General features: G+C 41.5%; 3 protein-coding genes, 1 long non-coding RNA gene, 1 other non-coding gene and 2 pseudogenes across 11 annotated transcripts; 2 read left to right on the forward strand and 5 right to left on the reverse strand.

Moving 5' to 3' along the window:
* Nucleotides 1–1,407: 1,407 nt before the first annotated feature.
* LOC135318826 (catenin alpha-3-like) lies at nt 1,408–17,741 on the reverse strand (annotated as a pseudogene).
* A 3,640-nt stretch (nt 17,742–21,381) lies between these two features.
* On the reverse strand, nt 21,382–47,230 carry LOC105094306 (Y-box-binding protein 1-like; annotated as a pseudogene).
* Nucleotides 47,231–99,210: 51,980 nt separating this feature from the next.
* On the reverse strand, nt 99,211–106,148 carry THAP1 (THAP domain containing 1). 2 transcript variants are annotated; one of them, XM_064477381.1, is made up of 4 exons: nt 105,782–106,148; nt 101,943–102,138; nt 100,910–101,285; nt 99,211–99,678 (listed from the first exon to the last, which is right to left on the reverse strand). In XM_064477381.1, exons 1-3 carry the CDS (start codon nt 105,850–105,852, stop codon nt 100,914–100,916), a joined length of 639 nt encoding a protein of 212 aa, XP_064333451.1. In that variant the 5' UTR covers nt 105,853–106,148; the 3' UTR covers nt 99,211–99,678; nt 100,910–100,913. The 2 variants fall into 2 exon arrangements, with proteins under 2 accessions (XP_064333451.1, XP_010984608.1); XM_010986306.3 differs by having other exon boundaries at nt 99,211–101,285.
* LOC105094305 (uncharacterized) lies at nt 106,149–108,201 on the forward strand. Its single transcript, XR_837645.3, has 2 exons — nt 106,149–107,154; nt 107,251–108,201. It is a non-coding gene; the product is annotated as an uncharacterized LOC105094305 (long non-coding RNA).
* Nucleotides 108,202–110,571: 2,370 nt separating this feature from the next.
* Nucleotides 110,572–140,286, reverse strand: RNF170 (ring finger protein 170). 4 transcript variants are annotated; one of them, XM_031439974.2, is made up of 8 exons: nt 140,133–140,286; nt 135,010–135,120; nt 134,029–134,172; nt 124,928–125,003; nt 122,392–122,500; nt 117,958–118,031; nt 115,642–115,752; nt 110,572–113,394 (listed from the first exon to the last, which is right to left on the reverse strand). In XM_031439974.2, exons 3-8 carry the CDS (start codon nt 134,163–134,165, stop codon nt 113,125–113,127), a joined length of 777 nt encoding a protein of 258 aa, XP_031295834.1. In that variant the 5' UTR covers nt 134,166–134,172; nt 135,010–135,120; nt 140,133–140,286; the 3' UTR covers nt 110,572–113,124. The 4 variants fall into 4 exon arrangements, with proteins under 4 accessions (XP_031295834.1, XP_031295835.1, XP_064333452.1 ...); XM_031439975.2 differs by lacking the exons at nt 135,010–135,120; nt 140,133–140,286 and adding an exon at nt 134,863–134,991; XM_064477382.1 differs by lacking the exons at nt 135,010–135,120; nt 140,133–140,286 and adding an exon at nt 122,901–123,357 and having other exon boundaries at nt 134,103–134,172.
* TRNAG-ACC (transfer RNA glycine (anticodon ACC)) lies at nt 132,122–132,195 on the reverse strand. Its single transcript has one exon. It is a non-coding gene; the product is annotated as a tRNA-Gly (tRNA).
* Nucleotides 140,287–140,570: 284 nt separating the features above from the next.
* On the forward strand, nt 140,571–228,788 carry HOOK3 (hook microtubule tethering protein 3). 3 transcript variants are annotated; one of them, XM_064477383.1, is made up of 23 exons: nt 140,571–140,764; nt 147,554–147,639; nt 163,598–163,670; nt 166,868–166,918; nt 168,490–168,622; nt 172,576–172,643; nt 179,862–179,924; nt 181,349–181,432; nt 186,756–186,919; nt 190,787–190,927; nt 193,102–193,303; nt 197,440–197,550; nt 198,389–198,476; nt 202,625–202,694; nt 205,507–205,647; nt 210,165–210,252; nt 214,723–214,757; nt 218,323–218,405; nt 219,441–219,541; nt 221,099–221,203; nt 221,642–221,713; nt 224,483–224,619; nt 226,276–228,788. In XM_064477383.1, the coding sequence occupies exons 1-23, from the start codon at nt 140,708–140,710 to the stop codon at nt 226,286–226,288; spliced, it is 2,166 nt and encodes a 721-aa protein (XP_064333453.1). In that variant the 5' UTR covers nt 140,571–140,707; the 3' UTR covers nt 226,289–228,788. The 3 variants fall into 3 exon arrangements, with proteins under 3 accessions (XP_064333453.1, XP_031295831.2, XP_031295832.2); XM_031439971.2 differs by having other exon boundaries at nt 228,561–228,788; XM_031439972.2 differs by lacking the exon at nt 226,276–228,788 and having other exon boundaries at nt 140,572–140,764; nt 224,483–224,889.
* The last annotated feature ends 8,546 nt before the right edge of the window (nt 228,789–237,334 follow it).

Here is a 237,334-nt window from a genome sequence, read left to right on the forward strand (position 1 = left end):
GCCAATCTAATTCATAAAAAATAATAGATTTCATCTGCTGTTCTATTAAAATTATAGTATGGTGCTATAGAGAGTAGAAACTTAAAATCATCAAGTATAGAAGGCAATTCTGGCAACAGAAGGGTTCCATCTACAGAAAATCTTTTCATCTGAACTACATTAGGGATTCTTAAAGTTTTTCAAAAGAATAAGTTATACTTATTTCAAGTTAATGGTTTATAATTACGGCTTTAATACAATGACTCATCAACTTTCTTTCCATGTAAATATATCACCTCACAATTCATAAAGTGACAAATGTTGAAATAGGCACTAGGCAAATTTTAAACTCCTTAAATTACATACATAAATTAGAAAAATGTCTCAAGATTGGATTACTGAGCCACAAATATAACTGATGAAATAAATGAAATAAATGTTGGTTTTGATACAAATATTTCATTCCATGATATTTTTCTGATGAAAGCCAATAAAATGCATTATAATTTCAAAATTACAGCTAGTTACCTTTTTCTTTGTGTGTGTATATATATTCTTATCACTTTATATTAAACTTTAAAAGAAAAAATATCCTAAAGTTTAATTAAGAGTTTTAAATCACAGGAATTTACTAATTTATATCTATGAACAGTGATAAACATTTGGTAGAAAAAAATAAATACAATTCTTTTAGTTCAATGCAAGGGAAATAACTTTACTTACAAAAATGATTTTAATGGTGTTTAATTTTTAATGTAATTCTTATGCTATGTGTTTATATAAGTATAAATTGGTTAATCTTATTTACATTTCTTGGCCTGAAACTGCTTTTAATATGTTTACAAGATCATTAAAAAGAATTTGTCAAACCACGTAGTTTCTGCATGATTGGCATTAAAGCTTTTCCTGCTGGTTTTAATGAGAGCTTTGGATCAAATGTGTTAGAAGTACCTTCTAATTAAACAACAAAAATTAAGAGTTTGTAGCAGAATGAACTTTGTTAAGACTTAAGATTTTGTTTTCTAAAGACTTATCTGAAAACGTATACAATTTAGTGACGGTAGTTCTGGTACAAAGTAGAAAGGAGCCAGAACAGAAAAGCAGCTTCTTACCTTCGCAGGCTCAGCGCGTCCTCCCCGACAGGCCGTCTGAGTTTCGGCTTCTTTGGAACGTCCGCGCCTTCTCCTCCACGCTCCTCCTGCGTGGTGTTTCTTCACGGAAGGAAAGTGCATTTTCTCCCCCAGTCCTTCAGGACATTTCATTAAAGCCATAATGGACTTAGTTCTCTGCTGAGACATTTTTGAAAGGGAAGAGGGCCCTGTCCGTTCCGGCCCTCCACACTGTAGGGGCGGGTTCTCCTCAATTCCGCCGGGAGTCGCTTCCTCGGCAGCTGAGAGGAAACTTGCCAATAGCTGTGGCCGCGACTGCTCAGGCGGGACGGCGGGGGAGGGAGGCTGCGCGCATGCGCACAGTCCGCCGCCGCCCAAGCCGCCGCCCAAGCCGCCGCCCAAGCCGCCGCCCAAGCCGCCGCCCAAGCCGCCGCCCAAGCCGCCGCCCAAGCCGCCGCCGCCTCCCAAGCCGCCGCTGCCCCGAGATTGCGGCGCCAAATTCAGCAGAAAAACGGAGCTCGAATGTAGCACAGACAAGGTAGCTGTTGGTTTACATACATACATAACCTGATTTAATTACTCAACTGAGGAAGAATGTATTTTCTTGTGGGTCTGTGTATTCTCAAATTCTTAGGGCAATTTAAAAAAAATGACACACTACTTCTCTAGTCTTTATCTAGTTCCGATAGTAGACTTCGATGGCCTTCTATTTACTTACTCATTCATTTAACAAGTGTAATTTAGTGGGGATCTATTTCCAAGTATGCATTTTACAAGATACTTATAACTTGGGAAATGGAAGTGCTTCCTTATTCTGGTCTGGTTCCCTAAGTAAATGTGGTAAGATTAACCAAAAAGGGAATATAAGAAAGAGTATAAGAGTATAAAGGAACATATTATTATTTTTCTTTGATTTCATATCAGATTTATAAGAAGTTGCTCGAGATCTGAGGAAGTATAATGAATTAAACTTCTTCAGTTGGTTTAGAAGGCCTAATTATGTATTTTTCTTGATTTTGTTTCATAAATTTTTAATTATCAAAAGAATTACGTATTTTCCTCCTTTTCTTACTTGTAAATTCCTGTGGTTTTGAATGAATCTGAAACCTCAAAATTAAAACACACATACTACCGGTTAATATTTTGCCTGACCCTTTTCCAAATAAATTGAAGAATCTACCAAGAAAGATATTTTTTCCCACAGGTACTTTTGATTTGCTCTCTCTTCTTACTTTATTTCAATTGGCATTATCAGATTCTAGACCTCAGAAGAAGTTTTATTTATTCCACTCAGACTTGGAATTTCTTTCAAATTTAACAACATAATTCTTGGTGAAATCATTTAAATGTTCTAGGTAAAGTCTATAATATACAGTAGATTCACATTAAACTAAATTTATTTCTTTTTACTTCATTCAACTGTTAAAATCATTAAAGAAGATAATTTAAATAATATAAACAAATTTTATTTAACACTTCATGAAGTGGACTGTCATATTGCAGAGAACTGCAAAATGGGCAGAAGGCAAGAAATTTTTATAGGATCAAGAATAAAGAGCAAGGAAGAGGAAAATAGAAAATATCTGATTGGCTGAGGCTACACAACTTTTAGGTTGAGAAGACCCAGAGGTCTAACCATATAAGGAAGTATAAGCATATAAGGAAGACAAAGGATAACTTGGACTTAAAAAAACACCAAATTTATTTTTATGAAGTGACACAATAGAGGTAATTGTAAAATACAGAATAGAAAAAATGTCTACAAATGTTTGACAAATATATCTAGAATATACAGATACATTCAGCAATAATATCCAGACCTCAGAATCATAGTGTTGAGTTAAGAGAGTAGGAAATAGAATAAGGCATCATTTAGTTAAAGTATATAATTACAAAAGATATTTAAAAGAAAATTGTAAGGGTTTCAAACATCTCAGTAAAAGTGAGTGGGATGAGAATGGAGATCAAGAAAGGAAAGAAAGTCAAATGAAACAAGGGATTAGATTTCCACAAACAGTAAAACAATGAGCTGCTGAGCTGCAAACCCAAGATGTGCTTAGTCCTGCCCTGAAAATTGAAGGAGGTCAAATGAAACAATCAATCAAGAAAATAAGACACCTTGGTGGGAGTTACTTAGAAAATAAATACATTGATTTTTTTTCAGAATTTTACTATGACGTCAACTCTTTTTGCTTCAATTCTTTTTGCTGCCTGTTCCTCTTCCACAGTTTTAATACACCCTGAAGGCTGAGAGGGTTAACTACATAACTAGAAATAATTTAGAGAGAAAGAGTCATTGAAATATAAAAAGGAAACATCCTGCATCACTCTGAGCATTTTTTATGGCAGTGTAAATTCTCTTCATTCAAAAAGCATCTTTTAATATTTTAATTAGGATACTGTGTTCTATGAAAGAAACATCGGATTTTAGGAATGCAAATGAGGGTGCGCTATGAAACAAAGATGCAGAATTTAAAAGGTAATATGCCCTTCAGCAAGCAGCAGTAAAGAGAAAGGATGTTGGGAAGGATCAAGGAAATATTGTGATTTTTGAAATGAAAATTGTACTAGCATTTTTCAAATTTAGCAGTTTGACAAGGCTAATGACAGTTGTAGTACACTTTTAGTTTAAAATGCAAGAATTATCTTTGGCTAATAAACAAGAAATCAATCCAACAGGATGTGCTTATTAGCATTAACTAGGACCCTGTATAGGTTCCTGATAGCACCTCCCTCTGGCCAAGTAGGTGTGCAGGATTCCATTCAGTTGCTGTCTGGGCTCCCTTCTTCTCCCCTTTCCCTTTTTTTTTGCTCATTGCTAGGAAACAAAGAAGACATTAATTGCAGATTCAGCTATAAAATATAGCTGAATTTTAGTTTTCCCATTTTAAACACGAAGGAATTGAGCCTCTGAAAGGTTAAGCAGTTGGCCAAGTGACAGAGCTGGGACTAAAATCCAGGACTGCAGTGAAAGCTCACATTCTCAAGAATGAGACTGCATTGCTGTAGAACTGGAACATAGGACTTCCTCATTCCTAAAGGAGAATTTTGGACACATCTTCTTTAAAATTAAATTTGTGTTGTTTCTTTGTTTCTAACAGGAAAGGAAACCTGCCTAGAAGAAAAACTTCAAAAGAGCCGCGATTTTCTGTCTCTATCAGGATGGGATGCATTGCTGGGAAGGTATTGTGTGAACTATTTTCTTAAGTTTAAAAAAAGGAAAAATAAGGTCAATGCTTGTCCATAGCCCAGGCCACTTGCCAAGGCTGAGACTTTGGAATTAAGCAAGCTACCCATGCCTAGACTCCACACTCAGGCTCTCCTTCCTACTGAGAAGCTGTGGGTGTCGTAGACTTGATTGGGGATCGAGTTTGGCTAGCCCTGTGTCTTCCATATACCTGAAAACGAGCCACAAACTCAACCAGTATTATCAGGTATCCCCTTAAGCTATCAGGAATTATGTGTTAAGATACTGTAGTGCACGTTTAAGCTACATTGAGCCATGATGCTGATGAAAGAACAAAGACTTAGGTCTTTACTGTGTCGGTTTCATCTTATTCACTAAAGTAAACCAGCATGTTAACCAACATTCACGTCAGGACTAGGAGAGTCAGTGGTTAAACATTTACCTGCAGGCGACAGGACAATCAATTATGTTTACCACAAATTTCATGTCCCACAATGTAGAAGACATATAGTCAAAATGAGAGATGTCCAGAAAGGAATATATATAAAAAACAATAAAAGGACATCTTATAAAAAAAATCAGTTAAATGTACTTATGATGTCTTGTCCTGCAGACGATAAGATTCACAATGTATATTACAATGCTTATCAAATAACTGAGGTCTTAAGACTTCCGTGGTCCCAGTGGGTAGTCTCACGCATGACTTTAGGCTAAAAAGGCACACACTTTTCACCTCAATCTTAGAAAGAATTTTCTAGCAGCCAGAAACACCTCAAGGTGATTATTTATGTTATGGTTTACACTGGGAGTTAATGCACTTCCTACTCCTGGGCAAACTGAGACATAAACTTAATAAACATGTGATATGAAGCATCTAACTGAGAAAGCTTTCTAAAGCAGGTGAGTCTTTTTAGATCTTTCACAGTATTAAGGCCATGTGAGTCCAAGAATGAAGATATTTCTGAATATATTTATTTGATGTCACATCAATTTTATCTATTCATTCATTTAATATGTTGTAGATTTGTTTGTTTCATTTCAGGCACAGTTCTAGGTCCTGATGAGAGAGTCAATAATAAGATGGGTAAAACCCCTGGCCTGCTTAAGCTGGGAAAGACAAATGATAAACATGAACAAATATATAAAATAATTTTAAATAATGACAAGTACTAAAAAGAAAAGAAATTAACAGTATGGGGGATAGAGAGCATTAAGGTGGAGGGAAGAAAGTTTGCTTTGGTTAAGATTATATGGAATGGGTGATCTTACACCCTCTCTGTGGAGATGATATTTAAACAAAGAACTGAATGGTCAAAAACAGTGAGCAGTGATAAAGGTGCCGGGTCAGAACAGGAAGCGAGAATATCCATTGTAAAGGTCTTGAAACAGCAGTGAGCTGTGCACACTTAAAACAAGGCCGTTATGGCAAGAAGGAGAAGAGTCCTCGTCAAGGTCAGGGAGGCAGTAAGGAGACAGACGCGGCACAGGCTTGTGGGCCATGTGACGGAGCGTGGGCTTTATTCTAATTTCAGTGGAATATTGTTTTAAACAGGAGGTTGATGTGATTTAAATTATATTTTTAAAGATAAAGTGGCTTATGTTCTGAAATAATTCAGAAACAGATTTGAGAGTCAGGGGTAGGGAAAGATTGAGAAGTGAAGCTAGATTTGTTTATATTTATTTATACATGCAGCCAAATCAGTAAAATTCTCCTCTGCTGGACCTCTAGATCCTGGATACACGTGCCCAGAGAATCTGCCAAGTTCAGCTTGGTGGGTATCTAAACTTTAGTCCTATAGCGGGGCTGTTGAAGCCCATCTGTTCTATGAGACCTTATGAAAATAAAATAAGATAATAGATGTAAAACCCCTGGTATGATCAATGCTCAATAAACATTAGCTAGTGTTATGGGTAGTAAACTACACGTATTTTCCATTTCCTCCTCTGGAGTAACTATCTCAACAAATTCATTCCTTTTCTTCATAAAGCTGAATCAAACATAGTAGGCATGTTTTAGGCAAATACCATGCATACCAGAAAAGAATATTTCAATGGCTATCTCATTCCTTCTCCATATGGAATATTGTGAAATAAGAATACTTAAGAAACATTTTATTTTTATTCAATTAATCAAATCCACTTAATATTATACTATCTTCTTTTAAAAATAGTTTAAAGAAACAGAATTCACACACACACAGACAACCACACACAAAGCGACAATATTGTCCACAATCCTGTCTTTCACAGATACTCGTTGTTAACATGTGGTTCTATATTGGCTTTTGAGGCAGCCAATTATCCAAATGCTTCATCTAGGAAAAACTGCTTTATAATGGCTGCATACTTAATTGAATGAGTAAATTAAAGAATTTTCTAAAATGTAATTGGAAATACTCTGACAAGAGGAAGATAAATGCTAAGTATTGCCTGTCACAAATAGAAACATTTTTAAAGGATGGCATCTAAAATATCGTGCAGAAACGTAGGTGCCGGTCATCTCAGTTGCTGTAAAGTAGGACAGGATAAAACAGCCAACCCAGTGCATACACAGCATTTCAGATACCGTTGTACCACCACAGCCCTGCACAGTCCGCTGTCCAACTTAGCGGCATAGCCACGCCTCACAGAGTCAGAGTCAGGTTAGGTCTCAGTTTAGTTGGCCTAAAAGAGGCGTCATAACATGTCTCTCTCTCAATACGGACAAAGCTTTAACCCGAAGTGAATAATACACCAGTTAGTTGTAAATATGCTATTTTGACAGGAAGATAAGGCCTACTTGTTCATATATTATTCAACCCTCCTACATATTAACATACATGATCTCATCACATTTTATTCTAATAATTAGGAAGTTTTCATTTCTTTAGATAAAGACATCTGAGCTTCAGAACAGTTGAATGGTTTACTGAAAGTAACAGAATAAGCTGTAGGCCTTGAAATCATCTTTTCCTTTATTCATGTAACACAACACGCTCTAATGTCTTGTATGAGAAACAATGGGCACAGAGCGCACATTCTCCTTTAGACTGAAGAATGTGTTCGACTTGCAACCACACTGCTAGAACAGCACTTAGCCATGTCCCTCCCCACCCAGCCTTCTCCCACAGAAAACGTGTTCAGTGCTTCTGTGATCCAAAAGCTGCCCTTCCTACCACAGCTTCAACATACTAGGTCAGAGTTCAGAAAACACTCGAAATTTTCAGTTTTTGCCATTTTTATATTGTCTAGTGTTCTTTATACATATTCTCTACTTAAGTGCAAGTTATGTTGGGTGCAAGAACCATCTTGTTTATTCTTTCTTTCTGAAAATGTCTCTGCTTTTCTCCTATCTTCTCACCCTATCTAAGTTCCTCCCTGTGCAGTGTTTGTGTTGCCCTTACCTGATGGTCAGTCCAGTAGGGCTGGAGCAGAATGTAGGAGGAAGGAAAGATTAAGTGTTCGAAGCCTTTCCAAAGGAAAGCACTAAGGTCAAGGAGAAGGATGTGTGCACAAATCATCATCAGAAATGGGTTATACAGAATCAGTGTCTAATCTTAAAGTAATTGTTTGGAGCTGTGATTTGTGATAAACCAGAAATCAGTGAGGATGGAAGTGGAGTTCTCTTGATCAATTTTAGACATTAGTCTAATAAATCTCAGAGGATTTAAACATAACTTCAATATGTGTTTCCTTGGGCTTGTGGCATCATTTAAGGGGCCTAGAGATAACAAGTTGGCACAGAATATATGTTTAAAAAGCACGTGATGGGAAACCAAGCGTGATCTATCCTTCACAGCCACGTATTTCATCACCAGACATGCAAAGGCTTACTGGCGTTTGCCCACCTTTCAGATAATGGAGCTTCTCCCACTTTTTAAATGATGGAAACTTTGCCTTCTCCAGCATTCTTCTAACATTATGTTCCTCTGCTCTTTTGGTGTCTGATGTCTCCTCAATCATCTATTATGCCTTCTATTTAAGCCATTAAATCCTTATTGTGTAATGGTCCTGGATACTTCTTTTGAGCTCCCATCCACCCATGATCCTTCTTGCCCTTGGTCTTTCCCCAACTCCTTCTCTCCTACTGACACCCAGTCCTTTTAACCTACCTGGTTCCTTGGCGCAAAGAATGAAAATTAACCCAATGTACATTGGGCAACTAGAGGTCACCATCACATTTCAGTCTGACCATATGTTCCCAATCATTTAAGCCTCATGGGCATCGGGGTATGATCACTTTCACAAATTTTTAATAATTTTCTTTCAGGAAAAACATTACAACGAATAACTTTTTCACGTCTGGGTTTTGTTTGCAGGTAGTTTTCTGTCACTTTTGAGCATTAATCAAAAGATAAAATAGAGATGATTATAAGAGCTGTACTGCACGAATCCTCCAATTCCTGTTATTTCTCCTTAATATGCTACTTCTCTGCTTTTTGTTTCCTTTCATTCACTAGGTCATTTGAGACTGACTGCTTTGTAGGTAGCAGTAGTGTGCGCTGCTATTGTAAAGGAATATACATGTGTAGGGGTTTTTTTTTTATTAGTTTAGCAGTGCACTGATGAAAAGAGCATGTTAGAGCAACATAAAATAATCAATCTACTTGAAAATAATTGTATATATTACTCATAATGTAGGGCTGGTTCCAACAAGTAACAAGCAAGTTTTACGATTTTAATGTTATGGCTTTCTTTAATTCATCTTAATTTTAGCTTTTTATGTTACTCTTATTTAATATAACCTCTGTTGTATTGATTTCTTCTGTATTTTTCATTTGGATTTTGTAAAATAGAAGTTTAAGACCACAAGTCAGAAGAAAGGTCACATATGTCAAACACATAGATGGGGCTCCAGAAGATTTGTATCCTGTGCTTGAACCTGAATGGCCTTAAATCTGTTTCAGCTTTAACAATAGAATTTTACTTGGGCAATACTTGCCCGTCCTCGTGTAACTATGTGACTAGTGCTTAACAGCTGTTGCTGAAGCTGGTATTCGTCCTCAGTGCTGCAGTGTTAGGATGCCTTTTGTTGCTGAAGATGTGAATGAAGTGTGTTTGTGCATTGACTGTTGAATTCACTTTTGTGCCATTTTTGTAAATACAATAGTTTTGCACAACCTCTCACAAATGTCTGTATTAATTTCACATATTAAAAAGTAGATGGCGTGCCAACCAGAAGCAGAAGAGTTCCTATGCAAAACTCTGTATGTCATCAGAGCTTTTGTATAGAAAGACTAGTTTACAATCATGGGGCTATAGAATAGCAAACTAAAATCTCTGCTCGGTCTGCCGCAGACTTAGGCTTTTCCGTGCATCACTAATAACCCGTGACACCCAGTGGCCTTGTGCAAACACGATGTGTTGCTTAGGCATATCTTTTGTCCTATGCAGAACATTTCATTTTGACTTTTATGAAAATTATAATTCATGTAATTTATATAAACTTTTTTAATACAGAAACTTTTTACTTCCACAGTCAATTTTGGGGACACTGGAATAAAATGCTTTGCCTCCTGTAGCCCCTTCCTCCTTTTTTTTCTGTCTTCTTTGACTCACGTTGGGCTGTGCTGTTCGGTCTGTTCAGAAGCATAGATGTCTGTACCTTTACTCTTGAAGGCTGCTCTGCTGAATGCTGTATTTTCTAACACAATAATGATATTTTCCTTATAATTTCCCAGTTGTTAATTAACTACTCTTAATCCTGCATTATTACTAATATTTGACAATTGTTTAAATAAAAGGAACTTTATAATGAAACAAACAAAATATGTAGCTTGTCTTTTCAGTCTCGTAACAGGGTCTTTTGCAGATAATTTTTTTTTTTAATTTTAAGGTTCAATTTACTATTTTTTCCTTATATAAACCACATTTTCTGGTAACAAGGTCTCCTTTTTTATATGTTGCTTGGTTTTACATTTTATGTTCTAAGTTCATGACCCATTTTAAGTTGTGGGGTTTTTTTGGTTTTTTGGGGGGGTTTTTTTGTTTGTTTGTTTTGTTTTGTTATGTTTTGTTTGGTATAAGGTATAAGATTTAATTTAAGGGTTGTTTTGTTTTGTTTTGTTTTAACCTATAGTGGTTCACTTGCTTTAGCACATGTTTTGGAACAGATATATTTCCTCTATTACAGTGATTTTGCACCTTTATTGAAAGGAATATATTCTAGGGTTGTTAGGTAGAATGTTCTATGAATGTTGACTGGGGCCTGTTGGTTAATGGTGTTGTTTAGTTCTTCTGTAACTTATTGTTTGTCTGTATAGTTGTTTTATCAACTCTTGAGGGTGTCTAAAAAGATCCTAGGATGAAACACAAGGTGTCCAGGGTTAGGATTCATTCAAAGGTCATTGTGCTGTTAGACATAATAATTCTAAGTCATATGTATGTTTTGGCCACTCATGCAACTCATAGCATAAAATCTCAAAATATTTCTGTATTATCTAGTGTACCCAGTATATCTGTTAAGCTTTAGCCACAGAAAAAGAACCAGTAAGAGATAGTATATATTAAAGAAATTATAAGGTAGTAGCCTATTGTGAGGGCTAGTTAAGGGAATCAAAGTCTGCAGGCTATGCTCTCAGGAAGGGCAGTTTGAAGCTCTCAGGCAAGTGGTGAAGCTGAGGTCCATGGGTCATATTTCTTATTATTCAGATGAGAGTCAACTGATTTTGAAATTTAATCCCATCTTCAAAGTACTATCATGGTAACATGTTGATAAGTATTTGATTAAATAACTGGGGGTTGTGGCCTGGCTAAATGGACACATGACATTGACCATCACACCTAGCTTCATTAATCAAACTGTCACTCCTTCAGATGTCTCTTCAAGTATCCCTTCTAAGTGATTTGTTTCTCTAGCTCCTACACTTAGAATTGTACCACCTCCCACCAAACACTTCTTAGTCTTCTCATCTGCTTTACTTTGTTTTCTTAGCATTAATTGTTATCTTTCACAATCTATATTTTACTTATTTAATTCGCTTCCCCCTCCATTAGAACATAAATACCACGAATAATCTGGTATTTTTGTTTTTTTGATCTGTTGTTACAGCCCCGACAACTAGTATGGGATTTTGCATAGAGTAGACACTTGTTAAATATTTGTTGAATGGCTGAGCAACATTAAGCAGATAGTGGCCTGATGTCCACAGTAGTTTATATAATGTAAATGTGAACAGAAAATGGTAGTGGATAAGGAAGGTATTTTGCACTAGCATTAAATAATGAAATAACACAGCATGACTTGTAAATTCAAAAGTATTCTGAAAAAGAGCACTTTTCAACATTTTAAACTGAAAGTGAACATTTCTGTTTACCATTACATTTAGAATTATTTGAAGTCTCCAAATAGAGTGTGCTAGTTGCATGGAAAGAACTCTAAAACTGTTTAATATTCTGAGAAGATAATCTTTGTATTTCAAAATGCATTCATTGTTTTATTGACATTATATCTCTAATAATATTTCAAGAAAATAGCAATACTGAGTTGAATATTAAAATGTCACAAAATACTTATCGGCACTACCAAACTTTAGACTATACACATTATTTGACTCAACACTTCTGCTGTTAAATCTCTCTCCTATAAAGATACTTTCAAAGTTTACAAAGAGAGTTGTAGAAGGATGTGCATCACAACACTGCTTACAAAGGCAAAGATAATAATCTCAGTGTTTGTCAGAAGAGGATTGGTTACATAAAATAGTGTACATTCATGTTATGAAATACTGTATAACAGGTTAAAAGAAAGAGGCAAAACCATTTTTGGTAACTATTTTTCAAGTACATTAAGTAAAAAGTAAGAATTCAAAAGAGTATATGTATTATGAGCCCTGCATATTAACAAAGATAAATGTGTATTTTTAAGTATGCTTGCATATTAAGAAAGAATTGCAGAAAAAAATACAAAAAAACTTAAGTGAGTTAATAGTGTTTATCTCTCAAGTGGGATACCAGGTGAGAGCACCCTGTTACTATTCTTTTTTTTTTTTTTTTTTAATGTTTCAATACTGACTTTTTCCGAAGTGTGTTTATTATTTTATGATTAAAAACTAGGTTACAATAAATAAATAAAATATGCATATGCTTTGACACAGCAATTTTGTTTCTATAATTTATTGTAAAGAAATGATCAAGGATGTGCATAAAGATTTATGTATATAATGCTCATTGTAGCATTGTTTATTATAACAAAAATGGAAAGTAGCCAATCCTACAGTATAAATGCTGTTAAATAAATTAAACTGTATCCATTTTATAAATATCATGTATTCATTAAAATGACGCTGTGGAAGTTTTCTCCTAGCATGATGTGTCACCCTTCATTAACAAGTTTTTTTTTTTTTTAATGGACCTGTTACAAAATAGTACAGTAGGCTTACATTTTGATTACATTTATACAAATTTTATAGAAGTCTGTATGTCAAATTCTTAACTGATTACCTCTGTTTAGTTGGTTTGTGAATGATTTTATGTTCTTCTTTGTGCATATGTAATTTTTAAAATTTCTGCAATGGTATGCACTACTTTTAGAGCCAGAAAATGTTACAAGGAAGAATCATCATCATATTTATAAATATGAGAGATTTTCCTGCACAAGAAAAAAAAGGTTAACAAGTTTTAGTATAAAGTTTACAAATATTTTGGACCTGACCCAGATTTTTATTAGTAACACCAAAAAGGGTAATTTAAACCCTGAAACAGGGGAAGAAGCAGCCAAATCAAACATCTGTCAAGATAAAGTTGAATAAAATCAGGTTCAATGGAGAAAGGCTGAGGAATGAAGACTGAATGAAGGCAAATATCTACTTTTAAAATACATAGTCATGACTTAGTAAAAATTAATTATTTTTACTTTTATTAGTGTTCAATAAAAGTTTTAACAGTTACCATTTGCCAAATGCTGGCTATATCATTTTTATGTAGCCCTTACAATAGCCCCATAAAGTTGACCTTAATATACAGTTTTGGGAATTACAGACACTGAACTGAGATATCAAAAAGGGTTTAAAAATTACACAAATACACGCAGCTAGTAAACAATACAGCTGGAACACAGATTTCCTTGAACCCAAATTCAACACACTTTCTTTTGTCTACTCAGCCTGTGAAGGTACTTTGCCACCTGTAGCAAATAAACCTGATGTCCACATATGCTCTGCACATTGGGACACTTGAAGGACTAACTTCAAGTAGATATATGCCATGGGAAACTGGGACTATAAACCAAGGACAATTACAGAAGAAAACAGAGTTAGAGGGAAAGCTTCATTTCAGTAGCAAGAGGGGTTCAGACAAAACTCCTAGTGAAGACTGAGGATGAGCTTTGAGTCTTTGCAGACTGATCTGCTTTATCCTCTCCTAGGATGAAAATTTTGAGAATAGCAATCAAGGACGTGTTTTGGGCACATTAATTATTTACCAATTGCAGCCCTTTCTCACTCCAAGGAGAGCAGTAGTGAGGAGAATAGAAGAGCTGTGCCGTGGAGACGCCCTGTTTTTCAGCTCACAGGAATTTGGTGGACACTCAGAGGAGTCCAATGACATGGCGTGAGTGGCCCCTTGACAAAGGCAGCAGGGGGGCTGATGACAGCTGCAGGACTGGGATGAGCACTGGTGCTGGCACAACAGTGCTGAGGGAATAATCTGGGCTGGGTGACAGGGCAAGAAAAGCACCAGAAGAGGCTCACTGGTTGCATGAATGGCTTCCAGATACGTCTTTCCCTAAATTCACTCATCACTTTACTGGGTGGATTTTTTTCTTTTCTGAGCCTCATCTGCAGGAATTTCCTATGGATTCTCTCTTTTAATCAAGGATTTTTTGCAAGGGTCTTCATTCTCCTCATCACAACTGGGCACCAGGGCCCAGCAGGACTTTGAATTCTGATGACCCTAATAGAGGCCACAAAAGACATTTTCATAGTTTGCATTAGAACATTAAATTTTAGTTGCTTGGATGAGGGAAGTGATGCTGTCCAAAGCTGACACGATCACCTCTCCTACCCACGCACTGGGTCTTAGCTTTAACTTGACTACACATTTTCAGGTGGTGAGAGTAGAACTTAATCTGTCCCAGCAGTCCTACAAGAGCTGCTTATGTGATGGGTCTAGACATATGCCAAGCAAGGACTCATGTCCTTGATACTTCTGATATAATTTTAGCCACATAGATCACATCAGTTTATGCTGTGGTGGTCCTTTGCCCTTGTGAAGTCTGTCATCTGCATCATGATCATCCACATCTTCTTGGCCAGAACAGTGACATCGTTGCTTGTATCATCCATGTCTCAATTTCTGCACCCAGCTTACTCTTTACTTTCTTGAAATCAGCCATTTGCTCAGCACTTTTTTTCTTTTTATGCCTTAGGTGTTTGAGTTATCTTAGCCCAGTCAGTTTTCCCTCCAGTCTGAATGCTGTTGTGACAGCAGACCTGGCAATCCTCTTCCAGGTCAGAAACATCTTCCAGTTCCTCTGAGGTTCAAATCATCACGACTGAACGTCTGATATCATGAAATATATCATAGATCTGCTTTGAGATATCTACAAATGGATCAGCATCAAACACACCCAGAGTTTTTACTTAAGGTTTCCAAGGCAAAATTCATGTGTGTCACACACTCAAGAATTACAGTACTTATAAGGGTGTTAACATTTCTCCTCACTCCTTCAGTAAACGTCCCTGGCTCCTAACTGTCCATTTCACCTATGACAACGTGAACTCTTGCTGCCCATACTCTGATAGCACCTGCAGCAAGGTCTAAATTACCAGCATCCTGATCTCTCAAGGCTATGATACATTTGTTAACATCATCTAGGGTATGGCTCTGAGATTTAACTTTTGTAACTCAGGAACAGCCAGAGAAAAGAGTTGCATGGGGCACAGTATGGGGAAAAGGTGCAGAGCATCCATGCCCCCTCTGGGTGCACCATTCTTCCCAGTTCTCCATGGGTTCACCATCAGGAAGCGCTGATAAATCTGTCTTAACACAATGAATTTCTAATCACCAGCAATACTGTGCAGTTGTCTTTCCAGAACAGTAGTGACAGAGATATGTGTTTAAGATTCATGGGGGCAGCGATAGAATTTAAAACCCTAGGAAAGGATTAGATCACCAAGGGAGCAAGTATAGAAGAGAAAAACCCGTGACAGAGTGCTCAAGATCTAGCAAAGAAGACTGAAAACCAATAGCCAGCAAGAGAGAAGAAGATTTAAGAGAAAGGAAAGATAATTGTTTCAAGGAGGAGAGAGTAATTTAGTAATTAGGGCAAATGCTGTTGATGGATAAATTAAGATGAAGATTGAGAAATGGCCATTGCTTTTAGTGATACAGAGATTACTGGTGACTTTGATGAAATCCTAGAGCCACGTGGGGGAAAAAACAGATTGGAGGGTCCCAAAAGAATGGAAGAGAAAAGATTAGGAAACTCTTCTGAGGAACTTTACTGTCAATTGTGTGAGATAAATAGGGCATTAGCTGGAGATAAAAGTGTAATCAAGCAAGGATTCTTTTCAATTGGAAGAAATAACAGGATATTTGTATACTATTGGTAATTATTCAATAGAGAAAGAAATCTGAGCATGAGATGAGCAAAGAGATAACTGTAATTCAGTAAACAAGAAAAGCCAACGTCTAGCACACAAGAGTAGTGTTGACCAGAAGCACAGACCGCGCCCCTGCTGTATCAAAAGAAAGGCAGAGGATATGGGCAGGTGTGCAGCTATCTTGGTGGAAGTTCTCTTCTGACAGCTTTCATTTTCTCAGTGAATTCCAGGATAAAATCTGAGATTAAGGATAAAGAAGAAAGTATTGGAAGAATGGAGGAGAAGACATGAAACATATTTAGGAGAGTTGGAAGGGAAGTGACTGGGGAAATACAGAATGATTACTGCAAAGCTTTAGCATTATTAACCTGTATTATGTTTACTGTTTTCATTTAAATGTATTCAATCTATTTTACAATGTCTGTTTTAATTTCTAAATGTAGTAAATATGACCACAACCTATATTAATGCAATCATGTTTGGCTATTCATTGATCTTTAGGAGTAGACAGTGGTCTGTAGATGAAATGTGTGAGAAATGCTGGTACAGATGAAAGAATATGGGCTCCTTCTCCAAGGACAGGGTGAGGAGGAACTAGTCACTGGAACTGAAAATTAGAGAACATGACCAGAGTTTAGAGCTTCATCATATTTATCTGCTATATTTCACTGCAAAATCTGTTTGCCCATTTAACTTTTGTAGACAATTCTTTATTCTATGTTAAAGAGCATCTGTATATTAGGCACTTCTTGTATCCCAACTCTTGGCCCTTCTTAGTTCAACCACTGCTGTTGTCACCAGCCCTGCAAGGCTTCCACTATTCTGCCTGATGGTCATAGTTGTGACTCAAGCCTGCATCACCTACCTTACCCTTCCCTCCTTGGATTCTCTGAGCCACAGTGTGGGAAGCCCACAGGAACGGACTCACACATGTGCCCCACTTGGAAAAGTATGGCACCGTCATTGAACAATGAATGATGATGATCAATAAACATTTCCCCCTGATTTGCACCTGAGCGCAAACTTCATAAGGCTTCTCGCAAAATGCCAAGGGAACCTCTTAAAACCTCTTGATAGCCCATCTTTGTTTGGCTTTAACTTCCTGTCTATTCCTCACTTCTACTTCCTGGGGTGCTGTCTGCAAGTAAAAACAACTCTGCTTCAGTCTCTGCTTTAGGGGACACCCAAACTAAGATAGTATTCAACCAGATTTTCTGCCTAAAAATGCAGGTATTTTCCTGTCACACTAATCCAAATCCAATCTGTTTCCTGTTAGTGAAAAATAAAAATTGCCATAGAAAGTATATATTTGTAGAGCAAGAGATACAAATGTGAAATGAATCTTTGACAAATGAACGCTCCCATATACATTTTTGCTTCCATGTTTTAAATGAATACCAAATAATACATTGGTAATATATTCTCCAGCTATAAAATGGATCCATTGGTTAAACTAAGCTTCTACTGGGTAATGGAAAAAAAATTATAACAAAAGAAAAAGTAAAAGTACTCAATGAACCAGAAAAATAAAATATCTTTAGCTTTTAAGATACATCTCCATAGTAAGACTGAAGAATAATGGTCAATAATCTAATTTAACATTTCCCAGTGCCTTAGAATTTTGCATGCTTTTTCTGTTTTTAGCAGAAGGATTTCTCCTATGAATTCAATTTCATGCCATCTCACTAATACCATGTAGTGACATCTCATAGGTCATCATTAACTTCCAGAATCTCCTCTGGCAGAAAGCTCTCTTCTCCGGATTTCCACTTGAGGTTGTGGCCCTATGTGAGTATGCTGAGCGTACTTGGAAGAAATCAGCCTGTCCCAGTTGTATTAGGAAGTCGCAGACTATGATCTTCTCATTTAACACACCCTGCTCAGTAGTTATTAAATAACTATGGAGGGAAGTTTGATGCCCTCTTGGTAACCTACCTCACTCATATTGTTGGCCTTGTGGTCAAGACTGATACAATTTTAAATATAACCACTGCTTCCTCAAGAATTATTATTCCATTTGCTTGTTCTACTTGTTCATTACACACAAATCTGACTACCTATTGTTAGAAATATTCAATTTTGGGAAACATAATAGAAAATAAGACTCAAATTTGTCATTTTGGCAAATGTCAAGTTTCCTTTTAGTATAGATTTTGTAGATTCTCTGGTAAATTTCAAACTATCATAAGAAATAGCTCAAATAGCATTTCTTCTTTACAAGCTGACTTGACTACCATACAAGCACAGGTAGATTTTAATACCTCTGTTCTCCTCTTTAACATATTAAGTTGTATCACATTTTATTATATGTACTGATTAACACACTTGCCTGTCACTTTAAGAACTTTGCAGTCAGCTCTCTCGCCATATACACTTTCGCATGGTCATCGCAGAGCCTGGTGCCTCACACGTAGAAAATGTTAAAAAATAAATACATAAATGAATGTATGAATGAATGGATGAAAGAATACACCAACCAATACATGAATGAATACATGAATGAAAGAACAAATAAATAATTGAAACAAGTGGGTTCAATAGAGCACCAGGGTCAGAATTCCAGAAGCACAATGGAAACGTCCAGGCCTATTAAGGGAGGTTTTGTTTTGTTTTTTTCTTCTTTTCTTACATTTTCCAATTCAGTGTTTAAATTGTTTCTGATTTAGTGGAAATGAAAAGATATTTTTCATTGAACTAATTTTTCTATTGTAATATTCTTTCTGACTTTAATTAAATAACCTCTGTAAGCTTGTCTTTTGCCTTATTTCTGCTCTTTCTCAGAAGTGAAGCCATGAGTGCTCAACTCACAGGCTTCACGAAGATTTCACAGCTCTATTTTTAATGCTTGCAGTAGAGTTGGAGACATACGTTAAGAATTTTTTTAAGTCTTATTAATTCCAGCAAACTGTCACAGAGAAAAATTTATTCTGATCAGAATTATACTAATTACTTTTATATAATCAGGGATTTGCAATCACCACTGCTTTGTGTGATCTTACAACTTGCCATTCTCCGCTCAATGCTAAATCTGGACCTCTGAGCTTTTACACTTTTCAACAGCGGTGTATTCTGCTCTAGACACTAAGGTTTAGAGCTTTAGAAGTAGGCAAATACAAGATAACAGGAGAATTATAGTTTCTTGATTAAAATTACTATTTAGAAGTGGTATACAGTTTTATTCACGGATCTTTCTTTTTTCTTTGTTGTGTTCCCTGGTAAAGTTGATTACTTTGGATGTTGTTGGCGTGGCACAAGGTAAACCACCTGACAGCTTTGGTAAAGTTTATTTTTTTGTAATTGGACTAAAAAATTTGCTTTTGGCCTTTTGTCTGGAACTATTTCACTTTCCTAGAGTTTTAGAAATCATCAATCTTATATGTATAACTTGGGTAGCCAGCTTGACAGTTTTGATGGGCCATTATTGTAATTTAAATTTCATTTTTGGAAGATTTCATTTGACATTTCAGACTTATTATGCTTCCTTGAAAGCTGACATTCCAGAGGGCTCTGCCCTTGATCTCAGGTCATCGTCAGTTAATGCCCATGGTCCGCAGCAGCCCCCTTGTGTGAATGTGGCCCCACAGCACTTGTGCAGCACCGTTTCTTTATGGCTCTTTTTCATTAGTACTTATATTGGACAGTTTGAGAGCAGTCTAGAAACTCTCCCAACACAAGTTTCATTAACTATTAAGATGAACAATAATTAGAAATTACAGTTGTGTTTGATGAAGGATAAATAATAAAGTTGTCGTAAGTGATACTTCCTTTTCATAAAAATAGAAAGGAGGAAAAGAAAAGGCAGACTACAGAGTCCCTGGTTTCATTTCTTTCCTCTTTGCTGGCACTGAGAAGAATTTCTGTAGCTTCATTAAACTAAGACAGAGTGTGACTATAATTAATACTATTATTTAAAAAGGTCATTTATAGGTTTACTTTGCTTTCAGCAAATCTTCTATAAAGAATATATTAAAGAAAAATGAGGCAAATTGTCATTTTAACAGGGTATACATAAATAGCACTTCTGTGAAAAGAATTCTGCTTTAATGCTTCGAAAATATCAAGTGGCTCACAAAAATATGTATACACTTAATTATAGAAGGCATTGCATATATTATAAAACATATACTAATAATGTAAGTTCTTATTAAGAAATAATGTCTCATATTTATTTATCAGCAAGAAAAAGTATTCTTAATTGTGGCTACATATTCTCATATTCAGAAATAATTATTCCTTAATTTTCTTTATCCTTTCACTCATGATGCTCTGAGTTCCCTAAATAAGCAGGAGTAACCTGGTAGGAGCGGACTGGGTGGGAGGAGGTTTCCCAGAGGTGCCTGACTCACCGCTGCAGCCGGTGATTTCCTTGTGGTTATTTTCTAGGTACTAGATACCTTGCTTAGTCTCTTCAAATCCCTTGAAATCACAACGTACCTCTGGTATTCCTTCCATCTGCTGTGTAAATAATTGCTATTCTCTTCACCAATCTGTAATGGTGTTTGTGATTCCCTTTGTAATGCCTTCTGGTCACCATCAAACACTGATCGACCACTGCATTTCATCTGCAGTAGGTACACTGTCTCTGTCAAGTGATCTTAACCTCAGTCAAACCTTTTCTGTGTATCTTTGGACAGATTTGCACTATCAAATTTACATCTTGTTTAATTTTTTGATGTGTTGTCATTTTGGGTCAGGGGTGGTTTTCTGAGAACAAAATAAATGGCAGAGAGCTGCAACGGGACAATAATGCAGCAGAGAATACTCTCTGCTCAGCGTCAGAAGAGTGCCATTTGGCTGAGAGCATTTGCAGCAGTGGACTCCGATGCCCACTGGCCAAACAGATACTGTTGGCTTGCTGCGCTTGCTCCTCTGGCCTGAGAATGTGTGATAACATTCAACACATACATGGGAAGTGTGGTGGGGGGTGTGGGTGTGTCTCTGTGTGTATATACACACATATGTTAACAGTGTACCATTATATATATGTTTATATGTCTAAAACCATGTTTTTATTCCTCTATTGTACCTAAAAATAATAAATCAGAGATGTATGAATTGAAATTGATCTAGTTATGTGTATAATACCCAACAAGTCTGCAAAACACAAAGGAATTGAAGTGGTAAGAAATAGCATGTCTCTTTCTCTCCTTCTGTTTGCAAATACAATTTTTTTAAGACCTTTATTAACAGGTGCTTGCAGTTTGTTGACTTTTTTTTTTTTTGAAAAATCAAGCTATAAACTTTGATTACAAATTAAAAATGAGGTTCTTAAAAATCTTATCTTGACCAGATATGAAACAATCAAAAAACCTTTAAAGATGTATTGAGAAAAACCAGGCTTTAAAAAAAAACAAAACACATTTGTGATTAACAAAAATGATGTCTGTCTTTAGGTAAAAATACTAAAAACCGCATGCTGCATAGATAATGCAGATAGTTCTAGTTATCTGGTCAATAGGCAAAAAGCAAGCGCTTAAGGTCCTCAGCTCCAATCTTTTGTTCTTTTCTTATTGCTGGAATTTCATATTCATTTCTTCTTGTTGGACAACTAAACCGGATGATGGTGGAGCTAGTAAGCTGGCATTTACTCAGCCCTGCCCTGCTCAGCCTCGGAAGCAGACAGAATTCTCAGCTGGTGGGTCGGCTCCTTTTGTCTCTGCCATCTCGTGGTTTAGGGTTTCCTGGGCGTCTGCGTCGGTAATTGAATTTGCACCGGTACCGACGTTGAGGTGGCTGCTGACCCTGGGTCTCATCTCCTTGATTGTCCTTATCTTCTTCATTGCCCTCCTCTCTGGGCTGTCTTGGGCGAGGAGGGCCCCTGCGGAATCGTGGTCTATAACCCCGATGCATATTCTGCTTCACTGGTCCACCTTGCTCTCCTGAACCCGGGCTGTCAACACCCTCCATCACTTCTCCCTGCGCAGGAGGGTAGGAATGCTGTGGTTGATGCCCATTGGGTGTCCGCCTGCAGTAAGGTGGGAACCTCCGCCTGCGGTAGAGCCGGAGCTGCTGGGCTGGGCCTTCGGGAGCGCTCTCCGATCCTCATTCTTTCCCCCACTCTCACTGTTCTGTAATTCGGCTGGTAAGTGCGTGGACGGCCCCTGAGACGTTGAGAGCGTGTATGGCCTGCTGCATATTTACTGCCTTGCCCTGGACCTCCACCAGGGCCTGCAGCATTTGCTGCCTCTGCACCCTTTTCTCCTTCAACGACATCAAACTCCAGTCCCTCCACCTCCTACCCCGCGAAGGCACTTCCTGGGGTTACTCTTCCGTAGGACAGTCTGGTGCACAAATGCAGCTTCCTTGGTGTCATTCCTGTTGATGAAGTCGTATCCGTTTCTTATCTTGAACCACTTTACTGTTTCCAAAACCTTCGTTGAGATGACCTTCTTGTCCCCGCTGGCAGGCGCCCCCCACCCCACCCCATGTAAGGCCACCCGGGCTGCTCCCTGCGCCGCTGCCCGCCTGGCCGGGCTTGGTGTCGGCAGCGCTGAGGGCGGGGGCGGGGGGGTGCTGCTCAGGGCTCTCTGGGGTCCGCTCTATGCTCCCGCTACCAATCGAACTCCGCAAATACAACTTTTTTATGAGCTAATTAACTACTGAGGTTCTGTACTTCCTTACTGTCTCCTTTTGATCACGAACTGAAAAGGGGATTTTCAGAAATACATTGATTGTAACAGAACTCCATTTCAACAAAACAATATGTGTGACCATGTGAGATTGGTTTTAAAGGATTTTATTTCCACTGTTGTCCAGATCACCTTATATTCAGCTTTAAGCTGTAAGAGTAGATTTTGAAAATCCAGTCAGTAATATACATGAGAGGAATTCCTTATAGTTGTCATAATATGTGCTGTTTCAATTAACTTAAGGAGCAATAAAGTTTGATTGTAAGCAATATTTACTGGAATGGAAACTTCTCAACTAATTATACAGAAGGACACTCTGCGGAAAAGACTGGGTACACTTTTTGTTTGCTTATATTAAACTCTGATGAAGACACATCCTTCCATGTTAGTCCACAATTCCAATTTCAAATATTTACCTTTACATGCTTACCCTTTATCTTCTAAGCAATACAGCATTACTGGCTTCCCCTTACGCTTTCCTTTCACCCTTCTTCAACTAACCCAACAGTTCTTCTTTGGGGGAAATCCTTCCATCACCAATACAGCATTAAGCAGATGAGCTAGTCTTTGGTCAGCAAGGAGCCCAGTCTCCCAGCCGCACTGACGGTTAGGAGGAGCAGACACGCTGAGGCATCAGAGCCCAACGCCGGACTTTGGCTTGAACAGCTGGGTAGGGGGCTCTCTCTTCACTAGGAGAGGCGATGTAAGGAGGATGGAGCCTGGAGCCGGTCCGGCTTGCCGCAACAGGGCAGGAGACGCCTGAGAGTGAAGCCAGCTCTGAGGAAGCTGAGAGGTGCAGCCTGACAGCGCCGCCTGGAGCCCAGAGCCCGGGGGCGCCGAGGTAAGGCTCGTTCCTCGGACAGCGTCCCTCACAACCACTTACATGCGGTGATCAATTCTCCTTTCGGTTTCTCTAGTTTGAGTGTGTGTCACTTGCAACTGAAAGATTTGTGACTAACACACAAACACATACACAAACTTAGCACTTGATAAGTTGAACACACAGAATGGCACACCTTATCTTTGAAGTGTTGCAAGTGAACTATTAAAAAGAGGGAAATGTTCTTGGACCTTAGCCTGATACAATGAAGGGTTATCTTAGGAGAAAACAAATAATGTGATTCATTGTTAATCTAATATAAAGTTTCTTGGAAGAAAAATATAATACCACTTTTTGGTTATATTCCAAGCCCTGACTGTGATGCTCAGGAGGTCTCCAGCCCAGCCTCCAAGCCCAGGTTTTCCTTGCTGACCGAAGGCTACTCTACAGCTGACTTCTGCAGACCTGTAGCTCCTTACCTAATCGCTAAATGAACGGCAAAGAATCATTGTGTGTAGCTTCTTCCCAATTCTGAAGTGGATATAAGACTAACTCACAAAATCAGTCGTTTGCAATTCCCAGAGTTGTGAATTACATTTTTATGCCACCTCCCTATCTGAACACTAACCTCTGACTTTTCTTTTTGGACCACATGCTGGCAGTTAGGGATGGGACTCAGGCTGACGGTGGGAAATGGCAGGAGTGGGAGAGGGGCTTCCTCTCAGCCTCACCTGTAAGGCAGCACACGGTGCAAGTATCCTTTGGGAAAATGCGTGTCTTCTCTTATAAAATAAAGAATACAGAATAAAAATAAAGGATTCTCTTATAAAGTAAAGAATAGTTTGAGTGTTACTTTTGCTTTCAAAAAATAAACAAAACAAAATAAACAAAACCAAAAAACTTAATCCTCACTGAGTAGAGGGGGAAACAAGAGCTTAGAGTCTAAGATAAACTGTAATCTGTTAGTGACATGGAAGAAGCTAGAAAGGAGAACTCTAGTTCAAAAATTAAAACCAAAACTATTCCTTGGGTTTGTACTGTTCTTAGGACTCCACTCATATCCACCAACCAATAAGGTGCATGTTTAGAACACTTCCAAATTCCAGTATCTGTGTGTCTTTGCTGAAAGCTTTCTCTGTCCAGTGGAAGCTGTTCTGCTTGTGTGCACGAAAGGCAGCCAAGAGTTCTGGGGAACTACCGTCCCCAAACCCAGCAGTTCTCAGCCAGTGACTGACAGGAGTTGGTGTAGAAGCACCTCAGCTTCCTTACACTTCAGGTGGGAAAAAACTTAAGATGCATATGCTACACGCCATTTTCTATAGTGCCTCAGAAAAATTCCCTTCCAGTTGCCCACAGTGGTGCATTAATTATTGGTGCTCCCTTCGCTGCCTCCTGTCTAAATGTACCAATTCTTCTCCTTCTAGAATGACTTTGCGGCCATCTAGCCAATCCTAAATCCCTGTTGCCCTTTTGCATCTTTGGGACCCCAAACCAAGACAGCTACTAATGTTGATCATTCTCTTAGACCCCGTCCCACTTATGACAGGTTACAGACGCCATGAAGAAGTGGGAGCTAACACCCTTCTGGATCCGGGTCATATTCTTCATCATCATCATCATCATCATTATTATTTTATCCAAACAATACTTGATTAATCAATCCACTATTTCCTGTTTCTTTGTTCACCATTTCTATTTACATCTTATTCTCTCTTTCTGACTTGACTTCATCCTTTTCATAGAATAACATTTAGTATACATTTTGGTAAGAGTTTATTTGCACTCATAATTCATGGTGTTTTTTTTGAAAATGTTCTTAACTACCATTTCCTTAATAGGTTTATCTGGATATAAAATTTTAGCTAATGACTAAATATAAAATGTTAAGTTGCCAGTTATATTCTCTTAGTATTTTAATTCTTTTTTAATGTCATTGGTTTCTATCAGTGTTAGTTAACACTAAGTTAATCTTTGTGGTTGTTAGCACTAAGTTAATCTTTGTAAGTAATATTTTATGTGATTTTTTTAACTTTGATTACATACTTTTCCTTGACGACTCAGTATTTCATTAAAGTGTATCTATATGTGGATTTATTTTTATTCATCCTAGTTGGGATTTACTATGATTCATGAACATGAAAAATCAAGATTTTCTTCAACTCCAGAAAATTTGCAAGAGTTATGTCTTTCACATTATCTCTTTTCTAGTCTCTGTATTCACTCTTTCTTGTTAATTAGAAATATGTTCATCTATTCATTCTTCCAGGTTTCCTGAGATTGCTTTCATTTCATTTTTATTCCTTTAACCCTCTGTGGTTAATTCTGAATAATTTATTCATTTCATGTCCAGCTTGCACCTTTTTCAGCAGCTTTATCTAATCTGCCATTGCATTTTCCTTGTGATTACAGATTTCATTTCTGTGTGTTCTTTTGGTTTAAATTTTGCTCTGATTATTTTTTACAGCATCTTGTTTTTTGCTTGTGTTTTCAACTCCATATTTCATTTTTTAAGATGTTTGACCATACTTATATTTTATATCTTAAAATTTTAGTAACTGATAATTCTGTTTCATTTAGTTGTTTGTTGTCCATGCTGACTCCTATTTATCATGGTTTATTTTATGTGATTTGGGGTTGTGACTTCCTTTTCACAGCAGTTTTTGCTCTGAGAACCCCACACAACCTGGATTGTGAGTGCTTTGTTCCTGAAGGCATTCACATTTGCTTCTTTCATTGCCAGCACACTAGCAACAGAATTAATTTGTTGACTTTAGGTATCCTTGGCCTCTCCCAGAACATAAATTAAAAGCTAAAAGTTTATGAAGACAAGGATTTCATTACAAAACCTCAGAATCTCTAATTGCTTTCCTCTAACAGCTTAGGGGGGAAGTCAAGTGTTCTGACTTCATGCAGTCTCGGCTGATTGTCTTTGTAACCAAAGCCCGTGCCTTGTCCCCGTGGGAATGTGGGAAACCAATCATTCTGATCATCTGCTTCAACAAACACTCCCATAGAAACCACAGCCGCAGCTCCCACTCCCCACGTGTATCATCAGCTTTCTTTTCTTTATAGCTTCTTGGGAGTTTTCTTATTCTCTTGTTAATTAAAGCATATATTTTAGAGTATCTTATTGTATTTTATCCAATATTTCTAAATGTTTTGAAGCTGAAAGATTTTCATATTATCTATTAGGTTGAGCTATATAACATTTCCATTTTTTATCAGCCCAAAATATTTCAACATCACTGGCTTCATGTGGTTCAGTCTATATTACCCACGCTAGTGGAAATGAGTATCACTGCAGCCTTTCATCCCGTTAAATAAATGACATTCAGTGGGAATAGCGGCTAGTTTTTTGGTCATCCTGTCAATTGGCTACTAGATATTTGGATGGAATTTATGGACTATTTCCAAACCAAGACTATTTTCAGCGCCGCATTAGACTTTAAGCTGAAAAGTATCATAAATTCTCAAGTTTGAGTGATTCAAGTTAGATTGTGGCAATACATGCCCAAATGACTCCTCGGGTGCACTTAGGTATTTTTACAGTATTTATCATGTATGATTTAAACATATATATATATATTTAAATATAAATCATTAATTTCTTTCATCCATAAGTAAAGAAAACCATGCTCTGAAGGAACTAAACTCTTGGTAAACTAGCCATTTGCATCATAGTTTTCTTCTTAAGAAAGCTTTATTTACCCTTAATTTTTAAAACAAACATATTCTGGCCATAAAGGGGTAGGTTCTGGCTGCCTCAGATGCACTGAACTTACTGCATTTATCATTGAAGTAAATCACTGAGCGAGACACTCAAAATCTCAAGACTAGTCTTTAAAGGCAATTTCAGTGTCATAAGTAAGTGTTTTTTGTTTCCTAATCTCATTTCAAAATCATTTTACCTTTCAACAGTCTGAGTTCAGCAGAACAGTAAAGCAAAGTCATGACTTGTTAGCAATTTTTTCAGAAAGCACACTAACAACACACAGACAACATCATCACAATTTGATCTTATTTACAGTTTTCTCTGTTTTATTCAATTGTAGATTCAGATTAGCAGGGATTTGTTTAGAGTTACAAATATCTGGAGAATAAAATGGTGCATAAGCTGGCACTGCAGTACAGCCGCCTCCACTCAGGTCATCAAATAGTCCTCAATTAAATACCTCTTCTCCTGTATCATGATTTTTTTCAATAATAAGCAAAACAAAATATGTGAAAACACTTCTCTCTAATACACTGAGACCAAATACACTTTACACATCGATGTTCTCTCCACAGGTAAACAACGTGATAACGGCATGTACACTGGATGGTGAGCATTCACCCACGGTGCATACTTGTGACGTTGTGCAAAGACACACTGTATCAGTTGAAAAGTGCATCTTCTCTACAGTCTCTTCTGCTTTCCCTCACATGATCATATATATCATTAACTGACTTGTGAAGCACTTTAAAAAATTGCATGATTTGTGTTATTTTATTATCCAGAATAAAACTTGGGGTGCGAAGCTTTGGTAGCTGAGTTTTGCTTTCTTCTCTCCTATTTGAACTAATTAATTAGTTTCATACAGAAAATGATGATTTTCATCCTGTACACATAAAATTCAATTGTTTTACCACAGAGGTCACTATGTTTTGTTTCTAAATGGCACATAAACTGATGCCTCCATGTCATGAAATTTGGCTACCATTTGCCAAAACTTCAAGACAGTGTTGGCACCGCCACTCGGCATAGATGTTAACCAGCTTAACAAATCTATTTTAAGATGATCTTCTTTGAAATTCCTGTTTGCAATTTTCTTTTACTGCTGCCTTTATGAAATCATTACATGCTCAGGAGTTTTGTTCTGAGAAGAAATTCACACTCAATATTTTAATATAAGCCCTAGGCAGTATTTATATTTCTGACTTTATTCTATGTTGTAGTATTTGTGATCCTATTTTATCACTGCCTTCATGCTTTAGTGAGTGACTTTTAAGCTATTGATCCTTTCCTGTGAGTTGGGAGACAATAGAGCAATATCCCAGTTATAATATAAATGCATATTATCAAATTTAATTAATAAAATGCAATTTATATGAAAACACCTTAGTTTAGACAAATTACTGCCTGTTAAATGAATGTTAACCTAGACCAGCTACCCAGCACAATGCTTATAGTCCATTATTAAAAACTGAATCATTATTATGGATGTAATAGAATTTCTGTGAAAAATAGTTAACCTCAAATTTCAAATGTATGAAATTTTTATATATTCATAGACAATTATCACACCCCCATTGGACAACTGATAGTCTGCCACACTTTTAAGATGACTCCAGTCAATGAAGAGCCATTCTGTAAAGGGGAGGCACAACCTTCATAAGCAGCAAGTAGTCCAAGGGTTACTTTAAAGATTCAGATGATAAACAACAGGGCATGAAGTAGGGCAGGGGAAATGGTAATGAGAAGCAGAAAGAGGAAGTGGTAGGCAGGGCCATTTTGGTATAAAATCTGTAGCTTCCAATTTCTACCTATAGTCTTTACTGTTTTGTGTTGGCTCCAGTCTATTGAGAATGATGTTATGGGCTAGAAATGCCTGGGAGCATGTCCCTGGGCCCCCATTACTTGTGGCCAACCTCCACAGACATTCCCCATCCAGAGCCAAGCCCTGTGGTTCTTATGATTACAAAACACACCTCAGCAACAACCATCGTGGAACTTTGGGCGGAAAACAAGATACACTATTCACAAGCCTTGAAGGGCACGTGACACACCAGGGCCCACACGGCAAGGGCGTGGTTAGAGACAGGGTGAGGGGACCTGGTTTCTGTCTTTTTTGGAGTCTGAGGGTGGGCCCCAAGTTTCATGGGTTCACTCTTTATTGGTGAATTTACAACATAAGATCAAGAACTAGGGCACAGGAAGGAAAAAGTAGGGTCATTCAAGTGGTCACTTATCTGGGTAACCCAGGGCTTTCTGAAAGGGAAATTTCATGGGTGGGGCAGCCTGGTTTCTTGTCCAGTTCTGTTAGTGGTAGCTGTGTTGTGCAGCTGGCACTATCTTTATTTGAGAGGATATCTTTGAAGTGGATGCCTCAGGAATCAAAAGCTTAACATCAGGTACTCACACTCCATGTACCCCCTCCAACTAGGCTTCTTTGGCCACCGGTCTGCTCAGACAGGAAAGTGGCACGTCACTTCGATATTGTCCGATAGAGCAATCACAGATCTGTTCCCACCTGAGTTATCTGACTTATTAATAGCCTTACATTCACAGAAAACACTATGCTCTTGGCTTCCATGATACCACACTTTCCTCTTTCCTGTGCCTGAACATTCCACTGGGCCCCAGGTTCAGTCAACTGCCTACTTAGCATTAACATTTTCATACCTAATAATTATCTAAAATTGAATTGAATTCAATTAATCCTTTGCTTCCCTAGGCTTTCTCATCTTGGTAAAAGTCATCATCACTGAGCCCATTACATGTCTTTCTTGACATGTGAGCACTAACTGTAAAACATACCCAAAAAGTCATCTTTACTGGTAACCACTCTGAGCCAAGCCACCATCAGCTGTCAGTTGAACTGCTTCAAATGCCTCCTAGCTTCTGTGTTAGCTTATAGTCCATTCTCTTTATAAGAACCCAGAGTCATCTTTTCAAAGCATAAATGATGTCATAACACATCTTTGTCAACAATTCTTCCAATTAAGAGCTAAAAGATGTTCCTTGACTTCAGCCCTGTCCACACTGCAAACCTTTTTAACACTGGCTAGCAAGGCTTTAGCCATATGCTCTCCTGCTGCTCCTACAAGGCAGTGTCTAGTCCCAAAATGAGGACTTTACAGTTTGTATTTTTTCCCTGGAATCCTCTTCCTTCTGCTCTTCATGTGCCTGCCCTTTTTGAATCACTTGGATCTTAGCTGCAGAGTCATCTCCTTAATGAAATGTTCCCTGATCATCTAAATCATCATTCCAGCCACTCCCTAATGTATCTGCATGTCTCAATTTCTTTGCAGTAGATTTCACTATCCAAAATAAGCCTTTATATAATCATTTATTAGTTTATTGTTTGTCTTCTCCCCACTAGAATGAAAGTTACATGAGTCTAGAAACTTTTTCTCATGTTTCATTGTATCACCCTTACAAAAAGAAATATTCAATAAATATTTGTTGAATGAATGGGTGGTAAATTAATAAATGGACAATTTGCTAATCAAAGCAATGTGAGGTGCAGTGAATGACAGGAAGCATTAACAATGACTGAAGTGGAGAGGCTAAATGGCTAAGTAAGTAATGATGCCATTAATGTGAACATAAAACCCAGAGGATGAAGTTTAGATGAGCCGTTTTGAATTGGCCAAATAGGAAGCCCCAGAATATCAAAGTAGTGCCTTTCAGTCGTTTGGATCTCAGTGGAGAGACTGGGACCAGAAATACAGAACTAGATTCACTCGAGTGAAGTGAGTAGCCATCACTGACACAGTTGACCTCACAAAGAGAAGCACTACGGGAGAGAATGACAAGCGCTGAATGTCTAAGAACGGAAGATATAAAGAGTCGGGGGGGGAGGGAAAACGTGTAGGTTAGAGAAAAAAGGTAAATTCAAATTTCCACAATCCAAGAATGAGGTGAGGAGGGTCTTTCCCATACAGCTAACGTTCAACATCACCAACCACAATAAGTGTTCGGTAAACGTTGAGCAGGATGAAACCTGAGGAATTGGAACTGGACTAAGACAGCGAAAGCTGCAGCCAGTTTGTAAATGTCTGAAGAGTGAGAAAGAAATGAAGTAGTGGGGACAATGAATGTGGACTACTCTCCAAGGTATGACACTGGATTGTAGGAAAATAAAGAATAACAATTTGTATATCTTTTTAAGACAGCGAAAATTTGAATATGTTTGTAAATCAAGTAGAAATGACCAGAGAAGTGGGAGGGTTAAAGATGTAAAGCAGAGGGAGGTGAAGCTGTGACTAAGGGGTCAGACACAACGGATGCAATATAGTGACTGTGGAGCAACTGAGACCACATTCTGAAAACAGCGATGGCTTCATCACCTAAACGCCACGGAGGCAGAGTGGGTAGGTGCACAGCGCACGTTGTGGGCGGGAGCTCCGTGAAGACCACGTTAGAGGAGAACACTCCAGGGGGCCGTGCGGGTCAGGTTCCACAAGCAAGCGCCCCTCAGGGGTTTCACCACTCATGTGATCACTGAGAAGTCTTTCACTTCCATTGCAACTACCTGTTTGTTCCATTGCAATTACCTGAACAGCCGTATTGCCCACATCCTCTTTAATTTAAAAGAAAAAAAAAGATGGCGTATGAGAACAAAATTTGTCACCCCAAAATAGTTCACACCAACAAACAAGACTGTTTTGCATAAGTTTTATACTTCAGCATCTGGGGGAGAGGGTAGGTTATCCTCATTTCACATGAGGAAACTGGGGAACAAATACTGTTCTTCTGAAACAAAATGGCGAACATGCCCTTGAACAGATGTTACACTGGGTTAAGAAAGCCTGTTATTCTTGGACCCGCAGAGTATCAGCACCTGGAGGGCCCTTGGAGATCCTTTGGCCTTTGGGTCCCTGGAGGAGCCAGAGGACCAGGATTGTGTAGCATGCTGTTACTTTGTGATCCCCCATCCATGTGTCTTTTCACATCATTAGAATTATATTATAAATGCAGTTTTTCATTCTGTCTTCTGTATATTCTTCAAAATCATCATAATATCCCATTAAAGGGTTTAAAAGATTTACTCATATATTATTCTGCTGCTGGATTTAGAACATGGACAGATTTTCAATATTCTAAATAACACTATCAAAAATATCTTCTTTAAGAGCCCAGAAATAAACCTATGTGCTTACAGTCAATTAATCGATGACAACGGAGACAAGAGTACACAATGGAGAAAAGACAGTCTCTTCAATAAGTGGTGCTGGGAAAGCTGGACAGCTGCATGTAAAAGACTGAAATTAGAACATTCTCTAACACCAAGTACAAAAAGAAACTCAAAATGAATTAAAGACCTAAATGTAAGACTGGATATTATAAAACTGCTAGAGAAAAACGTAGGCAGGATGCTCTTTGGCATAAATCACAGCAATATTTTTTCAGATCTGTCTTTTAAAGCAAAGGAAATAAAAGCAAAATAAACAAATGGGACCTGACCTAATTAAACTTAAAAACTTTTGTGTAGCAAAGGAAACCATTGACAAAACAAAAAGACAACCTACCAAATGGGAGAAAATATTTACAAATGATATGACAGATAAGGGGTTAATATCCAACATACATAAACAGTTCATACAATGTCACATCAAAAAAAAAAATCTGATTTTAAAATGGGCAGAAGAACTAAACAGACGTTTTTCCAAAAAGGAAATGCAGATGGCCAACAGACACATGAAAAGATGCTCAATGCTGCTAATTATTAGAGAAATGCAAGTCAAAGCCACAATGACATACCACCTCACACCTGTCAGAATGGCTATTATCAAAAAGAACACAAATAACACATGTTGGCAAGGATGCGGAGGAAAGGGAGCCCTCATACACTGTTGTGGGAATGTAAACTGGTGCGGCAACTGTGGAAAACAGCATGGAGGTTTCTCAAAAACTAAAAATAGAACTGCAGCATGACCCATCAATCCTAATGCTAGGTATAGATCCAAAAAAAACCCCAAAACACTAATTCGAACAGAGACACGCACCTACTGTGTGCACAGCAGCATTATTTACAATTGCCAAGGTGTGGAAGCAACCTAACTGCACACTGACAGATGAATGGATAAAGAGGATGTGGCACAAATACACACACACGGTGGAACACTACTGAGCCATAAAAAGAATGACATTTTGCCATTTGCAGCAACATGGATGGACTTAGAGTGTATTATGCTAAGTGAAATGAGCCAGACAAAAACAAATTCTGTATAATATCACTTATGTGTGGAATCTAAAAAATACAACAAGCTAGAGAATAAAACAAAAAAGAAGCAGACTCAGAGACACAGAGAACAAAGTCATGGCGACCAGTGGGGAGAGGGAAGGGGGAGGGGCAATAAGAGGTAGGGGAAATAAAAGGGTTATTATGGTACTATGTGAAATCATGTGTGTGAAACGTTTGAAAAATGTAAAGCACTGTAGAATTTAAAGATTCTTTCATTCAATTAAAAAAAAAAGACATTTAGGGCAAATCTACTCAGTGACTCAGAGAAACACTCAATAAAAATATGATTTTGCCAATAAAAGTTCTGATTATATTCATAGTAAAATTTTAATGTTAAAAAACTCTCAAAAAAATTCTTCATTTTATACTGAGTATTACAGGAGAAGTACAGAACGGTAAAGGGGCTAAGAATCAGACCCCAAGCCCTTGTGCACTTTTGGTGGGAATGTACACGCGTGCAGCCACTACGGAAACCAGTGTGGAGGTTCCTCAAAATATTAAAAACAGAGCTACCATATGATCCAGCAATTCCATTTTGGGGTATTTATCTGAAAGCAATGAACACACTAACTTGAAAAGATACATGCGCCCCCATGTTCATTGCACATTAGTACAACAGCCAAGACATAGAAGCAACTCAGTGTCCACTGATGAACAGATTTAAAAAGTGTGAGATATATGTGCAATATATATTAATGATAAAGAAAATGTGACATATATATTATAAAATATCGTTCAGCCATTAAAAACAGAAAATCTTTCCATCTGCAACAACACAGGTGGACCCTGAAGGCATTCTGTTGAGCAAAACAAGTCAGACACAAAAGAGAAATACCATCTGATCTCACTGTTTTTTGCAATCCAAAAAGACAGACAGACAGACAGACAGAAAGAAAGAAAGAAAGAAAGAAAGAAAGAAAGAAAGAAAGAAAGAAACCAAACTCATAGAAACAGAGAACAGACTGGTGGTTGCCAAAGGCGGGGCAGGGAGTGAAATGGGTGGAGGGGGTCAAAATGCACGAACCTTCATTTACAAAGTAAATAAGTCCTGGGGACATAATGTGCAGCGCGGTGACTATAGCTAACAGTACAGTACTGCATATTTGAAAGTTTCTAAGAGATAAGATCTTAAAATGTCTCATCACAGGAAAAAAAAATATGACTACATGTGGTGATGAGTGTTAGCTAGCCTTGCTGCAGTGACCACTTCTCAGTGTATACAAATCGCTGTGTTGTGCACCTAAAGCCAATATAGTGTCATATGGCAACTGTATCTCAATTTAAAAAACAAGGGTTTGACATAGTTCAAGGATGTGCTTATGTGCTCTGTGAGTGGTAGCAGTTTCTTTCAGTGACAGAGCATGTGCTTACCATGTACTGGGTCCAGGGTTCAATCTCCAGTACCTCCATTAAGCCCAGCTGTCCCTTCCCTGTGGCCTCAGCTCTCACCCAGGATGGACTTCCTGGGGGAACTTACCTGCCCTCCCTGCCCAGGTCCCATCTCCACTGCAGCTTCCAGGCAACTCCAGCTTCTCCAGACACTCTTAGATCCACTTCACTTCCAGATCAGGAAGGCGCTGGAGGGCTGGGCGGGCCCATATGCAATTTGGGCGACTTGCTCCAGCCCACCAAGCAGCCAAGGCCCAGAGGTCCCTCCTCCCAGCCCTCCCCACCATGCCCTCAGTCCCAGCAGCCCTGGGGGTGCCCTCCGGGGAACCAACAGGGCAGGCAGGGAGATTGGCTGGGAGTTCCCCACTGGAAGTGCCTACAGGCTCTGGGGATCTCCCCAGGGTAATAAAGCATTTCACATGGCCCTCAAGAAATTGCATGCGTGCTGAAGTGTGACTGAATTGCAGGGAGGGGTGTGATTGATGAGCCTTATTTCTTCGTGTGTTAACTGGATGATAGTATTGTGAGCATCGCGTTAATCCAAGAGCCTGGTGGAGTTCCCAGCCAGCAAGAGGCTCACTCAGTCTGCAGTATTTCTAGCCACTTTTGGGCCAGAGTTTCACTACATTAGATTTCCCTTTGCTCAGTTTTTTTTGACCAGGCCCTAGTTCGACCTCCTCTCCAAATCTTTTAAACCCTGCAGTCTGCCCTAGGGCAGACTTCTCTCCACTACACTGAAAGCTTGCTTTGCCCTGTACTTAGACTTGGTAGAAAACCAGTCAAGAGCTTGAAACTCAAGAAATGTCAGCTTCTCTAAGGCAACTTTTTTTTTTTAACCTTCTTTAACCTTTAGGCTGTAACTTCCAAAACGTTCCTATGAATTTTCTAAGTTTTGTGGGGGCTTTCCCCCACCTTTTTTTTTTTTTTTTTTTTTTTTGGCCAATGGAGGTGCTGGGGATCGACCCCCAGATCTCTGCATGCTAGGCATGTGCTCTACCAATGAGCTGTACCCTCCCCACTGGTTTAGTTTTGTTTTGTTTGGGGCTGAAAAATCTTCAGTCCAGGGAATGGAATTTATGGTGTGTTCTTGAATTTTCGACTTTTGCTACTTTGACACAGATTAACTAACCCAAAGCTGTTTTCAACATTTATAAGCACTGCCCGCAGGACAGAACTTCTAGACTTAACGGGCAAGGGCAGTTTTTATGCTCCCTCCGCACTGCAGAATTGGGGTTCACAACCCCACAGTTTACATCCCCACACAAACTGTTCATTGCCAACTGATTCTTTGAAGGGTGCACTAGCTGAGGGTCATTGGGGTTCCACCACTGTCGGTCCATAAAGCAGACTCAAGAAGCACTGAGGACAAGGAGATGGTCCACCTAACAAACAGAACGGCAGGAGAAAAAAAAGTTTGCCAGTCCCCTGTGGGTGAGGCTGTGGCGGACTGCTGCAACTGTGCGCAGGTCTCCAGACACACCCAGCCCAACGCCATTCCAGTCAAAATGTGCCCAAATCCACAGGGGGCCTCCAGGGGGCCACCAGGATCCAGAGGCAGACTCTCTTCCCTGAAAACTGAGGTGCCCCCTGCCCACAGGCCACCTGATCCCAATGTGAGCCCCTCCCCGATCTGCAGCCTGGGGCCCTGGCACGGCCTCTGACCCTGACAGGCAGTGGGTGTCCCATCAGAGGCCACGAGCTCTTCTTGCCTGGGAAGGACAAGCCTGCACGGCCAGGCAACCTGTGTAGACAGTCTTGGCCTCTTACCACGCGGAGCTGAGCCATGTTTCCCCCGACAATCCAGATAGGAGGATATTCGTCTGTGTCTACTGCTTCAAAATCAGAGGTGCAGTGGGTTTTTGTGTATTTTAATTTTAATTTTTTTTGTATGTATACATTTTTTATTGAAGTATAGTCAGGTTACAATGCTGTGTTAGTTTCTGTTGTACAGCATAAAGCTTCAGTCATACATGTACATCTACTCATTTTCATATTATTTTTCACAAGTTATTACTGCAAGATATTGAATATAGTTCTCTGTGCTGTACAGCATAAACTTGTTTGCCTCTTCATATACAGCAGTCAGTACCTGCAAATCTCGAACTCCCAGTTTATCCCTTCCCACCCCCTCCCTCCCCTGGTAACCTTAAGTTTGTTTTCTGTGAGTGTGACTCTGTTTCTGTTCTGTAAATAAGTTCATTGTTCTTTTTTCTTCTTTCGATTCCACATATAAGTGACATCATACGGTATTTTTCTTTCTCTTTCTGGCTTAGTAATTTTATTTTTTTAATTTTATATTTTATTATTTTAGATTTTTGTAGAATGGTTAATTAGGTTTACTTATTTTAGAGGAGGTACTGGGGATTGAACCCGGCGCCTTGTGTATGCTAAGCCTGCGCTCTACCACCTGAGCTGTACCCTCCTCCCACTAGTTCTGATTGTTTTATTTATAATGTTTTATTAGTTTCTGGTGTACAGCACAGATTCAGTTATATATACATATGTATACATATTCCTTTTCATATTTTTTTCATTACAGGTTTCTACAAGCCATTGAATATAGCTCCCTCTGCTGTACAGTGTAAGCTTACTGTTCATCTATGCTGTGCGTAAGTGGTCTGTATCTGCTAATCCCAAACCCCCACTTTATCCCTCCCCACCCCTCCCCCACCCTGGTAACCATAAAGATGTTTTCTATGTCTGTGAGTCTGTTTCTGTTTTGTAAGTTCATTAACATCATTTTTTTTTAAATTCCACATGTAAGTGGTATCATATGATGTTTGTCTTTCTCTGTCTGACTTACTTCACTTAGTATGACAATCTCTAGGCCCATCCATGTTGCTGCAAATGACGTTGCTTCATTCATCTTTATGGCTGAGTGGTGCCCTATTGTGTACGTACCACATCTTCTTTACCCAGCCATCTGTCGATGGACATTAAGGCGGCTTCCCTGTCTTGACAGCTGTAGATCAGCGCTGCTAGGAACACTGGGGTGCACGTATCTTTTCAGATTAGAGTCCTCTCTGGATATATGCCCAAGTGTGGGATTGCCCGACTAGAATGGTAACTCTATTTTCAGTTTTTTAAGGAACCTCCATAGTGGCGAGATGCAGTGGCTTTAACAATCATCATTTCTTGGGGGTGTGGAAAAGGGGAGACTTGTTTTTCCTCCAAAGTCTTCAGCAGGAGCTGGGCTGACTGGTCCATGACTTTCAGGCCAGAGTGCCGGGGTGCATCCTCCAGGTGGAACAGGAGGGTGTCCGCGTGCCAGCTGAGTGCACGCCTGCTCTCTTGCTCTTTCCTCCAAGTGAACTTCAACAGCATGTCAGAATGCATCTTTGTCTTTGGCGACCCAAAGGCTGCATGGCATCCAGAGGCCCCAGAGAGCAGCACACACATCCTGCCTTTCCGGGAGGACAGGGACACAATGCCCATAAAGTGCTTCCATGGCTTCCATCGCTGAGTCTTCAATAATGAGAACCTCAGAGGACAGGGCTTGAGGCTGGGGTCCCTCCTCTGTAAGCCTGGGAGGGGAGTGACCTAGCGCTAGTCTGGCAGGGGATGAAGGATGTCCTTCATGTACTCCAGAAATTTTTATTGAACATCCATTGCGTCAGACATAGTTCTAAGACTTGACATAGTCTAAGGACATAGTCTTAATTACTTAATCATCTCTACACCCCAGGAGATAGACGTGATCCTGTTACAGATGGCGAACCGTGCTCATAGCACCATCACTAATGAAGCTGAGCCAAGATTCAAACCCAAGCAGCCTCGCTGGTGCCCACGTCTTAGAAGAATATCCTTAACATTTAAGACTACGCATTGCCTATTAAAAAGATTCCTCCCTGGCTGGAGTTAACATTCTAGTGGAGCAGGGGAGGGAAATAGATAGCTGACATTGTCAGCTGGGTTTATAAACACCATGAGGAAAATGAATGTAAGTTAAGCAGAGATGGGCCTCAAGGATGGCTCCTAGCTTTTGGCTGAACCATTGGGCCAAAGTGGGGGTGCATTCGTTTGCTGCGTGAGGAGGAGAGCAGTGGTCTGATGGACATGTCTCATTTGTCTTGCAGAAAATGGCTCACTGCTAGGTTCTCTCTCTCATTCTAGGTCAGTCGCTCCAAGAAACAGTGAACACTTGTTACTGTGTGATGCCTATTCTAAGTGCCCTACGCTAACCTCGCAACCTCATATGGGGCCAGGTGCTATTATCAATTTAGAGACTGGGGGCAGGGGGAGGGCATAGGGCCAGAAAGCTAAGTGGGGTTCATTCTGGCTTGTGAATTGCCAGGCTGGTCTCTGTGAGGGAGGTCCGCATTCTGGTGGCCCCTCAACCACCAGGGGTGAGCCCGGCTTCTGGTAATGCTCATCTGCCCCACTTCCACTTCTGTTTGGAGGCCCAGTGCAGCCATGCCTTCAGTGTGGATGGTTAATCCCAGAGACCCCTTCAAGGGGTCTGTGTGAGGTTCTCCTTTCCCATTTACTTATCTGTGAGGCCAAGTAATCTTCCCACTCCAGCCTGAGTAACATCCTGCAGCAGACTGAATGCAGCAGGGAACTCAGCTAGTCATCTATTCCATTTGAAAGGACGTGAAGCTGTCAGGGACAGAAAGTCCCATCTCTCCTAGGCTGTCTGCTTTTCGGTCAGAGCTGCATCTCAGAACTTGACTCCTAGACTCTTTCTTTCTAAATTTTTATTTTAACCCTAGCCAAGTGTGCTCTTGGACCTCTTTCTAGCTTTGGGAGTTTCAATTAAGGGTTAAGCTCAAGGGCTCCCTCAGCTGTGATGTTATCTCCAGTACTTTAATCACACATCGAGACACAGTATGAAACTAGTTAAAAATTTAATCTTGAACTAGCAGGAGGTTCTGAGCAGCGGAGGGGGCCTTGGTGCCCTGCAGGGATGCCGTCCCATGCGTCATGCAGAATCAAGCACCAGCATCAGTTCATAGTTGTGGCTTGAGGGAGAAGGGGGTGATGAGGTCTGTACAAGGAGCAGCCCCTTTGGAGAAGCTTCGGATGAGAAAGAGAGCGAAAAAGACAAAAGGCAGAAGGGGAGTCTTCGGGAAGGCCCCTGGGGCCCGTAGATGGCATTCATCAGCCTCGTGCTGACCCAGCTGGGTGTGGTCCATGAATCCACACAGGAGTCCGAATCGACCCCGGGATTCAGGGCATCAACCTGGTTTTCAGAGTCATTGGGGGCATCTGAGAGCTGAGTGTTTGGAACTGGGTTGCTGGTTCTGCTCCCTGCTGTGTCTGGCGAGCAGCAGGCCTTGAGTAGGCGGCTGTGACCTCCCTGCTTTGTCACTTTCGGGTGCCCTTCCCAACAGGCAGGACGTGCGTGTCCACTCACAGCGTTTCTCTTTGCCCCACATCTGCACAGGTATTTCCAGGGCTGAGTCTCTCAGACATAAAACCGGCCCAGAGGGTGAAGTTCACGGCTGTGTGCTCCCTGCTGGTGCAGCTCCTGCACTGCCAGAAGGTGCTCCAGGAGGAGATCCCTTTCTCCAACATCATGCATGACCTGCGGGGACGACGACAAGGTAGGTCGGCCCAACCCCCGCAGGCTGGGCCGCTCCGAGTCCCCACCAGTCTGTCCTCTCAGCGCAGTCCTGCTGCAGCCGGGCCCCCCGCCCACTGCGGGCATCCTGGCTCTCCTGTCAGCGGCCCCTTCCTTGGTTCAGTCCTTCTTGTTGATGGGATACAGCCTCCAACATTTGATCGAAGTTCCTTTTGTGGGCGTCTCTGCAGGGTAACCTGGGTGCAGCATTTTTCATCTTTCTTCTTGTGTTGGTCAGAGTCACCTCCGATCTTTTTTAGTCTTCTGCTGAGGTAGGGTGGGGTTTGGGGTGAAATTCTGGAGCTGAGTGGGGGAAGCACTGTGCGGAGGGAGGTGGCCCTCAGTGTCCACTTCAACCACACAGGCCTGGTGTCTAACCCTGGGCCAGTGATCCTGATCTGATCCCCTGGGCTGTGTCCCCAGGGCCTGGGGTGAAGCCCGTGCTCCACCACTTTGTAAGAGCTTTGAGTGTCTTCTGTTGGGGACAAGGGCAGGCCGGTGTCGTGGGTGGTGAAAGAATTTCCGAAAAGCAAGGAGAAGGTTAAGAACAAAGGGAAAGTTTAGTAGGTACCCTCTACAGGCAACAGTGGCCACGCAGATGAGAGATGCCACACAGGTGTGAGCCCTGACTGTGAACTTGCAGGGTCTTTTATTGTGGAAGGCTCTGTGGACACAAAGGGATGGGGGGACAGATGTTTGATTGGCTGTGAGTGTGGTAGGAGGCTTTGGAATATGGAGGATCATGGATTTACGACTCCAGGAAGATGGAGACAGGGGCTGACATGAACAAGGCAGTGGGATTGACAACTCCGATAAGAGGAAACGTGGGCTGAGACAGGCCGGCCTGCACTGCGGGGAGGTGAGCCATCTCCCAGGGCTGTTAGCTCTGCTAAGGCAGACGCATGCCAGGAAAGGGTGTGCTTTGTTTTTTGAGGGATTGCAGGCAGACAAGGGAGATCCCAGGAGTCGGGGTGCAGGGCCTCGGCAGGAACCAGTTGGCACCGCATTTTCCCCATGTCATCTTGTCCTCGGCGCTCCTGCCCCTGCCCTTCCACCGATGCCTGTGCCTCCTGAACATTCCCCATCATTTCTGTTCACGAGTCTGCACGGCAGTGACCAACTGCCTATTTCCTGAGACTGCATTGCAGCCTTCTGCACTCTTGTTTTCACTGCCTTGTGGGTTTTATGTCTTTAAAAGGAATTTCATCACCGCAGTTTTCGAAGCTTTTCAGGAAGCAGCAAAATCCTGCTGACTCACTTGCGGTGCCTTATCCTAGAGGAATTTTCTTTTGTGTGTGTGATTTTTATTTTGAGCTCATACTTGGGAAAACTTTATTTGGAAATTCCTTAAGAGCTCTGATGATGGTGAACTCCATCAAGAAGATTGGCCTTTCCCCTGCCAGCCATGAGAGAGGCTGTAAGCTAAATGCTTGGCTTGTGGTTTTGATACAGGAAGAATGTGGGGCGAGAGGAGGGCCGTGTCCCAGGTCTCGGTTGAGCCCCTGGTACTCGCGCCCCAGCAAGTGTGGGTCCTTGGCTTCTTCTGTGACCAGAAATGGTTGAGTAAAGGTAGATTTATTCAGAGAGACACACACTGCACAGACAGTGTGGTCTGTCTCCCTCAGAGAGAGTGGCCACGAGGTGTGGGGCTGTTCATTTTTACAAGCTTGGTAACTTCAGGTGATCACAGATGGGAGGGTTATTCCAACCGCTTCAGGGAAGGGGCTGGGATTCCCAGGAATTGGGCCACGCCCACCCTTTGACCTTTGCTGGTCAGCTTTGAACCTGTGGTGGCACTTGTGGGAGTGCCATTAACATGCCATTGTGTTTTAATGAGCATTGTACTTTAATGAAGCTTGAGGTCTACTGGGAGATGAATCTTCCACCTTTTTGGTGCTCGTTGCTGTGTCTTTCTTTTAACTGTTGTGCCCTGCCCTCCGGTCTCAGTTTCTAGGAGTCTCAGGTGGGGAAGCTGGCCCCAGGACAGAGAGGTGCAGACACTGCTGAGGTCCCTGGGGCAGAGCCGGGTCTGAGGCAGGCCAGCAGTTTCACTGTCCCCACTGCACAGTCTCCCCGGTCGGTATTTGCAGATGGAGCCTCTCGGGGCCTGGGGTTCAGCCAGAGGCCTTCGACCTCCCTGGGCAACTTGCTCAGGCCCCAGGTTTCCTGTGAGAGCCCGTGAAAGAAAGGGCTGAGGAAATGCTTGTCTCCTCAGGCTGCAGCAGCCAGGCCGCTCCCGGGCCTGCCCCCCTGCTGTCCTGGTGCTTCGGGCCCCGGTCACTTTCCTTACCTTCTTGACTGTTGAGTTGTGCATTTCAAAGTAGGCGTGAGTTAGTACTTCTACCAGAACGTGTAGCAGGAGAACTTCCAAGCGCTCTTGTTGGCCATACTGCCAGAGCAGAAACCGGGATTTAATTGCTGTCTTCTTCCCCCAGCGCCCCCACCCATAGCCCTCTTGACTGAACTTGACCCCTCGGGAATGGAAGGGGGGGAGGGGAGTGAGGCGCACAATTGAAACACATGTCTAAAATGTAGGATCAGGGTAAATAATAATCCGTGCAATATTTAAAAAAATCCAATGTAACCCAAAAGAATCCACAAGGACCAAAAAAATCAAATTTCAAGTGAAGCCAGAGCCATCCTGGGGCCCAAGGTAAGGTGTGATTGCCCCCAGGACCCCTCAGAGAGGAGGGTTGATAAGACCTAAGGGTCCATACTTTTCCCGGGCAGAGCATGCTAACTGGCGAAAGGAGCCTGTGACCCCTAGATTCAAGCTTTTGGATTAACCCACACAGTTAAGGTTGGTGTCTCCTTTGCAAGGCTGAGCAGCCTCCTCAGTGTCCCGCCTTGGACCTCAGAGCACCAGCAGCACCCGCCCCTGCTCCCCTCATGGCTCCTGAGGTCAGGGAGGAATTGCACACCTGAGCTCACTGGCCCACCTTCTCTGGCCAGTGTCTCCAGGCCCCTCTCCGGACCCTGTGGCCCAGGACGCTGCAGGACCCTGCAGGACCCTGCAGCTCCATCCCTCCCATCCCGGGTGGGCAGACCTGGCTGTGTGCAGGGCTCCATCCCTCACTCCTTTCATACCAGTTTCAAGGGTCACACTTGGAATCCTGGATTCCCGCGTCCTGCGTACGCTTCACCTGCCTGGCTTTGTGGCCTTCCCGCCTTCCCTGGGAGCATGAGTGGCGGGGTCCTGGGTTTTGTCCTCAAACTCTCTGTCCCCAGGGTCTCCTGCATGCACACGTCCACTGAGCTCCACCCCCACCTCGGGCTCAGCACATTCTAAGTGTTGCTGATGGCTCCGTGCTGCGTCTACCATCCCGCTCCCGTTTCAAGCCAGAGAGGGCCTTTCCTGTCCCGTCTACCAGCTTTTTGTTTTAAATATGGCTAGGAATTTTTTAAAAAATGTATTTTCCAGTATCTGAATTTAGTGAAGATAAAATTCCAGTTTATGGTGGTTGATTCACACTTACTGAAACTAATTCTAATAGATTTTTACTTCCCTTGGCTTTTTCTGATAGACAGTATCACTTTTTTTTTCTTTTAATAAGAAGAAACCTTGCTTACATTTGGAAGGAACAAGCTATTCCTGTTTTCATGTTGCTCTACTTGGGTAACTCCAAGGCTCACAGTAGTATCACATTTAAATAGTGATCATTTTGTTTCTCTTTTACATCCTTTATTAAGTGATAGTGATGAGTGGCATTCTTTTCCATTCTGGCTTTAATTAGTTAAAAACAAAGTTGTACTATTAATTGCAATGCTTTTGGTTAAGAAGCTGTAATAGGTGCCTAATTATCTCAAGAAAGTAGCCCATGTGAGTGCGTGTGTGCGCTTTTTAAAATGAGAAGTAGGTGCTGAATTTTAAAAAATGCTGCTCATCATCTCTTGAGATGGTCAATCTGGTGAATGGTTTTCTCCTCTGACTCTTACAGGATGAATGGAATTACAGGCTCCTCAAAGGTTTCTTTGATGTTTAATAGCTTTTTACTCGCTTTCTGTCCCCCCTGAATCAGGATGCTCCAGGTACACCCACTGCGAGGGGCAGCAGAGGGCTCCCCTCTGCCACCACAGTGATGCGTGTGCCACTCTTTTGTCACTGGCTTTTAATTGTTGCAGGAGGAGACTCTGTGAACCTCGAGGTGACAGGCTAACCTGAGGTGGCTCCACATCCATCAGGCAAATCAGACCAGCTCGCAGTCGCCATTGGCCAATTAGCAGAGATGACAGACCTGAATTTCTTCACCCTGAAGTCAAGCAGGCTGAGCAAGAGGGAAAGGTAGGTGCCGGGGGTTGGAGGGTAGCGGGAGCCTGGGGCCCTGGGTCACCCTGTGTACATGGGTGCAGCCCTTCTCAACACTGCAGTGGTTCTGGGCATCTCTGGTGCCCTTGGGAAGACCCTAGCCTTCTCTGGGAACCCAGAGCCACTGATGGGGATTTCTGTCTTGTGGTACCACCAGCTTCAGGACAAGTATTTCCCCAGCGCTGTCGTTCTGGCCCTCATTCTGGCCGCCTTATTGGGCCTTATCTAGCTGCTAATAATCCTGCACTAAGTGTCATTCTGGGTCCATCTATCAGAGGACACCAAGAGTCCTTTGCTGTTCAAGTTCAGGTTCGACTCCTGCAGTCACAATCCCACGGTGCCCCTGCTGCTGGGGACAGCCTGAGCCACATACCAGTTCTCCATTTCCCGGAGGGACTAGCTGTGCAAGCCTGCTGGCTGATGCGTGGGGCAGCTCATTCTCAGTTTTTAATTTTAAATTTACTCACTTCTAAGACCTCTCTGTCCACAGCACATGCACCACTGACTTCATGACAGCCTCTGCGAGAGGAAACAGGCCAAACGGGCCCCCTGCTTTCCAGGTGCTTGTCGACAGATTTTCAGAAACATTACAATGAGAAAAAGTAGGCTATGGAAAGGAACATAAATATAATAATTTTGATAACATGTACTCATTATAACTCAAAATGAGATTGGCAGTTTCTGTTTTTCAGCAAGAAAGACCCCAGAAAATCTCCACTTTTCTTCCAGACATACCAATTTCTTAATAAACCTCCTGAGTGGAGTAACTCTCCTGTGAGCTTCCAGAAAAACACAGGGAAGCCCCAGACACTGTGGACACTCAGTGGCCATATGCAGGGCTCATAGGGATCCAACTTTTTCTAGAAAAACCCTTTCCAGATGAGGCCCAGGAAGAGGGCAGTACCCGGCAGCTAAGTCTGTGCAACGGTCACGCTTCCTGCATGAGGAGAGAACCTCTCAGGCGCTCCCAGGGCTAGAGAGACCCTGGGGCGGCGGAGAAGTGAGGGCGGACGCGGGAAGGGCTCCTCTGCTAGAAGAGGAGCAGCACGGGCAGCTCCCCAGAGACCCGGGGGCTGGGACCCGGGTGGGGCAGGGGAGGGAGGATGGGGCCCCGGGCATCCTCTGGGCACACCTCACCTGGCCCAGGCTGCAGGGACTGTGTGTCGTCCGTCCTAGGGGTGAGGCCGTCCTGCTCCTGCTGGGGTTCTGTGTCTGCTTCCTGGTGTCCTGTGCGCTGTACCTGCTCATCACCTGGCCTGGGTACGCGTGTGTGTGTCTTGCGCCTGCCTGTCACCTGAACAGGTAAGTGCTTGGCCTCTGCCTGCCCTCTTGGCAGGCCAGGTGGAGGCAGTTTGTCCCTCACCTTCCTGGCAGGTGAAAAGAGTTGTCCACGGGGTACAAGCTCATTAGGCCCCATCCTGTGCGGGGTGCTGTTGGGAGTTCTGGGAGCGTGCCCCGTAGACACAGGGGTGGGTGTGGATGGAGACTGAATAAATGAGCACAAGGGGTGACACTGTTCTCTCCAAAATGAGGGTGTGGCCTGTCTTGTGACCATGCCATAGACAGGGGCCTCCACACTCTCGAGGACTCTTCGTTGGTGTAGGTGCCAGGGTAGAGCTCATGGCCCTGTTCTGCCCAGGGCTCCTGGGAGAGGGCCCTGTCCTTGTCCTGCACAACTTCCGCTCATCCTGACCCTTCATGTTCAGACGTCCCATTTCCCCACTAGATCCTCAGTTGTCACGTCTGACAGACCAAGGGTTATCTGTGTACAATGGTTGAAAGCAACTTCTTCTTGAGAAGATTGAATCGAGGTTTATTTTTTTACATTATTTCTTATTCTCAGGTACCCTCTTGATTTAAGTTGAGGAGAAAATGCTATTGGAATAAACAGCCACAGTCCAGCTCCCTGATTTCACAGATGGGGTGGCATTGGGCTCGGTCAGCTGCAGTTTCCCGCTTCAGGTAAGATGGCTTTATTCACCTACTTCCAAGTGAAGGCATCGCACAGAGACGCTGGCTTCTAAGTCGTGTCATGCTCGTCCCCGGTGCTGGGAACCCGTGTGCCTGGTGGACAAACGGCTCTCCTGGTGGAGGGGGCCCGGGCTGGCCCCTTTCTTTCCCAACGTCCACTGCCCCCTCCTCGCCCTCCCTCGTTGCCCTAGCACTTTTCTCACTGTGGGATTCTCAGCACTGCAGCGGGTCCCCCTCCGGGCTGCCGGGCGGGAGGCAGCTCGGGTGGGGCGCAGGGTCCTGACTGCAGGCGGCTGCGGTTCACCCGGCCAGCGTGTGCCTGTTCAGGGGCGACCCACGTGCTCACAGATGTGCTAACACACTGCCCTCCCCAGGCTCTGGCCATGACAGCAGGGCCCTGAGGTCACCACAGGGCTTGTGCAGAGGACTGTGGGGCCAGGCGACAGGAGGGGCACAGTCAGCAGGATCCGACTGGGGAGGATGGGGGCCGGCAGGTGGGACAGAACAGTCCAGCAGAGGCCCAGTGTGTACCGAGGGAGGCAGCTGCCAGTGGGTGCGGCTGCAGACGCGGCTGGGTTGGGGTCTATTGCAGTTGTGCATCCCTGAGGAAGCGTAGGCGTCAACCAAGGGCTTTCCTCCGAGACATAGAAGTGGCCACAGCCAGGGCATCAGGGTTGGTGTGGCAGCTCTGGGACCACCTGGGGCCTTCACCGGCCCACCTGGCTCCATCATCACTAGAGGCTGCCAGCTCCAGGGCCTTCGTGTCTCCGTCCATGAAAGGATGGGAATTGGAGGTGATATTCATCGTGTACTAGGAGCAGGGCCTGGGCCACCACAGGCTCAACTGAACATTGTTGGAACCAGAGGAGAAGCTGGTGAAACCAAGGGGCGGGATCCCTGTCAGTCCTGGAGGCCAGGATGGCGTGACCAGAGGAGGCGCTCTACAGGGCTGGAGAGCCCGTGGTGACGGCTGGAAAGGCGCAGAGCTCACCGGCCAGATGTGTTCCTGCAGTGGTGCTGGCCTTGGATGGGCACGTGGAGGGGCCAAGGCTGAGCAGGTGGGGGGGCCGGGGTAAGAGGAGCAGTGAGGAGGGTGCCAGAGGGGTGCACACTGGACCAGCCACTGGGCACCTGCGGGTTCAGATGCACTTTGCTGTCTGGGGGTCCAGGCCTCCCTGGTCCCTGGGGACGCGAGCATGACGTGACTGGGAAGGAGGCTGGGTGTGCCTTGTACAGCACCCCTGTCATCTTTCCCACCCAGGCCTGGTGCTGATGGTCATATTGCAGCCTCATTTTTCCATCCACCATCCCAGGAACCCCTTCATGGTCTTGTGAGCGAGCAAAGGCAGAGGGGATCCCTCAGGAGGGTGAGAGTCCTAACTTGGGCTTCCTCGCCTCCCTGTGTTACCGAGTCCCAAGCTCATTCTGCTCGCCACGTGGCAGGCCAGTAAACCGGGAGATGAAGTGTTGGGGCAAAGAATAGTGACTTTATTCGGAGAGCCGGCTGACTGAGAAGATGGCATAATAATATCCTGGAGAACCATCTTCTCCAAGTCAGAATACAGGCTCCTTTTACCCAAAACGGGGGAGGGGGCATGGCTGGTTGCTGCAAAGTTCTTGGTGCAGGAATTCGCTGTTCTTGCAGCTGTCCACATGGGTCAGGTCTTGGTGCCCCTGTAAAGCCTCCAACAAAGCAAATGTCATTTTCTATTCTGCAACTTGTTATCTTTATAGGAATGGAAAAGTGTTAATATCCTTAAAGGTCAGAGCCTTGACAATAGGCTCTGCTGTATATTTCAGGCCAAAGGCAACATTGTGTTTCAAATGGTGCAGAAACAGCAAGACTAAGCCTAGAAAACAACTCAGGGTTAAAGCGAAAGGAGCAGGTCTAGTTTGCAGTCAGATTTGTTCTTTTCTACTACACCTGGTGCCCCCGCAGGGCTGGCTTCAGGGAGGCAGAGCGCCCCCAGCCCCAGCCACCCCAGACCCTGAGAGCCGCCTGCAGGGGGTGAGGAAGGCAGGGAGGGGGTTTGCAGCCCTGGTGAGATCGACTAGACATGGCTGATGGATGGACACTGACTGCAAAGTTAGAAAACCTCTAGGTTTTTCCTCTTTGGGGAGAGAGAGCGAGCCTCAGCAGAGGGCAGTGACCCTAAAGACAAACCCAAGAGCTCCTGGCAGCCTCTGCAAGTCCCCAGTGCTGGTCCTCGTGTCACATCATGTCCTACCTCAGCCCCAGTGGCTCCCACGGTGTATCTGTGTGGGACTGAGTTCATTTATTTAGCATAATTATGGCAGTATTTTTTAAACATGAAATTGCCACTTACTAGGGTCTGTGTAATCTTTTTTTAAATTTATTTATTTTTTACTTTATTTATTTGTGTGTGTGTGTGAGCTGTTAACAAAGGGAATGGAATAGGAAAGAATGAAAATGTCACTCTATTGACCGTCATCAGAGTTCCCTGGAAGTCTGTTTCAGTTGCTTGTGTCTGTGGGAGTGTGATTTACAACATGGTTGTTAGTTTGTCACCTGGTTGGAAGCCTTTGAATGCCCCTCCCTGTCCCCTCCCCTCCCATGGGAGCAGCAGCAGGCAGTCACGGGAGCCAGGCCATGCCTCCTCCTGGCCCCTAACACACAGGGCAGGAGCCCTGAGAATAAGCCAGGAGCACAGCCAGCTGAGTGGAGGATGTGGTTGTGCAGCTGTCGCGTTCGCCTCGACTGGTTAAACTCCACAGCCACAGGGCTCAGGCACATCTGGGAGGTTGTCACTCAGCGGCCACCCTGCCTCCCACCGACCATTTGGAGCAGCTGCGGTTTTCCTGTGTCGTGTCCCGGTCATGGCACAGTCCACAGCTGCTTTCCCTGCAGAGCACAGGCTCTCGCTCCAGATTTCCCTGCGTCCCCCTGCCTTGTGGGGTCCTTCGTGAAATTCAGCTCCGGCTGTGAACTGCCCTCCAGACGTGGGGTCCGGGACACCCAGCCTGGGCATGGCTGCAGAGTCGGTTTCTGAGACAGTGACAGGAGCTTTGAGGACGTTCCAACGGCTGACACCCCAGAGGGCTGCCTTTGACTAACTGTGTGTCCTGTTCTAGGGGCGTTTTCTGTTGTTCACATCCGACCAGCTGTCTTTGTTTGGTGTTATGTCAGATTAGCCGTCGTGCTGCTGTTTGGTCTGTGTGTGTGTACCTGTGTCAGCGCACTGTGTGAGCTGAACAGCCCGCTGTGTCCTGGTCTGCAGAGTGAGTGCGGTTGGCTGGTGGTGTCTGGGCCCCGGTTCCTCGGCGGTAGAGCGGGGACCGTAGTGACCCCGACCTCACAGGGTGGGAGGGTTAGAGGGATAACGAAGTACGCGGCCCAGGGCATCCTCACTGGTCCGCACTTTCTCTATGGTCCCGTGGTCTCAAGTTTTGTTTTCATTCTAATTTCAGAAGTGTGATTCTAAAACCTTCTGACTGTATCCATGGAATCATTTGTTGAATATTGTAAAAATGCATTTAAATAAGCTTAAAATGAAATCTCTAATAACTTTACAAAAATTGTATGAAGCCTGTGTGAAGAAAGGGACGAAACATAAAGCATGAAAAAGAAGAACCAAGTAGAGGAAATGTTTTACCATTTCTGAGACAGAAGGGCACAACATTCTGAAAATGTCAAGTTAATGTATTCAGTGAATTTCGGTGCCAGTCAACGTCATAGGGCAGGGCAGATGGTGGGAAGTGTTGCTATTTTAATTTAAAGATGTCAGTTTTCAGTTTTTTAATTTTGGCAATTTTTTCACCTGGGCGATTAATTATATGAAAAGAGCCAGGAAATGTGTGTGGAGGACGAATTATGGGTGAGAATCTAGCCGCATTCAGATGGTTCTGGCCGTTCTGGAGTGTGAATCACCTACTGTGGCCACAAATGATTGTCAAAGAGACTTTGTTTTCAATAGTATTTTATTGCTTGGTGTTTTGCAGAGTGCTTGATGATCCACATCCACACCATCTTGTGTACCTTCACAGTGGTGTTTATCTACTCCGTGGCCCCAGGATATGTGGTGAGCATGTCTGCAGGGGTTGGGCGTGGCAAGAGCCCTGAGGGACAGGGATGAGGGGCACCTGCAGGGAGCCGCACTGGAGGGCCTGTCCCTAGGATGGGGAGGGAAGCAAGGGTGTTCAGAAGTGGGCCTGGGGTGTCCCGGGAAGCCAGGGTGAGGGGGACATCGGCCAGTGGGAGACATGTGATTGGCACTTTGTGGTGTGCCAAGGACAGAAGCTGGGTCAGTGAAATAGGAAGGAGGGGGTGGGGGGGGAACAGGATGCAGCTGAGGGGTTTAGGAGGATGGCAGGGGTCTCATGTCCTCCAGCCCAGTCCCTGGGGCTCCGCTTCTGGTAGTGAGGAGACTCGAAGGGCCAGGAGTGGGCAGGAGTATCCCAGGCCTGGCTGGTGGCACTGGGGGAGTGGGTGGGGCAGGGGGCCAGAGAATGCCAGGGAGGAGGGGGTGCTGTGTGCTCTGAGTGGGGACCCTCCATCCCCCTCCAGGTGGGCTGCCTGCTCTGGGCCAGGAGCTGCAGCCCCAACGGGTCCCTGGCGGTCCTGTCGTCTGAGGGCCGGGCCCTAGTGCTGCCCGCCCTGCCCGCCCTGCCCTGCAGGCTGTGCCCCATACCCTGCTCTGAGGTCTCATGGGCACCCTCCTGCTGGCCATATCCCTGCGGGTCTCCTCTTTGCCCAAATTGATCCCGCTTGTGGTGTCCCCACGTCCTGGACCTCAGCGGGCATGCGAAGACCGTGGGGTAGGTGCGCTGCTCCTGCCGGGCGTCCCACGGGCAGGCATCGCAGCTAGCCATCCGTGATGGCCTGTGCTGCGGTCTGCTGACGAGAAGCTCGTTCGTGCCAGGGCTTCTCCCCTTGTCCACTCGGGTGCCAGTTGCAGCAGTTCCTTGGGTTTCTCGGTGAGATGTGGCTCTCAGCCCAGGCCAGTCCCAGGCGCCTCTGGGGGTGTCGCATGTGTGGGGCCCTCGGTGGATGGATCTTGTGTTCTTGGCAGTGAATTGGGTTTTCCTCCTTCTCTTCCCCAAGGGGCAGCAGTTTCTCCAAGCGCAGCTTGGAGCCGATCCTGGCCATCCTGCTGTTCTCATGTGCGCTGGCCCTGACGCCTGTCACCTGGACGTCAAGCTGTGGCCGGACTACCTCTGGGCTGCGCAGGCAAGAGGAGCCCCTCTGCTTCCACGGGGGTCGGCAAGGGAGTCCCTTGGGAAGGGTGTCATGTGGGGGCTTCCGGCTAGACGCCAGCGGCCGTGTGGGTGGTGTTAGGTATAAGGACCCCCGCAGGGGGGCCTTGCAGTGGGGGAGAGAGATGAGGCTCCACCCCAAATACAGCAAGGGCAAGTGGGCTTGTATAGCCAAGGGGCAGGGTGGGGGCCGTGGCTGTAAAGTTATTAAGAGTAAAGGTCAGGGGGGAGGGGTTTCTGATTAAGCTGATTTAACAGGATTCATGCTGAGGACAGGCCTAGGTGATCGGACATCACCTGGGGAGGGTGGGAGGTGAGGAACCCGATCAGATGTCTGGGGTGATCGGATGTCAGGGATGGGGTGTCTGGGTGAACTGGCTCAGCAGCGTTCTTGCTAACACTGGACAATGCGGAAATGAAGAGGGACACCGCAAAGTCAGGGCCCAGTTGGGAAGAGAGTTGAGAGCCTGGTCCAGGAGAGAATCTTGTCAGGTGGCGGGCTGTTGAGCGAGTGAAGGAAGCTGGAAGGGTGGGCGAGTGGCTAATGGAGAATCCTGTCATCCCCAGGCAGAGGAGGAGCGGGACGACATGGAGAGGGTGAAGCTGGACAACAAGAGGGTCCTCTTCAACCTCCTGCCGGCCCACGTCGCCCAGCACTTCCTCATGGCCAACCCCCGGAACACGGTGAGTGTGCGGCCTGCGTGGCAGTGCTTCCCGGGCCCTGACACCCAGCAGGGTGCTCCTCCAAGCCGAGCTGCTCTGGGAGGGGCTGCAGGGCTGCAGGGCTGCAGCTGGAGGTCCAATCCAGAGAGTTTCTGCCTAGAAGGACATCATCAAGACGTCAGTTATTCCCAACTTGACCTGTAGATTGGACTCAAGCAACCCGGCTGCTGCATTGTTGGCCAAATCTGGAAATGATGTTTGACTTGCACCCCTTGGTGGAAGGCAGATGCTTAATTCTCTGGAGGTTCATTCAGAGTGTTACTTCTATCAATAGGTTATTTCTACTTATAGGTGATAGTTTATAGTATAAATGTATCAAAGCTTATTTGTCCATTCACCTGTTGAAAGAAATGTGTTGTTCCAGCTTTTGGCTGTTACAGGCAAAGATGCTGTGAACACTCACGTGCAAGTTTTTGTGTGGACGTATGTTTCATTGCTCTTGGGTGCATCCCAAGGGGGGGAACTGCTGGGTCCTATGGGATCTCTGTCTTTAGTCAGTTGAGGACTCTCAGATTGTCTCCCTGTGTACTAAGCATGCAGGGGGACAATCTGAGTTCAATCCCCAGCACCTCCATTAAACAGTAATATATGACTAAATAAATCTAAGTACCTTTCCCATCAAGAAACAATTTTTTTAAGGTTTTACTTGAGATGAGGTCCAGTTTTCTTTTCTGTATCAACCTTTTGGTGACACTTCTCAGGATGTATTAGCCCTTGTTTCCAAAGATAGTATCCTGTGTTTTTTTCCCTGAAGGCTTTACAGCTCTGCATTTTACACTGTATCTGCCAACACCGCATCGTCCTGCTGACTATAGCTATATGATAATAGCTACACTTAGGCAGGCAGATAATTTGTTTTCAACATTGTTTTAGCTATTGTAGTGCCTTTTTTAATGGAAATTTTAAAATATTCGATATCTACAAAGAAATCTTGACAGCACTTTGATAGGAATCGCATCAAACATGTATATCAATTTGGAGAGAATTGATAGAGGATGAGATGGAAGGAAAGGGGGTTGTGCACCTCTGAAGGGCGGGAAGCAGCTGAGATGGAGAGGAAGCAGGGCAGGATGAGACTTGAGGCATTGCACACCTTTGGAAGCACAACATTTCCCAGAGGCTGAGGATACAGGTGTGCCTGGCAGGTGAACTCTTTTGAGATTGGTTTCCACAAGCCTAGTGATTCTTCCAGGTGTGTGGTGTTTCACTCATACCACTTTTTCTTCTGCCTGTTAAAAATTTATTTATGTTTTATTGGAGTATAATTGACTTACATTGTTTCAGGGGTACAACAAAATGATTCAGTTACACATTACATATATTCTTTTTCAGATTCTTTTCCATTATAGGTTATTATAAGATATTGAATCTAGTTCCAGGTCCTTATTTTTCATCTATTTTGTATGTAGTAGTGTGTATATGTTAATCCCAAATTCCAAATTTATCCCTCCCCCCTTTCCCCTTTGGTATCTCTTAAGTTTGTCTTCTGTCTGTGAGTTTGTTTCTGTTTTGTAAATAAGTTCATTTGTATAATTCTTTTAGATTATACACGTAAGTAATATATGATAGTTATCTTTCTCTGACTTACTTCACTTACTATGATAATCTCGAGGTCCTTCCATGTTGGTGCAAATGGCATTATTTCATTCTTTTTTATAGCTGAGTAGTATTCCATTTTATAAATACCACTTCTTTATCCAGTCATCTGTCAATGGACATTTAATTTGCTTCCATTTCTTGGCTGTTGTAAACAGTTCTGCTATGTGCATTTGGGTGCATGTATCTTTACAAGTCAAAGTTTTGGATGGTTGTACTTCCTGGGCCAGCAATTGAAGTCCTGCTTGTTTATTCTATAAGTTTGTACAGTTTTACGAGTTTGAAATAAGTTTGCGTAGTTATGCAGGCTTCTCTCTAATACTCTTCAATTGGACACAATTCCTGTGCCGCTCTGTCTACTTCTTTAACTACCACATTGAACTTCGAGCCAAAGAAATGATGTGTGTGTGTGGGGCGTGGGGTGGGATGACTTAGAAAGCCCAATAAGGAGATTCCTCACTAGGGGGTAGGTGGCACTTGTTTTCCCTCCAAAAAGTTACTTTTTTACCAGCTACCTGATCCCCTAGTACTTCCTCTCCTTTTAATTAACATTCAGAACTATAGAAAAGTACAAAGAATTCTGGATGTCCTTTACTGAGAACCAACTGTTTACCTGTATCACATTGACTGTATATATAGAGAAAATAGAGTTTCATTTGGGGGAGTTGTGAGCTGTTTGTAAGTAAATTATAGACATCAACACTACATAGTTCAGCACGTTTCTTGTCAAAACAAGGACATTTTCTTACATAAAAATCCACATTATAGAAATTATATATTGTGTGTGTGTATATATATATATATATATATATATATATGCTGATTTACAGTATAGTCCATGTTAAAATTTTCCCCATTGTCCTGAAATGTTCTTTCTTTAATTTTTAATTTTATTTTTGGGGGGGGTGAGGTGTTTGGATTTATTTATTTGTTTATTTATTTAAATAGAGATTCTGGGGCTTGAGCCCAGGACTTTGTGCATGCTAAGTATGCGCTCTGCCACTAAGCTATACCCTCCCGCCATCCCCCAAAATACTCTTTCTCTGTGTTGGATCCAGGGTTTGAATTATGCACAGCTTTGATAAATAACATTGTCTCTCTGTAAGATAGTCTGCTGCTTTGTTTTCATGAAATTGACAGGCCAGCAGTCCATTTGTCCCATTATTAGTGACGCTAACTTTAGTCTTTGGTTACAGTGGTCTCTGTCCTTCAAGTCTCTATTATAAAGGAACTTTTTCTTCTTTGTAATTCATATCTATGGGCTAGAACTTCCAGGCCTTTTGAATATCCAGTTAATAACCTTTCATTTGCTAGTTTTAGCCATTCCCCATTATCTCAGTTGATTACACTGGTGATTGCAAAAGAATAGCCCACAGGTTTTGACTGAACATGAAGAGGTCTGCACTAAAAAGTGGCCATAAAAGCCAGTTGAGGGGATATTAGATGTGACCGAGCCAGCTTCATCTCCATCAGCAGAGCCATGTAGCACTGACATCACGCCCCATCGGGGGTCTAGTACATTACTTAAAGCAGTGTGGTTTTGTTTGGTTTTGTTTTTTAACAGGACTACTGGGGACTGAACCCAGGGCCTTGTGCATGCTGAGCACACACTCTAACACTGAGCTGTACTCCCCCTCCCCCATGTGTCTTTTTAAATGAATAAAACAAGTTTCTTTAGAGACGGAAGCCGGGGTCACACAGTTTGGGCCAGAGTGGCCAGGCAGTGCACACGATGTGAGCTTCAAAATCGAGGCAGATTCAAAAGTTCAGACTTAGGGCCTCAAGGACCTTGAACTGTGGGGCCCCTTTAGAGCCCCCGTCATGACCCTTGAAGACAATTTCTGAATCTTTTTCCTCTTCATTAAATGGCAGGAATTACTCCTCATGCCTGGAGGTTACGGGGTCACCGGTCAGTGAAGTCCCCAGTTCCCACCCCAGCATGCTGAGGGGAAACAGACACCCCCCCTTTAGACTCAGTTTGGCAGCTGTGTGGTCCTCGCACCCCAAGCCTGGCCTCCTGCCTTCCAGGCTCAAGCCCAAACACTTTTTTCTAAGGGAAGAGTCGACAGCATCCTCTCCCCTGGCGTTCCCAAGGCCAAAGAGTTCTGGTGCCAAAAGAAATGAGTCAGAGCACTGCAAACCCCTGTAAACTTGGAGCCGGCTGGGCCCACCAGGGCTCGGGGGAGGGCCAGGGAGTGGGAAGGTGGGAAATGGTCCTCAGGGGAACAGGGTGGGGTGAGCGGGGCTCTGTGAGTTCCAGATTGGACAGCCAGGCCATGGCCCTGACCCGGGGATGGTCCGGGCTGGGATGAGTGGGCTGAAGCTGAGGTCGGGTGGGGGCGAGTCCTGTTGGGTTGGGCAGGGCCCACCCAGCAGCTCTGCTCTGTCTGCGCAGTGCTTGGCCACTGTGTGAGGCCCGGCCCAGGTGTTCAGCAGTCAGTTGAGAGTCCCTGGAGATGGTTACACCATCTCAGGGGAAGAATCTCCCACCAAGGGTGGAAGCTCCTGGGGACCTGGAGAACCCTGGGGTGCTCCTGGTCCAGACATGGCTATTTGAAGCTATATTTGGTGTGCGAGCCTGTCCTGCACCGGGGTGGCTGGGTGGTTGGCTCTGGGCCCGAGTGATCATTTTCTTGTCCGAACAGGCCCAGGTGGTTATCAAATCCTGTATTTCAAGCAAGTGAGCAAATTCATGCTTGAGGTGCGGACTCTGGAGTCTTCGTATCGCACTGAGTTCCTGGTTTTCAGCCCTGACTTGTCCAAGTTCAGGACCAAGTGGACGCTCCAGTCCATGACCGAGTGGCAGCGCTGGAGGCAGGAGCAAGGTGAGCGGGCTTCCCCTTCCCCATCCCTTCTCATCCCTCCCTCATGATCCCTTCCGGTCTGGGCTGTGCCCAAAACTCCTGTGGCATTGCTGTCCATTGATCCTAGGGACCCTGGGCTGGCCTCTTAGGGCAGCGTGGTCAGACCTCAACACTCTTCCTCATGGCCCCCCCAACCCCATGTTGGAGTGAGCCCAGTTGGCCCCACGTGCCGAGGTTCTGGAGAATCCCAGGCCCAGCACGCCCAGCTGGGATGCCCCAGAAATGACATCTGACAGAGGCCGGGAGCTGCATTAGGCTCTTCCTGTTTGGACAGCTACCATAATCAGAAATCAGAGTAGTGAAAACAAGAAGAATATTACAAATAATTCAGGCAAACAAGCCAATAAGAATCCAATAAGAAATTATGAGTTGAGAAAAGGACTCTGGGATAGACACTACAGCCTGAATTAAAGTAACTGATCAACACATTGCTGTTTTACAAGCTTAATAGAATTTCCTTTACAATACTGAAAGCTGAGTTCAATGGAAAGGCGATCACAAGATTTATTGGGCACGTGACATAAAACTACATATACTGGAGTGTTTTGTGGGAAGAAAAGTATCTTTCACTCAGCACTGAAATGTCCCTGTCCAGAGAGGGCTATCCCAGTGCTCAGCTGAGGAGCCTCGGCCCTGAGTGTGGTTTTGACTCCTGGACACCAGGACACTGCACACGCAGGTGAAAAAAGAGTTCTCGGTGTGAGCAATGAAATGGAAAGTCTGCTGACTTACATGGGCTGCTGCACACACACACTCACACATGCACACACTCACCAAGCCAACAAACAAGAGGCCCACCATCCGCTGGGGGTGGCGGCACCACCCTTCAAGCATGGGTGGGAGAAAGAAGTGAATGATGCACCGATCAGTGAGGACCTCAGGCCCCCAGGACACAACGGGGCACGTGGGCACCAGGCCGGCTGGGAGAGGCCCCCTCTCACTTAACACAAAGTTGTGCGCTTTAGAATGTCCACTTTGAAAGCACACACATGGGTGATATTTCCGTTGAGTTTTTCAGCTTTTTTAACACACTGTAGTTTATAAGCCTATGTAATACAATTTATCTTATTTTTGTATGTGATACATTGTGTTTTAAAAAAAATTTTTATTGAAGTGTAATTGATTTACAATGTTAGTTTCAGGTATAAAATGATTCAATTATACACACACACATACATATATTTTTTTCTTTTCAGATTCTTTTTTATTATAGGTTATTACAAGAAATTGACTATAGTTCCTTATGCTATACAGTAGGTCCTTGTTGTTTATCTATTTTATATAATGTAATGTGCCTCTGTTAATCCCCAACCCCTAATTTATCCCTCCTTGCCCTTTCCCCTTTGGTAACCATAGTTTGTTTTCTATGTCTGTGAGTTTGTTTTTGGTTTGTAAATAGAATTGTATCATTTTTTTAAAAAGATTTCACATATAAGTGATAACATATATTTGTCTTTCTCTGACATATTCACTCAATACGATAATCCCTAGGTCCAATTATTTTAAAAATCTGTACTGTAAATTACTTTATTGGCACTTTCAAACTTTTCCACCATTGGCTATGAAAATAGGAATTCAATGTAATATTCAAATGCCTATTAAAGAGAAAGAGGGTAGAATGCAGTAAAGGGTTGACTTGGACTATGGTTCATGAAAAATAATTATTCCAGTTTTGGGATATAAATATTTCTGGGTAATACTGACTTCTGATGTCACAGTTGTCTTTAAATAGTTTCAGGTACATTCTAAGCAGCACCTTCTATTCCCACTTAATTATTCTAGAAAAAAGCTAATGATGGATGATGGACTTGGCAAATTTATCCTAAGAACTTGATGAATGTGTTTATACTATGTGTGGAATATCTACAAAATGCCCATCTTAGGCGCTTTTATACCAATATGAAGTGTGCTGAAAAACAGAGGCAGATGAAAAGATACATTGTCTCATTTTCTTTTTTCTTTTTATTGAAGGATAGTCAGCTTACAATATTATGTCAATTTCTGATGTACAGCATAATGTTTCAGTCATCCATATATATGCATATATTCCTTTTCATTATAGGTTACTGCAAGATATTGAATAAATTTCCCTGTGCTGTACAGTAGAAATTTGTTGTTTATCTGTTTTATATATGGTAGTTAGTATCTGCAAATCTAGTTACACTTGAGGAAATTGAACTGAGAGGGCTGTTCTACACTCAAGAGGCTACAATTGTGGTGAAAAGGAAAGCCAATACATGTTCATTTATAGTAGGAATATCTAAGATGTAAATATTCATTTACATTTTAAATAGAAAATTAAGAACCAGTATCATGGATCCTCCTAATAGAATAATTCCCGATTTTAAGCAAAAAAACCAAATTAACCATTTTATCTACTTATCTATCCATCCATGCATCCACCTAACTAACTAACTAATTGAGAAATCTTAACCTACTTAGCGCTGAAAAGAACAGGAATTGTGAAAAGTTAGCAGCCAGCTTTTTTTGGAGTGCCTGAAGGATTTGAGGATGAAAGGTATTTTCCTTATAAAGGACATCCCAGATGTTCAGAGAGATCATTAAAAAACTAGAAACTTTCCAAGAGACAAAAAGGATTCTGGGCTCTGGCTGGAAGCTTCACATAAATGCATCATGTATCTTTTCTGTCTCGTGCTGTTGAGGAGAGCAGATAGAGACAGCCTCCCTGGGCTGCTGTCTCGGAACTGCTCCCATCCCAGGAATGAGCCTTTTCACACCCCGGGTTTGCTCACTCTGACAGAGAGCGAGGGGTCCTCCTTTTGGAGAAAGCAGTAACCAGCTCTCTCCCTTCTGGACTGTTTGTAGAAGCCACTCTTTCCCTGCCAGCTTTGGTTCTCACTCAGTCTACCCTGGTGCATGCTAGGAAAGTAGGATCTGTCACCACAGGTCCATGTGTGCTCTCACTAAGGGACCCACATGCGGACACTGAGAGAAGGCACAGGGAAAGCCACAAGGATTTATACCAGTCACGTGGTTTCAATCCCCTGGCTGTTCAGACCGTTCAGCCCAACCCTGGGTTGGAGTTTACATCAGAGCGACAGCAGATGCCTGCGGGAAGAGCCCCCTTGTACCTTTCAGCCGCAGCACAACCGGCCCCTCTTCCAGCCTGGAAGCAACTGACTGTTCTTGGCTGGGAGCACTTAAAACCAGCCTCTGCATGTATTTCCAATTTCTGCTGTCTGCCAAAGCCAGCCCAGCATGTGTAGCTTTGTATCACACAGGCAATAGGTCCTGTGACAGACCTTTCTATTAAACTCAGCCTGAACAGTTAAAATTCGGTTCTATAAACTTTATATGCACAGACTTTTCTCCTTTCACCTGGACTGTGTGCTGTTGGGAACGGATAATGAGGGGGCTATGTTTCCTCCAATTAGAACTGCTGGACCCTCTGCTGATCCCCTGACCGGCAGCTAGACCTCTGCGGGACTCCAGCTAAACGCAGTGAGGAAAGTTCGAAGCCAGAGATGGCTGAATCCCCAGCAGGGGAACACTGCCAAGCCGAGGGAGGGTGTAGTGCGTGGAAATGTCCGCAGCATCTCCAGCGGGGTTTATACAATGATGTGCAACTAAATGTTTAATAACCAGCTCTCCAGAGAAAAATTATATATAATATATTATTACTGATAATAAGCAGAAACATCACTTTATTATAAGTAATGTGGTGTGTGAAGCTTATGTATAAAGTTTATACAGCACAGAATTTGCAAATAATAATAAAATATATATGCTCTATGTTGTGAATTCCATAGAGCAATAAGCTTTTGTTGATTTTTACCAAATTCTACATTTGTACCCAACCTATGGTTGTGATTCAACAGGAATTTGACAAATGGTACTGCCTCCTGTCAACAGAAATAATCAACAAACAATCTATAATAGGAAGAGAAAACAGTTTTATTTGAACCAAAATGAATTCAGGAGACAGCCTCTCGGATAACTCTGAGGAACTGCCCCAGAGAAGCATGGCTTTCAGCACACTTTTACATCTTGTGAGAACAAACAAGTCAGGGGTACATTCCTTCAATGTTTCAAGAAACAAGCACACAGATCAGGACGTACACAGTGAGTCAGTGTGGCCTCGGCACCTGGCCAGGGAGTCTCATCATCAAAGGAGGACCAGCATTGTGTTCCAGGAAGGGAGGTACTTAATCCCTTATTTGTAATATGGCCATTCTTTACTTCTGGGCAATTCACTGTTTTCTTTAATAATTAAAGCAGAGGTACAATGTATGTTTGATAGGCTACAGACTGTTTTAGTTAGCACAAAATTCAACTAACTCATGTGTAAGTCACAACGGCTTCCTCATACTTCAATATGGGAGAGGAAAAACAAGGTTGGATTCCCACCGAGCTGACCGGTTAAAACAGGTCCTAGCTGTTTGCAAGGGAGCAAGTCTAGGTCATCATTTTGAGTAAATATAAACATAAGACAAATTATGATTTGAATTTTCCTTCCAGATCAGGCATATGGGTGAAATACTTTGTATTTGAACAAAATTTGTTTGCCCTGGAGATGTGAATGGTTCTCCCGCAAAACAAAACGTTGAGACTGCTGAGTTGGAAAACATCACTTAATCACCCCAGAAACTCTCTTCTCTTGACCTGATTTCCTAGAAATCCTTAATCTGCGGATCACAGATGCTGCGACATCATCAGGGAGGCTCTAGGAACTGGGAGACAGCCACCCAGTGTGGCCGTGGGTGAGAGTGGGACCAAGTCCAAACTCCGAGTGGCTCATCACCCAGATCACACTCTCAGCACAGAGCTGCAGACTGGCCTCTGCACGCTGTGGGTCTACCCCTGGGGGTCAGGCCAAGGTCCTCTCCCCGGGGCCTGAGGGTCCTTTTGGGCCCCACACTTCACACCTGGTGAGCCCCTCGTCCATCCAGCGCTGTGTCTCCCTACGGGTACCAGATTCCGGTACTCCCACTTGCCAAGGAGCCCGGAGGCCTCAGAGGGGCTGGAGCGCACCCGTGGTGGGGGCTTCAGTCAGTCATGAGGCCAACGGCTACTGCCCCCCCCCCCCCCGGCAGCTCTTCCCTGAATACCACTCTCCCAGGTCAGCTCCTGGAGCCCCAGGTATTTAGTTTCTGAGTCATACAGGATTAAAATTCATTTTGGTGATCTTTACATTTAATGTTGAAACTTTTAATATTAAACACTATTTACAGCCAGTTGTTTAAAAAATATTTTTACACAAAGTTGAAAACAAAGATAGCTCTTAATAAATAGTATGAAAACAATGATATGTGCGCACACACCAGAAACTGACAGTGAAAGTGACTATACTTCGATTAAAATTAATGAAGTTCACATGGCAAAAAAAAAATTGAGCAATTACCCATATGCCTGCCACTGAGGTCATGCTCTCTGCCACTCACCTTTTTTTTCCCTATAAATATTTTTTTTTATTGAAGAATAGACAGTTTACAATGTTGTGTCAGTTTCTGGTGTACACATAACATTTCAGCTATATATATATTTTTTTCTTTTTCATATTCTTTTTCATTATAGGTTACTATAAGATACTGAATGTAGTTCCCTGTGCTCTGCAGAAGAAACTTGTTGTTTATCTATTTTACACACAGTAGGTAGTATCTGTGTCATGCACTCTTAATTGGACAAAGCTGTGTGGGTTTAGGGTTGACCATCTGTCCCATGCCCTTTCTAGGCATCTCACTGTGCTGAGTAGTTTGATCATCCCCTTTTTGGGGGTCCTAGGAACAATGCTACCTGAGGTCTTGCGTGACAACTTGGATGTCAATATGTTTATATCTGTAAGTCAGATTTTTTAGCTATAAAACTCATGGTCCACAGTTTCTTTTGGGGAGTGACTTTAAATATGTTATTCCATTTTCTTCTGACATAAAACATTGCACTCAGAAATGGTGAGTGAGATCCTCATTTTCTTTCCTTTTTACAGTGTATCATTTCCCCCCTTTTCCTCAGATGTCTAAGGATTTCTTTAGTAGACCAAATCCTGCCATTGGTCGTTCTGAGTCACTGCTCAGTGTACCTGTCTAGGTGAACTTTGAATATATTTCTTTATTTCCAGCAAATTTTCTGAATTACAACATTTTTTTTGTAGTATTGAAGTATGGACAGCTTACAATGCTGTGTCAATTTCTGGTGTACAGCGTAATGTTTCAGTCATCCAGATACATACATATATTCCTTTTCATTATAGGTTACTACGAGATATTGAATATAGTTCCCTGTGCTATAAAAATGATAACTTTTAATACTTGCTTTGTGCCTTGCCTTTGTTTTTCTTTTTCAGGCACTCCAGTGATTCAACTTCAAACGCTTATCTTCAAATTGTGACATTTTGTCACAAATCTTTATCGTCTCTTGTTTGATTTATTTTTTAGCCTTTTCCTCTTTCCACCTTCCATTTCTCACAAGGCGCTGTCTGGCACTTTGCTGCTATGACTTTACACTTCATTCATGAAGTGATTTTTTTTCCATTTTTTCTCATTCTTTCCCGAGTTCTGTCCTTTCATCTGAGTTTTTTCTCATTCTAATTTATGATGTCATTTAATGCCTTATATCATTTTCTTACTCTCTTTTATTTTGTTTCTGAAAAAAGCACCTGCAGTCCAGGGAGCACATCAAGGAGGAAGGCCTTCATCGTCTCTAGTGGTGTTGCTCTGAAATCCTTCTCCTTCGTGCCCTGTAAGTACCTGGGACTCAACATCAATATTCTTCTGTCACTAAATTTTATAAGAAATTTGTTTTCTTGATTTTATGGAAAGCAGTAAGATGTGAATAGCCTTTCTCTCCTGTCGTTGTTGTGAAATGCTAAAAAAAAAAAGGGGGGGTACCTTGCTTCTGAAATTTTCTCAGCTCTGTTCTCCTGCCCTCTCTCTGGAGGTCTGTTTTCTCATTACTGCCATTGCAGCTGCCCTGTTCTATTTGAGATAGTGAGCATCTTGTACAGCTCAGGAGGGCCTGGCAACATCTTAGGACTGTCAGCATCTCCCCCAAATCTACAGCTCTCCCCTTTAAATGGTTATATATTTTCAGACCCAGCCTAAAAATTATTTTCAATTATATATCTTTTAAAATTATTTCATTTCTGAGTTATTTTTAACTAGCCTTAATAAATATTTTATTATATGTATAGTATATGTATAATAATTATATGCATGTACCATGTATGTATATTATATGTATTATAATTATTCAATTTTAGTTTCTTATTTTAGTCATGGGTTTTCTTTGATTTTTGTTATGTATATTTGAGTCATTTGATGTTAGAGTTGTTTAATTTCATTTAGTTAACTGAAAATGACAATAGATTATTTAGCAAACACAATCATCTCTGTGCTAGGTTTTTGGGAAAAAAATTCATCAGATTAAGATCCCAGCTCAAAGAAGCTTACAGTCCTAGACAACCTCAAATACATTGCAACGTTTTGAGTGTCATTTATAAGTATACAAGTGAAATTTGATGGAGGTGACTGTCTCTTCCTAGGGTAGCTGGTAAAGGGGGAAGTGGTAACATTGGACTCTTGGGAAGAAGAAAAGGAATGAAATTTGATGCATTTGCAAAGTCTGAAGGTTATCGTTTTGTTTATATCAGATTTGCCTATTTTGAGAGACTTTAGAGGGCTTTTTACTATTTGGTTTTGGTTTATTTTTTTAATGGAAGTACTAGAGATTGAACCCAGGGCCTCCTGCATGCTAAGACTGTGCTCTACCACCGAGCTGCACCTTCTCCCCTAGTTTTAGTTTTTAAGTGGGTGTTTTTTTATCCCTAGCTCTTTAGACTCCTAGCTATGTAGGCTCAGAATCACGTCTGGCGGGGCCTGCGGCTTTATCAGCAGAGGGCGATCAGGCACAGACAGCAGGTTCCCCACGGGGCCTGGTGTGTTATCACAGGGCTCCCAAGTACAGTCTTTTTTTTTTTTTTTTTAATCTATTTTTATATTATAGTGACTAACATTTGTAAATTTCAAGCTCAAATTTCTCCCTTCCCACCCCCTTTCCCAGGTAACCATAAGATTGTTTACTATGTCTGAGAGTCTGTTTCTGTTTTGTAGATGAGTTCATAGTGTCCTTTTTTCCGGGTTTTTTTTTTTTTTTTTGATTCCACATATGAGTGATTTTATATGGCATTTTTCTTTCTCTTTCTGGCTCACTTCACTTAGAATGATGATCTCTAAGTCCATCCATGTTGCTGCAAATAGCATTATTTTATTATTTTTTATGGCCGAATAGTATTCCATTGTATAAATATACCACAACTTCTTTATCCAATCATATGTCGATGGACATTTGGATTGGTTCCATGTCCAAGTATAGTCTTAAATACTCCCCCACACTCCATGTAAAAGCAGTGTTTTGGAAATAGCCTCTAAAAAGTAATGACTCTAAATTTTTTAACTTATTTTTTTAAACAATTTAAGTGAATGTAAGAAATGTCCACCATGATTGATTACTGTGCATCTTGAAAACATGTGCCTAAGCTAAGAGTTATGTGGCTCAAAACACAAAAATGGTGCTCTCCTACAAACAAATGGGCTCACATTCCAGGATTTCAGAAATGCACTTCCAGGCTTCCTGTGCCCAGAGCTCTCACACCACTCACAGCCAGGGGACTGTCCGTGCAGGAAGTCATTGAATCAGGGTCACAGTGCATCTGAAACACCTTCCCCTGGCATCTCTCTTCACCAAAGGACAAGAGCTACACCATACGAGGCCCCCTCAAGACCTGATCCCTGCAACCCTGTCCCAGAATCTTCCAGGAATGGATGACAGTGTGTAACATGGTGGATGAACCCCGGGCCAGGGTGACGGTGTCCCATGGGCAACGTGAGCATATTCTGCACAGAGCTCGCTGGGAAGAACCTTGGTCTACGTCACTTACAGACTGAAGAGAATTTACATAATTAAGCTATAGGCTTGTCATTTGCTTTCCAAATGATGAGCAAAAGGGCTTTCCCTGATTGTACCCAGAGTCGGGAGACCCAGAGAAAAGAATATCAAATTGTTGGCTCTTCTCTGCTGAGACGTGAAGCACAGTAATTTTTATCTTTGAACCTGTGATTTGTAGCAGAGCACGAGGACAGGAGAGGAGATGCCGCGGGTGGCACGTGCACCGGGAGGCTCAGGCAGGTGGCACGGCTGGCCGTGGGAAATGTGCAGCCCAGCCCTTGGTCTGATCCCGTTAGGTTTTCAGTCTCCTATGCAGGGATGGTTTCTGAAGTCAGGATTTGGGACTTGTCCTGGCCCCAGGATGGCTCTTTGTGGCTGTTCCTTTCCCTGGTTCTCTCTGGTAAACCAGCCAGCCCACAGTCTAGCTTTTATCTCTAATGGATCTACCAGTCTCCTCTTAATTGCTTTTGACCACCAGTTCCATTATTTTTGAGGGAACTCTTTAGCTTGGATGTTCCCATATTCTGTTGTTGTAAATAAAGTCAGTTCCTTTGGGAAGTCCTCCAGATCACTTTTTTTATGATCTGCTTCTCTCTCTGGGCTAGAGAGTGGGAGAGCTCTAGAGTGGAAGGTGGGGGACAGGCACACTTCTCTGTCACCTGCTTTAGGAGCTGGAGGGTGTTGGTAGCCAGATTGTCTTGGCTTGCTGATCCTGGCGGGGACACTTTGCTTTGCAGGCTGGGGTGAGGACAGCGAGGGTTCCAGTATTGTCAGTGCATGATGCCCAAGGGAGAGTGTCCAGAATAGGGGCTGGACAGAAGAAAGAGCCCCAATCTCTTGGTCACTCTTGCCCAGTACTTTGCCTGTGCAAGGGGCACCTGGGGACAGAAAGAGAAACGCTGACATCCTGCCCTCCCAGGAGGATGCTGTAACTCTCTGACTGGGGGCTGGAGGGAGCGGGAGCCTGTGCCCCTGGCTGCAGCCATCCAGGGTAGACTTTTTGTCCTGCTGAGCTGGGAGAGGGCAGGGAGGCAGCCAGTGGTGACTCAAGCACCACAGACTTTTGCTGTTCTTACTAAGTGTTTTTGGTAGGTTTTCTTGAATAAATTTTTCTTCATTTGCTATATGCTCAGAGGTCCATTTCTGGAGACTAATTTTTGAAAAATAATCTTTACCAGTTTCACTGGGGAGTTGAAAGTGGCAGTCCTAGGCGGGACTCGAGGTCATCTGTCATTCAGTAAAAGCTGATGGATGCAGGTTCGTAAGTAGAGGTATTTTAAAATCTGTGGCATTTATAAAGTCTGAAATCTGTGTCCATTTATGCTTTCTCCAATTTCCTCTGGTTCCTATTTGGGGAGTTTTGTTTCCTTTTGTGGTTGGTTATGTTTGACTGCACGCTGGGTGGTAGTCTTGAAAAAAATGAATGATAGGGATTTCCTTATACCAAGAATAAAGGTCCCGTCCTCCAGGTGGCTCTGCATGTGCGTGGGTCATGGACCCCACTCACAGCTTCATGTGGCCCCTGGCTGGTCAGACTGCAAGCCTGCAAGTGCAAACCTACCCCTTCCCTGGCCTTCTCCTTTCGTTTTGTTGCCAGGGCCTTGCACTTGAGCGTTTACAGCATGTCTTATCCTGCTAGGCTCTCTGAAGCCCCAGTGTGATGTGGGGAGTGTTTCCTCTAAGGCTCCTGAGAGGGTTGATTTTACACATCAGCTTGCCTGGGCCACAGTGACAGGGTATCTGGTCAAAAATTATTCTAGCTCTTTTAGTGAAGGTTTTTTGTTGTTTGTTTTTTTTTTAAATAAGCTTAACCTTTAAATCAGTAGACTTTGAAGGAAGCAGACTGCTGTCTGTAACATGGGTGGTAGAGTGCATGCCTAGAATGCACAATGTCCTGGGTTCAATCCCCAGTACCTCCAAATCAATCAATCAATCAATCAATCAATCAATCAATCAATCCTAATTACCTATCCCCCCCAAAAGAAGATAATACTGTCTACATCACTGGGTTTTTGTAAGAATTAGTTGAGTTAATGCCTATAAAATATTTAGAGTAACGCCCGGCACTGAAGCGCTAGGTGAGTGTTTATCATTGTCATTATCATCACATTTCCTTGTGTGCGTCATCCATTGCGCTAAACGTCCCATTTTGGCAGGAAAACCAGCCAGTTACTCAAGTCCTCCTCCTGCTCAGTGTTATGGCTCCACTGAAGAATACTTAGAGAATTTCTATGTGCAAGTAATGCCTCAGTCTGTTCCAAGCCATCTTTTAGAGTTTGTTCCTTTTAAGTGTTTAATAATTTTCCATTGTATGATATGCTATGACTTGCTTATTCGTTTATCATTTGATGGGCATTTGGGTCACACCCAGTTTGGACTTATTATGAAGAATTTTGCTGTGACCATTAGTGTGTAGGTAAGTTAAAAACATATGTGTAGACATGTTTTCATTTCTCTTCACAAGAACGCTCCGCATCCTTGCCAGTGCTCAGGGCTCTAAGTGTTTGTAATTTTAAGTATTCGGCTGGGTGTGTGTTCATTACCTTACTGTCCAGTGGCATTGGGAACAATTTTATTTATTTGTCATTTGGATATCTTTTTGGATGAAGTGTCTGTTCAAATCCTATGCCCATTTTTGTTTTGGGCTGTTTATTTTCTTAGTAATAAATTGTAAGAATTCTTTCCACATTCTGGACACTAGTTCTTTAGTACATCTAGTTCTCCAATTGTTTCCTGCCAGTGCCTGGCTTACTTTTTACTTCCCCTATAATATCTTTACCTAATTTTTATAAAGACTAGTTTATTATCTTTTTCTTCCAGGGTTCATGCTTTTTATGTTCTAAGAACTTTTTGTTTATGTAAGTTAAGGTCTAAAGATATCCCCCCCTGTGTTTTTTTCAAGAACTTTCATGGTTTTATGCCTAAACTTTAGGTCCATGTTTAATTTTCAATATTAATTTCTATATATGGTACGAAGTAATGGTCAAAATTCACTTTTTCTGGATGTCCAACTTATCCAACACCAAGTGTTGAAAGGTTGTCTTTTCCCCTCCGTTGAAATACGTCGGTCCCCTTGCACTTTAGCGCGGCTGAATGAACGCTCCTCCACACGTTCCGTTCTGGGGCCCAAATGTGTGTGTAAGGAGACCTTCGCCTACCCTGTTTGGAACACAGAGTTTCTGGGTTTGAGAGAGAGGCCTACCTATATATCTAAGGGGAGGCACTTACTTATGCTTGCTTTTAAAGGGCAAACATCCTATAACTTGAAAATGGCTCTAGGAAACATGCTGAGAAATCAGGGTAAGTGTTTCAAGATTTACCCTTGTGGGGAGGGAGGCCAAGATGGTGGAGCAGAAGGACACTGGTAGCTCACCCTCTCTCACAAATACATGGAAACTCACATCCACGGACCCACTCAGTCAACCAGAGCACCTGCAGAACTTCGCCAGAACATCGCCCTCTTCAAAAGACAAAGATGCTAAAAATCTGGTAGGAGAAAAGGTGGTGTCCCAGATGGTTCAGTGTGGCTTCCTCGTGAACATTTGTTGTGACAGTTTCGGGCTTTGGAATGGTCACGATCTCATTCTGAGGAACGCTCCTGGAAAGTACGGGCAGACTGTCTTCATCTGCTATCCTTAGGGAACATCCCAGCAGAGCGGATGTCCAAGGGCTTCTAGGGGTGATGACTATTCTTGGTGGACTTCGGTCCATCCTCAGGCCACGTTTTGTGAGAGTACGCTAATCTGGCCACCCGAATGAATGGGGTCAATCTTTGGTAGAAATGAGGGTCCTTGGAGAGATGGGGGAGAGGGAGCGTGTCTTAGTGGAAACTCTTACTCACCGTGATAGGGATGGGAGTGCGGTTCTGTGGCGTCATCCTTGCGTGCTTTCCCCCACCCCCCGCCCCTCCCACTGAGATGCTGGGCCAGCCCTGCAAGCTTCAAGTTTTCTCCGATAGTTGGCCACCACTCTTCCAACTCCCGTTGCCCTTGGTTCTCCCACTTTGGACTTGGCATCCTCGAGAACCAAAGCCTCCCTCTGGAGCTGAGCAGCTGGACACCCGCTCCAGGGAGATCGCCGCTGTGTCCCCTCTGGAGACCCTGCTCCTGCCCGTGGCTGTGGAAGCGGCTGGGAAAGTGGACCTGAACCCGCATGCATTTTCAGACAACCCGAGCTGCTTCGCCTAGATACCTTCCTGACTGGCAGTGCTCAGGACCCAGACCCTGGGTTTCTTGTTGGCACTGACCACAGACTTTGTTTTCCTGGAACTAGAGACCAGTTTCGTGAGGTGGAACCACCCACCCACTTGGCTTCTAGACCGCAAAGCCTCCCCCGGGATGGTCAAGAGGCAGGACTGTCGGGTAACCCTGCGGACCACCCCAAAATGTGGTGCAGAGCCCGAGGGCAATCGCCCCAGCTGAAAGACCATCGAGGCCCAGAAGACACCACCCCCCGCCCTGAAGAAAGAAATTTTGACCTTGACCCTTAGCTGCCTGCAAGAGAATTTAGATCAGGGTGGGGTCGGGTGATGGAGATCTCCCTCGGCACGGTTCCCACGCACATGACTTTCAATGACTGGCTTCCTGAAAGGCCCCCCCCACCACCACCACCACACTGTCCCATCATCAATTTGTTTTCACGAGGGATGAACTGTCATCGTATGAAGGACAAAGTTGGCCGCTTCCTGTCCTGTCTGCCATCACTCCATAAAGGACCGACAAAGTGTGCATCATGACAAGTGACCAATCCTGCTTTGGAGCCCACTGGTGATGGATGGGTGTGTATCCATTTTCCGGGTCACATGAGACACAGCGTGTCGTGGTGTGGCCCACCTGGCCCCCCCACCCCACTTTCCCCATGGAAAATCAAGAGAGAGTATTGCCTGAGACAGACGACAGCGCAGCCACAAAACCCAAAAGGATGATCCTAGAAGTCAACTTGGAGGTGGCTAGGAGACGGCTGAGTGTGCACAGGACCATACTGCCACCGTGTGGGAGGCTGCACATCTGTCACTGCCATTGTTTTCATCTCCCTCACCTATTGCCCTCACCTACATCCAGTCTTTATCTCACTGCACTTTTTTTTTTTAAAGACAGTGAGTCTTTTCTCTCTCTCTCTCCCCGCTTCCCCCATCCCCACCATCACATGGTGTCATCGTTTTCCATAAGAAGTCATGAAGTTGGAATGAATATTAGACTGATGTTCACGTGCCACCGAACCCCCCTTCCCCAGGGACAACTAGTTGTGGTTGTTGTTTTGGGGGCATCGAGGAGGCGGGCAGTGGGGGTGGGGTGATGTTTGCCTTCCTGTCTGTCTCAGTATAGAGGACGGAGGGTTGACACAGGTCTACCGTCCCCTCTGGGCCACAGCTGCGTTTGAGCTTTGTATACAATCAGGATGGAGCACTCCCCACCCCCCGCCTCAGCCCCCTCCTCCCCTCGCCCCCCACCCCACCTCACCCCCAGCTGGTCCAGAGCCCAGCAGTGGTTGGGTGTGGTGGGTGTTGGTGGGTGTTGGTGGCACTGTGGCACGTGGGGGATTTGGGCTTCAGGGCACTTCAGAAACAACTGGTGCCTGAGAAAGACACTCTCCACCTCCCTCTTCTTCTGGACCTGAAAGGGGGTGGGGGGGACACTTCCTCTCAAAGCTGGAGTCCTGAGCCCGCCACTGGGAGGGCCTTCTGGCTCGGCCTTCCCCTGTGTGGTGGGCACACTGCATGCGTTCTTCGTAAACTGTGTGTTTCTCTCTCAAGTTGTCTCTTTGGGACGGGGACGGAGGGGAGAGGGAGATGGTGTGTTTCTCAGGCAAGAAATCAGAAGGATTGCCAAGGGACCATCGTTCCTCCTCTCCCACCCCTGGTGAAAGCAGACAGACCGGCATCGCCCCCCACCCCACCCTTCCGCCCAAATGAGTCGTGTCCAGTCGGTGTCCCACCTTGGGGGATCACACAGAACCTCGGGGGCTCTTCTAGGTCTTGCCAGCCACCCCCCCAGCCCGCCCGCTGTCCCAAGATTAAGCCGCATTTTCCACAGTGTCAGTGCTGTGATGGGCGGTGGCGGATGACAGGAAAAGCTTTTCCATGATAAAACTCCCCCTGCCTTTCCTTGGCGATGACACCGTGGGACACTTGCTGGCCTCTGCCACGTGTATCTACCTCGAGAAGGAGACGAAATGCCTTTGGGGTCTTTCACACTGACGCAGAGGACCCTCTCCGGCAGGCGGACCCGGGAACTCCCTCGTTCCAAATCAAGGAGAGGCCGCTTGGGTCTGTCTTTTCAGATGCTGCTCACATGGTACATCATCCTCTGGAGAGCTGTCACGGTCACCAGTTCGGCGCTGTGAAGTACACTCACACCCTCCTCGAGTTGGACTTTATTTGTTTTTTGTTGTTGCTTATTTATTTTTGTGGGGGTGGGGGGCAAATAGGTTTATCTTTTTATTTGCTTATGTACTTCTATTTAGAGGTGGTACCGGGAATGGGACCCGGGTCCCTGTGCTAAGCAGATGCTCTACCACTTGAGCCCCCTGGAGCTGGACCTTGAAAGCATTGGGGCCCCCCAGACTAGGATGCCCCCAAACGGGCGATCTTCTGTCCCATCAAAATCACCACTTGTTTTCTAGGCTGTCTTTCTCAGGTCTTGGAGGACTGACGTCAACTTAGAGCCAAGTTGGGCACAGAAATGAAGGAGCTTCTCAACTGGCCCAGGAAGTCTGTCCTCGGGATTTAGAAGGCATTCTTTCCCAGGGACCTATCTGCATTTACCCATTTACATTAAACCATGCCTATCTTTTATTAAAGTAGATTGCCTGATGATAATTTAATCATCTGTATTTTCAGATGAACTTGATATTATTGTACTATCAATTTTGAATGCCCTCCTTTTTTATTAGTCTGAATTAGTAAAGTATAGTATATTTCAGTTCACAAAAATCTGATGTTCCAGAGAGATCATAATGAAAATATTAATTGGAATTCTGCTTAAGTGCCTGGTATGAGTCAAGAAGTATATTTGGCCTTTTCTTGTATTCACTGCTGAAGACCCAAATCTAGTTGGTTCTTTTTTTTGAAGACGTAACTCTAGTAATTAAGCCCCACAGATGCTTTTGAAAAATAATTCACTCTACCAGTGTAAAAAAAAAAAAAAAAAGCCACATATTCTGAGTTTCTGAAAATAATGTATCTTTCTGAGAAGCAGTAGAAATAGCCTCAAAATAAAAAGGATCTGGAATGTTAACCTACAAATACACAAAATTAAAATTTTAGAAAAAGTTACTGATAAAAATGCTGAGAAGCAAATGAAATAAGAAATTTCTCCTTGTAATTATAGAGCACACGTTGGCAAATGACAGCTCCTGGGCAAATATGACCTGCCACATGTTTTTGTAGGACCTCTGGCTCTGACTACTTTTGCTCTACGATGGTAGGGTCAAGTTGTGGCAACAGGGACTGAATGGATCACAAAACTAAAGTACAGTTGACCTTAAACAACATGGGTTTTAACTGGACAGGTCCATTTGTATGCAGAGTTTTTTTTAAATTGAGTTATAGTCAGTTTACAATGTTGTGTCAGTTTCTGGTGGACAGCACAATGCTTCAGTCATACATGAACATACATATATTAATTTTCATATTCTTTCACTGTAAGCTATTACAAGATACTGAATATATTTCCCTGTGCTATATAGTATAAACCTATTTATCTATTTTGTATGTATCAGTCAGTATCTGCAAATCTCAAACTCCCAGTTTATCCCTTCCCACCCACCTCCCCACTGGCAACCACAAGTCTGTATTCTATATCTGTGAGTCTGTTTCTGTTTTATATGTAAGTTCATTTGTCTTTTTTATTTTAGATTCCACATATGAGTGATATCATATGGCATTTTTCTTTCTCTTTCTGGCTTACTTCACTTAGAATGACATTCTCCAGGGCCATCCACGTTGCTGCAAATGGCATTATTTTATCATTCTTTATGGCTGAGTAGTATTCCATTATATAAATATACCACAACTTCTTTATGCAGTCATCTGTCAATGGACATTTAGGCTGTTTCCATGTCTTGGCTATTGTAAATAGTGCTGTTATGAACATTGGGGTGCAGGTGTCTTTTTGAATCAGGATTCCCTCTGGATATGTGCCCAGGAGTGGGATTGCTGGGTCATATGGTAAGTCTATTTTTAGTCTTTTGAGGAATCCCCATACTGTTTTCCACAGTGGCCTATGCAGACTTTTGGTGATAAATGCAGTACTACATGATGCGTGGTTGGCTGACTCTGCAAATGGAGAGTCCTGGATACAGAGGGACAACTACAGTTATGTGTGGATTTTCCACTGTGAAGGGGCTCACTGCCCCTAACCTCTATGCTGTTCAAGAGTCAACTGTATTATCTATGTAGCTTTTTATAGACATTTGCTGACCCCTGCCATAGTACATAATGGAAAACAAATTTCTCACCATTATATAATGCTACCACTAGCACAACGGCAGCAAAGTCATTTAAAACTGCTTGATTCTAATGTGACATATTCTTTTATTTACCAGTTTTTGATCTTCCAAAGTTAGTGAGCATATTATATGACATTGAAGCAGAAAAATTAAGATACACACAATGTACTCTAAAATAAAGTTAGAGAAAATGCCATTATAATATTTTTTGCTGATGTGTATTTCTTTATTCTAAATACTATAAAGGGGAATGCAGTATATGCAGTTAATATATGCAGTCAAGGGAAAGGAAAAAATAAATTCTAGCTTTAAGAAGACCACTGGCAAAATTCTTCGTGCATTCTGGAATCAAATACATAAAACTTAGATGCTCTAAAATGCTTCTCATTCTCTTCTGTTAAAATAACAAATAAAATAAAAAAACAATAAATTTGTTTTCCTGTATTTTTATTCCTTTATCTAATTTCTATGTTTATACTTTCCTTCATGTAATTGTTATAATTTTATTCTTTATCACACTCATAACTCCCTCTAAAAAAGTTATGGGATGCTGTTCTTACTATGCAGAAGTGACATTCTTGTTTTCCTTGTTCGTTCTTAGCCTATTTAAGTACCATGTACCACTTCCATGTTCCCTGGTGAATTTCCCTTCTTGTATTTAGACTTACTGCTTCTTAGACTTTCTGTCCATTCTCTTCTACCCATTTCCAATCCCATTCCACCGCCACATACTTTTATTTTCTTGCGGATTTCCTTCTCCATGACTCAGTCCAGTTTTTCTTCTCTTCCTTTAGCTTTGAACTTCACTAGCACCTGCTCATCTAATCTCTAGTTTCCGCCCTCAGATCCAGGATCCTATCTAAATGCAAATTCTTCTCCCATACACAAACACACCTGCCCACTTCTCAGCATCACTTTACACAATCAGCATACCTCTTTACCATCCCTGCTCCAGTTAAGCCACCATCACTTCTGTGAGCATATGGTCCTACACTGTGCTCTATTCCCCATATCCAGGAAGACATGTTCTGCCAGGGACATATGACCTGGAAAGGCTCACACATCAGCACTTCTACTCCACTTCCTTTCATGTGAAATTACAGTGCATTAGAAGACGTATTTTAAAATATTATTTTGCTTATTATTAGATTGAACCTGTTCTTAGAACAGACAAACCTCGGCAAAGAAATCAGATAAGTACTTGAGGCTAAAAGACAAAGAAAATAGAGCAAGAAAGAGAATAGAAGAAAAATATGCATATATGTAATACACAGACAAACACAGACACATACAAATGTGCTTATCAACATAAATACTCATATTCCATTTTATTACATGCTATGTTTGGCACAGTCATCCTTTTCTAATTACCTAAATCTCATCATTTATCATTATATTCACCTACCTGGACCTCACAGAAATTCAACTAAAAATGTGGTTGGTTTGTACTTCAAATTGAATCAATATTATCATTTTATACTTTTCAAGTTTCTTTCACAAAAATGTTTCTTTTAATAATTTACAGTTGTTGGTTATAAGAACTTCCAGTATTTGTGGCTCATCTGGAGTTGTTGAAAGAATAGACTTTAAAGTCAGAAACAAATTTCACTTGCAAGATCTTAACTACTTCTCTAAAAACTTTTATTCATCAAGGGACATAATCAACAGAGTAAAGGGTAAACTATAAAATGGAAGAAAATATTTACAAATGCTGTATCTAATAAGGGTTAGTATCCAGAATATGTAAAGAACCCCTACAACTCAACAATAAAAAAGACAATTTTTAAATTAACAAAGGATTTTAATATATATTTCTCCAGAAATGATACACAAATGTCCAAGAAGCACATGAGCAGTTCTAAACATCACTAATCATTAGGAAAATAAAAACTGAAACCACAGTGATTTATCACCTCATACCTTTTAAGATGGCTACTACCAAAACCAAAAAGCTACAATTGACAAAATGCAGAGAAATTAGAACACTTGAGCATTGTTGGCAGGAATGCAAAATGACTCAGTGTTACGGAAAACAGTATGGAGATTTCTCAAAAAATTAAAAATAAAATTACCATATAACCTAGCAATTTGACTTCAGAGTATATAATGAAAAGAATTGAAAGCAGGGCCTCAGATATTTGCTTACCAATGTTCATAGCAACACTATTCTTGGTGTCCACAATGAATGAATAGATAAGCAAAATGTGGTATATACATAGAATATCACTCAGCCTTGAAAAAGATTGAAATTCTGACACATGCTACTCCGTGGATGAACTTTGAAGACATTATGCTAAGTGAAAAAAGCTGATCACAAGAAATAAATACTGCATGGTTTTCTGCATTATGTGCCTAGAGTAATCAAATTTATTAAAAATGTATAAAAGCAGAAAGTAGGATAAGTGTATAAAAGCAGTGGTAGCCAGGGGTTGGGGAGAGAAGGAATTAGAAAGTTTCTGTTTAATGTGTTTAGACTTTCAGTTTTGCAAGATGAAAAAGTTCTGGAGATTGGTTGCACAACTGTGTGTATGTACTTAACACAAAATTTTTAAGGATCAATTTTATGTCATGAGTATTTTACTACAGGTTTTAAGCTTATGGATGCTAAGAGTCACTCATTTTGTAATATATTTCACATTCCCCTTCCATATAACCCCTTCCTTACCATACCAACTCTCATTCTTTTATAACAAATAGAGAGTAATTTTCATGAAAGGGAGCAGAGTGAGTTTTGACAGTTGCCTGTGGTGAGCTTATCCAGTGATCCTGAGGACCCTTGCCTTGATGAAGTACGAAGCAAGGTCTAATCCTGATTGCTCCAAAGCACAAATGTCGTCCCTGAATAGCAGACCATGGAAATCCTGCAGGAGTATAAATGGGGAAGATGCAGGACCTCGTTCTAACTATATCCACCACAAAGAAAAATTGTGAAACAGCCAAAAATCTAATCCAGAATGCAGGCCTACCTCCGATGGGGTATGACTATCCCCCAAAGAAAAGATTCTTAGCAACAAAGATAAAATGAATAAACTCCATGTCCACAGGAAGTCCACAGCACTGAGGACCCATACAAACCCCCGGCTTTGCCTGAGTAAGCTCCCCCTCCCCCATGTCCTTTTAATCCCTCCAGCAACATTGCCTCATCATCTTAACTGAGCGAGTAGCACTAAGTCCGAGGTTAACTGGCCAGGGCCAGGGCTAGACCTCTGGTCTCCTGACGTGAGAAGGGTAAATTACATCACTCCGGAGGGTCTTACATTTCTTCAAACTGTTACCCCATAGAAGGGGTATGCAGTCAACTCTCTACCACTGGAAACTACACAAGGGAATGCACCATAGCTAACTTCAGAGGAGACACTGGGCAGAATAGAAAGTGAATACCTTGAATAAGAAAACCAAGTAGAATCGACGTTCACTTCGAGGAGTCAGTGTCTGCTCATGAGACCTCCAGCAGCTGCTGCAGCGAAAATGCTGGAAACTAGAACCACACGGAGAGAACCTTCAGGGAATCACCAGAAACTTCGAGTAGGGATGGATGAGGGGTAGGCAAGTAAACACGAGGGTGTGAGACAAATATTCTGTGGCTTTTATGCCTAACATTCCTACTCTGAAATAGCTAATTATCCCAGCCCTGGGGGCACAGCTTGATGCTGGCAGTTTTGTTTCTATTTGGCGGGGGTGGGGTGGGGTGTTTTTATTTTGATTTTTATGCAGATCAAAACCAGAGTTGAATAATAATGTGGAAATCAAGACACTTGGGATAGTATCTTGAACGTATCTGAGGCTTTAAAACATGTACCTTATCCTGAGCTGCCTCTGACCTACTTAATGAGAGAGCCAGCCTATGAGTAAGGCATTGTAACAAATGGAGAGTTTTGTTAAACACACTGTTCAGACATGATCAAGAAAACCCTAACCAAGGGACACCAAACATGAAAAATTCCAGGGATTTGTCCTCACTGCAACAGACACTTTGTCTTTCCTATCTGTAAAATTTCCGCTAAAACCCACTATCCATTAACTGCCTTCTTCATCTACATGTTCCTCTATACAGAATTATTTCTTACCAGGAAACTGATTTTACATCAAATGAAGCATAGTGGCTCACGCACATAGAATTCTCTGGTCTTACCATGGTCGCTATTACCCCAAACCATATGGCCTGATATAGAACAGAACTTTGAAAGATACAGGAAACACCTTGTGAGGCTGGAGTCCTGTCCCAGGGCGAGGTATATCCTCTGGATCAATCATCAGTATATGACCTTATTTCTTCTACCACCAGAATTCGTGGGTCCGAGAACCAAGAGTGGCTCCTTTCACTGCTGCTACTAAGACTGGCTTAAAGTCTGGGTGGAAGTTTACAAAACCACTTCCCACAAATGCCACAGGACCAGTCACCCACATGGCACTGGAAAAAACATAAAAATTCTCATCTCCATAGTATCTTTATTGCTTAATATTCTAAGCAGACTTCTGCTTCCCTATCAAATAAATGTGTCACTTACTTTCACTCAATATGAAATTTTCTGACTTCCACGTGTCAAAGAGAAAAACAGAACTGGACAATGTTAGAGCAGTAAAAACAGGTTTTATTCAGGACTCTTGAAACCTCAGTAGACACCCACACTCAATTCTGAATAGAGCATGGGCAAGTGGGAACTTACAGCCAAGAAGCGGGGTGGGGGTTAGTAAATAGGAAATTACTAAGAGGGAACATGAGGGGTAAGGGACACTCCCAGCAAAGTGGCCTAACAGGGTCTCTGTGAAGACAGGTCAGGGCCATCAAACCTCACCTGGGAGGAGGCAGAGGATGAGGACCCCAGTTAGAGATGTGGAGAGTGATCAGATATGGAAATGAAAGACTTGTTAACCAACTCAGCAGGGTTCTTGCCGAAACTGAATTTTATGAGGAAGTACACAGATGAGCCCAGGAGAAGGTCCTAGGAGCCTGACTAAAGTTTGGTCAAGCAAAGAATTTTTGTCACATCTCACTCCTGCTGCCCATGCCAGGCAGGGTCTGGGGAGGCCCGCTGAAGCCTGGCTTACTTGCTGTCCCCTCATCAGACCTCCAGGGTCAGGGGTGCTCCGTCTCCGGTCCTTGATGCTCACACGCTGTGTCTTTTCAAGGTCTTGTATAAAATTACTTGTGTGTGTAACTGGACTGAAAGTCCTCAGAGGACAGCGACAATTTGTCACTTGTCTTTGTGTCCACATCCACAATGCGTGATACATAATGAGTGCTTAGTAAATGTCATTATGTTGAACTTCATTGAAATCCTTTAGATTTGTGGGCTAAGAGTTCATGATATTCAAAATTTATTCTGGACCTGGCTTTCTGTTCTTTACTTCTTTATGATTTACCCATCACCCTGCCTCTCCCGGAGAACTTAGAGTCTATAGGGAGGTATATTTTTACTGTTGAAAATGAGATTACTGGGTTTTTAATAAAAACTATTTAAAATACAATAACAAGTAAGCTTTTCTTATTGCTAGAATTAGAGGAAAATGGAAAAAGAAATATTTGTAAAGATTGGGCCCCCTAATTCTGACAACTACTAGCATTCATGGATTTCCTGTTTTGGGGGGTCTTCAATGTTTTATCTCCCAATATTGGGAAGGGCATCCTGGACATTTTAGTGGGACTAGGTTTTTCTGAGACTTAGAAATGGTTCCACACTAGATATCTGAAAAACCAAGAGGAATTCATTTAAAGAAGTAAATAATTCATTTCCCGGCACCCACTTCAAGAGGGTGGGAGAAATCCAGGGTGTGGGACATTCTCTAGATGTTTCAAAAAGATCAGTGTTGAAACAAAAATAATAAAGTGTAGGAGGATGCTGGAGATTAAGAGACTAAAAACCTATAATCAAATAAAAGCATGAACCAAAACCAAAATGGCTATAAAAGGCATTTTGGAAACAGTGAGGGAAATTTGAATAGGGACTCAATTTTAGATACTATTATAGAACTATTGTTAGCTTTTTGTGTATCCAAATTGCATGAGCCATAGGAAAAAGCATTCTATTCTTAGGAGAAACCTGCTTAAGTACTTAGGAGTGAGGTGTCATGATGTTGGCAACTTATTTTCAAATGATTGCTGGGGGGTGAAAAAAAAGAGAAAGAGAGAACAAACATGACCAGCTGGAGTGCATGTAGGTGTTCTTTTTACAATTGTTTAAACTTTTCTCTACATGTGAAATTGTATTCAATGTACATTAAAATAATAATGGTAATTTATAAAGTATAAAAGAATAAACATTATTTATTAAATAATTATTTATTTTATTCATTATCAAATTGCTGTTGGAGAGTAAGTTGTGGCAGCAAGACTGCAGTAGGATGTGGAATAAGCAGAGGTTGCGAAGTAAGAAATTGGAAACATCTTTGGCTACAAATTATAAGGAGACAGTGAGGGAGTGGTTGCTGGCAGAGAGAGGTAAGCGGGTGAGCTAGGGGAAATCTTTGAGCCATTTCAATACTGATGAGCAGAAAGTAAAAAAGTGATTAAATGTATAAGAGAATATTATTGATGGAGTATTTAAACATTTATTAAATACATCACTTTGCCTGGGGAAGGGAGTAAAAATATAAAATTAAAAATGTGAATAATGTTTTATAAAAGACAGAAAACTTCCTGAAGAAGAATAAATTATGTCTTCGTGTTTAGACTCTTCCTAAGGATATTTTATTAAGAAGAATAGCTGATGATAGGTAATACGGTCCAAAAATTCATTTGAACTATTGACAGTTGACATTTATCATATTGCTCAAGTTGGTGATTGAAAGTGTATACTCAATCACAAATATTTGTCGAGTTTAATTGAAATCATAGCTTTCCCTTTCTCTGAGTGTGGCATTTAACAGACAGCACGAAAGGAAGAAAATAAAATTTCACCTGTACAATTTAGAGGACTGTACACATTCTCTACTGTACATGTTTGCATATTTAGAAATAGAAGCTTATCACAAATAAATATACGCAGGTATATATTTTGAATATATTTGCACTTAAAAAGATTAAATTGGTTTTGAAAAGCCACTTGGGATGTGGCTTCTTATATTACTAGCAGTTACTTTTTCAAAAAAGTTTTTGAAGTGTAATCTGCTTACGATATTGTGTTAGTTTCTGGTATACAACATAGTAATTAAGTTATACATATATAATTATATATTACGTTTCATACTATTTTTCATTATAGGCTTTCTATACAGTAGGACCTTGTTCTTTATCTATTTTATATATATATTAGTATCTACAAATGTTGAACTCCCAGTTTATCCCTTCCCACCCCCTTGCTCCCTGGTAACCATAAGCTTGTTTTCTATGTCTGTGAGTCTGTTCATTTGCCTTTTTTTTAGATTCCACATATAAGAGATATCATAAGGTATTTATATTATATTCTTTAAAGTTATTGGGAGTAGATCTTAAATGTTCTTACCACACAATAGAAATAGTCATTATGAGGTGACAGATGTGTTAGCTAATGCTGTAATAGTATTTTGCAATAAAGCACAAGCATACATAAGTTTAGCAAAAGCATTCTGCATTCTGTGAAGACAGATCTTATTAAAAATTAAAACTAAAAAAATCACATTTAGGAATATTGGTTGCAACCATACATCATAAGAAAAATATTGACACATTGAACACTTCGTTGGTGTATGAGGATTTAAAAAGCTATTTCTTTAAAATTGTATAACAAAAGAAAGCATGCCTGTGAAATGCCATGGCTTGGGTTCTGATTCTGGAAGGCCTCCACTGGAAATGCTGTAATCTACCCCAGATTTTTATAGAATTAATGTGATAAAACAGGATCACAAAAAATTCTCTAAGTATTGTATGCATAGTGTGATATGTAACAACTCTGTATCACCTGTCTGCTAAATAGAACATTCATTCTCTTTTCTGTCCTTGTTTCTCCTCTGTCTGGAATAGATTCTGGGACACAACAACTTGAAAACAGAAACACAAGACCAATTTTTTAATCTCTGATCACTAGACAGATCTGTTACTGCCTGCTGTCTTCTTCTAGACTAAACTACAACTGAAACTCTCCCAGGGGAGACCTGGGAGAGCTCGAGATTCCCTAATGCCAATCATAAATCCCCCTCTTTGATATTAAATAGCTTTACTTCTAAATGGTTTAGTTTTATGTCTAGAAAACTTTAGCAATAAAATGCGTATTGTTTCCATGTGTGCATGTATTTTAAACTTACATAAACGAATCTCATTCTGTTTCTTACTCTTAACACAATAGTTTTTAAACTCTAATCCATATGGCTTTGTGCACATATATTCTGTTGCTACTATCTCTGGTATGCAAGCATGGACTTTGTGTACTTATTCTAGTTGGTACCAAACTCTGTCACTGAAAACATTACTGCAAATAGATGTCTTCATAATTCTTCATGAAGCTGGTGAGAATTTATTTGTAATATATCTCAGAATCAGAATTGTTGTAATCTACTATATATAATGATTCAAGAAACCTGCTTCTGAAATACATTATACACACATTCTCACGCAGGTCCATAAACACACATACACACATAAATATATTCAACCAGTACCCCTCCTAGCTCACTCTACAGTATGGCTGCCCCAGTCTAGACTCTCATGTGTAGTAGCTTCCTACATTTATCTCATGATAAATGCATAAGGTCTCCTGTAGCCTTATCCAATTTTTAAACATCTTGCTAGGCTTATAGGAGTAAATACCTAACTGCTGTTTTAATTAGCAATTCTCTGATTACTAATGAGTTAGAGCATCTCCTCATAGGCTTGTGGCCATTTAGAGTTCCTCTTATGCTTGCCTTTTTTTCTGCTAGGAGCACTGTAATTGTGTCTTGGTAATGTGCAAGAATATTTTACACATTGCAGAAAACACTCCCTTATCAAATTTGGATTTTGTAGATGTTGTCTCCTACTTCATCATCTCCCGATCACCTTTGCCCATGGTGTCTTTAATTAAACAGACATCCAGATATTTTTTGAATTTTGAAGGAAACAAATCCATCAAACGTTTTGCTTCAAGTGTTGTAGGGTAAAAACACTATGGGAAAAAATTCGGGGGTTTTGTTTGTTTTTATTCTTGTGGGGGGAGGTGATTTATTTTATTTTTAGAGGAGGTGCTGGGGGTTGAACCCAGGACCTTGTTCATGCTAAGCATGCGCTCTGCCACCTGAGCTATCGCCTTCCCTTAATGGGATAAAATTTGAAGGTAGATGACCTTTAAGAGGACGCTGCTCATTGGTCTTTTCTCCTATAAGAAGCAGAGGAAGCATGCCCCAAACTACACAACTAGTCGAGTGCAGTCCCCACCCCTTGTGGCCCAGCAGAGGAACATCATCAACCCGCCTGGGGTAACACCCTCCAGCAGACGGCTCCTGCACTAGAGACGGGGAATTCTCACTGTCAACGAAGAAGTAAGTGTCTGACAGAAGCTGAAATCCGTAACCCTACAGTTCTTACTCTTTTTCTGTTATTTTCTTTTTTCCCTCATGTCTCCTTGCTTCAGATACTTTATTCCTCCCTCTCTATCGCCCTTCCATCTTTCTGCTTTTTTAAAATTTCCTCCTTCAAGTGTTCTATCCTGCAGATCAGTATAATAACCTGTCTATCTAAGTGTGAGCTTCTGCTTTACTTCAGGGAAGGCCTTTATTCCATGTTTTACCTTCAGTGGCTCTTCCTCTCCATCCTCCCTTTTCTTCCAATCAAATTGTCAATGTGTAGTGGTTAAATGTTATATGTGAGGTACTGTATTAAGTGTATTGGTGGACATAAAAATGCAGAAGGGAAAATTGTCCATTAAAACTCATAAAAGCAACAAACTATAGAGCATCATTCTAGGGGTCCTGGCTAATGAAAAACCTGCAGGAAAGAAAAAATACAGAGATATAAACATCACAATGCTTCTCTAAGGAAAAACAGATTTATACACGTGCAGGATATGATATGTGACAGTAAAAGGAGGGAAAGATCACAAAATGTTTAAGTAATGAAATAAGATATCCGGAAAGCAAATACACTCTCTTCTCTACTCTTGCAACCTATGACCAACTTTAGCTGTACAAATTGAAAAAAATTAGTTTAAAAAAATCACAGATACTGTAAACAAAAGGAGGAAAGAAAAGTTATAGGGGACAAAGAAGGTTCGAGTAATCTTCAACATTTTAAAAATCAGTGTTTTTTAAAAATCAGACATTCTCCTTGTGAACAAACTAAGAATTTCTAACAAAAAAACTAAACTAATATGGAGTAATTATCCAATTAATGCCTCTAAACAGGATACTTAAAGTATTACTTTTATAGATCCAAAGAGTCCACGTGCTTTCATCTTTGCACAGAAGCTGTATTAAAAAGTATATTTCCACAACATGAAAGAATACAGTTGATTTTATTATGTATTTTTAAAGAAGGAAATACAGGAATTTTATATAAGAAATATCTCATAGAAAACTTTCCAAATATCCATTTTAGGCATTGTTCCCTAGCCCCAATATTCCGCACTCACGGCAGGTAATACAAATTTGCTGCACTCTGTCATCTCCTGAGATTCTTGCCAGCACTCTGCCCTCCTCATCCAGCAACTTTTCTCTCCATCTCCTCCACCCATTGCCACAACCTCACCTTCTGCCTCCCAGGCAGAAGAGATTTCTATTACTATCCCTGGATGCACCAAATTTCCTACAGTACGTGAGGGCCATGTGACTCCTTTTCACAAAGAAGCTTTTGGAAAGAGTATTTTCTCACCTTGAAATCACCTACGGGGCAAAAATATTAGAAAACTGATCCTCAGTCAGTGAGGGCACAGTGCTTACATGTACTACAAATAATTCTGAGAACCCTAACTTGACATTGAATGCTATATTTCTCGGTATTTAATCAAGGGTATTTAGACAAATACATATGTTAGTATTTCGCAAACCAGTACACGCACCTTCTACACTGATTGCCATTGTCAGGTGCTTCACGGGAGCTGCCGTGCTCAATAACAAGAATGAAGATATTCTCAACTATCCCAATCTGGCATAAGCAGTTTATGAATCACTTAATCCAAAACATTCAACCATCAAGGCTCTAAACTGTAGAGAGAAAGGCATATGGAAAAATGCAATGATCTCCGGAGGCTGTGTGACTGTGTGTGTCAGTTCTAACACATTAGCGCTCTATGTTTCCCTCCTGACTGGAATATAATAATGAGAGTTAATTACTCCTGTTGAAAGTGATCTTACGATATCCCCAGGTATCTCCTATTATCCCACATTATTTCCCAAATAATAAATGTTAGTTTCTTTAAAATATCTTTTAAATTTAAAATAAAAGACACTAATTTGGAGATCCCATTGTATGACAGAAATTGTGCTAGGTGCCTTAGGTTTGTATTTTTTGGACACAGGATAAGACCATGAAATAAAGTAAAAAAAATCAAAGGGCAATATAATATACCATATGTGATATTGGGGGCTGATTTATATGATCTTTAATTCCAACTCAAATTGGAAAAAAATTAGATGACTATTTGACTACTTATATCAATCTGAAAAGCACCAAATATTCGGAAAACAGAAGAACTATTTCAGAATTTGTAAATCCATTTTCTTTATGACTGAGAGTCCTGATTTTTATTTTTATTTATTTTTAACATTTTTTATTGGTTTATAATCATTTTACAATGTGTCAAATTTCAGTGTAGAGCACAATTTTTCAGTTATACATGAGCATATATATAATTCATTGTCACATTTTTTTCTCTGTGAGCTACCATAAGATCTTGTATATATTTCCCTGTGCTATACAGTATAATCTTGTTTATCTATTTTACATTTTGAGATCCCAGTCTGTCCCCCCCCACCCCCTTGGCAACCACAGGTTTGTATTCTATGTCTATGAGTCTGTTTCTCTTGTATTTCTGTTTTGTTTTGTTTTGTTTTGTTTTTTAGATTCCACATATGAGCGATCTCATATGGTATTTTTCTTTCTCTTTCTGCTTACTTCACTTAGAATGACCTTCTCCAGGAACATCCATATTGTTGCAAATGGCGTTATGTTGTCATTTTTTGTGGCTGAATAGTATTCCATTGTATAAATATACCACATTTTTATTCAGTCATCTGTTGATGGACATTTAGGCTGTTTCCATGTCTTGGCTATTGTAAATAGTGCTGCTATGAACATTGGGGTGCAGGTGTCATTTTGAAGTAGGGTTCCTTCTGGATATATGGCCAGGAGTGGGATGACTGGGTCATATGGTAAGTCTATTCCTAGTCTTTTGAGGAATTTCCATACTGTTTTCCACAATGGCTGCACCAAACTGCATTCCCACCAGCAGTGTAGGGGGGTTCCCTTTTCTCCACAGCCTCTCCAGCATTTGTCATTTGTGAACTTTTGTATGGTGGCCATTCTGACTGGTGTGAGGTGATACCTCATAGTAGTTTTGATTTGCATTTCTCTGATAATTAGTGATATTGAGCATTTTTTCATGTGCCTATTGATCATTTGTATGTCTTCCTTGGAGAATTGCCTGTTTAGGTCTTTTGCCTATTTTTGGATTGGGTTGTTTGTTTTTTTCTTATTAAGTTGTATGAGCTGCTTGTATAATCTGGAGATCAAGCCTTTGTCGGTTTCATTTGCAAAAATTTTCTCCCAGGTTGTTGTTTTGTTTTATTTATGGTTTCCTTTGCTGTGCAGAAGCTTGTAAGTTTAATTAGATCCCATTTGTTTATTCTTGCTTTTATTTCTATTGCTTGGGTAGACTGTCCTAGGAGAACATTTTTGAGATGTATGTCAGATAATGTTTTGCCTATATTTTCTTCTAGGAGGTTTACTGTATCTTGTCTTATGTTTAAGTCTTTGATCCATTTTGAGTTGATTTTTGTGTATGGTGTAAGGGAGTGTTCTAGCTTCACTGATTTATATGCTGCTGTCCAGTTTTCCCAGCACCATTTGCTGAAGAGACTGTCTTTATTCCGTTGTATATTCTTGCCTCCTTTGTTGAAGATTAGTTGACCAAAAGTTAGTGGGTTCGTTTCTGGGCTCTCTGTTCTTTTCCATTGGTCTATATGTCTGTTTTTGTACCAATACCATGCTGTCTTGATGACTGTAGCTCTGTAGTATTGTCTGAAGTCTGGAAGAGTTATTCCTCCAGCCTCTTTCTTTTTCTTCAGTAAAGTTTTGGCAATTCTAGGTCTTTTGTGGTTCCATATAAGTCCTATTATGATTTGTTCTAGTTCTGTGAAATATGTCCTGGGTAATTTGATAGGGATTGCATTAAATCTGTAGATTGCCTTGGGCAGTGTGACCATTTTAACGATATTGATTCTTCCAATCCAAGAGCATGGGATAACTTTCCATTTTTTAAAGTCTTCCTTAATTTCTTTCATCAGTGTTTTATAGTTTTCCATGTGTAAGTTTTTCACCTCCTTGGTTAGATTTACCCCTAGGTATTTTATTACTTTGGGTGCTATTTTAAAGGGGATTGTTTCTTTACTTTCTTTTTCTGTTGATTCGTTATTAGTGTAAAGAAATGCAACTGATTTTTGAACATTAATCTTGTAACCTGCTACCTTGCTGAATTCTTCGATCAGCTCTAGTAGTTTTTGTGTGGACCTTTTAGGGTTTTCTATATATAGTAACATGTCATCGGCAGATAGTGACACTTTTACCTCTTCCTTTCCAATCTGGATCCCTTTTATTTCTCTCTCTTGCCTGATTGCTGTGGCCAGGACTTCCAAGACTATGTTGAATAGGAGTGGTGATAGTGGGCAGCCTTGTGTTGTCCCAGATTTTAGTGGGAAACTTTTGAGTTGTTCACCGTTGAGTGCTATGCTGGCTGTAGGTTTGTCATATATAGCTTTTATGATGTTGAGATATGTTCCCTCTATACCCACTTTGGTGAGCGTTTTTATCATAAATGGGTGTTGAATGTTATCAAGTGCTTTTTCTGCATCTATTGAGATGATCTTGTGGTTTTTGTCCTTTCTCATTGATGTGATGTATTACATTGATTACTTTGCATGTGTTGAACCACCTTTGTGTCCCTGGAATGAACCCCACTTGATCATGATATATAATCTTTTTTATGTGCTGTTGGATTCTATTTGCTAATATTCTGGTGAGGATTTTTGCATCTATGTTCATCAGTGATATTGGCCTATAATTCTCTTTTTTGGTGGTGTCTTTGCCTGGTTTTGGTATCAGGGTGATGGTGGCTTCATAGAATGAGTTTGGGAGTATTCCCTCCTTTTCAATCTTCTGGAAGAGTTTGAGAAGGACTCAGTGAATTCATTTTAATTTAGAGAGTGGCGTGTGATCACAGGCACTTGAAAGGAGGCATTATTTATGTGATTAATCTTTCAGACGCTGCAAATACCTAGCTTCTCCTGCCACCTACTGGCTGTTGGTTGCATTGAAAAACATCTGAATAAGACATAAGGTATAAAGAACACCAGCACAAACATTAATGTGCCAGCTTTAGAAATAAAATATTATCAATAAATTGTCTAGCCCTCGCTAACTGTATCTCCCTCCCCTTCAGACGTATCCATTATCTTGAATTATGTGTATTTATACGTGTATCATCCTAATACGCTTCTTTATAATTTTCCCACATCAGCATTGTATCTCTAAGCAGTGCTGGTGTTTTGCATGTTTTTAAAGTGCACATAAATGACATCATTCTATATGGAATCTTCTGTGTGAAATCTTCTGCAGGTTACTTTTTAAATCCACGTTGTGTTTATGAGAGTCATCCATGTTGACCAGTGTAGTCATTTTCACTTCCATGTAGCGTTCTAATGGATATGTCCTAATTTATATGCCCATACTTCCAATTTTTGAATATCTTCCAGTTTTTAACTAATGTGAACATTACTTCTCTGAACACCCTAGAATACATCCCCACTAGTAAATACTGGGTTTCTTAGAGGTAATGTAATTGTCTCGACATCATGCTTACGCATCTTTCTTGTCATTGCCGAATTATTCCTCAAAATGGCTGTATTATCTGTGCTCTGACCAGCGATGTGTAACAAACAGTTCCCACTGCTCCCTAGCCTCATCCCCACTTGGTATTGTCAGATTTCTGAATTTTTGTGGTTCTGGCTGGGGTGCAGTCATACCTCTTTGTGGGCTTCATTTCACATCCCTGATGGACTTTTGCGCTGGATATATGAATCAACTTGGGGAGGACCTTTGCTCCTGAATCTTTCCAGCTCACCAGTATGTTTTATTTAGGTCATCTTGAATTGAGGTTTATAAGCGTCTCCATAAAGATCACGCCTTTCTTTTATTAGATTCAAAGTAGTTCATACTTTTAGACTACTGTCAATGGGTAGTTTTAAAATGAGATTTCGTAACTGACATTTTTTGATACTAGGGGTGGGTGTATTAATGCAACTGATTTTTTATATTGATTTGATGTCTGGTAACATGGTTAAATTCTTTCATTGACCCAGAAGACTTTATTTGTATATTCTTTTGAATCTTCTATGAAGGCAATTATATTTTCTAAGAATACTGATGATCTTTTTTTCCTCTCAAATTCTTATTTCTCGAATCTGATTTTCTGATCCTGTGTTGAATAGGAATGGTGAACACCGGTGCCTTTGTTACAGTCCTTGATCTCATTGGAAAGTACTCTTCAGTGCTAGTTTTCTAGGAGTTTGCTTGCTTTTTAATTTATTTTTATTTTTAAATTTTTCTAAACTGAAATATAGTCAGTTACAATGTGTCAATCTCTGGTGTACAGCATAATGTCCCAGTCATACATATATTCATTTTCATATTCTTTTTCATTAAAGGTTATTACAAGATACTGAATAAAGTTCCCTCTGCTATACAGAAGAAATTTGTTTTTTTATCTATTTTTATATATAGTAGTTAATATTTGCAAATCTAAGACTTTGCTTTCCTTAAGAAAAAATGTTAAAATTTATCTTTTTGGCCCTGCATATATTGATAATTTTATTTGAGTTGTCTCTTTTATTCTGTTTAACTGAGTGAGTTATATTAATAGATTTTTTTCCCCAAACTTAAACCATCCTTGCATTTTGGGGATAAACTTGAGTTTGTTTCAGAGTGAGTTACCTCAGCCTGTCATTTTCTTTCTTACATGCTTTGTCTACTGATGTTATACTGGTCACATAAAATGAATTGAGGCATATTTTCTCATTATCTGTTCTCTGACATAAAAACTAAAGACTTAGAAATGTTTGTTCCTGAATTCTGAGGGGCAGTGAAAACATTTAAGGAATACTTCATGTCCCTTGATAAATGTAGAGTCTACTAAATTATATGTTAGAGGAACCTATATAAAGAAAAAAGAAAGGGCTTCCTTGTACTCCCATGAGAAAATAGGACATGGTCTGATTTGTCTAAGGAGTAACACTGATTACATGAACCTGGTTTCTTATAGAAAATTGCTTCTGAGCTAGCAGTTTCTGTGAGAAGGATTTTTCTTAAAAAGCTATTACATTGAACATATTAGAAGCTCTGTTTCTTTACTTTCTGGGAGTTCTGGGAGCACTAGATTTATGCAAATGCTTAATTCATCTCTATAAACCAACCAGAATAAAACTCTTGTTTTGAGAATGTCCAGCTGGAATATGGTGGCTGGATTAGAGACAAAACAGGCCCCCGTTTGTACAGGCAATAAAATTGAAACCTTTGCAATTATCTCTTCTACGAGACAGAAATCTCATGCAGCCCTACTGGGGAAAAGTCTACAGGGTGGCATGCAACTTCAAAGAGTCTTAGTCCTAATCAGCAGTAAATAGTAAATCAAAGTTACAGTTCCTTAGAGAATTAAATAGCTTTTGATGGGCCTGTTAAATAATGCTGTAGTATAACACTGGAGGGCCTCACAGTCATCCTTTGCTTTATTTTCCTTTGTGGATATTCTTTCTTTCCTTTTAAAAAATTTTTCTCCTTCCAGTTTTATTTTATTGAGATATAATTGACATACAGCACTGTGTAAGTTTCAGGTGCACAGAATAATGATTTGACTCACATACATCATGAAATGATTCCCACAATACGTTTAGTGAACATCCATCATCTCGTATGGATACAAAATAAAAGAAAAAAGTGTTTCCTTGTGATGGGAACACAACTGAATGCCTATTGTGCGTGGAAAACCTACCAAAGGACCGAGGTGAGTGATCTGACCCTTGCTGTCAGGGATCTTGTAGACTAGCAGAGAGAGACCGGCATGGGAACATGTATGTTCAGGATGGTACTACAGGTACCATGAGGAAAAATCTCCAGGATACCAAGGAGGGGGTGGTCAGGTCTCCTAGGAGACCAAAAAGGCCAGAGGCATTTCCCAGACGCTGGGGAGGAGAGGCCATTCCAGAGAGGAGAACAGTCATCAAAGGCCAGAAAGTGTAAAAAGCCAGTCATTTTACTTGTCACGCCCACTGATTATGGCCCTTAATTACACACTGCCCTGAATTGCCAGCTGCTTTATGCAATAGCAACATGTCATCAACATTATATGCTTGGAGTGAGGAAATGCTGGGCAGAGACACTTTCAAAAAAGTGTAAGACAGGAAAAAAAAAAAAAAGTAAGAGACAGTGAGAATCTGATGGGATTTGTGGAAATCACGAAAATGGACATTTGGGCGGTGGTTTGCAATCCCAGGGCAACCATTTGCTGCCGTGAGACCTTGGGTAAGTTAATAAACCTCCCTCTGGGGATCCATGCCTTCATGCAAAAGGGTCTCAAATCCACTCATCACTAGCCTCACAAGGTTGCAGTGTTTCTTTGAAAGCTCACAGGCAGGAAGGCAGCAGAGTGTAAAGTCCTGTGCTTTCTCCGTGTTGGAGGTCAGTGGGCAGTTTGGTAGAGACGGCTGGCACCACCAATGGAAGCACCAGTAGGACTCCACTCCCGGGACAGCTGTCTCGCTGTGTGTGGGGAGGGGGGCAAAGGAGCACTGAGGTGAAGCCGTAATTATGGGAACTTCCTAAAGGAGGAAATGGGTTTTTTAAATAAAAAACCCCAAGAGGCAAGACCTGTGTTGTAAAATTACCCCGTGGGATTTTAATTCATGGAGGTGACCGAGGGCCATCACAGAGGGTCAAAACCACTGAAAGAATCACTCGCATTTCCCAAGAGAAAGGGACATCTGTGCCATGCAGAGCCGTAAGTAGGGGAAACTGGGTCTGGTTGGGTGGCAGAAGACAGGAGGAGAAAGCGGGGGCCAGGGCCCTTACTGGGGTGTCCCTGGGAAAGACAAGACAGGGTAGAGTGTACATTTAGGATTAGCTAGACTGAATCATCTCATGGCCCAAGCTACAGGGGTACCCACCAGTGTCCCATTCCCAGCCCTGGGGTGATTTAGGGCAGAGGACAGGTCGCTAGTGTGTGGAGCTAGGAGAAGGAAGTGGTTAGGGCTGGCCTCTGCTCTGCCAGTGGGTACAGGAAAGGTGTGTTTCAGGCCAGCTGGCCCCACCCCCAGGAATCAGCCGGCCCGGGGGGAGGGGAGAGGGAGAGGTTGTTCCTTGTCTCTGCTCAGTCCCCTGTGATCCTGGAGCACTAGTATTAACCCCTCTCACAAGGTTATGTTGAGACTTAATTATAGTAGCTGACACTTCATAAATGACAGCTGTGTGACCTGTTTCACCAGCCTGAGCCTCAATAATCCACATCATTTTTTATGTTCTTATAGTAAAATGCACCTAACATAAAATTTACCATCTTAACCATTTGTAAGTGTACAGGTCTGTGGTATTCAATACATTTTCATCACCAGCCATCACTGTAACTCTTTTTACCTCGTAAGTCTGAAACCTTATGCCTATTAAACATGCTCCCCTCCCACTCCCCCACCTCCCAAGCAACCACCATTCTACTTTCTGCCTCCATGAATTTGACTACTCCAGTGAAATTGTACAGTATTTGTCTTTTTGTAACTGGCTTATTAGCATAATGCTCTCAGATCATAGCATGTGTCAGAATTTCCTTCCTTTTTAAGACCAAATAATATTCCACTGAATGTATGGACCACATCTTGGTTATCTATTCATCCATCGATGGACACTGGAGTCGCTTCCACCATTGGCTATTGTGAATAATGCTGCTCTGAACATGGGTGTGCAAATATCTCTTCAAGACTCTGTTTTCATTTCTTCTGGTTATACACCCAAAAGTGGAATTTCTGGATCATTCAGTAATTCTAGTCTTAATTTTTTGAGGAACCATCATACTGTTTTCCACAGCAGCTGTACCATTTTACATTCCCACCAACAGTGCACAACAGTGACAATCCCCACATCCTCGCCTACACTTGTTGTTTCCTGTGTTTGATAGTAACCCTCCCAACAGGTAGGCGGGTACCTCATGTTGGCTTTTGCGTTCATTTCCCTAACAATTACTAATGCTGAGCATCTTTTCATGTTTTAATCGGCTCCTTGTAGATTTTCTTTGGAGAAATGTCTATACAAGTCCTTTGCCCATTAAAAAAAAAATCAAATGGTTTCAGACTAAGACATTTTAATCACTAAGCTGAAATGAAATTTGGTAGGTAAAATTTTGTACCTGTGTTTAAGAATGGAAGGAAGACTGTTTAAAAAAAAAAATGTTACCAAAGGAAGAAGAACAGAGTAAGATGGAAGACACTGGCATAGAAAGTAGAATTTCTAAATATAACATATATTTTACTTAGGACTCTAGAGACTGACACTAGAATCCAGTTCCCTGACTCCTGATTAGCACAATGGTCACTAAACTAGTTCTCAAACCATGTTTTCTCATAAAGATTCTTTCTTTCAATTATGGCCTGACATATACCCAGACTAGTCCATACTTATATAAAATACCCACATTTTCTTAGAATTTATTTTATGTTATTTTTAAGCAAACACAAACCACTTTTGGGGGAATAATGATTATAGAAAAGGATTTGTATTACAAAAATATTTTATTCTTTGCAAATAAATGAAATTCTTATAGAATATGCAAGAAATTACTTATCATGACCTCAGAAAGGATCTGGAAGATTCGAGGGGAAAAGCATAGGGAGAGAGTGACCTACTTTTTGCAGTCCATCCTTCTGTATCATTTGAACTTTGCACCACCTTTATGTACCACATCTTCTAAAAGATTTAAAATTTTCATTTCAATTATAAAAAATACAAAAATAAAGACCCACATTTAGGAAACTTACAACTTAAAATATAAATTTTTAAGATAGTGGAGATGTCAAAATGTGGCTTTCTCATCCATATACCTTGTGTTTTAGCCTCCAACACAACTTTGTGAATGCAGATCACTGACATTTTCTAGGAATAACCTAAAAATGTAGGCTAAATCTGGATGGCATGGAAGATGGGGCTATTCTCTGTTCCAGATTTTGTGGGTCCTGTTCTCCAAAGACATTAGCAAGTTCAGGGGTCTACAACTTGCAGCACAGACCTTGGGAAATGGAGGAAGTGGTTCAGAACAAAAAGTGAAATTCTGTGTCCTCAGACGCATGATTAATTCCACTTTTAGCTGAAAGATCCTCAACAGAGGGTTGGGGTTTTTTTCCAATTTTTTTTCTTTTTTCTTTTTTTTTTTGTGTGTGTGGGAAGTAATAAGGGTTTTTATTTATTTGTTTGTTTATTTATTTTAATGGAGGGACTGGAGATTAAACCCAGGACTTCGTGCATGCTGAGCACGTGCTCTACCACTGAGCTACATTTTCCTGCCTCCAGGGAAGTTTTGATAGAAAGTTATACCAGGAGATAGTGTTTGGAGATTTAGCTCAAATACTCATACACTTCCCACAGGTCCTGAAATGTGTGCAAATAAGTCCCCAAGGTCCTCTCCAATTTGTTTCTAATATTTAAAATTCTTCCTTATGCGAGGCTGGAATTCAGCAGGTTCAAAATGTGTAATTATTTCATTTTTCTTAAGAGTCTGGAACATTAGTCAGCCCTGATTTTTCAAATTGTTCCCTTTTGTAAGAAGTATAACATCCTGTCCAGTAGGAATGGTTTTCTTCACCATGTTCTTCTATTGTTTAGAGTTAGGACCAATTTTTTACTTCTTAGGGGGTCTGTCTAACATGATGGTTGAGGATGCAGGTTTTCGGGTCCAGCTGCCGGAGTTCAAATCCTACTTCGGTGGTCCCAGCTGTAACAGGAGGGTGATGAGAGTGTCTCCCTGACTCACCGAGGTGTCCAGAGGATCGAATGGGATGAAGCGTTTGGCAAGATGTGTCATGTACGTGACTCACTAGTAAATTACCTACTTATTATTTTTCAACTTTTTTGTTTTTGGAACCTCAGGAGTACAAAGTTAGATTCATCAGAATGCTTGGTTCATAACCCACTCTCCTCCTAGGCCTCTGTATGGTGCTGTCTTATTCATTTCATTTCATTTGTGTTGTGTAAAGTTTGGTCTATTAACTTGATTTGATACTATATCAGACACACGCTGACGCACTCAATCCTAGAACTAGAATATTACTATTAATTTGCATCTACTTAAAAGCTCATAGCCTTCACCCTTCCCAGAGATAACCTCTGTCTTGAATTTTGTGTTACTCTTTTTTTTTTTAATTGAGGTATATTCAGTTTACAACATTGCATCAATTTCTGGTGTACAGCATAATATTTCAGTCATACACGTACATACATATATTCCTTTTCAGATTCTTTTTCACTGTAGGTTACCATAAGATAATGACTATAGTTCCCTGTGCTCTACAGTACAAACTTGTTTACCTATAGTGTGTATCTGCAAATCTCAAACTCCTAATTTATCCTTCCCCACCCTCTTCCCTCCCTGATAACCATGTTTGTTTTCTATGTCTGTAAGTTTGTCTCCATTTTGTAAATAAGTTCATTTGTGTCCTTTATTTATGTTTTTAGATTCCACACATAAGTGATATCTTCTTCCTTAAGCATGGTTCCCACTAGGTCTTTGAGCACGTATACAATGGTGGCTTTGAAGTCTTTGTTAATTCTGACATCTGGACCCTCGCCCAGGCAGTTTCTCTTGCCTACTCTGTAACCTGTCTGAATTACGCTTTCCTGTTTCTTTGCACGTGTCGTAACGTTCTGTTAAAAAGTGGACATTTTTTTGTGGGATCTCTGAATAATGATTTAATTAATTTATTTATTTTAATTTTTATTGTGGGTTCTTTGAACAATGATTATTTTTTCCTTCCTTTCTTTATTTTAATTTTTATTGTGGGATCGCTGAACAATGATTCCAGTTACCCCTCCACTCCGAGATTGTCATGATTGTTTTTTTTTATTTAATTACTCAGCTGGACTAATTTAGTGAAGTTTATTTTCCCTTCAGTGTGATGTCTCTGGTTTCTTCCTTAGAAGGTGCAGCCTTGGACATGCACACAGCCACGTGAGGTGACGGGTTCCCTGAGCTGTCTGTTCAGGTGTCTGCCTTTGTTGATATCACAGTTGGAAGTTAGCTCCAACTGCCAGCTGAGTGCTTGGGTTTTGATGACAACCTGGAGCATGAGTTGCACTGGAACGATCGGATCCAGTTAGATCGGGTCTTTTTGCAGAAGCAGTGTTTGAGGCTTTTCCTTGAGTTTGTTAGGGCCCCAGAGGGGCTCGTCTTACCTGCCTCTTTCCCTGGTTCTCTCTGGTAAGTTCGCTTGTTCAAATACAATTTAGTTTGTTATGATTGTGGAGCTGTCAGCCTCCTCTAAATTGTTAACCACCAAATTCTCTAGTGTTCGGGAGAGCACCCTTAGGCTCAAACTTCACCCACATCCTTCCAAATAAAATTACTGCCTTTGGGGAGAGCTTCAGAGCTCTCTGTGCTTATGGCCCGCCTCTCCCCTGGGAAAAATCTGATTCATTGCTCTGGACTTTGGGGTGGGGACCGTGACCTGCTTCTCTGGGATTGATACCCCCGCATTACGAGCAGAGCTCAGTTTGAATGGTACCCTCTGGTCCTCTCCTGGCATCAAAACATCACCCTCTGAGCCAACCAGGGAGAGGACCAGGGTCCCTGTATTCTTGGCCCCCTGCACCTGGGGTAGAGCCTCCACCCTATGACCCTATGAGCGAGAGCTGAGGGGTGGGAGGGAGGGAGTCTCCACCTCTTGGCTGCACTTACCTGGAATTCAGCCTTTGCAGCACAAAACTAGGGGGGCCTGAGAAATCCTGGCAGCCTCGCTCCCTGGGCCCTTGATTGCAAACCGGGAGGAGAGGAGACACCAATGCCACACACTCCTAACGTTCTTACAAGATTTATATTTTCCCGAATGTTCCTTCTTTTGCTGTATGCCCTTATGACAACATGCAGAGACTTTAAATGGGTTTTGTTTTTTTTTTTAAACTTTTTTCATCAGTTATGACAGCTTTGGTGAGGAGCTGGTCAGAGAGCCTCATGTAGCCATTCCAGAAGTCATTTGTCTACTTACTGTTAATATTGTACAGTTTGTCTCACCAATAAATAGTGTAAAATAATGAAAGTTTATTCATATCCCTTAGGGTATTTTAAGCATGAAATTTTTATAATCTCAAAACCCCAAATACCATGAATTTAGAAAAAGAATGAATAAAAGTGATCAAGATTTTGAGAGTTAAAAACAAAAATTTATCACTCCGAAAACGATGTCAGTAAAATAAAACCACATCCAAGGTAAAAAATTACCAAGACACAGAATGGTAAGAGAATGTTACTTCAAGCCAACTTTTTGTTCTTTTAAGGACAAAATTATAATTGCTTTCTTGCTTGTTGGTAAATCACTGTTTACACTGATCATTTTTCTTTCACATCAAGGATTGTATTTTAATACACAACTATATAAAACCAGAATGCCCAGTAATACCAGTTTACCACCAGTCAAGAGCAATTCTCTTCACTCATTGGTCCTTAATATCAGGAAAAGTCATCACCAAACAGGCAGATCTGTTCTTTTTCCTTTACATGCTATTCATGGCTCTCTTTTAAAAATTTTGGAACACAATGGAGTTTTCCTTTTGTAGATCAAATGGACTTTTAAATATATTATGTCACGGACTGACTTCATAAAAGCCATAGGTGTCGGTATGTGTATTTGTACATAATTTTTTTAATATCTAAAGAGGATCAAAGAATATGACTTTAATCTAAAAAATAATCCATATCAAGTGAAACTTTCACTTGCCTCCACCATTACAGTTAATACTTCTAAGAAAGGGATAACAAATTTCAGTTAAAAGAAAAAAATCTCACGTACTTGGATTACAAAGTAAAACGTTTTGGTAATCATTTTAGACACCACTGTTTCTTTACTGCAATGACAATTATTTTTCATAGACATAACAGGTACACAATTAATAAACATTTATTTTACAAAACTTTAAAACTTCTTTAATTTGGAATTTGAAAGTTCGAACGAGGCAGTAGTTCAACGTGAAGTCTGTATGGGCATGAAAAACGAGTACAAAAGAAAAGTGGCAACAAATTCTACCCTAATCAGGAAACTTATTTGAAAGAAACTAAGCAGAACTGCTCAGATGTCAATGGCACACAGAGAACGGGTGTCCACTTGTCAGGGATATTTTACAAGGGGTTTTGTAGGTCAGGCAGGTGCTCCGTGACTTCTAGGTCCCTTCTAATTCTAAAATTCTACAGTTTTCCTGGTAGTTCTATTAAGAAAGTTATTTCTTCCCACTATTATTGCCAGCTTATGTTACTCCTCGATGGAAGTTTTAGGATGTTACTCTATGTGCTTAAAATAAAGGGCATCCTTCGGAACAGGCTGAAACTCACAGCGGTCTCCTGCCCACCTGCTCCAGACTGAGACCCTGCCCCTGTCGTTTCAGGCTGAGTTTCACGCTGCATGGACAGGACCTGTTTTAGCCAAAGTGTTCTCCCCTTCTTGGCATTGTTAGAAACAACACAACAGACAAAGTGAATTTTAAAGACAAAATGACTGTTTAAAACATTTCAACAAATGTTACATCTCAGATTCAGAGATAAGCACCTGTACCTCAAACTCCCTGTTAAACATAATAAATGACTTAAATGCAAACGGTTGGTATACATGATGCTTGCTCAGTTCTCTCCAAATACCGATTTATGTCTGTCATGAAAAAAAAAATAGCTTCAGGTTAAATCACAACACTAAGGCGCTAAGTCATGGAGACGATCATTTTCACAATTCAGTGTTGGATGCTTGGTTCTGAGGACACACACACACACAGATTTCTTTTACGTACTGACAATTTAGATTTAAGATATCTACTTTGCAAAATATTCACCCACGTGTCCTCCAGGAATTGCTAGAGACATGAAATGTGAAAACAAACTACTTGGAGACTTTGTGGTTTCCAAAAGCAGTAATGAGACCCATGAATAACTGGAAAAAGTCCTCTGTTTTCTTAGAGTTAGTTCTAAACGTCATCAGATTTCAGGTAACCATAAAAATCAAATCTCCAGGAATCAAGCACTGCCCGCTGGCACCATGGCAGCGAATCACAATGAAAACCAGGTCTACAAAAGACACTCCTAGACACCACTGCGGCGTCTTTTTAAATGTTCTGTGCAGCACTCTGAAATATAAAATCATCACCATGGGAGCGGTTATTCTCAATCTAAGGAGGTAATCCCTACAGGAGAACTTGTTCATGCGGAACTGTTTTCATTTCCAATACATGTAAAACTTCTCACCAAGTCAGAACACAACTCACAGTCTGAACAGAATCGTCAGTGTTTTAAATCTCAACATTCCACGCATTACGTTATCAGGATGCTTCTGAACAGAGCTAACGTACACTTAGGTAAATGGGGTATCATTGCAAACTCGTGCTAAAAGTGAAGAAATCATTTTTTATGTGAAGCCTTGGCCAAAACCAATTAGTCAAGGGCAAGATTTCCATACTACAGTACAAGTCAAACTCTACCAACACAATGCACCTGGTTAGAGATTTGGATGCAGGTGTGACTACAGTTGGGGAACTGGATGTCCCTTGGCTCAGAGCAGTGACAGAAAAAAGCTAACCATGGACCAGGTCACCATCTTCATTACTTCGTGGATAGCAATGCTTACTTTATTTATTGAAGGATGTATCTTCCACTGGAGATAAACTTCTAACTCTATAATGCTAGACAGTGGGGGGAGAGAAGGGCCCACTTTTAAAAATCGATTTTTTAGCATTATTTAACCATTTAGATTCAGTATGGAATGACTCATTTTCTGCTCAGAAGACAACCGATCTTTTTTTTTTCTTTTTAAAGTATTGACTTGCCAACTTATCTTTGACAAGTGATTAAGAAAGACAGATGAATCTTCTGACTTGACAAACAAGGATGTGTGAATAAGAATATATATATTCTGAGAAGTTGTGTCCCTTGCTTCTGATTTAAGACATAACTAAGTTCTTTCAATAAACTGCATTAATTAAAAATGTTACGCTTTAAACCAAAATCATCCTCACTGTACTGTTCTCATTCTCTTTACTTTTTTATGTTTCTGTCATTTCTAGAAATACTCAAATTAAAAAACAAAAATCCCCAATCTGGAAACCAACTTATATGGGAGCTCTGAGGTTACTTTATAACTTTTAAAATATTTTGTTAAAATGTAAAAACGCTGACATTACAAACTAAAAAAAAAAAATTACAATTTTACAGTATATATCTAATTTATTCTTTTTAAAAAAATATTCTGAATGGTTTTTATACAAGTAATCAAGTGTAATCTTTTCAAACGAAACTCCCCGGTGGGCTAGAAGAGGGGTGTGTGTGTGGTATCGCCCCGTGAAAAATCGACATAAATCTCACTTTTTTACGCTGGAACTTCCACGATTTCGAAATAGTCATTGGGTAGGATCACGTAGCCCCTCTCCGAGACGTCGTCTTTCTCCTTCTGAAAGTGAGCCACCTCCTTTAGCTTCTCCAGCTGCCGCTCCTGCCTCCGGCACCGCTGCTGGGCGGTCTTGAGCTTCTTCCTGAGCTTCTCCACTTGCTGCTCCAGCTGGTGAATCCGCTTCCTCTGGTGCATGGTGTCCTCCACGGTGTAGTTGTGGTCGCAGAACACGGACAGGTTATCGGGGGTCTGGAGCGGGGGCATGAGCAATCCGATGGCAGCGTCGACCTGGGAGATGGGCGGGCTCAGGGGAGGCGGGGGCTGCTGCTCCGGCGGCTCCGGGTCCTCCTTCTGCAACAAGAATGCAGAGAACGTCTGGGTTTCGTAACTCAAAGCAACAGTTGAAAAGACTTCATCTGCGGAATTTAAGAACAGTAGACATTTTTCCTGTTGCCTTGCTATAGAAACATTCCAAAATGAGAAAACAGCTCAAGTTTTAATTATACTTTTCTACCTGAAGTAGTCCTGGAATGCAAGAAAGAGACAGATTAGGCAGATTTAATTAAATGCTAAGCACTTAAAACTGAGGGGGAAAATACATTGAAACTGAAGTATCACTGATACAGAAAAATCAAAACTTACCAGCCTACAGGTGGGAAGAGAGAGGAATCTTAAAGAGACAAAGCTAGACTGACTTTCTTAGGGTGAGGATATTCAACTTTTAATCAACTGCACTTTGTATTTTTAAAAAGTATTTCACTGTGAACAATGGTTATTGACAAGTGATAGGTTCCAGGTAACATTTCTTTTTTTTCTTTGGTAGGGTATTTAAGATTTTATTTATTTATTTTTTTTCATTTTTCAGATTTAATAGGTAAAACTGATACAATTTTGACTGCACATATACAATAATATTTATTTTCTTACTACTTCTCTGGATTTTCCCAATTTTCCACAACGGACACAGGAATGTTATCCACAGAAAACCACCCAATAAACATATGCTACCTTGTCATGCGGTTCCGTGCAAAGAAATATTGTGGGAACAGCGTTCTCTTTCAGTAACTTGTTGTTGCACTCCCTCTTGAAGCAGTCTGGGGTGAAGTGTTCTGAGCAAATGCTGCTGTACTTGGTGGGCTTAAAGTTTTTTCTTCGGACAGCCGCCTCCCATTTTTTACAAAGACTGGGTCGAGTCAGAGGAAACCTAAGAAGACAACGTAATTCAGTTTTCCAACCTTATTCCAAAAAGAGGGCACAGCCAGACTTTCCTGCTTAGGAAAGAACTACCTTACATTGGTGCTAACACACCGAGGAATATTTGATAAAACACTAGCTTCGCTGATCTTCTTTTTGGACAGTTTTTAGTTGTGCCTTTATTACCTTTATTTGTTAAAAACGTTACTTGTTTTAAAAATCCTGTAAGTAAAGTGACCACCACTACTGTGGAATGTAACTCACCCCTTCCAGCATGGAATTTTTGGTTTTTTGAAAAGTAGTATTTCTTATTGGAAACTTACTGATCACACAGCAGTTATGAGACTGCCAGTTATGACATATACAAGCTAAATAAGACAGACTAAGAAGTCACATAATGTAAAAATACACTTATTAAAAGTTAGCCACATGGACAGATGCATGTAGTTGGAAGAGGACGTGATGGGAGGTTGGGGGTCGAGGGCCCATATACAGTAATATTATATATATTTTTATATTTTATATATAATATATATAAAAAATATATATATATTTTAATATTGCAGATACAGGGCTTCCACACACATCTAAATACACAAGGATAAATCACAGCTCCACTATTGATTTCTCTCACATTTTTGGTAGGAGAATGTAATCAGGTTTTTTGGGGTTTTTTTAATGGCGGTACTGGGAATTGAACCGAGGACCTCTTGTGTGTTAGGCATACAGTCTACCACTGAGCTATACCTTCCCCCTTCTCTCACTTATTAATGCTTAACTTTTTATACTGAAAACACTAAAAGTTTCAGGTAAAATATACACACTATAGAGTGAATCTGTATTATGGCTCACTAGTGATTGTGTATTGTAAAACAAAACTGCATGTTTGTTTATACCTATGTACTGAGGAAAAGAAGCTTTCAGTTCTAATAGAATCGGTCTGACAAATATGAATTAATCCAATAACAGTCAAACCATAATGATAAAGAAATAAAAGAAAATTAATCATTTCCTCTCTTAACTGAAATATGTCCACTGGGCTCAGATAGAGGGAGGTGGGAAGAGTTTAAAGTTGTGATTTCACTTTTGCAGCTCAAGGATTTAGTGAGCAGGTGGGGGGAGGGGGTTGGAAAGAAGCCAAACAACAAAGGGGTTTCAACTCTGTTTGTTTTTCTTCCAAGTGAGGGATGCTAGAGCCTGATTCTGCTGTGGTCAGGATACTCTAACCGACCTCACGGCAGTTTCTGTGTTTTGCCCAGCATAGCCACCACATAGGAAATGAGAAAAGAAAGACTCCAGGAAGGTGTCTTGTGGGCAGTGGCCTCTAGAAATACAGACACAGTCACAATCTCCGGTGAAACTCAGTGCTCCGGGCCTCCTGACTCAAGGACTATAATTCAGGGTTTTTGTGAGTTTCTGTCAAGCTCTTTACAACTCCTTCCCAAAACTGCTCTTTTAGATAAGGGATGAGATGCAGGTTAGCCATTTTTCCCCATTATATCAGTTGTTTAAAACAACCTGCGGAAGCTCCCTATTTCTGGTGTACGAACGTCATCCTTAATTAGCCTGCAGAGCCAGTGGAGGGCTTCCCATATTTTTTGATTCCCTCTGCCATGTCATTAGAAACCGGGCAGTGGGAAGCTGAACCCACCAAGAGGTCACCCTCTCCAGACCTGTTCCCTGACTTTGAAAGAACTAGAGGCCAATTCATCAGCTCTCAGAAATTCTAATAAATCAAGAGTTAACATTAGGATACACTTAACTGAATCCCAGAAGCGTTAAGTGTTCTGTCCCCTTCTTGGAAGAGGAAACATCACCATTCTCAAGATCTCTTTACGCTCTTGCCACAGCCCCTTCCGCAGCAAGGCTTGGAATATGGAGTAATCTCCTGGAGACCCTTATCCCAGGTCCCCCTGGTTAAGCTCCTTCCTCTTCAGTCTTCAGAGCTCTATTTGGATGGCACCTCTCCTGGGATATCTGTTGTTTTCTTAGGTCTTAGTGCTAACTGCTCTCACAGCACCAAGCTTTCAGCGTCCTTAGTAACAACTGCTGATAATACTTTCATTATTATTTTTGAGCACCTGCCTACCCCACTAGAAGAGACTGCCTGACTGAAGGGGGAACCCGAGTGTCCTCTTCCCTGATGCATTCACAGTGGGCACAGTGTTACGGCGTCTTAGTGTCTTACCAGGGCTGTGGGAAGTACTGAACTTAAATCATCAGTAAGGAATTTGAACAGAACTGCAGGACGGGGGAGCTGACGGTTAAGCCCATGATGACTGGAGCCCCAGACTTCTCTGTTTACCTGGGGGTCAAGGAATCAAATCCCAAGGCAGAAGACTTTAGTGACCAGTGTATAGGAACAACCCAGAGAGCAGGGACTTGGAGAGTTACAGGATCTTGGATTTGGAGAAGATACAAGTCTGAATGCAGCAGTCAAGGCTTTTTAATGATCTTAAACCCACAGAATTACAGGATTCAAACTACTATATATAAAATAAACAACAAGTACTGTATAGCACAGGGAACTCTAGTCAATATTTTGTAGTAACCTCTAATGAAAAAGAATATGAAAAGGAATATATGTATGACTGAAACATGCTATACACCAGAAATTAACACAATATTGTAATATTTCAATTAAAAAAAAGTTCAAAAAATCTCTCTATGCTCTAGACACTCTTATTTCTGTTCCTCTCATATTATATCAAACGTATAAAAATGCATCCACATCCCCAATTAAACATAAAAGGCTCGCACCCCCAAAGCTGAATGAATATTTAAGATTCTGCTTTTGTAATTATTTAGCTGTAAGTACTTTGTCTAATTTACCACTGGCTCTAATTTCTTCAGCTATTTTCCATTTACAGTCGGGAATTATCACCCCCCAAATTTTACTGGAATAAAATTTGAAAATATTGAATTGGGCTGAATGCAAACGGTATTGTAATGGAGTCACTTTTGCGGTTTTCTTTTCAAGAGAACATTTCCTCCTCTAGGACCCGAGGCGCAGTAACTTCTGGACGAAACCGCCCTGAGAGCTGCGAGGCCGCTCTTCTCCGAGGGCTTCCTCCACGCGCCCCTATACTATTACTGTCCACGTTATTATTGTGTGCCGAAACATGGCTCTTCATCTGGGCAGGATCTGACACCTTCTCTAAGATCTAGAGGTCCTGAAAGGTTGGATCCTGGACACTGGGTCCACAGCATCCTCCCTGAAATCCTGGCCAAGTCAGTCCTTAACTGCTGTGACGCTGGACCTCCTCCCCAGCAGGGCCGAAAAGGCGTGACTTCTCCGTTTCGGTCTAAAGAGTGATGACCAACCGGGCTTCTCCATGACCCGGGTGGTGAAACCCAGCTGCCTCTCGGTCCGGAGCCCTCATGACCCGCGAGGACTCCAGGCATCGCAGGTCCGCCCAGAACCTGCCATCCCGGGCGGCGCGCGAACCTGTGAACGCGCAACCCGGGGCGGAGAGCGGGCGGTGACGCCAGGGACACGCCCACCGCTCCCTGCCCCCAGAGCCCTATCGCGCCCCACCCCTGGCCACGCCCCTCTCACTAGGTCTCGCGCGGACACGCGCCTGGCTCCACCCACAAGCAGGGCCGCGCGCCCCCGGCCCTAGCCGGCCCCGGGAGGAGCTCAGGGTACTTACTTGTGGAAAGAAACCGGCTTATCCTTGTCGTATCGGTTTTTGCAGCCGTAGGCGGAACACGACTGCACCATCCTTCCGGTCCTCAGTTACTTCACTTCTGCCGCCCCAGCAGGCAGTTGAAGCTGCTATCAGTATCGCCGCACTCGGCTTTGACACCTTCGCTTCTTCTGTAGCTTTGGCCAACAGTTAGAGTGATGAGAGCCTCACTCGGGGGGTGACTAATGTGCCCGTTTTGTTTGCTTTAGCAGAAGGACCACAGCCATCGCCCGTCTCCCATCTCCAAGATGGCGGAGGCAGCTTCAACCTCACCTCTCGCGAGGACTGCGTCCTTCTGTCTCTGATTAGCCCTGAGGTCAGAGGTAACGTTCCCTGCGAGGCAGGCCATTGGCTGAGGCCCGTAGCGTCGCGCGGCGGGTCTCGGCGTTGCGGAAGTGGGCGTGGCCTCCGAGCTTCCGGAAGGAAGAAGGAACTGCCTGGGAGGAGGGGAGGTGGGCTGGGTTACGCATCCGCGGAGTTTCATCGGGTTATTTATCCCCGGCGATTTAGGTTGGAGAACTATACGGTCTGTGGGCGCTGCTGGCCTAAAGCAGGACAGGTGTAAAGTTGAGGTCGTTGGGTAGTTGCGCTCGTTTCTTTAAAAGGACGGCCGCAGATGGCGTAATTTGTAAAACTTGGTGGATCCCTTTCTCGGACCGCTAGTCTCCACCCCCTAGGCTGCTGCTTCAGGTGTTCCGCGGTCTGGGCGGAGCGCAGGTGCCGGAGCTCAGCAGCGAGAGAGGACACCCCCGCGCGCACCCCAAGCCCAGGCTTCTCTGGGGTTCTCGGTGGCCCGAGGCCACCGCGCTCCTTAGGGCCTAGTGATCTCCGGGGTCTGTGCTGGGCGTCGCGGACTGCTGCAGGGGTTCTCACGTCGGAGAGAGGCTTTGCCTCCTTGGCCCGCCCCTTTCATTCGTGTCCATCGTGGGCTGTTGAGTAATCTCATGGCTCATATATATATATTTTTTTAAATTGTTGAGTAAGAGTAACCTAGGCCCCCTCGTCATAGAGCTTGTGTTCTAGTGAGGGTAAGACAGACATTTAAAATCGTAAATAAAATCACATTGTGCCAAGATGCCTGCATACTGTGCTGTAAGGGTGAATAAAGGTAGAGGGTCACTGCCTCCAGTCTGAGAAGGGAACATTTAACCTGAAAAACAAAGAATTGGGGTGGGGGGGGGAATCTAGCAATGTAAAGAATGAAGGCCAGCACGGGGAGTGAGTGCTAAGACCCTGAAGCAGTGAAGAGTTCTGTATTTTCTAGGAACTGGATGGAGGCTGTGGTGTTAGAGCCCAGTGAGCCACGGAGAAGGGCACGGAGTGAGGTTGAAGAGTAGGTGAGTTGTCGATTTGGATTTTAACTGTAGGGGGAAGCCACTGAACCATTTTAGGCGGGGGAGAGACATGATCTAATTAATAAATATTCTTGAAAGGTCGTTCTGGTTGTTCACGCGAAGAGTTACCAGCGAGAGGCAGCAGTGAAAGCAAAACAATTACAAGGCTGTTGCAGGCAAGCAAGAGACTGGTAACTTCGGACTAAGGTGGTGGCATGCGATATACATCTAAGAGGTAGAAACAGTAGGGCTTGCTGATAGAAGCAAATGAGAATGAGGAAGAGAAGAATCATGGGTGGTTTGAGCTTGAGTGTCTTGCTTGAGTATTTGGATGGATGGTGGTGCCTTTTACTGAGATGCTGATGGACGGCCTTTAAAAAGAAAAAAAAAACAGCTATGCCCTCGGATAGAAAGAGGACTTGGAGGGGTGGGAGTGATTTAGGAAGCTGGGTCATCAGCTGTGGGGTTGGAGGACTGAGGAACGTCAGAAGAGAAGAAAGTATAAATAGTTCTGAGGCTGGGAATGCAAGTTACTGAAGAAGCACGTGGCGATGGCCAGGCGGGACCAAACTCCCTACTGAGGTTTGCGACCCAGTCATTTTCGTTGTTACCTGGTTGGATTTCCCTCAGCCGAGTTCTCCGCTTCCCTCCTGTTTCTTCTATCCATGACTTGGAAATGAAAAAAACACTTTTATTATTTTTTGAATATTATTCTAATGTTTCCTTACTTCAGAATGGTTTACTAGTAAAGTGAATTGCATATAATTTAAAGTTGTATATTATTGGGGGAAAGTGGGTGGGAATGGATAAATCTGGGAGTTTGAGATTTGCAATGTTAGCCACTCTGTATAAAAATAGATTAAAAAAACAGATTTCTTCTGTGTAGCACAGGGAACTATATTCAGCATCTTGTAATAACCTTTAATGAAGAAGCATATGAAAACGAATATATATGTATATATGCATGACTGGGACATTGTGCTGTACACCAGAAATTGACACATTGTAACTGACTGTACTTAATTAAAAGTTATATATTATTAAACTGAATGTTGTATTTTTCTTTGTAAAACCATTCCCCAAACTAAATTTTCGCTGTGTGTTCTGCAGATCAATGTATTTGCTTAATAGAAAAATAATTTTCACTTCCTCTAAAGTAACTTACACCTATTGTCTGTTTTCCTTCTCTCTCCTTTGCCCATTTCTTCCTAACATTTACCAGGGCTGGAGTAACTATTTACTCGTCAAGGGGTGGCTATGAGGAAAAGATGATTGCTTTTTAAAAGTGTTGATAGAAACAACCCAAATGTCCATTAAGAGTTGAATAAATTGTGGTAGAGTCAGACAGTGGAATACTACACAGCACTAACAATAAAGAAGCCCCACAACACTGTGGATGGTTCTAACACACATAATGTTGACAAAGTCAGACACAAAAGAAAATATACTATATAATTCTGATTTTTTAAGAGTAAAAAACAAGTAGGTAAATCTACAGTCAAAAGAGGCTGCTTTTGCGGGGGAGAGGCAAGTAAGAGGGCCAGTGGGACGGTGGTCATGTGTCTTTTGACTGAGGTGATGGCTAAACAGTGTGTTCACCTAACCCTTATGATTTACAAAATGTTTGGCATTCTATGTAATAAAATAGTTTATTAAGCAAACAAGGGCCACACAAGATAGGCAAAACTGCTCGTTATTTTTTTTTTTAGAGAATGAGATGTTTATATGCTCATTTGACCCCTTCAGTGAATATCAAAAGTGAAAATGTGCCTTAGCTTTATATGACCATTTAAGGGAAAGAGAATAAGGATAAACTGAAGGTTAGTTAGAAGCTTGACATTTTTCAGAGTCTCAAGAGGCCAAGAGCCAATTCACTTACTAATAGAACACTTTTTAAGGGAAACAGAAAATTTAACTCATTGACCTTAAAAGGGTAAGTTTTGTCACAATTTTTCTAGATGGGTAAACTGTCTTGTTTGATAAACTGAAAAATAAGCCACTTGTTTTGACGTTGAAGAAGGCTAAGGACTAAAGATGTTTTAAACTCACTGATATCTAACAGTTTAGATTTTAATTTCCATCCAACTAGGCTACTTTTTCTATAAACAGTTTTTATTTTAAAATGCCCTAGCATTCATTCTCTCTGGGCCATATCTTCATCTGTAGAGTGAGGCTACAGGACTGAGGAATTCTTAATTTGGAATCCATGAATGGTCTGCTCTTTGAATCCCTTGAAGATGAATCAAAACTATACATACATGTGTAAATGTGCATTTTTGTGGGGAATAATCTATAGCTTTCATCTGATTTTCACAGAGAAAGCATAAAAACTAGCCAGTTTCTAATGCCCCTTACAATTCTAAAATTCTAGGATGAGTGAAACAAATACTAATTTTCACGGAGCTTTTCTCGAAGACCGTTTAGAAGGGTGAGTGTGTTGACTGGAATGATTAGACATTTTTAAGTAGTTCTTTTTACATTTTGTGTTTTTAAATTATAAAATCTAACTATTAGATAAAAGTTTGAAACATCTTTAGCCCTTAGCCCTCTCCTGGATCAAATACTACCTTCCCCTCTAAAGGCCACGAGTTGGAGGGATAAAGGACAGTGTTCAGACATGCTCAGTGACGTCTCCTGGGCGTGTACTCCTGTTTGCTCCGTTCTGGGGCCCGGGACAAGATGGGTTGCAGGGAATGAAGGTGACAGTGGCTGATAACACCTCAGATTTGCCTGCAGTTAAGAACTCAATGCATGAGACTAACATGGATGCTGTGAAGATGGTCTGGATCTGACAGAACCACCAAAACTCAACGTTTGTCTCTATCTCTGTGATAGTATCGCCTCCTACTCACCTGGTCCTGGGAAACTCTTTTAGGGCCTTAGACCTTGAGTGCCTTTCCTGTTCCTCAGACTTGGGGAAGAGCGTTTCAGTTACAACTGCCATTAAATATACACTCAAAAGAAACGGGTGGAGAATCAGGTGCGAGTAACTCTAATTCCACCTTCACTGTCCAGAATTAATATAGATGGCCCAGGTTAAACTATTTTCCCCCAAAACATTTCTGCTTTTTAAATTTGAAAATATCCGAGGGAGGTATGTATATATAGCTCAGTGGTAGACTGCGTGCTTAGCATGCACAAGGTCCTGGGTTCAATCCCCAGTGCATCCATTTCAAAACACAACAAACAAACCCCCCCCAAACCCACCTAATTACCTCCCCCAACAAAATAAATATAAAATAAAAAAATTTTAATTAAAAAAAAATTAAAATGTCCAAGCAAAACTGATTAGAAATGTGAGGAGACACTGGATGTCCATTAGTGAAAAAGAAAACCATTGCAGCCATTCTGCTGAGTGCTGTTTCAGGAGTTCTGAACTTTAAAGCAAACGACATCAAAGAAAACAGGAAAATTCACAGCTACTTTTAACCATTTGCTTTTATTCCAGAGAATAACTGCTTGACAAACTCTTAAATCATGAAGTTTGAACACAAGTGTCAGTCCTCTGAAACAAGTCTGTGAGGTAGGTGTCTACACAGCCACTGGGACCGACACAGTCCTTTCTTCCCGTGTTGCTGTCAAATGCTGAGAACTGCAGGATCTGGAACCACTGTTCTAGTGGGCAGTTTCAACAACTCTCTCCTCCGTTCTCGTTCCCCACAGAGCTGCTCCAGTTATCATCTGCTCCTGGGGCTGGACCATCTGTTTTTGTGAAAGTTGCAATGTTGTTGTTTACAAAAATCCAAATCGTTGCTTTGATTTGATAGGATCTAGCTCTGAATCACAGAAGTTCTACTGTGATGTTTCAAACACTGACTGACTCTGCTTACTTTAAATACTCTCTCAGACCCCTAGTTCATGTATTATCAGTGATCCATAAAGATGACGTAGTGAGCAGGTCTAAAATTATGAGAAGCTGGCATGTTCCCTCTTCAGTTTAGCAAGACGTCATACGGTGTTTTTGTATGTTACAAAAGTTGGTACGTTACACTTCGACCAGGAATTCCAGATATTACAGTAAAAGTATTGTAAGTAGAAATGTGACACTTGAAGCAGAACACATGCACAGAAAATTAAACCCTTTCAAAGTGACATTGCTTTAGCCCCACAGCAAATTTGTAATTGGCAGGAAATGCATTTCTAACCTGGTAAATGGTGCTGTAACCAACTACTCAGCTTCTCGAGTTAGTGTCTGCGGCTGAAACGCTTTTCCATGAAGTATGCCACCCTACTAGACATTGGATTTGATAAAGTGTAGAAGCAGGGTGCATGGAGTCTTGCTCTGTTGTCTTTCTAGACCTTTCCTCCTAGAAGCACTTAAGATGTCCTAGTCCAGTGTGTCCCACAAGACTCCGGGGACCGCAGCGTCTCCCCGTGTAGGAGTCCTCCTGGGAGTCTGACAGCCGTCACTTACTTGTGTGTGGCTTCAGACCAGAAAAAACCTTTCACGTTTAGCAGGAATTTTACCTATGAAACGGAAGGCCATGCTCTGCCTTTTTCACAGAACTGTCTTTGAGGATTAAATGAAACGTATGCAAACAACTGCTTTAATTACAATGTGCTCTACTGAAGAATTTTGTTTTTCTCTGTGACAAGCAGCAGCTTTGGCTGCGGCCCAAATTAGAAGACCCTTTTACTGATACTTCATCAGCGTCTCAGGAGTTGATGGCTAGTCTGATTAACTTGGAAAAACTGTGACAGATCAGTGTTTTCTCCCCCTCTGACCACAGTGAGGCTCATGGATGCAGGAATGGACAGGAGGACTTAGCAGCGACTGCAGGCGGCAGGGCTGACACTGACTGTCCCCTGGGGAATCAGTGACCACCACGTCCAGTTCCCTGGCAGGCTGTGCCAGCTGAGGGGGTTACGATTTCATAATACTGGTGGTTTTGATTCTGCTCAAACAGAAGACTGCAGAGAGAGCGTTAGGTAGCTTTTGCTGCAGTCTTCCAAAAACTCAGATAACTTTCCCGCTGAATATCTCATTCAGTGCAAGGCCTGATGAATCTGGGCTACGTCCTGCCATCTGGGGACAGTATTACAGAATTTTTCTGACAAGAGAAGACTAACCCAATTCGTCTATTCGATTGCTGTAGTTCACCAGTAATTTCTTGTCAAATTTAAATAGTGTTCCTAGTACCCTCCTCAGGTCTCTGATGCTCACAGCCACAAAGAAACACTATTCTCAGGAATGCACCAAACTACGATGTGCCTGCATTATCACCCCGGTTCCTGAAAAAAAAGTCCCTTTACAAGTTACTTTCATAAACGATTCCTAGAAAAGGACCCAGCTCTTATTGAAATGTCATAACTGAGAACGGCAAGTATGCTGACTGGAGCAAATGTCTTAAATCTTGTTAATTCTATTGATTAAGAAATGTTCGGTGAACCAGAATATGAAACCAGATGACAGAGAGTTCAAGTTTCTTCTTCCGCTTTCAGCCAATAACAAGTGATTATTTCAGAATGGAAAAGCAGAACTGCTCCAAATGCACAAAACTTAGCTAGTCCTAAAAGAAACACTGATCCCCCCCCCAATATTGTACAATATTTTATTGTAATAAAAATATTTAGGTGAGTCTCAGAGCAACAGATTATCACATGGGTACTCACTGAGAAGCATAAATTGTACATTTGACAATATCTTACTATACATCCAATTAATCTGAGTAATTTGGCGAGGGGGAAGAAAATATAAGCATCCCATTTTATTTCACATTTTCCCACAGACTTTATAGACAACACAGAATCAAGATACAGTTGTAATCAGGATAATTCTAACCTTAATATTAGAACCTGCAGCATGTACAAATTCCAGTCATCTATTGCTAGGCATTTGCCAGATGATAATCACAAGTTTGGCATACAGTGGTTTGAAGCTTGGAAGATGATATTCAAATGCTTTACACGGCTGTTGTCCTTCTGTTTGGTTTTACACGTTAGCCCCCAATTTTTGTCAGCTCATTTTTTTGTTCATCTGTTTAGTCTCTGTGTTATGACTTCTCGATACATAATAGAGATGTAGATGAGCAACAGAAAGATGACAAAGAAATCATCGAGAAAGCCTAGGATTCCAAACAAGGCTTCAGGTACGAAGTCTAGAGGTGATATAAGGTAGAAAAAAGCTCCCATTAAACAAAGTATTATCCTGATACGGAACATCCAGAAAAGGCCCCCGACTGAAAACATCTCCCTGAACGCATGCCTCAGTAACGTGGGCAGGTCCATGATTCTTTCCATAATCTGGTAGGGGAAGAACAGATATTGTGATTTGGCATCTAACGTGTCAGACTTCAAAAATCATGTAATTTTCTTACAACATGCAGACAAACTCAGTTAACATGAATGACAGTGTTTCACATATTGGTCAAACGGCATATTTTCTAGTTACTCATTTTTTAAAAAAATAGTTCTTTGATTACTAGGTTCTTATAAATATGTCTTATAGGAGATAATTGAAAAGCGACTAAAATGTCAACAAACTTAAAACATAGGCTATAGTAATACGAAACTCAAGTTTATCTCTAATTGGAGTTAGTAAAATAAACCAATAAAACCCTATAGGATTAGTCTGAGGCTTGGGCTCAAGTCTCAGCTTTAAAAGTCGGACAGATCGGGGTTCGGATTCAAAGTCAATCACTTATTAACCAGGTTACCTTGGGGAAAGTTGTTTAACCTACTAGAGATTAGTCAACAATTGAGTATGTGCCACGAGGACTATTAAGAACCAGAAGAGACATTGTTATAAAAGACCTTTATAAACTGGCACACAATATGTAAGTACCTATGTGTATATATAAGTATATACAGACACATCAACTTTGATAACTTTGACAACTTTGACAGTCTTAACAATAGCAATGAAACTGATTCCTTCTAAGGATGTTGATTCTGCTTAGCTTGAGTTTAAGTGAATTACTAATTGCCACAAAGATTTTCGGAATGCCGGGCCTTACCCTTTCTGGAAATGAGTAAGTTTCTGGATCTATACAGACCAATAATTACACTATAGTCACTCTGTAAATATACTAAAAACCGTTGAATTGTATATTTTAAACAGATGTACTTTATGGTACATAAATTACATCTAAATAAAGTTGTTTGGAAAAAAGATGGTACCCGCATCTATTTTGGATGACCTTGAGCAGGTCAGCCAACTCCCTGACTGCAAGCCCCTCGCGGGTCCTGTGCAGCTGTGAGCTGACTGCATGCTCTCTAGGGGCCTGGGTCGTCATGAGCCACCAGGACCCCTCAACGTGACTTCCTTGATGGTCTCGTTTCTCCAGGGGTGGTAGATGTGAGGGAACTGACCAGAGGAAGTAGATCACATCCTGTGGTCATTCCACCGCCCCGCGTTCAGCTGTTTTTCACAATCTGTATAAATATCGTTAAGTCCAACTCTAGGTGCGTATTTTGTTTGTCTAACAGGTGCCAAATAAGTTGAGAGGGAAATGGAGACAAAAGTAGGAAGAACTGAGTAAGTGATGAGGAAACAGTTTTAAAAACCCCACCGGATTAAAGAAAATCTTGTAACTCCTTTTGGAAAACTGCTCACAAGAGAACAAAAATGGTCTTTTTACAATCACTTCCTAGGCTAATTTTCTATTCTCTGTGGAAGAAACTAACATTTACAGCGAAACAGCCACACTGCTTTCACAAGGTCTGCGGTAACTTAAATATTCTAAGGACCAGCCAGTGTGTCTTTTGAATGCCTTTCTGTCCTTTGTCAGAGCTGTTTTGTTCAGTTCTCATATGGTATCATTTATACAAAATCTGTAATAATTAGGTAAGAAATATGAAATGGGTTATTAAGAAATGTTTGTATATTAATCACAGTCTAACTCCACTTTTGAGGAAGAATATCAAATTAAGAGCTCAATGTCCTGGAGAGGGTAGGGCATACATAGCTCAGTGGTAGAGTGTGTGCTTAGCATGCATGAGGTCCTGGGTTCAATCCCTAGTACCTCCATTAAAATATATATATAAATAAATAACCTAATTACCTCCCCTTTCAAAAAAAACCCCCAAAATAAGATCACATCTAAAATAGAAGGCTTCTGAATAGCTGACAACACAAGAGAAACCCGAACCTAGGATTACTTAAGGGAACATTTCCAACAGGGGGTCAGGGTAAACACAACAGAGTAAAACACAGTTGTAAAACTCTCTCAGTTGTAAATTTCTCCTAAGACAAATCCTATTTTAGAATCCCACAGAAGCTGATAATTTTACATTTTCCTTCAATTTTTTCTTATTGCTTTTTTGCTGGTATCACTTTCATAAAGAGTTATAATGCCTTTTTTTTTTTAAGATAGGAAACTGTAGTTTTTTGGAAAGCTGTAACTCAGTGAATGACAACGATGAAGGCAAAGCCTTTACGCAACACACACGTAGGTTTTTCACAGCCAAAGAGTATTTGTAGGTAAACCTCACCTGACAAAAAAGAAGCTCATTACACCCTCACTTTGCACCCGCGGTGACATTACTTACAGATCTGGGCTGGCCTGAGAATCTCCGGTTATAATCATTAATGTCTTGGTGCAATGATACGACATCTTGAGACTGGTCGTTTTCACTAAATACTGTCAGCAGTAAAGTTACCTGTGCATTACAGGAAAAAAATTGTTACATCTTTCTGCAGCACTAATTTTTTTCATTTTGTGTTCTTCCTCAGTAGAATGAGAAAAGCTTCTGAATTTATGCTTTACGTATTTCTCGTAACAAGAGCAACACCTGGGTGGAAAGTAACTTACTGCTTTACAATAAAATCCAATTCACATGTAATTGAAACTCCTATAAAATAAAATGGGCACCTTATCCAAACACTGTCTTAGATATTTTCCAGTCCACATCAGGGGCTTTATGTCACTAGTTCTCTGTTTGGGCCAACAGATATTTGAAGACACAAGAAAGATGAGAAAACATTCAGAGTGGAGAGGGTATAGCTCAAGTAGCAGAGCACATGCTTAGCGCACACAAGGTCTTGGGTTTGATCCCCAGTACCTCCTCTAAAAATAAATAAACCTAATGACCTCCCCCCCCCCAAAAATTAACAAATAATACAATAATAAATAAAATTTAAAAATACTTTTAAGAAAGAAAACATTCAGGAGCAAAATGACATAAAATTATATACCTATCACTTTGAGAGAGAAAAATTAGGGATTTCTTTTTTGATTAAAATCATGATTCCTTATCCTCTCACTGGTACTTGAATGATCTTCGAATGCTACCAACCATAATACAGAGATGAGCTTTTTGCTGGGACCAGCTCTCAAGCACCATCTCTACTATAATCAAAAGAAGGTAATTCTTGATATTTTTAGATAACATGCTACATTGAACCCCGTTTCCTCCCTGGTAGAGGTAAGAGGGATATACAAATGTCCCAGGACCACATTCAGGTCATCTGAGGCTGATAGCTCCTCAAACAACAAGTCTATTTTAAAATATAACCGCCCCCGCAGAAATGGTCCCCGTGTAACCAGACGAGTATGGGAAGGAGTCGTGATAGATTTAAGTTGTCTTGCTGTTGTTTTTAGCCTTCCTCAGCTTGGCTGTAAAACCACAGCTTCCGCTGCTTGGATGCTTTTGAAACGTGAAACGCAGGAGTGCTAAGAGCAGCGCGTGTACGAACAGCAGGTACAGCCGTCTCTTCACAAATTTGTTAATAAAAACCCCTTCTTTCAGTAAATAATAGCTGAGCACCTCCTGCGGCCAGGCACTGTGCTAAGTGCTGGATATACAGAAAAATGAAGACACGGCCCTGCCACTGGTGATCACAGTCCCCGAGACAGAAGTGGGGGCAGACCAGGGCAGCAGCCTGTCATAAGGCCCTGGGGCAGGCAATACAATGATGTTTGAGAAGGAGGACTTCTTCTGTCTGGGGTGTCCAGAAAGCCTGGCACCTGGGCTCGCCCTGGAAACGTGGCAGGACCGCTGGTGTGCTGGTGTGAGCATGAAGGGAGAGACGTGGTGAGTGTGTTCCAGTCTGAGCCTGGCACTATCTCCAGTGAGATCCTGCCACCTGTCCTGCCTCTGAGATGAATCGCTCTCCTGTTTGGGACCCTAAAAGCTGTTCTATTAAAACACCTTTACGTGGGGAGGGTATAGCTCAGTGGTAGAGCACATGCTTAGCATGCACGAGGTCCTGGGTTTAATCTCCAGTCCCTCCATTAAAAAAACAAACATGAAAACGAATATATGTATGTATATGACTGGGACACTGTGGTGTACACCAGAAACTGACACATTGTAACTGACTATACTTCAATTAAAAACAAAAAACAAAACCCAAAACACCTCACTGCCTCCCTCCTTAGGTAGCTTCTGTACCACCTACAAGAATCTAATCCGTTCTGGATAATGCAACGTGGTTATGTCTCCAAAAGAGACATTTTTAAAAGTACTGTTCGTCATTTAAAGCTATCTGGACATTTACCAGAGAAGGGCAGATTAAAAATAAATTAAAAGGGAAAATTTTTTTCAGAAGAAGTGTATGTGGGGAATATTTGCTTCAGCCAGATTTGCTAGTTCAGTTATTCCTTTGCTGGTTTTACAACAAAGATTTATGAGGATTTGGGGGAGGATTTAAGTTGTTTCTTCACTATAGCTGAAGGGAATTCCCCCCCTTTTTTTTTGAGGTGTCTTAAAGACATTTACAAACATAATGGAGTGACATCATTGAAGCTTTGGAGAAATGAAGTTCTGCTAAAATCATAAAAATAATTCCCAAGAGTCAGGCACAGAAAGCACAAAAATTCTCAAGATGAAGTAGAAATGATGTTTTCTGGATGCAAACATTACCGTTTGTCTACAGATCGGACAACTGATCGCCCCAAGCCATGAGCCGTATCGCCAGTACGCAACAATGCAGGTGCCTAGCGGGGAGAAAACGTTAACACTGATGTTGTCAAGTCCACATGTGCTGAGACAGTTTCAAATATTTGAAATATTTTAACAGCATCACCTATTTTAGAATGTTTTTTTACTTTATCCAACCAACTCTTAATAAGGCAAATTCAAATCGAATCGTAATTCCCAGCAATTGAACAATATTTTCTTTTAAATAACCAGTTAAGATACAGGCATTTTTACACAATTAAAAGCAAGCATGCATTAACTGTTTCAGCGTATGAGCCTTACTAGAAAATGTTGCATTTCCTATGGAAAATAAATAAAATAATTGAACATCTGACAAATCAGTGTTCTGTTCAAGTTTTCTGTTCCAAATTTGACATGAATGTTAGACAAACACAAATTCTGTTTTTTTTTTTTTAAGTTTAAAAAACCAAGTTATGTAAGTATCAACAATAGTAGTTAGGTAGTTCGAGCAAGGAGCCAACGGATGCAAAGGTTACACGCTTTCTGCCCTACTGAAGTTCACAATCCAGTTAAATAATTGAATCAACTTTCGCACTGGGTGGATCTGATTTTTCTGCTTGAAGGTTCATGAGCAGCAGAACAGTTAAGCACAGCCTGAAGGGAGGGTTTTCAGATCTTACACAGTGGTCAGCATAAGCACTAAAGTTCAGACCAAGAACAAATGAAGGAGTTATCTTTAAACACTGTCTGGTGTCTAAGGGGCCAGTTCATTGTCTTCTCTGCAGGAACCAGTTTCTCGGACCACCCGGGTCCCACTGTGACTCTGCACTTAAGTGCCTCTGCCTCCAGGCTCTCCTGTTTTCTTACTCTCCCCTCAGCAACCTGGCGTAGCTCTCTGGTTCCTTCTTCTGATTCTTCCAGATCCGATAAGTGTCCACAACTCAGAGCAAGCACTGACAGTCAGACTGAGGAGGCCAAGGTGACACGCTTATATCAGTTAGGAGGTGGTTACACCTTAAACTGTGTGATATTAAGCTTCGGTACAAAAGAAGTCCAGAGAGGGCGAACTCTCTGGGATGCGTTAGAGGCACGTGTAGAGCAGAAGGGATTTGAACCGAACTTTGCAGGAATGGTAAGATTTCGACAGGACATGGGAGGGAGGATGCTCTGGGTTTCTTCAGCGTAAGAGCAAATACCAGAGGCAAAAATAAATGGTATGTGAGGAGGCTGGTGGGCAGACCAATGGCTCGAGCAAAGGCTGCCCGACCTGGACGTGGGTGACCGTGGGGCACTGGTTCAACGATTTAAAGATGAACTTAAAAGCTAAATGGTCTGTATCTGGTATCTTTTCCTGCTCTCAGAGTGCTGTGTTAATTAGATCATGCTCATGAAATGCTTTGAGCAATCTAATTTCATATAGAAACTATATGAAAGGGAAAATTCTTCTAAATCTGTTAGTCTCGGTACCATCTGTGATGACGCCTTTATCTCTGACCCCTCCACTAGGAAGTCCAGTGTATTTTGACATATCAACTGATTAATCCCATATCTCTTCTCCACAAATTGGAGCATAGCTGTCTTTGTTCTGCAAATTCTACAACGGCCACTGGCCTGCACTGAAAAATGATGGTCTAGCAAATCAGACACGAGTTCATACACATCTGTTGTGACATGCTTGGTGTTTTCCCTTTTCCTCAACTATCTCCCTCTTTAAAATGCGAGACCCACATAAACAGGATGGTGGGAGAGATGACTCAATTACTTGAATCTGGGGTACAGTCTTTCTAGATCTTATCTATAAAATGGGAATAAGACCTCATAAGACTGCTGCAGGATGAAATAAAATAACATGAGTTACAACTTGCAGCAACGTGGATAGACCTGGAGATCGTCATTCTAAGTAAAGCCAGAAAGAGAACAAAAAATACTATATAGGTGGAATCTAAAAAAAAAAAAAAAAAAAAAAGACACAAATGAACTTATTGACAAAACAGAAACAGACTCACAGACATAGAAAACAAACTTCTGGTTACCAGGGGAGAAAGGGGGTGGGAAAGGATAAATTGGGAGTTCGGGATTTGCAGATACACACTACTGTATATAAAAGAGATAAACAACAAGGACCTACTGTACAGGACAGGGAACTCTATTCAATATCTTGTAGTGACCTATTATGAAAAAGACTATGAAAACCATTATACGCATGTATATGTATGACTGAACTATTACACTGTACACCAGAAATTGACACAACATTGTAAACTGACTAGACTTCAATTAAAAAAGAAAATCTTTGAAATACAAAAAAAAATGTGAGTTACAAATGCAAGTATGTGCAAGCTGTTGGTGTGCTCATTCTCCGCGGGCAGTGGAGGAACAGACCAGGAGATCCACGTCCAGAACTAAGCTGGAGGGCACTTTGGAAACACCGTATTGATACACTGGAACTGCTCAGACAAAACACATTTCTGTTTGTGCAGAGGTTGTATAACTAGTTTTTTTTTTAACCTTTGAACTTACAGGCAGTGAATTAAAGTGCCCAACAAGTAGAGCAGGATCTCGGAAGGAATCCACCCTATTGCCTCAGACCCAGAGGTCAAACCAGGAACACAATGCAGCCATCTTTCAACTGACCACACTATCCACTCAGTGAGTCACCGAAGCCTGGGTTGGCAAAGGGAGTCTGCCCAGCCCGCCAGACCTCAGTGATTCCTAGCTGACTGCTAGCACCGGCCTGGGGTGCTGTGTGAGGGGGTGGCTGAAGCCAAATTCAGACTCAGAAAGAGAGTCCCCAGTGGATTAGGAGCAGGGGCCGGAGGTCTGAGAGGGGGAAGTGTCTGCTTTCTCTGATGCCCAGTTAACGCTCCCCATCTGATCTTTCATCATTCTGCTGCTCGTTAGCACTTCCAACAAATCATTAAGGACAGACGCTGAAATGGTGTTTTAAGATTCGTTAGCTACTTAGGCAAAAACCGGAGGGAAGAGGCCAGAGTAAATGGGTGAGGCAATAAACGGGATTAGTCAGCACTTACTTAATGAATAAGAGGTATAAAAACCCTGCAGGGCCTGGAATGGCTTCCAAATACTTTATTTTATCCCCAACAGCGTGAGCAATAACACAATACACCTAAGAGTTCTATTCAGTGAGTCCCAGACAAAAGATAGCACGGGGAGAAAGCAATTTCTAGATTACCGTATGCTACAGTTTAAATTAGTCTTCATATGCAAATTGAGTACAATTTGGGAGCAATCAGAACCCTATCTTGAATACAGCTGCTCAAAGAGAAAGAAATACTACCAATAAAAAATAGGTCTAGGGGTGGGTGTAGCTCAGTGGTAGAGTGTGCGCTTAGCAAGCACAAGGTCCTGGGATCGATCCCCAGTCCTTCCATTTAATAAATAAATAAACAAACAAATCTCCCTCCTCCAATAAGTAAATAAACTTAAAAATTTTTAAAATAGGTCTAGCGATTACATAAAACTTAAATAGAGAGCAGTTGTATACGCCACCAATCACATAGAAGAACTGAGCACAGGGTTGGAAGTCCGTGCGATCCAAGTTTAAAACCGAGCTCTGTCCCTCTGCAGCTGGGTTGCCCTTTGTAAAATTTCTTCACATCGCTGCATCTTGACTTCCTCATTTGTGTAGAACTCTTCCCTGTACAGAACTCCTAGGTACACAGCATTATTGCTTATGCTGCTGGGGCTGGAGGGGATGAAGGATGCTACGTGTCCGGCATGTAGGAGGCAAGTGACAACTGACTGTCCCGAATCTCACGTGACCATAACCAGCAATGACTATGTGATATCTCATTATTCTCTCTGGAGTCTTTCTGGATGGCCAGGAAGAACACCAGGTGTAGGCAACACCCCTTCCTGATACTGAGTGTGAAACCAGCGTTCCTTCTCACCCACTGCAGCCTCTAGGTGCCTCGTGCTCCCTCCGCCAAGCCTCTTGACGTCATGAAGGAAGAGAGGCTAGTGAGAACTTCTGTACTGTCTTAGAGTGAAAAAGAGGCGGCAGGGCTCAGGCAAGGTCTTGGACAAGGTCCTTATGAGAAGAACCTTCCTTCCTTGGGAAGGATGAGTAAGAAATGAAACCACCGAAAAGTGATGACCGTGAGGGATCCGGTGGAAGCCTCGTGGTACTGATAGACTTGAATTACTACTCAAAGAAACACTTCCGTTTACCAAGAAACTGAATCACTAGTTTTTGTTTGTTTGTTTGTTTTTTTAAATCTCTGAACCTACAGACTAAATTAAAGCGGCTGACAAGGAGAGCAGGATTTCAGAAGCAAGCTACCTGACTCATGAAATGCCAAATGTGGTAGAGAGGAAATAAGGCATCCAGCCTGTGCACTCCCACGGGGCTTGGTCTAAATAGTCCCTTTCGCCGCACACGCCCGGTTTGCTTACCGCAAAAAAGATGTCCACAGTTGGTTTCGACAGGGAGGGAGGCTTGATGTAAACAGATCGGACAGTACATGTCGGTGTAGAACTGGTGTCGGGCAGCAGCAGGTGCATCCTGGGGAGAAGATGGGCGCCCTCGTTACATGAGACACACATACACGGGCTTTTTAGAGTCAGAGTTATCATAGGGGCCACGTAAGAATACACTCAGTGCGTGTAATGCTCACTACACTTTAGATGTGCCCTAGTTTCACGTCTTACAGGTTACATAAAGTTCTCAGGCTCCACTGTGGTTTTACTTAAACTGCCTGGTCTTGCCTTCCTTCCTGAGCACAGTCTAAAGACGGCCACCTGGTGGGGAGGGTGTAGCGCAGTGGAAGAGCGCATGCTTAGCATGCACAAGGTCCTGGGTTCAATCCCCAGGCCCTCCTCTAAAAAATAAACAAGTAAACCTAATTACTGTGCCCCCCACCCTGAAAAAAATAAAATAAAAATAAAAAATTAAAGACAACAACCTGGATGAACTTGGGAGCTAATCTATTGGGATGAGTGAGTTATCCCGAATGACACAGGCCGAAGGATAAGAAATGTCACACTATTTCCCACGTATTAGCTTTCTTTCATTTTCAGCTTCTGTTTCACTCGTCCATTCCTGACAGTGGTACGTGCGTGCTGGACCTCGCGAGAGATCAGAATTAGACTTTTAAAGAAGAGTATTTGGTCATTTTGGAGGTAGTAAAATTTAAGACCACTGGTGACTGGAATTTAACCCTTCACAGAGCCAGATTAATACAATGCTGTCAGGACAAGGACTTTATCTGTACGACTCACTCTAGTAGTCCCTGGGAACTGGAAAATTACCCAGTACTGCTATAGAATGTATAGCTTTTAAAATACTTATCAAAACCCGACTTTATAGCACCCAGCACTTATCTTATAAGCAAAGTAGCCGGTATTAAAAACACCAAATTGCTAAAAAAAAGTATTAAATTTGCTAAATATGAGCTATTCTTCACTGTAAACTAAATCAAAGATTTTGGTCACCCTACATTAATAAACCAGAACTAAAATCCCCTATGTCTTAAAACAATCTTAAAATACTAGAATATCCTACAAGCCAAGGTCATGCTTTGATGTCTTAATCTTTTATGTCATTTTTAATGGTGCAAAGAAGAAAAACACACAGCATGTCATGTTCCCTCCTCTACCTTTTCTCTTCATTCTTCATCTTTGGAAATTAACTGACAAAAAAAGCCAGGGCTGTCTAACAGAACTCACCACAATATGGAAGTCTGCTTTATCTGTGCTGTCCGACATGGTAGCCACGAGCCACACGTGGCTAAGTACCTGAAATGTGGCTAGTGTGACCAAAGTACTGTATCTCAAATTTTACTTAATTTTAGTTAATTTAAAATTAAATAGCCATGCGCATGTGGCTGGTGGCTACCATACGGAATAGGCTACGTCACTGGAGCTTGATTCTACCTGGAGCTTTAGGCCATGCCTGGGGCGGGGTGTGATGGAGGTGAATGGGACAGCAGTGCAAAAAAAATCTGGAAGATCCACCTTGATCCAATCCAGGACTCCTACAGAGCAAGATCTAGTCACGCGATCCTAGTATGAATTTAAGCAAATCTCAGAGATCTAATATGTTAAATGGGGATAAGAATAGTCACCTATCATGTTTGAAGGTTAAATGAGAGAGTTGTATGTAAGATCACTCTGTAAATTAGAAAACACCACCCCAGCATGAATTATTCGTAACAATAGCTCTGGAACAGGGCACCACTAATACGCTTAAACGATTTTTGCATCAGTGAATTTCAAGTTCTCTGAAGCAAGAATTCCTGTCTGTTTTGTTCACAAATGAATTCGCAATGCCCACAATAGCGTCTGACATATGGTAGATGTTCCATAAATATTTGGTGAATGGATAAATCATAAAACCCTGTTTGGAGGTTTGACTGGCAGGTAGGCCATCAATTTTTAATTTTTTTGTTTTCTGATGGTAGCTATCTCAGCATGAAGGTGCACAATATCCGACTTAATCCAGTCTTCATGAAATGTATTACATTTCCAGTTCTTAGTCCATGTGGTTAAAAAGCAAAGAAGAGGCAGAAAAAAGTTTTCTTCTTTGCACAACTCATTTTGTTAACTTTGACCACTGAACAAGAAGAAAAAGAAAAAAAGCCTTTTGGTAGATCTTAGGGGAACATATTTTAGAAAGAGTAGTTTTTCCACTACATTTCATTAAAGTCCATTAGACAGTGTTTATTTCCTCGCAGGTAAGTAATCAGAAAACTTCTGTCTTTTTAAAGCAAGTTAAAACCAAATAAATACACAAAAACATCTTAATTAGGTTAAGACCAGTCATTTGCCTAATCTGAAAATGTACAATCAGTAGAGTAATTTACAGTAACTTCAAGCAGCAGAGAAGCCCGTGTCTCCAAAAAGGAGTAAAAATGTTCCATCACAGTTTCTTATGTAAGGGGAGAAATACTCTACTCCTTACACAAATGCACATATTATAAAACAACAGTACCTGTTCTGTTTGAAGTTGCTCCCGAAGCACCCTGACTAGCTCTTGGTTTTCCGGGTGAATGTTTTGATGTGCATTTCTGTTGAATAAAATATAATAAACCTTGAATATGAAATATTGTCAGAGGAATTCGTTTTCTTTATGGGTCAACATTTTTGACCCAGACTACTGGTGACATAGTAAATGGGAATGACGGCATACGACTGTGCTCCGACTACAGGGCTGAACGTGCAGGCTATTCCGAGATCACTGATTACCCGCCCATTTCCGGTTTCCCTGGCAAATGATGAAACCCAGAGGCCGAGTACACTGGGGACTTCATGTAATTGCAGACTCAACAAATGATATCAAGAACAATTAACGTATTTATTTCTTTTGTAAAATTCCTTTGTATTATTATGGATTCGAACACTTTTTCATATCTAATTAGGTCTTTCTCCCAACTTTTCACCTATGATGGGAGGGGGACAAAAATAAAAATTAAATGTATAACGTAGCAAAGTCCAAACCTGACATACCGCTAATATCTTAACGCTAACAATTAAAATTAACAATTAAAAGAATCAAAGGCAAGAAGTTAGTGGTTGATAGAAAAAGATGGGATAAAACGTGAGTATTGAAATTTGGAAGTGGTGGGGAGCGTATAGCTCAAGTGGTAGAGCGTGTACTTAGCATGCACGGGGTCCTGGGTTCAATCCCCAGCACCTCCTCCAAATATAAACCTGATTACCTGCCCCTCATAAAACAAACAAAATAAACAAATGGGACCAAATTTAACTTATAAGCTTAAAAAAGAAAATTAGAAGTGGTAGTTTGGTTGGTAGGGTGGATTGAGGGGGGTGAAAATTTGCATCTGAATCACAGTTTAATTTCATTTGACTGTAGAAGTTTTTTCTAAACCTAAATCTCTTTAACAGCAAAATTTAAATCCACGCAATGTCGGTGTTCCTCTATAGAAGAGCCTTTGCTCTCTGGCTGAACCAATATCCCAGAGCAATAAGAATTCTAAATCAATATTCTAATGGAATAAGGGAAAATTAAAGAAACCTATCCTCTGGTTATTTAATTTTTAGTAAAAAAAAAAATTCAAATTTTAGAAAAGAAAGCTGAAAAAAATATAAACATTAGTTCAGAGAGGACATTAAAAACAATTTAAAGTCAAATCTCTCATCAGAAGTTCAACATGAATGTAATGAAACTACTTGAACTCTGTTTAAACACCTTAAATTTTAGTGGATTATTTATTTTTAAATGTTACATTCTTATGATTGAAGAAATGTATCAATGAAAGCAAGCTACTCTATAGGGAAAGCAATCTGTCAAAGAACAGTCTAGGAACCATCTCATTTGCATACAGTAGGTACTCAGCTAATGGGGATTTCTCAGTTCTCTGACCCTGGAAAACCATTCCCTCCTCATTGGGAAAAAAAAAATCCATGATATAAACATATGGATATGGATGCCAAATATATGAATGCGGATATGAAATAAACCATGTGACTGGAACGTCTTTCTTTTGGTTTCTTTCCATAAAAGAGAATACTCTTAAATCTGACAGCAGAATATCAGAAAAGTCAAAGTATAGCCAAAGAACGAGCAGAAACTGCCCGAGATGCTGAACAAGGCCTGCATGTAGCTCAGGTCACTAAATGTTGCTGGTAACCGTGAGCACAGAACCAAAAATCTAGAAAATGGGATGATGAAGATGGACTGAAAGCTAGACTAAAACTCTGGGACCTACTGTCATAAGAAAACTTCAGGCGTCACCAAATGGTGACCAAACGGCGTTGCCAGTGCTAAAGCCCACGACACCAGACCGAGACTTCACATCTGACGCAGCTGCAGTCTCCCTTCCCCAGGGATGTGATCTGAATCTTCAGTCTGGGATTCTCTGGTCCTCACTAGGAGGTAATCTGCACAAGACCCCTGCCGTTTCCTTCCCGGAGAAGAAGTCCTGACCTGAAACAATCCTTTCTTTTCTTTTGCTAATAACTGCCTCGCCCTACCCTCCTTCTGTCTATAAACCTTCCATTTCCTACAACTGCTCGGGGTATCTCTCTACTTGCTGGACAAGATGCTGCCTGATTCATGAATAGCTTAACAAAGCCAGTTAGATCTTCAGATTTCCTGGGTGGGGTTTTTGTTCTGTAACAGCAGGATCGCCTCAGCTGTGAGAAAATGATGGCATTTGACACTTAGCAGGTCTAAAGTGAGATGCCGAGGAAAACAGTGGCTCTGCTCTAAAACAGAAATACATTTGGTGTTGTGATTGTATTCATCAACGACTTATGGTCCTTCGAGGGTTTTTTTGAAAGGAGAAACCAAAACTATCAAACTGGTTAAGTTATATGCAGCCCTGGAAAGGAGCCAGGAACCTCTGATAGGAAAAGCAATGATACCCAAAGCCTGGGTCAAGAAAGGAAGTTTGAATCAAAGTTTACAAATATGCAAATATGTGGTTCACAGGTTAACCTGCATACCAGATCCTTCTGACTGGCTTCTGGTATGTCAACACAGGGCAATTGTTATTAATGGCTTAAGAAGAAAGAACAAATAGAAAAAGGTTTTAAAAAGAAATTAATTATAGCACCAAAAATGGTTGAAAGATATTAAAGAAGACACAAATAAGTGGAAAGACATCCCATGTTCATTGATTGAAATACAATATTGTTACGATGTTAAAACTATTCAAAGTGATTTATCAAAATCCCAACAGCTTTCTTTGTAGAAATAGAAAAAACCCATTCTAAAATTTATATGGTATCTCAAGGGACTCCAAATAGCCAAAACAATCTTGAAAGAGAAGCACAAAGTCGTAAGACACTTTCTGATTTCAAAACTTGCTACAATGAGATGGCTTTGTAAAGCAACATGGTACTGGTATAAGGATGAACGTAGAAACCAATCTAATAGAACACAGAGACCAGAAATAAACTCTCACATATATGGTAAATTGATTTTTGACAAGGACGCCAAGACTCTTCAATGTAGTAAGGACAGTCTTTTCAACAAATGGTGCTGGAAAAACTGAATAAACAGATGCAAAAGAGTGAAGCTGGATCCTTACCTGATACCATATATAAAAATTAACTCAAATTGGATCAATGACCTAAAGTCTAGAGGTAAAACTATAAAAATCTTAGAAAAAAACATAGAGGAAATCTTTGTGACCTTGGATTTGGCAGTGATTTCTTAAATCTGACACCCAAAACACAGGCAACAAAAGAAAAAATAGATAAACTGGACTTCAACAAAATTTTTAAAATTGTGTGCATCAAAAGACACTATCAAAAAGATAAAAGTACAACCAACAGTTGGAAGAAAATATTTATAAATCATATATTTGATAAGTGATTAATACAGAGTATGGAAAGAACACTTATAACTCAAAAACAAAAAACCAAACAACCCAATTCAAATATGGGCAAAGGTCTTGAATAGACATTTCTCCAGAGAAGACATACAAATGGCCAATAAACATATGAAACAACGTTCAATGTCAGCAGTCATTACTGAAATGCAAATCAAAACCACAATGAGATATCACTTCGCACCCACAGATGACTCAAAAAAAACCCCAGAGAAAGTAGCAAATGTTGGCCAGGTTGTGGAGAAACTGGAACCCTCGCACAGTGCTGGTGGGAATGTAAAATGGGGCAGCTGCTGTGAAAAACAGATTGAAGGTTCCTCAAAAAGTTATACACAGAATTATCATATGATCCAGCAATTCCAGTTGAAAGCAGGAATTCAAACACATACTTGTACACCAATGTTCACAGCAGCACCATTCACAATAGCCAAAGTTGGTAACAACCCAAATGTCCATCAATAGATGAATAAACAAAATGTGGTATACATATACAATGGAATATTATTCAGCCATAAAAAGGAACAAAATTCTGCTAGATGATGCAACATGGATGAACCTTGAATGCATTATGCTAAGTGAAATAAGCCAGACACAAATGGACAAATGTTGTGTAATTCTACTTTATGAGGGACCTAGAGTAGTCTAATTTCTTGAGACAGAAGGTGGAATAAAGGTTACCAGTGGCAGGGAGAGGAGGAATGGGGAGCAATTATTTAACTGGTACAGTTTCTGCTTCAGAGGATGAGAAAGTTCTGGAAATAAATAGTGGTGCTGTTACCCACTATTGTGAATGTACGTGACACCAATGAACTGTGTGCTTCAAATGATAACTTTTATGTTATAGATATTTTACCACAATACAGAAAGCAATGAATTATAATGACTGAAAACATCAAAGAAATTATAGGAAAGAGACAAAAGGCTCCTTTGTTGGAATTTTAAGCCACACGTGCTACCCCTCCCCCAACGCAGTAATTGAATACTTCAGTTGAAGTCACAGCATTACAACAATTACCAATTGAATTTGAAACTGAAGAGCCAGACAGCAACTTAAACTGACCTCCCGCCCAATCATCTGAGAGATTCAAGGTGTTGTCCAAGTAAGGGAGACCACTTTACATAATCTGAAAAGCTATGTCTTAAGGTAAGCCGAAATCTCATCACTTATCTCCACCTATTGGCCCCGTGTGCGATAAGAGAAAATATACACATTTTTCTCTGCCCCTGGTTCTTGGCACAGAGCTCCAGAAACACTTGAAATTTCCTCTGTGACCAGAGCACTAGGAGTATCTTTTATTCTAATATTTGGTCTTTGACCTGGTCCCTGACACAGAGTTCCTGAAATCCTTATAAATTACTGGGTGATACTCCTGTCTTTTGTTCTAATGAGATGACTCTGTCAGGGGGGACGGTCCCAGCTGAGGGCTGGTCACCAGAAGGACAAAGTCATGATTAGAAGCTTGGAACTATCGTCCAGAGAGAGGAGAGGGGCCAGAAATGAGTTAATAACTGGTGATGCCTACATGAGAAAGCCTCCATAAAATCCCAGCAGTGCAGTCTGGACGGCTTCCGGGTGGGTGAATACACCCACCCAGAGGGTGATGCACCCGCCACTTTAATAAGCTGGTAAATCTGTTTCCCTGAGTTCTGTGAACAGCTCTGGCAAATTACACAAACTTGAGGAGGGGGTCACGGGGACCTCTGATTTGTAGCCAAATCAGGCAGGAGTTGTGGGTAACGTGGGAACCAGCTACTTGAGACTGGCCATCTGAAGTCAGGGAAGGGAGCAGTCTTGGGGGACTGAGCCCTTAAGCTGTGGGATCTGACATTGTCTCCAGGCAGATGGCATCAGAATTGAGTGAAATTCTGGGACACCCAGCTGGTGTTGTGGAGAATTGTTTGGTAGGGGAAAAACCCACACACATTTGGTGACCAAAAGTGAACTGTGTAAAAATAAAGGAGACACACAGGAGCGAAACAGTAGGGGAAAAAAAAAACAAAACTAGATCCTTCACTACATAGGAAGGAAAAATCTCTAGGTTTTCCCTTTATACCCTACTTCTGCCCACGAAGCTACCCAGAATAAACCCACTTCTTCAATAAAACAAGCCCTCATCCTATTTAAACACAGCTTTTCCGTCCTACAGTCTTTTCCTCTAAGCTAGATACCCACAGTTCTTTCAGGCATTTTTATATTTGTTGCCATAGCTTTATCCATTTCAATAACCTCCCCTGAAGTTTAACATTCTTGGCCCAAACTGAATATAATCCAAATGTGACCTTCATCTGATTATTCTGATTAGTACAACCTAGTACTGTGAAGCTTTTGGTATCTACCGTATGCAATGGTCTTACTCAACAGAAACTTTTATTTTGGGCTTTACATCAATCCAGCCTGTGAGGAAAAAACTTTTATTATATAATAATTATCCATAGTAGGGAAATTAGAAAAACAAATAAAGGAAAAGGAAAATATTTGAAAATAAAATGGATCTTTTTTTACACAAAGTGGACTACTTGACTTAGGGTTTTGTGAGCTCTTTCCCTTAACTCACACTCAACAATTTATCATGAGGGGGGAGGGTATAGCTCAGTGGTAGAGGGTAGCGCACGCACAAGGTCCTGGGTTCAATCCCCAGTCCCTCCATTAAAGATAAACAAACAAACAAACAAACAAACCTAGTTACCTCTCTCCCCGAAAACAACAAACAACAACAATTAAAAAAAAACAAGGAACAAATTATCATGGATACTTTCAAATGACAAGCAGTTCATCTCTGCATCCCACTCTTAACAGGTAAAGAGCAGATACTTTATTGTATTTGCCTAATCATCATGACCCATTTTTAAAATAGCTTTAGTGAGATATAATTAACCACCACAGTCAATTTTAGAACATTTTCATCACCTCAATAAGAAACCCTGTACCCTTTAGCTATCATCCCCTAGTCCACCACCTTCCACTCCAGTCCTCAACAACCACTAATCTACTTTCTGTCTTTACAGATTTTCCCACTGTGGATATCCCTGCGATCAGATCAAATATGTGGCCTTTTGTGTCTGGCTCATTGTGCTGAGCACAATGTTTTCAAGGTTCATCCGTGATGGGGTGTGCATGTATCAGTATGTCATTCCTTTTTATGGCTGAATAATATTCCAATGAATGGATATACCACTTTTGTTTATCCATTCATCTGTTGATGGATATTTAGGTTGTTTTCACCTTTGGGCTGTTATGAATAATTCTGCTATAAATGTTCATGTACAAGTTTTTACATGGAGATATGTTTTCATTTCTCATGGGTATATTTAGCTAGGAATGAAAATGCTAGGTCATATGGTAACACTGTGTTTAATCATTTGAGGAATTGGTAGTTTTCCAAAGTGGCTGCACCTTTTTAAAACCCCTACCAGCAGGGTATGAGGGTTCCCATTTCGCCACATCCTCAACAATTGTTATCATGTGATCTTTTGAATCTAGCCATCCCCATGGGTGTGAAGTTGTATCTCGCTGTTTTTTTGTTTTGTTTTGTTTTGTTTTTTTTATGCAGGTACTGGAGATTGAACCCAGGATTTCGTGCATGCTAAACACATACTCTACCACTGAGCTATATCCCCCGCCCCCCTCACTGTAGTTCTGATTTGCATTTCCCTGATGCCAAACAATGTCAGGCACCCATTCATGTACTTATTAGCCATTTGTATGTCTTCTTAGATTTTTTTTTAATACTTCCATGTTTTCCCAACCCACTTGGTTTTTGTTTTATTTTATTTATGCAAGGGGACGTAATTAGGTTTACTAATTTACTGATTGATTGCTTTTTTAATAGAGGTACTGGGGATTGAACCCAGGACCTCATGCGTGGTAAGCATGCACTCTACCATTTGAGCTATACCCTCCTCTCCTATGTCTTCTTTGGAGGAAATGTCTCATTCAGATCCTTTGCCATTTATTAATTGGGTCATTTGTCTTTTTATTATTGAGTTTTGAGTTCTTTATACATTCGGATACAAGGGCCTTGTCAGATACATGATTTGAAATTATTTTCTCCCATTTAGTGGGTTGACTTTTCACTTTCTAATGATGACGTTCTTTGAGGCAGAGAAGTCGTTACTTTTGATGAATTTCAACTTATCTTTTTCTTTTTTGACCATGCTTTTGTCATCATATCTAAGAATACTTATGATGTACCCCTATTTTTTTGTTTGTTTTTTAAAACTCTTTGGTTGGTAATAATGTGTTCATATTGGTTCATCAATTGTACCAAATATGCCCCACTGATGAGGGATGTTGAGCGTAGGGGAGTATATATGTGTGGGTGGGGAGGGCTATGTGCGAACTCATTTATTTTCTGCTCAATTCTGTTGTGAACCTGAAACTGCTCCAAAAAATAAAGTCTATTAATTAATAAAAAATAAAATGAAATAAAATTTTTATTTATAAATAAAATTTTTATTTATTTTTTTACTCCCTATGTTTTCTTATGAGAGTTTTATAGTTTTAGCTCTTCCATTCACATCTTTGATCCATTTTGAGTTAATTTTGGCATATGAGGTGGTATAGGTCCAATTCTATTCTTTTGCATGTCGCTCTCCAGTCATCCCAACAACATTTCTTGAACTCCTTCCCCATCACAAGGTCTTGGCACCACTGCCAAAGGTACCAGTTGACCACAGACATCCGGGAGGACCCATTTCTGAATCCTGATTCTGTTGTACCAACACATTAGCTTGTCCTTCCCAACTGACAATGTAATAAACATGCTCCTTTTTTCCTCCCAGCTGCTAACAGAAGCGAGTGGAACAGGGTCCAAGGCCGAGCCCTCAACAATTCAGTGTCCTCCTTTTTTGGTTTACATTCAAACATCACTCAGTACTCCTGGGAGCAACTTGTCAACCAGTGATAAACTTATTTAAATTTGCTATCATCTGGTCAACATTTCCCCATTCTGTCCACAAGTGCCGCATTAGCTACTGTGTAAAATATGCTATTGAAATCAAGATAATGTCATCCAAATAGAAAACCAACCCTGCACAGGTTCAGACAAAGACAATGGTCACACTCTGTTTGGTAATCCTTTCTATAATTTTCATAAGGAACCAAGTGATCTCTCATTTTCGGAATTAATCTTTTCTCTCTTTTATACTTTTTTGATCATTTCTGTCAGTGATATATATATATATAATATATATATATATATATATATACAATTTTATTTATCACCATGTGTTAACACTTAAATTTCTAGTTTATCACCTTGTCTCTGTGTATTGGTATACAGGCATCTGAGACCTTTAAGTATTATTCCCGAGTCTGTAACAGTAATTTTAATTCTAATCTTAATTCCTTCTATACAGTCCGAGTTTTTGTTTTTGCCTCAGTTTTTTCCATTGAAACACTGAAAATATTTCGCACTTATCACCTACGAGCTGATGAATTCAATTGTGAAAATTACACTTTTTAATGGTGATACTCCAACAGAAAATATTAACATTTTATTCAAAATACAGATGATAAGTTTAAACTTTATCTGATCAGACAGTTTATGACAAGAAAAACATATGGTCACATTTAGAGCCTAGAGGAAAATAAAACACCGCAGCAAATATATACCATCACTGAAATCTATTACTTGCTTTTCATATTAAGTATTAAACATTACTAGAAGCAGTCAGAAAGTCAGTGGCCCTTGGAAAGATGAATTATTTCAATTCTTTTTTCCTTTAGTCTCACCTGAAAAGCGCATATACCAGGGTAGCAATCAAAGCGAAACTGACCACAACCGCCACAAGTACTTGGTCACTTACTCCTTCTATGACTGAATCATCGTCCAGTTTCAGACTCTGAACTTCACCTTGATATTTGGCCATTCCAGGTCTAAAGGAAAAAGAAATACAATGAAAATGACAACTGACACAGAGAGAATCAAAATATACTAATGAAAACAATCTAAGTACAGCTGACGTTGAATAGAGTTACTTTTCGGCAGCGCCCACTTAAGGTAGGTTGCATTAAGTACAACTCCAGTGGGGAATGCCCCATGAATGAGTTCTTTAAAACCTGCCAGATGTTATTTTGAAGGGTATAGAATTCTACTGCCTTTAAGGAAAATAATTACTATAATTTAGCATCTATTTACATTTTTAAAGAGTTTTTAAAAATAGCCTTTCCTCTTCGAGCTTAAGTCCTTTAATTTTAAGAAAAAAAAAAAAAGACACTCCTCATGCTCAACTGCACTTTTCTTATCCCTGAATAGCAAATAAATTCTCCAAGTAGATCACGTTCCCCCTTCTCCCTCATAGAACTGAACATGTGGCACAGAATTTACCATGTGTAGGTAGGGAAGGAAACATATTGCCTTCTCCTGTAAATATTCCTAAATTACCTAGTATGTGCTCTGTACACAGTAGGACCTAATATATATGCTTAAATAAGAGTGGCTTACCTTACTTCTAGTGTTAGTAATTTGAAAAGTAAAAGACACGGAGGCTAGAGAACATTTATAAACTATAGGAAGACTACTTGAATTCATGAAAATTCTGGTGCTTGAAAAACTATTCGCCTCACCTGGGACTAACCTCAGCTTATGGTTCAGAATTCTTTGAACTGCCTGGAATATGGAATCACTCTGAGGCTGCATTTCCTTATGAAGAGAAAAGGAAGGGTGTGAAATTCTCCCACACCTTAAACTAGAGAAAAGTGGTAATACTCAACTTCTATAGGTTTGAGGGGAGACAGTCCAACCACATCAGAGTCCAAATGTCACAGGCAATTCCTAATTTTTTCAGATGGCAAATGCTAAGTTGAAAAGCTTATAAGACACACCTAAAGGGAAATAAAGAAAATAAATATTCAATTAAGTTATATGACTATTCATAATTAAAATCCTGTATTTATGTAACGACTGCACTGAAAAACAGTTTTATTCAATATCACCATTAATCAGGTGAGCCGCTGTTAAAAGAAAACTTGGTGTGTGGAAGTCTAAAGCTTTTGAAAAGAATCTCCGCTGGCTGCTAGGAAGAAAATTACCTCTCGTGGAAGAAACTTAAGCAAACAAACAGATCAAAGGCAGCTTTCACCAGCTTTACACACAGTAATGGCCTGAAGCACCAGGAACTTTCTGATGACAGGTTTCAAGTACTCTTTATGAAAGCACACACCAGGAAACTCAGAGAACCCAAACGTCAGTAATGTATTCAGAAGAACAGCCAAATCAACTGTCAACCGAACTTGAAGAAAAGAGCCTCAGATAATCTCAGGGTGAGCCACGTGGCCAATTTAGATTTTTATCTTGTCGGGTTTCCTCTGTTTATGTTAGAGATGTTGTGGTTGTATCAAATGTCCTAAGGGTAGTGGGAACTACTTGCATCACTCAGAGGTAACCAAAATGTTATCCCGCAGCCAGATTCCCGGGCTCTGATTACTCAATCCATCTACTTCACAGAGCTGGGAGGATCTTCTCCTGTGTTGTACATTTAGGGAGTTCACCACTTTGTACTTAAAAAAAAAAAAAGGATGGGTTCTGTTTCTAAGTCCTTCCAGGTGTAATCAATGATAATGTGACCAAATTCTACTGCATCAGTTACATAGAGATTCTTATATAACTGGATTACTTTGCTGTACACCTGAAACTAACACAACATTGTAAATCAACCATAGTGCAATAAAAAATAAAGTAATAAAAATTAAATTTTAAAAATACATATTCTACTGTATGATTACATGAGTTCTACCAATTCCACCCTTAAGATACTGTTTCATACACATTTCCAAGAACTCAGAGATCCACGACACTCTGAGTATTGTGGGACCATGTAATGTTATTTGCCTCATTTTAGAGCGGAAGTTCCCAGTGTTGTTGAAATGCAGGGTTACTTCTTACTTCCATGAATTCTAGTATCATTAAAGAAGGCGCTGCGGCTGAGGGAGGGTAGGAAGGGAGGAGATGGCTGGTAAGTGGGAGGAACGGAGGGTCTGCTGCTCTTTCCTGCCATGTGGAAACCCCAGCTCTCACGGGAGGGCTGCTAATGGTGTCTGGCCGACTTGCTGGGGACTTCCACAGTTAACTTCCGCCAGTGGTTCTCCCTATCATCAGAGCCAAAAAAAGGAACTGTTTTTGAGCCAGTGGCTCAAAAATCAGGTATTATAACGCCACCTCAGTTTGGAAAGAGGCTAGTCTAAGATCATAGAGGATAAGCAATAAAAAGAAATAAAAAAAATTTCTGCTTGAGCAGATGGTATCATACCTCAATTCTGAAAATGAATTTCAGCATCAAGCTGAACTTTGGTCCCCCGGCTTTCACTTCTTGGGGACAGAACAGGGCTGCTGATTTTGATCGACAACACACTCTCTCAACTCGAGCCTGACCATAACAGCATGCCCCGAAGACCCTGGAGTTCAGTCACAGTTCTGCTCCCACAGCTAGGACCCCACTTCAGCTCTTGGGGACCCCTCGCTTTCCGTAAAATGTAAAAGCTGGATTGGAGAATTTCTTAAGTTCCTTCTACCACCACATTTTGCTGATTCAGAGATTTTTGCAATCAGAGAAAAAAAAAAACCAGGAAAGACAAATACCAAAGGTTAAATTGGTTACAAGTGGGGAACATGGCTGGGAGAGGCAGATTTTCTCCTTTTCCAGGAAACAGTCTAATAGTCCAAATTTTTTTCAAGCATGTATTACTTTAACAATAAAAACAGAAGTCAGTGCCTGCTCCCTCCCTGGAGAGATGAAAATTAGGCTTCAGTTCTCCAAGATTTAAAATGTCTGTCTCCAGTCCCGGTCTTACCTAAGAACCCTAGACTCTCCCAGTTCCCCGATGGTGCCCTCTGAAGATCTCGTGATGGGCACTGGGAGGTGGCCACACTGGCTACCTCTCAGTCCTGTGAGCAGTGCACAGGGAGTTTTATGCGTTGTATGGCCACTAAATGCTGCTTGCTTGAAACCCCAAGGGAAGGTTATTAAACTTATAAAAAATGGTATCTGATCTATTTCATAGGATCTTGTCAAATGAAAACAAGTCATTACTACCCTGTTTTTAACTTACATTTTGAGACTTACAGAAACAAAATACCATAGATCTTGGAAACGGGGTTGATAATTGATAGAAAAATTGGCAGATAATTGACAGAAGCAGAACTGATTTCCAGGACTGACTTTGTAATTGAGGAACAGCTTAATATATTGAAATAGCGTAAGGTTTGGAGTCAGACAACTGTGTACCTATGTAAAATCTGGCTCTCAGCTTCTTCATTTGTAAAATGCATAAAATTAACTTGAACTATATCAAACAATCACTTTTTGGGCAAAACAACAACAACAGCCTTATTTTGTGGAGTTTATGAGATAATAAAGGTAGGGCATTTAGCATATGGCTTGGCAGACTCTCAATAAATGGAAGCTACAATAGTTTGATTACTATTTTTAACAACCTTCAAGGAATCTGTAGAACCATGATGAAACTTAGCCATGCCTTCCCCACAGCTGCGCTAAGTCGCATCTCAAGCTCTCTTTAATCAAAGCTCTAAGCACATATTTCCTGGGAAGACAGGATAAACTTGGAACGTGGCCAGGAAGGACACCGCCATGTTTACTTGAATCCAATCAACAGCTGTTGAGAACTATTCTCCAACTAACTGGAGTAAGGAGAGAACTAAGACACATTCCACTCACTTCCCTTTGTCTTTTCCGAAGTTTTCAGGAGAAACGAAACAACACAGAAAAATAAGGGAAATGCAGGAAATTCCATAACTTCAAAGGAGAAACTCTATGTCTTTTTACCCAAACTCATGTAGAAACATGGTGAGCACATGGCTTTTGCAGACAATTACATCCAAGAAGTTTTTAATATAATTTCCTTCACTGAGGGTGGTTGGAACTACAAAATGAAACCTCAAGAACACTGCATATCAAGGGGTAGGTACAGTTTGGTGGCAGTACGCTCACTTAGCATGCATGAGGTCCCGGGTTCAATCCCTGGTACCTCCATTATAAAAAAAATTTATAAATTAGGAGTTTTGGATTAATAGATAAACGTTACTATGTATAAAATAGATAAACAACAAGGACCTACTGTATAGCAGAGGGAACTACAGTCAATTTCTTGTAATAAACTATAATGGAAAATAATCTGAAAAAAAAAGTATGTATATGTATAACTGAATCGCTCTGCTGTACACCTGAAACTAACATTGTAAGTCAACTATACTTAAATAAAATTAAAAAAAAAAAAAAAGAACATTGCACATCATGCACAAATGCATTGTGGGTAAGCCATCAAACCGGAGACAGGAGGCTGAGGTCAACTCTGCCCTGAAAACCAGAGCAGCTGAAGCATAGGTGATCACACTACAGGCCTTCCAGAAATGATCCACATCCAAAGACAGGGCGTTGCACGGGCATCAGGGTGACGTTCTCCCTTTACTCGCCTAACAAGAGTTAATGGTCACTGAAAGTGCCAGGGATCCTACAGAGATAACCTGGAATGTAGGAACTCTGGTTTGACAAAGATCCAGAGGCACCAACAGAGTAAACAAGGCAGGTGAGATGCATCTGATCACTTCTAAAGGTTTCTCTGCCCTTGGTGTGGGGAGGAATGTTGAAAAGAAACACCACTGAGAAGATGGTCTCCGTTCACAAAACGAAAAATCACCATGTGTGAACCGGTAATTAGTACTTTGCAAAGCATCATTAAACTCACTGCTGGGGGAGGAGGGTATAGCTCAGCGGTAGAGTCGTGGGTTCAATCCCCAATACCTCAATTTTAAAAAAATTTATATATATAAATAAATAAGCCAACCTAGTTACCACCCCCTCCCCTCCCCACCCCCCTGCAAAAAAACCCCAACAACTCAATGCTGCATCTGCAGGTCTGAAAGCTCAATGAAAAAACCTAGTCTTAATGGGAAAAGTGGGGGGGGGGGGCTCCAGGAACCTTAAACCAAATGAAGATGTGTCCTGGGAAGTTAACTTTCCTGCATCCCAAATAAAAGTTTGGCATGACCTGGTAAAATTATGCACATCCTATGACTCAACAATTTTAGAACCCCAAAGCATGTATCCTACAGACACGTGCACTAGTGTCTAGGGATATGAATGCCTTTAGCACTGTTCCTAGTTGGCCCCAAACTGGAACAAGAAAATGCCCGTCAACAGTAGAATGGCTATACTGTCATATTCATACAATGGAGTACTAGACAGCAATGAAAATTACCTATAGGTGTGCGCAAACTTACTATTACTTCAAAACCACTCGTAAAAATTTTTTAAAAAGGTAAAGTAAAACTGTATGGTTTAGGCAAGCATCCGTAGGTGGAAAAGCTATAGGAAAAGCAAGAAAGTGGGTATCACAAAAGTCCGTCTAGGGAGGGCATGGTGCTCCGAAAGGAACACAAGGTGTGGTTGGGACTCCTGGGGTACCTGCAATGCTCTCTGTTTTTACCTAGGTGTTTAATTACTAATTACTCCTTAAATATGTACGTCCTTTGCACTTGGCTGCACATGTTGGGTCGCATAACAATTCATCAGTAACCCTGCAGAGATTCACGCCTCTGGAGGGGTGACAGCTCCGGAAAGACTGATCCCCTGGCCACCGAGGAAGGAGGGACGGGCCCCGGGCACTGTCGGGGTCCTCCCGGGCTGACGGCCCCCGCACACCCCGTCCCGACTGGGAGTAACTCGCTTCCGGGGCCCGCCACGTCGGCCGCCCCGCGCGGGCGCCCAGGGGCCGCCCGGCCTCCCGAGGCGGCGACTGCCCCCCCGCGGAGGGCCGGGCGGCCGCCTAGACCCCCGCCGCCCCGCCCATGCCGGGGCCCCGCCGGCGCCCGGCCCGCGTACCTCTGCACCGCGGAGGACACCTCGCCAGCTCCCGGTGACCGAGGGCACAGACTGTTTCCGGGCCGCCCCGCCACCCTCCCGGGCGACCACTAGCTGCGTCCTCCGGGCTGGGAGCGCGGGCGCGGCGCACGCGCACTGCCGCGCTTCCGTGAGGGCGCGGGCGGGGACCCGGCGGCGGGGTCGGGCGCGCGCGGGGCGGGGGGGACACGCAGTGGGCCGGCGGGCGGCGGGCGCGGTGCTGCGCAGTGCTGGGCGGCCGCGGTCGGGCCAGGCCGGGCTCTCGGGCGGCTGCCGGGCAGCGGGGTGCGGGGTGCGGGGTGCGGGCTGCGGGCGGGCCGGCCGGCGGGGCGGGGCGGCGCGGGGGCGCGCGGCGGCGGCGGCGCGCGGTCCCGAGGGGCCGGAGGAGGAGGAGGAGGAGGAGGAGGAGGGGCGCCGGTGACGCTGCGGGAGCCGCTGCCAGCGCCGGACGGAGTCGGCGGCCGGGCGGAGGACGGGCGGGCGACCCTCGGACGCAGCCCCAGGCCGAGCCGCAGGCTTCCTGGCGAGGCGGGGCGGCCGCGAGCCCCGGCGGGAAGATGTTCAACGTGGAGTCCCTGGAGCGGGTGGAGCTGTGCGAGAGCCTCCTCACTTGGGTAGGTGGCGGCCGGCGGGCCGGGAGGCCCCCTTCCCCAGGCCGCCGTCCCGGGATCCCCCCGCGCCGGGGCGAGCGCCGAGGGCGGCGGTGCCGTCACATCCGGGGCCTGGGCGGGGAGCCGGGGACGCCGGTGCGGGCCGCGTCTACACCGCGGGAGGCCCGGCCCGGATCCGGGGGAAACTTGCCGGGCCTGAGGTGCTGGGTGGAGGCTGAGGACGGGGTGCGGGCGGCACTGTCACCAGGGCAGCGGCCCCGCGCCCCGCGCCGCCGGGGAGGCCCGCGGGACCTGGTCCGCCGCTCCTGCCTTTGTTGTCACGCTCGCCGGGATGGAGCGCAGTCCCTGGAGGGACGAGCCGCCCGGGGAGAGAGGGCAGGGGAAATCCGGGGAGGCACCCGGAGGCCGGTACCTGGGATGCGGGATGCACTTGAGCGATGAGAGAGTCAGCGGTGCGGAGATGCTTATTAAAGGCACTCAGGATCAAATTAATCTGGAAGGGGTCTGGGCATCAGCCGTGGAACTCGACATTTGGGGGACAGCGTTGTGGGATTCTAATTTTAAGTTATTAAATGCTTATTAAAATTCTCGTATGTTAGTTTAAACATGCGTTCAGTTCTGATGGCAACGGCCGTGCCTGTAGCAGCCTCTTCAATAGTTGGACATGAAACCAAGCTTGTGTGTTTCTCAAACAGGGTGTCGGTTCCTGGGGAGGGGGGAGGGGACGGGTGTGTGTGTGTGTGTGTAGATCTGCAGAGCCACAGGATAAGCCTGGTGCCTTTTAGGAGCATTCATTTTTCTCACTGATAAAATCGTTAAATATCACTTTGGAGTAAAACACAAACACACTTATGGAAATGACTACAGCACTTGTGTTAATGTTCCAGGTAAAACACAAATGCCAAATAAATGCCGTTTAGTGGTGTCTTGGGTGGCAAGTTTAGATCCCTGGAGTGTAGACATTACTCCTGTGTGGGGGCATTTGGGTGGAAAGATTAGAGGAGCCTTAGGTTGGTTGTAACAAAGGTAATGACAATAGTGTGAGATTTTCATAATTTGTCTTATATCACAAATCATGTTATGCTTTCTGAAACAGTATGTGCAAGAGCAGAGCTTGACATATTGAGTAACTTTTATATCAGAGCATTCTTGGCATTTCAGATTGTTTGCAATAATATGTAGTTAACATGCAGCTTACAGCTGTAATGGGTTCCAGCTTCAAATGGGTTTCACCACTGTATTTAAGAGGAGAGAAAAACAGATAAACTGCATAATGCGGCCAAAGTTTGACTAGGCAGCGGAGAGATAATGGAAAGAAATACCACATTCTTTAATTCTGTGAAAGGAATAGATTTGGCAGAGGTTGCAAACAGAAGATTGAGAATCTAAAGATGTGCATTTTTTTTTTTTTTTTTGAGTCTGTGCAAAAAGTGCCTTCCTCAGTGCTAGGGGGAAAAAAGGGCAAGAGGGCAAAGATGCGGAAGCTGATTGAATCTGAAGTAGGACTACATGGTTTAAAGTCTAGAAAGACAAGCCACGGAAACAGAGAGGTGTGTTTGACCGGCATCTGCGAAAAGATGGTCGTGGGTGCAATTATTTGAGTGGGGAATGCTAATAAAAATAGAAAGAAACTACAGAGGGGAGTTTGAAGAGGAAAAGCACGAAGAGCAGCTATTAAAAATCTGGCCAAATTTTAAGAAAACAGATAATGCTGGTTATCAGCTGTAGACAGAGGTCAAGGAATATGGTTTTGTAGAAAAAAGACTTTTTGAAATTTCAGTGGAAGCCTCGTCAAGGACAATTTCTGGGGGAGATTAGAGATTATCAATGACAAAATGGGGAGGCAGAGTCCAAGCAAAGATAGACAATTTAAAGATTTGGAAACATTTTTAAATATTGTGCATTGAAATGTTGCAAAATAAAGTTGAACTTAAATGTTGAGTTTGTTCCCTTGTGGTTGTCATTAAGAAAACAGAATAAAGGTTTATGTGGAAAATGTCGGAGGCAGCTGAGAATGTACATTTAGTCCAGTAGCTTCCCTTGTATCTGAATGCCAGGCTAACGCCTAACACGATCCCAAAACCCCAAATAAGGGGGGAAATGTATACTATACAGTCCTGAAGAGAAGGCTCCCATTTAGAATAATTTACTTTGCATAAACTTCTAGCCAACTTGGCTGTGCAGTTGCTTTTCACACAGCAGGTTGGAAGGTAATTGCAACCCTCAGCAAAATGCACACAGCTGTCAGAAACAGAGAAGACCCAAGAGCTTGGGTACACACAGCCTGGGTGATTCCATCTTTGAGCTGACAGCCTGGGATACTTGAAGAGCCTCTGTGTTCAGTTAATGAAGACCGTAATTATGCTCCTGAATATCAGATCGAAGTTTATTTTCACTGCATAGCATTTAGTTGGAGATTAGAGGCATATAGTACGTAGCAGTTTTTCCACCAGAAACAGTTAATAACAGCTCAGGCATTTGAAGGGATGACTGTTAGCTACCTCTGCAGAGATTCATTTTCGCGGACCATCTCCTTGCCCCAAATGCTGGATACGTTGCTATTGTATCGGAGAGCTCACTAGCCCAAGAACCAAATGTTCCACATTTTTGTTGCAAGAGGAATGCCCGTGAAGAGACCAAGTATCATCCTATCAAAAAAGAGCTTAAGTTTAAATTCCAAAGCAGAGCCTCTGTAGCAAGCAAGTTCAGCAGGATGTGCCGGAAATTTTCCACTCTTTATCCACCCTCTGAGTCAAAATGGACTCTTACCTGTTAGAAAACTCTGCCCTACCTATTACACCTGTCAAGCCTAATTTCCTGAATGGGTGCGTGAGATGATTGCCCTTTCCTAGGTTTAAGAGACCGAAAAAACCAGTTAAGGGCAAGATGCTAAGTGGAAAAAGAACCATCATCCCGTAGGCTCAGGTATCTTTCTTCTGGAAGCCCAGCGACAGTAACACGTCCTTGTCATTTTCATGTTGCGCGGCCTGTGAAATGCACACTAGTGCTTGGAATTAGGGAAGGTAGCATTTTTAATGGTGGTATCTCCCCCATCTCCTCTGCTCCTCCTAACTCCATTCTACTCAAAGTTTTAATTTTCTCTCTTTCTTTTTTTTTTAACTGAGGGCCAATATAACGTTAGTTTTGAGTATAGGTTCTGAAATTAGGTCACCTGGGTTCAAATGCAGATTTTTTTCGTACTAAGTCTGGATGACTTGTGACAAGGAACGCCATCTCTGTGTTTTGACTTCATTCAGTTGAACACTAAGATGGGTGTGGTTTATTTTTTTTTAGGCTGGTACATTCCCCGCCCCCTGCATTCTTTATTTTTTGCTGGATGTACCAGGAGTTGAACCCAGGACCTTGTGCATGCTAAGCATGTGCTCTGCCCCTGAGCTCTGCCCTCCCCGCTACATCCCCCCTAAGATTGGTTTCTTTCTATCTCCGCCCTACTCTGCTGTGGGGAAGTAATTAGATTTGTTTGTTTATTTTCAGAGGAGGGACTGGGGATTGAACCCAGGACCTCTTGCATGCTAGGCAAGTGATCTACCACTTGAGCTATCCCCTCCCCCCTTAAGATGTGTTTCTTAAGCATTAGTATCAATCAGCATCATTGGAGGGCTCGTTAAAATGCTGATTGCTAAGCCCTGGGTCCCGAATCTGTCATTCAGTAGAGCTGGTCTAGGGCCTGAGATTCTGCATTACCAACAGGTTTCCAGGTGATTCTGTTGTTAGTGACGCTTGGAGAACCACGGCTCCAGAGCAGGGCTTGTTAGCTTTGGCTTTATTGACATTCCAGGCGGGACCCTTTTGGTTGTGGGCACCGCGCTGTGCATCGTAGGATATTTCATAGTAGCATCTCTGGTCTCTACCTACCAGATGCCAAAAGCACCCACCTAGTTGTTATAACAAAAACTGTCTCATAGGGAGCACACTTGTCTCTGGTTGAGAATCTTGGCTCAGGAGAGTCATTCCAGGTGATCTCGCGCTTCACTCCTCTCACACTTTGGTGGGGGAGAGGGAGGCGGAACTTGGGTGGTGTTACTAGAGTGTCTTGGAGTTAAAAGCGAGGTTATGACCCGTCAGGAGGAGTTTCACGCCCTAATGCAGTTAGGCATAATTATCTCTCAATTTTACCAAACTGCTATCCTGAAACGTTCTGTAGATTCTAACTCAGAGTCTATGAGAACAGGTAAGTGATAGATTTTTTAAAAATTAAAATACACATACCATAAAATCCATTCTTTTCAAGTGTGAAGTTCAGTGCTTTGTGGTATGATCACAGGGTGGGGCCACCATACTATCTAATTCCAAGAATGTTTTCCTTGCCCCAAAAGGAAACTCTGTAGAGGCAGTTTCGCCGGAATCTGCCTCTGCTTTCATGGCAAAGCAGAGGCAGACATCCTGTAGCCCTCATGAGCAAGCCAATTCAGAGAAAATAATTATTTGCAAGCCACATTTCAAAAATCAAAATGAAAATAGTTTTAAGTCCTAAGAGAGAAACAGATACAGTCTTAGGACTCAATTACTTGCATCATTGAGTTACCTGCTTTATTGGGTTTTTTCATTCTGATTGTCCAGAGGCAGTTTTTCTGAAATTTCCTCCCTTACATTTAGCAGTGCTTTGGATCAGAGGGTTCCAAATGCCAGCCTGGGGCCCTGCCGCATGAGAATTATTTGATGAACTTCTTAAAAATATAGACTCCCAGCCTCCTCCAGCTTCCCAGATGATTCGGGGGTACGTCCAGGTGTGGGCACTGCTGCCTTCCACTGTTCCAAATTCCTCCTGTGCATTTATTTTCTCATTCCTGCTTTAAGCCACACACCCCTCCGTAAGGGGTTTTTGTCCCAATTTCTAGATTAGAAAACTGATATTGAGAGGTAAAGTGGCATATCCAAGGTCACACAGCCGGCAAAGCGGGAGCAAAACCGGAGATGGAATTAGTTCTGTACATTCAGGGCAAATTCATTGAGGGCTCTTTCGCATCAGGCATCGTGCTCAGGTTGGTGACAAAGAGGTGAAGGGGGGTGGCCCCGCACCACTGCCTCTTTTTCATTCTAAGCCCACGCAAAAGAGGCTGATTCAGCCACTGTAAAGTGGAAGTGGGTGTTTATGTCTTTTAAACTACATTTGTTCCCACGTTACCATTGAGGAGACAGCTGGAGATAGTGTGGAGTAAAATTCAGTATCAGTTCCTACGGGTGATGCTTTTTTGTACCATTTATTAATTTACTAAGGGTTTATTGTGCTTTTGCTCCTTATAAGGTTCGTGTCAGGGGGGTGGCCTGGAAGGGCCTCTCTCCATCACCTCTCCCAAGGGGACACCTAAGTAAAAACCACTTGCTGTGTGATGTTTAAGGTCATTTCCTTAGTTTCCACCGCCATAACCATCACTTCCCACAAGACTGTAGAAGATGCGAGGATGCTATTAACTGCACTTGCTAATAGTTATTTTTTTTTAAAAAGATTTGGTAGATGATGCCACACAGAGAACTGGATGCTCACTGACTGTTAGTAAATTGCTACAGCATTTATTAAGGGCAGTTTGACAGAACTTACCAAAAACCTTAAAACGTCTGTACACTTTGATCTATCAATTTTACTTCTAGGAATATAACCCCGTAAGCAAAAATGTGTGTGGAGACAGATGGTCACCTGCACATTATTTCCAGTGTCACTCCCTGGTTTGACCTCATCTGTTTTAACGTATAAACCTATTGAAATAAGTCTCCCTGCCTGTTCCTGCGATCCTTTCTTCATCCTGCAGCTGGTATGACCCTTATGCGATGTGAATCTCATGGCCTCTCTCTCCTGCTTAGAATCCTTTGCTTACTCCCCTTGCCCTGGTGGCTTATGAGATTTTGCACAATAGCACTCCCTTTTTCAACCCCGTCTTTGACCCTTCTGCCTGCTCTCCTGTTCCGTCTCTTCCTCCGATTCCCGTTACTAACCTGTAAACTGCAGCGCGTGGCCTGCATCTCTCTGTTCTCAGTGATTTATTTCCTTCGAAGTCCCGGTTGCACTACTGAGTAGCATCGTTGTTGGCTCAGCTGTATTATCTCACTCAGAATAATTTCTACTAATTCTCGGCCACATATGTTCCTTCTAATCAAGAATAGAATTAAAGTGAAAGTCAGTTGAATATCTAACCTAACCGTAATTTCTTGTGATGTGATTTCTACATCTGTATAAAGACATTTTGGTTCTGAGTAAAAGAAATCTCAAATCCTGGCCAGACTTCAAGAAGAAATTTATCTCACGTAATAGGAGGCGTTCAGTGGCTCAGTTTGGGCCTCAAGGGCCTCGTTCTTTCTAGCCCTCTTCTCAGCCATCCACTGCATCGGCCTCATCCTGACAGTCCCAGGATTACTGCTCGTAGCAATTGAGGCAACCAACATACTTAACTCGCAGCAAGAGGAGACTGGCTTTTCTTTCCCAGAAGCCCAAGTAAGCCTCTCTTTGCCTCTGTTTGGACCAAATTGTCCTTGCCTGGGCACCCCTGAGTCAGTCACTGGCAGAGGGCATGCAGGTACCATGCCTTTCCTAGATGATCATCTGTAAGGAGAGTGAATGCTGGGAAGTCACCCAGTATCCACCACAATTTCCCTTTTACCAAAAGGAAGAACTTGCAGTAACAGCCTGCAGGAAATTTCCCGTTAAGGGAAAACATTTCTCACTGTTCTGCTTTTTGAAATGTATTCACCTCCTAAGATGAGGTAAAAGAACCCTAAGAATTCTTCTGTGCAGTTAACCATGGAATCTCCCCCCCCGCCCTTTTTTTCTTCTTCCAGATCCAGACATTTAATGTAGATGCACCATGCCAGACCGTGGAAGATTTAACGAATGGGGTTGTGATGGCCCAGGTTCTTCAGAAGATGTAAGAATCAATTGCTTTATCTTTTTGTACATGTTCTTGTACAGGGATATTTATTAGATTGAAAACAGGGACCAAAAATAAAGTCAACGTGTTACACATGGACCGAGAGCCCCGCGCGGCCAGGTGTTCAGGCAGAGGCCGACCAGCTGCAAGGTCGGCTGGGGCTGCAGTAACAGTGTAGCAATGGCTTCAGCAGAGCCATGCGTTCCTGTGTTTTCTATCGTTAAGTGTGGCGGACATTTCCATGCTGATGTCCTGATTTGGCCATTATAGGAGAATCTCAGAGGACCACCCTTCCTTAGGAGTTTGGGCAAAGGTCTTATCAGCAAGGCCTTCCGTGACCACCCCTGTGTCAATAAACTGCAGCCGTTCCCCTGAGCTCTGTGTCTCTTTAAAGTGTGCTTCTCAGAAGTAGGTGACACCATCTCATATACCATGTATTTTGCTTGTTTATTTGTTATCTGCTGTTCCCGCCATCCCCCTGTAAACACACACACACGCACGCGCTTACAGTAGAAGCTCCTGTAGGGGCAGGGAATTTGTCATGCTCACCACTGTATCCTAGCACCTAGGGCAGTACCTGGCTTTGGGGAGAGCCGGATGAAAATGCCCTTCTTTGTAGCTCCAAAATGGGCAGACATCAGCACTTCTCTTGGTTCAGTCTGCATCTTGAGTGCTCTGTTTACTGACTGACTAAAAGAATGAAATATTTGTTTGGAACATAGAAAACAAGCCTGATTCTTTCCTAGCTAAGCACTTTGAAAGCATAATAATTGAAAAAAAATGATATTGTATGGTTGTTTTCAACTTTTGACCTAGGACTTTTTCAAATAAAGGATTACCTGTGAATTTAAGATGTCGTTAGGTTTGATGTGACTGGGGAGAGACTTTTGTCTTTTGAAGCCCTGGGCACTCATCAGCCTGATGACATTAAAAAAATCCGCATACGACTCACTGCGATTCCCTGACTCTGTGTTGAGTATCAATACTGTCTTTAAACGTGCATTGCAGTGAGCTTTGTAGAGCTCCCCATCTCAGGAGCATCTCAAGGGCCTGCATTTCAGAGAACCTGCTGGCCTTTCCCATTGAGGTTCTTGCTGGGAAAGTACAGCTTTCTGTCTCTCTGCCATTCCTTACGTGGTACATCCCTCCGGCTCGACAGGGCTGGCTGGGAACCTGACCTGCCCAGCCCTGCTAGAGCACTCTCGGAAGAGTGGTCTTGTGGTGTGCGTGGTCACCTTTGAGTGGTGCCCTAATGAAGCTGAGATCTGAGTGGTCTAGAACACTCCTCTGCAGTTCTTACTAACAGTAATTTGTGGGTAAATGGGCCCAGCGAAGTGAGCTTTCCAGGTATGTTGTCAGTGAATGGATTTCCTGCTCAGGTTCATTTGGGTAGGATTTCTATCAATCGTAGAAACCAGGAGAAAGACTGTAAGTGTGTATTATCTTGCCAGATGATGAACATAACATACATTCTGTTCTGCAAAGTGGTTTTTCTAATTTGTCAGCCTTGTGGCATGTTTCTCATCAGTGTTTACTTTTTTACCTTTCTTTTTTCCAAAATGCTTTCCTTTTTTTCCTTTTGTTGTTGTATAACAGACAGAAAAGCATAGGGAAAAAAGTGAAGAATTTGTGTGTGTGTGTATGTATGTGTATATTGTGTGTATACACATGCATGTTTACACACATCCGTGTGAGTACCACCCAGACTGAAATCTATAACATTTCTAGGCCCGAGGTGGTTCTCCTCCCTAATCAGTGCACTTGGCCCAGAGACAGCCGTGATTCTGACTTTACACCATTCATTCCCATAAATGGAATCACGCAGGGCACACTCGTGTGTGTCGGACTTCTTTCACTCAGCATGACGACTGCGAGATTCATTCCTATTATGTATTGTCTATTTTAAATAATTCTATAATACAGCTTCACGGAAGCTTCCTCTTTTGTCAGTTTGATATTTATTGTTTTTGTTTTGTTTTTGATGGAGGTACTGGGGACTGAACCCAGAATCTCCCTCATGCTAATAAGCTAAGCAGGAGCTGTACTGCACCCCTCTGATGTTTATTGAATGGCTACTTTGTGTCCAGCACTGGTGATACAAGCTTGAGCCACAGCCCACAGGGTAATTCTGTTCCAAGAGTTTATTACTTGGGGAAAACAGATTTTAAATAACCACGGAAACAAAATTGCAACTAACAGGCAAACTACAGAGAAAGTCGCGAAAGTTTCTAAGTCATCAGTTGACTCTACAGGGCTGGCGTTCAGAACGGAGTCCAAACGACAGATGCTAACTTGAGTATCTCTTAATTGAAGCCATAGTGTGGATTAAATCACTCAGGAAAGAATATGGGGTAAGAAGAAAAAAATGTGCAGCCTGCGCCTTGAAGAACTTTGACATTCAGTTGTCGCTTAAAATGTCTCCCAGCAGAGGGACCAGAGGTCTGAGGAAGCTGGGAGAGTGTGGTGCCAAGAAGTGGATTTTACTGGAAATAGCAAGTCTTGTCATTTTGTCTGAGCTGATGAGTGGAAACCTGTATCTTTTTGTAGTTTTAGTAGAAATGTAATCAAATATGAATAGATCTAGGCAGCTTATTGTTACTGTAATTTATTTCTCATTCTCTAGTCTTTTAAGTCATTTCCTGTTCCTCTGCTTTCCAGCTTCTATCATTTTGCTGTCTTCTCTCTTTCTGTCTGTCCATGTAGGTTCATGTCTGTCTGTTTTTTGTTTTTAATTAATAGACTGGTATTTTTAGAGCAGTTTTAAGTTCACAGCAAAATTGAATGGAAAAAAGTTTCAGTACAGGATGATGGAAAAGTTCTGGCTGGAGGTGGATGGTGGTGACTGTTGCAAATAGTATGAATGACTCAGGGCCACTGAACTGGACGCTTAAAAATGGCTTAAATGGTAAATTTTATGTATAAAAGAAGTATTTAAAAGTTGAATGAAAAGTAAGGCAAGTTCCCATATGCTCCCTGCCCCACCCCACACAGAGCCTTCCCACTGTCAACATCGCCCACCGGAGAGGTGCCTTGTTACCCCTGATGAACCTGTGTTGGTGCATCATAGTCAGCCCATTAGAGCTCACTTTGTGTTGTACATTCTATGGGTCTAGACAAGTGCATCCTTCGCTGTAGTATCACACAGGATAGTTTCTGCCCTGAAAATCCGAGGCTCCACCTAGTCTCCCCCACCCATCCCCGCAATCACCGATCTTTTTACTGTCTCCACCGTTTTGCCTTTTCCAGAATGTCATGAGTTGGAATCACACAGGGTGTAGCCTTTCCAGACTGGCTTTTTTTTAACTTAGCAATACACATTTGAGGTTTCTCCATGTCTTTTCATGGTTCGACAGCTCATTTCTCTTCAGCGCTTCCCCCCTGCTTTTTTTAACAGCTTGAGTGAGATGAAATTGATGTACAATAAATTGCTCATTTTTTAGAGTGTAGAATTTGATCATTTTTTCACCCATGGGGATTCCCAGGAAACTAGCAAGATATATGAATGTATCGATCACTTCAAAGTTTCCTCAGTCCGTCCTTCCAGCCACCTCATTCCCATCTCCAGGGCAACCGCGGACTAGCTTTCTGTTGCTATGGATTAATTTGCATTTTACAGAAATGTATGTAAAAGGACTCACAGTCCATTCTGTTTTCTGAGGGAGAGGGTGTGGCTTCTTTCAGGCGGCATAATTATTTGGAGATCCATTCACATTGTTGCCTGTGTTAGTGTAGTTCCTACCCATTCCATTGTGTGGCTGCGCCCCAGTCCACACCTCCATTCGTCGGCTGCTGAACATCTGGGCTATCTGGGCTGCTGGCTATTGCAGATAAAGCTGCCGTGGACCTCAGTGTACACATCTTTGTATGGAAACATGCTTTCATTTCTCTTGGGCAAAATTCCTATGGGAGGTATATGTTTAATATTTAAAAAAACTGCCAGACTGTTTCCAAAGTGGTGTATCGTGTATTTCCGCAAGCAGTGCGTCAGTGTTCCAGTTGTCAGTGTCGCAGCCTCACCCACTCTTGCTAAGGTTGGTCTTTTTAATTTTAGTGGCTGCCTAGTGGTACTTCATCGTGGATTTCACTTGTATTTCTGATGATGACTAGTGATGCTGACATCTTTTCTGGTATTTGCCATACACACACACACATATATATATATATATACACGTCTTCTTTGGTGATTTGTTTGCTGTAATCTTTTGCCAATTTTTTAATCGGATTGTTTGTCTTACTGAATTTGGAGTACTTTATATATTCCAAATACAAGTCCTTTCTCCAGATGTATGTTTTAAAATATTTCCTCCCAGCCTTTGGCTTCCCTTTTGGTTTTCTGAACAGTGTCTTTGCAGAGCAAAAGTTTTAAACTTTTAATTATTATTAAATAGTTTTTATTTAATAATAATTTTTTTTTTTTAGTTCATGTGGGTTTTTTTTTTTTTAATTGTATTAAGAAATCGTTACCAAACCCAGGCTCACTAAGATTTTCTCCTGTGTCTTCCTCTAGAAGTTGCATAGTTCAGTGCTTAGATTTAGGGCTGTGGTGTATTTTGAGTTACTTTTTGTATAAGATATAAGGATCTTTTTTTTTTCTTCACTTTTATTGAAAAGATTTCCTTTCCTGTATTTTCAGGACTTTGATTATGTTGACCTGCCTAACGACTGGACAGACATCATCCATGGATGATTAAATTCTTGTTCATTTAAATAATTTTTAATAATAGTTCAGTCACCAAAAACACTTCAGATGTAATGTATTCTCTTACATCTGTTCATCAACAAATACAAAGTGAAACCTGTTTTTTGGTAAGGGGCAGGGAAGCTTAGGTCTTTAGGAGACAGTGACTGTGCATATTATCTAAACTCAAATTTATACAATTTTCTTTCCTATTTTCTGCTTCTTGATTTGAAGAAAATTAGCAGTAGACTCTAAAAATGTTTACAGAGCAGCACGCGCTGTGGCGAGCACAGCGTGTCCGACGTGGGACAGCAGGAGTTGGAGCTGACCGTTTATGCCGCAGGGCACGTGATTCTCGGGACCCTGTGGGACAGTCAGCACTGTGCCCCGATGACTTGGGCTCTGAACGAAGCCCGTCCTCCCCTTCAGCACTGCTCCTGCAGGCTTCTGGGTGACGGCTGTTTTTCCTCCCATCCGCGTCATGTACCACTTAGCGCAGAGGCTGCATCCTCCCCCGACCCAGACCTCCTTGTTTGGGGTCTTATGACCCCACCTACCGCCCCTCCTTGTGGTTGTCTTCCCCTTTAATTTCTCAGCAGCTTTGGATGCCAGCTTTCTGCCGCTCTCTCCACGACTGCCCTCGTCCAAACTCCCGGTGATTTGTGTGTGGACGTGGGTGAACCTGCACACCCGTACCTCTCTATTCTTCGAACTCCTCTCTTGTGATCTTACCTTCTACCCAGTTTCAGCCGCTCGTTCCCATGGTCACACTCAGTGCCTTTTGACACCAGTAAGACCTGACCCTCCATCGTCTCAGTCTCCCTTGTTCCACTGTCCGAAGTCTGCTTCCTGTCTGTCCATCTCACTCCCTCTGGCTCCATGCCCCCAGTCATTCCTCAGTTCCCTCGTGTCCCTCACCTTCACCTTTCTTTCCTCTAACTCAGCCGAAATTCCATGGCCAGTCGTAATCATACCCTCCTGTACATTTTTAGCTCCTTTGCCCCTTTCTTATTTCTTTGTTACTTTTTTGGCAGAACCACAGCTTGATTAAATCTAATATCCCAGCAGTTCTGCTCCTCGCCTTTGCGGCTGAGCGAAGCTGGAAAACACAAACGTGCTGGTGGATCTCACTGTCAATTTCCCACCGAGTCTGCGGTCTGACCTGTACTTGCCCAGCCTCTCCCCTCACTCCCCCTCCTCGATGACTGTCTCACATTTGTCTCTCTTTAGACCCTCATCTGATTACCTTCCAAGGCAGGTTACATCCTGCTTCCGAGAAGGGTAGGACCCATCCCCGGCCTTTGTGTCCCCCCGCAACCCCTGCCGGCATCAGTTTGAGCTGCGGGTTGGGAGGAGGGGTCCTAACTTGAAGTCATGCGTGCAGCTGACTTCTCATGACCCCGTCTATCGGTCATTGTTACAGTCTCCTCCCTGTGCTGTGCGGTCTCGAGTTCCTCTCTTAAAGCCACTTCATTCGGGGTGTTTCCCACCATTACACTCCAACTGCACTCAACCGGGCACTAGTTATCTACACGGTGTTGATCCTCACCGCCCATTCTCAGGGCTCGTCCAGACGGGCAGCGGCATCCAGAGCACAGATGCTCATCTGCCTGCTTCCTTGTGACCCCTGTTAAAGCCTGGCTTCCAGGACGCTGCACCTTCCTGGTTTTCCCTAGTCTCCCTGGATGCTCTGCATTTCCTCTGCTGGTTTCCCTCCTCTGTGCCCCACCCCCAGTGATGCAGTGCTTCAGGACCCAGGCCTTGCCCCCACTCCTCTTTTCTGTTTGCGTTCACCCCCTGGATGATTTCATCTCGTCTCACAGGCTGAAACATCATCTGTATCCTAATGACTCAGATTTTCATCTCCAGTGCGAATCTTTCCTCTGACGTCCAGACTGTCTCACTGTCTGCTCAGCATCTCCTGTTGGGTCTAAAAGACATCTCCCAGTTGTCACATCTAAAACTAAACCCTGTCTTCCACCCAGAACCCACTCAGCCTCAAGTCTCCATTTCATTTGTCAACATTTCTGGTCTTCAGCTGCTCAGACCTTAAAACCGCCTTTCTTTCTTTTTGCCGCCATCTCACATCCAACCTGTCAGGAAATCCTGATGGCTACACTTTAAAAATCTATCTAAATCTAGCCTTTAGACCCAACGTCCGGAATACAGAAAAACAGAGGACTGGGAATAAGTGAAACTAAGTCATGAGGCAGTCATCAGGCTAATTCGCAAAGCTGACCTGGCCTGTTCTGCCAGTGAGTATCAGGAGGGAAAAAGAAGGGGGTGGACTGTTCTAGACTGAAGAGCACAGCGAGGCAGACACTGGCCAGACCCGTCGCATGGTTCTTCGAGGAAGTCCTGCCGCGCACAGCCGCGTGGATGCCCTGGGGGACGTCGTGCCAAGTGAGACAGCCAGTCACAGGACAGGCACTCCCCGGCTCCACTTCTGTGAGGCGGCTCAGGTGGTCAGACTCGTGGAAATAGAGTGGGGTGGTGGCTGCCAGGGGCTGGGATTTGGGGGAGATGGGCAGTTGCCGTTCGATTCAGCTGTATGAGGTCAGTAAGCTCTCGGGCTGTTGTGCAGCCCTCTGCCTGGAGTTAACAGGGCTTTATTGGGGTCTTGAACATCTGCTGAGAGGGCAGAACTCATGTAGAGGGTTCTTACCACAGTTTCAAAAACAAAAACAAATGTAATGCATGCATCTTCTTAGATCTTGTTTGAACAAAGACCTTTCGTGGATGTGATGGAGGAAGTTTGAATATAGAGAATTAGATAGTATTTTGAGGGTGATTCTATATTATATTAGGTGTAGTATCAGAAGTGTGCTTAGTAAGGCACAAGAAAGTGTCTTACTTATTAGAGACATACAGTGGAATTTTTCGGAGTGAAAAAGTTCTATGATAACAATTACTGCCTTTACCTCCTGTCACTGGTCTGGCCACCGTCAGCTGTTGCCCATGTCTTGTTAATTTCCTGTCTAGTGTCGGTGTTTCCACAGTTGCCTTCCCACAGTCTAATGTGAACCCAGCAGCCAGAGTGATATTTTTCAGTAAGTTGTGTTTTCTGCTTAGAACCTGCGTTGGTGCCCCGTCCCACAGGGTGGAAGCCAGGTCCTCACGGTAGTGTATATGAGCCCGCACGACCTGACCGCTTGGTACCATTGTGACCTCACGTGCTAGTGTTCTTTCCCACGCTGGCTCCTCCTCGTCCTCGTGCATCTCCTGCCCTGGGGATTTTGCACAGTGTGTCCCTCTGCCTCGAATGTTCTGCCTCGAATGTTCCGCAGTCAGAGACCCACATACCACCCTTCTTCCCCGCCAGTCCTCAGGGGTACTTGTCCATTTCTCAGTATACCCTCCCTTGACCACCTATTTAATACTGCCACCACCTTACATTCCAGATCTAACATTCTAAATGTTAGTCAAATAAATGAGTATGGAATTAGAAATTTTGACCCTGAAACGGAAAGAAAGCAACTTTTATCTTCTTTTATCCTTTATCTCCAAGAAGATTGACCACTCTCTCATTTTCCAGCAGTTTCCCTGACACCAACTAGACGACCTTCCGACACCAGCTTCCTGAGTGAGCTCACACCCCACAGGTTGAGGTCAAAGCCCTTCAGTTCTGACACTACCCAGAGCTGGGGCAGGCTCGGCAGCTAAGACCCCAGTCCCACAAGGCTGCCCCCACTTCATATGCCACGTGAACGTGGGGTCCTCAGTGCGCCCACACTTCTGCCCATCCAGCTGCAAATTCAGGGGTTCTCAAGAACCCCTCAGGTCTGATATTTGGGAGAATGATACAAAACTCAGGGAAGTGCTATATTTATGATTACCATTTTATTATAAAAGATCAAACTCAGAAACAGCCGAGTGAAGGAGAGGTGCAGGGCAAGATTTGGAGTTGGGGGCAGCATAGAGCCTCTGTGCTCTCTCCGGGTACCCCACCCTCCCAGCACCCTTCAGGGCGATGTGCTCCTCCACCAGGAAGCTCCTGAGCCTCTTGTCTAGGGGTTTTATTTGGGGTTTCATTACATAGGCGTGATTGAAATGGTTAGCCCTGCACTTGAACTCAGTCTCTAGTCCCTTCCTGAAGGTCAGTGGGGGTGGGACTGCAAGTTCCTCTGGACCAGCCCCATCCTGGAGCTGTCTAGGGGTCCCACAGCACGTCAGCTCGTTAGCATAAGCTTGGGTGTGGCTGGAAAGGGCGCACAATGAATTACAAAAGACACCCCCATCGCTCAGGAAATTCTCAGGGTTTTAGGAGCTCGGTGCCAGGAACCAGGGACAAAGGCCAAACACATTTGTTGTTTTACCACAGTGTGTGGATATTGATTGAAAGAGCGAGTTCAGAAGCAGTAAGCTGTGGCTCCAAGTGCCAGGAGTTTTTATTTTCAAAAGTTGAAAAAAGAGGGAAAAAAAGTAGATGAGACCAAAGGAGCCGGAATGAAGGTCAAGCTGTGGTGGATGCCTCTTAAATGACACCTCCCTTTTTATTTATAGGACCTGATTGCCCGTCCTTGGTTTACAGCCTGTCCCTTCTGTGCCTTGATTGCTCATTTTGACACAGTAGAGGCTGAGCATAATTTGGTTTATTTTGTTGTCCTTTATGGATGTGAAATATAATTATTATCACTAGCTCTCCAGAATACATGTGATGGCAGGGGACCAAAATGATCTTTTTAGGTAATTAAAAGAGCATTAGACAATAGACCTAAGAATCAACATATCAATAAAAAAATACGAAGGTTTACTAATAAAAATACCGTATTAAGAAATTGAATCAAAACAGTGTTTGAACCCCATCTTAGTTTGAGGGAGTTCAATAAGAGCATTAGGATGCTTAAATACTTTCAGCATTAGAAATAAGATTTAATTTTGTGGTTTCTGTGGAGGCAGTTGACTGCAGGAAGACAAAGTATTTCTGGAAATTAACAGGCTTTTCCTTCAGCTTAAGCTCTGATGGGTACGTAAGTTACAGCCAAACAGATGTGTCACTGGAAAAGTCTAAGGAAATGCCTTTGTATGTTTTGTGTGTCGACTGGAAAAAAATGCACAACCAGAAAGTTGAGAGTGAGTTTTATTCGGCGGACATTGCTGAGGACTTAAGCCCAGGATGACAGCCTTTCAGGTCGCTCCAAGAGATTGCTCCCAAGAGACAGGGAAGAAGCATTTTGCCAGTTTTTGCAAAACAGACCAGGTAGTTGGACATCAAAAGATTACTGTTAATTAAAGAAAGCCAGATATCCCAAGTTAAGGAATTTAGTGCTTTTCTATGTATGGGAAGGTGCAAGTCTCTGGGCTCATTGACATCATTCCTTTGATGTGCACCTTAGCTGTCCAGGGCCGGTGTCCTGTTCTTTCCCATCCTGAGCCCCCTCAGGGGGCACCACTGGGGGTGGCTGCAGAGGCCAGGCTGCCTGCTGGTCTTCATCCTGAGTTCCCTCCCGCTCACTGTGGGGTGGGGGGATGGGGGACTCAAGACCTGATGGCCGAGGCATCCTTTGCTTACTGATACAGCAGGCAGTGTATTTCATTCACATGTTTTTTAGTTTGTGTTTTTTTCTTAGCAGGAGTCAGCACATAGTAAGAAGCTAAAGATAGTTTCTTACTCATGAAGGACACGCCCAGTAAGATTATCTGTTGTTATTTACATATCTGTGCAGGACTGTGATCTGTTAAGATTTGGGAAAAAATCACCTCTATGCTGTTTGATCCTAGCCTGAGAACGTCAGTCAAGGGTTACTTAGAAAACATTGCTGAAACTGTAAACTGTATTAGAGAAACAGAATTCTGGCTAAATGCCTGCATACTGGGCCAAAGTTCATTACTAGGCAAAGTCAAGTTGAATGTGAGGAGGCTGTCGACTACTATTCTTGCTGTGTTCCACCCAAGCAGTCGACTGTGTAGACTGAAAAAAAAGTGCAACGTGAGAGTTGTGAGTTAAGTGAGGACTGTAGCCTGGGAGGCAGCCTGTCGGACAGCTCTGAGGAGCGGCCCTGAAGAGGTGGGGAGGTCAGTACACATGTGATTCTGGTGAAGGGGGGGTCGTGCGGTCAAGCACACGTTCTGGCAGAAGGTTGCTGCTGGTCACGAGGAGCAGGTGTCCCCGTTAATGATTTTAGTGTTTTTCTAGGTATGAGGAGATGCAAGAATCTGGGCCCATAAAATCTTCTCTTGAAAATATCTGACTCTCTGAAGGCCTGTTCTGCCAGTTTTTCACAGAACGCCTCGTTCCTGGTCTCCTGCCCAATCGCCTTTCCTTTCAGGGTGCTCTGAAGGTCAGCGAGGGCAGTGACCAGTGACTTCATCCTTGTGGAACCAGATGGCCAGCGTCCATTTTTAGGTGGCAGTTGAAAGCTTATTCAATAAAAGTGCTATCACTTTCCAGATGTACTGTGGCTCACGGGTATTCATGGGAACCTGCCACGTTGGACGCGAGGTGCTGGGCAGACGGCCACGAGTGAGCCCAGGTTCCTGCCCTCTTGAGCAGAGAGTGTTGTGAGCATGTTGGTCTTGACTCCATGGGACTGGTCTCTGAGCAGAAGGGAGAGAACTGGCCACAGGCCCTGAGTGATGTTCGCTGGGATCAGTTTTGTGTTGACCTCTACTGATTCGTTCAACAAAAATGACTGTACCGTCTACTCTACCACCCAAGCATGTGAACTTGGGGAAATTACTTAATTTCTGAGTCTGATATTTAGCAGTGACCTGGGGATCATAATGCGTCCCCTGCAGTGTCGTGGTGAGCGCGGAGTCCCCAGGCCTCTGGCTGGCGTGGTACTGGTGCTGTCCGTGGTCTTCCCTTCCCGGCTCAGACTAGCGCTGAGATTTTGATGCTGTTATCTTTTAAGGGATAAGCAAGCTGTGTCACAGTGCTTGGTTTGAAATACTGGATTCAGATTTTTCTGAGTTCTTTGATTCATGAGAGGTATGGCTCTAAGTTGTAAATGAAGTATCCCGTGATCTTGGAGGAGTATAAAATTTCTTAGACATTGTAAAGCGTCCTTTTTTTTTTTTTTTTTTTTTGGTAAGTTAAGGAGTTTTCCGGTGAAATGTAAGCATCTCTTAGCTGTGTGGCCCTGAATTGCCACTTAGCACCGAACTCACACATCGCCCCACTTAACGAGTCTTTTGGTTGGAAAGACTATTACTTGATGGGCAACGATTAAGATTTTTACATTATAGCTTTTTGGATTACTCAAGTATTAAAAATATGGGCTATTTTCTACTTTATGGGTTATTTTTATGAGAATTCTTTAGTATCTTAGTAGAATTCACTTCAATTATTTTTCTTTGCATGATCTGTTTTTATGAGAGGTTTTGAGCAAAGAAGACTTTTGGGGTGTTGTCTGCCCCAGTTTACAGCGGTCACTTTCTCTGAAAGTCCTGACAGGTGTAGTCATCCTTCCCCCTGAAGTTGTGTGTCTCGCTTGTGGCTCTGTCCGTTTAGTCACGTGTGGTTGGACCAGGGATGAAAAACAGACTCTAGCTGGATCATTTGGACTTTCCTGAGCATTTAGAATAGGAATTGAGTGACGGTCTGGTCTTTAAAATTGTCTTCTTGAACTGGACTGGTGAAGACTTGAAACAGGTCTGCAACTCTCTTCAACATTGTATGAAGAAACAAAAAAAAAGTTGGTCCTCAGAGAGAGAGCCTGTAGATGGGCGGAAACACAGATGAAAGTCAGAGAGGACGGTCTGCATCTTGACGGCTTTCCGAGTCCTCACTCCAGCTGCCTTTCACACCACGCCAGACCCCAGCCATCGTCTGGCAAGTTTCCCCTATTTTGCACAAATGTGCTCAGGGTAGTTTCTTTTACTTAATAACAAAAGAACCTCCACTAAAGAAGCCAGATTAAGCTTAAAATGAAAATAGGTGGGTGTAAATACCTACGTGCTGAAGAATGAAGCTAGGTCCTTACACTAGGCACAAGTGAATCATAACCTAAGTTTAAAACGACAGCTGTGAAAATCTTAGAAGAAAACGTAGGAGTAAGTTTTCCTGACCTTGGATTAGGCAAATGCTTCTTAGATACAACACTGAGAGCAAAAGAGAGAGAAATTGAACTTTTTCAAAACTCGGGACCACTGTGCTGCAAATTATGCCATCAAGAAAGTGAAAGGTAGGACCTAATGAAACTACAAGCTTCTGCACAGCAAAGGAAACCATAAGCAAAACAAAACGACAGCCTACGGAATGGGAGAAAATTTTTGCAAATGAAACCGACAAAGGCTTGATCTCCAGAATATATAAGCAGCTCATACGACTTAATAAGAAACAACCAAACAACCCAATCCAAAAATGGGCAAAGGACCTAAACAAGCAATTCTCCAAGGGAGACATACAAATGATCAATAGGCACATGAAAAAAATGCTCAGTATCACTAATTATCAGAGAAATGCAAATCAAAACTACAATGAGGTATCACCTCACACCAGTCAGAATGGCCATCATTCAAAAATCCACAAATGACAAATGCTGGAGAGGCTGTGGAGGAAAGGGACCCCTCCTACACTGCTGGTGGGAATGCAGTTTGGTGCAGCCACTGTGGAAAACAGTATGGAGATGCCTCAAAAAACTAGGAATAGACTTACCGTATGACCCAGGAATCCCACTCCTGGGCATATATCCAGGAGGAACCCTACTTCAAAATGACACCTGCACCCCAATGTTAATAGCAGCACTATTTACAATAGCCAAGACATGGAAACAGCCTAAATGTCCCTCAACAGATGACTGGATAAAGAAGAGGTGGTATATTTATACAATGGAATGCTATTCAGCCACAAACACCAACAACATAATGCCATTTGCAGCAACATGGATGTCCCTAGAGAATGTCATTCTAAGTGAAGTAAGCCAGAAAGAGAAAGAAAAATACCATATGAGATCGCTCATATGTGGAATCTGAAAAAAAAAAAAAAAAAAAAAGGAACATAAATACAAAACAGAAACAGACTCACAGACATAGAATACAAACTTGTGGTTGCCAAGGCGGAGGGGGGTGGGAAGGGACAGACTGGGATTTCAAAATGTAGAATAGATAAACAAGATTATACTGTATAGCACAGGGAAATATATACAAGATCTTGCGGTAGCTCACAGCGAAAGAGAATGTGACAATGAATATATTTATGTTCATGTATAACTGAAAAATTGTGCTCTACACTGGAATTTGACACAACATTGTAAAATGACTCTAACTCAATAAAAAAAAGTTTAAAAAAAAGTGAAAAGTAAATTCACAGAATGTGAGAAATTATTTACACATCTTGTGTCTGATGAGGGGCTTTTATCCTGAATATTAAAACAAACGAATTTCAGCTCAATATTAAAAAGGTAGCCGAGTTGTTGAACAAGCAGAGATTCTGAATGGACTTCTCCAAAGAGGATATACAAGAGGCCAATAAGCACAAAAAAGATGTTCAACATTATTAGTCATTAAAGAAACACAAATCAAAACCACAGCGAGATAGTAGCTCACGTCCACTAGGACGGATATCATCAAAAAGAGAGAGAATAACAAATGTTGGCAAGGCTATGGAGAAATTGGAACAGATGTGTCGCTGGCGGGAATGTAAATGGTACAGCTGTTGGAAACCAGTTCGGTCGCGCTTCAGGTGTTAAACAGAGACTTATCTGGGGACCTGGGCACTCCCCTCCTAGGCATATACCTGCATGGAACATGTGCATCTGTTGATGAACAGATCAACAAAACGTAGTCCCTCCGTAAATGGAATATTATTGAGCCACAAAAAGGACTGAAGTGACGACATGAGCTACGACTTGGATGAGCCTTAAAAACATGCCCAGTGAAGGGAGCCCAGCACTAAAGAGCACACAGTGTATGATTTCGCATGTTTGAAATGTGCAGAATAGCAAACCCATAAAGACAGAGGAGATAGCAATTCCTAGGGGCCAGCGAGAGAGCACAACGGGCAGTGATGCCAGTGGATACAGGGTTTCTTTTCAGAGCGATTGAAGGTTCTAAAGGTAGATTGTAGCCATGTGAATATGCTGAAATCCATTGCATTCTGTACACTACACGGGTGAGTTGTGTGGTGTGTGAATTATTTCTCAATTAAAAAATTTTAAAGTAGAAAGACAGACAATAAAGATGCTATATTAACTCTGATACAGACTTCAAAAATAATCCTGATAGACTTCTACGGAGTCTAAGTTGTAGCTTTTTTTTCATAAATACTTATGCCTAAATAAGTACATTTATCTTTTTGTAATAATAAGATTTAAAAATTCTACGTAGCATGTTACTTCATTTAAAGATAATTTGAACAAAATTCAGTACTGATTGTATTTATCAGTTTGAGTCACAGTCTAAGTTGAAATGTAGATTTTTTTTTTCCTATTGTATTTCTCTCGTTGCTATTGCGTTTTGTTTGTTTGTGTTTTGAGTGAATGGGGACATCGTTGTGTTAAGGAAGATCATTGGACTTAGCGCTTTGCTGGAGCAGGACAAGCCTAGGTGTTCGATCTGTGGTCTTGAACAAATAACTTAATTTCTAAGAGCATCAGTTTCAAGAACTTTTGAAAGTGATTGTCATGCCAGGCTAAAGCTTTTTTTTTCTTTCTTTCTAGTGTTTATAGAAGTTTTGGAGGTTTTCCTAAGAAAAATAAGCCCAAGTATATTCAGTTTCTGTCCTTGTTTCAGTTCGTTTGTCCACAGCAAGTTTATCTTAGGTTTTAGCCTGCTGCAAACAGAAACGGTGCCCACCTGCCTTTGTCTGCTGCCTAGCGTTACTCAAGAAAACAGGTTCTCTGTTTGTATTATTTAAAGAAGTTGAAATTTTAGTAGCATTATTGGTGACCTATGGAGTATTTGGTGATGTAAGTCATTGAAATATTAACTGAAAAACTTATTTTAACCTCCTTCCTAATATATTCTTTTGCCTATATGAGACAATTGTCAATGATTTTAACAGTTTTTAGATATTAGTGTGGTATCCACTATGTTAATTCTAGGATACTGTGTAATTTTTTAACAAGTAGACTAACTACATGTCATCACTTTTCACCTTTTAGCTTGTTTTTAATAAAGCTATTTTTAATGAGCCGATAACAGTTGATCTTACAGAAATCTACTGTCATTGCACATCTCATGTATTGAGTTTAGTGGCTGATGTGTGTCAGGTACGTTCTTACGTTGCTCTTAAGTGATGATGCAGGATCAACGTCAGTTTCCTGTGCATTTGTTTCTTTCGGTTTTACTTGAAAATGACATGATCTTAATACATTCACTTTTTCTTATTTGCAGAGATCCTGCATATTTTGATGAAAATTGGCTAAACAGAATCAAAACTGAAGTAGGAGATAATTGGAGGCTAAAGGTACTATCTTTTATTCTTTTGTCTGTTAACTAATCTTTTAACCTGGGTGCATATAATAATGCTTGTTGACTTTTGCTCTGATGTGTCCAGTGAGTTTTACAAAGTTGGACAGCCTTTGGTGAAATCATCTAGAATTAAAGGTTGGGGTTACCTAGAATAGCTCATCAATTTGTAGTCTAAGTGGGTAAAGCGTGGTGACTGAGGGCGTGGGCTCTGCGGCCAGGTGCCTGTGTCCGCATCCCAGCTCGGCCACTGACGGTCCGTGGGAAGGTCCTTACCCTTCCTGTGCCTGAGTTTCCCCGTTTCCAAAATGGGGATTGTGATCGGATCTACCTCACAGAAATAAATGAGTTAATATGTGTGATACGCTCAGCACAGCAGTGTTCATCACTAGCAGTGTTACGAAAATGAGGAAATGTTGATCGTTATTCACTGTGCCCAAAGCACTCAGAGAATGAATTGTTTTTATTTCCTTCCTAGTAGCCTTAAGTTTCAGTATTTCTCAAGCATCTTTGACCCAAACCCACAGGAGGAAATCTCGTTTACACTGCAGCTTCCTACCCCGCTAAATGTACGTGCAAACACAGTTGAACAAATCTGTAACCCAACTGTATACAGCAATGCCTTTATTTTATTTTTAAAGATGGAAGTTGCAGGCCATCTGTAAATTATTTTTTTGTAACTCTGTACTTTGAAAAGATTATAGATTCACGGGGGAGTGGGAAAAGAAACATACAGAGATGTCCTATGCACCTTTCCCCCAGTTTCTCCAGCGCTGATGTCTTGCGTGACTGTAATGGTGGCGTTGGTACAGGCCGCAGCGCGTTGAGAGTTCACCAGCTCACACACACGTTGCTGTGTCACTCTGTCAGCGTGCAGACTCGTGTCATGGCCCCCACGGTGCAGGCGTCCCTGCACGGGCTCCCACTGCCGCCTGGACACCGCGGACACTCACACCCCACCCTCACCCGAAGCCCTGGCGGCCACAGGCTGCTTCTCTGCCTCCATGATTTTGTTGCATTCAGTTGATTTTTATGACCCAGCAATGCTCACGACTGGCAGTTTGGAAAACCCTGGAACCATTTCTTTTTGATAGACGTTGGCAGACTCAGAAATGCAGATGAGCGAGCATGTGAGCTCCCCGGACGTGTGAGGAGCTAAAGTTTGTCTTTATGTTTCCCCATAAAACTCCTGTTTGCCTAGCTGGTGGGCTTGCCAAGATATAACTGTTTTTCATCCTTTTTACCAAGCTGGAGTGAATGGATACTGTTCAGCAGCGCTGTTTTAATTCCTAAGTAACCTTCCAAGAATCAGCAGTTAGAGTGATGGCTGTTTATGTCATAAAATGGTTAAAGTAACAGGACAAATTCATTTCTGTTGGCTGCTGCTTCGCCCAAGGGTCCCACCCCCATGCACACCAGGCAACGTAAACACACAGCCGTCAGTGTCACAAGTGTGGAAAGGCAGTGACGTAGTGAAGGGAACAGCTTGTCACGTTCTTAATATCTAGGACTGAAAACAACAGTTCTGATTTGCATTCCTGTTCTCTGTATTTTATCCTGTGTTGTATTTCTTCAATTTTAGGGTACTATTGATTAATGATGAGAGTTTTAGCTTTTTTCGGTGGAAGATAAGCAACCATTTTAACTGATTTTTAAGACGCACTAAATTAAAATGTTAAAATACAAAAAACTGAACATCCTAGAATCAAAGAAATTACAAATTTTCCATGTCTCCAGATTTACCAACATGTTAATTTTATTTGTGAGATTCTTTTTTTTTTAATACAAAGTTTGCAGTTTATTTTCTCCCTTAAAAGTAAATGTGTCTTTGATTAACCATTGGATTCCACAGCTGTGCTTAAGCCTCTCTTATTTGACAGCCACATGTCCTGCGGTCTGCTGTCCTAGGATGTCTTCAGCTACGAGCACTGGCTAGGGACAGCCAGGTGGACGATGGACGATCAGCAGAATCATATTTTATATGTATCTAACTTAGCTCAAATTCAGCCGTATGAGTTGGGTCCAAAAAAAAAAAAAAAAAAAAGAAGGGGAAAAAACAAGTGTACAGTGGGAGGGGATGGCTCAGTGGTGGAGCGCATGCCTAGCAGGCACACGGTCCTGGGTTCAGTCCCCGGCACCACCATTAAAAATAAATAAATAAACCTAGTTAGCTCCTCCCACCAAAAAAAAAAAAAAAAAAAACCAACCCAAAGAACAAGTTTACAGTGAATATTGCAGGTGATTCTGCCTGTGATTTCCCCCAGGTAGCATGGTCAGGGAACCTGTGCTGTGAAGTTGAGTGAGTGCTGGGCCCTCGCCCTGCCTTGTTACTGAGATGCTCCACATAGCACAAGTGTCTTGTGATGCTGAGCGTTATACCAACACTTAAAGATATAGTGGTATTCTTTTAACCTTAAGGCTCCTAAATATTTACTTTGGTGCTCAGCTGAAGACACGCACTCTTTTCTGACAGTGGAGGAATTTGGAGACATTCCTTCATAGGTGACAACCTGTTCTGTAAGTTGCTGTAAGAGATTTCCAGGGGTAACAACAAGTTTATACTGGATAGCACAGGGAACTATATTCAATATCTTGTAGTAACTTATGGTTAAAAAGAATATGAAAATGAATATATGTACATTCCTGTATGACTGAAGCATTGTGCTGTACACCAGTAATTGACACAACATTGTAAACTGACTATGCTTCAATAAAAATATATTTTAAAAAAAGATTTCCAAGGGTAATTTTGACTGTAATGCTTGCTTAATGCTCTAACTTTAGAACTTAACCTCTATATAAGATGCAACTCTGCTTTTCTAGGGAAAACAGCACTGAACTCAAGTCTTCAGTAAGGATGACACATTTTTCCCCTCCCTGCAGAAAATCTACATAATTTAATCTTACAGTTGAATCTCGTTTAATGACTCTCCAATTTTTGTCAATGTGATCATAAGACTGAAATTTTAACATAATTGGAAACCTAATTTATTTTATAAATCTCTTAGATCAGATAAATTAAGCCGTTGTTAGTCCTTTTTTATGAAAGTAATTCAAATATACTGTTCAATGTTACTTTTTATGTTTACCTTATGATTATCAAGAATGATTCGTTGGTTCAGAAATTTTTTAGGCTAAACTATATGTTCATCTGTGGTCGCCTTTTACCCAGTTGTCTTCTCTCTCTCCGAACAGATAAGCAATCTGAAGAAAATTTTAAAGGGAATCCTGGATTACAATCATGAGGTGAGGGCTCTTTCTTGCTCTGCTTGAAAGTGTTACTGTAGGGCAGTTTAATTTGACAGTGTTTCAGTTTTACAGTAGTTTCGAGTAAAGGAAAAATCACCTCAGAATTAATAATCAGTCTCACCTTCCATCGTAGTTTCTAGGATATTGATTCAAAAAACCAGCTATTAGGTGCTTGCCAGATAAATAATCTTTTTCACTGTCATATGGGTAGTTTGTGGATGGTTACTCATTTGTGTTAAACTTGCCTTTCTGCTGTCTATTAACTCTCTCCTTTCTTCCCTTACTTGTGAAGGTGGTTTAGAGTCCACGCATTCTTATTAACAAGTCCCTTGCCTACCTCCACTTTATTCCTTGGCAAACCCCCATTGCTAAATTAACTCAGTTTATCCTCTGAGTCTGCATCACAATAGTCAAGACACCGCTGAGGGGAAAAATCAGGCCATGGAACTCGTTTAAGCTTCATAATCACAGAGAGCACGTGGACACAGGCAGCCCAGAACACCTATGTCGTTTCCTTACTGCTCCTTCCCAACAAGCTCACCTGCATCTAAATCTACCCCTGTGCTTACGTTGTCTGTCTTCGTCGTCTCAGTAGGTGGCCCAGCCATCTACACTGCTGTTCAAGTCCAAAACCCACAGCCCATCCTACAGCCCTTCCTTCTTCTGATGTCATCAGCAAGACCTATTAGTTAAACCTGCAAAATACAGCTTTCTCCGTCTCCGCTGCCACCACCCACTACCAGGCCGCCACTGTGTCTGCTTAGAGTAGCCATCTGACTGGTGGCCCTGGTTTCACTCCATCCCCTCTGCAGTCTCTTCTCCCCTCTCAAGCCAGGGTGATTTTTTTAAATGAAAATTTGATTACGTCACTCTCCCCCTCAGAGTCATCTTCCATGGCTTCCTGCTGCGTTGAGACTCAGATGCTTACTTCCTACTGTGAGCCACCAGATACTGCTCCTCTCAGCCCCTCTCTCACCACCCCCCCCCCTGCAGCCACTTTCAATCTGCTTTTGTGCTTTCAGCATCTTCTTTTTTCACTGCCGGGTTGTCAGACAGAAACCTACCCTTTTGTGTGCATATGTCATTTCATTGGGGCCAGTTTCCCCAACAAGGAATCCTCCATTCTCCTTACTAACATAGGTGCCTTGTTATCAGCATTTCGGAGTCGGATGGAGTGCAGGTGGCCAGGGGAATCTTACCGGTGTGGGCGCGCACCTGTGTTTAATCTCTGCTCCTCCGGGTGCCCCTGGGTCAGAACTCCCGGGCTCTGCTTCCCCAGAGCGCGCACGTCTGGTCCCTCCGGGGGAGGTGGCGGGCTCGGTCATATCAGCTTCTTTGCTCAGTGCACACACACCACGTCCCAGGTTAGGGACTAAGTTGCTGTGACTCAACATAGTTATTATAGTTTACGTACAGGAGCGTGAATAGAAATGGGCAGTGCGAATGACATTACAGCTCTGCCCTCAGATTGAAGGAACAGCTTTCTGGTGCTGACAAACATCTCTGCCTAGTATTTTATCCGGTCGTATAGATGTAAACGCAGTTCTCATCTGCTTTTCTCTGTCCAGATTTTGGGGCAGCAGATTAACGACTTCACCCTCCCCGACGTGAACCTCCTCGGGGAGCATGCCGACGCCGCAGAGCTCGGGAGGATGCTTCAGCTCATCCTGGGCTGTGCTGTGAACTGTGAGCAGAAGCAAGGTAATTCCCTACAAGTCAGCCTGTGCCTGTCAGGTGACTAAGGAGAACAACACTCGTGGTGTATTTCAGATGTAAATCACAAGTGCGGATAACAACCTCGCCTTAAGACCATCCTCAGAGAATGCCGTTTTTCTATGATTTTTGCTAGTAATCTGTTTTCAAGCTTAGAAGAGTTTCACAAGTAGAATTAATTTGCTTGTGATGATATGCTTCCTTTTTCTACAAGACGACGTCATTCTTTGAGTAGATTATTTTTAACTGCACCGAATGTGATGAAATTTACCATTAATTAGACAGTCCAGCCAAATTAATTAATAATTAACAATAATGATCAATTCCACTGTGGGAACTTAAGATTAGGTATTTTAAGTTACAAGTATGAAGGGTTTATTTCATAAACATTTACTGAATTCCTGCCTTATGCTGGGGCTTGGAACACAATGTCAGACAAAACAGATGTGGTACCTGCCCTAGTGGAACTGTAGTTGAGAGGGGTGAGGGGGTGGAAGGAATAAATAATGCCTCTCTTAACTGGCCTGAGAAGTGGGGAGTGCTGGGACAGTGAAATGTGATGGGGGACCATGTAGGCTTGGGTCAGGGAAGGTGTCCGGGCAAAGATGAGGAGGATAATGGGTTAAGAGTAATCAGAGCAGTAGAAACTGAGTGTCAGAAAGACTTGGGTCACCTGTGAGGTGCTGAAAAGAACCCGCAGCTATAAGCGGAGACCAGTGAGGAAGGGACCAAAGGCGACCAAGCAGAGTGGTAGTTGGGGGTTGTTCTAAAAGACGAGGACACTTTCACCGTGATTTACGTGACCTTGGAAGAAGATGGATTTCTTCCTAAGCCCAAAGGTATTTTTCTTGTTCCTCCTATTCCATCCTTGCTAATATAAGGCAGATTCTTAACTAGCCTTTTGGGTGTTCTGGTGATGAGTTTAATAACAGTCAGTCTCATTTCCTGAAGCTGTGACCAGTTTTATTGGTCTCTGATTCAGGAATTTTTTCTAACAATGTATTTACTTCTCTCTATCCTCATTCCTTTTAAGATTTTAGCATACTGTAGTCTATAGTAAAAGTTAGCTTGTTCATTCTGTGTAACTCAGGAATTAAAATAGAGAATTTGCTACATTTGTATTGTTTATATATTACTGAACTATCTAAAAGTTACTTGTGAAAGATTAGAAGATTGGTGTCAGTATGAAGGTTTAAGACACATTAAATCTCTAAGTAGATGCATTGATTTGAAAAGGTGGATGAAAAATTATTACTAAATTATTAAATTTATTATTAAAGTATTATTATATTATTCAGCAGAGTTTATTGAATTCAGATAAGGACTTCTGAATGTATTCTGTTAGGGAGTCCTCAGCTCTTGGAAGTTTATAGCTGTTAAGACTTGGCCGATTACTTACTACAGGGTATGAACAGGAAAAGACAAGGCTGTCATCGATAAGCATAGTCCTATGGAAAAGCAATCATAATATTTGTTGAGATTCTCACACAGACCAAGTGTTCTGTATAGCACCTAGATTGAGTTTTTCCCTGAAAATTATATAAATGGTGGAAACTTTGAACAGGATTGTAACGTCTCCCTTGTCCAGGGGGCAGACTCTGCTCTCAGGAACACAACTGAGAGCCAAGAATCAAATGAAATGAACTTGAGTCACTGCCCATGGTGACACAGACATAAGGCTTACAGAGTGGCCGTGCCGTCTGCCACCTGACATGGACTAGACAGACACTCAGCCTGTTTCCTCCTCTGCAGAGTGAGGGCACCACACCTGATCGTCACGCAGAGTCAGTGAAGCCGCATGTATGTATTTGCTTTGTAATTCACAAGGCACCGCACAGACAGGGCATTCTGTTTAGAGGATGTATTTTTCAGTCCCTAGAAGTGAGGAGTAATTGCTCAGCACGTTGGCTCAGCCTACATTTATCTCAGTTATCTGATGTCTCAAACTGGGACAGAGAAATGGTGATGAATTGGAAAAAGCAAAGATTAGTGAAAACAGACTAATGATAATATTTACTGAGTGTCTCCCTTCTGCCTGGTAACAAAAACCACTTTTTACAGGTGGGAAAATTAAACCTTATAGGTATTATTTGACTTGCCCAGGAGTTCTTGCTTGGGAAAGGCTAGATGGGAATGAAAATCTGTGTCTCTTCCACATTATAACTTAATACTCTCAGTACTAAACCGAGCTATACATTCTGGACCCATAGGCTAAGTTTTCAGGATAAACTCCCTGACATCACACACTTCATTCTCCAGCATGGCCTCAGTAATCATATACACTTGTATTTTGGACTTTTAAGATTTAAATTTTTTTTATTTTTCAAAATTTGTACATTAACGGGGTTCTCATCCTCATTTTATCATCTGGCATTTTACGGTGTTCGCGGGGAAGGGCCTTGACGTGGCAACACCGCTTCTTAACTAACGCTTCCCCTCACACCTGACTAACCCCGACCTCCCTGTCCGCCGTCACCTCCTTCACGACCACCGGGCTGCCATCAGTCTCCCTCCCGCGACCAGGCCGCTGCCTGTCCTCTCCATGTCCACGGTCCTCCATTCTGATCCCAGCTCCGCCAGCTCCTCCGTAGCCTTTGAATTCTGTGTCTGGCACCCCTGCATCCCAGCACACACAGATGCCCCTCACTAACAAAGCAAAGCAAACAGAAAGTTGAGTTCAGACTAAAGGAATTCTTTTTTTTTTTTTGACCAGATAGTGGTTAAGTGACGATGCATTCCTGCTTTTGGCCTGAGACCCATGCCTGCGATTTAAGTGTGTTGTGTCTTGTTGTCTGCGTCACCGCACGTTGGTTGGGTACAAGTAGCTGGAAGACGGTACTTCCTTAAAAACTAAAAGCTTTGACATTAACAACTGGAATGTCATAATTTAATAGGGCCGTCAAAATTCTCTCTCTCTTTTTTTTAAACAATTTACCTATCAAGCAAGAGATTACAGTTTGGTACTCCAAATACCTGAGTCTCTTCCCAAAAGGTTACTGTAACAATTTCACAGTTAGACTATTTTATATAAAACTGGAGTGCTAAGACAAGTTTTTGGTGTTTTTTGGGGGGTATAGAGTGGGGAGAGGCTGGTCAAGGCTTTCCTAATGACTTGACTTGTTTAAATGTTGCTCATTAAACTATATTTACCATATTTGTTGAAATCCAAGCTGCCTATTAATCTTTTATGCCTCATGCCACTTTTTTCATCCATTGTTGGATTTGAAAATAATGTAAACCCCTTCCCGGGTGTTTTAGTTGGGAAGAAAATATTTTTTTCAACTCTGTCCCCACTTAATGGCTGAGGATCCTCCCCCTTTGGGGCAGGGGTGAAGGTAGGATGGATGCAGTTGGTGCTTTAGCTTATTAGAGACATGGGTTGTTATTTTTTAAGCCCAGGGTTATACAATAAGTATTTTATCTCTATTTTAAATTCATCTCAGTTCTTTGTCCTAAGCAGCTCTCAGGGTCACTAAGGTTTTTTTTTTAATTATAGGAAATGTTAAGGAAGGAATTATACAAAATTCAATGCTTTGATGTCTCGTAAGAACAAAACACAGACTTCAAAATTTTTTAATGTGTAACAGAGAATAATGTGAAAGATTTTTTGATTTTAGAAACAGGAATACAGAGTCCTTTCCATGCTGGCTTTAGGCTCCACCGTTTCCTTGTTTGGCATTCCTGAGACCCGCCATTCCCGTGACCTTTAGCTGTACCCTCAACTTTCCGTGTGTAGAGTGGGTGGGAGGAGGCACTTATTTTAAGGGACGATGAGTTCTGTGATGTTCAGCCTTTACTTTACCTCTGAACCCTATCTGAGGAATCGGAGGAAGAATCAACACACAGGAAACTACTGACAAGAGTTCGCGATGCCTTAGCTGCCCCCACCCCCGACTGCCGTTACCCTGAACGGTGACATCCCAGGTTGTTCTTGTTTGCAGAGTACATCCAGGCCATTATGATGATGGAGGAGTCCGTTCAGCACGTTGTCATGACAGCCATTCAGGAGGTACGTTGGACCCTTGTGCTTACGGGGTGCGAGACCTTAAAGCAGCAAACATGAGTTTAAGGAACTGAAGTCAAGATTTTAAAAAGCGATTCTCCTACTTAGTTTTTGAGAATTTTTTTCCTTACACCTGTGATATAGCTTGTCTCATTTTTCGCTTTTTTTTTTTTTTTTTGGCGGGGGTTTAATTAGGTTTGATTATTATTATTATTATTACTTTTTTAATGGAGGTGCTGGGGATTGAACTCAGGACCTTGTGCATGCTAAGCATACACTCTACCACTGAGCTGTACCCTCCCACCCCTCATTTTTATTTAATGTTAAACATTTATCTTACAGGTATGGATATTTGGTAACTAGTCCTAATCTTTAAAAATGCCCTAATGAATTAGGAGCAGTAGACTAACTCCTAAAGCCATTACAAATAATATCTGTGTTAAACCAGCAGTCTCTCTCACATTTAGGTTTTGATTTCTTTTTTTGGGGGGAGGGGTAATGAAGTTCATTTATTTTCAATAGAGGGCCTGGGGGTGGAAGCCAGGACCTTGTGCGTGCCAGGCATGTGCTCTGCCACTGAGCTATACCTTCCCCCCAAATACTGATTTCTTGTTTGGCAGAAAATGAGTCTTCAACTCCAATCACACCCAAAGCAGTTTCTAAATGAATATTTATTTGAAACTGTAGGAGGGGAAAAATGTTTTTTCCCTCCATCCTTCCAAGCTGTCAGCTGGGACCGCCATAGAAAACACAGATTAACAAGAGAAAAAACATACACATTTATTTAAGTTTTACACGACACAGGAGCCTTCATAAAGAAATAAAGACCAAAGAAGTGTTTAAACCCGAGTGTTTCATTGCGAGGTTTGATGAAGAGTGGAGTTACATGGGAAAGTGTGATAGGGCAAGAAAGAGTTTGAGCTCGGTGTCATCTCTAGGGAAGCAGCCAGTCCTTCCCGTTTGTTCAGATTTCTTCCACATCCCTCTGACTTTGGAGATAAGGCTACTCCTTTCCTCTGAGCACAGTGAGGTGCCTCTCACATGAAGGTCTTAAGACCTGCTTCAGAGGAACATCAGAAAAATCTTTCCTAACCTGCTCTGGCACAAATCCCTTCAGCCTGAAACACTCAGTATGCCAAGGAGCCATGTTTTGGGGTCACGTGTCCTGAACTCCATCAAATCTAGAACTATATTCTATATATAGAACTTAATATAGTTCAAACATAGAACTATAAGAGTAAAAATAAAATATAGATTAATAATTGGCTGATCTTAGGATGTGAGAATTTTTGAATCATAAAAGCAATGGAAGACAACTTTAAGGGAACTAGAAACAGTATAGAATGTAAGAATGTAACTAACAGGAAAAAAAACCACAACAGACAAACATGAAAAATGCTAAATTCAAATTAAGATAACATGTTTTCTTTTAAATCCGATCCACTATGAATCCAGGGGTTCCCACTACCCCTCAGATTTGATAATTTGCTGGAGTGACTCACAGAACTCAATAACAATGATGGTTTTATTATAGCAAAAGAATACACATCAGAACCAGCTCCCCCCACAGTGGGGGTCCGTGAGGGTCCCAAAACTCAAAGCCTCTGTTGTCACCTCCCCATGGGATCACGAGATGTCACCCTCCCGGCATTAATGTGTGACAATACTCAGAGTACTGCCAACCAGGGAAGCTCACCTGAGCTTTCAAGTCCATAGTTTTATTGGGGTTTCATAGATAGGTGTGATTGATTTCATCACTGGCCCCAAAGTTGAACTAAATTTCCAGCGCCTTCTCCTCCCCAGAGGTCAGGCTGATACCAAGTGGCACAGAGCGCCAACCTTCTAGTACATGGTTGGTTTTTCTGGCACCAGCAGCCTCCAACCAGAGTCATCACGTTTGCTTAAACTATCTAAGGGCCCACCATGAATAACAAAGACAGTCAGAGAAGTTCCAGGAATCTGGAGGCTGCCTCCCAGTAAATGGGGACAGAGGTCAGCCAAACTTTTCATTATACAGGACCTTTTCAAAAAAGCAAAGCTTTAGCAGATGATCAGTTTGGCAGACAGCGCTGAAGGGAGGAGGGTAAACTCTTTGCCATGTAAGACACAAGGTCTTGAGTGTTAAAATGACAAAATGATGATCACCCAAGCAAGGTGTAAGTTTAATTCGCTCTTAAGTGGTCCTGGGTTGGCTCTGTAGTCATAGGGACGCAGCTTTCTTGCATCTTACTGTCTGCCATCCTTAACGCGTGAGTCCCACCCCGTGGCCAGCTGTGGCTGCTTGGCTTCCAGCCCTCACGTTCACAGTCCAGCCAGCAGGCAGGGCTGAAAGAGGGTCCCCCACTTCCTCTAAGTAAAATTCCAGGAATTCTCCCTCCTGTTATCCAGCTGTTACTCACACTGCCACACATGGAAACTCTGAAACGTGGTCTTTATTCCCGCTGGTCATGGACCCAGCCAAAAGTTGAGGATTCTGTTACTAAACAAAAGCAAGAAGAATAATGAGAGGGCCATTAACTGTGCTGCCTTACTGCAGCTAGTCCTGTGGTTCCACTTTTAGGAGCTGAAGGAGCTCTGAAATACACAGATAGTGACATTAGTTATACACGTTTGTTTAGCACCTGCTGTGTGCTCAGAAGTGCGGGTAGTCACTGAACACTTAAATCTGTTAACTCATTTAAAATTCACTTCAGTTGTCATCAATGCTACTGAAATGTGCACATAAAACATTGTTGAAATGACCGATTTTATGTTCTATATTTTTTACCACAATTTTTAAAATGACAAAAAAATCAACTACAATCCTTTGAGGTGTGTCCAATTATTGTAGCCATTTTAAGAAAGAGGATACAGGCCTGGACGGTGTGAGTTACTTGCTCAGGTTCACACAAGAAGTGGTGACAAACTTAGAACTCAGATCCATGGAGACCCCACTTCCATGACGTACTGTGTCACCTCAAGATTGTTTATTTCCGCATTATCTTTTAGGACTGAAACATGAGAAATAACCTAACTGCCCAGCAACAGGGGAACGGATAAATAAATTATGGTACAATAATATATTGGCATGTTACGTAGACACTAAAGCATATTTTTTGAAGAATATGTAATGACATGGGGAAAGTTTATATTAGGTTTAAAAAGGTAAGATACAGAGCACATGAACAGTATAATCCCATTTTTGTTTAAAATAAAAATTAAGATGAGTGAAAACCAAGCAACTTTCCAAAATGTTAATTCTAAATGGTTCTGCATTTTCCAGTTTTTCTGTAGTAACAGGTATTGGATCTTTAATCAAGGGGTTTTTTTTCATTAAAATCTGTGACTGGGTGATTTTCATTCTATGAATCTATCCCAGGGAATTATTTAGAAATTCATAACTAGATTGGACACAACAGTGTTTATTAAACTGTATTATATGAACAGAAATGTGAAAACAATATATAGCTACTGGTGAGCACATGACCTCTATCCCATGGGATATTCTGTGGCTGGTATTTGAAACCAAAAAAGGAGTACCTTCTGACAAAGGGAAAACATGTAAAATGTCAAGTGAACAGAGCAATACATAAAATCGTAGGTACAATTAGGTTTTCAGACGGTACCTCTATTACGTGCTTATTCATTTTACTCGTTTAGCAAGTAACTTACTGAGCATCTAATATGCACCAGGAGCTATAATGGACCTTTGGGCTCCAGCTGTGGAAAAGACAGTCATGGTCCTGGCCTCACAGAATGTTAGTCTAAAAGGAGAAATGGCCAAATGAGCAATTTAGAGAACTCAAAGCATTCAAAGTAGAAAGTGCCATCAAGGGGAAAAACAGGCGTATGTGACTCAGTTCAGGCATGCTGGGGAGGGCTCCCCGGGGAACTAACCTGAGCACCGAAGGATGGGACGCGGTGAGGAGGGGCAGACGTTGTCGTGCACACAGTCCCAGAGGCACGAAAGAGCAGGTGCTGCCTGGCCCGTCGGGGGTGTGGAAGGAAGAACCCGTTAGCACACTCTGCGAGGTGCCCGGAGATGAGACGGGAACCTTAAGGTCAGTAGGACAATGAATGGTTTTGTTAAAAGAGTTGGGAATTTTGGAAACCAGTGAGTAGATTTTAGGGAGAAAATACACTGAAGTCTGTATTGGAGAAAATCCGAAGAAGAATTGAATTGGAGCAGAGCACGGCTCGGGAGAGGCGAGCATTAAGCCCTCAGTGACGATCCAGCGAGGGCGGTGGAAGCCTGGGCTGGGCTATGGCAGGAGGCTGGAGAGAAGTGGGCAGACTGAAAGTCGTCAGAGCTTTAGTCAGCAGGCTTGGGGACCGACTGGATCCGGGAGAAAGGTGGGGGTGGCCGGGTAGAAGTATGGAGTTGAAGAATGGCTTTTGCAAGACGACAGTCTGTGTGTCTTTATTCAGATGCTACTTTGATTTTTTTCTTCTTCCTATTGTGGTAAAATACCCATAACATAAAATTTGCCTTTTTCAAGGTGGTTTTGTCACAGGTAGTAATACTCACTTCCTGTTTATGGTTGAATGCTATTCCGTGGTGGGAGTATTCCACATTTTGTTTATTCATCCATCCGTTCATGGACATTTGGGTTATTTCCCCCTTTTGGCTGTTGTGGATAGTGCTGCTGTGAATGTGAGCGTATGGGGTTTTTTGAACACCTGTTTTTAATTCTTTGGGGTATATACCCAGAAACTGAACTGCTGGGTATTTGGTAATTCCATGTTTAACTTGTTGAGGAAATGTCGATGTGTTTTCCACCAGCGCTGCACCATTTTACATTCCCACCAGCAGTGCATGAGGATTCTAATTTCTCTGCCTCTTTGTCAACCCCTGTTGCTGTCCGTCTTCTTGATAACAGCCATCCTGGTGGGTGTGGAGTGGTTTTCTCATTATGGCTGATTCGCCTTTTTCTAAAGACCCCTGATGTTGAGCATCTTTTCATGTGTTTCTTGGCCATTTGTATGTTATCTTCTCTGGAGAAATGTGAATGGTAGTCAAGTAAATGATACTGTTTTTAATTCTTTAACTGCTAAATAGGAAGAAGCGACAAGAAAGAGAGAGAGAGGTTGAGATTCCAAGAGAGACGATGGTAAATGGTCCAGGGTCTGTGAGAAGCTGGGAAGAGACAGGGCTGAGAGCGTGTAAGTGGAGGAGTTGGCCTGGCATGGGAGGAATGGCACTTGTACTATAACAAGACTGAAGAAGGAAAGGATGGGCATGAATGCTGCCAATTCTGTAGGTTAAGGTACAGGAAGTTGGGGGATTTCTTACCTGGGAGAAGGGTTTTCTGATGGAGAGTGGCGGGAGTTGGTGAAGTGTGGAGAGCAGGAAAGGTCTGGAGTAACCTCTAAAGGCAGTAAACAGACAGTTGATTAGGAAAGCAAAGCTGCACTTTTGGGGCATCTCTGAAGGCCCAGTTGAGATTGGAAACTGTATATTGTGTTTTATGATTTTAAAAATATTTTCACTCTCTTAGTACTTAGCAGTTAGGATATTTGGACAGAAGAGACAGGTAGTTGGATTTGTCTCGGATTGAGATTTTTGCCAAGTAGAAGGAATTAAAGTAAGAGAATTGATTATATTGACAAAAATCATCAAAATAAATAGACCATGGACTCTAGGCTAGAAACGGAAGGTAACTGACTAGAAACAGAAGGTAACTGACTAGAAACAGAAGGTAACTGACTAGAAACTGATGGTGAAGTGTGGAGGGGGAGACTCCAAAAATAAGAGGATGCTGTTGGCAGAAGGCGGGGGAGTCAACTGCAGGCAGACAAAATAGTAATGTTTGGGGATGTAAGAACGGTGGGCGGTGAGGGAAAAACAGGGAGAAAGTCCACAGGGACAGGACCTGGAAGCCTCATCACACGATACAGTGCTTGTCCTTCTTACTTGAACTGTGTGAGACCCCCTGGCACAGCCAGCTTCTTAAACACCTTGAAATTACAGAGGTGATTATTTCTGGATGGTAGAAAAATGGGTTTTTTTCTCTGTATATTTTTTTATGAATTTTAACCTCTCTGCGTTGGGTTTTATTTTTTCAACAGGAAGAAAGATATTTGAAATATCTTTTTATTAATATTTTCAAAATAAAAGCATAAAATGGTGAATCCAGTGTTTTTTTGTTTTTGTTTTTGTTTTTAACCCTTCCTGAGATTTTTTTTTCCCCCTGTAAATGCAAAGAGATTTTCACTCTTCTTAGGACATCAGTATAGCGCAGGTGGGTCTCACACCTAGGTGTGCATGCTGGGCCCTAACCCCTGAGTCTCTGACTCAGTAAATCTGGGCGGGGACCCAAAAATTTACATTTCAGACCAACTCCTAGGCAGTGCCAATGTTGTTGGTTTGGGGACATCACTTTGAAGAGTAATTAATTTATTTATTTAATTTGGGGAGGGGGCTGTGATAAGGTTTACTTATTTCTTTATTTTTAGAGGAGGTACTGGGGATTGAACCCAGGACCTCATGCATGCTAAGCACGCGCTCCACCACTTGAGTTATACCCTCCCCTGGGGACCTCACTTTGAGAACCACGGATGCCAAGAAAAAGGTGCAGCTGAACTTAGCATTTCAGTTCTTTAGAGAGTGGGGTGAGGCTGAAATGACAGGCTCTCCCATTAGTCCATCCCCACACGTCTAATTGTCCCTCTTCTGTCGTCCCTCGGACAGAACATGAGAAGGGAACAGTAGAGGATTGGGACGTTTGAACATGCCCCTGACATTTGTCACGTTCGGAATTTTCTCCCCAGACCCTGTCACCCCCTCCGGATCTCTTTGCAACATGAGGGATCAGTGAACGTTCGCCTGGAATTTGGGCTGGGATTGACACTGCCCACATTTATTCATTGGAAAGAAAGAGTTACTTCATGTTGCTGTATTTTTTTACTGAAAAGTCAATGTTTTCAAGCATTTGGCCACATTTTTCAATTAAAGACCTGTCTTTTTAGTGAGAAAAGTAAGCAATACTTGGTTCTCATGACTTGCCCTACCTTAAGGATGCACCAGAATTTAGACATACAATTTTAAGTGAGGGCTAATCCTGCAGTGCAACAAAGGTCCAGACAGAAGCTTCCACATATAAGAAAGTGTCCCTTTTACATTTGTGTTTTCATTTTAATTTTTATAATTCCCTAGCCACTGGGTGTTCATGTTTGTTGTGTAAGCATATTATATAGACTGGCTTTTCCGTCTCATGGTTGTAATCTTTTGAATCTTGATTTCAGCTGATGAGTAAAGAGTCTCCTGTCTCTGCTGGGAATGATGCCTACGTTGACCTTGACCGCCAGGTACCTGACCTTGCATTGTTTTATCCATGCAGAGATTAAAGGAGAAACTTTAGACATGAATGAGAGCAGTGTTTCCGTTGAAATTGTTTACAAAATATATTGGTATAATTCTTTGTTTTTGCCAAAAATTCAAGAACTTAAGCTACTTTACTAATGGATATCACACCTTTGTGATTAAATTTTTGTCATAACTGTATTATTGCATAACCCAGCCCCTTTAAAATAAATTAACTTCTTTAACTTACTGTAATTTGTATTTTCTAGTCATAGTTTTTCCATTAGTGGTATCTTTCTGTATGCCACATTTAACACAATAGATGCCTTCATGCAAAATGACATGCATTTAATCTTCTGGTTTATTTATAATGCAAAGGATATTTTACCTTTTATTTTTTGTTATTCTTTAATTGAATGTCTCCTCTACCCTTCATCCTTGTGAGGAAGTGACCAATTGGTCAGGAAATATTTAAATGCACTAAGGAACTACAGTATTTTTCTTCTTTTGTTGTTTTTTTTGTTTGGTTTGGTTGGTTTTTTTTTTTTGGTTTTATGTCTGTTTATTTTCTTTTTTTCCTGGAACTACAATATTTTTAAAGGAACTCTGCAATGTATTCTTATGTTTTTAATAGGAATGTTGATTTGTAATTTTAATTATTGCTTTTTAATAAAATACTGTTACATTGTCAGTTTCCATCTTCCTGCTATTCTGGGATATCTATTCCAAAGCATGGGTAGCAGTCTTTGTAATCTGTGTTTTCTCTCATTTCTTCCCTGTGGTTTCTAAATGTTTTGCAGGAAAATCTTTAGACAGGCTATAATTGTAACACAAATTGTAATTTGTCTTTTCTTTCCTTTGTGGTGTTTGATTTTAAACTTGTTAGCTTGAGTGCATTTTTTTGTATCTGTATTACATAGAAGTTTGGTCACATGAAAAGCCCATATAACTTTATTTTAATCATTTTTTTCTTTTTTTAAAAAAAATTAACTTTAATGAATTCTTTTTATGTATGCTAACTTAGAGTTTATTATAATAATGGGACACAATTCAGGACTGTTTGGTTTGTGTTGAGAATCAGAATAACTAAAGTCTTTTGTTTTAAAACGAAAGTTTCAAAACTGTGATATACAAAATTAACACAAAAGTTTAATATGACTTAAACACTTGGGTTGAAATACGCTAGCTATATGTTTTATCAATCGAACCCCTATTCAAAGAACCAAATTCAAAGTACAGGAAAGACAAGACTTAGGACTAAAAGATGTTCAAAGTTAGAAGTGCCTCCTTTGACTTGTGCAAAAGCGTTCTTGATTTCTCCCCGCCCCACAGAAAGAAAAGGTGGAAATGTTTTAATTCTGTGTATGCAGTTGTTAGCTGTGGCCACTTGATATTGAAATGTTAACTGTAGCTCTGTGTTTCCATCCAGCTGAAGAAAACTTCAGAGGAATTAAATGAAGCTTTGTCAGCCAAGGAGGAAATAGCCCAAAGGTGCCACGAGTTGGATCTGCAGGTAAGAGGTCTGTTCCTGCCCTGCCTGTTCAAAACTCACGCCCTGAGGCCCACCATGTGCGCTGGGTCCTAATTAGAGAAGAAGAAGAAAAAGCAGATCCTGGTGAAAGAGTGCAGGCTGAGCAGATCGGAGTTTTCCTTCCTTCTCGCAGTCCTTTTTTTTTTTTTTTTTTTTTTTCTGAGTAAAAGTAGATTTATTTAGAGAGACGCACACACCATAGACAGAGCGCGGGGCCGTCTCAGAAGGCCAGAGAGAGAGAGTGGATTAAAATGGGGTGAGCTCACAAGAGAAGAGAAAGGAGAGAGATCCCCTCTCCAGAGGGTGGGGGAGATTTTTTTGAAGCCCTGATTTGTAGTGTTCGCTAATTTCCGCAGTTTGCCAATTTCCGCGATATAAACACCTTCTCAGTGACCGATTCCAAGTTATTGATAGTTTAACAGTTGGCTCACCGGACTCCTGAATATTGAACGAGCAGCTTGGTGACAGCCAGTGACAGCACTGCACCAGTCAGCATCAACCTCAGACGGGCAGAAGGCAGTTGGAGAAAGTGCCTAAGGGGCTGAAAGGAGTTAAGGGGGCAGTGGCCAGAAGCGCCGCTGCCGAGGAAGGCAGCTGCAGGACCCAGAGAACGCAGTGCGCGGGAGGCGCAGTGAGGCCGGAGCGGGTGCCCTGCGGAGGAGCTCGGCCTCATCACCCTGTCCCCCGCGGCAGACACGCTGACCTGTAGCCGCTTCCCAGTCGGAGGGTTCCTTTCTAAAGAGGTTAAACAGAAGTAAGGAGGTTAGACTGAGTATCAGTATTACAGGGTAAGGCCCTTTTCCTTTTGACCTTTCTGGGTTCTCTAATTCACAGAAAGACCAGTTTCTTGCAGTTAAGCCCAGAAGTGAATCCCATGAACAGTTTGCTGTTGACTGATTCTTTTTGTGTGTGTGTTTGTGATTCTGTTTTTCTTTTTTTTTTTTTTTTAATTGAAGTACAGTCAATTACAACGTGTCAATCTCTGGTGTACAGCAGAGTGTCCCAGTCACGCATATAGATACATATATTCATTTTCAATTTTTTTCCATTAAAGGTTATTACAAAATATTGAACATAGTTCCCTGTGTCTACAGAAGAAACTTTTTAGAAACATCTATTTTTATATATAATGCCTAACATTTGTAAATCTCAAACTCCCAAATTTATCCCCTCCCACGCCCTTTCCCCAGTAACCATAAGATTGTTTGCTATGTCTGCGAGTCTGTGTCTGTTTTGTAGATGAGTTCATGTGTCCTTTTTTTTTTTTTTAAGATTTCACATATGAGTGATATCGTATGGTATTTTTCTTTCTCTTCCTGGCTGACTTCACTTAGAATGACGATCTCTAGGTCCATCCACGTTGCTGCAAATGGCATTATTTTATTCTTTTTACTCTAATGCGAAAAGATACATGCACCCCAGTGTTCACAGCAGCACTGTATACAGTAGCCAAGACGTGCTGTTAACTGACTCTTGAGTGTCAGGAAAATCTGCATAACAAGAAAGGGATAAACAGGAAACTAGCCCTAGAGGAAGTGGAGAAGGTTGGGGCCCCAAGAAGTGAGTCTTCTTTTTAACTACTTAATTCCCTCAGTGAAATTGGTGAAGGTATCGCATCTATCAAATGAGGACAGGATGCTGTTTCAAAAAGAAAAAAATCAGACATCAAGAGACACTCGAGTAAATTAAAAATAGAAATGTCAATATAAAAAATTGATGGGATGGTTGAAAATAAAGTTGAAGAAATCTCTCACAAACAGAAAAGACAGAAAGTAAGAAATGAAATTATTTGTCTGGGGTTTCTGTCAAAATCAGGGCGGTGGGGGGAGTGGATGGAGAACAGACGATGCATAATTGGCCAAGTTTTGATACTTGTTGAAGCTGGGTCATGGGTCCACGGCGCTCACAATATTTTCTACTGAAATCATTTTGCTCTGAAAGACATAAGAGTTGGTCACTGCTTTGGATGCAGATAGGAAGAAGTGTAGTCTTTGCACACTTGTCAAGTTTCATAGTAAATGGTATTTACCCAGTCATAATATCATTCTTAATTTTTTCAAGTTTTAAAATTGAGCTATACACAAATGCAGTCATTCCCTGGCTGGCTCCTTCTTGTCCAGTCTCAGCTCTAAATCACCTGGTTTATTTGTCATAAAATATCTACTGGGCACGTCAGTGAGCCTGGTACCAAATCTGTCCTCACTGGGAAGGCCCTCCTCGGTCACCAGTCTGAAGGCATCATCCAGCCTCTCCTCTCATTCTCACTTTAGCCCTCTGCACAGCATTCTCCACTCTAGTTTTTGCACATTTTTATTAGTCTCCTTTCTTGTTCAGTGTGATTTGTTTTTGTTTATATGTTTACTGGGATGCTTTGTTTTGAACATCTAACACACACACATGCAGCAATGCCTGGCATGCAGTGGAACACGGTGAATATTTGAGTGAGTGAATGAGGGAGCAGGTGACTGAGTCAATGAGTCAATGAGTGGGTGTTTAAAACTGCAGAGGTGACCAGTGACGGAGGCAAGAATAGTGCTGTAACTGTGCAAAGGAGAGATGATGGCACACGTGGCTATAATTTCACACGTCAGAGGAGAGAGTCACCTGATAATGTCTGAGGTTGATAAATCAAGAAAGAGTGGAATGTAACATTATTGAGAGATGTAAAGTCATAGCCAGGAGCAATAAAATTAGGAACATTAAAACTAATTGTCTCTTGGAAGTGGAAAAACTCAGCTGGAAACTGTAGCTTTTTATATTTTATGATAAGCCCCTTTGCCTTAATTTTTTTTCTTAAATCGTGTTTATGTATTATTTTTAATTGGTCTCCTTTTTCTGTATGTGTGAAAAGGATTCTTGCCAAATATATTGAATTAAAATATTTTAGCAGCATTTGCTAGTCTCATAAGGCTAGTATTAAGGTATAGTTTTGTACACTTGAGATCATTTCATATAAATTGACCACATTCTAATATTTATACAATGGAATACTATTCAGCCATAAAAACGACAACATAACACCATTTGCAGCAACATGGATGTCCCTGGAGAATGTCATTCTGAGTGAAGTAAGCCAGAAAGAGAAAGAAAAATACCATATGAGGTCGCTCATATGTGGAATCTAAAAAAAAAAACAAAAACAAAAAAAAAACCACCAGAAAATACAAAACAGAAACAGACTCATAGACACAGAATACAAACTTGTAGTTGCCAGCGGGGAGAGGGGTGGAAAGGGACAGACTGGGAGTTTGAAATTTGTAGATACTGACAGGCATATGCAGAATAGATAAACAAGACTATACTGTATAGCACAGGGAAATATACACAAGATCTCGTGGTAGCTCACAGCAAAAAAGAATGCGATAATGAATATATGTATGTTATGTATAACTGAAAAATTGTGCTCTACACTGGAAATTGACACAACATTTGTAAACTGACTATAACTCAATTAAAAAAAAATTGACCACATTCTGCCCTGTAAAGCAGTTCTAAATAAAACTCAAAGAATCTGTGTCTTTAGATCATGCTCTCAAACCAAAGTGCAGTTTAAGTTAGAAATTAGTAGCAAAGAAAGTTTAAAATTTTTAAAGCCTTATCTATTTATTTTAAAAAGAATAAAAGACCAGAAATGAATGAGACAGCCCAGTGGCATAGAAGTGAGCCGCTGCCCTATTCTGAGCAAAGACTCATGCATTTATGGAAATCTGACAAGTCATGGAGCTGGCGTTTCAGGTTCATTCATTTATTCGGCATTTACTGAGCACGTGCTCCATACCATCCACTGTTCCAGTTGCCTTAGATACAGTGAAGATGGGGAAACACAGACGTGGATAGAACGTCTCTGCCCCAAGGTGCTTACACTCGAGGAAAGAAGACCGACAATAAACAAAGTAAGAATATAGTTTACGATGTAGTGTTAAGTATTCTAGAGAAGAATAAGCAGGGAAGGCAGACTGGAGAGAAGGGTGGGAAGGATTCGTTTTACATGGGTGCCCCATAAAGGCTGCCGGAGAAGGTGACATGTTAGCAGAATCCTGTGCGGGTGGAGGAGCAGCCCTCGCAGATTTCCCGGGGCAACGTGCACAGGCTCAGGGCACAGGCCTGGGGATGGGAGTGTGGCTGCTGAGTTTGAGGAGCAGCAGGAGGGTGAGGACGGCAGGGGTACATGCCAAGGAAGAGGACATCCGTCTGGAGAACCCTTAAAGCTTGGTAAAGACTTTGAGTAAGTGGGAAGTCACTGGAGGCTTTTGATCTGAGTTTTGTTTTAATGGATTTTAGTGGCTGCTGGTTGGAGAAGAGACTAAAGGCCAAATCAAGGAGACTAATTTAGAGGCCATTGCATTAAAAAATTATATTGGCCTAAATCAGAACTGAGAAGTGGTCAAAACATGTCTGAAGGCAGAGCCAGTGATACGTGCTGAAAGTGTGGATGTGGGTGTCAGAGTGAAATGTTCTGGCTTCTGATGGAGCCCCTGAAGGATGGAGGGGAGGACGGAGCGTCGGGAGCAGCTGAGAGTCCCACCTGGACAGTTTGGATGTGAGATGCTATTAGACATCCAAGCGAATGTGATACCCAGTTCAGGGGTCCAGGCTGGAAGTGGAAACGTGCGAGCTGTCAGTGAGTAAATGGCGTTTACAGCCAGGAAACTGGCAGCCATCACTGTACTTAGAAAAGAAAAGCCATGGGTCCTTGTAGCAGAGAAATAAAGAACAATTGACTGAAGGGAAAGAGAAGGTAAAACCGGGGAAGTGGTACAGAAACCAGGAGGGGAAGGCATCCTGGGAGTTTCAAGGAGGGTGTGGTCTGCTCTCTTTGGTAAATAAACACCTAGGAGTAAAATGTCTGGGTTGCATGTTTCATTTTTTAGGAAAACGCAATCTGGTTTTCCTAATGTTTGGAACATTTCACACACTCACCAGGAGTGTTTGAGCCTCCCATTAGTTTTCATCTTTGCCAGCACTTGGTACAGCCAGTCTCTAATTTTTGGCATTCCAGTGGGAGTGTATTGGTAGAAAACATTGTGGTTTCAGTTTGCATTTCCTTACTGATTAATTGTGAGTATCTTTTTGTATCCTTAGTTGTCATCTGTATATCTTCTTTGGTGAACTATCTTTTCAAATATAAAAAATGAATTCTCCTTACTCTTACATATTGCTCTGCCCGAGAAATACTCCCAAAATCAACGTCTTAAGTGGAGGTTGATTGCACTCCTTTAAAAACAGAGTCTTGGTAATTCACATGTGATTATGCCGATTTCAGTGTAATTGATGAATATACCCGCTCTTTCCTCCATCCTGACAGGTCGCAGCCTTGCAGGAGGAGAAGAGTAGTCTGTTGGCAGAGAATCAGGTGTTAATGGAAAGACTTAATCAGTCTGATTCTATAGAAGATCCTAACAGTCCTGCGGGAAGGCGGCATCTGCAGCTGCAGACTCAGTTAGAGCAGCTCCAAGAAGAAACATTCAGGTAAAGGCCCACTAACTCAGTCTCATTTTTAAAAATTTGGTAATGTCCTTTAAAGTTTTCATGCCCTACAGCGTTAGTGGGGAGGATATAGCTTAGAGTGCATGCTTAGCATGCATAAGGGGTTCAATCCCCAGTCCCTCCTCAATAAATAAATAAACCTAGTTACCGCCCCTCCCCTGCCAAAATAAAATAATTAAATAATACAATAATAAATAAATAAAGTAAATTTTTTTAAAGAATATAGCGTTAGGACATCTGGGTAGCTGCAGACTGAGGAGGCGGTGAAATTAACCACTTCCCAAAAGTCTTCCCACACAGTGTGAAATAACTTCACATCAGGGAAGAAGCTTGTATCCATGCTCACCCTCAGTGTGGCTCGAAGACAGAATGCCCCGACTGAGCTGTAACTGTGAGTGAAAGGGAGAAATCAAACCCTGGCCCAGTGCCCCTCACATCTGCCCCACCCTCACCCGCCAGGCACTTCGGGGCAGGTAAAGGCAGACCCGGGAGAAAGTCGACAGAGAACTAGTGAAGGGGCCTGAGGGTGAGCTGGAGCTGCTCACGAGAATGATGAAGTTCACTCAAAATCTGAAATTACTGTAAAAACAGAACAGGAAATGAGGTCACAAACTACAGGGACAGGATGTCAAAGTAAATGAATAAATGTATCTACTTAAAGGGCCAGATGCCATAAAAATGTACAAGCACTGAACTTAAAGAGGTTGGTACCTTTTCCTCGGCAGCATTTAAAGGGACACCGTGCACATGGCTTATAGAGACAGACTTATTTAAAGAGCAAGCTGATTTAAACACATCTCCTGGGAGAGGAAGACAAAAAGGAGGAAAAGGGTCCATCGACAGCTGGATGGTGAAGGGGAAAGGAAGGAAAGGGTAAATGTGGTGTCCTACAAGACAGAACGGAACCACGTGGAGTTCTGTCAAAGGGCTTAGCAGTACGATGAAAATACTGTGTTATACTTTACTGGAAAATACATCACGACCTGTTTCTTACCGAGCCGTAGATTTCCAGCGTTAAAACTGTAGGAGGAATTAAGTATCAACTGGGTTTTTACTTATCAAGTAATTTAGTATAGTAACATATCTACTATCCTTTGTTATTCCTCAATGGAATGTTTCTGGATTTTGCTTTTTCTTTTTGCCTTAACAGAAAAAAATAAAAAACCTTTCTTAGTCTTCTCAGAAACCTTGGAAAAACAGTCCATCCCCTACGGTCCACGTCCGCAGTTCATACTGTGATCCGCGGGCCCTTTCAGAGAGTCTTTAGGGCCCTGTTTGTTCCAAATACATTATCTGTGCAAGGCTGGATTTCCTTCATATTCCTCAGCCAAAAAGCCGTCCCAGCAGGGTGAATGTAGATGCAGACATGAGAGCCCAGCTGTCTTCCATTAAACCAGATGATTGGAATCACAGAATGTAAAACACATGGCCACTCCTCTTTTTTTAGACAATAGAGTTATTTTTCATAAACGATATATTATCTATATTAACAGAATGGGTGTATTACCATTATTTTCAAATGACTAACATCTCATTTATGAATATTCTTTAAATCATTTGAAATAAAATAGCAAATTCAATCCAGTACTGTGTTAAAATAAGCTTTATCCCCGGCTTGTTAACCTGTTGAATATTATTGAATCTACTAATACAACTATTGAATCTGCTGTATGTTATATCTCCTTCAATCCATAAGTTAAAGGATAAAAAATATGTATATATAATAAGCTTTGTGCATGAAATTCTCCGTAAAGTTAATAATAAGATGAGGATGACAACCTATTATTTGACTTTTTTCTGGACATTCTAAAAATCCTGGCTTTGCCAGTTAATGTGTAACCTTGGGCATGCTTCCGTTTCCTCTCCTATAACATGGTCTTCTAGAATTTTTGTGATCATTAATGAGTTAATATATGTAAAGTATTTTGAGACTATTGCTTGGCATGTACTGCTTTATAAGATTTAGCTGTTATTCCTTTTCTAGTAAATGAAATAAGAAAAAGAGAGGGAAGGGTATAGCTCAGGGGTAGAGTGTGTGTTTAGCATGCACAAGGTCCTGGGTTCAATCCCCAGTACCTCCTCCAAAAATAAATAAGTAAACTTAATGACCATTCCCCTCAAATATAACAGCTAACTAAATAAACCTAATTACCTCCCCCCAAAATAAACAAATAAAAATAGTAAAAAAAAAGAAAAAGAAATGAGATGAAAATATTGGAGAAGCAAAAAGTAAATGATTATTACTTGTAGGTAATATATTTGTCCACCCAGAAGATATAAGAGAATCAACTGAAAAGTTCTTAGAAGCAGTAAACATGTAACAGGGAGAGGGTAACTGTAAGACCTTTGCAAGGTCATAAGCTTTTCTGGCAATAACTAGTTAGTACCGTCAGGAAAAGCTTCCACATCTAAGTGTATCAGCGAAGAATTTTTAAAAACACAAGTAATATGAGGGAGTTATATGACAAAAACTCGTAAGCTTTATACATAAAACATTTTAATGCTGTATGGAGAGAGAGAACATATTTTTATGTCATTTTTCTTATTGAAGGATCGTTGATTTACAATGTTAGGTTGGTTTCAAGTGTACAGCAAAGTGATTCAGTTATACATATGTATATATTTTCAGATCCTTTTCCGTTATAGGTTATTACAAGATATTAAATAGGATTCCCTATTTTACCAGTTTTTAATGGAGCATTATAAGAATGCCACTTTTTCTTAAATTATTATATAATTTGAACTTGATTCCAATTCAGATTTCATGTTCATCTACGAGTATTAATAAAGAAGAGATTCCCACAATATTTTGAGAACAGAGTATAATGAGGGAGTACTTGCTGTATCTAATGTTGAAGTTATAAACTTACAATAAGTAAAACACCTTGGTACGGGCGCAGCAAAATAAAAGACACCAATGACCCAAATGAAGATCCTGAAACTAATCCAAGTATGTATCAAAATACATAATATGATAAAGGAGGCGTTTTCTGCTCAATAGGGAAAGGCTGAATTATTTGTTTAAATAGTTTTGGAACGACTGGTAGATATTTTGGCAGCAAGAGTTAGATTCTTGCATTATATCATATACCCAAATGAATTCCAGGGAAATTGAAAACTTCAGTGTTAAGAATGAAACCATATAAATACCAGCAGAAAATAAAGAGTTAGAAGAAAAAGAGTTCTGACTGCTCATTAGAAGTGGAAACTATGAAGTATAAGGTTCATCAGTTGAATTACATAAAAATTAAAAACTCCTGTATACTAAATACATAAATAAAATTAAAAGTAAGTAATTAATGATAAATACTTGTAATATGAGACAGAATCTCATACATCCAAAGGAAGGATGTATGTTAAGCAAAATAAATTAATATAAAGTAGGAACAATATTATCCATATTTTGGGGGGAAAAGATCTTTGAATGGACATCAGATTGGAGGTTATACTCCAAAAATGTTAGCAGTAAGCATCCGTCTAGAGTAATACATGATTTTTATCTTTTTTGCTTTTTGCATTTTGTGACTGTTCAAAGGGAATATATGTTGATTTCATAATCGAAGAGAAAACTTGAAATAAATTATATCTTCTATATTTTGAAAGCTATTTCTTGGTGTCTAACTCCCTGAATAGAGGAATAGTAATCAGTTGTTACCTTTCCATAAGCCTTGAAACAGTGGAATCTGTTTCTGGGATAGTTTCAACTTGGAAATACAACTTAGGGTCACAGAAGTAGGAGGCAAATTCAAGAAGAATGCGGTTTCATGTTTTTTACTTACTTTTACTGTTCTAAGGAGAATTATTAGACAGTAAATAGTGCTTTCTTGGTCCGTTTTGTTTTGGTTACAGACTTGAAGCAGCCAAAGATGATTATCGAATACGCTGTGAAGAGTTAGAAAAGGAAATCTCTGAACTCCGGCAGCAGAACGATGAGCTAACCACTTTGGCCGACGATGCTCAGTCTCTAAAAGATGAAATAGATGTTCTTAGGTAAACAGTCTTCCCGTCTCTGCAGACTCTCAGACCCATCTGAGCAATTCTGCCACAGATGTTCCAAACTCTGGTGTCTCCCAACACATTAAGGTGTTTAAGAGCCAGACCACCTGGGTCCAGATTCCAGTGCTACCATCTGTGTCACCGCTGTGTCACCTTTTTCTCATCTGTAAAATGGAAATAATACACATACCTCCCTCAGACTGACAGCTGGAATGAGTTGAGTTTATATTTGCAAGCACTTGGAACAGTATCTGGCAGATAAATGCTATGTGGAAATGTTCGTTAAATGGAAACTAGTCTCCGACTGTCGCTTCCTGCTTGGGTGGCTCTGGGACTTTTCTGATTACACTCCTGATCTTTCACTCTGAGTCCCCCAGGCACCCGATCTTCCTCCGTCTCAGACCCTGTCCCACTAGGCACCTCACTCCCTGTCACCACGTTTCCCCACCATTCTGCTCCTGTAACCTCTCCTGTGTTGGATCATTACAGCCATTTCTCTTTTCCACTTCTGCTCTGTGAATACTGAGAACGAATAGAGAAAAATCACTTGGTGCTATAGTTAGTCCTGGTACAGGGGAATGCTCCTTACTCCCCACGGGGCCCCTCCCGCCAGTCCAGGCTTCCACTGCTCATCAGCAGGAGGTGGCTGCTGCGCCTTGTCATGACTCTTCTCACCTGACTGCCTCCCTCCCGAGCCTCAGTCTCAGTAGACAACACTGCCTCCTGCATGGAGCAAGGAGGCCACGCCCCGCAGACTCTCCACGTCCCGTGTCTCCTGCCTTCCTGTCATCTTTTCTCTTCTGCTTCTGTTATTCTTCCTCCTGTCCTGTGTCAGCTCCTCCTTCAGTGCTCTGGGTCTCAGCCCTTCTCCCATCCACAGGAACTGTGTTACATCAATTACCGTTTCTCTTCATGTTTTTTAAAATTATTATTTTTTAACTGAGTTATAGTCAGTTAACAATGTTGTGTCAATTTCTGGTGTATAGCACAATTTTTCAGTCATACATGAATATACATATATTCATTTTCATATTCTTTTTCACTGTGAACTACTACAAGATCTTATGTATATTTCCCTATGCTATACAGTATAAACTCTTCTATCTATTCTGTATATACCTGTCAGTATCTACAGATCTCAAGGTCCCAGTCTATCCCTTCCCACCCCCCCAACCCCGGCAACCGTTAATTTGTATTCTATGTCTTTGAGTCTGTTTCTGTTTTATATTTAAGTTCATCTGTCTTCTTCTTCTTCTTCTTCTTCTTCTTCCTCTTCCCCTCCCCCTCCTCCCCCTCCTCCTCCTTCCCCCTCCTCCCCCCCCTTCTCCTCCTCCCCCTTTCAGATTCCACATATGAGTGATATCATTATGGCATTTTTCTTTCTCTTTCTGGCTTACTCTACTTGGAATGACATTCTCCAGGGACATCCATGTTGCTGCAAATGGCATCATGTTGTCATTTTTATGGCTGAATAGTATTCCATTGTATAAATATACCATAACATCTTTATCCATCATCTATCAATGGACATGTAGGCTGTTTCCATGTCTTGGCTGTTATAATTAGTGCTGCTGTGAACGTTGGGGTGCAGATGTCTTTTTGAATTAGGGTTCCCTCTGGATATGTGCCCAGGAGTGGGATTGCTGGGTTCTCTTCACATTTGAGTCTCCCTTCTTAGCATATATTTATATGTTCACTTCCCTCTCATCTTAGAAAAAGTGAGAGATTTACGACTCTCTCCTTCCCTCCAGAACAAATTTAGATTGCATAAGGTAGAATTTACATTCTCTCCTCAACTCCCTAAAATTTGCCACCACCCGTCCCCTCTGCTGCACTGAAACAGCTGTTCCTCTTGTCACAGTAACATTCTGCTTGCCAGACTGTTCGGACACCGTACGGTTTATTTTGCTTTTGTGCTATATGTGACTCTGCGGCTACCCCCTCTTGCTTGCTTTCCTTAAATTTTATAATGTTGTCCATTACAAATTTTGCTGTAATCTAGGTCATATATTTGAACCTGTACAAAAAAACTAAGCTGGAATCACCTTTGGTCTCGTAATTTCATTAGAACGTGCTATTTCTGGCAGTCCCTCCTGGTTTGGCACTGTCGAAAGCCACTTTACAACCGTGGACGTGTTTGTGACTTCTGGTTTCCCATCTCATTCTAGACATTCTTCTGATAAAGTGTCTAAACTAGAAGGCCAAGTGGAATCATATAAAAAGAAGCTAGAAGATCTTGGCGATTTGAGGCGGCAGGTTAAACTCTTAGAAGAGAAGAATACCATGTACATGCAGAACACCGTCAGTCTGGAGGAGGAGCTGAGAAAAGCCAATGCGGCCCGAAGTCAGCTTGAAACGTACAAGAGACAGGTACAAGGAGAGGCGGGGCATCTGAATGACGTTTTCAGCGGAGCTCTCCACTGTCACCCTGTGGCTTCTCAGACTCCACTGGCTTGTTTTTAGGGTATTCTGTTTTTTCCCTGGGAAGCTTAGTTCTTATCCAGAGGTTACTGATTGGTCTCTAGACTTCTTTTTCTATTTTTACTGTTTTTAATTTGTAATTTACTATTTATAGTATTTTTAATTTTACTATTTTTAATTTTTAATTTATTGTATAATACTTAAGAAGTACACAAAAGTAAAAGAAAAAAATGCAATAAGCATCTGTGCTTCATAAATAAAACACACTCTTCCCGCCATCACAGTAACCACTGTGCTAGTATTCTTTTGCTGCATGAAAATATACATATATTTATCCCGAAAAATTGCATTTTTGACGTTTTGAAACTTTATACAAATGATACGGTAAAATTTCTGCGATGTGCTTTTGCTCAGTGAACACTTGTGGGATTGATTTGTGTTGACAGGTGTGGCTTTATCCATTCACGCGCACCACCATGAGACACTATAGTACAATGTATCCATTTTTCTGTAACAGGACATACAGGATGCTTCGGGCTTTTTTTCTTTTTTATTACAAGAAATGCCATTGAAAATAGTATTAATGTCCTCTTCTATACATGTGTGAAAGTTTTACAGCTCTGTGGAATGTCTTCCTAGAGTATCTTCATTTAACTAGATATTGCCAAATTGTTGTCCAGAGTGACTGAATGACCAGCAGGCAGTTGATTTGAACTCGTGTTGCTCCGCATCATCACCAACACAGTTGACGTTCTGCCAGTTGATTAGATGGATTTGAAATGATGTGATTATACTTTGCATTACCCGGATTACAAATATATTTACTGATCACATTTCTTTTGTGAATTGCCTGTTTTGATCTTCTATTCATTTTTAACATTGCATTATTTCTTTTTTTGATTCTGAAAGTTCTTTATATGTTCCTGATATTAACCTTTTGTCACACATTGCGTTTATTTCCTACCAATCTGTGAACAGTCCTTTTCCTTTTTTTGAGATTGATAATTTTAATGTAATGCATTCTAAATATCTTTTTCTTTATGATTTATGCTTTTTATGTCTCATTTAAGAAATCACTTCCTACATAAAGATGTAACATTAACTTCCCTTTTCTTTATAGAAATCTAATGTGTGTTTTGTATGTTTGGGTCTTTAATTCACAAGAAATTGATTTTTGTGTAGGGTGTGAGGCAGGGATCCATTTGATATTTTTTGTCTGTGTGGACAACCAGTCAACCAAGCAGCATTTATTTAATAATTAGTCTCTTCTGCAGTGACCTGCAATTCTGTCTTATCATATATCTAATGTCTCCATGTTATATGTGGTGTGTTTGTGGGCAGTCTCTTCTGTTTCATTGGTCTGTCTATTCTTACACCAATATACTCTTATTAGCTATTGATCTGTGGTAACGTTGATATTTGGTAGTACAGACACCTGCACCATGTTCTTTTTCAAAATTACTTGTCTATTCTTAGACCATTCCTTCCCCTTTAAACCCCAAGTCTTTGGCAATTGGAATTACATTGATCTTGTTGATGAGTTTGGGGCGAACTGACATCTTTATGACAATGAATGTTCCTGTCGGTGAATATATATCTTTCCATTTATTTAGATCTTCAGCATCTTTCAATTAAGTTTTATAATTTTCTTATATATATCATGTACATATTTTGTTATATTTACTCCTAGGTGCTTTATGTGTTTGGTTGCTTTTGTAAATGCATTTAGAAAAAGGAAAGATACAATTTTTGGTGTGTTGTTCATTTATGTGATTGAAATCAGTTTTTATACGTTGATTTTACAATCTTGACAGATTCCCATATTACTTGTAATGATGTCTGTTAGTTCTCTTGCCAGAAGTCGTATTTTATACAAATAAAAGCTATTTTGTTTCTTTCTACTCCATACCCTTTTTTTCATGTTAATCATCATGCCTGACCTTTAATACAGCCTTGAATAATAGTAGGCAGCCATTTCTTATTGATTTCATACACAGTGCTTTAAATGTTTTACCAGTATATTATAAGGGTTACTATAGGTTTTTGTAGCTGCCTTTTGTTAGGATAACGAAATTCCATTGTATTCTTAATTTGAACAGAGTGTTGTTTATCTTAAAAGGATGTTGAATTTAATCAGCCACATCTATTGAGAGACTTATGCTGTGTCTCTTGTCTATTAATGTGATAAATTATATTAATGGACTTCTATACTTAAACCATCCTTTCATTCCTTGAGATAAACTTAATTTAGTCATAATGAATTTATTTGTTGTTTCATGATTTACATTCACTTTGTTCATTTTCTTGGAATATCCTACCTCTATGATTTATTTATTTAAACTTTTCTATCTTGTGCTTTCCTTATCTTCTGATTTTGGCATCAAAATTATATTAGCTTAATATAATAAATTAGGAAAGTTTTAGGAGAATAGCCATATACTGGCTGGCAGATTTTTTTGGTGGATACTTTTTTTTCCCAACAATTCATTATGAAAATTTTCAATATATAACAAACTTGAAAGAATTAGTGAACTTGAATATGGACTGAGAAATTACCCAAGATAAATATAGCCCAAAGAAACTATAAATGTGATTTAAAGGTACTAAATTAAAATGAGAAATGATCCAGTTAGAGTTCCAGAGGAAAGAACGGAATGAATTACAGAAGGACATTATTTGGAGGAAAGAATGGCTGAATATTTTTCAGAATCAATGAAGTACATCAGATTTAGAACTAACAGTGAATTAAAAAGAAATCTACACCTACAAATGTTGTAGTGAAATTGCATAATACAGTAATTCTCTTTGTCTGTTTCCAATCTAGAGCTTAATATACTTTACTTTTCTGGTTTTGTTTTTGTTTGGGGGTTTTTTTTGTATGTGTGAAGGGGGTAGTAATTAGGTTTATTTGTTTATTTTTTAACAGAGGTACTGGGGATTGTGAATGCTAAACACGTGCTCTACTCCTGAGCTATCCCCTCCCCTATACTTTACTTTTCAGTGTAGTATTTTTCTTTCTTCAGTTTCCCTTTGGATGCCCTTTCAAACCTGCCTGATCATATCTGATGGTCTCTTATTCCTTGCCATATTAAACCTAGTGTTTGATGTCTGGTAACTCCAATCTGAAATCCTTGGAGGTCTTATTCTACTATTTCGTGGTGGTGGTTATTGTTAACGTTTTTCTGCTGACTGTTGTTCACAGTGGCTTATTTCTTTGTGAATTTTGTAATTTGGGATTTTGCTCTGTCATTTGGCTCATCTTTACCTTTAGGAATACTGGGGGCCTGGTTGAAGTTGTGTGCCTCTAGACAGTATATGTCTTTTCTCATGCCAGATTCTTAAGCCAGACAGCATTACCAACCAGGACAACTTTAAATTAGTTGGTTGGCTTAGGATTTGCCAGACAAGGCATGTGGTAAGAATTCAAACACAAGTCCATGTATTCACAGGCTGCGGTTACACATTTTTAAAATCACACTTTTTAGAACCTAGAACACTCTCTTTAAGACAGGCAAGTTTCCTTACTGATTTTGCCAGCTGGTGAATTGTTTTCCTAACCCACCTGTTTACTGACTTGCCACTTTTTAGAGCCCAAGGTGATTTCACAACCACCTGTCTCCCAAGAACTTTGAAAGTCTAGGTTCCTGGCATTGCCATTTGGCACCTCAGAGTACCTACAGTTTCCTCACAAAATTCCCACTCCAGTTTTAGCCCCTGAGGATTTCTCTTATTTTCTTATAAGCTTATTAGCAGTGCAATTGCATTTTTTTTCCTCTAGTATTTCTTTTGCTTCATGATCAAATGTTTTCCATACAGTTCCCTGTGTTACAGAAGATGGAAGTCCTGTAGGTTCTTCATAGTTTCAAACATTTGTTCCTCTCGATGATCTGGTTTTAGAACCCACAGTGTCTGGGCAGATTTTTGTACCTAGTTCTCTCCATTGGGATAGGTTCCTCTATCTTTTTTTTTTTTTTTTTTTTTTTGAGTATTTGTGGGGAAGGGAATTTTCCTAGATCTGTAGAAGAAAATAGTAATAATTTCCAAAGTTTTACATTGTAAAAATTAATAGTACCTTTCTATATCAGGTAGTAGAGCTGCAAAATAGATTATCTGAAGAATCGAAGAAAGCGGATAAATTAGATTTTGAATATAAGCGGCTAAAAGAAAAAGTTGACAGTCTTCAAAAAGAAAAGGATGTGAGTATCTATATTAGGCATTTTGGTTGTGAGCACTGCCAAAATTAAGAAAATGATATTTAATTCATGTTTTGACTACATTAATTTCTTCTTCTATTTATAAATTTAAAAATTAGAGATCTTGTTTATTTTTATTATTATTTTTTTAAGGAGTCTCTGGGGATTGAACCCAGGACCTCGTGCATGCTAAGTACACACTCTACCGCTTGAGTTATATCCTCTCCCCATTTTTAAATTACACATTTATATTTGTGTTTCAGAAATAGATCTAAAATAAAAGATTAAAAGAATATGTTTACTTCTCTTCTAATTTCTTTTATTTATATCTTTTCTACTACTGTTATTTCTTTCACATTGATTTACTTAGAACTTTCTGTGTATTTATGTAGCTTTTCTGTTTTCTGTATAAGTAATATAGAGGACACGAATTCTTTTTGTTGTTATTCAGCGTATTTCGAAGCTTTTAAAAATATTTTTTACTTTGTCCTGAGACATGAATATTTAACACTTTGTTGTTTGATCTTTTGTGTCTCCTGAAAAGAGTGTTATTTACATAATAAGGTCTTCATTGCTGTGGGTGGAGCAGTTTTGCTTCCTGTGTTTAACTGGATGGCTTACTGAATGTAGCCTTACACACAGTGTATCTTCCATATTGTTAAATGGGGGAAAGTTGTGTAATCTTTTCCTTCTGTGATCTTTCTATAGAAGATCAAAAGATTTATTAACCCATCCACGTTCACCACCGTTTATCATTCCGTTCGGTAAGGCAGAGACCACTGATGACTGAACTCACAGAAGCTGAAGCTAACTTTCCTTACTCTTCTTAATGTCCCTCCAGAGGTTAAGAACAGAGAGGGATTCCCTGAAGGAAACCATTGAAGAGCTTCGCTGCGTACAGGCTCAAGAAGGACAGCTCACAACTCAAGGTACCACCTTTTCAGAAGCCCGAGCAAGGTCGTTTGCTTCTAATAGCATCAGTAAAAATATTAGATTCGTTTTAAGATGATTGCACCAACAAGCGAGGATTTAAAGTTGGTGAAGAGACGATGAGATTGATGTAAATTTTGAACTGTACCCAGGTTTTATGGCAAGTAGGCTGTAATTATGAGACCGGATTTGCTTGCTGACTTTTTCATTTTAATTATACTTAAGTGTTTGGGTTTTATTAAATCAAAAGCATAAACATTTGTTAAGTCATCTCTGTTAATAATAAACCTGGAAAGTTTTACTCTGGAAGGTTTCTAATGACCTCTTCAAAAGAATGTCAAACTTTCTAAATCAATGATTCTTTTCAGCTGAGGTGTGAGGTGGGTATCAGTTCACTAAGGCACTTACATCCAAAGTGGGAGACTTCTCCCAGGAAAGGAGCAGCACTGAGCTGAGGGTTTACCTTCCGCTGCATTACCATCATCACACGGGGGAGACGGGAGCCTGACTGATGGGTTGTACAGCTTCCCAGTCTGTTCACTCCCATTCTAATAACCACCCTTGGTTTTTCAGTTCCCCAAAATCAGAATTTTCCTTTTGCTCCCACTGCAGCCTCCTTTTCCCCTCCTCATCCCCACCAAACCTGCTCATTTGCTCCATCCACCTCCAACCCTCCTCTGCCGTTTCTGTTTATCACTGTTGATACCTCATTTTCCGGCTCAGCCAGCCTGCACACCGGCCACTTCAACTGTGTTCTCATCCCCACCCCATCTCCTTATGCTCTTCACCTATTTCTGGACCAGCTTGTCAAACCCTCATTCGGTTTTATTCTCTATTCCAAATTACCAAGGCCAGCTAAAGAAAATTTCATGTCTTCTGGTTTTTTTTCTTTCTTTTGGTTTTTGTTCACTGGGGTGTAATTGACATGTAACATTATACCATTAGTTTCGCATGTACAGTACGATTCAATATTTGTATATGTTGCAGAATGATCAAGCACTAAGCCAAGTTAGTTAACAACTATCACCATACGTATTGAAACATTTTTTTTCTTGTGATAACTTTTAAGACCTACTCTTAGCAACTTTCAAATATGCAATACTGTGTGATGCTGTACACCATGCTGTACATTAACGTCCACGTGACTTACTTATTTTACAACTGGAATTTTGAGCCCCGTCACCCATTACCCCACCCCGTCCTCTCTTTTCCAAAGTGGCTGCACCAATTTACATTCTTATCACCTGTGCACAAGGGTCCCTTGTTTCCACGTCCCCAAAGATACTTATTATTTCTCTTCTTTTTGAGAACAGCCGTTCTGACAGGTGCGAGGTGACAGCTCACTTTGGTTTTGCTTTGCATTTCCCTGGTGACTAGTGAAACTGAGCATCTTTGCGTGTACCTGTTGCCTATGTGTATGTCTTCTTTGGAAAAATATCTATTCAGTTCCTTTGCCCATTTTTTAATTGGACTGTCTGAGGTTTTTGGTATTTAGTTGTATGAGTTCATTATGTACTTTGGCTATTAACCCCTTATCAGATACATGATTTGTAAATATTTTCTCCCACTTGGTAGGTTGCCTTTTCATTTTGTTCACAGTTCCCTTTGCTGTGCAGAAGCTTTTTAGTTCGATGAAGTTCCACTTGTTTATTTTTGCTTTTGAGACAATCATGTAACTTTCTTGATTGTCCTCACCACCCTAAAAAATTATTTATCATAATTGGATCCTTGCTGCTTGGCCATCCTTTCATATATCTCTAATCAACTTTACATAAGTTTTCCCCAAATTTTAAGAATCCAGCCTTGAAACTTAATGATTTAATTCTCAGCTCCTATGTCACCAAGAAAAGGCAGGTAAATTTATGTAAACTTTCACATCTGTTTCTTTGCTACCTTTATTTATTTATTTTCAATAAATACTTTTTATGATTTTTTTTCTCTTTTTTCTTTATGGGGGGGAGGTAATTGGGTTTATTTATTTGTATTTGGAGGAGGTACTGGGGATTGAACCCAGGACCTTGCGCATGCTAAGCATGCACTCTACTGCTTGAGCTATACCCTCCCCTCCTCTTTGCTTCCTTTAAACCTCTATGTTTTAACTTTATTTATGTATATATCCTTGAGCTAACACTTCTGCTCTAAAAATTTACCCTAATGAATTAAAGCATTGTTTATAATAGTGGAATTTAGAAATAACATTAAAGTTCAGCAGTACAGGAATGACATTCTCATTCAACTGTATACTTTAGAGCCATTAAAAAGAATGAAGTAAATCTTACATATGCCTGACATGGAGAGCTGTTATATCATTACACTAAAAGAGTAGATACCCCATTTATGATAAACACTCTTAGCAACCTAGTAAAGGATATCAATAAGAAACCTACAGTAACCTCATACCTAGTAATGAGAGGTTAAACGCTTTTCCTCTGAAATCAGGAATGAGGCAGGGCTGTTAGGTCTTGCCGCTTCTGTTCAGCATGGAGCTTGTAGCCAGTGTAGTCAGACAAGAAACAGAAATATAGCATCCAGATTGGCAAGGAGGATGTAAAAAAATCATAGATCTGATCAGTGAGTTCAGCAGGGTCTCAGTGTTTCAAGATCAGTGTATGAACACCAATTCTGTTTGTATACTACTAGTAAACAGTCTGAAAATGACATTACAATAGTGTTATAAAGGCAAATGCTTAGGAATAAGTTTAACAAAGAAATGCAAGACTTCTACAGTAGAAACCACAAATCACTGCTGAGATAAATTAAAGGTCTAAATAAATGTAAGATGTTCCATGCTCAGATATTGGAAAATACACCATAGTTAAAGACAGTTCTCTTCATGTTGCTGTGAAGATTCAACTCAATCCCATTCGAATTCTCAGCAGACTTTTTATGAAAATTCACAAGCTGATCCTACAATTTATATGAAAATACAAAGGAGGCACTACAGCGAAAAAATCTTAAAGAAAAAGTTGGAGAACTTACACATCCTGATTTCAAAAGTTATAACTGAACAGCGTGAAACTCACATGAGGATAGATGTAGAGACAATATACCACATTCATGAATGAAGTGAGAACCACGTGATCATCTCAACTGATGCAGAAGAGGCAGTTTGACAAAATCCAACACCCTTTCATCATGAAAAAGAGAACTAGAAAGCAAACTTCTACATCCTGATGAAGGCCACATGGAAAACCCACGGCTAACATCATACTCAGTGGTGAAAGACTGAAAGCTTTCCCCCTAAGCTCAGGAGCAGGACAGGATGCCCACTGCCACCTCAATCAAACCCACCGTGAGACACCACTTAACACCCACTGGGATGGCTATTACCAAAAACATTTAAAAAAAAAAAAAAAGGAAAATGACAAGTGTTGGTGAAGCTGTGGAGAAATCAGCACCTTCTTGCATTGCTGGTGGGAATGTAAAATGTGGCAAGCGCTGCGGTAAAGTTTGGTGGCTCTTTAAAATGTTAAACATAAGTTACCACGTGATCCAGAAATTCCATTCCTAAGGGCAGACCCAGCAGAATTCAAAGCAGGGACTCAACCAGACACCGGTGTACCAGTGTTCACGGCAGCATTAGTCACAGCATCCAAAAGACGGAAACAGCACATGCACCCACGGACAGGTGAATGGATTAAACAAAAGTCGTATATACGTATAATGGAATATTATTTGGCTGTATAAAGGGATGAAGTTGTGATAAACGCTGCAACATAGGTGAATATATTGAAAACATGATGTCAGGTGCAGTGGGCCAGATACAGAAGGACAAGTGTTGGTAGGACTCCCCTTATCTGGGGTACTTGGGGGCAGATTCATTTAGACAGATGGAAAGTGGAATAACAGTTATGAGGGCTAGGGAGAGAGTAATGGGGAGTTACTGCTTAATGGTTATAGAATTTTGTTTTGAGTGATGAAAAAGTTTGGGAATGGATAGTGATGGTTCCACAACAAAGTGTACACTTAAAAATTGTTCAAATGATATGATGACGATGATGATGTAAGGCAACTGCAACATGGTTTTTTTACTTGAATTAAAGATTTCAACTGTTAAAATCAATGCTCAAAGAAGGGGTTCGTATAGGAAGCAGAGGAGATGGTTGTGCTGTCTCTCAACCTTGCATCCACGCCTGTGTGTTTCTAGGGTTAATGCCCCTGGGGAGTCAGGAATCTTCGGACAGTCTGGCGGCAGAGATCGTTACCCCCGAAATCAGGTAAGGAGATCGTGAAGTTCACGGTCACACAGTATTCCCGGAGAAAACGTTCTCCTCTCTCATGAAGAGGACCAGCTCCTCATTCTTTACCACTGACGCTTTCAACCTGAACTCAGTGTTTAGAGGTCCGTGTTTTCAGCGTGCTAGAAGCCCAAACAGAGACTTGATTTCTTGCTTTGTGAGGACAGTGTTTCACACACACACACACAGCAAACTGACATGTCTGTGCTCAGGGATCCTCAGCAGATGTTTAGCAGTGAAACCACTTGGCCCAATGACAAAGGTCATGCCTAGCCATCAGCCTGCAAAATAGGCACTAAGACGTACTAAGTACATGGCATGGTCTGGGACAGACAGCGCAGAGACAGGAGGAAATATCTCCCCATCACTGCTCCTCTTCCCTCGCTAGTACCTTACATTTTCACTCAGTCATAGCATTTTAAATATCCCATTTATTTCAGTATATGCCTGGCTTTATGTATAAGAATGAAAAATTGGTAGGGAAGCACCAACTGTCCAGCAAAAAGATGAATGATTAATTCTGAATATTGCTTTTACCTTATCTGGGCTAATTTGCCCCCTTTTTAAATTGACACAGGTCTTGATTCTTCATGACACAGTTGGAGGTATGAAATAAAATAATGATCATGTAAAAGTTTTATAAACCGTGAAAGTTGCAGTAGGTGTTCAAATACTTGTGGAATAAATGAAGACAATGTTTATTGTTGTTGGCATTTATTTAAGGACAGACAAAAGAAGTATAATGCAACACCAGTTCTAGCATCTTGTATACCTTTTACTTTTCTGCCATCTGATGTGGCACTTTATTATTGGACCAATAAAATTTGTTGAATGAATGAACACTTATTGTTATGAATATTTATAAATAAATAGCTGTGTCCAAAAACCAGTTTTTAGGAAGCATATAGGTAAATGCAGTTGGATTTTTAACTGAGAGAAAAGAACAGTGATAAAGATTCAACAAATAAAATGGCTTTTTTTTGAGTATTACTTAATACCAGTTAAAATATTCTCTGTGTCCAGAAGAGCTGTCAAGAAAGTGAAATAGTACAAGAGATGAAATTTCTCAGCATATGTAATATACTTGATATATAATGACATTTTCCTGTCTAATTTGCAAAAATCTATTAAAGTGATGATTTTCACTGTGGAGAAATTGGAGAACTCATAAACTGGGAGTAAAAGTTTAAACTGATAAAGCTTTTTTTAAAATTAGCTTTTTAAAAATTGAGACATAATTGACATATAACAATGTATTCGTTTTAGGTGTACAACATAATGATTTGATACATGTGTATATCGTGGAACAGTTACCATAATAAGTTTAATTAACATCCATCGCCACACATAATTACAAAAAAAATTTTTTCTTATGGTTGTACAACTTCTCTTTTGAGCAGTCTGGCAAAATGTGTGTATTTGTGCCTCTCTTTTGACCCAATAATTACTTTGCTGAGAATTAATCCTGAGGCAATAATCAAGAATATACAAAAATGGATATTTATAAAGCTGATTGTTAATAACATGTTAAAGCTAAAAATGGGTAATAATCTAAATGCCCAATAATTAGGCATTGATTCAATAAATGATTCGTCTCTGTATTTTAACATTGTCATTTAAAATATTAAAATATAATGATGAAAAGATTGTGAGAAGTGTAAATAGCAGATACCAAGGTAACATACCGCGAGATACCTTTTTACAAGTGTTCGCGTGTCTGTACGTATACATAAACTCAGAAGGCTGTGTTTCGGCAGTAATTATTTTGCTCCGTAGGAGGGCCTGTATTTTCTTCTCACTTGCCCTTTTTTGGTCTCCCTGAAGTGTGCTTGTTTTATTTTGTCACTGGAAAATATGATGAAGTCATTGTTGTCCATTTACGAAATAGATCAAGTTCTATGTAACTGCTTCATTTGGGCTACAGATACGACTCTCATCTTTTCAGTAGCAAAAGTTAAAGTCCCTTATAAGATTTACACTGTTTACAAAATGAGAGCAGATTGTTCAGTGTGTTTGATGTTTCTTTTTTGTTTTTTCTTTTTCCATGAGAAGCACAGCTTTTCATAGCTTCTGGTGTTGACAGTAGTAGCTCCTTCGTGCAGCCCTCGAAAGACGAGTCCCTCTGACATAAAAGATGAATTGTATCTCCCACAAGTGTATCTCCAGTTATGTCTTCATATCAATTAATATTCAGTTGTATCGTCCCTGCAGTAAACGCAGTGGCAAGTTTTGTGTGGCTGTTTCTTTCAACATCCCTCAGCGTAAGCTCTGGGCATCACACAAAGAGCCTAAGACAGTGCAGCCCCGTAACGTGGCTCTGATCATCTGTCTTGTTTCAAGAATATCTGTGGGAGTGGGGTGGACTGCATATCTTGGAGGCATTCTTCATTGAATATTATATCTTGCCACCAAATGATTGGTAATTTAAGAGCACAGCATTAGAGATGACATTTGTTGACGAGAACCAAAGAACAAATACATAGATGCACTCATAGCTCAAATACTTAAATCTTTAGACTTAATACTTACAAAGGAAATAGGATTTTTGAAATCTTATTTATTGCAAACCATGATATTTGGAGATTCTATTCAGATTATCCACTCTAAAAAGCAAGTGCTCAACACGTGAAGCATAACATCTCAGCCAGTTACAACAGGAGCTAAGTTCTTTGCCGGTCCTCTGTCTTTCATCTCTATCCTGTGTATTAAATCTGTAACAGTGCACACCTGGATTTTGATAGCCGTGTTGTATTCCTGCGCCAGATAATCAGTTTTTCTTCTGCGCTCACAGGGAGAAACTTATTCGCCTTCAGCATGAGAATAAGATGTTAAAGATTAACCAGGAGGGATCCGACAATGAGAAAATCGCCTTGTTGCAGAGCCTTCTCGATGATGCCAACCTGCGCAAGAATGAACTGGAGACGGAGAACAGGTAGGCTGCGGAGAGGCGGCCACACCTGGACGCACGTCTTCTCTGTTCGCTTTGGCTCTGATTCCCCGAAGCAAAGGTGTGAAGTGCATTTTGAAAAGTGACAACATGCTACTCCACTTCACTTCAAGAGCACTTCTTTTCCTCTTTTCCACTTACGGACAAATTTGCCCCAAATTATTGTGTCTCTGTAATAGTGTTCCCTTCTTTAGTTCTTTAAGCAAAATGATAGCAAAGCCCTGACGTCTTCCCTTTCTAGTCACTAATTAAAACTGGAAGGTTAAAAAAGTCACCATTAATTCACAGTCTTTCCAGACAGCTCACTTCGTAGTCATGATCGGGTTAATTAGTTTACCCTGTTTTTACAAATTAATGTTTCAGAGAATTGATCGGTGTGAGGAAAATGGGAGGATCTGTCATAAGTGAATAGTACTTTTTAAAACATCTGCTGTTTCTTGTGACTCTAATAGGAAATCATCCCTCTTATGAACAATTCAGTGATTCCGAGAATTTAGAATCTGGAGATTTAACAAGAGCGTTACTTTTCTGCTTTCAGTTTTAAGAGTATTGCATTTTGCAGGCATTCAAAACTACTCTTAGGAGCAGTAGCTTACTCTGGCACGGGTTACGTTCGTGTTTTGTCGTGACAGTCTTCTGGTTCTTTCCTTTTAGAAACTGTTCCTTAGACACCAAACACGTGATGTCTTTCCTTTTTCTTAGGGCTGCGATATTCTGTCATCTGGCAGGGATTTGACACTTTCATAAATAGTTTCCCAGTTCACGTGATGTTACAGATTACTCCTCTGATATGCCTGATTGATTCGGCATTTCCCGGGTGTGAGTCAGTCTTGAGAGTCAGGATTGTTATGACAGTTTCACGTGTCCCTTCCTCCTGTAACGCTAATTTTTTTTTTTTTTTGTAATGTTGATTTTTAAAGCTGTGGAGGGAGAGTCGGCAAACAGTGTAAATACCAGGGTGATTATTAGAGCATAATTGAGCACCAATAAGAGGAGATATTTTTTAGATCAGTTTTTAGGAGCAGAGATCTGAATATTAGAAAAAGTTGGGGGAAGGGTATAGCTCAAGTGGTAGAGCGCATGCTCAGCACCCAAAAGGTCCCGGGTTCAATCCCGGTGTACCTCCTCCAAGCGGAAATTACCTAATTTCCTCCCCCTCAGCAAAGCACACTTAGAAAAAGTGGGAAAAGAGAAGGGGGAGGAATGGGAATTGTAGAAGACAGCCAGCAATCGCGCAGAGCCCTGGTGAGGGAGGGCACCTCGCGGTCCCCCTTCACCCTGGACCTCGGGGCTGTATTCAAGCTACGCAGTCAGGAGAGCCTTCTGGTCAGTGAATCCACACCTACAGCTCCTTCTGCAGCACTCCCCTGGTTTTTCCCAGGCCCTTTCCTCTTGTCTCCTCCAGAACAGAACAGAACAGTGAATTGTCACATGTTTGTTCTTACCGACTTTATTAAGTGTCGCCATAAACTCATATGAGCAGGGGACTGGTCACCTCACAAGTGCCTGTGTTACTTACATCTGTGTTTGTTTCCTAAATTACAACACGGATGATAACTCACCTTTAGATTTTACCACCTATGGGCGTTATGACCTATGACAGCAATAATCATAATAACAACCGCTAACATTTATTAAGCCCGTGGTTGCTCCAAACACTGTACTAAGTGTTTAAATACGTGGTCTTACTTTATTAAAGTTTTACAGACTAAGGACTTTGGGCTGAGACTCAGGCCATGTGACTTCAAAGCCTCCACTTCACCCACACCGTCTTTTTTTGCCAATTTATCTTCGGCCACGTTTATAAAACGTTTTTTTTTTTCCCTGTCTTCCTCTCACAGGATCCTTTTTTCTGAAGTGAATTATCATAGGTTTGTTCTCACCGAGTTTATTAGTAAATGTTGACATTACCTAGTCTCTAACGGAATCTCTTCCTGGTTAACAGCACTGGACTCGCACCAAGAAACCAGAGTTTCAGCCCCACTCAGTCTTTTAACTGTACAACTGTAAATGCAATTTGCTCACCACCCTCCCATCACCTTCCGAGGGAGGAAAGGTTTGCAGTCAACCTCCAAAGTCCTATGCAGTTGGTTTTCCCAATGAGCTAGTCTTTGTTTTAAAATCTCTGTTCCCTGCAGACCCTCAGTGGAGTCACAGCAGAACGGCTCAGGGAACTTTCTGGACGCATGCACGACTTCGCTCCCATCCAGATTGTATCGTGACCTTGACACCCCTTGACAACTCTGTGTAATGAGACTGATTAAAACAGTAACTCACTAAACTTCCCAAGGGGGAGAAAGAAAGTGGAGGCATTTACAGAATACCTACTACGGGCAGGTACCTGCTAGACATGCTTTATACATTGTCTCACTTAATCTTCTAAATTACTGCATGAGGTCGACATTACAACCTCATTTATTTTGCAGGTGAATTTCTTTCATATGCATTTACATGTCTTTTTATAGTTTCCTATGTGTGTGTATGTGTATGCTTCATACTTTAATAATCAGTATGTTTTATGGTATATAACGTTTACCGTGGCCTCCACCTAGTAGGCTTGTAACATTCATTTACTAAATCATAAACATAAACATTCATAAACTAAAAGATGGAGAGTTGAAAGTCATCGTTTGATATCTGTTTCCCTCTTGCTCCCCAAAAAGATCGAATAGAGTTACCGTTAGTAATGTACTTCTGTACCTCTGTTCCCATATTGAATAGGAATTTTCAGATAATTCTGTCACCGAGTGAAAAGGCAGATTCCTTCATGTGAAAAACACCAGTTATTATTACAGATTCACTGCATTTTCCGCGTGATTCTCACTAAGTTACAGAAGCTAGAGGTTTTCTTTGAGAATTTCTTGCAACTGGTTGAGTTAAAACAGTGTCTCATTGGACTTCTTGGCTGTTTGGATTCTAAACACTGTGGCCCTGCCTTGTCCTGAGCCGGGGACAGTCTGGCTTTTACTGCTGCCTCCGCCCCATCTCCCTGCAGTGTTTCTTCCTGGAGTCACCGGTCCAGGGAGCGCATTTGGGACTCCATCTTCCCTGGCCTCTTCGCTGCATCTATGGTTGTGGACCGTTCCCCATCCTCAGCCTTTTTCTCAGTTTCAGTGACTGCCCTCGCTTGTTTCTCCCGATTCTCCTGTTGCTCCTTTTCCCACCTTCTGCCTGGTGAGGCTGGGGACCATCTTGTCCCTCCCCTCCTCCCCTTCTCCGAGTCCTTTCTCATCACTGTGTTCACGATCGTGGCCCCAGTCATTTCCCCATGGCTCTCGGGTCTCTGTGGTCAGCTCGGGGCTGCCTGCTGGGCTTCGGATGCAGGCGTCACCTGTCCCACGGGCATCTGTGGCCACTTCATTTTCAGCAAATACCAAGTAAAGGTCTTTATATTTCTTTCTCAGCCTGTCCCTCCCATGTCCCCTGTCTCAGGAAATGGTTCTTGGTAGCTCAGACCACAATCCTAAGTCCTGTTTTTCGTTCCATGTCTTCTTCTGTCTTTTCAGTGCGTCGCCTCCTCTGTTCCCTTCTGTTTCAGGCGTGTGCAGTCACCGTGGTGAGAACTGACCCCCCGGTCTTCAACTTAAATAACATCTCCCACTCTAACTCATGCCAGTGTCATCTTTCCCAAACCCGACCTGATCCTGTTTCTCTCTTCTTGATATCCTTCAGCATCACCCAAGACCTGCTGGTCCACTGAATGTGGCCTCCTAATGATGAGAGAATTTATGGAGGTCAGGCTCCGGAATCAGCATTTGTGAAGGCTGGCTGGGCTACTCCCGTCCAGGCCAAAGTCTAGGCCAGGTTTCAGGGTGAATGAGGATACATTTGCATGGCCCACGAGGTTGTACCCAGCCCCTCCTGGTCCCCCTGGCTTCCTGTCCCCCTTTCTTCCCCCTGTACATTATCTTCAGCCATGCACTTCCTGAGCCCCTGGCACCCTCACACTGTTCTGTGTGCTTTGGACACACTGAACTCTCTGCCTTGAATGCCCATAATCATTTTACTTATTGTTCGAGTTTCAGTTCAAGGGAAGCCCACCCACCTCCTCCACCCAGTAAGGGACAGTTCTTGCTTCTCTGAGCGACCGTCACTCCCTGTCTATACCTCAGAGTGCTGTGCAGAGGTATTTACCTCATATTTGATTTGTTTACATTTTGCCTCCCCCTCCCCAAGTTCCTTGCCTGCAAACATCTCCTAACACCACGCTGAATGTGGTGCCTGACACTCAGTTCGAATAGATATATATTGAAGTGAATTTCAGACAAACACGTGAGCATAAATATCCCAGCTCAGCGAGACTTGTCCGCCAAATCACAGCACTGGACATCATCATAGAAATGTCAAGGGATGCAAAAAAATAACTGGAGAAGTAAGCTACCACTGTAACATGAGCCTTTGTTTTGCTAATTAAACCGTCTCCCTAACCAATATGACAGCCTAAGATGAAGGTCACAACTTCAGTCAGAACTTCGAAAAATCAGTGTCCATTTGGTTTCTAGGCTGGTGAATCAGAGACTTCTGGAAGTGCAGTCCCAGGTGGAAGAACTTCAGAAATCCTTACAGGATCAAGGCTCCAAGGCAGAAGATGTGAGTCTCCATATGTACCAGTGATGGCCCAACAGTCTCGTAATGTTAAGAAAAATTAGAACTTTGATTTATTATTTGATGGTCTCTATCAAAATAAGTGTGATTATATTGGTTATCGAAAAGAAGCAGTGTTTTCCTTTCACTAACGTTCCTTAGAAAAAGGACCAGATGGTACTTTATTGTCTCTTTCAGCCTCACCTTGCTGGGGAGCTAGAAGTTCATTTGTAGTTATGCTAAGGAATTAATTGGGGTTTTATGTTTTAAATGTGCTCAACTCAGTATGCAGAGTATAGGTTTTCCTCTCTGGTCAAAAAAAAAAAAAAGAGAGAGAAAATGCTGGTAGAGACTTTGCATGTTCCAGTAGAAATTTTTTTTTTAATGTTCAGTCTTTTTTTTTGGTACAGTTTATTTTTATATATCTTGAGAGGAGGTAATTAGGTTTATTTATTTACTTATTTTTTAATGGAAGGACTGGGGATTGAACCCAGGACCTGGTGCATGCTAAGCACGTGCCCTATCACTGAGCTCTACCCTCCCTGATCGAGTAGAAATGTTTTGTGTAAAATTGATTTTACGAAAATAATGCCACTCCTAGTATCCTACCATCTCTAAGTTTACGAATCCCTCGTTCTGGCCTCCGCCTCTCTCCCTCCCTCTCTCCCCACCTCCTCCCTCTTTCTCCCCTCTCTCCATCTCTCGCCCCCTCTGCTCCCCGCCCCCTCTCTCCTCTCTCCTTCCGGCAGCGCTCTGCGCATGTGTCACAGCGCCAGCTGGCTGGCCAGCGGCGAGGCCGGAGCGCAGCGTCCTGCGTCCCGCATCCCACGTGCCCACTGTCACCCCAGTGCGCTCGTAGCGCCTAGTCGTCAGTCTCTGCTGAAACCTTCAGTCAACCAGGGTTGCAAATCCCTTACACTTAACGAGCTGTGGACAGTAGAGCTACGACTATAAATGCTCAGAAATCATGTGAAGCGGGGATAAGAGCTAAATTTTAGGGGAAAGGTATCGCTCAAGTGGTAGAGCGCATGCTCAGCACGCAGGAGGTCCTGGGTTCAATCCCCAGCATCGCCTCCAAAAAATAAATAATATAATTTATTTTAAAAATTATAAATTTTTATAATTATAAAAATATAATTATTTTTATATAATTATAAAAATGTAAAAGTATAAAAAAAAATCCCCCCCCCAAAAAAAAACTGCTAAATTTTAATGACCATTCTTTGCTTCAGTCAGCTGGAAATTTTTTTTCCTATTGCCAGTGTAATTTGCTGGCCTTTGAGTATAAACGTGTTTCATTGTTTCCCCTTGAAAGTTATTTTGGGCGTTCAGTGTCAGTACTGCAGACACACCCCGTTCCATCCAGTCCTGTTAACATTAGAAGGTGTAAAAATGAAACAGTATATTACTTAAAATCTGAGAGTGTTTAGTATAAAAAAAACTCATCCCTGACCTAATTCTGTGAGTTCCTTAAACTCGCATCTAGCGTGGCTCGGCGGCGTGCTCCATCTCTGAGCTCACTGTCCTTCCGTGTGTTGGTAGGCCTTCTTAGCTTCCCACATTGATTCCCAGTTCCTAAAATGTCACCAACATTTAAACTACCTCATTCTTTTATTAAAAGGAACTAGTTTGAAGTGCCACGATTGCGGGGCGGATATAGCTCAGCGGTAACGAGCTCGCTTAGCATGCACAAGGTCCTGGGTTCAATCCCCTGTCCCTCCGTTAACAAATAAATAAATAAAAATAAACCTGATTGCCTCCTCCCCCCACCAAAATTAAGTAAAACAAGAAAAACATTAAAAAAAAAAATGCCGCAGTTTACTTTTTAAACACATGCCTTTATCCAGAATGCGAAATCACAAGCAAAACCACCATTTGTGCATGAAAACACCAGGAGGCCTAAGGGGGTTGAGAGGGGACGCAGAGCAGCAGCGTTTCTCAGGCCAGTGAAACCACTAGGTCTCTTAAACTGAGGTCAACATAGACTTCATTTGGGTCTCAGAAACTCTCAGGAGACTGTTGATTGGTTATGGTAGAGAGTGCAAGGCAGTGTCCTTCACAGGAGGTAAAAATGGCCGGTGTCAGTGTGAGCTCAGCCTCAGGGTGCAGCGGTCACCATCACACTTGTTTCTCTGGCTTCTTTAAAACATACAGAAAGGATTTTATTCTGTAAAAAAGTAATCTTACAGAGCCTGCTGAGGTGTATCACTCTGGCTGTCAAATCTAATTAAATACGCTGTCACTACTTTAAGAGACCATATTTCAGAAATGAGTTGCCAGCCCTAAAGGTACTATTTGCGTTAATGGCTCAGTTTATTCCACTGCTCGGATGCTGAAGAGATGTGTCGCTCTAAATTCTCAAAAATTCTCCCAGAACTCTTCTCTACATAGAGAAGATACAGATAGAAACGTTCCTCATTCGGAAGCCAGGCCTCAAAGTGGTTTGGAGAAAAATGTGGTCCACGATGCGTGGTTCTTCCCCCAGCAGACGTTGGATGTTTCTGTTTTCTCTCTTTCACGTAACCTACAATATCGCATCTCAGGAATATATAATTCATAAAACAGCCTGCCAAATGGAACTAGGTCCTCTCTGAAGAGCGACGTAATTTCTGCCTATTTCTGTTATCAAAAGCACAGTCCTTTCGTGTGACCTTAAGTCAGAGTAGCATGGTTGGCACATTTTTATTATTATTTTTATGTCATTTATTTTTAGCGTGGAAGCAGAAAAGCATTGTTACATCCAGTCCTATGGATAATTTGAGCTAGCCACAGTGTATAAAACACCAGAGAACAAGACAGGATGAGGAGACCATAGAAGAAAGAAAAAATGTACATTTTTGGAAAAAAAATGCATATCTTTTACTTCTGTTCATGAATTATACTAAATCGTTCCTTCTGTTGGCTGCTGTGTTTGCTTCATACTAATAATGTCCTCTCTGTCTCTTGGCATGGTTTCTGCTCAAGGCTATTGTAAGTATCGCCTCCTATTCATTTCTTATATATTGAGCAGTGTTTTGATGTGTTTGTTATCTGCCATCAGAGTCAGTGTTGTTGAAATTTTAAATTGCTAGAATTTTATGCAAAATGAAGATACGAGTATTACTTGCTTTACAGGTTTATGACCTTTACAGTTAAGATGCTTAAAGGATGTCAAAAACCTAACAAGTCAAACAAAAGGAACTCCGCTTTTTTTCCCATCCCACTCCTCCTCTACCCCGTTGTCATAATTAGTTTGTTTTCATAAAGTATTTTGAAGCTAGCTCCCTGTCACTGTCTGGCCACCTCCTGCCACGTATGTAAGAGTAACAGTCTTCAGGTGGAGAGGCCTGTGGCGTGGGTTTATTACGTGTCATCTCAGGGTTATAGTTAATTTTGCTTCGAGCCTAATCAAAACATAAATGCAGAATGCAAGCTAAGGTATTTAGAAAGAATTTTCCATTTTACCCACTGTACTGGAGGAGGAACAAGCCATGATCAGGAGTCAGAAGGGTTAGCACCCTTCCTGACATTTGGGGGAGGCAGTGACGAGGACACTGCCATCCACTAATCTAGCTGGAGTTTACAAACTTAGCATAACTGTGCATTTGAAATATTCCAGAGCTGTGTCTGAACGGACTCGGACAAACAATCGCAGTAATCATTACCGAGCGAGGAGGGTGGGCATCGAAGAGCCCAGCCTGCGGGGCGCGTTCCCCCGGGACTGCTCTTAGCTGTGATTAGACAAGCGTGTCGTGCAAGCCTCTGTTATTGGCTTTGGCTAAATTACTTATGTAGCCACTTATCTCAACTTGAACTCTTTATAGCCTTCATTAATTACATGTGCCCTACTAGTGCCAAGTCTGATCACGAAGCCCAGTGGTCCTGGACAGAAGGCCACCTTTCTTTGTTTATTTTGGGTCAGTTCCGATCTCCGGCTTCTCGGGAGACTTTTGTTTAACACCCAGTCAAAGCTGCGTCCTCCAGGATGTGAAAGGCTGCACACACCCCATCTTTCACGCGCCCACATCATCACCTACATTGTGTACAGCCTGGGCGAGTCAGGAAACTGTGATTAGGTCGGTCAGGATTTAGCGAAATTGACCCCAGACTTCACCGTGATGCAAGGAAAACAGGATAGGAGATAAAAAGTGCCTTAGGGAAAGTCTGTTATTAGAGTTCTCCCTACCTGTTTCATCCAGGAATATTAGGTCTGTGCATAAGTGGCTTTTTAATTCATTTCCCTGATGATAAATAGAGAATTCAGCTATGCACTAGCTGGGTATTTTATACTGACTACTGTCACCTACATAGGCTGCCGTCTCCCTTTCAGAGAGAAATAAACTTGGGTACATTGCGTGTTTTCAGTTCTTTGACCAGAGAACTTACTGAGGGCTTGCTCAGAGTTATTTACTCCTGTGCCCTTAATTAAAAGAAGAAACAACTAATGTATTAGTTAAAATGCTAAGTAATAAACTATTTTTTATTTTCTGTTTTCAGTCAGTTCTTCTAAAGAAGAAGCTTGAAGAGCATCTGTAAGTATTAAAGGTGCCGGGGCTCATTCTTCCACGGCCTAGCCGGGCAGGAGTGTTCTCTCTCGGGGGTTACGCGGTGTCCAGGCAGTGCTCGGTGGCCCCGAAGGTGGTGGAGATTATACGGCACTGAACGTGCCTTTAGTATCTAAAGGGTCACCTCCACCCAAGGTCCTCAAATCAGAACAATCACCGCATTAGAACTGTCTGCTCAAATGAGGTCCCAGGGTTTTCCATCGTCATGACAGCATTGACAGCTCCAGGGAGGAGTGTGTGGCCCTCCAGATCCCAAGCCAGAAACCTCTCCCTCGAAAGCAGTCGCTTTAGGCTTTGCACACCGGGGCCTGTGTCACAACCACTTAGCTCTGTGGTTTGAAAGCGGCCACCAACAGTATGTAACTCATGCTGTTGGACTGTGTTCCAGTAAAGCTTTTTTTTTTTTTTATTGAGTTATAGTCATTTTACAATGTTGTGTCAATAGTAAAGCTTTCTGTACAGAAACAGGCAGCAGGCTGAATTTGGTTCCAGGCTGTCATTTACCATCTCTTAGAGTGTGGCCGGTTGAATCGCCCTTTTTATGTAAATATTTTAAAGTGTTATTAAGCTTCTCAGTAGCAGATTTTCAGACATCACCTTGAATTGCCAACAAACCTACATGCGATTTTTTTTAAATTATTTTATTTTATCTTATTTTTTGGAGGGGAGGAACTAGGTTTATTTTTAGGTTGATTTATAATTAGGCTTGTTTTCATTTTATTTATTTTTAGTGGAGGTACCAGGGATTGAACCCAGGACCTCGTGCATGCTAAGCATGTGCTCTACCACTGAGCTATATACCCTCCTGCACCACCACCCCTGAACATGACTTCTTAATCTAAAAGATTAAATTTTAAAATACTTGTTTTTTCATGAGGGAGAAATCTTTGTCCACCTTTTTCGGAGGTTGACAGTGTTGGAAATGTTTTGTGCCTTTTCTTGGACCCAGTAACAGCTTTCATCCTTCGTATCACTTTCCAGCAAACCTCTGTCCTCGCAAAAACACGGAGTGTAGGTGGCCACGGGCTGCTCGCCCGCTGGAGTGTTACAGTGTCAGGCTCCATGCCGCAGGGGTCATTCCGCCTGTTCTGCTGGGGCTGGGAGGAAGTCTGTCGTCTGGCAGTTTGCTGCAAGCTCTCCAGTTTTTTCAATGTGGGAAAAGTGAGATGCTCCGAGCCACTGACACTTGGGGGCGGGGCTAACAATGGGCAGGCTCTTAAGGTGCTGGAAGAAGAGAATCTGTCACCCCCCCAGCCCCTGTGAGGTTACCTAGAGCTGGAATTTCCTGCTGAATTCTGTCCGTTTTCCATTCCGATCCCTTTACTGCAGGAAATAGAACACGTGTTGTTTCATAAAACTACTCTCTGACCGTTGTTCTGCGTTCAGTCATTTACATGGTAAAAAAGTCTTCATCAGGAAGACTGTATTAGCAAAGGTGAGGCCTGTGTCAGTTTCCTGGGGCCACCATAACAAATGCCCCCAAACCACGTGGCTGAAAACAACAGAAATGTATTCTCTGACAGTTCTTGAGGCTTGAAGTCTGAAATCGGGGTGTCATCAGGATTGGTTCTATCTGGAGGTTCTAAGGGACAATCTGTTCCATGCCCCTCTCTGAGCTTCTGGTGGCCACGGGGCGTCCTTGGTGTCCCCTGGCTTATAGATGCAATCTCTGTCTCCATCATCACATGCCTTCTTATAAGGACACCAGTCACTGGTTTGGGGCCCACCCTGATCCAACATTACCTCATCTTAACTAATTACATCTGCAAAGACCCAAATAATATCACGGCCACAGGTACTGGGGTTAGGACTTCACCATATCTTTTGGGGGGACACAATCCAACCTACAACAGAGCATCTCAAAAGATGGTTATCCTCATGCAAATTTAACACTACATTGAACACTATTTTGCACAGACCAAATTGGTCAAGTTTAAGAATCAAGACAAATTAAGTATTGCCAAAGGTGTTGCGCACTGGTCAGTCCCAGCCACTGCCGGTAGGAGTGCACGTCAGTTTACTTAGTTAACTTGAATGTGCACATATTCTGTGACCCATCAGTTCTGCTGTCTGTGTATACCCTGGGTTCCCAGAGATGCTGTGGTCCACGTTTACCAGGAGACATTTAGAAGAAAGTATGAAAGGACGTTATTTTTAATCACAGAAAAGCAGAAACCATACAAATATCACCAACTGTAAAATGATAAATGGAAAGGAGATGTATTCAAATGACAGAACACTGTACAGCAGGAAGAGTGTGTAAACCAGGGCCAGCACATCAACACAGACGAATCCGGGCACGGAGTGTTCAGCGAAGGATGGAGCTCACAGCACAGTAATACAGCGCACTTAACGTGTAAAAAGTGGGCAAAATTAAGCAATGTATTGTTCAAGAATATGCACAGAGGCCCATCACAAAAGTCAGGAGAGTGATTAAAATTACGGATTTTGGTTACCACCGGGAAAGAGAGAGGAACATGTGGGACTTTTAAGGTTCTGGGATAATTTCTGTTTCTTAACCTGTTTCTTCCCTGGGCTTGGTTTTTCTTATTTTCTGTACTGTATGTATTTATTTTCTGTACCATATGTGTGTATGTGTGTGTATACGTGTGTGTGTCACACCCTCAAAATACATTTCTTACAGTATTCTGCATAGAAAAGACCAGAAACAGACATAACATGCTGTATTTTCTTCTCTGTGTTTTCCTGTATTTTCTAATTTTTGCAACCTTTTTTCCCTCTCATAGAGGGAAAATAACCACACTAAATAGTAGAGAGAGAAGAGTTACACATACGGTGTAAATACTAGGAAAAAACTGACTTTCTGTTCATTTATTCTTTTACATTTGTATTGGGAAGTAACTCACAATAAAGATTCAAACCCCGAGTCCCCAGGTCTGCAGCCTGAGTGTTTTCCTGTGTAGGCGGGTCGCCCAGATCAGTCTGTAGCAATTTTTCAGCAACATACTGGGATTTTTTGGTCTCTCTTCTAATTAACTGATTACCTCCGCAAACTAGCCACGGGGCTGATCTCTTTTCACCCGTCACCAACTTCATATAAACCAAATACACAGTATTACCCATTTGTGTCTGACTTCCTGTGTGTGTACCATTGATTTATGCTTTTTTATTGGCGTGTGCTGTTCTTTCTATTAATTCTTATTTGGGGAACTACCCCCCCCCCTTTTCTGGCAACAAGATTTTGCATTATAAAACCTCTGCATAGTTTCAAATTCAATTTTTTTTATAAAATCCTTATTCCTAGGGGAAAAAAAAAACCATCATTAAGTTATTTCTACCCTCTTGTGCAGGTTTATATTAAAAGAACGACCACTATTTCAAACTTGGGATTTCTGTCTCTATTTTTCAGTCCTTCTAAAAACTGTACGTAGGTTGGATTCGTCTTTTCGTTTTTGTCTCACAGCACCTGTGGGCTGTGCAAGTGTATTCCAGGAATAAGGAACTTAGATCTTTCATTTCAAGGAACTAAGTGCAAACCCGAGGTGACACAGTGTCACGTGTTTTGTCACAGAGAGAAGCTCCATGAGGCCAACAATGAGCTGCAGAAGAAGAGGGCCATCATCGAGGACCTGGAGCCAAGATTTAACAACAGCTGTGAGTTTTTCTAATCAGCACAGTTGCCAAGCGGTCAGCCGTACGTTACCCTAGTGATAACGCGTTTACGTAAAAATCGGAGTGTTTTAGAGCGAGGCCCTATTCCATTCTCTAGCAATTAAAGAATTTGCCCTATTCACAGAAAGAGTATATACGTATATAATCATCTTTACAATATTCCTTACATTTCCGATGATAGCTGCGAATTCTTCCTCAACTCTGGATGCTGATGAATAGTATATGAAATTATTTTCTTTTTTTTTTTTGTATGAGATTCTTTTCATAGTGTAGTTGTGTCGTCAGTCTGCCGAATTTTTACTTTTATTGACATTGACACATGTGTGTAGTTTGATTTATTAATTCTTCTGTGTGTAGGTGGGAGCAGGACACAGACTTTCATTTTTTGTTATTGTGGTAAAATATACTTAACGTAAAACTTTTTGTGTATATGGGTTTAACCATTTTTATGTATATGGTTCAGTGATAGGTGCATTCACGCTGCTGTCCAACCCCCATCCGTCTCCAGAACGTCTTCATCTTCCCAAACCGAAATCCCTACCCATTCAACACTCACTCCCCCTCCTCCCCTCTCCCCAGTCCTGCTAGCCTCGCTGCTACTTTCTGTCTCTGAACACTTGACTCATAGGTAACTCATATAAGTAGAATCATGTCGTATTTGTCCTTTCGTGTGCAGCGTATTTCATGTAGCATAATGTTATGACGTGTAACAGAATTAAGGGTGAATAATATTTAGTTGTACATATAAATATACCACATTTTGTGTATCCCCTCAGCCATCACTGAATACATTTTAACATGTGCACTTTCATACTGTGTAGTTTTGTTTATAAGAAAAAAAAAGCTTTAGGTTTAAAAAATTGTGAATTTTTTTTAAAAAATTATATATAGGGATAGACTAAATCTCACAAAGCTGTTAACTATTTATTATTTTGTCAGTGGAAATCTTTTTAAAGTTGTTACAATCTAAAAAAAAAAATTTTTTTTTTTTTTTTTTTTTTACCATCTCATCGGTAGCCTTAAAAATTGAAGAATTACAAGAAGCTTTACGGAAGAAAGAAGAGGAAATGAAACAAATGGAAGAACGATATAAAAAATACTTAGAGAAAGCCAAAAGTGTAAGTGTGCGTTTGTGGTTCTGTCACTCCACTTTCTGAACGCGTTTCACCGATGTCTGAACAGACACGGCACGTGTGGTGACCTCTCGCACAGAAGAACACAGGACAGAGCCCGAGCAGAGCTGTGATCGCAGCACGTCGTCTCCCGGCCCCACCTGATAATCAGACTTAGCAGCACGTGGTGGGAGGGCCGACACCCCATGCCTCCTGGCGGCTTGTCGCTGTCAGCAATGCTTAGCCTGAATCAAAGCCATCTTCCCGGCTTCACTTTCAGATCCCAAGGAAAATGAGGTTATTGGAGCAAATAACATACCTTTTGGAAACCATCAGATGAATCCAGACTTTGAGATAAAAGTTAATATTATGAAAAGCAGAAATAGGCATGGGAGTATGGGGGAACACAAGAGGCTGTTCTAAGTTAAAAGAGCCCAGGAGGGCAGGATGTAGCTCAGTGGTAGGGTGTGTGCTTAGCATGCATGAGGTCCTGGGTTCAATCCCCCATTCCTCCATTACAAAAAAATAAACAAGCCTAATTACCTCTCCCCCCAAAACAAACAAAAAACCAATAAATAAATAAAACAGGAGCTCAGAGGAACCCAAGTACCAAATGCAGTGGTTCTGGATTGGGGGCTTCAGGGGCAGTTGTAGAAGACATTCGGGGGACACCCCTGGAAATGTGGGTTGGACTGAACTGTGGTGATTTACAGAGCTGCTCGTCTTCTTACGGATGATACTGGCTCTGTGACCGTGTGGGAGAAGGTCCTTAGTCTAAGGAGACGCGAGTTGCAGCACTGCAGGGTCGTGTGTCAGGAGACGAGTGGAGCAGCAGTTGGTGAATCTGGTTAAAGAAAATGAGTTTTTATTGCTCTGCTCTTTTGAGTTTTCTGTAGGTTTAATCATTTTTGATAGTGTGACTATTGGGCCAAAAAGCAGAAAGACTCTTCCCGGAAGCCCTGAGCTGGCCAGCTAGAATTGCTTCAGCTGCCCATGTCTAAACCCAGCCACTGGCGGAGGGAAGGGCCGCGGTGACCGGCTTGTAGACCAGCTCGCTAATCGCACATCTGGCCAGAGGCAGAGGCCCCCCCGAGCCAAATCAGAGGAGCCGAACAGGGAAGATGGCTGTCAGGTGTCTGCTGTGGTGTCACTGATTAATTTTAAGTCAGAATTACTTTTTTTTATTTATCTATTTTGGGGGGTGGGGGGTAATTAGGTACATTTATTTATGTATTTATTTTTAGAGGTGGTACCGGGGATTGAACCCAGGACCTCATGCATGCTATAAGCATGCACTCTACCGCTTGAGCTATACCCTCCCCCAGAATTACTTCTTATAACTGATTCTTTTATATGACTTTAAAGTTGCATGTAAGTAAAAGTTGTAACAAGTGAATATCGTTTCATACATTTCAGATTTTAAAGTTTCCTTGTAAGGTAGCTTTTGATTCCCATAAGGTTTATCCTTTTTTCTTTTTTTCTTTTCCTTTAAATAACTACTTCCTTAGATGTCACACTCTAGGTTTGAGACTTTAAAAATGTTTCTTTGATGACTTTTTGCAGGTTATCCGAACTTTAGACCCTAAACAGAATCAAGGAGCAGCGCCAGAAATACAGGCTCTTAAAAACCAGCTTCAAGAACGGGACCGACTATTCCATTCATTAGAGGTAGCTTACTGTACTTCGTGATAAGACATGTGATTTTTGGTTCTTTATTTTCTAGAAGACTTGCTATACATAGTTGCCCCTCAGCATCCATGGGGCACTGCTACTAGAATCCATGGATGCTCAAGCCCCTTGTATAAAGTAGCATAGATGGTTATTCGTGTATAACCTAATCAGCACATCGTCTGTGTGCTTTAAATCATCTCTAGATGACTCGTAGTGCCTCATACAATATAAATGCTGTGTAAATAGTTGCCAGTGCGTGGCAAATTCAAGTTCTGGTGTTTGGAACTGAGCTGGGTCGAATCTGCAGGTGCGGAACCCGCAGGTTTGGAGGGCCGACTGTACAACTGTGTCCATGAATTTAGGTAATTGTGAGCATTCTGTTGATCTTGAATTGTGTTTCATCTTTACATGCTTCCATGTGCTTGTTTTTTTTAGAAAGAATATGAGAAAACAAAGAGTCAAAGAGAGATGGAGGAGAAATACATCGTTAGTGCCTGGTACAATATGGTAAGAAAACAACTTCCAAACACACTGCCAAGCTCAGCGAGTGTGTAACGTTAGTTATACTCCCTTTTACTGCAGCAGTAATTCTACCAAATGAATGTAAAAATAATTGCTGTCCTAACACACGCTAACAAACCCTAATGCTGATCTTAAGGCTAAAGACCAGACACGAGAACTGCCATTTGGTTAGAACTTTGGTTTACAACGTTTCGGACACACCATCATCCCTGTCCCAGAGGCTAAAAAGGTAAATGGCAGTTCGGTGTCTGTCCCTCAGTACCACTTTATTCTAGGGGCTGGGACTTTAGTAATATCTGAACAGAGATGCGGTGGCTTCTGTTTTGTGGGACTGTTTCAGTGCCTTTGCAAGAGTGGTACTTATAATGAAAATACTTTTAACCGTCCAACAGAGTTGGTAAATATTCATTGTGTTAGACCCCAGACAACTGGAGGTTTTGAAATTGACTTTTCCAACACACACACACACACACACACACACACACACAAAATACTTGGAAAATAAATACTCATCATTTTGGGCTTCAGTAAGAGTTTTCTGGATATGAAGATTTTGAAGAACGCTCTGTTTTTTTTCAGTATCTTTTCCTAGACCTTTCCTTCTTTTTCTTCATTTTCTTCTTGGTTCTTCTTCCCAGTAAGACCACTTCTGCCTTTTCAAAACGTTAGTTCCCTGAGGCAGGAAGTTGGACCTGATTCCTCCATCACACCCCCCTGACCCTGTAGCTGTGCTATTGGCTCAATACCGTTATTCCTGTTTCACAGTTACAACTGATACTGTGTCTTAAAGGTTAATGTCTCAGGTCTCATCATGTGATTTAAGCTGTCAAAAATTCATACTTGTGCTGTACACCAGAGACAGACAGACTGTAATTGACTGCACTTCAATTAAATAAAAGAAAATTCATACAATTTCATGAGATGTCCACATTTATATCTGCCTTGGTTAAAATACATATTTAACTCATACAACACTGTAAATCCTTTATACTTTAATTTTTAAAGTGTTTTTTAAAAAAATCTACACATTTAAGATTTTATCACAGTTTTAAAAAACAAAAGAGGAAATCATACTGGGTTTACAGTACTATTATTGTTAACAACTATAGATTAATTGAAAATTAAAATGTAAAAAATAGGGGGGAAAAATCTACATTCAAGGAAGGTTTCTGGGAACTGGTCCCAACTTCACCCGTTCTGTTTCCTCTTTGTCTTCCTAAGAGGTTAGTGTTGGCGATCTTGGAATCCTGCCCCTCGCATCCTTCTTAGTAATTTCACATACCTGATTGATTTTTACAATTTCGCATATTGCTTTTCTTATGAAACCAAACTTATTACTCTGTGAAACGCTGTTAAAGAAGAGCGCTGGTTTTCAGCTCTCCAGAGAATGAAGCAATAACTCCAAGTGGGGTTATCACACAAGTTATGTTCAGATAAGATGGCCCGTGAGAGCTTCGTGCACACGTGCAGGAAGTCCTGCATCTCAGACCACATCTCAGACCACTGAAATGGATTAAGCGTCTCCGAGAATGGCCTTGTGATGGGCACTGAGGTCTTAAAAGTGTGTTAGGAATTTGAGTAAGTTACTTGGAATGTGAAAGTGGGGGGGGAAAGGATATTTTAAATAAAATATAACTATGAATGTATGTAGCCAAATTACTAAATTAAATACTACAAATACATATCTGTCCATTTGATTCAGATCCTTAAATGCTTTAATTTCAAATTGAGTGAACAGCATGTCCTGGATTTCTCATTGGGAAGATGCAGAATGTTGTGTATCTGGGGCAGGCGACAGGCAGAAATTCTATGAAAAACGCTAGGCCAGAACCCCTGTTTTCCCTGGAGGCTCCCTAGTGATGGGAGGGCTGTCTGGCTCCTGTCTTCCCTATGCCCAGCTCCTCCTCCTGGCTGACCTCTCTGCCTCTCCTCTTGGCTCTGTTTCTTCTCCTTCCAAGTTGCCAGCTCCCCCTTCCTCCCGTGGTTTTGCTAGTTTCCGATCCCTGCGGAGAAGAAGCTGTTGCCCCAGCTCTCACTGTGCGTCTGGCCCCAGCTCCTCGCTGGCCAGCTCGGTAAACTAGCCAGCAAGCCAGCGCCAGACCCCCCCCCCTTCCTCCCCCTCCCCCTCCTCCTCCTCCTCCTCCGTTTCCTCCCTCCCGAGCTAGGAGGCGGCCTTCTCCCATCCTCAGGAAAGAGCCCTGTGCTCTCAGGGCCCTCTCTGGTGGGCTGTCGGGGACTTCCCCTAACTTGAGCATCCAAGTCTGCCTGCAGTGAAGGAAACCGGCCCAGGGGTACGTATTGTGCCTGGCGTGACTCTCCACCTTAAGAAACAACAGGTGCTTTTGTGTCTTTCCATTCCGAATAAGCCCTGTGATTCTCAAATCCCCACGCGAATCAACCACCACCAATCAACTGAACTTTTTCTTCTTGGAAAATCACTTTCTACGCGTGATTGGAAAGGCAAGTGTGTATGATTGAGCCTGTGTAACGTGTTCCAAAAAATCCGTCTCTATCATCTGTTGTTTGGGTTATTGTCAATTCAGAAAATTCAGCCTTAATTTTTTCAAAAGGGGATCTGTACCTAATTGTTGGGACTAAAATGTGTCTCTTTAAGATTTTAGTCCACACTGAGCAGAATTAACTTTCCTAATTGTGCCATAAGACGCCACGTGGCAGATTCTGCATGAGGAAATTTTCTTCCGCGACAGTGTGTTCCACTCTTTTTCCATTGGTTACTCTTTTTCTGTTATACAGGGAATGACTCTGCATAAAAAGGCAGCCGAAGACAGACTCGCTAGCACAGGTTCGGGGCAGTCATTTCTGGCGAGGCAAAGACAAGCCACCAGCACCAGAAGATCCTACCCGGGCCACGTTCAGCCAGCCACCGCCAGGTAGACGAGTCTTGCCGTTAGAGTAAAACAAAAAACGCCCTGCATTCAAAGCATCCTTCTGTTCCATGTAACAGCATTTCAGGAAATTTCAGCCAACTTATATTTTTGTCTCTATTTTATGTTAAGATTTAGCTGTTTCTCCTTTGAGGACTTTCTCTCTTCTGTACCTATAATGTTTTCGTTTCTTGGCCCTTTATTTTGTAGTCCTTTTGGTTCCTTTTAACGTGCCAAAAAATTTTTAAATGCCCAATTAAAAAGTGTTGTGTATCAGTGTAGTACTTTTCTTTGTATGAACATGTCCTTTCCCCAGTGGTGTAAGCTTTGTAATGAATTAGACTTTCTGCCAATAATTGATACACAGTTTATATTCTGTATCGTGCCTCTGTTACCATGCTTTCTAAGAATGTCTTTGTTTAAAGGGAATTAACCTTTTTACAACGTATTAATCTGTGTTTTCAATTGTTTTCCAAATGCACTTCAGATAACTTGCATATTTACTATGTCAAATGGTTGGCAAGTGCACTTTTTGCAAAGACAAATACGTTGGCAGGGGTGCTAATCAGATCTTACCCAAGGCACCTGGTAGAATTATTTAGAGGGAAAAAAAAAATGAGTTTTCACATTGTTTTATAGGAAGTTAAATTTGTCCGAAGAGCTGGAAACTATTTTTAGAACATAAGTAGAGTTTCATTATTTCCTGCTATCTTGTTTGCTGGCAGAAGTGAATGCATTGGTTAGGTTATTTGGGGAGAAGTTACAGAAAAAAAAAAAAATCAGGCAGTGCATTCACTTTTTTTTTTCCTGTTTTGGAATATTAACATAACTGAGGATCAAATTCTAGCAATGGGGCTGGAATTTATAGTTTTGACTGCCTTCCACATCTAAAAGAGTTATTTTTTATATACTTACAAGTCATAGGTAGTCTTATCTTTGGGGTCATTTCCTTGCTGGCTCGCACCTCATTTGATTTATTTATTCCTTAACGTAAACCCTTCTATTTCTTGATGATCCCTAATACGTAACATCATAGCATCAGTCATTAAGATCAATAAATAACTTCTTGTCTGTGACGTTATGACAGGGCTCTTAAATTTCTTCCTAATTCAATGTACTAGTCTAAGAATTTGCTACTGAGTAGATTCTCTTGGGTATTTGATTGCCCCGAAGTGCTTAGATTTGTTGACAGATGATAAACTATGTTTATTTACATTGATGAACAGCTGTCCAGTAATAATGACTGCAAAGCACTTTGACCATATAAGGTGCTATATAAATGCAAAGTATCATTCATTTGAAAATGAAATGTCTCTGCCTGACTTTCCATACTGGCTTAAGTATTTGGCCCCAAATTAAGTTTAAATTCTCCTCCAGCCTTTTTCTTGCACCATCGGCCATTTTTTTAAGCAAACTTTACAGAAATTAGGTTGGTTGTCTAGCTAGGGTCACCTAATTAGAGGATTTTATTTCATGTACGTGCTGTTTGGCAGTTCAGGTTTTATTTCGTTTTGTATACTAAAAAGTGAGTAACCTTAAATCAAGCTAAATTAAGAATTTTCAGAAACTATATTCAGGTGTTTGATTTTTAAATCCATGTTTCCTTTTTTTTTTCATAAGAAAATTGACCTGAAATTTAGTAGTGTTTTCATTTGTCCTCAGAAACCATACTTGAAGCAAGATGTCAGAGTAGACACAGAAGTGACCCAAGGCATCACTGTGCTAATTTTTCACGTTAAGTGCAGAAGTCTGAGCTCAGTGTGAATGCTTCTGCTGGGTAAGAAGTAAAGCAGAAGGAATTAGGAGGAATGGAGAGAACCACGTGGATGAAATATACTGTGGGCTTTCCGGAGGCTACGCAGACCTCATCAACACAGGAAGTTTTGACAATAAAAGATTAAAAATGATTTCAGGTGGTTCAGCCTCCCACCCCCGCCCCCTTCCCCTTCTTTCACAAATAGAGTCAGGATCCGACTGTTTAAAAGCAGGGCATGAACACTAACCTTGATAAGATTAAAATTATTGGGAAATAGATCTGCAGAATAAGATAGATGAAAAAAGGAGTCTATGAGCTGTTTATTATAAATGGGTCATATACCATGAGATCAGAGGCTTTCATTTTAGTTTCCTATTTACTACCCCAGTTCTGGTCTCCTGCTGCACCCACCTGCTCAGATATGTTTCTCTAAGGAGAAGCAAGTGCCCCAAGCTTTTAGAAGGAAGTTTTCCGTCTTGTTTGTCTGCAGTGTCTGTTACTTGCCATTATTCTGGTGTTTACATTCGTAACTTTCACTCACCTTGGCCGTATCTTTAAATCGTAGTATGTTGTTTTCATTGCCTAGCAGAAATTACATTTCTAAACATTCTGTGATTTTTTTTTAAAAAAAGCAGAAATAAAAACTTAGCAGTCACAGTGAGAACCCTGCTTACCTTGGCTCAGCTTCGAACAGGATTTATAAATCTCTGTGTCTCCAGTAATGACTCAGAATGTCTCAGGAGGCTTGTGATGCTGCGTGGTCTGTCAGGAAGGTGAAAGGCACTGGGCGCCTTATCTAGACGGGCCCTGCGGCCCTGGTGCAGCCGCCCTGGCCCGGGGCAGCCCCGCCAAGCCCCAGTCCCGGGGCAGCAGCGCCCGTCCGGCCGCAGGTGGAGTCAGCACAGTGATACCCCGTTCCGGCTGGGCCGAACCATCACCCCCGGGTCTGAGTTCTCATCAACAAAAAGCTTATTTTCTGTTTTCCTCCTAGACAGGGTAAGAAAATACAAAGTAATAACTAAACACTATAAAAGCATAAAATTTATATTCTGTAGTGTGTATTTCAGGAGTGTGTAATGGGGGGAAAAATCCAGCAAATATTAGTTCACCACATCTGAAAAAGAGAATAAATAATATGATTGTACATATCTTAAAAGAACTTTCAAAAACTCAGTCGTATCTTTTATCACGTGTCTAATTCATAATAACCAAGAAAAAGAAGTCCCTGAATAAAGGCTCCATTTTCTAAAATTGATCAGGATGGAATGATTTCTGTTTGATGGTCCAGCCCAGTAGAACTGGCCAGTGAGATGATTCATTATAAGGATGCTGTTGTCATCTGTTATTTTGTTGAGGTCAGTACTGTGTAATAAAAGCCCAGTTGTGCTAACTTAAGCTAAACGTTACCAGTCAGAAACCCCAGCCCTCGTAGGTATACCAGTGGTCCTCAGGAAGGCATGAAAATCCGTGCTGGACCAACAGGTCAGCAGGAAGTGGTTGTGAAGGGAAGGATGATTTAGGTTGAAGCGAAGGTACATTTTATTTATGAGCTATTTACTCGCATCTCCTTTGTCATAGCAGTTTTGTTTATTCATATCTCCAGATATGAAATTTTTCTTCGTGTCTCTTGCTCTCAGACAAGCATTCATCTTTTAAAGATAACCTCGTGTTAGAAACTTGGAAATCTTGATCCCAATATGAGAATTAACTTGAAACAAAATTCTAAATGTTTGAACTTACCTTACCTCTCTGCATTGAGTCTCCAGTTGTCCAGGTCTCAGACCCCAGGAGTGTTAGTTACCCCCAAGTGGAACACGTGCGGTGCATCCGATAAGGCGCCCACAACCCACAGATAGTGTAAACCTGGCTAGTCTACTGCCACGTAGGTAAGAACACCTGTGATCCTAAAGGGAGAGGAAAGTGCTTGGCATCTTGCTTTTTGCTGAGGGCAGAATAAGATGCTTTTTGGTGTCTGTCCTTTAAACTATGGAAACACAGTCTGATTTTTTTATCTGCCCGGAAATGGATGTCGAACTGATGTAGGCTTGTATCTCTTAGCAGTGAAGCCTGTGTGATACCCTATAAGGCAGGATGAAAGACTGTACAGGGCAAAATAAAATGCGATCTCAGAATCTTCGAAACTTATTTTGGCATATTTTTAAAATTTGTTTCCCCTTTTATGCATTAAAAGGGTTTCCACTCAGTGACAAGACTCTCTTTTCCTGGAGTCACAAGGGCGGCTCATCTTGGTCGACGTGCAGCCCAGTCTCACTACATTTACAAAGCATTTCCCAGCTTATTCTTTGTAAGGATAATGATTTGAATGTTTTGTATCATGAACTTTTATGTGAGGAAGGCTATTCTCAATGTATCTGTCATCCAATTTTTTTACTCTCTATAAAGCATATTTCAATAATAATTGGTGTATGTTCATTTTATTGAAAATTTTGAACATGTTTTAAGTGTCCAACTTAAGCATGGTCATTTTATTGTTCTAAAGTTTTGCAGTAAATATTTACTTCTCAGAAGCGTAAAAACATAAACGCATTTGCTGCTGACACAGCTAATTTCTCCCCCTCTGCTTTCCCCTAAATCACAGAAGTATCAATATTTAGCTCCCCTTGTATAAGATGAAGGACAGCCCAGATGGGATGACATCAGCTCTTTTAAATCACTGACTATGTTCTTGGGAAGTACGTACTGATAATTTGGTTTTCAAACAGTCTCTCTCAATCCAATTCACGTGTGTTTTTAAATATAAAAACTTATAAAATGTGTATTTAATGTTATCTTGAAATATACTCGGATTCTTTGCCCTGAGAGCATAGAAATCTGAGAAGGTAACAGAAGGCTTGGAGGCAAATCCATTCCTAGAGCGTAGAGTCCGTCATCAGAAGTGGCCTGATTAGAAGGAAACATCCAGGCAGGCGCAGGGGCTGACGCAGTTCAATTACACTTGTCTTAATGAATGTTCCTAAAGTAATGGTTTACATGAAATCTTCTGACTTTATTACATGATCTCGCAATGAAAAAAGAGTAGACGAAAATTTAATCTAGTTTCTCACCCTCCTCCCCATCAGTGGGCATTAACTGGGCCCACGGTGTCAACTGCACATGTTCATGAGTGGAGGGGAAGGATCTGTTTTCATCACAAAACTGTTAACCTGTGAGCTAAATCCAAGGTAGCGATTTATGGCCATAGGCATAGTCTGCTATGATGAGATGAGAGCTCTGTGGTGGCCGAAAATCACTGCCAGTTTCCCAGCAGTGACCTAGATCTACCACTGTACCTGGTTTCTAAACCACATGCTCAGTTTTATGTCTCCCTTAATTATATACATTAGCCCCACAGAAAACTGTGTTTAAAATGAAGGCAGGAGTAGACTTTTAAATATATATATAAATATATATATATATATATATATATATATATATAAATATATATATATTCAAGGAGAGCCTTTAGGTCCCTGATACATTACTGCCAGGCTCTGAATTAGATGTTTCGGGTCTGATGGTGAAATCACTAGAGAGGGTGTCCGTGGCCTCAAAGGTTAAGGCCGGTGGGGCTATCAAATATCCTGAGTGAAATCTACTCAGAGTTTAAGAGTGATCTCAAAGTGAGAAAAAACCACCAAAGCTTTTGCTGAGGCTCTCACGTACGTGGGAGACCTCTGCCCAGGCATGTTACCACTTCAGAGAGCTCTGAGTCGATAAAGGAAAAGAATCAGATTAGCATTTATGCCCTAAAATTTATCAAAGGGACTCGTGTTTATTCTTGGTGTATTTGTCAACCTGTAGACAGTGATTACTGTATATACATTCTAGTGTGTTTATTTTATGTGTCACTATTAGAGTGACTTAATAGTATTTCCTATTACTGTTACTCACTTTTGTATTATTTATACTCTACTGTGAGATTCACAGCACTTTACTAATATTAGATAATTATTTTCCTTCACGCTTCTGTGGCATTTTCTATTTATATCTTTTCCACTGGGGTTCTTTTCCTCATTTTGGAAGGCTCACTAAGAAACATGGAAAAGATTGTCCAGATAAAGGGCTTTGTACTCTTCCTGAAATTTTTAAAGTCAGATCTGAAGTTCTAAGTCCAGAAATCTATATGAAGCTGGGTGGGGGCTACTAGGCGAGAACTACATTTTATATTTCACATGAATAAGACCCATAAGTTAATACTCGTGAAGCCAAGTTCCCCCAAATGCAGACAGACTTTAAACTTTTCGTTTTCTGGAGTTGCATTAATAAAAGGTGAACAGTCTTCTAGTTCATCAGAAGATGTTCTTGCCTTTGACTTGTCCATCTCCCCAAATACAAACCTGCAAACAGTCCTTAACTTTCCCAGTTTCTTCATCATTGTATGTACTCAGAGACAGGAGAAAGGAAGCCAAGTTTAAGGAGCGGTCAAGTCCAAGAACTTGGAAAACAGTGGGGGTGAGGTGATGGGGAAGAGCAGGCACTAACGATGGCAGAATGCAACAGAAACATCCTTAGTTCTGCTATAACAGACGTGCTCTTGGACTTGGCCGTTTTCCTAAGTTCAAATACAACAAAGTTTGCAGCTTATTCTATTGAGAGATGTTTTGGGGAGTCCAGACTCTTCCATTTGGACTCGAATATATTAATCTTAAAATCATAGTCAAAATATACTGAGATATTTGTTGTTAGGTAAACACTGATACGAATGATTACCAAAGAATAGGGAGATTCACTCATAAGAATGTTCTTTTAGAGTTTTGTGTTATCTCATGGTTTTAGATGAGAGAAATGCTTTTTTTGGTGTTTTGTTTTTGTTTTTTGGCATGGGGAGGTAATTGAGTTTGTTTATTTTTGGAGGAGGTATAGGGGATTGAACCCAGCACCCCATGCATGCTAAGCATGCGCTCTTACCATTTGAGCTGTCCCCTCACCCGAGAAATGCTTTAATTGTGTGAAAAGTTCTGCAGTGCTTTCTCCTGCATCACTGCCTGCTTGGGCAGGTCACCTAGAAGAGGGTAACACAGAGAAGGCTGGGCTCCAACCTTTGAGGGAAGAGCGTGTCCGTCCTCCCACAGTGAAAAAGCAAAAATCAAACACAACGGCACACACACACGCACACACACACTCACCCACGAGGACAAAAAATAATGTTTTGAATATCTGCTAATTAGTCACCGAGTGGATGAGTCACCTTCTAAATGTCTTTTGGCTCCCTGTTAATCTAGTTAAGAGGAGACTCTAGACCCACATTGGCCAATTCACCACCACATGTGCTAATTTAAATTTAAATTAAGTAAAATCAAGAATTCAGTTCCCAGGTCCTGGGTTCAATTCCCAGTACCTCAATTATAAATCAATCAATCAATCAATCAATAAAACCTAATTTCCTCCCTCAAAAAAAAAAAAAAACTTAAAAAAATTAAACAAACAAAGCATTCAGTTCCCCAATTCCCCAGCCACCTTTCGAGTGCTCAGAACCACATGCTTAGTGGTTACCATGCTAGACAGCACAGATAGAGAACATTTCCATCACTGCAGAAAATAACTTTTTTGACAGTGTTGTAATGCCCAAAGATAAAATAAGGACAAAATAAAGATATTCAGTTAACTTATGATACTCTTAGATTTTACTGGCATAGTTGAAAAAAGCTATTTTTCTTATACAAATGAATACCAGCCCTTCTTAAAAGACCTTGGAAAAAAGCAAAACCCCATTCTTTGGAACTAGTTTTCAATATCTTTTTTGAACAGATTCTTAGCACTTTACTTTTTAAGTGATATAATTAAATAATTTCATAAATCATAACTTAGTATCTTCAGGTTTTTTTCCTTTTTTAAATAGTCTTTTTAAATTGATGATTCGTAGTTTCTAACACTTACTGAGCAGAAACTGATGAATGCTGAACGTATTTACAAATAAAAGCTGATAAACATCATATTCCTCCATTCTGTTGAATCTGTATAGATCTAATGAAAGTTGCCAACAGCTTTTTTTTTGTTTCTGTCCCTGAATCACACTTGATTATCTTCCACCCTAAAGGTGAGTCAAGATCCAAATAATTTCTTTGATTTTCTTCATAGTTTCTTGCTCTTATCTACTTAGATTATGAATTAAGTTAAGTTTCATGTATGAAGTCAACATTTTATTCCAGTGATTTAGTTAATGAAGCTTTTTTTTTTTTTATATTTGAAGTGTAGTTAGTTACAATGTGTCAATTTCTGGTGTACAGCATAATGGTGAAACTTTTTTAAAGATTTATTAATTTACTTGGCCTCATACTAAAGTGCTTAACCTGACTAAAAGGATCTCCACAGATGCATCCTTGAATTTTTTAAATGAATATAAGAGACTAGTCCTAATTCTTTGGAGTCAGCTTGGTACTTAGTTAAAACTATCCTGTTAGGAAGTCAGATACTTTCCTCTTCCTCTGTAAACTTTTTAATCAAGCTGCAGACTTGATCTCGCAGTGTCAAGTTCCAAGCAACTATAATGAAAGTCTTACTGTTGTTCAAGCACATATGAGTAACTGGTGTGCTCAGAGTTTGTTTTCTGATTTTCTTGGTGGCCTAATTTAACGTGTGTTCCGCGGAAACTCATATTATTAGTTACAGGAAATTTACAATATGCTTGAAATAAGAAAGAACGTGCTAGTATAAATGCAGGAAATGACTGCACACAAATGCCAATCAATGATTTGGGGGCCTTTAATTTTCTTAACAGTAGTCTTTTAATTTTTTAATAGCCTTAGTTATTTAAAATTCAGATGCACTAAAACACCATTGCTAACACTAACTTTGCTGTTTACAGATTATGTGTAACTCATAATGCTTTGAATGATTTCCAGGTTGAATCTTATTTTGCAACTTTCATGCTTTGACAGTTGCCCCACCACTTATAACAGCCAATGTTTGGTTGGGTAATGAATGGTAAAATTTAAACATATCTAATAATTTAATAATTTGCCTTATTTTGATTAACACATTCTTATCAAAGATTTGGGGATAGAAAGAGGCTTTTTTTCTTCCTATAATATTTTTGAAACTTTTCGGATGAGCTGGAAAACACCTTAGTACATTGCAGTTGGAGTTGTACGGGTTACAGCCTCAGCTCTAAAAGCCTTACACTCATGTCTTAAGTATTATTGATTGTCTGTGAGTTGTCAGTTTGATACCTGAAGTCATAGTCCACCTTGTAGTTTGGCCTTTGCAAAAAGAATATTGCTAGGTATGTTCTTATTTCTGGTTGACTATGAATTTGTCATTTCGCGATTTCATTCTTAGTCGTTAGAATCCAAAAAAAGGAAATCCACGTAGGCCTTGAAATTTCTCAGCTCACAAGTGGAATCAAAACAGGTTTAGCAACAGTGTACATAGTAGCATCCAAGCATTTTTCCACCTGTTTATCAAGTTTGCCAACCATTTACTATGTTCGATTCGTGGGTTTTCTCACTGATTTTTTCCTGAGGTGAAAGATTTGTTAGACAGCCTCAGTAAGAAATTTTCACTAAAGTCACAAAACCTAAAGTCCAAGAAACCACCAGAAGACAGATTTTTAATTTTTTTGAACTCGTATATTGTATGGTTCCTTTTGATATCACTTACTCATTTTAATTTTATGACTGCCAACTTGTTATGGTATTAATTATATGTATATGTTTATATGTATGCATATAATATATGTATATGAAGAATAAAGTTAAGATTTGGTCAAACTATATTTTCCCATTCAAGTACAAAAATGTTTTCAAGGCTGCAAAAAGTGTACAGTTGTTAAACAAGTTGTAAATAAAGACTTGTATAAAAATTCAGCTTAGGGTTTTTTTGTTTTTAATTTTTGCTCTTCAACCGTGACAGACACGTTCAGTAATTATATAATATTCATACACTTACCTTTGTCCTATTAAGTTAAATATTATGCCACTGACTTATTGTAAATCAGGAACATTCTTTTGAGTTTTTTCCCCTGTACCTAAGATAGACTTTGTTTTGTTTGTTTGTTTGTTTAGTTTGACTTTGTTTTGATTTAGGCTGATCCTTAATGTACATAAGCTGATCGTCCAAAGTTCTTAGGAATAAAAGTTAAGCATGGCTTTTCCCCTCTTGGGAGTTAACCTCTTAACATGATCAATCTTAATCACAGACAGTCCAAGAACCAATGGGAGAGTATTTGCATGCTTAACGACAGAAGGCATTATTATTGAAGCATCCTGTGTAGGCAATAAATGCCCCTTTTCCTGGCTGTAGACCCTTAAAATTCACCTTTTTCCCCCACCTCCACCCTAAACATGATTGAAATATGCCATCTGCAGTGTTATGTAAAGTAATAGTAACAGTGGGGAAATTGATTATGTTGACATTAGAATAATCAGCTAAGTAATTCCAAAGTGAATTGAACACCAAAATTTAAAAAAAAACAGTGTGCATGTAGCCAACCTCGGGCCCACTGTAATGTGTATTTAATGTGACATTTTAATGTTAGAAAGATACATGTAAGTTTTCTTCACTCATTAGCACAGAGATAACCATATTAAGTTTAGCATTTATTGAGTGTCTGCCCTGTGTTGAATTCTGAAGCCAAGGAGACGGGGATGAGAAGGTAGGTGGAATCCCAAACAGTAAAGCAAAATATGTTTTTGCCTTCAAACAAGTCGTGTGATCAAATGAGGTACAACACAGAAAAGTCCCCAAATAGAGATGTCACCCAGCTGGCCTGGAGTTCGTTTCTGCACCATTCCGGTCACTGCCGCACTGCAGACCACTCCTCAAGGTCATGGCATTAATGATAATGTCCTCTCGGGGGCTGGAGACAGGCTCAGCTGCTCCCCACCGGGGCCCCTCCTTCGGTCACAGGCAGGTGATGGCTGAGGCTACAGTCATCTGAAGACCGTTCTCACCTGAGGTACCCAGACTGGTGTGCGCAGAGCATCGGAGGGTCATCACTCCACCCGACCGCCTGACACGGCTGGCTGGACACTTGCACAAAGTGGAGTCTTGCTGGAGATGGACCTGCTAGAGGCAGCCAGCATCCCCCAGAGCTAGAGTTCTAAGAAACCCTGGTGAGCACTTCACAGCTTGTTAGGACCCACTTTGGGACACTGCACAGCATCCGTTCTGTGAATTTGTCAGAAGTGTCGCAGGCGAGACCAGTTCAAAGGGCTGACACCACTTCTCAGTGGAGGAATGGCCACATTACCACAACTCCATCGTCCTGGATGCAAAGAGAAGGGAGATTTCTGCTAGGAAGAAAGATCATACTTCTGAAGTCAAAATCGTCCCCCGTTTTCTGATCCCTGTGCCCAGCGCATCCACAGTGGGGCAAACAACCAGGTAGGTAACTTCAGTGCAAGCAAAACCTCCGGTAGATACTACGTAGAACTCAGGTAAGAGTGAAGCCACAAATCCACTCCTACTTCTTGTATCTAACTGTATGTAACACAAGCTATAAAATGATTCTGCCCTCTACTCTGGCAGTTAATTTCTGGGACAATATTTTTAAGGAAATTGTCCAAAACACGAGGGTCTCTTGTGCAGTGATGAACTGTCCATATTCCTGGTCAAAGTCCTACATTTGTACAGTGGCTTTTCCTAAAGGACATGTTTTCAGAGATTTCCCTGGCATTTTCAGTTTTTTTTCCCTCTACTGAATTGTTCCTATTAACATACAAATATACAGTTTCCCATATCTTCAGCCTGTCTTTATTAATGAATTATTGTTAATTTTCAAGCTGCATATTTTTAAGTGTGCAGTTTGATAATTTTTCAAAATGTATATACTTGCGATGAATCCATCACAACAGTCAGAATAATGAGCTTATCCATCACCCCAAAAAAGTCTCTCAGGCCCCCTGGTAATTGGCACAAGCCCTCCAGCTCCCCTACACCCATCCTTAACCCACTTCTCTGCTTTCTGTCACTGTAGACTACTTCGTGCACGTAATCTAACCGTGTAAATAGGATCCTGTGGTTTGTACTCATTTTTGTCAGGCTTCCTTAGCTCAGCATAATCTGAGGTTTGTCCGTGTTGTGTGTATCCATAGTTCATTCCTTTTTATTGCAGAGTGTATTTCCATTGTATGGATGTGCCGCAGTTTCTTTGTTCATTCTCTGTTGGGTGTTTGAGTTGTTTTCAGTTTGGGGCTGTTACAAATGAAGCTGTTACGAATGTTTGCTTACAAGCCTCATACTATACAGGGAACTGTGTTTCCTTTCTCTTGGGTGAAATGGCTGGGTCTAATGGTAGATTTAGACACTACGTTTATGCTTGTTACCCATTTTGACTTAATTTTTGTAGATGTGCAAATGCAAATGCAGGGTATGGATTGTAGGGCTTTTTGGGGGGAGGGGAGGTAATTAGGTTTATTTATTTATGTACTTTTTTTTTTTTAAGAGGAGGTTCTGGGAATTGAACCCAGCACCTCATGCATGCTAATAAGCAGGCGCTCTACCACTTTGAGCTGTACCCTTCCCCGTAGGGCTTTTTTGTTCTTTGTTTATCGGCATAGGCATGGAGGACTGTTCAACATCATTTGTTCAAACTATCTTTTCTCCACTGAAGTGCATGTTACACCTTTGTTGAAAATCAGTTGTCTATATGTGTATGAGTCTTATTTCTGGCTGCCTGTCATGACACCAGTAATACCCTGTCTTGATTACCATAGCTTTAGGAGAGGTGTTGAAGTCATATAACGGAAGCCCTCCCTCTTTTTTTTTTTTTTTTTTTTTTTTAATTTCAAAGTTGTTTTAGCTGTTGTGGTCCTTTGTATTACCTACTATATAAACTTTAGAATCAGCTTATCAATTTCTACAAAACAAAGCCTGCTGGAATTTCGATTGGGATTGCACTGAATTTATGAATGAATTGGGGAGAATTGACATCTTAATATTTTCCATCCATTTATTTAGGTCTTCTTAAATTTCTCTCATCAGTGTTTTGTAGTTTTCAATGTACACATCTTTTCATATCTTTTG

The sequence above is a fragment of the Camelus dromedarius genome, chromosome 22 (assembly GCF_036321535.1).
Source record: "Camelus dromedarius isolate mCamDro1 chromosome 22, mCamDro1.pat, whole genome shotgun sequence".
NCBI lineage: Eukaryota > Metazoa > Chordata > Mammalia > Artiodactyla > Camelidae > Camelus > Camelus dromedarius.

What these genes read in the sequence shown, in the direction of transcription:
- THAP1 (XM_064477381.1), bottom strand. Translation starts at nt 105,852, where the DNA reads ATGGTGCAGTCGTGTTCCGCCTACGGCTGCAAAAACCGATACGACAAG. An exon ending in AAGCCGGTTTCTTTCCACAA is followed by an intron (nt 102,139 to 105,781) that starts GTAAGTACCCTG and finishes TTGTCTTCTTAG; the next exon opens with GTTTCCTCTGACTCGACCCA. An exon ending in GCACGGAACCGCATGACAAG is followed by an intron (nt 101,286 to 101,942) that starts GTAGCATATGTT and finishes TTCTTGTTGCAG; the next exon opens with AAGGAGGACCCGGAGCCGCC.
- RNF170 (XM_031439974.2), bottom strand. Translation starts at nt 134,165, where the DNA reads ATGGCCAAATATCAAGGTGAAGTTCAGAGTCTGAAACTGGACGATGAT. An exon ending in CTGGTATATGCGCTTTTCAG is followed by an intron (nt 125,004 to 134,028) that starts GTGAGACTAAAG and finishes TTTATTCAACAG; the next exon opens with AAATGCACATCAAAACATTC. An exon ending in GTCCGATCTGTAGACAAACG is followed by an intron (nt 115,753 to 117,957) that starts GTAATGTTTGCA and finishes TGTAATGCACAG; the next exon opens with GTAACTTTACTGCTGACAGT.
- HOOK3 (XM_031439971.2), top strand. Translation starts at nt 140,708, where the DNA reads ATGTTCAACGTGGAGTCCCTGGAGCGGGTGGAGCTGTGCGAGAGCCTC. An exon ending in AGGACAGCTCACAACTCAAG is followed by an intron (nt 198,477 to 202,624) that starts GTACCACCTTTT and finishes GTGTGTTTCTAG; the next exon opens with GGTTAATGCCCCTGGGGAGT. An exon ending in GACTATTCCATTCATTAGAG is followed by an intron (nt 221,204 to 221,641) that starts GTAGCTTACTGT and finishes TGTTTTTTTTAG; the next exon opens with AAAGAATATGAGAAAACAAA.